This window comes from Ovis aries, chromosome 26, assembly GCF_016772045.2.
Source record: "Ovis aries strain OAR_USU_Benz2616 breed Rambouillet chromosome 26, ARS-UI_Ramb_v3.0, whole genome shotgun sequence".
Classification (NCBI taxonomy): Eukaryota; Metazoa; Chordata; class Mammalia; order Artiodactyla; family Bovidae; genus Ovis; species Ovis aries.
The window spans coordinates 1,439,596-1,726,128 of record NC_056079.1 but is presented as its reverse complement, the minus strand read 5'-3'; the positions used below and the strand labels follow the sequence as shown (position 1 = coordinate 1,726,128).

General features: G+C 51.7%; 5 protein-coding genes and 1 long non-coding RNA gene across 9 annotated transcripts in view; 2 read left to right on the top strand and 4 right to left on the bottom strand.

The window, feature by feature from the left end:
- Positions 1-92,879: 92,879 nt before the first annotated feature.
- MYOM2 (myomesin 2) lies at positions 92,880-157,113 on the bottom strand. The gene is made up of 37 exons (XM_004021826.5): positions 157,039-157,113; positions 151,475-151,595; positions 150,299-150,517; positions 147,328-147,490; positions 147,077-147,234; positions 145,769-145,861; positions 140,035-140,123; positions 139,899-139,949; positions 139,033-139,197; positions 136,125-136,286; positions 133,079-133,220; positions 131,933-132,132; positions 131,291-131,344; positions 126,036-126,163; positions 123,708-123,891; positions 122,816-122,990; positions 122,325-122,446; positions 120,483-120,670; positions 119,268-119,394; positions 117,975-118,153; positions 117,131-117,245; positions 115,968-116,124; positions 115,779-115,885; positions 113,001-113,045; positions 112,355-112,491; positions 108,194-108,338; positions 108,010-108,069; positions 103,116-103,183; positions 102,597-102,710; positions 102,204-102,291; positions 101,660-101,698; positions 99,350-99,455; positions 96,481-96,644; positions 96,209-96,245; positions 95,007-95,029; positions 93,872-93,927; positions 92,880-93,508 (listed from the first exon to the last, which is right to left on the bottom strand). The coding sequence occupies exons 2-37, from the start codon at positions 151,582-151,584 to the stop codon at positions 93,191-93,193; spliced, it is 4,488 nt and encodes a 1,495-aa protein (XP_004021875.2). The 5' UTR covers positions 151,585-151,595; positions 157,039-157,113; the 3' UTR covers positions 92,880-93,190.
- Positions 157,114-162,840: 5,727 nt separating this feature from the next.
- On the top strand, positions 162,841-163,917 carry LOC114111043 (uncharacterized). Its single transcript, XR_003587170.3, has 2 exons — positions 162,841-162,970; positions 163,486-163,917. It is a non-coding gene; the product is annotated as an uncharacterized LOC114111043 (long non-coding RNA).
- A 10,779-nt stretch (positions 163,918-174,696) lies between these two features.
- Positions 174,697-196,129, bottom strand: KBTBD11 (kelch repeat and BTB domain containing 11). Its single transcript, XM_027962652.2, has 2 exons — positions 196,087-196,129; positions 174,697-181,570 (listed from the first exon to the last, which is right to left on the bottom strand). Exon 2 carries the CDS (start codon positions 180,822-180,824, stop codon positions 178,881-178,883), a length of 1,944 nt encoding a protein of 647 aa, XP_027818453.1. The 5' UTR covers positions 180,825-181,570; positions 196,087-196,129; the 3' UTR covers positions 174,697-178,880.
- LOC121818017 (collagen alpha-1(I) chain-like) lies at positions 194,911-196,437 on the top strand. The gene has a single exon (XM_042241220.1). It carries the CDS (start codon positions 194,911-194,913, stop codon positions 196,435-196,437), a length of 1,527 nt encoding a protein of 508 aa, XP_042097154.1.
- A 7,122-nt stretch (positions 196,438-203,559) lies between these two features.
- Positions 203,560-265,648, bottom strand: ARHGEF10 (Rho guanine nucleotide exchange factor 10). Of its 4 annotated transcripts, none has more exons than XM_027962651.3 (29): positions 265,581-265,648; positions 253,869-254,019; positions 249,968-250,219; positions 249,125-249,391; positions 247,502-247,565; positions 245,990-246,066; positions 244,179-244,235; positions 241,806-241,969; positions 239,439-239,555; positions 236,824-236,938; positions 235,797-235,903; positions 232,951-233,028; positions 232,551-232,730; positions 231,771-231,887; positions 230,858-230,950; positions 229,988-230,158; positions 228,153-228,298; positions 227,780-227,955; positions 223,068-223,183; positions 222,578-222,705; positions 222,319-222,419; positions 222,024-222,145; positions 221,281-221,367; positions 220,330-220,532; positions 219,651-219,808; positions 216,627-216,769; positions 210,758-210,932; positions 207,387-207,509; positions 203,560-205,210 (listed from the first exon to the last, which is right to left on the bottom strand). In XM_027962651.3, exons 2-29 carry the CDS (start codon positions 253,903-253,905, stop codon positions 204,699-204,701), a joined length of 4,086 nt encoding a protein of 1,361 aa, XP_027818452.2. In that variant the 5' UTR covers positions 253,906-254,019; positions 265,581-265,648; the 3' UTR covers positions 203,560-204,698. The 4 variants fall into 4 exon arrangements, with proteins under 4 accessions (XP_027818452.2, XP_042097435.1, XP_027818450.2 ...); XM_042241501.2 differs by having other exon boundaries at positions 230,858-230,947; XM_027962649.3 differs by lacking the exon at positions 239,439-239,555.
- A 20,045-nt stretch (positions 265,649-285,693) lies between these two features.
- Positions 285,694-286,533, bottom strand: part of LOC100302545 (centrin 2) — a 1,048-nt gene continuing 208 nt past the window's right edge. The window contains exon 1 of the mRNA NM_001163594.2: positions 285,694-286,533. This exon is cut by the window's right edge and continues 208 nt beyond it. Coding sequence (NP_001157066.1) covers positions 286,223-286,533 — 311 coding nt within the window. The 3' untranslated portion in view covers positions 285,694-286,222.

Below are 286,533 nucleotides of genomic sequence, written 5' to 3'. Positions count from 1 at the left end.
AGCTTCATCTCCTTCCCTCACAATGTATTTTTATGCTCTTTTGCAAAAGTATGCATTTCTCTGTCATGGTATCATACAAGATTCACAGAACAAAGAGATAATTGCCATGGCGGTAGCAGAGGCTAAGTCACTTCCGTCGTGTCCGATTCTGTGCAATCCCATAGATGGCAGCCTACCAGGCTTCTCCATCCCTGGGATTCTCCAGGCACTAACACCGGAGTGGGTTGCCATTTCCTTCTCCAATGCATGAAAGTGAAAAGTGAAAGTGAAGTCGCTCAGTCGTGTCCAACTCTTCGCAACCCTATGGACTGCAGCCCACCAGGCTCCTCTGTCCATGGGATTGTCCAGGCAAGAGTACTGGAGTGGGTTGCCATTGCCTTCTCTGATAATTGCCACAGTTATCAATCTGTCTAAAACATCTAGAGGATACAACCTAAAACCTACAAAGAAAGAGTTAAAATAAGTATGCTTGACCTACATAAGATACTGAATAAACAGCATAACTTCCATGGCAGGACTGAAAAAAGTCTCAAATTTGCTGCACTTAGGTGAGAACACTGTTATGTTTCCTTGGCTTTGTGTCCAGTCAGGTGTAGTTGGTATGGAAACAGAGCATCTGGTGCAGACATGAGTGCTCCATTCATTAATTCATTTTGTTCAATCAGTGATCACTCCCTGCCCTCCAGATCTGTATGGGCTCTAGCGGGGGAAGGGGACATTGTGGCAAGCTGACAGTGACATTTTAGAAATCAGTGAACTAAACGGGACTGGAATGGGTTAATTTAATTCAGATGACCATTATATCTACTACTGTGGGCAAGAATACCCTAGACAAAATGGAGTAGCCCTCATAGTCAACAAGAGAATCTGAAATGCAGTACTTGGGTGCAGTCTCAAAAATGACGGGATGATCTCTATTTGTTTCCAAGGCAAACCACTCAATATCATAATAATCCAAGTCCATGCCCCAACCACTAATACCGAGGAAGCTGAAGTTGAATGGTTCTAGAAAGACCTACAAGACCTTCTAGAACGAACACACACACACACACAAAAGATGTCTTTTCATCGTAGGGGGCTGGAAATCAAAGCAGGAAGCCAAGAGATACCTGGAGTAATAGGCAAGTTTGGTCTCAGAGTACAAAATGAAACAAGGCAGAGGCTAATAGAGTTTTAGCAAGAGAACATACAGTCATAGCAAACACCCTCTCCCAACAACACAAGAGAAGACTCTAAACATAGACATCACCAAATGGTAAATACTGAAATCAGATTGATTGTATTCTTGGCAGCCAAAGATGGAGAAGCTCTATACAGTCTGCAAAAACAAGACTGAGATCTGACTGTGGCTCAGATCATGAACTCCTTATTGAAAAATTCTGATTTAAATTGAAGAAAGTGAAGAAAACCATTAGACTATACAGGTATGACCTAAATCAAATCCCTTACAATCATACAGTATAAGTGACAAATAGATTCCAGGGATTAGACTTGATATACAGAGTGCCTGAAGAACTATGGAGGTTTGTGACATTGTATAGAAGGCAGTCATCAAGACAATCCCCAAGGAAAAGAAAGGCAAAATGGTTGTCTGGGGAGGCCTTACAAATAGCTGAGAAAAAAAAAAGAAACCAAAGGCAAAGGAGGAAAGGAAAGATATACCCATCTGCTATTCCAAAGAGCAGAGAGAGATAAAAAAGCCTTCCTAAGTGACCAATGCAAAGAAATAGAGGAAAACAATAGCATGGGAAAGACTAGAGATCTCTTCAAGAAAATTAGAGCTACCAAGGGAACATTTATGCAGAGATGGGCATAATAAAGGACAGAAACAGTATGGACCTAACAGAAGCAGAAGATATTAAGAAGAGGTGGCAAGAATACATAGAAAAAACTATACAAAAAGGGTCTTAATGACCCAGATAACCATGATGGTGTGATCACTCACCTAGAGCCAGACATCCTGGAGTCTGAAGTCAAGTGGGCCTTAGGAAGCATCACTACAAACAAAGCTAGTGGAGGTGATGGAATTCCAGCTGAGCTATTCAAATCCTAAAAAATGATTCTGTGAAAGTGCTGCACTCAATATGTCAGCAAATTTGGAAAACTCAGCAGTGGCCACAGAGCTGGGAAACGTCAATTTTCATTCCAATCCCAAAGTACGGCAATGCCAAAGAATGTTCAAACTATAGCACAATTGCACTCATCTCACATGCTAGCAAAGTAATGCTGAAAATTCTCCAAGCCAGGTTTCAACAATGCATGAACCGCAAACTTCCAGATGTTCAAGCTGGATTTTGGAAAGGCAGAGGAACTAGAGATCAAATGCCAACATCCATTGGATCATAGAAAAAGCAAGAGAGTTCCAGGAAAACATCTACTTCTGATTTATTGATCATGCCAAAGACTTTGACTGTGTGGATCACAACAAACTGTGAAAAATTCTTCAAGATGGGAATACCAGACCACCTGACCTGCCTCCTGAGAAATCTGTATGCAGGTCAGGAAGCAACAGTTAGAAAAGAACATGGAACAACCGACTGGCTCCAAATTGGGAAAAGAGTATGGCAAGACTGTATATTGTCACCTGCTTATTTAACTTATATGCAGAGTACATCATGTGAAATGCTGGGCTGGATGATGCACAAGCTGGCATGAAGATTGCCAGGAGAAATATCCATAACCTCAGATATGCAGATGATACCACCCTTATGGCAGAAAGTGAAGAAGAACTAAAGAGCCTCATAGTGAAAATGAAAGAGGAGAGTGAAAAAGCTGTTAGTTCTCAACAGTGAAAAAGCTGGCTTAAAACTCAACAGTGAAAAAGCTGACTTAAAACTCAACAGTGAAAAAGCTGGCTTATAACTCAACATTGAAAAATCAAAAATCATGGCATCTGGTCCCATCACTTCATGGCAAATAGAAGGGGAAACAATGGAAACAGTGACAGACTTTATTTTCTTGGGCTCTAAGATCACTGCAGATGGTGACTGCAGCTGTGAAATTAAAGATGCTTGCTCCTTGGAAGAAAAGCTATGACCAACCTCGATAGCATATTCAAAAACAGAGACTTAACTTTGCCAAGAAAGGTCCATCTAGTCAAAGCTATGGTTTTTCCACTGTATGGATATGAGAGTTGGACTATAGAGAAAGCTGAGCATTGAAGAATTTATTCTTTTGAACTGTGGTGTTGGAGAAGACTCTTGAGAGTCCCTTGGACTTCAAGGAGGTGAAACCAGTCAATCCTAAAGGATATCAGTCCTGAATATTCACTGGAAGGACTGATGCTGAAGCTGAAGCTTCAATACTTTGGCGATCTGATGTGAAGAACTGACTCACTGGAAAAGATCCTGATGCTGAGAAAGACTGAAGGCAGGAGAAGTTGACGACAGAGGATGAGATGGTTGGATGGCATCACTGACTCTATGGACATGAGTTTGAGTATGCTCTGAGTGTCAGTGATGGACAGGGAAACCTGGCATGCTGTAGTCCATGAGGTCACAAAGAGTCAGACACAACTGAGCAACCGAACTGAACTGAGCAAGCTGCCCACTCATATCTTCTTGGGGCTGAGTGACTGAAACAGGAAACAGGTGTCCTTCAAATCCCCCCATAAGTACAAAGACAAGTCTCAAAAGAAAATTGTAGTTAGTTAGAGAAAAGTATTAGAGAAGGCAATGGCAACTCACTCCAGTACTCTTGCTTGGAAAATCCCATGGATGGAGGAGCCTGGTAGGCTGCAGTCCATGGGGTCATGAAGACACGACTGAGCAACTTCACTTTTACTTTTCACTTGCATGCACTGGAGAAGGAAATGGCAACTCACTCCAGTGTTCTTGCCTGGAGAATCCCAGGGACGGGAGAGCCTGGTGGGCTGCCGTCTCTAGGGTCGCACTGAATCGGACACGACAGAAGTGACTTAGCAGCAGCAGCAGAGAACAGTATGTTCCAGAATGGAGTGTTGAGAAGTCTCCTGGGAGCAAACCACACTTAGGTAGACCAGTCAGTGATGCACAGAACCTAGTGGGAAAGACGTGTGATGAGAGAGAATGCCCGGATAACCACCGGTGCAGAGGACTTGAGGCAAGAGTGGCCTGGTGCCATGATGGCAAGTGCTCGTTGCTGTTTGCAGAATTTTTTTATGATATTCAGGATAGGGGCCCCCACAGCTTGGGGATTTGTGAGAAAGCGTTAGAAGTGGCACCATAGCTGCCCTTCAGGTTACAGTATAAAAAATATGGGAGTAATTATGTAAAATGTAAAGCTTCCTGGAAGTGCTAAATCCTTCATCAAATACCTCCCATATGCTCCCACACTGATGGATTCTCAGAACCTTAAGAGCCGCCCTCCATTGGTGCGCCCAGCTCATCTACTGTGCTGGCCTCCTACCCACAGCTCTGCAAAGACTGCTGCTGAGTTCCTCCCCATGTCCCAGAGGGGGCGATCCCAGAGATAAAGCCTCCACGTCACTCCTCTGCTCAAAGCCCCAGTGCCCTTCCATCATGCGCAGAGTTATAAAGAATAGAACAATGGTTAGGCTGACCTACAAAGCCCAGAGCAGTGTCACCCACAGAAATCGTCAAACAGCAACTCAGTGTCTCCTAGAAGACATACGAACCATGTAAACAGAAAGAGGTAAAGGTGATTTTTAAAATATATCTTATTTTAGCTAATATGTCCAAAATATTATTTCATTGTGTATTCAACCTAAAAATATGAGATATTTTACATTAAATTTGATATTAAATCTTCTTAATCCAGTGTACATTTTACACATACATCAAAAAATGAAGAACACCACTTTCACCACGGCAGGTGAATTGTTTTTTAATTATGCATCAGCAACAAGGAAGAGAGTCAGGGGTCATATTTCTAGAAATAAAATGCTCCACCATTCTAGATGATTAAAATATTAAAGAGGCATTTGTGTGCTTTTACTACTTAAAATACTGCTTTCTTTGACATATAATAATAATGCCTAATTGTGTATAAAGGCACCTGTAACATCTCACAGATGTTTATATAAAACAGTAAAATAAAATCAGGAATCGTTACTTTGGGAAAAGGTTATTCTATTTAAAAGGACAACTTTAAATTGAAAAAAATAAAAACAAGAGAGACACATTAAATTTTAAATGTGATGGAAAAATAGATGATCGATCTAGATCTAACTAGATAGCTGTATGTGGGTGTTTTCTAGGTATAGATAGATCTGCACACATGACCGCATGCCCAGTCCTGCCCATCTCTCTGTGACCCCATGGACTGCAGTCCACAAGGCTCCTCTGTCCATGGAATTTTCCAGGCAAGAATACTGGAGTAGACATTCCCTTCTCTAGGGTATTTTCCAGATCCAGGGATCAAACTCGAGTCTCCTGTGTCTCCTGCGTTGGCAGGCAGATTCTTTACCACTGCACCACCTGGAAAGTGATAGATAAATCTGGATATAGATAAATATAGGTGGATATAGATCTAGGTAGATGTATTAGAGATCTATAATAAATGCTTATATGCATAGATGACTAGATACCTGGATGTATACATAGATGTATAAATAGAAACTAGATAGATGTAAATACAAATAGATCTAATCTGTATCCACCATCTGGATAGCAAGAGATAATAGCTAGGTGGTAGATGATAAGTGATGGATAGAAAGGGAGAAAGAAAGGAAGCAAGAACATGAACTCCAGTAACAAAAGCCCCCTGCCCCAAGGAGGAGCCCCACCCCATGGAGGAAGGACAGCCTGCCTCCAGCGAGCAGAGGAAAGGGGAGGGAACCCCCACATGTCAGCAGAGGGCAGGCCCACTGTTGACTTAGGAGGAGCACAATCAGGAAGCAGAACTTAGAGAGACCCCATGGCAGGCTGTGCACTGTGGCCTCAGAATAGGCTGGAAGCCCACCCTCTGGTCCTACAGTCACTGTGATGGGGATCAGGGATGCTAAGTCCTGGGACACTGTAGGGCAGGGGGAGAAGAGGGGCGTCCCTCAGAGGGGATGTGCAGCCACCCCCGATTCTGGCCATGGGAGTCTCTGCTGGGACCTCGTATGGTTTTGTTTTGGTCTCTGTTTTTAAAACAATGTGACAAGTGATTTCATCAATGGTTATATACATATATACGTGTTTATGTGATATATATAATTCTAATTTCAGATTCTAATCCTAACTATAATTATGTGAAAGTGAAAGTGAAGTCGCTCAGTCGTGTCTGACTCTTTGTGACCCCGTGGACCATAGCCCACCGGGCTCCTCCGTCCATAGGATTCTCCAGGCAAGAATACTGGAGTGGGTTACCATTTCCTTCTCCAGGGGATCCTCCCGACCCAGGGATTGAACCCAGGTCTCCTGCATTGCAGGCAGACACTTTAACCTCTGAGCCACCAGGGAAGCCCCAATTATAATTATAGTTATTATATATTATATAATATTAATATTCATATATTATATAATATATATTATATAAATATATATAATTTATAGAATACAATAATTATAATTATTATTATATTTATAATTCTTATTTCTAAGATACATATAAACAGATACCAATCTCAGTGATTCTCCAATTTATCCTACCCCATGCATCCTTTTCATAGTAAATATTTCATCCAGTCTTCTCTTTAATCCTCTATGGAAATTCATTGATGGATGATTTAACCTATGTACACATGTAATTAAAAGAAAAAGGTAAACTTAGTATAACTCCTTAATACAACATAGATATAAAAGAAAAGAAAAATTGACAATTTATCTCTGAACTGATATGCATCTTCCTTATAACTGATCACTGAAAGTGAAAGTCTCTCAGTCGTGTCCAACTCTTTGCAACCCCGTGGCCTGTAGCCTGCCAAGCTTCTTCGTCCATGCAACGCTCCAGGCCACAATACTGGAGTGGGTAGCCGTTCCCTTCTCCAGGTGATCTTCCCAACCCAGGAATAGAATCTAGGTCTCCCACATTGCTGGCTGATTCTTTACCATCTGAGCCAGCAAGGAAATCCAACTGATCACTGTGGTCTACATTAAAAATAAAAGACAAAAGTACCAGATGTTTTGTAGCTTATGTGGGCTCATCAGGAAAGGGACTGACAGTGATGCAGCCTACGGGGATGGGTTTTGACAAATAAAATACTACAGCCTTGTTTAATTTGGAGGCATGACTTCCACAAGACATTATCAACATGCGCTAAAGTTCTCAATGAAACAGTGTGACATGTTTTCTCAGACTACAGGGTGGATTCATTGTATGTTAAAACCAGGTGAAATTTACCCATCTCATATGAAAAAAAAAAAAAAATGGAGCTACGCTCTGGGCTCAGGGGGTTCCAAGAAGGCTTCCCATGCACAGAGGACTCGGGCATCCAAGCCAGGTGTTCGAGTGCTGAATGCCTCCCGCGCCTTGTAGGTTGTCCTGCATCCCAGCTTGTTTCCCATTCAATCATGTAAAAACCACAACTTGCCCACCAAGTTCCAAAATGTCCCATAGGAGACAGCGTGCCCTCCCACTACAAAGCACTAACTTACGGAAAATCCTATTTTCCTGTAAGTCAATATCCCTGTGGGTGCATGCGTAGGTAAGACACCTCTCTATGTCAGCAGTGTTGAAGGAACTGTCTTTCTCATGGTCATATTGTTCTCTGCCCAACCTGGGAAACCTCACAGAAAGCCTGTTCCTTCCTTACTCCTACTCAGATTCAGTCTGTCTGTTCAAGGGGGCTGTTCAAGTCACAGGCATTCCTACAAGTCAGTCCCGGCTTTTTGTTCCAAGAACTCTGTGTCCCCCTCTGCATTCTGGAAGGTACCTTACACCCAGTCTTTTCCCTTATAGCACAAACGTCTTCTTTTCCAGTCATGATAGTCTTGGCTCTTCAGATGAAGTGTGAGCTTCTTGAGGGAGGGACTGACTCTTCCCTCTCACCCACAAAGCCCTGAAGTATGATAACACGAGGGGTGGATACCTGTCTCCACTTAGTGCTTTTCCCTCCCACACAGGCTGTGTGAGATCTGTCTTTCTGCTGGTGGCCGTCCTGCAGAACGCATACCTGGTCAACATCCATGTCAGGCGGATTTGAAAACAAAGGAAATACATGGCATCAGTTAAGAGGTAAGAAAGTCATGGAAACGCTCTTTTATTTTCAGATCAATAATAATGCAGCTCAGATGCAGCAGCAAATTCCAGAAGCAATTAGACTCAAATGCTTTGGATGATTTATGTGCTTAATTAAAGGCTTATGAGAATTCATTAAGAAGTTACATAAATTGTCTTTATTCCTTACATCTGGATTATTTACACATACAGACTCATATTTATGGAAGAAAATGAAGGCGCTCTTTCACATTTTTAACTACAATCAAAATAAATGCTTGGAAGCCTGCTGATATGAAAATTATACTTTATTTCTAAGTTAACTTTAGGAAATCAGCTGTTTGTTTTCCATTTATATAATAAATTTTTACCAGAATTTTATTTTAACATCATAGTTTGATTCTCAAAATCTGGAACCTTTGCTCACTAAAGGTGGTTGCTATAGATTAAATGTCTGTGTCCCCTCAGAATGCATACCTTGAATCCTAACCCCCAAGGTGATGGCATCAGGAGAGAGAAGGGGCCTTTGGGAGGTGAGAGTCACAAGGGTGGGGCCCCCATGATGGGATCAGTGCCCTGACAACAAGCCCCACAGAGCCCCCAGCCCTTCCCCCACAAGAGGACACAGTGAGAAGATGAGAAGATGCCATCTGTGAACCAGGAAGGTCCTCACCAGACAGTGAATTTTCCAGGCCTTCATCTTGACTCTCCGCCTCTGGAGCTGGGGGAAAGTAATGTCCGTTGTTCCTAAAGCACCCAGTCTCTGGTGTTAGAGCATTCTCGAGAGAGAGCGTTGATAGCGCTAACATTTAGTCTATTTTGTGAAAAAGTAAATTTGACATTTTTCATTGAAGTATAGTTGATTTACAATATTATAGTTGTTTCAGGTGTACAACACAGTGATTCAAAATTTTTATAGGTTATACTGCATTTAAAGTAATCAGAAAACATTGGTTATATTCTCCATGCTGCACTTATATATCTTTACAGCTTATTTACACGTAGCAGCTTTGTCTCCTAGTCCCCCTCCCTTTCTGGTCACCCCTCCCTTCTCCTCACTAGTAACCACTAGTTTGTTCTCTATTTCTGTGACTATGTTTCTGTGTTATTATATACATTCAATTGTTTTGTTTTTTAGATTCCAGATGTAAGTGATGACATAAAATATTTGTCTTTTGAATAAAAGCAAAGACTTGTCTGGCACTTAATGACATAAAAGGCTCTCAACTGCCTCAAAAAGTCACCCTCTCTTTCTCTAAATTGACTGTGGTCCAATGGGTGTGTAGTTACTGATGCCTACAAAGAGCGAGGTCTGAGTCTCTGCAAACCCCACAGCACCTGTGGGGAACAGTATGGTGTCCTGCACAAGAAACTAAGACAGGATGGATCTCAAGGTTAAAAGTAAAGCCCCCAACAACAAACACGGCAAACACAGGAACCTGAGAGATCTTTGGAGGTGCTGGGCATTGTGTAGCATCTTGACTGTGGTGCTGGCTGGTATTACAAGTGTTTGTGTATTTCCAAACTCATCAGAATGTATACATTGCATATGTGTGGTTTTTTGTATATCTCAATAAAACTGAAAAGAAAAAATAAAACAGATGAAATTTACAATTGGATTTCTTCTTCCTTTTGACATTTTCAAAATTATGGACCTCCTTTTCATATTGAAATTAGCCAAGAAGGGCATCCATTTAAATGGCACTTGTTATATCTCCGTGCTTTTCAGCTAGCTGTTTGTTGGTCTGTGTTTCTCACAGGTACACACACGTAATCACCCACACGAGCACCATTAATTACTAGATTTATTAAGTTTTCTTTTCCTCCAGAAACCAGTTAGCGCCCTGTGTTGATGGGAAAGCACATTGACACAGCTTAGCTTCTGCACAGGTTCTGCAGTCCCACGTGTGCCGTGCTGAGCCAGCACAAGAGCTCCGCACTGAGGAGCTCAGGAGGCGAGACTGCTCCACTCAGGACTTTGCACGCATGCATTTCTGAACACTCCCGAGCTACACAGAGTGTTTCTTAATCCTAAATTTCCTATTCAAATGTGTTTTCTGTCTAATACAGGCAAGGGTAAGGCACCAAACACTGAAAGAAATGTCTGGCTAGGTTAAAGCAGAGAAAAGAGCACAGAAGCAAATTCTGAAAAATGCAGACATGGAAGGGAAAGGGAGGAAGATTAAGGAAAAGATGAGTCCAAAAGACAGTATATACACTGTGTGTGTGTGTGAATACAAAGCTGCAAAAGCAACACTTGTATTCTCCTGTTAGCAAACATGGATACGCCTCCATGTAGTTTAATCTCCACTGAAAAGATAAAACGACATGTGAGACAATGTGCAATACAGCAAAAGAAAATGGAAATCGGTTTTCCTTTTACAGATTAAGGAGCTGTCCCTCTTCCTTTGGGAAGCTGAGACGTGTGAGCTCCACCAGCTCAGTCCTGCTGGGACTCTAGAAATCTAGATGGGGGCTGCCTGGTTAGTCAAGCCTCATAGTAAAACCAGGCTGAGACTAGCAAGTTACTCTACTTTCTGGTTCCGTGGATCTCACACAATCACTGGGCTGTAGGCGTGTGAGGACAATAAGCCAACAGGGTCCACTCTGTTCACAGAGTGAAAGTAGGTCAGGGTTGATCCCAGCCACCCCATGAGGCCATATTAGATGTTTCCAGACAGCCCAGTGGCCCAGTCATTTGTTGGTTACTGATTTTATTTTAAATATGATTTTAGGGCATGTGATGTATCTAGAATAAGGTCTTCCCCGTCAAGTGGGAAACAATGCAGCCGTGGCTCCAGATTCTGTCTCCAGAAGAGTCTTGTGACCTTAACAGGAGGGGATAGTGGCTCATGGAGAGAGCGTAAGGGTAGCCCTGCTCTGAATCTGTAGGATCAGCAGCCCAGGGCGGTGCCTGGAATCTGGGACACAAACTTCCAGGTGACTCGCCTATGCTGTGAGTCCGAGAGCCACCACTCTAAGGAAACCTCCCAGCTCGGGGACCCCAAACACCTGCTTTGGTTGAGGCCTCTCCCAGGCAACCAGCATCTTGAGCTGGTCCTGACTCACCTCTGGGTCCTTCCTCTACTTGGGCTTTGCCAAGGAGAGAGCCTATCCCCTGGCTCGCACTGCTGAGGATGCAGCGCTAATGGGGGAGTACAGGGCTGGTGCAGCGAGTGATCACATCTCCAGGCATCACAGGAGGCCGCCTTGCTCAGGGAGGAGGGTGATCACACGCCCCTGCTGGAGGTGTGTGCCCAGAACCTTAATGCTGACCTCTGATACACGAGGAACGCAATATTCTATATCTATGCTAATGATTTCAAGTGATCCTTCTTAACCACCCGGCATTCACTGGGAAACTGCTCCTGCCTCACAGTAATGGCTCTTAACTCACGTACTAGGATGTACAGCCTTTTATAAATGCTCCACAATGGAGCACGTGCCTGGCATGTCACATTTTACAACAGATGTCAATACCCAAACTCCATCCCAGCTTTAGGACAATGACATCGCTGGTTCTCACGTTCACCTTCTCAGCTCCCTGCTTCGCAGGGGGAGGCCAGACTCCAGGAGGGACGATAACCCCTCCTTCCCAGGAGGAGGGCAAGGCTCCTAGCCATGTGATGTGAGCTTGGCTGGTCTGGGGTGTAGCAGTCCCAGAAGAGATCGGAGTGAAACACTGCTGACCTTTTGTAAGCAAAACAGTCGAAAGCAAGAACGGATTATAAAACAGATCTTTCAAAAACAATTTTCTCAGTAGATGAGCTGTCTTTATTCTTCCCTATCGATTTTATGACTTTGTTAACAATACTGTATCATGTACTTAAAATTTGCCAAGAGTAGATCTTAAGTGTTTTCATTAAAAAAAAAAAAATCATAACATTGGTGAAGTGAGAGTGTTTATTGGCTTGACTGTGGCAATAATCTCACATTATCTATGTATATCAAATTTTCATGCTATATACCTTAAATATGTGCAATTTTACTGGTCAATTATATCTCAATAAAGTTGGGGGAAAGTTGTCTACAAAGAGACATCTGTAAGAATAACTTCGCTAATTTTACGGTTAATTGCAACAAAAAGAAAACATTCTGCTCTGCTAAACCATTTAATACTAATTTCTAAATCATCATCCATTAGGGACATGTTTTTTACCCTTCTGTGTCTGAATTATATATGTGGATAGGATACTTGATTCCGACTGAAGGAATGTTATGTAGTATCCTTGGAAAGTCAAGCTATCTAGGAAAATTATAGCCAAGAACATCATCTACTCAGAAATTTTATGTAATGGAGCACTCAAAATTACTTTTAGTGCAAATATGAGTTAATATTTCTTTTAGCGAAAATTGTACGTCTTTTATGTTACAGAAAGAAATGTGCTCTGTTGAAGTGTCCTACTGGTACAGCAATGACAAGAACCAGAAGCTCTGGACACAGCAGTTGGATAACGCATGGTGAGTAGGGAGACTGTGCTACCCAGGGAGGCGCAGGGACCTTGACACACGGAGAGGAACGCCACGTGCTCTCAGTGCCTGTCCCTCAAACCCCAGGTGATGGTATCAGGGGGAGGGGCCTCTGGGAGCGGACGGTTTAGGGGCATAAGGTCATGAGGGTGGAGCCCTGGGACGGGGGTGGTGCCCAAATGAGAAAAGGCAGAGACCAGGGCCCTCCGTCCGCCCTGAGCCTCGCCGGGCAGCGACCACACTGGCACTCTCGTCCTGGACTTCCAGACTCCAGAGCCCTGAGAAGTGATCTTCTGTTGCTTAAGTCTCCGTCTGGGCATTTTATTTCGGCTGCCGAGCAGAGTGATGCATCGCGTTTAAGACAGAAGGTGCCAGAGCAAGTCCCGACGGTCCCCAGAAGGAGTTTGTGTCAGCGGCGTGTTGTAAAGGTGCCTAGAGAGGTGGTGCCAGCTTGGGCAGACAAGCTGGATGCTGGCTGGAGGCAGGGAGCCTTGGCCCTTGGCCGCGGGATACCGGATCTCAGTTCACGGGCTGCGTGTACGTTCAGGCGCCAGACGCCGCCTTCCCCCAAGTGGCCGGTGCGGGGCCAGTACTGGCAGGTTATGTGTGTTCTGATGTTCTCTGGCTGTTTGAGCCCTTGCTCACCGTGGCTGTCTTTTCTGAAACTAGATGTCTGGGACAACTTGAGCTATAGCCTTGGTCGCATACTCTCTGCTTTTGTTCTAGTTGCTACTTGATGGAAGTTGTCTGCATAAAAACGTATTTTCTCTCATGTGAGAAAAGCACAGTCATTACATGTTAAATGAGGTCTTTTAAATACAGGAGCTTAGGAGAAGCAACTGACAATGGAGTAGTGTTTCAGAAAATTGTGTTCTCCTGTTTCTTTCTATAGATGGCACTGCATGTTTTAAGTACTTAGGAAGCATATCTGATTTCATATGTGCTATAATACCTGGGCTAAGTTTTTGAAGGAAGGTCTAATTGTGCTGTCCTACCATATCTGTTCTAAGACTGAGTTTGGGTCATTGGTCACTGGTAGCTGATAAACAGAGCTGTTCTTGAGGTAGAAATAGACCTATATATCAGAAGTGAGGTTTTTGTCACTCCAACCAGAAGAGAATTTGGGATTAACTCCGAGTATTAAGTGATTTATTTACCAGGACCCATCATGTTACTATCAAGATTACATACCACATAATGTGAGAGCGGCGCGCCTTCACCACAGCAGCCAGAGGCTTAGCGGCAGCGTCTGCGGGGCCAGCATGAGTTACTGGAGGACACACGCCACGCTCCAAGTGTCAGTTTGAAAGATTTAATAATAAACTGAGAGCTTAGGAGAGAAAGGAGCAAAATAATACTGACTGAAGGGACAAAGAAGAACCATGCTAGACTTTTGAGAATCCACTTATTTAAGGGGGAATTGAGCAATGAGTCTGATTAACAAACATATTCTCTCGGTGAGAAGAGCGCTGGACGCTGGGGCCTTGGGGCCCTGAGACCCTGGTGCTGTTCACAGAACGCAGTCTTGGTGAGTTTCAGACCTGTGGGCGGTCACAATGCCCTGAACAAAGCACAGAGTCTCCGTTTCACTTGCATTCAGACTACAATTTGCTTTAAAATTTTTTGAATGTAGAATCCCAAAGAAACCTTTTCTATAATACACTGAGTAAGATGGCATTTCCGTGTCCTCCTCTAAGTAAGTAACGGTGAGCGATTGTTTCGTCCTCCCCAGAAGGCTGATTCCATCGACTTCCTCGACAGTAAAGGTCAGTGTGTCTGACGCTCGGGCTGTAACACGGTACGTGTCCCAGCACCTCACGTGTGATGTTCAGCGACAGGGTCACAGGGAGGAGCAGGTGGGGAGGTTGACGGGGCTCGTTCAGGCTCTGCCGGCCACTGTCACTAGCGCCTCGATTCTGCCGGCGCATCCAGGCCCCGCGCTGCCTGAGGTGCACGCAGGAAATTAGCACCACACCTTGACTGATGGTCCATAAGTAGCATCTGCAACCAGGGCTTCTTTCACAGCATCGCTTTGTTGTTTATTAAGAGTCAGAGCCAGAGCTGAAGCTGACAATAAATGCAGTATTGGTAAACCAGGTCACCGCCCCAACACCTAACAAATTCCTTTGCTTATTGTGAAATAAGAATGATGGCTGATTCAAATAGAATCTGCTCCTGAAATAAATGAGGTTTAGTTAAAAAAAAAAATTGAATAGGTTTCTTGGCAAACGTTGACTTAGAAAGTGCAGTATTACAAAAAGCCTCTTGGATTGAATTTGATTTTTCTGCTTTATATGGAAATTTGCGTTACTTTATATGAATATTTCAAGGCAGGCTTCTTAAAATATTAAATTTTACTTCATAAAAAGAGAAGAAAATAGGAAAAGACCATGAGTCATTTCGCTTAGTCCTCTCCTCTAGTTTAGGAAGAATCGCATGAAACAGGTTCTCCAGAAAATAAACCCAATTTATTCAAATCAGGCTGTAAGTAGATCAGCCAGCTACTCAAATATTTTTAAAGATCCACTTCACTCTCTGTGGTTGGGGGTTGGTCTTGAGTAGCTGAGTAACCGAAGCAGTGACAGGAGGGAGGGGAGGGTGCCAGGGTTGGGGGTTGTTCCCCCCAGGAGCTCCAGGAGAAATAAGCGAAGGGCCTGGCATGCCTGCTGGACTTTAGATCAAGTGCCCTTCAGCTGGAGATTCTAAATCTCTCAGAACAGCTGGAAACCAGCTGAGATTAGTACAGACAGTCTGTGAAAAATAGAGAAATGTGAAAATCCAAGATTCTCAGACACACATTCCCTTGTCCCAGGTTCCCTGTTATGTCTCGGTGCCTATTCTGGAGAAGAAAATGGCAACCCACTCCAGTACCCTTGCCTGGAAAATCCCATGGACTGAGGAGCCTGGTAGGCTACAGTCCATGGGGTCGCAAACAGTTGGACACGACTGAGCAACTTCACTTTATTCTGTTCAGTGTTTACGGTAGCCAAATTGCAAGTGACAGTGTCTAGAATCTAGAATTCAGAATCACATTTTATAGGGCTCTAAATATAAAAGACGACTTCCAAACTGTCTCTCCACTGAAATGTGGAGCATCTGATGTCACTGGTACTTCACGTGGTCACAGTCAGTGTGGGTCAGGTCATCAGTTAGTCAGGGCCAGAGGCTATGTTCTGTCCCTTTGCCAGGGCCCTGGGGCTCCTGTCCTGAGCACGTGGGGGAAAAGCAAGCAAATAGTGCTTAGGAGACAAAGGGGTAGGCGAGCTGGGAAGCAGGGATTTTCCTGCTTAGCTGAGGTATAATCGACAAATAAAAATTGGATGTGTTCAAAGTATACAACTTTATGCTTTGATATATGAATACATTATGAAGTGTTCACCACGGTCAATTTAAAATGATCACTCATGTAAGCAGAGAGCAGAGTGGTGGTCATGGGGGGTGGGGTAGGGAGATGGAAATCCAGGATGTTGGTCCAAGGGTGCAGACCCTCGGGTGCTGGAGATGGGAGATGAGTGGGTTCTGGAGATCTGACTGACAGCCTGTGACAGGGCTGACAGCTCTGTGCTGTACACTGGAAATGCTGAGTGTTCTCAGACAAACCTCAGTTGGTCTCTGGGCATGTCCATGAGGAATGGTGTAGCCAGCAAGCATACATGGCTTCACTACACAGAGTCACAGGTGTGAAGTGCTGGGTGTGAGGCTTGCACAGCAGAGTGGACACAGGCTCCTCGAGCTACTGGGGCTTCCTCACATACGAGGTCTTTGTTTGCGTTTTAGAACATGTGGACTTGATTTTAGTTTCATGGAAAGCACTTAAGCCTGAAACAGTACCTTCAGACTTCTAGAGAAAGATGGTCCTGAAAAGGTCCGAGAGGAGGGAAGGAAGCTGTGAGAGGCTTCAGCCAGATGACAGGCTGGCAGAACGGTCAGTGGGAGGTGATCCCAGGATGACAGGAAGGGTCGTGGCGGGAGAGGAAGCTGCTCAGAGTGAATCAGCAGGCTTTCAGTGCCAGCAGGGACCTTTGCTGCGTCATGCGGGATCTTCTGTGGTGGTGTGGGCTCTCTAGTTGCAGTGCGCCAGCTGAGTTGCCCAGCAGCATGTGGGACTTAGTTCCCTGACCAGGGATCAAACCCACACCCCCTGCATATTGGAAGGAAGATTTTTAACCACCAGGGTATTCCTTAATTAAGATATTCTGCATTATCTTAATTTAGATAATTTAGAGATTAATATATTCTACATTATCTTAATTGCTCCTCCAAAGTAGTATTGAATTGCTAGACCTGTGAATTCACACCTGAGGAAGGTAAGAACTCCAGTTTCCTGACTAGGGTCACAGAGCTGGAAAATGCTGAGCCAGCCCTGGACCCAGTTCTGGTGGCTGCAAATCCATGGCCTGTTCACACTGCACGATATTGTCCGATGTGAATGTGTGACTTGCTGGTGGTCAAACCAATGCAGGGAGGAGGGAAAGTGCTGGGAGAGAGAGTCCTGTGAAAATGCCATTTGAACAGCCATGTCCTATGGGACAGGGAGTCGTCGGGATCAGAATCAGGTAAACGAACAAGGTAAGGTTAGGAAATCTTCAGCTTGAGGTCCTCGAGGGCCGTGGATGTCCCAGATGTGGCTGGAAGGACCTGCCTGCCCAGGATACGCAGACGTTGTCGGTGTGTAGGCTGGTGACGCTGGGGGAGTAAAACACGGTGTGTGATTTAAACAGCACACCTGTCAGGACGGCTGGCGTCCAGGCCGATGGCAGTGAATGCGGATGAGGAGGTGGAGCAGCGGGAGCACGCGTTCCTTGCTGGTGCAGAGAGTGCTCCCATCACTGTGCACGTCTGCTTGGGGGTTTCTTACAAAACTAAGTGTACTCTGGCCAGACCATTCAGCAGTCATGCTCTTCGGTATTTACCCAAAGAAGCTGAGAACTTATGTGCACACAAAAACCTGCACAAGGGTGTTTACAGAGCTTTATTCGTAATCGCCCAAACTCGGAAGTAACCCACTTGTCCCTTAGTAAGTGAATAGATAAACAAACCATGGTCCATTCATACAGTGGGCTAAAGTACAAGAGCTGTCAAGTGAAAAGACCCAGAGAAGCTGCAGTACATCCTGCCTAGTGTACAAAAACTAAATACTGTGGGATCCCAGCCATACGACCTTCTGGAAAAACCAAACCTGTAGACACAACGTAGAGATAAGTGGTTGCCGGGGGTCCCCTCAGTGAGAGGGCAGGAGAGGTGAGGAGGAGTCCCCGGGGTTTTCAGGGCTGTGAAACCATCTGTGTGCTGCAGTAATGGTAGATGCGTGTCCTGTTGTTATATTAAATACGTTTGTCCAGACCCATAGGATGTAGGCTGCAGTCCATGGGGTCGCTAGAGTCGGACATGACTGAGCGACTTCTCTTTCACTTTTCACTTTCATGCATTGGAGAAGGAAATGGCAACCCACTCCAGTGTTCGTGCCTGGAGAACCCCAGGGATGGGGAAGCCTGGTGGGCTGCGTTCTATGGGGTCGCACAGAGTCGGACACGACTGAAGCGACTGAGCAGCAGCAGCAGCAGCATAGGATGTATAACACAAGAGTGAACCCAGTGTAGTTAATAATGAATCAGTCATGACCAGTAAATCATAACAAATGTAACAGCATCATGCAAGATGTTCACAGGAGAGGTGACTGTGAGGGGAGATGGAGGTGGTACATGGAAACTCTGTTACTCTCTCCTCAATATTTTACATAAACTTCAAACTACTATAAAAATCAGTTGAACATTTATGTTGATGTATGGCAAAACCAATATTGTAAAGTAATTAGCCTCCAATTAAAATAAATAAATTTTTAAAAACAAATAAAAAAATAAATGTGTATGGAGACAGTGGATGATGATACTTGGAAAACATCAGCAGTTAAGAACTGGCTGGAGGAGGAGGAGGAGGTGATTTTTTTTTAAGAAGAGAATAAGTACTGAGCTGCTGAGCTGGCCGTCACGCACGACGTGCGCTCAGTGTTACTCCAGCTGTTTCATGGGTGACGGTCCTGGCAGTCCTCGATCCTGTAAGATAGGGTGTTTCTAATGCTGATTTAAAACTGTACACAAGCAGATCTGCTTCTCACGCACACGCACGTGCACACACACACACACGGACACACAGACACACATGTGCACACACATACACATGTGCCCACACACAGGCACACACGCACATACACACGCATGCATGCACACAGGCACACACGCACATACACACACACGCACACATGTGTGCACACGGCATTTCCTGCTCATCCATCTCCATCCTCTGAGAGAGTCCTGAGACTCTCCTGAGAGTCTCTCATGATGCTGTCATGTCTGGGGAGAGAGGCTATGGTGCTGGCTCCACCCACTATGTGTGACTCAGCAATATTGCCTTGCTTCCGTGGCTGCCTGCCTGCCGCAGAGTCCTGACAGTATCCTCTGAGAGACTCCATCATCCTCCTGCCCCTGGAGGTGGTGGTCAGGACCACTCGATGCTGCCTGGGGACTTTCCAGGCACTTCCACCACTGTCCTCGATCTCCTCAAACCACCCCCACCCTCCAGCTCCACCACCCGCAACTCCTGTTCTCCTGCTGCAGGCTGCATCCTGCCTCTGCAGCCTGTGTGCTTGGGGCTTATTTGTCGATCATCTCCCTCATGACTGCCTTTTCTGTTTTGTTTTATTTTCAGAAAAATAAATAAATTTATATTTTAAAAAATAAAATAGTAAAAAAAATGCATAAGACAAAATGTACCAATGTTATGATAATCATGCTATTTTCTTATTAAATTGATAGTGAATTATTTTAAATGAAATTTGAATTTAAAATTGAAATATAGGCATGTTGTATACTACTGATGATAAAACTCCCCCCAAAGAAAATATCACATTTCATATGCATATGTACACTCACTGAGCTATAAAATATTCCTAATGGAGGATCAAGATGGTGCAGGAGTACATGAACACGGAGTACATGTCTCTCCACAGATACATCAGAAATACATCTTCAGACACGGAAGTGCTTGCAGAACACCAACTGACCGGAGTACCTGACCACCAGAAAAGGATATATAGAACCATGCAAAACTCGGTAGGATGAAGGAACTAGGGGGAAAAACAGGAGAGTTAGTAGGCCTGGACCTGCCCTTGGCAGGTGGGGGAACTGAAGCAGGGGTCCACTCCCCACATTAGGGCAATTGTCTGGGTCAGAGGAGAAACATTTAAGTGAAACAGCTGATCTGGGGAAGCCTTGATGGGATGAGAATCAGACAGTCCTTGCCACAGCCATACATACCTCAGACAGGAACGCTGGTCCCCTGGAAGGTGCAGCACCTGGGAGCTGGAGTTTAGGGAGTGTAGAGTGATCCCAGGGCGAGGGCTGCTGTTGACTGCAGAGAGATGGATCAAGGAGGGGTGAGGGAGGAGACTGTGGTGGGAAATGCTGGTGGAGGAAAGGCAGGCAGCCACAGAAACAAGGCAATACTGCTGAGTCACACAAAGCGGGTGGAGCCAGCACCATAGCCTCTCTCCCCAGACATGACAGCATCAGCTGAACAATAGAGAGGCTGGCCCATCAAATGCTTGATGCACTGAACTACAGAGCAGGACCCCACTCAGGTGCCCCTTTAAGTGCCTGATGCACTGATCTACAGAGAAGGACCCCAGCCAGCGAAGCGCTTCTATATGCCTGACAAGCAGAACAACAGAGAAGGACCCCAGGCAAGGAGCCCTCTAAGTGCCTGAATGGGCAGAGCTATGGAAAAGACTGGCCAAACAGGCTTTCTGATCACCAGCTACCAGAGGCTGAAAAAAAAGACTCTGAGAGGGCCCTAACTTCTGTGGCAGAGGCAGTCTGTGTCCCTGCACCCCTGATACCATCAGGGTCCCCATGACCCAAGCAGCCGTGTCTCCTTCACGCTGAACCCTCACTGGGGTGGAGCTGCCACGGGGAAAAGAGTCTTGCGTCTGTGCACATAGGGTTGCCTCTGCTGTGTCCAGCTGTTTGCGTCCCTGTGGACTGTGGCCTGCCAGGCTCCTCTGTCAGGGAAGGCAGTTCTCCAGGCAAGAACACTGGAGCATATTGGCCTATACTGGTTGCCATACCCTTCTAGGGCACTACATTTCCTGCCGCCCTAGCCGCCAACTCCCCTGAGTACCTGGTGCTGCCAGAGCTCCTGTGACCCAAGCAGCTGCCCCACCTCCACACCTGGCCCTCACAGGTACAAACCCAAGTCCTCCAAAGCAGCCTCAGGAGCAAACCCCAGTGGATGCCCCACATGCAGAAGTGGAAATGAAACCACAATTGAAACCCAGGGGCAGTGTGGCTAAGGAAGAAGACCCAAAACCTTCCCACCAGCTATACAAGCCACAGATTAAATCCACATGATCAACTAGGCAGATTCTGTGTCTATGGAGTGTATAAAAGGACATTGAGAGCTCCCACAAAAGAATATGCACTAGTTCTGATAGCTGTGGACATTGGAGGCAAGAACACACAGGAGCAGGACCAGATTAGAGTCTGAGCTGCCCCTAAAGCAGGTCCAGAGACCAGCACAGTGTTGGAGGGCATCCTAGGGAGGTGAGGTGGACTGTGACTCCCAGCAAGAGAAATAACTCTGACAGCAGTGACTCAAGAAAAACATTTATTATTCCTAAGTTCTGACTTGTTCTGTAGTTCCTTTGGATTTTTTTTTCTATTTTTGTTCCTTCTCTGTTGTAGTTGTCAATTTTATTAGCACTGTGAAATCTAAGCTTTTGAGGTGTTTTTTTTTTTCCAATCACACTTTTTATCGCTGTTAAAAACCTATGCCGGTATGTTGGCCTTTTGCAGTTCTGTGGAGTTTCCTGTTTCTTTTTCCTTCTTTTTTTCTCTAATTTTTAACTTTTTAAACCTATTATTACTTTTTCTACATTTTTTATTTCGCTTGCTTTTCTACTGTTCTTTTCCCCTTGCTTAAATGTTTATATATATGTCTTCTTTATCTACCTCTATTTAACTTTGCATTTCTTTTCTTTATTTTCTTTATTTTTCTCACCATAGTTTTTAGTTTTGTTTTCATTACTTTCTTCCCCAGTTGGCACCTTACTTTTGTTTTCCAGTTTGTGCTTTAGTTAGTTTTGTTCTTAACGGGTGGATCATTTTTGGTTTCCTTTGTGCACTGGGTCAATCTATTGTACTTTATTTTTGTTGACTGTTTAGATTTTGCTTATGGGTGTATATATATGTGTGTATATTCCATTATTTAATTATTATTTGGCTGATTTTGTTACAGCCATTTGTCTGGGTTTATCTTTATTTCTCATTTTTGGGTATCAATTTTAATCCCATTTAATGCCATAACAAACCACCTGTGGAATCTCCATTTCTGGCCTTTGGAGTGGGAGTGCTGACTCCAAGATACAAACTACCAGAGAACTCCTAAACATAGAGAGTATTAAATAAAACTCCCACAAAGGAAACCACTTGAATATAAGACCCTGAATCACCCAACTGCCAGTAATACCCTGTGCTGGCCACCTCATCCAAACAGTAAACAAGACAAAAATACAAACCCAATCATTGGCAGAGAGGATTACCACCTCACTCAGCCCTGCCCATCACAGGCAGAAAAAAACTCAGCACAAATCTCACCCTACACAACTTACACAAACCACTGCACCAATCTTAGAAGGGCAGAAACCAAAAGGAAAAAAGGATTCAACCTTGTAGCCAGGGAAAGGGAGACCTCAAACATGATAAGTTTGAAAAAAGAAAATGCACAGAAATACTGCACAAATAAAGGAACAAACTAGAAACACACACGTCCAAATAAATAAAAAGGAAATAGGCAAACTGCCTAAAAAAGTATTCAGAATAATGATAGCGAAGATGATCAAAACCTTGAAAGTAGAATGAGGAAAATGCAAGAATTGATTAACAAAGATGTAGAAGAATTAAAGAATAAACATACAGAGACAAACAAACACAACTACTGAAATTTTAAACGCTCCAGAAGGAATCAATAGCAGAATGTCTGAAGCAGAAGAACAAATCAGTGAGCTGGAAGATAAAATGGTGGAAATAACTTCTGAAGATCAGAATAAAGTAAAAAGAATGAAAAGAACTGAAGATAGTCTCAGACACCTCTGGGACAATGTTAAATGCGCCAACATTCAAATTATAGGGGTCCCAGAAGAAGAAGAGAAAAAGAATGGACATGAGAAAATTTTTGAAGAGGTGAACTTCCAGATGTTTAAGCTGGTTTTAGAAAAGGCAGAGGAACCAGAAATCAAATGGCCAACATCCACTGGATCATCAAAAAAGCAAGAGAGTTCCAGAAAAATATCTATTTCTGCTTTATTGAGTATGCCAAAGCCTTTAACTGTGTGGATCACAATAAACTGTGGAAATTTCTGAAAGAGATGGGACTACCAGACCACCTGACCTGCCTCTTGAGAAACCTGTATGCAGATCAGGAAACAACAGTTAGGACTGGACATGAAACAACTTACTGCTTCCAAATAGGAAAAGGAATATGTCAAGGCTGTATATTGTCACCCTGCTTATTTAACTTATATGCAGAGTACATCATGAGAAATGTTGGGCTGGAGGAAGCACAAGCTGGAATCAAGATTACCAGGAGAAATATCAATAACCTCAGATATGCAGATGACACCACCCTAATGGCAGAAAGTGAAAAGGAACTAAAAAGCCTCATGATGAAAGTCTTGAGGAGAGTGAAAAAGTTGGCTTAAAGCTCAACATTCAGAAAACAAAGATCATGGCATCCAGTCCCATCATTTCATGGCAAATAGATGGGAAAACAGTGGAAACAGTGGCTGACTTTATTTTGGGGGGCTCCAAAATCACTGCAGATGGTGACTGCAGCCATGTAATTAAAAGACACTTACTCCTTGGAAGGAAAGTTATGCCCAACCTAGACAGCATATTAAAAAGCAGAGACATTACTTTGCCCAAAAGGTCCATCTAGTCTAGGCTATAGTTTTTCCAGGTGTCATGCATGGATGTGAGAGTTGGACTATAAAGAAAGCTGAGTGCCAAAGAAGTGATGCTTTTGAACTGTGGTTTTGGAGAAGACTCTTGAGAGTCCTTTGGACTGCAAGGAGATCTAACCAGTCCATCCTAAAGGAGACCAGTCCTGGTTGTTCATTGGTAGGACTGATTTTGAAGCTGAAACTCCAATACTTTGGCCACCTGATGCAAAGAGCTGACTTATTTGAAAAGACCCTGAAGTTGGGAAAGATTGAGGGCAGGAGGAGAAGTTGATGACAGAGGATGAGATGGTTGGATGGCATCACCGACTCAATGGACATGGGCTTGGGTGGACTCCGGGAGTTGGTGATGGACAGGGAGACCTGGGATGCTGTGGTTCACGGGGTTGCAAAGAGTAGGACACGACTGAGCAACTGAACTGAACTGATAGTTGGAAACTTCCCCAACATGGAAAAAGAAATAGTCAATGAAGTCCAAGAGGTGCAAAGAATCCCATACAGGATAAACCAACAGAGAAACACATCAAGATACATACTAATCAAACTACCAAAGATTAACCACAAAGAAAGAATATTAAAAGCAGCAAGGGAGAAGCAACAAGTAACATACAAGGGAAACCCCATACAGTTTAACAGTTGATCTTTCAGCAGAAACTCTGCAGGCCAGAAGGGAATTGCAGGATATATTTAAAGTGCTGAAAGGGGGAAATCTACAATGACGATTACTCTACCTGGCAAGGATCTCATTCAAAACTGGTGGAGAAAGACTCCACCAGAAAATTACTAGACCTAATCAATGAATATAGTAAATTTGCAGGATATAAAATCAACACACAGAAATCTCTTGCATTCCTATACACTAACAATGAGAAAATAGAAAAAGAAATTAAGGAAACGATTCCATTCACCATGCAACGAAAAGAATAAAATACTTAGGAATATATCTACCTAGAGAAACTAAAGACCTATATATAGAAAACTATAAAACACTGGTGGAAAAAAATCAAAGAGGACACTAATAGATGGAGAAATATACCATGTTCAAAGAATCAATATAGTGAAAAATGAGTATACTACCCAAAGCAATCTACAGATTCAATGCAATCCCTATCAAGCTACCAGCGGTATTTTTCACAGAGCTAGAATAAATAATTTCACAATTTGTGTGGAAATACAAAAAAACTCGAATAGCCAAAGCAATCTTGAGAAAGAAGAATGGAACTGGAGGAATCAACCTGCCTGACTTCAGGCTCTACTACAAAGCCACAGTCATCAAGACAGTATGGTACTGGCACAAAGACAGAAATATAGATCAATGGAACAAAATAGAAAGCCCAGAGATAAATCCACACACCTATGGACACCTTATCGTCAACAAAGGAGGCAAGAATATACAATGGAGAAAAGACAATCTCTTTAACAAGTGGTGCTGGGAAAACTGTTCAACCACTTGTAAAAGAATGAAACTAGAACACTTTCTAACACCATACACAAAAATAAACTCAAAATGGATTAAAGATCTGAATGTAAGACCAGAAACTATAAAACTCCTAAAGGAGAATATAGGCAAAACACTCTCCGACATAAATCACAGGATCCTCTATGACACACCTCCCAGAATACTGGAAATAAAAACAAAAATAAACAAATGGGACGTAATTAAAAGTAAAAACTTCTGCATAACAAAGGAAACTATAAGCAAGGTGAAAAGACAGCCTTCAGAATGGGAGAAAATAATAGCAAATGAAGCAACTGACAGACAACTAATCTCAAAAATATACAAGCAACTCCTGCAGCTCAATTCCAGAAAAATAAATGACCCAATCAAAAATTAGGCCAAAAAACCAAATAGACATTTCTCCAAAGCAGACATACAGATGGCTAACAAACACATGAAAAGATGCTCAACATCACACCTTATCAGAGAAATGCAAATCAAAACCACAATGAGGTACCATTTCACACCAGTCAGAATGGCTGTGATCCAAAAGTCTACAAGCAATAAATGCTGGAGAGAGTGTGGAGAAAGGGGAACCCTCTTACACTGTTGGTGGGAATGCAAACTAGTACAGCCACTATGGAGAACAGTATGGAGATTCCTTAAAAAACTGGAAATAGAACTGCCTTATGACCCAGCAATCCCACTGCTGGGCATACACACTGAGGAAACCAGAATTGAAAGAGACATGGGTACCCCAATGTTCATTGCAGCACTGTTTATAATAGCCAGGACACGGAAGCAACCTAGATGTCCATCAGCAGATGAATGGATAAGAAAGCTGTGGTGCATATACACAATGGAGTATTACTCAGCCATTAAAAAGAATACATTTGAATCAGTTCTAATGAGGTGGATGAAACTGGAGCCAATTATACAGAGTAAAGTAAGCCAGAAAGAAAAACACCAATACAGTATACTAACACATATATATGGAATTTAGAAAGATTGTAACAATAACCCTGTATGTGAGACAGCAAAAGAGACACAGATGTATAGAACAGTCTTTTGGACTCTGTGAAAGATGGAGAGTGTGGGATGATTTGGGAGAATGGCATTGAAACATATATACTATCATGTAAGTAATGAATCGCCAGTCTAGGTTCAATGCAGGATACAGGATGCTTGGGGCTGGTGCACTGGGATGACCCAGAGAGATGGTATGGGGAGGCAGGTGGAAAGGGGGTTCAGGAATGAGAACATGTGTATACCCGTGGTGGATTCATGTTAATGTATGGCAAAACCAATACAGTATTGTAAAGTAAAATAAAATAAAATAATAAAAATAAAATGGTTAATTTTTTTTTAATCAATGTTATCTTTAAAAAGAAAAAAACTGATTGAGAAATCAAAAGGTTTTCGGACAAGCAAAAGTTAAGAGACTTCAGTACCACCAAACCAGCTGTACATCAAAAGTTGAAGGGACTTATGTAATCAGGAAATACAAGAGAAGAAAAGATCTACAAAAACAAACCCCAAATAATTATGAAAATGGCTATAGGAACATATATATCAATAATTGCTTTAAATGTAAATGGATTGAAGGCCCAACCAAAAGACACAGACTAGCTGAATGGATACAAAACAAGACCCATATATATGCTGTCTACAAGAAATCCACTTCAGAAACCCACTAAAGACACATATAGATGGAAAATGAGAGGATGGAAAAATATATTCCATGCAAACAAGAAATCAAAAGAAAGTTGGAGTAGCAATTGTCATGTTAGACAAAATAGACCTTAAAATAAAGAATATTACAAGAGATAATGAAGGACACTACATAATGATCAAGGGATCAATCCAGGAGGAAGACATAGCAATTGTAAATATCTAGTCACCCAACATAGAATCACCTCAAGACATAAGACAGACACTAACAGACATAAAAGGAGACATTAACAAAGTAATGGTAGGAGACTTTAACACCCCTCTTACACTGAAGGACAGATCATCAAAACAGAAAACTAATAAGGAAACACAAGTCTTAAATGATACATTAGATGAGATGGATCTCATTGATATCTTCAGGACGTTCCATTCTGAAGAAGATACACCTTCTTCTAAAGTGCACATGGAACATTCTCCAAGATAGACCACGTCTTGGGTCACGTATTAAACCTCATTAAATTTAAGAAAATTGAAATTGTATCAAGCATCTTTTCTGACCACAATGCTATGAGACTATATATCAGTTACAATTTTAAAAAAAAAGCTAAAAAACACAAACACGTGGAGATTAAACAGTACATTTGTAAATAATGAACAAGTTGCTGAAGAAATAAAAAGGGAAATCAAAAAATTCTTAGAAACAAATGACAGTGAAAATTCAACAACCCAAAACCTATGGGATGCAGCAAACACAGTCCTAAGAGGGAAGGTTTTTTTTAATATAAATTTATTTATTTTAATTGGAGGTTAATTACTTTACAATATTGTATTGGTGAAGTTTATAGCAACAATCCTACCTTAGGAAACAAGAGCAACATCAAATAGACAACATAACTTTATACCAAAAACAACTAGAAAAAGAAGAACCAAGAGAAAAAAATAGCAGAAGGAAAGAAATCATAAAAACCAGAATAGAAATAATGAAAAATAAATTAAAGAAACAATAGTAAAGATTAAAAAAGCTAAAAACTGGCTCTTTAAGAAGATTTTAAAAATTGACAAAACTTTAGCCAAACTTATCAAAAATAGAAGACACAAATCAACAAAATTAGAAATGAAAAAGGAGAGGTTTAAAAAACAGGAGAGGTTACAACAGACAATGCAGAAATACAAAGGATTATAAGAGACTATTATGAACAACTATATATGACAATAAAATGGTTAACCTGGAAGAAATGGACAGATTCATAGAAAAGTTCAATCTTCCAAGACTGAACCAGGAAGAAATAGCAATTATGAACAACCCAATTACAAGAACTGAAATCGAAACTGTGATAAAAATTCTCAAAAACCATAAGCCCAAGACAGATGGCTTTACAGGTGAATTCAATCAAACATTTAGAGAAGAGTTAATACCTGTCCTTCTAAAACTGTTTCAAAAAATTTCAGAGGAAGGAATACTTCCAAACTCATTCTATGAGGCCACCATCACCCTGATAACCAAAACCAAAGACAACACAAAAAAAGAAAACTAGAGGCCAACATCACTGTTAAGAATAGATGCAAAAATCCTCAACAAAATTCCAGCACATGGAATTCAACAACACATTAAAAAGCTCATACACCATGATCAAGTTGGTTTTATTCCAGGGATGCAAGATATATGCAAATAGATGCAAATTGATCAATGTGATACACCATATTAATAAATTAAAAGATAAAAATCATATGATAATCTCAGTAGATGCACAAAAAGCCTTTGATAAAATTCAGCACTCATTTATGATTAAAATTCTTCAAAAAGTGGGCATTGAAGGAACCTACCTCAACAGAGTAAAGGCCATATATGATAAGCCCATAGTAAACATTATTCTCAGTGGTGAAAAACTGAAAGCATTCCCCCTAAGATCAGGAACAAGACAAGAGTGTCCACTCTCACCACTGTTATTCAACATAGTTTTGGAAGTCCTAGCTACAGCAGTCAGAGAAGAAAAAGAAATAAAAGGAATACAGATTGGAAAAGAAGTAAAGCTCTCACTGTTTGCAGATGACACAATACTATACATAGAAAACTCTAAAGATACTAACAGAAAATTACTAGAGCAAATCAATGAATTTAGCAAAGTTGCAGGATACAAAATCAATACACAGAAATCACATACATTCCTATAGACTAACAGTGAAAAATCAGAAAGAGAAATTAAGGAATCAATCCAATTCACCATTGCAAAAAAAAGAATAAAATATCTAGGAATAAACATACCTGAGGAGACACGGATTCATGTTGATGTATGGCGAACCAATGCAATATTGTAAAGTAATTAACCTCCAATTAAAATAAATAAATTTTTAAAAAAGAAAATTATAAGACACTGATGAAAGAAATCAAAGACAACATATACAGATGGAGTGATATCCCATGTTCCTGGGTAGGAAGAATCAATATTGTAAAAATGACTGTACTACCAAATGCAATCTACAGATTCAATGTAAAACTAGAACAAAGTTCAGAACTAGAACAAAAAATTTCACAATTCATATGGAAACACAAAAGATCGTGAATAGTCAGATCTGTCTTGAGAAAGAAGGGAGCTGGAAGAATCAACCTTCCTGACTTCAGATTTTGCTACAAAGCTACAGTCATCAAAATAGTATGGTACTGACACAAAAACAGAAATATAGGCCAATGGAATGAGATAGAAAGCCCAGAAATAAACCCACACACCTATGGGTACTTTATTTTTGATGAAGGAAGTAAGAATATACAATGGGGTAAAGATAGCCTCTTCAATAAGTGGTACTGGGAAAACTGGACAGTAAGTCACAAAGAGAAAGATAAATATTGTATACTAATGCATATATGTGGAATCTAGAAAGGTGGTATGGAGAATTTATCTGCAGGGAAGTAATGGAGAAACAGACATAGAGAACAGACTCATGGACACAGGCAGAGGGTAGGAGAGGGTGAGCTGTATGGAGAGAGTACATGGAAACTTACCATATGTAAAATAGATAGCCAATGGGAATTTGCTGTACATCTCAGGGAACTCAAACCAACCTAGAGGGGTGAGGTGGGGAAGGAGATGGGAGGGAGGTTCAAGAGGGAGGGAACATATGTTTAACTATGGCTGATTCATGTTGCGGTTTGACAGAAAACAACAGAACTCTAAAGCAATTATCCTTTAATTGAAAATTAAATAAATTTTTTTAAAAATTTAAAAAGAAACAAAACAACCACACAAAAAAAGGAAATTCAATCACCATTCAGCAGTCATACCCATTTTTCCCTCCCTCTAGCTAATCTAGCTTGTTTCTATAAATTTGCCTATACTGGGTATTTTGCATAAATGGAATCATAAAATACTGTACATGGAAAAAAAAAACTCCTAATAACTATGTATGAATATTCAGGCCATGTGTCTGTGTGAGGTGAGAGACCACAGAACGTAACACTGGACCAACTTGTTTTGGAGGCATGAGGTCTAGAGTTGAATTCAGTTCAGTTCAGTTCAGTCGCTCAGTCGTGTCCGACTCTCTGTGACCCCATGAATTGCAGCACGCCAAGGCCCCCTGTCCATCACCAACTCCCGGAGTTCACTCAGACTCACATCCATCAAGTCAGTGATGCCATCCAGCCATCTCATCCTCTGTCATCCCCTTCTCCTCCTGCCCCCAATCCCTCCCAGCATCAGAGTCTTTTCCAAGAGTTGAATTGCAATTTCATTATTTACCGGCATATATAAGCTTTCTGAGTGTGAGATGCCCACCTGAAAAAAATGGATACAATCTTTACTGCCTATCTTATAGTAACACAAAATTTTTTCAAAAGATAACATATATAAATGTTTTTTGCAAATGATTCTATGGGAATCATATTTACCAATCACTATATTTATTGGTGAATGAAGTATGTGTTCAAACTTTATCCAGTTTCTCTCTCCCTCACACTTAATTCTAACTTCTTTTAGTCATTTTATGCTGTCATCGTGTAAGTGATTAAATCTTTCCCTGACTTTGAATAATATGATGAGTCATTTATACAAACGTTTGCAAGATTGATCACCGAGGTTGATCATAAATAATTTTTGGCTTACATTTCATTTGTCTAGTCATTATTTATGGACGATTTAAAACATCACAGGCCAATTTAGCACTTATTAAATGACCCACAGCCTTATCATTAACCTTGAATGAGAATGGTGTAACCTTTTCCATAGAAACATTAGGAATATCTGGACCCGTTGTTCTTATTTTATTAGCTCATTAAGAAAGTTTGGGAAAATTCAGTTGCTTTAAAGCATCTTATAATTTTATTTTACAATAGCATTAGGAGGGCATCACAGGTTTATCGAAGAGAGCAGCAAATGAGACAAAGAAATGGAAAGATTATTTTTGAGGCCTTCGACCATTATAAAATCAGATGCCCGAAAAAGTAGTCACGGAAAATCATCATTTAAACTTGTCTTTTAGAATGTGCCCTTCCCATGTGACTTCATAATTGCCTATTCCAACCAAATGACTACTTTGCTTAGGGCTGCAGAACTAAGATGCTTTCAAAAGGGCCATATCAATCATCCATAGAATTGGCAACCAAATTCAGAATGCACAATCAGTATCATCAGTTTTGAAACCCAAAAGCATAACACAGCTTGAGTTTTAGGGGAAGAAATCCTCTAATATATAAGCTAATCTTTGAAATAAAATTCAAGCTCAGCGTATGAATACATCTGCACATGAATACACTCAGTGTTTTAGTTACTTTTCCTGATTTCCACCTGCAAGCTACCAGAGACCTCTGTTTTGCAAGGCCAGTGTCTGCTATCATGAGAAACAGCTGTTCTGAGCCGGACTGGCGTTTGCTGCAGCAGATAGCCTGTGGCTAGAAAGTGGTAGGAAAGAGTAAGCCAGGGTTTGCCACGTAAAGGAAGGTTTCCTTTTTTGTGCACTTGACAAATCCTTGCCTCTCATAAGCTTGGAATGAACACTCATGATGCTTTCCTGCACATGTATTCCTCTCCAGTATGAATATATGTTTTTAATCTTATTTCACCCCTACTCTGTTTTGTTCACAACTCCCATAGACTTCAAACATACCCCATATCTTCTTTTTCTTTACTCTTCGCCATTGCCTCCCAGGGCCCCTGGTGACGCTTCCGTTGGGGCCGCCCTGCAGTTGTCTCCTGGGTCCTCGTGGTCCCCAGCTGCTCATCTACTTGCTGTTGGCTCCTGTCTTGTAGGTGTAGCACCTCCCCTCCTTCCTCTGACGATGTTAGCTCTAGTTCTTGGTGTCACTGTATTTCCTTGGAGTTCTGGTTTTAGTTGTTCTGTATTTCTGTTACTCAGCGTCCTTTTTTGTGTCATAGGTGTCCGGTTACCCTCAGTGCTTGGTTTATGCTTAAGAATGAAACTTCATATCATATATTCACATATAAATGGAATCTAGAAATACGGTGCTGATGAGCCTATTTGGAGGGCAACAATGGAGATGCAGATGTAGAGGACAGACTTGTGAACATGGGGAAGGAGAGGGTGTGACGACTTGGGAGAGTGGCATTGAAATGTATATGTTACCATATGTGAAATAGACAGCCAGTGGGAACTTGCTGTATGACACAGGGGGCTCAGCTCAGCACTCTGTGATGACTTAGAGGGGTGCGAGGGGGTGCAAGGTGGCAGGGAGATTCAAGAGGGATGGGACATATGTATACCTATGGCTGATTCATGTCGATGTATGGCAGAAACCAACACAATATTGATTATCCCTCAATTAATAATAAATAAATTTTTAAAAAGAATGATACTTCCTCCAAAGAAGATATACAGATGTCTAACAAACACATGAAAAGGTACTCAGCATCACTCATTATCAGAGAAATGCAAATCAAAACCACAATGAGGTACCATCTCACACTGGTCAGAATGGCTGCTATCAAAAAGTCTACAAACAATAAATGTTGGAGAGGGAGTAGAGAACAGGGAACCCTCTTACACTGTTGGTGGGAATGAAAACTAGTACAGCCACTATGGAGAACAGTGTGGAGATTCCTTAAAAAACTGCAAATAGAACTGCCATCAGTTCAGTTCAGTTCATTTCAGTCGCTCAGTCGTGTCCGACTCTTTGCGACCCCATGAATCGCAGCACGCCAGGCCTCCCTGTCCATCACCAACTCCCAGGGTTCACTCAGACTTATGTCCATCGAGTCTGTGATGCCATCCAGCCAGCTCATCCTCTGTCGTCCCCTTCTCCTCCTGCCCCCAATCCCTCCCAGCATCAGAGTCTTTTCCAATGAGTCAACTCTTCGCATGAGGTGGCCAAAGTACTGGAGTTTCAGCTTTAGCATCATTCCTTCCAAAGAAATCCCAGGGCTGATCTCCTTCAGAATGGACTGGTTGGATCTCCTTGCAGTCCAAGGGACTCTCAAGAGTCTTCTCCAACACCACACACAGTTCAAAAGCATTGATTCTTTGGCGCTCAGCCTTCTTCACAGTCCAACTCTCACATCCATACATGACCACAGGAAAAACCATAGCCTTGACTAGACGGATCTTAGTTGGCAAAGTAATGTCTCTGCTTTTGAATATGCTATCTAGGTTGGTCATAACTTTTCTTCTAAGGAGTAAGCGTCTTTTAATTTCATGGCTGCAGTCACCATCTGCAGTGATTTTGGAGCCCAAAAACATACAGTCTGACAGTGTTTCCACTGTTTCCCCATCTATTTCCCATGAAGTGATGGGACCAGATGCCATGATCTTCGTTTTCTGAATGTTGAACTGCCGTATGAGCCAGCAATCCCACTGCTAGGCACACACACCAAGCAAACCAGAATTGAAAGAGACACGTGTACCCCAATGTTCATCTCAGCACTGTTTACAATAGCTGGGACATGGAAGCAACCTAGATGTCCATCGGCAGATGAATGGATAAGAAAGCTATTACATATACACAATGGAATATTACTCTGCTATTAAAAAGAATGCATTTGAATCAGTTCTAAGGAAGTGGATGAAACTGGAGCCTATTAGACAGAGTGAAGTAAGTCAGAAAGAAAAACACCAATATAGTATACTAATGCATATATATGGAATTTAGAAAGATGGTAATGACAACCCTATATGCAAGACAGCAAAAGGGACACAGATGTAAAGAACAGACTTTTGGACTCTGTGGGAGAAGGTGAGGGAGGGATTATTTGAGAGAATGGCATTGAAACATGTATATTATCATATGTTAAATAGATCACCAGTCCAGGTTTGATGCATGAGATGGGTGCTCAGGGCTGTGCACTGGGATGACCCTGAGGGATGAGATGGGGAGGGAGGGGGGAGGGGAGTTAGGGATGGGGACACATGTACACCCATGGCTGATTCATGTCAATGTATGGAGAAAACCACCACAATATTGTAAAGTAATTAACCTCCAATTAAAATAAATTTTTGAAAAAGAATGAGACTTTAACAATATCATTAGGAGCTTTGTGGGGCCAGGTAAGCCTTTAGCTGGGGCACCTCACTCTTCAGGTAGACTGAACTCTGGTTAGGGAGTCTCCATGTCAGAACTGTAGTCTTTCTTCTCTAGCTCCGTCTACCTTCTCACGGAATCTTTCAATACCTCTCCCTACAGATTTGCTGGCGGAAGGGCTGCTTGAGGGTGGTTCCCACCACGAGGTTACAGACATTCAGCCAACCGCCTGGCTCCCGTCTCTTGACCCCTGCCTCCTGCCACTGGCCTGGCCTGGAGAGTCTGTTTTCATTTTGTTAGACCACCGTTTCTTGTGTGTGCCGCACGTGAAATGGAACATCGGGGGAGGCACCACCAGGCGGCGTGAGGCGCAGGTAGGGGCTCGGGGTCTCGCTTCTCTCTCAGACCCTTGCAACCACTTGTGTGGGGATGGACAGCCCGGGGCCGCCCAGCTTCGTGACTGGGAGTCTGGGTTCAACAGGACCTGCTGACACCCCTCCATCCATTTCTAATCTTTTTGGGAACATAGAAACTGCGTTGTCTGCTCTTCTCCCTGTCTAGTGCTGTTGTCATCACTACTATTTTTTTTTTTTGCATTTTTCAAACAAAAATGACTAACTGTGTAATTCAGTTGGCATGTCCTGAAATGTCAAATTTAGATTGAGAAAGGGCATGATATCAAATTTTGGGTGGTAAGCACACAACACACACATCCGTGCATAATGCCATCCTTTACTTTCTACTTTTTCTATTCTTAAGATGTCTAGTTATTAATGGCAATATGTCACTTTTTTCTACCAAATCTTTTTTCAGTAATTTATATAAATAATGACATACTGTAGGTAACACAAGGTAAAACAAAGGAAAATTCTTACCAAGTAGATGGTCTGTAGTCAGTCCAAGGTCAGTAGTCAGGCTGATTTTCAGACTGCACTTCCAGGTGAGGCCAGTATACAGCTTCCCATGGTCTTCAGGGTGGCATTCTGGAGCTCATGGGTCAAAATCCTTAGATGCTTAAGGCTTAATGAAGCTCAAGAAGAAATGAGATTAGCAGCTGAGAAAAGCATCTTTACCATCAGAGGTGTAATAATTTTACAGCTTGGCAGTTGATGAGGGCATTGCCAAGAAGAAATGATCTGATGGACAGAACTCATGCTGTTGCCAAACTGATGCATAAAACTCGCCATCACACCTCTAGAAAGTTTTGTGCTGCTCCCACATGAGGGGGGTTTTGGGGGGTGGGGGGTTCCCTTCCTTTGGAAGATGCAGAATATTATTTGTCATGACCACATGGACACTGAAGTCATATGAAGTCTCAACATCTTCAAATCCAGCACTTGCTACATGAAACGTGCTCTAAGTCATTGTGTAGCAAGTAGAGTTCTTATTTTAATTTGATTCTTGTGTCTCCATGCCAAGCAGATAAACTTATTATTATGTGATCCTTTCCCTCAGAGACAGAAAGAAAGGAAAACAAAAGGACAAACACACAGCTAGGTAATGAGAGGACAGGGCAGGACAGGATCTTGTTCTGTGGCAGTGTCCCTGCTTTGAATCCCTGCAGACAACCCAGCTTCTAGCAGAGACTCTGAAGCTCACCTTCTGCATGGTCAAATCACATAATTTGTTCCTATCTTAGATCCGTAAGTGTAGAAAATAGCCTTCTTTCTTTTCTTGCCAAATTCCCCCCAAATACGTAGAGAAATCGTCTACCAACTTCAAAGATCCTGGAGTGAGATGGGAAGGGCCAACAATGAGATGGTAAGCCTCTTTGGGAATTCACAACCAAAATGTTGATTGACATCATCCGCACAGAGGGGAGAATTATGTCCTTAATATGGAGCAGCTTATTTTATGGTTCCTTGTCCAGTGTGAGGGAATTAGATTCTGACTTGCCTTTATATTGCCTATCAGTGAAACACATAAAAAACTCCTTACTTAACCATACTTAGGAATGAATAGGATTTAGTTCCTTTGAAATTATATATTTGATTCTTAAAAATTTATGTATCTTCACTTGCACATTTTACTGGATTGCTTTTTCAGTTGTGTTTTATAGGTTTGTTGTTTCATGGTGGGAAAGGGATTATTGCTATTGGTGCTAAAACAGGAAGCACCCCTTTGCCATACATTTGAAGGGAATGCTATGGACTTGATATTTCTAATTCAGTCTATTAAAATAAATTGTTATTTATCACCTGAGATTTCAAATTTACATTAATAGTTCATGTTATTTATGAAGTTTTTCGAGCTCTGTCTGGATTGTGATTCAGTTGTGGGGCAGCAAATGGACAAAGGCCAGTCACCTTCAGCAACCAGGAGCCAGTGGGTCCCAGGCAAACCTGAGTCCGACTCCACATGGTTAGCGATGACGGTCCTTGTTTTTCTGATCAGTTATAAATGATATGACTTCTCCCTGCGACAGCTGCCTTCAATGGCCCCTTGGTTTTTCATCTTCAGTTAGAGGTAAACGTAGTGAGCAGCCATTTCGAGAGGGACACGCTGCCCTTTCTTTGCACCAGCGGTCTGCAGGCGCCATGTCCTGCTCAGGACGGGGCTTCTCAAGCAGTGATGTACACGAGAATTTCACAGAGGCACCAACTCTGAGTCAGCGTGCCTGCAGTTGACCGCCATTTCTGCATTTTTGTGCTCTGTTCACGGCTACACAAACCAGAGTAAAAATTCTATGAGCTTCCAGGACATCTGTATGCACTCCATATGTCAGAAACGTTTACATCGTGGATTGATGAGTGAACAGATCTGTGGAAAAGCGAACATCTGTTACAGCTGCACGTGATTCTCCCTGCATGAGCAGGATCCAGTGACCCAGCCCCAGGGCCATGAGGAGAATGAGGGGCTCCGATGGCTGCAGAGCTGACAGTGCGGTGCCTACAGCTGACAAGTGTGTGATGACAACCCCCCAGAGGGGCCCCGGGACCCACTCCTACACTGGTGAAGAAAGTTACACAGAGTCCCCAAAGCAGCTCAGGATCTGAGTGGGTGGTTGTTGATTTAACCCATCCTGACTGGTTCATATGGCCTCAGTGTGTGTCCACTGAGATTTGAGGTTCCCCTAGCTCACACTGCACAAGCCCTGAAAGGAAGAAACACACAAGGCCTCCATGGCTTTCCACCCATCCTTGTGGTTCCATGGCCCCAGGAGGCTGGGGCTCCCCATGTGCATCCAGCTACAGTGAACACAGTCCCTGGGCTGTCAAGGGACTGTTTTGTAGGTGTTGTGAGATTTTGCTTAGTACTTACATTCACTACAGGCTTTTCAACTGTATTCCTTTTATGATTTTTTTCCAGACCAAAGCACTATAATAAACTGTTTCAGTAAGTTTCCTATTATACAACTTATATTTAACCAAAAAACAGATTATTTAAATATGTGCCAAAGAGATACTTAATCGAAGTCATTACAAGCAAAGAATGGAAACCAATATTAAAAATACATTTCAGTCACGTGAAGTTTTTATAGGCAATGCTTATAATGATCTGAAAGCCAAGTTCCTATCTCCAGTTTGGCGATTTTTATAAATTTACATCTTTAAACTGTGGAAAATTCTGAAAGAGATGAGAATACCAGACCACTTAACCTGCCTCTTGAGAAATCTGTATGCAGGTCAGGAAGCAACAGTTAGAACTGGACATGGAACAGCAGACTGGTTCCAAATAGGAAAAGGAGTACCTCAAGGCTGTATATTGTCACCCTGCTTATTTAACTTATATGCAGAGTACATCATGAGAAACACTGGACTGGAAGAAACAAGCTGGAATCAAGATTGCCGGGAGAAATATCAATAACCTCAGATATGCAGATGACACCACCCTTATGGCAGAAAGTGAAGAGGAGCTAAAAGCCTCTTGATGAAAGTGAAAGAGGAGAGCGAAAAAGTTGGCTTAAATCTCAACATTCAGAAAATGAAGATCATGGCATCTGGTCCCATCACTTCATGGGAAATAGATGGGAAACAGTGTCAGACTTTATTTTTTTGGCTCCAAAATCACTGCAGATGGTGACTGCAGCCATGAAATTAAAAGACACTTACTCCTTGGAAGAAAAGTTATGACCAACCTAAATAGTATATTCAAAAGCAGAGACATTACTTTGCTGACTAAGGTCCGTCTAGTCAAGGCTATGGTTTTTCCTGTGGTCATGTATGGATGTGAGAGTTGGACTGTGAAGAAGGCTGAGCGCCGAAGAATTGATGCTTTTGAACTGTGGTGTTGGAGAAGACTCTTGAGAGTCCCTTGGACTGCAAGGAGATCCAACCAGTCCATTCTGAAGGAGATCAGCCCTGGGATTTCTTTGGAAGGAATGATGCTAAAGCTGAAACTCCAGTACTTTGGCCACCTCATGTGAAGAGTTGACTCATTGGAAAAGACTCTGATGCTGGGAGGGATTGGGGGCAGGAGGAGAAGGGGACGACAGAGGATGAGCTGGCTGGATGGCATCACAGACTCGATGGACATGAGTCTGAGTGAACTCCGGGAGATGGTGATGGACAGGGAGGCCTGGCGTGCTGTGATTCATGGGGTCGCAAAGAGTCGGACATGACTGAGCAACTGAACTGAACTGAACTGAACATCTTTAAGCACAATAACATATTTTTATACACCTAGAATCACATAATAGACTCTACTAACCATGTTTTACCAGTATTCCAAAGGATAACAAGGTAAAACAGAGGGAAAATTTTTAAATTTTCCCAGCCTTGTTGAGGTAAAGTTGGCAGGGACTGTATATACTCATATCACACATTGTGATGCTGGCTTGTGTTGTAAGGGGCCCAACACGGTAAGGTTTAATGTGCTATCCAGATCAGAGCCCCATCTTGTGGGGCCTTCAGGGCCAACCACGCCCCATCCAGGGTTTCCATGATTCTTGGGCTTTGGACCATGAGCCTAGAAGTTAAAGTACCTTGAGCTGCATAGTGACTGAGCTACCTTAAATATCAAGGTTTTAAAAATTAATAAAATGTCAAAAATTAACCCCAAAAATAAAAGTTTCCCATTTGTTATGAAGGAATTTGCTCTGTCCATCAATATTCTTATAGCATCACCTAGTGGAGCTTTGAAATAAGAGCACTCTGGAAAATTTAAAAGATGGAGATTAAGATTATGAAACAAGCCACCACGTTCTAAAGGCACTTTTTTCTCCATGTTTTTGTTGTTTTTCGAGCAATTGATGATGCACATCTTCACATGATTATAATTTCAATTTGTCCAGTCACTAAGTCATGTCCAACTCTGCGGCCCTGCGGGCTGCAGCATGCCAGGTTTCCCTGTCCTCCCCTATTTCCCAGAGTTTGCTCAAACTCGTGTCCATTCAGTGACGACATCCAACCCTCTCATCCTCTGTTGCCTCTTTCTCCTCTTGCCCTCAATCTTTCCCAGCACCAGGGTCTTTTCCAGTGAAACTGGATAAAAATAATAGGTGTGGGAGTCATTCACAAAATCATTCTTTTATATTAGCATGAAAATAAAGATACTCTGAAATTTTACTTTTTTTGCTGTTTTGTAAAAAAGTAAAAACAGAGATTAATTTTTTCTTCATATTTTTAGGAAGCCTAGAAGTAAAACAATGTAGTATTTTGAGACAATGTAAATATTGTAGTATTTCTTTGGGGATTATCACAATTTAGTATAAAATAGTGTAGTGACCAACCTAGACAGCATATTAGAAAGCAAAGACATTGCTTTGCCAACAAAGGTCTGTCTAGTCAAGCTATGGTTTTTCCAATAGTCATGTATGGATGTGAGAGTTGAGCACCAAAGAATTGATCCTTTTGAACTGTGGTGGTAGAGAAAAACTCTTGAGAGTCCCTTGGACTGAAAGGAAATCAAACCAGTCAATCCTAACGGAAATCAGTTCTGAATATTCATTGGAAGGACTGATGGTAAGGCTGAAACTCCAATTCTTTGCCCACCTGATGTGAAGAGCTGACTCATTTGAAAAGACCTTGATGCTGGAAAAGATTGAAGGTGGGAGGAGAAGGGAACGACAGAGGATCAGATGGCTGGAGGGCATCACCGACTCGATGGACACAAGTTTGGGTAAACTTTGGGAGTTGGTGATGGACAGGGAGGCCTGGCGTGCTGCAGTCCATGGGGTCGCAAATGGTCGGACACGACTGAGCGACTGAACTGAACTGAGCATAGTCACATGCAGTTTTAAACTGAAGTTTTATAAGAAGTAGATCTTTGGAGACATTGCTCCAGATAAGGAATGTATACACAATGGAGTATTACTCAGCCGTTAAAAAGAACTCATTTGAATCAGTTCTGATGAGATGGATGAAACTGGAGCCAATTATACAGAGTGAAGTAAGCCAGAAAGAAAAACACCAATACAGTATACTAACACATATATATGGAATTTAGGAAGATGGCAATGACGACCCTGTATGCAAGACAGGAAAAAAGACACAGATGTGTATAACGGACTTTTGGACTCAGAGGGAGAGGGAGAGGGTGGGATGATTTGGGAGAATGGCATTCTAACATGTATACTATCATGTAAGAATTGAATCGCCAGTCTATGTCTGACGCAGGATACAGCATGCTTGGGGCTGGTGCATGGGGATGACCCAGAGAGATGTTGTGGGGAGGGAGGTGGGAGGGGGGTTCATGTTTGGGAACGCATGTAAGAATTAAAGATTTTAAAATTAAAAAAAAATTTAAAAAAAAAAGAAGGACCCTTCTGCATCAGTTGTTATGTGGGTGGCTGTTTCCAATTGAATGTTATGAAGGTCATTGCCCACAGATGTTCACATGCTCCACACAGTACTCCTGTGTGCTCCATGCCTTGTGAACCTCCAGGGAGACTCCGTGACTTCAAATAAAATATGTAGCTTTCTGCTGTATTCTTTGTAATTTCATGCCATTTCCTTTTCATCGCAGTGGACATTTTCAGATTGCTTTTGATGTTCAAGTAGCTGTTAATATAATTACTTGTTCACGTGTCTCTCCTATGCTTTTACACTTCTCTCTCTTTCTGGACAAGAGCTCTGTGTCAACTCTCTCTGTACCTGGACTTCTTACAGGAATGAAACAGTCTATCAAATCCTTGTGAGGTGATGTGGAGAGAGCTGTCACTAGGCCGCTTCAGGTGCATAAACAGTGTACATTTATAAAACGTGTTGGACATGAAGTCTATATATGACTGAAGATGAAATTTACAATTAAGCTTCTGTTGCATTCTAATTTTAAAGTGGCATTATATTTATTATTTAGATTGCTGTTTTAAAAAACTGAAAATTCCAAGTCCTATGTTGGCATCTAAACTCACGTTCCTTAATCCGCCCAACACATCCATTTATCATCACTGTACACAGATGAGACCAGTAAGATAACGCGCCTTCAAGGACTTCAGTGGAACTGTAGGAACATTAAGATTGCAAAAGGAAAGAAACAAGGCTAATTATTTCAATGATGTAATCATGAAAAACCCAGTATGACAACAAACAGAAAGGTTTCTGAGACCAGAATAACCTGCCGAAAGCCTAGGAAGATGTTAGGGAAGTGAAGCAGCTGTCATCCCTGCCGCTGACACAGGCTGGAGCTCGCCACGGTGTCCAAGTCAGGCAGCCAAGAAAGCTGAGGCCTCAAAACCAATGAGTTTTAGCAGCTTTGCTGATTCTACCAATTTTCAAGAAGGTAACTTGAGTATATCTTAAATCCTCTTGGCTGTGAACTTCTTCCCATTTCATGGAAAATGACATTTCTTGACTAAAAGTGATGCAGAGATGTTGAGGAAAACCAAGAAAACAGTGTGTAAAAAAAAGTGTACCTACATAACAAGATCACAAATAAGTAGTCACTAGTAGAACATTTCTATAAAACATACTGTTTGTGTTCTGAAAAATCTGACCTTGAATCTCAGTTAAGTATGCTCTTCTAGGAAATAAAGATCAAATAATCTTGAAAGAAAACTGAGGAATTTGAGAAGCCAAATAAAAATATAAATATTAAGGATAGGAAGAGTTTCACATCTAGGAAAAATGCAAGAGATAGTTCTAGATGGTTTTCATTAATATAATAAATATTTAAAATACAACCAGGTGGGGAGGAAGGTGGGAGGGAGGCTCAGGATGGAGGGGACACATGTGTACCTGTGGCCAATTCATACTAACGTGTGGCAGAAACCATCACAATATTGTAAAGTAATTATCCTCCAATTAAAATACATAAATTTTTAAAAATACACCTTGAATTCAACATCTTAAATTCATGATGAACATCGTACTGAGTAAACTGACAACAGAGATTCTTGGGTTTATTTAATAGAAATAAGGTGATACATCACAGTCAGAATAAAAAGCTCCAAAGAGAAGTTAAGCTCTGGGGGATGGGTGAGGAAAGGAACACTTAGTATTGACCTTCTGAGACTCCAGGACCCTGGGCTCTAGAACCTTGAGGGCCCATCAACAGATGACAGATGCATTTACTGTCATTTTAAACTTTATATATGTCAAGACTATTGTCAGTATTAGAATGCAAGTCTGAGATTATTCTGGATTTCCAGTGGGATGTTTTTAGGATGATGTGATATGCCTAACCTCTATTCTCTGTTTTGGACTTCAAGTCAATTTTATGTCACGGGCTTATAATATACATATATCCTTATATTAAAAAGATGATGACTGGGTAAGTGGATGTAGCATGTGCATATAGTGGAATGTTATTCGGCCCTGAAAAGGAAGAGCACTGGTGAATATCAGAATTTTCTTCTGTTGATGGGCACTCAGGTTGCGTCCATGTTCCAGCTATTGTGAAAGCATTGCTGTGAATAAGCTGGGGCTTTTGAGAGAGCTGCTGTCTGAATCATGTCCAAAGACCAAGTAATCACTGTAGAAATGAACCTGGAAACATGAAATCAAGCACATCCCAGAAGGATTTCTAGTCAAGCCCACCACGTCCGTGGGATTCCCAGAGGGAAAGGAGAAGATACCCAGAGTGAGCCCAAGGCTGGTGAGTGTGAGGAGACAGTAACAGAACTGTGTCAGGAGCAGTTAAATGTATTCTCAGGCGACCACTCTCAGGATCCTATGGGAGAAGCACCTGGCCTCACCCTGGGCGGTGTGGACAGGGTGCTGTGATGGCCGGTGCAGACATGCATGAGGGCTGACCTTCCATGACCTTGCTGGACCAGCCCCCAGCACACTGAGGGTGCAGGATGAACACACACATGTCTCAAGTCCAGAACAAATGATCTGGATGAGACAGAATCACGTGTGTGAACCACACCAGTCATGCTGGTGGAGGCATGTGCTGTGGAGAGGACACATTCCAGTAAGGAGGGCTTCCTGGAGGAAGTGCTGTTTTTAAGCTGAATTCTGAAGATTGAGTAGGCATTGCCCAGAGGTCAAGAAAGGCAAATCCTATTTGAAACATGGACTGTTTCAAGCTCTTGCCATCAAGGAGAGCAAAGTAAACTTAAGAAATCTCAAGGGAAACGTGGCTGCAGCAGATCATGGAGTGGGGAGGGAGGGCATTGACAGAGGAATGGGGGAGGCTCCTGCAGAGCATTGTTCCCATGCAGACGAGATCTATCCTGCTGGCTGTGGGGTCACCAGAGGGTTTTAAGCACAGAAGGGTTATCATGAGATATAAAATCTAGAAGTATCATTCTGGTTACAGGAAAGAACATTGCTTAAGGTTGGCAGAGTTGTGAGCAGGACAGAGCTTTTGAAACTGGGGGTGGAGCAGAGGTCAGGGATGATCAAGGCCAGACTGCCAGTGGAGGGACGTGAACCCCCAGGGACCCAGGCGCTGCTGGGCAAGTTAATACAGAAGAGTAAGGCAGGGGGGCATCGCCATCTCTTTGGTTCTGGATGGAGAAACTGGACCACAGATGAGGCCATGTGGGGAAGCCCGAAAGGGTCGACCAGAAGGATCAGAGGTGATTTTATTTGCATTTGTGAGTTTTCCCATGCTCATATCCTGAATGCTCTTCAGGATAGGCAAGAAGAGCCTATCTATCTCTTCTAGATAGGCAAGAAACAGTGCTGGGGCAGTCTACTCAGATAAAATGTCCTCAGATTTCCCGGGCAATGGTGAGTCATCCACCAAGAAAATAGGGAATCCTCATATAAGCAGGAAGCTCTCACATCTCAAACTACAGTTTCCTCCCTTCCTGACCTTATGCCTTGGTCCTCAGCCCCATTCCATCACCAGTGTCTGTTTTCCCTGCCAGGAGTTAGAGCAAACTCATCATTCTACTGGGATCTAATCTCACTTAATCTGTGTTTTCTCACAGTACATCACCCATGGGAAGAGAGTATGTTGTTCCACATGCCTCCCACAAAGGGGGGATTTTTTAAATTACAAACATAAGTCTTTTTTCCTCAAAATCCATACTTAACAATTAAATATTTTTCCCTTTTAGTAGTTTTGTTTTGTTTTGTTTTGTTTTTGTTCATGGCATTTTCAACTCTTCCAAGTTCGTTTGTTTGTTTGTTTGTTTCAAGTATTTCTTGTTAAGTTAGGGGGCAACTCCTTTCATTGGTCCATTTAGATTTTAGTAAGCAAACCACAAAGGTACAGGATTTTTTTTCTGGAGAGGTTTTGGAGTTTGAGGAGACTAATCATGAAATATACATTATAGCGGAGGTTTCAAAGCAGTGCCCAATCTGTATGCAAAATCCCAATCTGCATCAGATACAAAGTAATTCAGGGGAAAAAATAGGACATTGCAACCACAGATATCTCTCCCAGGTAGCCTTCTGGGACCCATGAATCAGCTCTGAAACTGTGCTCTGGGCTGCAACTTGGCATACCCAGCCGAAGATTCTGAGCATTCCTTTTACCAAATGTGAAAAAATACAGCCAAGTTGTTTAAGTGAGAAAGGGAAGAAAAAGAACGGATTGCTTTGAAATGCTTTTTGGCTCAGTTATAATTCAAAACCAGCCTCAATAGTTACCCTCTTGATAGCATAGCTTGTAGCTCAATCTTCACATCCTCATTTTTTTGGACAAAAGTCACAGAACTGGCCATCACTTACCGCAAACACATAAAGCAATGCATGTCCCTGTGGAGCGTGTGTGCTTAGCTTTAAAACTACACTCTGCAGGAAATTACCTTTCTTTAAGGTTAATGACAACTAACTTTCTTAGCTTGAAAATAGAAATGTCTTCTTGATGTTACTAAAGCCTGTGCCGCATTGTTGTGCCCTCAATCACAGAAGTTCTGGGGTCCCTTCTGCCTGCCGTGGGCACCGTCAACCTCAGGAAAGCCAACAACAGCATCTGGTGGGTAGGCTCCATGTCCAGCCGCTGGAGTCTGAATTTCCACATGATTGGCCCAGACCTGTTTCAAAAAATGCCCATTCTTGTGATGCAGTGAATGTAGAAGATGGCACCTTCCAAACCCCACCTGTTATCAGATTTCTCTTTAGAGATTAAAATAAAGAAACAGATCCTAGTGCTCACTGCAGCCTGAGTCACAACCTCTGGTGCTGTGACCCTGAATGAGCATTAATATTAAGACTGATGCTTTAGGATCATTCCTGAAGACAGGCGGTTGGACAGTTATGGTCAGTCCTTACTCTGATGAACTTAGAAGTTAATGGCAAAGGAGGTGTTTTCATACAAATAAACAGGTCAGTACAATTCCCTGTGTCTCACGAGTACCTAAGAGGGGCACCTAACCCACACCAGGGGGATGGGGAAGCCAGTGACACCCCTCACGACATCAGGGACTGTGGGGGAGGGACAGCTAGGTGGTGCTGACCTGCCTGCTCCCCCTAGTGGGGTCACCTCCCTGTCTCTGCACGTCCACTCTGTGAACAGCAGCAGAGGGCTTATAACAGGCCTATGATGCCTTCTCTCATTTCTTTGTCTGGTTAAAAATCACAGAATTAGTATCTATAGTATAGTTCCTTTTAATATCAGCAAACTTGGCTTTTACATTCTATCTCTATATATATTTTATATGATGACAATCAATAATTATGTAATAATAATAACGTTTACGTCTGCGTGATAAAGGGGCTTCCCTGGTTGTTCATATGGTAAAGAATCTGTTTATGAAGGGGGAGACCGAGGTTCGATCCCTGGGTTGGGAAGATCCCCTGGAGAAGGGAAAGGCTACTGACTCCAGTACTCTTGCTGGAGAATTCCGTGGATGGAGGAGCCTGGTGGGCTGTGGTCCCTGGGGCCGCAAAGAGTCGGACATGGCTGAGCGACTGTCACTGTCACCTGTCTGGGTGATAAAAGGCTGCCATTACTAGGGAAGTAACCTGATGAGTAGTCAGGAGGGTGGGTGTTGGGGCCCCCTTGTCTGGGCACCTGCTGCTTCAGGCAGAAATGATTTCCATTCCTTCCTGCCTTTGGCGCTGGCCTCCTCTCAGTTCCTTGGTTTTATTGCTGGTATTGTGTTAATGAGACTCCTGTAACTGCATTCGTCACCGATGAACCGACTCCGACAGTTGCTTTAACCAGGTCGGCCTGTTCAGCCTCAGCTACTGCTGTTCTCATGCTGACTTGTCAAGGGGCTTGCAGTCTGACCCCAGTGTTTTCAGATTTTAAAGTTCAAGAACCAAAGGTACATTCATTGGATTTGATAAATGAAGGCAAAACTGGCCTTCTCCTTTGCTGTCACAAACTTTTGAGATCTCTGCACCATACAAAGTGATGAAGTATTTGTCAACACGTAAAATGCTGGATGAAAGAACCCTTCTTTCTCTCCTGGGAAGCCCTCCGCTGTTGTCTTCCCACCTGCAGTGACTGCAGGAAGGAAGTTTCGAGTAGATGTTGATGATCTCCAGCGTCTCTGTGCAGCTCCTGGTGAGTCTCCTTGGACCGAGAGATGTAGGGCTGTTGGCAGCAGCTGGTGAACAGGGAACAAGGCGACCTGGGTCCTGGGAGCCGTCGCCCGAGAGCTGTCCGTGGTCCTGAATCCACGTTGCTGCCAAGTCTCCCAAGACTGGTTGATTGGCCGCTTTGCCGTTTCTGCTGCTGGGAAGGCCTCTTTATGTCCTCCTTGCTCTAGTTCTCCATCCATATTAAAGCCTTAAAGCCAGGCATCCACGCTCCACAGAGCTGCTCCACCCCACCTAGGAGCCCAGCCGTGCAGGAGCCTGTGTACCTGTGAGTGCTTGGTCTACCCGTGGCACCGGGCTGAGAATGTGGGCTTGCATTTCAAGGTGATTGGTGCTCAAGCCCAGTCTCCATCCTGTGAGAGGTACACAGCAGACAGGCGGGTGGACTCACTCTCCTTTTGTGAGTGTGTTTCTGCAAGTGGGGCCTTAGAAGATGCTGGCCCCGTGTGACTTCCCTGTCCTCGGGGAAGGGGAGAGGCAGAAGCAGAGAGACAAAAAGTCAGAAGAGCAGAGAGAAGGAGGCAGAGAGAAGCAGAGAGAAGAGACAGATTCAGAGGGCAGAGAGCCAGAGGAAGGGAAAGACAGAGGCAGTGAGAGGGGGGAGGGAGGGAGAGGAGGTAGAGGAGCAAGCCTGTAATTGTGGAAATCCTGTGATGTGGGAACTGCTAAATGCTGTGTGTGAGCACAGGAGCACCTCCGCCTGGAAAGAAGCTGGCCTAAAGCACCCCCAAAATATGCCTCTTTAACTTAAAAGCTATCATGAGCCCTTTTCTTCCTGGGAGCAGAAAGAAGCCCAAGGGAGGCCATGCACTCTTCCAGAGGAAAGGAACGCTCCATCACCAGGACGCAGCTGAGATCTAGGGGACCCTGTTCCCTGACCATGTTGGCACTGCCTCTCTTCCCTGCCCTCAGTTCAGTGGCTGCTCCCCCACCCGTCTCCTCATCACCCCAACATGAAGCTCACAGCTTCAATTAGAGCCCTGGTTTTCAATGTCTTCTGTGAAACCAAGACACGCTTCTGTGCATCGTGAGATTTGGCAGCTCTCTTGACGGGCTTCAGCTGCACGCACAGTCATCCCACCCTGCCTTCCCCATCCTTCAGAGCTGAGTTGTGTAAAGAGAGCTATTTCCCCTCAGCTCCCCTCTTCTGCACCTAGGAGTCCAGGTTCTTTGCAGTCTGAATGAGCAGTATTCCGGGGCTGTCTGTTGGCATCTTAGGCCCCTTTTTCTTTCCCCAAGGAAAGTGCCACTGCTCTGCCCCAGGATGGAGTCCCTACCGCTCATCCAGGCTGACACCATCATGAGCCTGAGGACCCTTGGTTCATTCAAAAATTAACTGCCTGTAGATGGAATCTGACAGCTGTGCTGTAAAGACATGCCTGGGGTCTGTGAAATGCCAGCCAAGAACCCACTGCCTCTGACAGCTTATGGGGGGCCCATGAGTGGGGAATCCTAGGGACTCTGATCTGGGTCCAGATTCTCTGTTGAATTTCCCAGCTTCCCTAAGCCTCTGAAGGGATGGCTCACGTGGCATGCATGAAGCCAACAGGGCATCAGGCAGCTCGTGACCATGAAAGAAATCACACCTATGTATCTGCACGTTGTACCTATTCCCTGGCTAATGGCAGACACCTCAAGGTCCACGTTACTATGTAGGCTCATCAGGATGTGCTCAGCGGGCTGAAATGGTTAATATGTGTTCACATTTGACGGTTCTCCTCACAGAGCAGAAGTTGGGGGCAGGCAGATGCTGCTAAGATCCTGAACTCATGCAGCTATTGTCATCATTTACAAGTAACATTTTATCTTTATTAGAAGTTTTTACACACTAGTTGGGGAAATTTCAGGAAAAAAATAAAGCAGATGAATTAGAAAGGGCAGCTCTAAGAAGTGAAGGTCACTCAGTCGTGTCTGACTCTTTGCAACCCCATGGACTATACAGTCCATGAAGATCTCCAGGCCAGAATACTGGAGTGGGTAGCCATTCCCTTCTCCAGGGGATCTTCGCAACCCAGGGATCGAACCCAGGTCTCCCCCATTGCAGGCAGATTCTTTACCAGCTGAGCCAAGAAGGAAGCCAGCAAGGGCAGCTAACTAATACCAAGGATAACAGCTCATCTTTGGGGAAATTAACATCTGTTTCAGTGCCATACACACCCAGAGTGCTTATTCACACCCTGAACACTGCACAGAAAGCGTCCTGGACTGTGAAGGCCAGTGTGCAGCTGCACGTCCCAGGCTGTGGTGTGGCTGCCGACCAGGAGCCTGGGTGTGTCTGTCCCCACAGCACTGACCCTGACACCCAGGCCGTGACGCTCTTGAACCACCTTCACTGAAATCACAAACTGAACTGTCTGGTGATTCTAATAAAAAATAACCATAAAATTAAAATATCAAGAGAGAAATTGACTTCACAACAGAATTGGTCAGAACCGTTTAAAAAGCCAGCACAGTGAGAAACTGTGGGGAAACATTATCCCACGTGGCACTGGGCCCAGAACAGGCTTAATAAACATCATCTGATGCGGGTGCTGATAAGAGAAAACTTCATAAAACACAGAACACAATATCCAGGTAGCGCCGTGGTCTGACTTCCTGATGGAGCTCCATTATCTTTTGTTTTCCTGGAACTTTGACTTCAGCGGAGGAGTTTGGGGCAGAAGCAGCAATAACAGATCCCAAGATGGAGCCTCCTGTATGTGAACTGAGAACGTCCATATGTTCAGGCTGGATTAGAAAAGGCAGAAGAACCAGAGACCGAGCTGCCAACATTCGCTGAATCATCAAAAAAGCAAGAGAGTTCCAGAAAACTTCTACTTCTGCTTTATTGACTATGCCAAAGCCTTTGACTGTGTGGATCACAACAAGCTGTGCAAAATTCTAAAAGAAATGGGAATACCAGACCACCTGACCTGCCTCCTGAGAAATCAGTATGCAGGTCAAGAAGCAACAGTTAGAACTGGACATGAAACAACAGACTGGTTCCAAATGAGGAAAGGAGTATGTTAAGGCTGGATATTGTCACCCTGCTTATTTAACTTATATGCAGAGTACATCATGAGAAATGCTGGGCTGGAAGAAGCACAAGCTGGAATCAAGATTGCCAGGAGAAATATCAATAACCTCAGATATGCAGATGACGCCACCATTATGACAGAAAGCAAAGAACTAAAGAGCCTCTTGGTGAAAGTGAAAGAGGAGAGTGAAAACGTTGACTTAAAACTCAACATTCAGAAAACTAAGATAATGGCATTTATTCACAGCAAATAGATGGGGAAACAGTGACAGACTTTATTTTCTTGGACTCCAAAATCACTGCAGATGGTGACTGCAGCCATGAAATTAAAAGACACTTGCTCATTGGAAGAAAAGTTGTGGTCAACCTAGACAGCATATTTAAAAGCAGAGACATTACTTTGCCAACAAAGGTCCGTCTAGTCAAGGCTATGGTTTTTCCAGCGGTCATGTATGGATGTGAGAGTTGGACTATAAAAAAAGCTGAGCGCCAAAGAATCGATGCTTTTGAACTGTGGTGTTGGAGAAGACTCTTGAGAGTCCCTTGGACGGCAAGGAGATCCAACCAGTCCATCCCAAAGGAAATCAGTCCTGAATATTCATTGGAAGGAATGATGCTGAAGCTGAAACTCCAAAACTTTGGCCACCTGATGGAAAGAGCTGACTCATTGGAAAAGACCCTGATGCTGGGAAAGATTGAAGGCGGGAGGAGAAGGGGACGACAGAGGATGAGATGGTTGGATGGCATCACTGACTCGATGGACATGAGTTTGAGTAAGCTCCGGGAGATGGTGATGGACAGGGAGGCCGGGCGTGCTGCAGTCCATGGGGTCACAGAGAATCAGACGTGACTGAGCAGCCGCACTGAACTGGAGATGGAGCCTGTCGTGTGGCATGAGCTGCTGTGCTTGTGTGTAGTCATTCAGTTGTGTTCAACTCTGTGGAACCTGTGGACCGTAGCCCCACAGGCTCCTCTGTCCCTGGGATTCTCCAGGCAAGAACACTGGAGTGGGTTGCCATCTCCTCCTCCAGGAGCTCTTGTCAACCCAGGGATCAAACCTCATCTCCTGCATTGGCAGGCGGATTCTTCACCACTGAGCCCCTGGGGAAGGCCAAGTGCTGTGTGAGGCCGGTCATTAAAGGCACCTGTGGGAAGGGACGTCTCAGAGCATTAGAGAGCCATGCCTGGGGGCAGGGACGCTTCATCAGACATCTTGGTGAATCCAAAGTTCTACCCAAGTGGAAACCTCTGCAGGGCCAGATCCAAAACACAAAGCAGACTCAGGAGACAGGCCTGGAGCAGGGGCGGCCTTGTGGCCAGGCACTGGAGGGACAGGCACTTCTGACCTGGCAGCCGCCCTGCCCTCAGACATTAGGACCCGGAGTGACGGCCTCTCCCCGCCTGCTCTAGCCCACTCACCACATGGTCCACTGCAGGGTGTTTCATGAAAATGAGCTTGAAGGCTTGAGTGTCTTTAAGCTGAAAGCAAAAGGCTTGACCTTCCATGACTGGACCACAAGGACACAGGGTCTGAGGAGGTCTCCTTGATGTCTGGTTTGGCGTCAATGAAAATTCTGGTATTTTCAAAAATAAATGAATGCTGGCTTGGTGGAAGCATATTTTAGTCTCTGAAAAAATAAAGCTTCAGGCACAATAGGCAAAACTCTGGAATGGACTGAACTCAATCACCTGTAAAGTCAGTTCTGTAAGTTGGTGCTTATCCAGACATCATAGTCATCAGCTTTTCTGCTGGGTGAATATGGATTGTGTGTCTCCTTCTCAACTCCGATAATGTCCTGGTCACATCAGGATGATTTGTGGAGATAAGTTTTAAATACTCTTCTGGGTATTAGAAGTATTGACTTAGAATTTATGATAATATGGGGATCAGCTTATAAAAATATATGAGAACTGACATACCCAGGAATTAAATGAATCCACTGATAAATAAAAAGTTATTGACATCCACTGCTCAAAGGAGTCACTTGGGCCCTTTCTTATCAACACAGAATCCAGACAGGTGCTAATAAAAACATCTTCTTTAGCCAACATACTAGGCTTTGGGGAAAAGGGAAAACAAACCTGTTTTAGACCTAATATTTCATGGTTGATTACTGGAAAGGTTGATACAGTTCTCTTTCCCATTTCTTTAAATGCTGGACTTATGCTTTCAGGCGATGAGTTCAGGACTTTAGTTCTTCAGATTGTTCTGCGTGTGGCACAGTTCTCAAGTTAACCTATTTAAGAACACTTCACATAAAATGTCAACACTGGCGTCCAGCTCTGAACAAAGCCGTGGACAGGGAGTTTCTTCCTGGCATCAGGGCTGTGTCCTTTGTTTGGCCGAGGCTCCTGTCTTTAAGGCCCCCATGGGCCCTCCTGCCCACGTGTCCACTTGGATCTGCTCACCAGGACATGCCTGACCTGACTTGGGGACCCTGCCAGCTTAGCCCATGATGATGGTTTGGTTTCTAAGTAACCCACCTGCACCTCTCTTCCCAAGAGGAACATGTCTGTCTTTTCACAGTCCTTCTGAACCATCCATGTCATCAGGACTCCAGAGTTCTCACAGATCTTCAATTTAAACTATGCAATGCTCTGCCTACCCTAAACTTATTAGAAATGATTGAGAATTCTATTCAATTTTCTAATTTGCTCTGGTCTCAGGCCTCTGGAATTTCATTTACTATCAAAAAAAAAAACATTTATAAGATCAAACAACCTTTTCCTAGAGCACCATGTCTATATATGTAAATGACAAATTTCTTCTGCCCTTGCAAATTGATCCTTCAGAAATACTTACCATTCCAATCAATAACAAGCTTGTGCAGTGGAACTAAGTGTAACAATTTATATCACTTGTCAAAAATGGGCTGGTATAACCTGGTTCGAATGTAAAAGAATGAAACCATTGTGTACCAGAGTATGGAGAGTCCTCAAAAAACTTAGAATTACCATGTGACCCAGCAGTTTCATTTCTGGATATTTATCCAAAAGGATTCAGAGCAGGCCCTGGAGGAGACACCTGCACCCCAGATTCACGGTGCTCACAACAGCCGGAGGTGGACGCAACACAAGGCCACGGACAGACACACGGTCCTCCGCACCAGAGAATACCGTGAAGCCTTAAGAAAAAGGGAGCGCGTGTGACGTGATGCAACATGTATGAGCCTCGGGGACACTGCTCAGAGAAATAAGCCGGTCCCCAGAGAGCCAACCCTTCAGGCTCCCCCTCCTGAGAGGTTAACCCTGGAGGAGTCCATTTCTTAAAGGATGCCGCATGCCAGGGCTAGGGAGAGATGGAAGAGCAGCTGTGTTTAGTGGGAATAAAGTGTCACTCTTGTGAGATGGAAAAGATGTGGAAATCTGTTTCCCAACAATAGGAACGTACTTGATTAACAGGACTGATTTGTGCACTTAAAAATGGTCACGTTGGTAAATTGAATGTGTGTTTTTCACCATAGTTTTAAACATGTGCTCCTGTAACCTTATCCACAGGAGTGAACAATTAAAATTTAGAGACCTACTTGTAGGTATTTGGAGTCTGGCGGATTTAGAGTTAAAAAGTTGGAAGTTTGGGAGAGCTAGCAGTTTATCAGAGCCTCTTTCTTAAATAAGCCACATAAGCTGTCATTCTTTATGGGACTTTTTTTTTCCCCCTTTAAGCATGGCCTTGAGTTTTTGGTGTGGGGGAGAATATGTGAATGTTGAATCAAAAATGCATTACTGGCATGTTTTATGAAGATTCCCTACAACCCTATAGCACCACCGGGGGCGGGGGTGGGGGTGGGGGGAGTTTACTTTTATTCTGCTTGACAGGGAACTAGGCAGCAAGGTTTCCAGTCAAAACAGACATTGTTAGAAAAAGTAATCATCTTGGTGCAACACTGCCTCCTGCTTTCAGAGTTGGGCAAAGATGTCCCTTCAGAAGGTGCAGTACTGGTCCCCCTCCCAAACACAATGAGCTGAGGCACCGGTGAGCTACGGTGACAGATGACGGGATCGCGCGGAGACCATGCAGCCGCCGGGCCTGGTGGGGCAGGTGCAGGCGCGTGATGGCGTGCCTCCGCCTTCGGGCGGCGCCGTGACGGAGCCGGGGAGCCGGCCGCCTGGGGGACCGCGCACGTAGGGGCCGCGCTGACTGCAGCCGGCTGTCCTTGGACCACGGCCGCCAGCCCAGGCCCGCCCGCCCGCGCTGCGAGCTGCCGGGGACTCTGCTGTTGCTTCCCGCCCGCTGACCGGCCCCGACGCGCGGGCCTGCCGGCACCCGGGCCCCGGTGTGAGGGCCTGTGTCAGAGCGCCCCGCTCTCCAGACGCCGTGGCCAGCCCTCCTGGCCCAGGGAAGCCCCCACCTGGAGAGCAGCCGGCATCCTCGCCTCCCTCCGCCCGGAAGGCCGCGGGCACTCAGGCCGGGGGAGCAGCCGGGCGCTCTCCCCGAGGGCCGGGTGCTCCCCGCCAGGCTGCTCTGCTGCTCCCGCCGCGTGCCAGGTGGGAGCCCGCGGCCTCGGTCCCCGAGGAGCGAGACGAGGAGGACACACGCGACCACCTCCTGCCCCGTCCCTGGGCAGGAAGGCGCACGCCCGGGCCCAGAGCACGGGGCCGGCTGCCGGCGGGGGCAGGGCCAGCCGCCGCCGCACCCGGCTCCAAAGGGCATATCCCGACCCGGGGATCCGAAACCAAGGCGGAAAGACTGCACCTTCCGGACAACGTCCCTGCCTGCGTTGCGTTGTTTAATTAGCCACGCAACTTAGAGAAGCTTGTTCATAGCAGTGGTGGTGAAGGGCGACGCTGGATGACAGCTTGGGTCCAGTTAACGCCCCCATCCCACTTCCCCTGCTGACATCCTGGGAGCCCTCTCCTCGCCTCCCGGAAGCACTGAGCTGACGGCCCGCCTTCCTTCGCTCGTCTCACAAACGCGAAGGACTCTGCGTTTAGAGTGTCTGAAGAATGAACGGCACCAGAATAAAGCCTCAGCGGTTCCCCCAGGCTCCGAAGGCTGATGACGCAGAGTGCCGCTTCCCAGACGGCTCCTCTGGGATGAGCAGGGAGCTCCCTCTTCAGCACCCGTTCATGCCCGATACCCTGAAATCCTTATTTTTGCTTAAATTTCATCAAAGAAAGAGCTCTTCTCCAAAGATCCATTTAAAGGAACAAAGGGGAGAAATACTTTATTCCATTATATGCAGAAAACAAAACTACCCTATGCTTCCCCTTCCTAAACACCCAAGTACTTCAGAATACACTCATCTGGACACCTGGGTGTTCACAGTTGAAGTCCATCAGCTGCTAACCCGACAAAACAAGTTTCTCCCTCTGATCCTCCCTGGCCAGACTTGCAGGGGTAAAAACACACCGCCTGATTCAAGCAGAACACCGTGGACAGATGCCCTTTGAATTCTGCAGAGGAAGTCCTGGCCTGCAGCGGGAGCGCTCCGCTGCGAAACACAGGGCAAGAGCGTCACCTGGTGGCTGGATCAGGTGTTGCGTGCTTGTTGTCAAGGCTCCGTTCCCATCCTCACTCTGTGGGGTGTTTGGTTTAGCCTGTCAGCCGTGTCAGACTCTGCAACCCCATAGACTCCTCCGTCCATGGGATTCTCCAGGCAAGAGTACTGGAGTGGGCTGCCATTCCCTTCTCCAGAAGATCTTCTCTTTCTATTAAATAGCTGGAGGAGGAAATGGCAACCCACTCCAATATTCTTGCCTGGAGAATCGTGTGGACAGAGGAGCCTGGTGGGCTCTGGGCCATGGGGTCGGCTGCAGCGCCCAAGCCGCAGAGGACAGGGCCCCTCGGCCACCTAGGGGGGCATGGTGCAGAGATGGCACCGAGGCCTGGCCTCACCCAGTCCTGTCCCGTCACCACCTCCTACCGCATTCCTGCTTCCTAGGCGACAACAAGCAAGGCCCCGTCTTCTGGGTCAGTTCAGTGGATGGCATCTCGTGTAGGTCTGCCTGGGGTGCGGGGGTGGCGGGGCCGGGGAGATGGACTGACTGTCACTGGTCAATACGTTCGCATCTTAATTTCTCCAACTCTTCTCACAGCACTGGTCCTGTTGTATTTAGGCATCTATGCATTTGTGTTTTGGATATTTATATGCTTGTTTCTCCCATGAACTATGACCCCCTTCTGGCCATATATCAAGACTGTAGCATTTTTTTTAGCCTAAAAATAATGTCAGAGTAACAAGCAGCCACCATCCACTAACTGTGTGCTCTGTGCCCGGAGCTGTGCCATTGTTTTGGTTTTCTGGGCCCCGCGCTGCAGCACAGCTGTGGGCCTCGGTTTGCAGGTTTGGCTCAGAAACACAGGGCCTCACTCACTACTCAAGACCCCAGCTGAGCCAGGGCTGGATGTCCAGCCTGCCCACTGTCCAGTGGAGTCAGGTCCAGTGGCTGTTTGTCTGCCCAGTCTCCTGAATTTGAATAATTCAAAGGGCTCTTACACAGAAGGGCAGTTATGGTATTGTTTGTTTTTCCAGAAGCAGAACAAGACCGAGGGGTGGGAACTGCAGAAAGGCAACTCTCCCGTGGACGTGAGGCGCCAGTCCAAAACAGCGGCACTACTTTCTAATCACCAGACTCTCCCGCGTTCCAGACTCAGCTTCCGAGCTGTGACTCCCCGAGTGCGCACGGGTGCACCTGTGTTCCAAATAAAGCCTCGCCAGCCCGGAGGCCAGGGGGTCGCATGTTCAGTCCCGTGACAGAAACAAACCTGCGAAGCCCCAGAGAAAACAGTGGGGTCAGGGTCCCCCATAGCTAACAGTGAGTGAGCGGTCCCCAAACATAGCAGGGGCCAATAGGGTCCACTGACTGAATAAAACACGGTGACCCCAACATCACAGCAGTGCAGGGGACACTGTCTTATACTCGGGTTCTGTGCGTCTATCGAACATGTGTGTCACCGTCTGTTTTTCAACCTTGTGTTACAAGTCTTGGTGTGTGTGCTAAACACACTGTTGCTCTTCTTCTAGTTAAAAAGAAAAAAATGTAGTTAACGCCTGCTTCAGATCTTCTGACGTGCTATTGTGTTTTTTGTTGTTGTTGTTAAAATTATTTAACTATTTCATGAATATCTGACCTTTTAAACACATAAAGAGAGTAAGGGCCTAAACATGAGGACTTTCCCAGAAAATCACAAGCCATAGAGGTGAGCTGAATGTTCACAGGCAAAACCGCAAGCTTGTTTCATCACTTATTTTATATTTTGCCTGATCGTGTTTCACTTGAGTAACCGCACTTATCAGGGAAGAAAAATACAGCAACTATCCAATCACGCATACAGTTTTGTCGAAGATGGCCATGCCAGGACTCATATTAATGAAAATGTCCCGAGGCTGTAAAGTTCCCCTGGGCTGCATTGTATTGAAGCCGAGGAGAAGGTCGCTCCCAGAGGACGTTCATGGGCACCCATGATCGGTGCTCATGGGCACCTGCCTCCCGGCAGCCTCTCCTGAGAGAGTGGCCCTCCCTCAGTGTGGCCCTCAGCTTGGCAGTGCGTTGCATTTTCCCAGAGACCTGGATTTAAATGCAAAGATACATCAGTCTGTCTGCCCATCTCCCTGCTCAAAAGAAATTTATGAAATTACCTGAATGATTGAATCCTCTCAGAAAAATAAACAGGCCTCAGTTCTCCCACTCGGGCTGGTGGTGGGGAGAGGGACAGGGTGCTGGAGCTGAGAACCCCCTTAATTGGATTCTCACATCACTTAACCTGATTTCCAGGCATCAAGATCCTGGAGACCAGCTGTCCTTCACGTTCCCAGATTGACTTTGATCACTTTTACTTTGTTTTATGAAGTTAAATTCTATCAAGATTGATAAATGAGCATTGTAGGAAAGCCAGGAGCCTCAGTGGCTCTGGAGGCTGGCGGGGCGGGGGGCGCTATATCCATAGCCCCCTTCAGTCCCCGGAGTCCCTGTCGTCTCATTTAAGGGAACGTCTGTAGACTCCGCAGTGGCCAGGCAGCTCCTGCTTCTTAAGAACACTTTCACACCCAGACTGCAAGGGAGGGACTGGCCTGATTCCCTCAGGAGTCCCGGAAGTGTGCAGAGCGCCACCCCCACCCCACCCCTGGAAGCCTCGCCACTGCAGGGGAGGCGGACAGGGGCCTGCTGCGTGGACGGCCCCGAGGGCTGGGTGTTCACAGGAGGTCCCACTGGACTGTCCAGGTTGGGGTGAAGCACGTGGGCAGGGGTTAGGGAGCTGGGTCAGCCACACCTGCTCCACGTCCTGCTGACGCAAAGCAGCAGCCCTTCGGTGACCTGCGCCCGCCGTGGACAGGAGCGCCCGCCGTGGACAGGAGCGCACGCAGCTCAGCTGAGGCCCGTGACACGGAGGAGGGCAGCTGGGCACACTCAGACCCCACCAGCGTCCGCCCTGCCGGGCCTGGGCCTGGCCCCGCCCTCATGGTCAAGCCCCACGGTCAGGGGAGGACCTGTTATTCATCAGCATTGGCCTGAGGAGTTAATACTGCACCCGGTTCATCAGCGTGTCCCCTGCTCGAGAGAACACCCGCTTCCTTCTCGCTCGCTGCAGGGGCCATCACAGCTGGATAACAATCCTCCCCACACGGAGGGCATCCAGGACTCATGGGGGCCCCACCGGCCAGGCTGTGCTGCCCCCAGCGGGGCCCTGCATGCGTCTGCAATCACCAGGCAGGGTGTGTTAACAGGGGCTAATCATTCCAAATGATAAAATGCACTTCACTTCACTGAACTGCACTTCTGTTAATCAAAAAAATGAATTTAGAAAAAAGTAAGACAGTAAGCCTAGAAGTAAGAATCCCAACACACATATCTTGGGCTTCCCTAGTAGCTCAGTCAGTGAGGAACCCACCTGCCGATACAGAAGACTAGGGTTTGATCCCAGGGTCGAGAAGATCCCCTGGAGAAGGAAATGGCCACCCACTCCAGTCTTCTTGTCTGGAAAATCCCATGGACAGAGGAGCCTGGTGGGCTACAGTCAATGGGGTCACAAGGAGTCAGACATGACTTAATAATGTCTGTTCATCAAAAAATCCATTTGGAAAAAATAAGACAGTAAGCCTAGAAAAAAGAATCCCAAAACATGTAGCTTTAAAAAGACATATATACAGAATGTGAAAAGTACTGGAAACCAGTAACAAACATAACAGTCAGTTTAAGAAGTTGTGCTTATTAACCCAAAGTTTACTTTAAAGTCAGTCATTGATCGCAAGAGGTCACACGTGGGTTTAAGGTGCCCACATCCTGCAATGACAAGCGTGAACATCAAGGACCCAATTCTTAAAAGCAGCTGCTATTCCTGAGAAGCATCTCCGCATCCTTGGAAGAAGTAGACAGAGTCCACAATGGAGTCTCAGACCCGCCTGAGACGTAGGCATCGGGAGGAACAGCACTCGCCCCTCTCGGGCTGGGAATCCGGAAGCCTGGCTCATAATCTTATCCAGGGGGCAGCAGCTGGCAGAGCAGCTCATCCCCGAGCCCCACTGCTGGTCCCGGTCTGCGCGCTCCCCTTCGGCCAAGTTGCTGCTGGCACAATGTCCCCAGTGAGGCGGGGGCTGACCCCCGGAGCACCGGGGCAGCCTCCAGTCTCGCGCCTCGGAACACCCCCACGGTCTGCACTCTTGTGGCTACGTAAACAGGCTGCTGGATCTGGTGGGGAGGGCGCCGTAGCGGGGACAGCTGAACGTCATGGAGTGTGGAGAGACATACAGGCCACAGCAGGAATGTATTAACAGAGAAAGCTCCCGGTGCCTGCAGCTACACGCACCCCTGCGCTCACCGCAGCACTATTCACAACAGCCAAGACGCGGAAGCAACCTCGGTGCCCATCAGCAGAGGCACAGGCAAAGGAGACGGGGTACACGTGTGCAGTGGAGTATTCCTCAGGCGTAAAAAGGGGTGAAATAATGCCATTTGCAGCAACATGGATGGACCTAGAGATTATCACCCTGAATGAAATGTCAGACACAAACACCATACGATATCACTTATATGTGGAGTCTAAAATACGACACAACTGAATTTATTTACAGAACAGAAAGAGACTCACAGACATAGAAAGCACACTTGGATTGCCAAGGTGGGAAGTGGGGGGAAGGATGGTTCGGGAGTTTAGAATTAGCCGGTGCAAACTGTTACACAGAGAATGAATTAACAAGGTCCTACTGGAGAGCACAGGGAAGGATGTTCAGTAGCCATGGTAAACCAGTTTAACAGGTTAAAAGTTTAACCCTGAAGCCAGGCTTCTGATCCTGGGAGTGCCACTGACTGGTTCTTTTTCTTGGGCAAAATAATCTGCTTTTGGCTCAGCTCCCGCATCTATTAAGGAAGATGCTTTCAGCAGCACCTCTTACAGGAAGTCCTTAGCTTGGGAACTAAATAAGCTAATGCAGTAAGTGGCTGACACACGAGTTACTAAAGCAGTGTTAAATATGATTTGGGAGAAGAGCAAGCAGACAGCATCCTCACAGTGAAGCACAGCTGGAGAAAAGCTTTTTTCTTTACCACGATTGTGCGAAGTCCACTTAGACCGGGCCAGGGCCTTCCTGCCATCTGCACATACATCTAAAAGTTTCAAATAGTTTTGTAGAATGTAGTGAACACAGATGGGCTTGTGATAAACTTTGCTACAGATACACTGTAAAACTAGGTAAGATTGGTTTTCATTTAAAAATCTATAGAAATGTGCAAAGTGACTCCGATGACAAGGAGTAAATTCTTGTCCAAGCAAACAGTATTGAATAGGAAACTGTAACACAGATGGCAGATGGTCACACACACACACACACACACACACACACACACACACACACACACACACACCTATTTATTAAAGAGCTAACATTTGCCTGGAGAATCCCAGGGACGGGGGAGCCTGGTGGGCTGCCGTCTATGGGGTCACACAGAGTTGGACACGACTGAAGTGACTTAGCAACATTTTAAATGTCTGCCCATGTAACCTTAGATGCAATAATCATTAAAATACAAGTCACAGATGACAACTCTATAGGTTCAAGAAATAAAATCTGACACTAATTTATCACTTTCTCACTTAAACTACCTAATTACGAAGGCCGCCTCTGTCATGTCTGAGCCTTGCTGTTCCCATAATGTAGTGGAAAGGAGGAGAGCTTTTTTAAAAGAGCTTTGTATCCTCATTCAGAGTCAGTTAAGGAGAGTGAATCCATTCTCAATTTGCCAAAATCTTTTGATATTCAGACCCTGGTGAACCCCTTCAAGCTGCTAAATAATATAATTTAAAAGTGAGACAGTGAATCTGTGATGTGGCTTTTACCTAACGGCTGGGATCAGACTGTGTTGTCTCATTCAATCTGTGATGCAGAGATCACGCTCACCCAGCAGGCACACCTCTCAAAACACACGTGTGTGCACACACACACACACAACCATATATAGACACATGCTAATATGTACACACACATGCACACTCATACACACACATGCACACTCATATACACAGACGCACAGACACACACTCACTCACATGCACACACGCAAGCTCTGACACACCGTCCAGACCGTGGGACGTGTCTCCCACCTGCATGTCCTACCAGCAGGCATAGGGAGCTTCAGCACAGCCACCTGAAGGCTCTGGCAGCTCCGCTACTGAACCCACAGAAAGCTGACACTGCCCACTGTGTGACAGCAAGCCTTCGCTCCCACAGAGAAGGTGGTCACGACCTCTCGCGTCTCTACATAAACGTGCGGAAGCAGTGCACGGTACTCCCCGCACGTGCGCATCGCTGCCACAGCCCTGGGTAGGTGGAAGCTATTCCAGAGAGTCCAGCCCGTGTGAGAGTGAGACCGAGATTCTGGCTGTCAGACCTGGGCGTTCACCAGTCACGTGGAGCTGCGTTTTCTGATAGCACAGATTCCTTTTAAAAGTTGGAGTAAAACAAGCTTCCTAGAACATAACACAAAAGTAATCACAGTGATTTAGTTGCCTTTTCATATGTTTATAGACAGAAATGGGAATAAATAATTTTCTAATTTAGAGTATGGTCACACGGACATTTACTCAGTGCATGAGTATAATGAGTTAATTATGCAAAGGGATATCCCAAAGCCTATTTGTTGTGTTTTTTATAAAGTACATTCTAACCTCACTTCGGTGTTCACATCTGCCTCCTGCCAAGTGTGACACCCTGTGGGTGACGAAGGGCCGTGATCAGATCTGACCTCACAGTGCAGCTTTTACCTCGTCTCCAAGGTGCAGGCCAGGACTCTGAAGTGCGCCCCTGTCCACCCTGTTCTGTGCGGGGCCTCGGGGATCAGAGAGCAGCCCCCACCCCTCTCACACTGCCCCCCTCGGGGTACATGGCATCTTACTTACCGAGCATCTATTAGGTATCAGGCAGGTTCCTGGTCAGGGTGGATACAAAGACATAGCTGTCCACAGAAACAGAAACATTCACTCACCACCCCGGACCTTCAGTCTATAGAAGAAAAATACAGTAGCTACACCAGAAAAAAGTCACGAGTCCTCACTCTTGACTGTGAACCAATGAGGGCACAGCCCCAAGAGATGATGCTTGGGGATTCGCCAGGTCCAGGGCAGATGCAAAAGAAGAAAAGCGTTTGTGCAGAGCAGTTACGGGAGCACAGAGCCCTCTCAGGAACAGAAGCCAGGATGGGGGACTCAAAGCTGACCACGCCCAGGATGGAGCCACAAGCAGGCTGGGCACAGACCGAGCTCCAGGAGGCTGGGTCGGAGGGCAGCTCGGCCGGCACGGGTCAGGGAAGCTGGCTTCTCCTCGGGCACCGGGACAGTGGCACTAGGGAGATGGTGAATCTCGCCCGTCACGTGACAAGCCACGGGTGAGACACTACTCCGGTGTGTCCATCAGGACAGACTTGGACGAGTTCCACGTCTAGAAAAGCGCTGGCCCAGTGGTGCCAGCCCACCAGCACCGCAGCCGGAGGAGCCTCCACCGTGGGTTAGGGACTCCTGGCCCCAGGAGCACCCAGGAGGCCTCCAGTCAGGCCCTGCTTCTCCGCCGTCGGGGTGGTGGGTGGAGAGGATGCGGTAGCAGGGCCAGGTGAGAGGTGCAGAGACAAGAGGAAAACTGTGGCCGGGCCGGGGCGGGGCCTGCCCGCCTCCCAGGGCTCGCTGGGCCTTGGGGATGGACCAGGGCACAGATGGCCCCCGAGGTGCACCCCTGCTGTCTGCTCCCCTTCGCTGGGCTGAGTCTCCCCTTTCTCTTCCAACCGTCGCACACTTTAGTTCCTGAGCACATCCTAGTGGGCGGTGACTGCTGTGTGGTCGTGCTGGGCTGTGACGGGCTGTGATGTGATCATCCAGGACTGTGGGCCCTGGGACCGTAGGGAGCCACCCTGGTGTCCAGAGCCTCATTGTGCCTCCACCTTTAATTAAAGTCCACGTTCCCCTCAGTTCGCTGTGCGTGTTCCTTTCCTGAGGGGACCACTGGGATCGCCCACCGCCATGCGTTGGGTCTCTTCCAGGTCACTACCTGCAGGGCTGTTTGTGATCCCCCGCCCCTCCCACAGCTGCAGCCAAACTTAACACCAACTCAGGCCTGAGTGTCAGCTCCCAAGACCTAAGCTCTAAGCTGATGGGGCTTCGTGTTTTCCCACAATGATGACGTAAGAAAAGGCAGTGATAACTGACGCATATCTAGCCCCTCTTACAATATAGACACGTGTGCATTCAGTTCTCATTAAAATCAAACAGGGGCTCTGTATCAACCTAGAGAGATGGGCTGGGGAGGGAGATGGGAGGGAGGTTCAGAAGGAGGGATATATGTCTTCCTATGGCTGATTCATGTTGAGGTTTGACAGAAAACAACAGAATTCTGTAAAGCAATCATCCTTCCAAAAATAATTATTTAAAAAAATATACAAGAACCTAAAAAAAAAAGTCTCATAAAGGGCTGGAAGCAACGACACTGCAGAAACAGGGATTCATGGAGTTCTGGCAATATATCAGGATAGGGCTCTGGGGGTGGGGTGACTCAGGGCCAGAAAGCTGAAGTTCCCCACCCCAAGTCACAAGCTAAAGGCCGTCATCACCGTGCGGGTCAGTCTAACGTCTTTTCTACAAAAAGACAGTAAGTACCAGTATGTCACAAATGAGAAGTGTCACCGCATCCTATATGCAGAGGAAATCTCAAGCTACAAGCTCTGAAACCACCTCTGAAAGCATTTTTCAGCTTTGTTTCCAGAAGTCCATAGAGTTCCAAGTGCAGTAGTCAGAGCCCACGTTTTCATTCCTGGAGCCTTTGAGGCGCAGCCCGCGGAGGGGACCGTGTCTGAGCAGTCCACGCACCCCGTCCTGTCGCACAGGAAGGCAGAGGCCTGAGCATCGGCCCCCAAGACGCCCAAGGCGGAGGCTTCAGCGCAGGTCCCAGCCGCTTCTCTCCTCCGCGCACAGGTCACTTGGTTCAGCTCCAGTGTTGCCTGGAGCGCTGGGGAGACGAACCGGGTCCTCCCGGCTCCGGAGAGGAGGCTGGGGTCTCAGACCACGCTTCCTACGCCGCCTCCAGGGCTGAGCCAGGCCACCGCTTTATAACCTCCCTGCAGCAGGGGCTGGACTCGCTGATTAAACAGGGACTCGCAAAGAGTCGGACACGACTGAGCGACTGAACTGAACTGAACTCGACAGCGGAGGAAAGTGAGGGCAGGAAGCCCAGCCAGTTCCCCGGAACGCCCCCGGAGCTGGTTCACCGCCGAGGCCAGCAGCACCTGCTCTTCGCGGTCCCACCGTCCCTGTGGCCAGGGGCAGCCGCCGGGCAGACGGAGGACTAAGGCCCGGATGGGAGGCCGGGAGGGCGGTGGAGACGCGGGACGCCCCGCCCCGCGCAGCGGGCCGCCTGTGTCTGGAGCACCCCCAGCCCCGAGAGGGCAAGCCAGACCCCCAGGCCCGGAGCGTTCAAGGAGAGCACCACCCGCGAAGAGAAGGCCGTCAGTGCGGGACCCTCCCCAGGGCGAGGGCTCCGCGGGGGCTGCCGGGTCCTCTCCAGCCGCAGAAACCTACCGCTTCGGCGCAGTTGCACTGGAGGCGGGAAGTGCATCTGTGTCCTGGCTGTCCTAGAGAACTAGGAGGCATCCTCCTCGGAGCCTCTTCATCAGCCAGGTTTGAGGACTGCAAAAGAAGGGATTAGTGCAGGAAGAAACTTTGTGATGTAGAATAATTTTTAATTAAAAATAAATAAAACCTCTATTGTCTCTTGGACGTCCTCAGTATATTAAAGAAATTCCTCACTTTATCAGCCAAATGATTCAGAGTCATCACCAGTTAATGTGAAGTCTAGAAAACACTTCAGGTTAGACCGATTAAGAAAGGAAAGAATTAAAGAAAATGCATAAAAACAATAAACTCTCAAAGATGTTCAGCTCAAGTATAAACAGGTTTGTTTCATTACATAATTGCTGGAGTAACTCCCTTTTTAATAAACACAGGAAACACACCTTATAAATCACACAGCAAGTTGTTATGTAATTGTTATATAATTGAGTCATTCTTAAGCAGCCAAATAATTAATACAGTGCCTCTCTTTCTGTTGTTCCCTGCATGGAAGGTTTTTTCAGATTCCAGAATGTAAAAGTTAGTAACGTGCTCTTAAAACTCAAGGAATTAAACGCCACATATGACAGGTAAGTTTTGACAGGCGATGCTTCACCATCTGAGGGAAAGGAAACGTCCCACTAAAATGAAACATTACAGCGGCCTACCTCTGAGGGACACCGTGGAGCCGCCTTCTCCCGTGGGAAGTCAGTTCTTGAATTCTAGGAACTACAGTCTAAGCAGCACAACTGCCACGTGGCTCCCTGCTAAGAACTGCAGTAGAAATAGGGATATAATCTAGGAGGCACCTGTCTTTTGGGAACTAGCTTAAGGTAAAAAGCTGAATTTCTTGGGATGTTCCCTAGCAGTCCAGCGGTTAGCACTCAGCACTTTCACTGCAGTGGCCCTAGGTTCGACCCCTGGCATGGCCAAAATAATAAATAAACTGAATTCTTTTTCTAATTAGAATTCTGCTCAAACTGGAATCAGAACCTCGTAAAGTAGAGGAATTAAGACTATTTGTAGACTCTTCCTCTCAATATCTGTTGATTGTTAATTCAGAAAAGGAGATTGCCTAGCATAAACAAAGATGCAGGAACAGTGATTACACTTGCATTTAAGGGGACAAACTGTTTTCGAGCACTCTCATTTTAAAGTTGTGATTTGCATAAAAGCAATTAATATGTTAATTATAAACAAATCCCATCCATATATTAACTCAAACCTCCTATGCATGTAACCTACTTGAACTTCCTCTGTGTAGGAAAATGTATAAAACCTCCTCTCTGACTCCTCTCTTTGCTGACCAGCCCCTGTTAGTGATACGGCAGAGGGGATGGTACCAGCACTCATCAAATCTGGGCTTAGGACACGCCTGGCTCTCTGTTACCACCTCGCTACAACTCTGTGGGGCCCTGAGTCTGACAGACAGATGCTGAGGTCCTGACTCTGCTTTAAGTGCTGGTTAGAAAATAGCAACCGGAACCCGTGTGGCCCCGCCATCATGGGACTCAAGCACTAGTTGGTCAGAAGGGAGATCAGCGTGCTAAGAAATATAAAATGCGTGTGTTTACAGGCGTAGTACGTGACAGGACGTGCATAGGCCTGAAGGCAAAGGGGGAAGAGGGCGGCTGAGGAGGAGCTGGTCGGAGGGCGTCACCGCCTCAGTGGACATGAGTTTGAGCAAACTCCAGGAGATTGCAGGGGACAGAGGAGCCTTGTGTGCTCCAGTCCATGAGGTCGCAAAGAGTCTAACACGACTTAGAGACTGAATAACAAGCCTGCATAAGCAACGGGCAGCTATTACGTCCATTTTAGAAACTAGGATCTGGGACTCAATAACTTGTCCCAGGACAGAGTGAATGTGCCACTGACCCAGAAGTGAACTAATCAGACTCTCAGTTTGTCAAATTCTGCAGCCCAGACTCTGAATCACCACACTTTGCTGCTTTACCATGACTCAGACAGGATAAGTGCTTCCTAGGTGGCTCAGTGGGAGAAAACCCGCCTGCAATGCAGGAGCCACAGGAGACATAGGTTCAATCCCTGGGTCCGGAAGATCCCCTCGAGGAGAGCATGGCAACCCAGTCCAGTATTCTTGCTGGAGAATCCCCATGTACAGAGGGACCTGGTGGGCCGCAAGTCCATGGGGTCACAAAGAGTCAGACACAATGAGCAACTTAGCTTGCATGTGCAAGATATATATATATATGTATATATATATATATATATATATATATATCTGGGTTCAATTTCTATTGATTGGGATAAACTACTAATCAACTCATTCAAAACCACACTGAGCACCTTCCATGGGTCATACATCAGGAATCCTGTAATGGATAGACATATGAGCTTTGCCTTCTTAGGGCTTAGCCATGAGACTTCAGGGCCAAAAAGAGAGAAAGAGTCTCAGTTATCTTGTGGACATGGGAGGGAAGTGTGAACAAAGCCAGGAGTCAGGGTCCTGCCCAGCCCTGCTCTGACCTCAACCCAGCACCACAGCTGCTCAACCCGCTGATGAGCAGACACAAACAGCTTTGCTAGAGGAAGCAAAAGAGATGTTAGTCGGTTACTGAAGAATGCTCTGGGCACCGAGCATATTATTACACGTGGTGTTAGTTCCTCGTCCCCAAAGTAAGGTCGTAGCGATGGGAGAGGGCTGGGCTGGAGGCACTTCTCTGTGATGTGCAGGTCCCCCACGTTGCTTGAGTCTCAGGCCTTCTGCTGCCCAGGTCCATGGCCACCAAGTTCACGGTCGTAAGAATACCCCGCAACTCCTGCTGCAGCCCCCAAGGGCATAGCATGGTTTTCAGGTCTGCCTGCAAATAAAGATTCTTTTTACAAAGATGGGGGCAAACGTCTCATTCATCCTTTCATCCTCATTGCTTGCTAATAAGTTTTTTAAAAAAGAAAGCACAGTCATTTGCAGACGCACCTTCGTTGCCCCATCCCAGCCCAGTTCCACTGACCATCCCCCTCCCAGGCATCCGCGCTCACCCGCGCTCTGTTTCGTGAGCTGCCTCTGCTCAGCACCGTTTCTAATGCAGGGACATCCTGCTTGTTTTAATCTCCCTCCCAGCTCTTCCCCCGCGCTGTCTGGGTAAATAACTTCAGCTCGGAGAGGATGATACACATGGATCAAAAATAACAAACAAAGCAAATCTCCTACCACCTACAGGGCAGCTGACAGCCCCCAAGATGCCACCTGAGCTACAGGCACAGAAACCACCCACTCAGGACTCGTCCCTCCTGAACGTGCAGGGACACGGAGGGGAAAGGAAAGGAACTCGGTGTCTGGACTTTTAATGATGATGTTTAAAACGCATTGCACCCCTGGGGGAGGGGGTGATGGGCAGAAGGGCGACCTGGAGTGTCCCGGGGGGGACCCAAGGCTGCTTGGGGGACTAGGCAGGGGTGCCACGCTCCAGGAGGAGAGCCTCTGCCCGGCGCTGACAGCAGCGCTGGACCCCGTGTCATCAGCTCTTAAGGGGGCTCAGGAGGCTGCTTCCCTAATTGCCCATCACCAAAATGTGGACAATGACATTCGGATATGAAGGTGACTCTGGGTCTTCTCCTGGAGCGTCCCAAAACCTTGAGTCGGGTGGTGCCTCCCTCCTGTCTCCAGGGCAGCCGACACCCGAACCTGACTGTGGCCCCCGCCGTCCACAGGGAAGAGGCCTGAACTAGGGCCTTCCGGGCCCCACGGCCTGCTCCCCGCTCACCCACCTCCCACCCCTTGCCCGCAGCCTCCCTGCCTTTGAATCTTTTGCTCAACCTTAAAGAATGTGTCAATCAGAATCCAAAAGGGTAAGAGAAGGTGTCAGGAAGCCAAAGGGGAGATAAAGATGGGAGGGGTGCAAGGGGAGCTGAGTCCTTGGGCTCGCAGACCCTGGGAAAGAGCAAGGCCACGAGGAGCAGAGCCGCTCAGACTGCCCTGTGTGGACACAGGACCTCAGAGGACCGACCGACCGCAGGACAGTCCAGCAGTGTTCAGGCGCACTACTGCTTCCAAGCGTGAGGCTTCGCTGCGGACGTAAATCCTCCTGCAGCTTGAAACAAGATACAGGGGCGTGCAAAGTTACCCAGTGCTCATACAGATGAGACAGCAAAAGGCCAAGAGCAAAAATACAAACTTTTTATTTCATGTTCAAATTTCAAAAGGAAAAATATGCTAAAATATTATGGAATCCTGGGCCTAGGGAGAGACAGGAAAATCCCCACAGCCAGGCAAAACGGGGAGTTAGTCATCTGACACAGAGGAACTGAGATGTGACCGGTTTTATACGATGCATTTGCTGTGGAAGGAGGGAGACTTTCTGGCAGGAAGAATGAAAATAAGCAGATTTCTGTTTATCCCAACACTCAACGCCAGCCCTTGTGGTTGCATCTCTCTGATAGGTTGGAACCCAGCTTGTGTGTGTCCCTGCGATGGCAGTTCCCCCAGCGGGGTGCTCCGCGTGGGGGTCCTCCCAGGATCTTGAGTCTTCCTCCTGCTTGTGATCTGGATGCTCATTCACACAGGTTGGAAGGAGGAAGGGACGAAAGGCAGAAATAGATGGTGTGGTTGGGGGAGGGAGGGCTTCTGAGCACTGGGGATTTCATCTTCTCAAGTCATCTCTGCTCCCTTTAGCGCAGACAGTTCAGAGCCACCCGTGTGGGCACAGGTCTACAGGGAAATGAGAACTCAACTCCCGCATGCCTCTGTGCAGATGCCCAGAAACGGCCTCCTCCTCCGAAATGTCACGTTGCTTGATTCCTAGTGAACCCAGAGTGGAAAGAAAGGCGCTGATGAAGATACTTGTTAGTTCATTACAGGGAGACTCTCAGTTATCAGAGGATTAAAAGTGGGCAGTTTTCCTGGTCTCAGGGAGACCCCAGGAGAAAGCAGAAGGCATTTACGCACAACTAAAGAAGCATTGAAAGCATAGATCAAGTATGAGATGTGTTTCCAACCTATTTGGTAACATTTACTAAGAAAAAGCTCCCGTTCTCCTCACCTCCTAGGAGCCACATGGAGACAGAGAGCCTGGTGGATGAGGATGTTCTGTGCCTGTGGCCTCAGAGTTGGCATGTGTCTGAGAAAACCCTGAACAGCTTTGATGCAGGACCATTAAAGAGCCTGGGAACCTGTAGGGCGTTCTCAGTGCCAGAGACAAGCAGCCCAGTGACCTTGAACTGTTACTTCCTCAGGGGTCAGGCTCCCCCTCAGCAAAGGCGCCCATGAGATTCCCAGTGTCCCTGGATGTGCGCCCACCATCCCCGACCCAGGAGGCTTTCCGTCCTCCTCCCCTCAGCCACACCATCCGGAAGAAGCGCCCGTGGCCATCCTCCCCGTGGACATGTCTCCAGTTCATCAGCGTGGACGTGACAGGCCAGCCGGGCCTCCTGAAGCAGAGACGGTGCCATCACCAGCCAATCCCAAGTCAAGGGGTCAGAGCAGAAAAGGGAAGATAAGGGGGACGGAAGAAAGGGCAGGTGTCAGCCAAACCACAATCCCCAGCAACTTACACAGCCATGAGTTTATGAGCCATATGAAGAAACTAGATAGGAGAGCACGTATGTGGGCATTTGGGGGGAGAGTGACGGGGCTGCCCAGGCTGACGTGGTGGCTTCTTTTGATCACAAGCTGCCACACGGAGAAAAATCCCCTCACAGCCCCTGACAGACCCCACCCAAGCCCCCCTGTTTGTGCAAACCCACAAGACAGTCCGCACCAGGAGGGACCCTCGCGTGCACCGTGCACTCGGGCGATGACGCCTGCAGGTCTGCCTACTGTCACACAGGCACTAATGCATCTGGTGCGGATGCTGATGGAGGTAAGGCTGTGCAAGGCGGGGACGGGGTGTGTGGGAATTATTGTGCCTTCCTCTCAGTCTTGCCGTGACCCTACTAAATACACCAAGCCCCCTTTCAGTGTGAGCACAGCCAAGAAGGCCAGATAAGTAAGGTTGTGCCACAGACCACAGGCAATGCTGACAATCTCAGTGCTGTGGCCTGGCAATCTGTGTCCCCCGAGAACTTATGCTGAATTCTAACACCAAGGGCGATGGGGTTAAGGTGGGAGGGTGGGGCTTTGGGAGGGGATATGGGCATGAGGGTGGAGACCCCATGAGTGGGATCAGTGCCCTTATGAGAAGAGACCCCAGAAGCTCCCTTGCCCCCTCTGCCACATGAGGCCGCAGTGACAGCGGCCATCAGTGAACGGGAACTGAGAGACCGACGCAGTTCATAAGCCGCCGCGTGTGGTTCTGAGAGAGCAGCCCCAGCTGATGGAGGCACTCAGCCCAGGCACCGTTCATTCAGCAAGTCTCCCAGTGCCCTCCAGGCACCGAGCCCTGTCCTGGCTCCCGGGCATCTGTGAGGACTGGGAAAGATGAGCCGAGGCCTGCCCTGTTCTCAGCACCGGCCACAGCCAGAGAGGAGAGGAGCCACCCAGCTGGTCCCCGGGACGGTCCGGGCACCACCTTCTGCAAATATCAGCAACAGGAGAGTCAAGGGACCAGGGAACCAACAACACCACCAAGCCTTGTTGAATCCAACACTGTGGCTTTATTAAAATACACACACAAAGAAAACAAAAACTCAAATTTGGGAGGCATGGAAGTCCACTCTGCCACATAGGCCCTAGAGGCGGGACAGGGGGCCCCATCACCCCAGTTCACCATTCTGAGCTCCCCCTTGAAAGCCAGTGGCTTTCCCCGGACTTTGTGAGTCAATTTGTAACCCATTTTGCTTTCAAAGCAGAGCACATAAAAGTGCAGATCAAGAGCGCCGCCTGATATCTGCTACGAGGACGAGAAAGCTGCTGAAGGAAGCTCTGCCTCGGAAATGTCATCCTCCTTTTGATGCTTATTCTCTCTGTAAGTTTTTTTAATCCTTTGAATAGGCTCTAATGAGAAACGCACAGTTTTTAACTTCTGACTTTTTAAAACTCCATTTGAAAAGACTAACTGAAAAAGATCAAGTCCTTTTAAGCGACGTGTCTGTGTCTGCGGGATTTTGCTCTGTCTTAATTACAACATGCAATTGTGTCAGAACTTAAAAAAAAAAAAACCTGCAGATTAATGCTTTCTGTTGCTTAAAGTGTTTATCTATGAAACACACTGAGGATGTCTTCACTCCCATAATTGATCAATGTGCTCATTAATCTCTCATGGAATAAAAGTGTTGGAATAGATTTGCTTAGAAAACTTCTGAGACGCAGCCTGAGCTGCCTGGATGCTGTGCAGATCAGCAGAGGGCCAGCACAGTGCTTCCGGGTCTTGAGCTGTCTACTCACAGACCACTCCGGGGAAGTCTCATTTCCATAATTGATCAATTTACTGATTTTTACCTCAAATTACCTAAGTGCCTTCTTATTGATTGGTAAAGTTTAGAACACCTGGGCTGCAAGAGTGATTTCAAAATCAACAAAGTGCTTTATGTGCGTGGAAACCTTACCTGGAGTCACTGCAAGGAGAAAGACAGGATGTTTGCAGAGCCTCCTTCTTCACTGCCCTTAATCCAAGAGGATTTAGCCAGAGCCCCGTTCTGTGTGAGTCCTGCCCCTGAAGGGCAAGCTCTGCAGGACTGGGCCCCATCTTATTCCACAGGTCAGAGACATCCCAGATGCACAGAGGTCTCACCTGAAATCCTTAGCTCCATTAGGTGAAGAGGCTGGAATTCACACACATGGCAAGTTAGATGGAACCTCAGCGTGCAGAGACATGTCAACACCCTTTTATGTCATTCTCAAAATGGCATAATATTGGCTTAAAAAAACACCCTCTCTTTACACATTGCTAAAATTGGAGAAAGTGACCCATTTTAAATATACTCACTAGGAGATCTGTCTCACATTGGAGAGTCCAGTGTGCTCACGTCCAGCAGAATTTTAAAGATACTCCATTGCTCTTATCTGATATTTTTATTTCAAATGTCTAAACAGCTTTCTGCCTCTCTAGAATCTGAAGTCTAACTCATGATGACCTAGGAATCAGAGATCCTCACAGATTCAGGACATCAGCCAAGAATAAAATCTGCATCTTAAAAAAAAAAAAAGTAGGCAACAGCATCACCAAGTCAGTATCCAGGGCCCTGGCCCTCAGCTGGGACCACGAAGCCAGGAGGCCGTGGACTGGCCGCTCCCAAAGCCCGCCCGCCCTCAGAGTCTCTGACACAGCGACCCTGGGAGTTTCTCTGAGGAGAGCTGCTCAGACACCCTGTCAAGGAGCCCATCATCACCGGATTGACGGCCTCTTCTGTCCCTCGCGGTGGGGGAGTAAATATCTTCATCACTCGATTTTGTCCCCTTAATGCTGAGCTTAAGCTAAGCAGGAGAGATGTTACTGATGAAACGCTCTGTAGTGTATCAGCTTGCGTGTGTCAGCTCCATCGATAATGTGTGCCCCGGGGGCTAATAAAAAGAGAGAAATTTTCACGTTTTTATAGACTATCAAACTCCAAGCTGTCAGCTCTTCCCAATATATATCTATTTTAATTTCAGTTTCTTCTGAAACAGCTTCCCAACCACTGTATGAAAGTGTCAATAAACAGTGGGGTAGAAGAGGGCATATGGATGAAACAGAGCAGACGATTCAGGGGCATGAACGGCTGTGAGGTCACGGCCGCAGAGCAGATGATTCAGGAGGGTGAACAGCTGTGAGGTCACTGGCCGCAGAGCAGGAAGTGCTCAGGGCCCTGTCTCTCCTGCCGACGACTCGTTGCTCCATGTCACTGCCAGAGCTCTAGTCTCCGTAGTAAGTTGTGCATCAGCCTTTAAGATGCTTACAAGCCATCCTGGAAAACAGATTAATTACATGTCCTGGTTGATTACATATCATTACAGGTTAGGAACCACAGGTTTAGCCTGGGCTGCAATGCGGTCTCTCTGTTCCCAGGTCATGATCTTCTCTGCTCTCTCCTTGCTGGAAGCAGGATAGATCTGCTCCCTGTAGGGAGAGTCAGCCCGGAGCCAAGCAAATCCCAGGGACGCCATCTCAGCGGCCAGAAATCGCAAAAGGAAAGTTATCGGTGGCAGTTCTGTGCTCTGAGGGTCCCAGGAGGTGCTAGTGTTTAGGAAACCGCCTGCCAATGCAGGAGAACCCAGAGACCCAGTTTTGATCCCTGGGTTGGAAAGATCCCCTGGAGGAGGAAATGGCAACCCACTCCACTCTTCCTGCCTGGAGAATCGCGTGGACAGAGAAGCCTGGTGGGCTATAGTCCATGGGGTCGCAAAGAGTCAGACACGACTGAGCGACTGAACAACAGCAACAAGGGTGTTAAAGTCGGCAGAACCTCTGTGTATGTGCTTCGGGGACTGTAAACAAGAGGGGAGCGTGAGTCTGACTCTGCACAGTTGAGAAGCTAGGCACGTGGGGGCTGGGATTCCCTGGGTTGCCCCACCCCAACCTGTGCAGGTCAGGCAGGCAGAAAGGAACCCTCCACAGACACGCCAAGCGCAGCCGCCAGGGTGTTTTATTTGCCCGGACTGTGCCAGGTCTCAAGCGGAAAGTTAAACAACTTCCTCGGGTTTTATTATGCCTCAAAGGCAGACTTGGAAAGAATCATTCCATATCACTAAGCAAATAACCTGTTAGCTCGTACTTCCTTCCTGACTCCAAGGGGCAGTTTGACAGAACCAGCTCAGGCAGCTGTCCTCCTGCCCCTCAGAGCAGCGTCAAAGTCTTTCTCTGGGGCTGGAATTCATAATGAGCCATCGTTACCTCTCAGATTGTTTCAGTTTGAATCTGGGAAGAGACTAATCTGTTCACAGTGATACTGCAGATCTGACATAACGAGAAGAGGGGCTCTGGACGATGCTGAGAGCAGAATGCTCACACTGGGTGTCTCACGGTTTAGTGCAGTCTGGCCAGCCTTCCTCCCCTCAAAATATCCTCATGGGAGCGGAATAAGATGCTCCTGCGTGTGCAGGCTGGCAGTGCAAGGTGCAGGATTATCCTCCTGCCTCCCCGGGGAAATGTAATGGTGTCGTGGTCCCATTTTGTGAAGGATAAAGGTAGCCTGATTGACAAAGCGATTTCCACATTTCCAAGAAGCCAGAACCCCAGAGCTGGACCGCCGCCCCATGCCTCAGAACTGTCGTGCGGAATTGGCCACGGGGCTCACCTCCGAAACAGACGTGACTGCTCGGAAATTGAGGTCACACCTGCTGAAATTGCCAGTGGACTTTCATCCTGCAAGAAGTTCCATTAACGCAGTGAGGAGGCAGGGAGCCTGGGACCGGGTGGACGCTCAGGCAGGTGCTCAACCCAATGGAGGAGAAGCTCACATCTCTGACCGTCTGCACATCCCACCTCACGGGAGGAAATATGAGCCTCATTGTCAGGAAAAACCTATGTTCTGTTTGTAAATTTTTTTCTGAAAACAGTATTGAATAGTGTTGTATTATTGATGTTGGTATTTTCCTTAGGTTTCCTTAGTTGTGTTTACACTGCTGCTTTACTGGTTTACGATGTCTGTGCTAAGCCATTCCCAGCCATGTGGAACAACACATTTCACACCAGTCAGTAACCCCAAGGTCACCACAAACCCCCTTTCCGGCTCCACGAACCATCTTAGGGGGAGTGGCTCCAGTGGGTTTAGCCTCGGAGCCTCCAAACAAGCATTACCTGGAACCAGAAGACCCCGGAGGCCTGTGGAAGCCAGGGAAGGCCCAGAGTGATGACAGGGAGGAAGCGGGGGTAGTACCCCAGCCCACCGTCTGTGCATGGCCATGATTCAGTGGTGCTTTTATTAACTGTGAAGTGAAGACCAGGCTTAATATATTCTGGATCTAAAATAATACAAATACGAGCAGCCTGGCAGGTGATAATAAACCAGCATGAGCCGGAACAGTAACGGTTTTCCAAGCTCTCAGCACAGATCTGAGAGCTGGAGTCAAGTGCAAGGCACTTTCATTTATCCACTGGCAGGTGCTGAGGACTTCAGGGCCTGGGATGCCACTGGGCCGGGTTGGACTGGGCTCTGTACTGGGTTTTCCAAAGAGCCGCCCTCCCGTGGGGGACTGGGAAACCTCTGAAACCTTGCCGTGATCTTGGCTGTCACACACCACTCCTGGGTTTCCCTTTCTCCAGGCCATGCAGTGCCTTTTGGAAACCTTCACTGGTAAGGTCTAAAGCCCCAGAAAGACTCTATATAGAGAAGACAGAACCTCTCTCTCAACTTTAGCTGATGTCTCGTTATTTAGCCAGGTAATGGTTTAGTAAGCATCCCACCAGCCTCACTTCTGGGAGCGCCGTGGTCCAGCAGCCCAGCCCTGGTCTGCGGGCATCACCAGCCTCACTTCTGGGAGCACCGTGGTCCAGCAGCCCAGCCCTGGTCTGTGGGCATCACCAGCCTCACTTCTGGGAGCACCGTGGTCCAGCAGCCCAGCCCTGGTCTGTAGACATCACCAGCCTCACTTCTGGGAGCACCATGGTCCAGCAGCCCAGCCCGGGTCTGTAGACATCACCAGCCTCACTTCTGGGAGCACCGTGGTCCAGCAGCCCAGCCCGGGTCTGTAGACATCAGAGGGGCTTGAGCTTTAATCCTGCTGTTCTCATGGCACGCACCCCAGACCCCACCACCCGGGGCCCAGTGTCCCCCGGGACCCTTGGGGCTGCCTCTGTGACGTCTGACTTACAGGATAAACCCCTACCTGCCTGCTAAGGAAAGCATTTAGACATTACAGACAAACCCCATCCCTGCCCCATGAGCGCCAGTGGATTTAGGGGTTAGAAGTGGAGAGCAAAACACACGTGAAAGTTAACAGCACATGTAACATAAATCCATCAGTATGAAGCTGCCTTCCTGCACATGTGGGTGCCAGACATTTGGGCGGGGGAAGACAGGGCTGTTTAAAGAAACAGTGTTAAAAGGAAAATATATTTACCACACACTGTATATAGTACTTTGTTACACACACAAGATTTTCTTAAACATTTACAAAGGAACAAAATCCATCTACATGCATATATTTCCAAAAACACTGTGTATCTCTGGTTTAATGTCATCAGGGTTAGTTATGATTCACCACCTAGTCCATCCTTCAGAAATTATTTAGCCTATTTTTCAGAGTACAAACAAGCAAACACAGCAGAGAAAACATAGATAATTACTAAGTTTAAAACAGAGTGCTATTTAAGGCTTCCCTGGTGGCTCAGAGGTTAAAGCGTCTGCCTGCAATGCGGGAGACCTGGGTTCGATCCCTGGGTTGGGAAGATCCCCTGGAGAAGGAAATGGCAACCCACTCCAGTAGTCTTGCCTGGAGAATCCCATGGATGGAGGAGCCTGGGGGGCTACAGTCCACAGGGTCACAAAGAGTCGGACACGACTGAGTGAGCGGCTTAACTGAGAAGCACCTCTATGCACAGTTATTAATAGCTGCCTGCACTGCACAGCGGCTGCTCTCTCAGCTCTTGCCCATATGTTTTCCATCCCCTCTTATTTATTCCTTTCTGTCATGAATATGCATCGGCTTCTCGTCCATCACACTCAGCCTGCTTAAGAGTAGCTACTCCTCTGAGATTTATGCTCACTGTCTGCGCCTGGAGCTGCGAGAGTCTTCAGGAAACACCACGCTGCAAGATTCATAGGGGGGCAGGTTACAGCCACACAAATCATATCCGTGATCCGTGGGCCGTAATTCCAGCCAGATCTGAGCAGCGTCACGTCTGTTATCTACAGAAACAACCATGAATTACCTCTCAAAACCATTTTTCACGTTTCAACAATACCGCTTCTCTTCATATTTACAGGCTATATTGGCAATGAGATATTAAACTAGTGTGCTGGGCACATAGGTTGATTGGTGGTTTTATTGTGTGCTTTTTTTAATTGAATTAAATTTACATTAAACCTTTTAAGATGAAAGCTATTTTCCCTTCTGTTACCTTTCCCCAAACATCAAAGGACTCGGCACCCACAAAATTGCTTCGGTATTTCTTGAGTCTTGCTCAAGTTTCCCTGTTGTCTTCAGATGCTGCTGAGCTCAGAGATGAGTTTTTGCCAAATTTAATCACTATGCAGGTTCTCACCACCACAGGCATTTCTGTGCATTTCTGTTTAATCTTAGTATTTTCTTCTTATTTTCTTGCTGACCTAACTGTCCATCACTTTGTGTTATTTGTAAGGACACTCTTTTGTAAATTATCTCTAAACAGTTCTGAAATGAGGAATGGGATTGATGGACCAGATGGATGGATGAACAGATAGAAGATAGATAAACAGGGCAGATCAATACAGAGGTGATAGATATCTATATAGTTGATAGATAGGTACATACATAAATAGATGATAGGATAATTCAAGATGTTATTAGTCCCCTAAACCTATGCAGAAGAACAGGAATCAGATTTTTGGCACTGATGACCTGGTTTGACCACAAGAGAAAACTGGAATAAAGATGAGCAAGGATTTATTTTCCTTTTACCACTTTCCAGTATTTTTTCTTTACAATGAGCACTTGTTACTTTAAATAGTTTAAAATTCAGAGCATTAGAAACACGTATACTCTATAAAATAAATGCTACACAAATAGAATATTAGAAATATAAATGAGTCCATAAATATAAAGCAAATATAGGGTCGACATGTAATGAATCTTTAAATTCTACATATAAAATGCATGAAGGCTGGAGCAGTGTACATCCCCATCGATAGTGCACAGGGGAGGCCTTTTTCCCACATCCTCTCCAACTTGTTGAAAACCTAATTTGTCATCTATTCTAAGGTGCCTAAAAGACACCTTTATTACATAAACACTGTATATTTGAAAGATAGCAACAAATAGATCTCAAAAACGACAGAATGATCTCTGTTCGTCTCCAAGGCAAACCATTCAATATCACAGTAATCCAAGTCTATGCCCTGACCAGTAACACTGAAGAAGCTGAAGTTGAATGGTTCTATGAAGACCTACAAGACCCTTTAGAACTAACACCCAAAAGAGATGTCCTTTTCATTATAGGGGACTGGAATGCAAAAGTAGGAAGTCAAGAAACACCTGGAGTAACAGGCAAATTTGGCCTTGGAATGCGGAATGAAGCAGGGCAAAGACTAATAGAGTTTTGCCAAGAAAATGCATTGGTCATAGCAAACACCCTCTTCCAACAACACAAGAGAAGACTCTACACATGGACATCACCAGATGGTCAACACCGAAATCAGATTGATTATATTCTTTGCAGCCAAAGATGGAGAAGCTCTATACAGTCAACAAAAACAAGACCAGGAGCTGACTGTGGCTCAGATCATGAACTCCTTATTACCAAATTCAGACGTAAATTGAAAAAAATCAGGAAAACTGCTAGACCATTCAAGTATGACCTAAATCAAATCCCTTATGATTATACAGTGGAAGTAAGAAATAGATTTAAGGGCCTAGATCTGATAGATAGAGTGCCTGATGAACTATGGAATGAGGTTCGTGACATTGTACAGGAGACAGGCATCAAGACCATCCCCATGGAAAAAAATGCAAAAAGCAAAATGGCTCTCTGGGGAGGCCTTACAAATAGCTGTGAAGAGAAGAGAAATGAAAAGCAAAGGAGAAAAGGAAAGATATAAGCATCTGAATGCAGAGTTCCAAAGAATAGCAAGAAGAGATAAGAAAGCCTTCTTCAGTGATCAATGCAAAGAAATAGAGGAAAACAACAGAATGGGAAAGACTAGAGATCTCTTCAAGAAAATTAGGGATACCAAGGGAACATTTCATGCAAAGATGGGCTCGATAAAGCACAGAAATGGTATGGACCTAACAGAAGCAGAAGATATTAAGAAGAGGTGGCAAGAATACACAGAAGAACTGTACAAAAAAGATCTTCACGACCTAGATAATCACAATGATGTGATCACTAATCTAGAGCCAGACATCCTGGAATGTGAAGTCAAGTGGGCCTCAGAAAGCATCACTACAAACAAAGCTAGTGTAGGTGATGGAATTCCAGTGGAGCTATTTCAAATCCTGAAAGATGATGCTGTGAAAGTGCTGCACTCAATATGCCAGCAAATTTGGAAAATTCAGCAGTGGCCACAGGACTGGAAAAGGTCAGTTTTCATTCCAATCCCAAAGAAAGGCAATGCCAAAGAATGCTCAAACTACCGCACAATTGCCCTCATCTCACATGATAGTAAAGTCATGCTCAAAATTCTCCAAACCAGGCTTCAGCAACACGTGAACTGTGAACTTCCTGATGTTCAAGCTGGTTTTAGAAAAGGCAGAGGAACCAGAGATCAAATTGCCAAAATCCGCTGGATCATGGAAAAAGCAAGAGAGTTCCCGAAAACATCTATTTCTGCTTTATTGACTATGCCAAAGCCTTTGACTGTGTGGATCACAATCAACTGTGGAAAATTCTGACAGAGATGGAAATACCAGACCACCTGACCTGCCTCTTGAGAAATCTGTATGCAGGTCAGGAAGCAACAGTTAGAACTGGACATGGAACAACAGACTGGTTCCAAATAGGAAAAGGAGTACATCAAGGCTGTATATTGTCACCCTGCTTATTTAACTTCTATGCAGAGTACATCATGAGAAACGCTGGACTGAAAGAAACACAAGCTGGAATCAAGATTGCTGGGAGAAATATCAATAACCTCAGATATGCAGATGACACCACCCTTATGGCAGAAAGTGAAGAGGAACTCAAAAGCCTCTTGATGAAAGTGAAAGAGGAAAGTGAAAAAGTTGGCTTAAAGCTCAACATTCAGAAAACGAAGATCATGGCATCCGGTCCCATCACTTCATGGGAAATAGATGGGGAAACAGTGGAAACAGTGGCTGACTTTATTTTGGGGGGCTCCAAAATCACTGCAGATGATGACTGCAGCCATGAGAAAAGTTATGACCAACCTAGATAGCATATTCAAAAGCAGAGATATTATTTTGCTGACTAAGGTCCGTCTAGTCAAGGCTATGGTTTTCCAGTAGTCATGTATGGATGTGAGAGTTGGACTGTAAAGAAGGCTGAGTGCCGAAGAATTGATGCTTTTGAACTATGGTGTTGGAGGAGACTCTTGAGAGTCCCTTGGACTGCAAGGAGATCCAACCAGTCCATTCTGAAGGAGATCATCCCTGGGATTTCTTTGGAAGGCATGATGCTAAAGCTGAAACTCCAGTACTTTGGCCACCTCATGCGAAGAGTTGACTCATTGGAAAAGACTCTGATGCTGGGAGGGATTGGGGCAGGAGGAGAAGGGGACGACAGAGGATGAGATGGCTGGATGGCATCACCGACTCAATGGACATGAGTCTGAGTGAACTCCAGGAGTTGGTGATGGACAGGGAGGCCTGGTGTGCTGCGATTCATGGGGTCGCAAAGAGTCGGACACGACTGAGTGACTGAACTGAACTGAAGAAATAGATTATCTAAGACTGAAGACAGAGCAAAGAGAGACCAACACTGATATTTAACTCATTCTCCACAAGAGTTTAAAGATACGTATTTTCCAGTAAATTTATAGCGGAATATTAACAGCATGATCATTAACTGTTTTTATTAAGTGATTTTATTTTTGTTTGCTTAGTAGGTAAGATTTATGGTAGATTAGAGTCCATGAGACTTTTAATTAAATGTATTAAGTATTTAGAAATAGATGTGTTTATGTATAAGGTGGATACTTTTATTTTTAAATAATAAAAAATAATAAAATCTAGAGAAAATTTTTGATCCACACAAAACAAAACATTGAAGCTAAAAACTGTACAGACACACAAAATATATATACACATACACACACACACACATATACACACACACATATACACACACACACATACACACACACACACACATGCACATAGACACACAATTCTCACTTAGTTTCTCCTGATTTCTCCTCTTTCCCCTACTTTGACACAAGCTTCATGGATAAAATTTAATTTTAAATATTATTTTAATAATATTAATAGTACTAAATATTATTGTAAAGAAAATGTTTTACACCAGCTAAACAATCTGTCAACACAGTACTTTAAGGAACAGGAATTATACTGGGTTGCAAAAGCCAACACAGGAAAATCAGGCATTTGACTTTTCAAGGATGAATTTCCTCAAGCTGTGAGGCTGTGTCCTGACATGCTGGCGAAGGTGTCTGCGGACAGGGTATTTATAGCCTGTCGAGTTCATAAAAGCCACCCAAGGGCACACTCGTGGGGCAGGGGCGCTGACAGCTGCATTCCATCAGGGGTGAGCAAGACTCCTGGCGTGTGTGGATCGGCCAAGCCACGTCGCATAAGTTCCTGCTAAAATTGTCAGCCAACACCTTCACCCTCTCCATCGCTGGCTGAAAGTTGGCACGAATTGTCCCACAGACAGAAGTCTCTTCATTATCCTTCACAGCCCAGGATGGTAGATGCCCTATAAATAAAGTTTCTCCCCTCCTCATTCTGAAATAGGCAATGACAGCATGGGTGAAAATGGGTAACATTTTCAAAAAGACAAAACTCACACTCCCTCTCAAAACCACAGATGTCTGCACCATCCTTTCCCGTGTCTGACTTGGAAAACTGGATTAAGAAAATGTCAGCTCACTGCTAAGTCTCGATTTCTTGGAAATGAGAATAGCAGAACTCAGGGAGAGGAAGTGAAATCACACATTAGTTAAGTCTGAAGATGACGAAGTTTGAAAATCCCCAAGGGTGACGTCTCTGCGAACCAAAGATGGAGGGAAGAAGCCGTCGATTTCGACATCACACGGGCCTGTGTCCACTCTGTCAACAGGGCAAGCTGTCTTCAGCCTCATAACAACCCTGCAAAGAGTTGCTGCCTCGATTTCACAAACAGAGGGAGGAAGCCAGAGAGAACCAGAGGTGCTTTACTTCAATACCTGCACCTTGACGAGGCGACGGTTGGGGACAGCTTCGGTCATTTTCATTATCGGCACGTATTGTGATGAAAACAAACCAAGGAAGTGATTGCTGCTGAACTGTCAACACCTGGTACTTGAAAGAGTTAACAGCAGATGAGAGCAGAAATCAGAAAACTAGGAAGACGCTCCCTCCACCAGCCATCCAGACAGAGAAAGGATGAAGGCTGACCTCCGTGCTTCAGAAGGCTCTAGAAGCAGTCAACTCCAATGGGAGAGAAACAGCTGCTCACACCAGTCAGAACAACTAAGGTACCCACCTCTTACAGCCCCACTGCAGGGCCATCTCCAGCCATCCCACCAAAGGTGCGATCCAGGAGATGCTCCAGGACTCTTCCGAGATGGAGCCATGAGCCCTCCAATCTGGGGTGAAGCCAGGAGGACTTGCTGCTGGGGGAGCCTCTGCGCGGGGCACTGCCATGTTTGTGCAGGAGGCGTGGTGCCAACTCGGACAGCAAGTGGCCTGGTCCCGGCTTCATTATGCCTAGGAAAAGCCAGACCCTCACCACGTGGAAGCAACTTGCCCCCTTCAGAAATAAGACCACTTCCCATAGTTGGATGCAGGTTGCATAAAAATTTATTAACTCCCTTCCACTTGTGTTATTCTTCCTAGAGCAATGTTACACTCAAGCCAACATTTCATTTTTTTAAAATTTATTTTATTGAAGGATAGTTGATTGACAATATTGTGTTAATTTCTACTGTACAGCAAAGTGACTCAGTGATACATATATATACAGTTTTTCATATTCTTTTTCATTATGGTTTATCACAAGATATTGAAAACCAATACAATATTGTAAAGTAAATATATATATATATATATATATATATATATATATATATATATATAAAATGGATAAACAAGGCCCTACTGTAAAGCCATCATTTTAAAGTGTACTTTTAATGATGGGAGAAGTGTTGTAGCTGATTCTAAGTTTCTAGTTTTATCTGAGATCACTTCCTTTGCCTGTCAGCTTCTTACTTTTCCAGAGGAAACTGCAAGTGCAAGCGAAATTGCTCAGTCATGTCTGACTCTTTGCAACCCCATTGGATGGTAACTTGCCAGGCTCCTCCATCCATGGAATTTTCCAGGCAAGAATACTGGAGTGGGTTGCCATTTCCTTCTCCAGGGAATCTTCCTGACCCAGAGGTCGAACCCAGGTCTCCCCCGTTGCAGGCAGATGCTTTACCACCTGAGCCATGGAGAAGCCTGGGGAAGAGGAAACGGCACAGGGTCCAAAAACCATGTAAATTCCACCTCTCTAAATGTTTGCAAACTTAAAATGATATTACATTGCTTTATGTTAAAAAGTAAATGAATACATTAAGAGCATTTCCTGAATATTCAGCCCATGCCAGAATTTCTCCTTTTCCACTGACCCTTCCCACCTCTCGGGTGTTCCATCCACCCATACCTGACAAACCTCTCATTACTTCAGGAAAATCCAGCATCTCAGAAAGAAGATCATAAGCATGCGAGAAATGATGTGAAGGTGCCGCTGCTAGCAGATGAGGCTAATTGTTCCTCGTGTTGTTTCCCGGTGTTGTTACACACAATCAAGGCGGTCTGCCAGGTGAAGGGGGAGGTGGGTAAAGATGCTAAAAGTCCCTTAAAGTCAGGAACAAAAAACTTCAAGAAGCCAAATTTATGCAGCAGAGCCACACAGTCCATGTCTGAGAGGAGAGGTCAGGGAACAGGGAGCCTTTCGGCACTGGGTGGAGGCTACAGGGCAGGCTGGTCCCACGAGGAAGCCTCAGAAATCCCTCAGGTCAGCAAGGAAGTTCTCCCAGCTGTCGCCATGCCCACGAGAGCCGGTTTACAGTCAGGAACCCACGGCCAGGGGACGTGTCACTGACCCTCGTGTAGCTAAGAAGTGGGATCCAGGCCAGAGCTGATCGTGTGTGCGTGCTTGAGTGCTGAATTGCTTCAGTTACGTCCGACTCTTTGCAACCCCATGGACTGGAGCCCCCCAGGCTCCACTGTCCATGGGATTCTCCAGGCAAGAATCCTGGAGTAGGTTGCCATTTCCTCCTCCAGAAGATCTTCCTGACCCAGCCAGGGATCAAACCTGTGTCCCCTGTGGCTCCTACTCTGCAGGCAGGGTCCTTACCACTGAGCCACTGGGGAAGCCCGGAGCTGATCACACCTGCACCCCTTTCCTAGGAAGGGCCACTGTCTGTAGGCTCCACCTCCTTGGCTTCTTTCATTGTCTTGTGTTGTATAAATGACTGTGGTTTTTTAGTCGAGAGGAAACTTTGGCTGCAGGTAAACACAGCCTGAGTTAAGGCCCTGGAGAATCAGGCTCAGGGGACCAGGGACCCACCTGTCCCTCCCAGCCCAGCAAGGACCTGCTGGGCTGTGGCTTGTGTGCCTGGAGACCTGTCCAGGGAGCGCATGTCGGTGTGAGTGTCTGTAGCAGAAACACGTGGGGCAGAGCAGCTGTACAGCGGAGCAGTCTGCCGCTTAAGCCTCCGGAGGAAACGCTGAACAAAACTTAAAGACGCTTTCCAGGGACTTGCGAGTTTGCATTGAGGGCAGGAATGAAGTGCTCAATAGAGATAATCTGCTTGAATCATCCCTAGACCATCCCCCCCAACACTGGTCTGTGGAAAAATCATCTTCCCGGAAACCAGTCTAAATGACGGATTCTATCAATGAAAGTCAGGCTGGGGATCTTCAGGCAACAAGGAGTCACCTAAAGGTTTTCAGACAGAAGCTTTCTTCTTTTTTGTATCACTGCATTTCTTTAATGGCGAATAGTTGATGTAAAATATTATATAAATTATGTGTGTATACCATAGTGATTCACAGTTTTTAAAGGTTATACTTCATTGTGTGTGTGTGTGTGTAAGTTGCTCTTTGCAGCCTCATGGACTGCAGCCCACCAGGCTCCTCTGTCCATGGGATTCTCCAGGCAAGAACACTGGAGTGGGCTGCCATTTCCTTCTCCAGTGATCTGCAACCCAGGGATTGAACCCGAGTCTCTTGCAATGGCAGGCAGATTCTTTACCACTGAGCCGCCTGGCAAGGCCATACTCCATCTATAGTTATTACAAGACACTGAGTATGTTCTGTGTTGTTCAGTGTATCCCTGTAGCTTATCTTATACCTAACAGACTCCGCCCTCTAACCCCCTCCCCCGGCCCTCTCCCCGCGGATGGCCGCTAGGCTGCTCTCCACATCTGTGAGTTTCCTAGTTTGCCGCGTACCTTAAATCCCACGTATAGGCGGTATCGTCCAGTGTCCGTCTTTCTCTGACTCACTTCACACAGCGCAATACACTCCAAGTTCATCCATTTTGTTGCAAATGGCAAAATTTCATTCTTTTTATGGCTGAATAGTAAAACAGAAGCTTTCTCTTTGTCAGCACTTTGCTTTCAGAGGGTGAATTGGGCCGCAGGCGGTAGCCAGGTAAGGGGAGTGGGAGGATACAGACCCAGGGAGGAAGCCAGGGAGAGTCTTGGACGGAGGGATTAAGAGCCTGAACTAAAATAAGGGCACAAAAGGACACGAAAAGGGAGTGTAGTGTGCGTGTTCGGTCACTAAGTCGTGTCCAACTCCGTGATCACATGGACTGTAGCTCACCAGGTTCCTCTGTTCACGGCATTCTTCAGGCTACAGTACTGGAGTGGGTTGCCGTTTCCTTCTCCAAGGGATCTTCCCAGCCCAGGGATCGAACCCACATCTCTCATGTCTCCTGCTTTACCAGGCAGATTCTTCACCACTGAGCTACCTGGGATTACATATGTGAGATGTTCAGGTTGCTCCATGATATCTGCCTTTCCTGTGTCCAGCTCTTTTGTGACCCCATGGACTGTAGCCCACCAGGCTCCTCTGTCTCTGGGATTTCCCAGGCAAAATACTGGAGTGGGTTGTCATTTTCTCTTCCTGGGGATCTTCCCGAACCAGGGATGGAACGTATGTCCCCTGCAATACAGGCAGATTCTTTACCACTGAGCCACCAGGGTGGCCCCTTATTTGCCCCTTACAGAATGATATTATTCTTCCTCTGGAATCCATCACAGCTTCAGGGAAGAGAAGAGCCTTTCAAGGATAGTATTTATCAACAGAGAAGTAACCAAGACGGAGACTAAGTAACAGATGAAATCATTTAGGCAAAGAGCATGATGCTTGATAAATTAAGACAGCATCTCCCTGCAGAAACCACCACTCACCTGCAAGTTGTGTCCCAGACAGAACACTCATCACAGACAGCAGTATAAGAAATCGTGTTTGCGCCCAGAACATAACCTAAGATTGACTGGATGGCCACAGATGCCGCATCCCACATGAGAATCTGTGTGGGTGGGGGCCCACATCCCCTGCCCCATCCTTTAAGGCTTGGACTTAATTAAAACACGTCTTTGCATGCCAGCTTTATACAAATACTCCCTGAGGCTACCCATTTGAGAAACATGGCAGACAAGGGTAACGTAGAAACAATTCCTCCTGCAAATAGCAGGCGTGCTCTTACTGCAGTTTCTCAGTGGACGTGAGGCCCCGGCGGCAGGAGCCCAGGAGCTGGGGGAGACGGAGCTGGGGGAGATGGAGCTGGGCACGGGGGAGACGGAGCTGGGAGTGTGGGAGACGGAGCTGGGGGAGACAGAGCTGGGTGCATGGGAGACGGAGCTGGGAGTGTGGGAGACGGAGCTGGGGGAGACTGAGCTGGGCCTGGGGGAGACTGAACTGGGGGAGACGGAGCTGGGTGCATGGGAGACGGAGCTGGGGGAGACTGAGCTGGGCACATGGGAGATGGAGCTGGGGGAGACGGAGCTGGGGGAGACGGAGCTGGGGGAGACGGAGCTGGGTGCATGGGAGACGGAGCTGGGGGAGACTGAGCTGGGCACGTGGGAGACGGAGCTGGGTGCATGGGAGACGGAGCTGGGCACGTGGGAGACAGAGCTGGGAGTGTGGGAGACAGAGCTGGGGGAGACAGAGCTGGGTGCGTGGGAGACAGAGCTGGGGGAAACGGAACTGGGAGTGTGGGAGATGGAGCTGGGGGAGACAGAGCTGGGCACGTGAGAGATGGAGCTGGGGGAGACTGAGCTGGCGCATGGGAGATGGAGCTGGGGGAGACTGAGCTGGGCTCGTGGGCTGGCCGGGCTCCCAGGCCTCACAGGACAGCCAGCTGTTACACCAAACACAGAAACTTCCTGCCAAGGAGGTGAACTCGTACTGGAAAGAGTACAAAGCTCCCCGCTTTCTTGCTCAATGCACATGTGTGGTGAACAGGAAGCACAGGCAGTGACCACTGAGCGGCAGGGCCCCGGGTCCTGAAGAGGGGCGGCAAGGAGTGCGCGAGACCCGGGGTGCAGGCGGGACGGGTCCTTTCTGTGAGGCGGAGGCGGGTGGCAGTGGCCTAGCCGGGGAACTGGCTGAGCGTCATTTTTTTCCTTCTGCTGATCTTTAGGAGGGAACACATGGACTGCTGTGCCGGTACCTGTTTGTACCTTGCACGAAAGAGCTGAGGCATCTAGAAAAGCACCAGACGGCGGCCTTGACTGCAGTCCCGACGGGGCGCGGCCATCTGCGCACTCCAGGCCGCCCAGAGCAGCGAGCATGGTCCTCCTGGAGTGTGCCCACGGGGACCGGCCCTGCTGCAGTGCCCACCTGTGGGGACCGGCCCTCCAGACACCATGCCCCTTCCTCACCCAGCGCCGGGGTTCACCCCTGGTCCCTGGCCCCTCTCACCCTGCTGCCCCCAGGGTCCTGACCCTCCAGGGGTTAATAAGCATCTGCTGACCTTCCAGGTGCTGCGGACGAGGCCAGGGACCCTGCTCCCCTGTTTCTCACCCTTTGGGCTCCTGGCCGCCGCCCATCCCCAGGCGCTGACCTCTTTCTTTAAATGCTCTTGGTGCTTCAGTTAGGACCTGAGGAGACAGCCCGAAGCATGGACCTCCTGGGCAGGACCGCCCCCCAGACTCCCCAGACCCACCGGAGTCGGGCCCCCACATGTGCTGGCCCCAGTGCCCCAGCGGGCAGCAGTGGAGAGCTCCAACTGGATCCCCATCAGAACCACAGGCACAAACGCCGATATCCTAAACCTCTGATCCAAGGAGGAAACCTTGGAACTACTGAAAGATCTGAACCTTTCAGAACATCTCACGAAGGAGACAGAAGCTGATGCCACTACGGCGGGGCCTGAGGCTGCCAAGGAGCTGGCCACTCAGGGCATCCCTAGGGCACCTGGATGGCACTCAGATAGAGAAGAGGGGGTGCCCCGTAGAGTGAGGGCACTGGGCACATGTGGATGGAGGCTTCTTGGGGACCCCTGTAGAGTGAGGGCACAGGGCACACATGGATGAGGGCTTGTCGGGGTCACCTGTACAGTGAGGGCACGGGGTACATGCGGATGGAGGCTTGCGGGGTCCCTGTAGAGTGAGGGCACTGGATACCCTTGGATGGAGGCTTGTTAGAGTCCCTGTAGAGTGAGGGTACTGGGCACATGTGAATGGAGGCTTGTCGGGGTCCCCTGTAGAGTAAGGACATGGGGCACACATGGATGGAGGCTTTTGGGGGTACTCTGTACTGTGAGGACACTGGGCACATGAGGATGGAGGCTTCTGGGGGGTCCCTGTACAGTGAGGGCACAGGACACATGCGGATGGAGGCTTGTCAGGGTCCCTGTAGAGTGAGGACACTGGGCACACGCAGATGGAGGCTTGTCGGGGTCCCTGTACAGTGAGGGCATAGGGCAGACACGGATGGAGGCTTGTCGGGGTCCCTGTAGAGTGAGGGCACTGGGCACAGGTGGATGGAGGCTTGTTGGGGACCCTGTACAGTGAGGGCACTGGGTACCCTTGGATGGAGGCTTGTTGGGGTCCCCCTGTAGAGTGAGGGTGCTCGGCACACGCAGATGGAGGCTTGTAGGGGTCCCTGTAGTTGAGGGCACTGGGCACATGTGGATGGAGGCTTCTTGGGGACCCCTGTAGAGTGAGGGCACTGGGCATATGCGGATGGAGGCTTGTCAGGTCCCTGTAGTTGAGGGCACTAGGCACACGTGGATGCAGGCTTCTCGAGGTCCCTGTAGAGTGAGGGCAGTGGGCACACGCGGATGGATGCTTCTCGGGGTCCCTGTAGAGTGAGGACACTGGGCACATGCGGATGGAGGCTTCTCGGGGTCCCTGTACAGTGAGGACATGGGGCACACATGGATGGAGGTTTGTCGGGGTCCCTATAGAGTGAGGGCACAGGACACATGTGGATGGAGGCTTGTCAGGTCCCTGTAGTTGAGGGCACTGGGCACACGCGGATGCAGGCTTCTCGGGGTCCCTGTAGAGTGAGGGCAGTGGGCACACGCGGATGGAGGCTTCTCAGGGTCCTTGTACAGTGAGGACACTGGGCACACATGGATGGAGGCTTGTCGAGGTCCCTGTAGAGTGAGGGCACTGGGCACACGTGGATGGAGGCTTGTCAGGGTCCCCTCTAGAGTGAGGGCACGGGGCACATGTTGATGGAGGCTTGTCGGGGTCCCTGTAGAGTGGGGGCACTGGGCACATGCAGATGGAGGCTTGTCCAGGGTCCCTGTAGAGTGAGGCACTTGGCACACACGGATGGAGGCTTGTCCAGGGGTCCTGGGCAGCTGGTTCTGAGAGAGCTGGGGCTAACGCCTGTGCCCCCTCAGCTGTGTTCCCCACCCCGTGCTTTTCTAGGGCAATGCATTAAAAGCAGTTAAAGAAGCAACGTCTGGTTACCAGAGAAGCAGTCATCTTGAACGAAACAAAAGCCTGTCAGCAAGTGTGGCTGGCGGGCGAGGCTGAGTCGAGGCTGAGTGATGAACAGGACAGAGGAGAGCGGCTGCGATGTGTGCTTCGCGTCCGGGAGCTGCCCCGAGTGGGCACTGCATCTTCCCGTCATTTTTACACCCCCCTTGAATGTACCTCGTTTGTGTGCCCCCTTTGTTTAAAAATACCATCATAAGCTGTGGTAAAATGCCAGTATAATCCTATGCGTAAATGATGTTTAAATGGATTTTCAACTACTTTAAGCCAAGAAAAAGAGATGGTTATATGTACACTTTTGTTCCATTTCTTTAACTGTACATCCAAGGGGACAACTACAATAAAAAAAAGACGCCCCCTCCCAAAGAACCACGTCATTCACTACAAAACTGAAGACGATAGGGGCTGTTCATGCCGACCAGCAGCTTCCTCTCCCAAACATCCATTGTAAGAAAGTCCTTTAAAAAATCAAGAGGCAGAACAACCACTGAGAAATGCTCAAGGACAGACAAGGGCAGCTGGGTGCGCAAGGCTGCCCGAAGACCCCGAAGCTTCTCCGTGTCCTCCAGTCCCACTCCTGCCCCGCAGCCCTGCAGCGCCAGTGGCTTTAATGGGAAAAGTTCCAAAGCTGTAATTTACTGCTTTGAAAAATGAGGGAGCCTGCTGCGTTTGACATGCTCCTTTGAAACACGGAATATTTAAAATCCATACCCCAAACTTAATGCATAGATAGATCATATCTTTCTATGGCTTCACTGGTGTAAGAAGAGCCTCGTAACCTTTCACAAGGTATGCTTCATTCCTTGTAATGTGTACCACGTGAAGATTAAGAGGCTATATTATCGCCTTCAAAATGACCTGCTATTTCCTGGAAACAGTAATTTGCCAGAGCTGTCCTTGCCCCTGGGGCAACCATAACGCCCCCAGTAATCTTCCAGTCATTGAGCAACATGCCGGCATCAGAAAGACGGGCCTGGTCTGGCCATGCCGATGGGCGTGCAGTGGTTCGGTACCCTCCCCCCGAGTGCCAGCTAGAGGTGGTGAGCCCCAGCGCAGGCGCTGGCTGGCACGGCCTTCTGCGCTTTCGTAAACTTGTCCTGGAGAGTGTACCCTCGAGGCTGAGAGTGGACATGTCTAAGAGCTCGCGGATCTCCTCCCTTCACTCTGAGCCGGAGCTGCGGGAACCTTCCTGGTGGAGAGGGGGTCACAGGGGTGGGGCTGAACCGGATCTGGGACAGGCTTGCTCTGAGGCCAGGGAAGCTCTTGGAAGCTGCGAACCCGGCGCCGCTGAGAAGCTGGCCCTGGAGAAGAACAGGAAAGCCTGCTGGGCTGACCTCCGTGGCCTCCTGCCTCCCGGGAGGACGGAGAGGCGGCCCAGCTCCCCTTCTTGGTCGCGGCCCTAACGCAGCTCTTGCGCCCGCTGGACACCACGTTCGCAGAACCCAGCCCTGTGAGGCACCAGCCCAGGAGCCCAGATATGGGAAACGACGCTCTGAGACGCAGAAGCAAAGCCCTCGCTCCCCAGTTACGGATGCTTTCCCCATCGACAGACACACAAACCTACCTTTATTTACTTAAACAATTGTTTGAATCAGTTCTTTAAAAGATGCTTTCATAAATACCCACCCCCCACACACACACTAATGAGACGCTTTCAGACGGGTCACAAATGTGTGTCTCCTCATTTGTTTCATGCCATCATTACCGTGAATGCACTTTTATGAAGTCTAATTTCTCAATCTTTATGGCTTTTAATTTTCTATGTCATTAACATTCACATGTGGATTCTCACCACTCTCCTGGGTGAGTTTTTTTCATGGGAAAAAAACCACACGTTTTCCGGACAGCAGCACATTTGTCTCCCTCGGAAGGAGGCAGAAGAGTCACGCTCAAGCCTGAGTGAGTACAGCCATCGTTCACACTGTCTGCCTGCCGCGGACACAAACACCCCGCCAGGGCTCCTCCTGTTTTGAGAATGTATACGCAGGTGGGGTCAGCACAGGAATGGGTTTCACTCCATGTTTATTGACTGGGGAAAGCAGCAGGGGCTTTCAGGAAAGGATTCAGGTGGAATCCTAGGAAACCAAAGGCCTCTCACTGGCCGGGGTGTCCTGCCTGCGGGAAGTTGCAGGAACAGGACCCATGTGGGAGTCTGGACCCCCCCATTCTCTGCCCTGGACACCCGGCTCCTCAGGGCTCCTGCTGTGAAGCTGCCCCAGGTCCTGCAATTAACCAGACCAGATCGGGGACACAAGCAGGCTGATGAGCTGGGAACCGCTTGGTACAGAAGAGACACCAAAAGTTGCCTTTTGAAGTTTTATTGTCTGAAGCGAGAGAAAGCAGAGAGCAAGAGGCACATATGCTGACCGCCCGAGTATCTCAGAGCCCCCAGGCCTGCAGGCATCATGGACCGAACACCCCAGCGAGGCATCAGCTCACCCCTAGCCCACCCTGTCCAGTGCCTGCAGACACAGTTGTACGGGAAACACTCGCTCTTCTGCTCAGAAGGACCAAAACTATAACAACAGAACACCAAGATAAAACCACAACATGCGAGGGGCTGTCAGGCCACGCGGGACGCCACCCGCAGCGATGGCACGGCCCCCTGGCCCCTCAGTGGGCGGGTGAGGGGGCAGCCGCGGGGAGCAGCTTGGGCTTGGCCTGCTGGGGCAGCACCACGTCGGGGATCTCCTCCCCGTGCTTGTACACGCTGACCGTCACGTCGATCTTCTCGCCGCCGTACTTGTTCTTCACGTGCATGCTGTACTTGCCCGAGTCCTCGGAGGTCACGCCCTTGATGGTCATGCTGACATACTTGGCCTGCTCCACCTTCACTGAGAAGTGGTCACTCAGCTCGATGTCCTTGTCGTTCTTGAACCACACTACCTCTGGGTCAGGGTTCCCAAACACTGTGCAGGTCAGGTTCAAGGTCTTGGGGGAAGAGCAGGCAGAGAGGAGGAGATGGAGAAAGAAGAGTCAGGTGGCCTCTGTGTGACTGGACCTGCGGCCCCACCCAGGCATTGATCTGCCCCACTCATCATTTATTTGGTCAACATGCTCTTTGTATATGGAGGCACCACTGGAGACAGCAGGAGCCTCAGACACAACACGGAAGGTGTCCCATGGTGGGAGGGGTGCCCTGTGTATTCAGAAGAATCAACCATCTGTCCCTTGAGAAGACAAGGTCTGCAGAGACAGCCCAGGTCTGGCAGGACGCAGGGACCCCCCACACCGGTTCCACACCCTGGGCCTGCGTGAGGACCCCCCACCCTCCCGGGCACCCCCCACCCTCACCTTCCCCTCCATGATGGTCACCACGTCAGGCAGGCCGCCGATCACCTTGCCACGATCTGCAACAGGAAAGCAACTTGGCTGAGAACACCATCCGCGGGGCTGTTCCTGGGGGTCAGGGCACCCAGGGGCCAGGAGGGGCTCAGGTGTGGGGTGCTGCCTGACAAGGCTCATGGCTGGGGGGCCCCTGGCCGAGGTCTGCATGGAGGGGTGTGATTCCATGTTGGGAGGGGCTGGCAGGGCAGTGGGCAGAAAAGGAGGGTTGTGAAACACTCTAGAAATTCAGACTGAGCAGGGCTTTGAGGATGAAGTTCACCCTGGCCACAGCACCAGGCAAACCGTGTCCTCCTGAATTCTTTTGGGAGATGGAGGGGCCTGGCCTCTGGAGAGAAGATTTTGCAAGGGCAATGTTTTGTGTATATATATATATACTACATATATATATATAGAGAGAGAGAGAGAGAATAATTTTCTGCCTCCTGTGATGTTCTGACATCTGAAATTCCACCTGGCAGGCAGATACCCCCCACCCACCAAGGGCCCACCAGGAGTCGCCCACAACCTGTGCCAACCCCCAGCCGGCCCAGCCTCCACCACCTGCCCTGCCCCTGGAGAGGACACTCCTCTGCCTGGATCACCCCGACTGGGTGCCTGACAGCTCAGAACACTCCTGTCGCCCAAGCCCAAAGAAATCACTAGAACAGACCAGTCTCATGTTCACCCCTCCCTGCCTGCCTTTCCCTGCAAACCCCAGGACAGGCCGTGGCCTCCATCCCCCTCTGTCCTGCCCTCTGCCCCTGACCCCGACCCCCGCATGCCTGGCACACCCCTGCCTCCAGGACTGGAAGCCTGTCCTGCATCTCCTCAGGTGGCCACTCCTGAGTGAGCAGTGAATAAAAGGACACAGAACGGGTGGTGGGGGGTGGGCAGGAAGGAGGGCAAGGAGGAAGGGGGCTGGCATCGGGCTGCAGGGCGGGGGGGTGGGCGGCTGGGGGCAAGAGGGGCCGTGGGCAGTCCTGGGGCTTCGTCAGGCAAGGCGGGTCTGCTGTGCTCACTCTGTGCACACCGTGAATGCTCTAAAATACGGACCCTCTACCCCCCAAGAGTGTACTGTGCTTATAGTCAAGCATGTACTCACTTTTCTCTGCAAAAGCAGCAGCCCTAAAAATTAAAGAGGGCAGAGGAGAGAGAATAAAAGAGTCATGAGCAAATGCTGTCAACTAAAGCATCACTCATTCAAGAGGTCTGCTAGAGACAGAGCTTCTCCAAGAATAATCCAGGTCACAGGGTCAAACAGAGTTCTGATGCCTCCCACCCCCCTGCCTTCCAGCTGCTGAAACCCACAGAAAGGCCTGCCATCCACACTCGCAGGGTGAAGAGATTTCTTTTTTCACCAGATTGCATTGGAGATTTTTAGGTATTTTTTTAAAATATTGATTTCTGATTTACCTCAGTTATGCATACATCCATCAATAAATATTTACTGAATAACTTAGTGTGGGACAAAGACTGTTCTCAGTTTTAAAGATGCTCTAAATTGAGACACAGATTAGAAATCCCAAGTCATTCTTTAAAAAGTTGCTCTGAGCAATGGAATATTAATCTGCTAAAAAGAAATGAGCTCTCAAGCCATGAAAATACATGGAAGATTAGGTGCTTATGACCGAGTGAAAGAAGCCAGTTTGAGGAGGCTGCAGACCGTAGGATTCCCAGTAGAAGGGACCCTCAACAAGCACAGGGGTAGGGAAATTCTTGTGAGTATACCTGTCATACCTGTCATTATACATGTGTCCCAACCCAGAGACTGTCCAACACCAAGAGTAAGCCCTAACACGACCCACAGACTCAGAGTGACGGTGACCTGTCCACACAGGCTCACCAGCTGTAACTTGTGGATGGTGCAGTGCGGGTGCTGAGTGAGGAGGCCCCGCATCGGGAGCGGGGGCAGGTATTTTCTGTCCCTTCCTCTCAATTTGCTGTGAACCTAAAACTGCCCTAAAAATATGAAGTCTCTAAAAGGAAACTAAACATCCAACATTTTAAAAATTGCTCTGTATGATGTGTGGCTATAATTATGCCTATTTCAGATATTCAGTATTTAAGCTCATTTAAAGTAACCCAGGGTCATTATAACTCTAAAAAATTAATTGTTAGATGCATTTATAGTTTAAAAGGATGCCTTCTTCTGGATGTGGAATGGCTTAAACTGCCAATTTACCCCACTTCCTAGAGCTTCACATCTCTTGGGTCAGTGAGGCATCCACAGAGGTCCCCACACTCAACCAAAATGACACCTGGTCCCCTGGACCCCAGAATAATAGACAAGCATGCAAATCTTACTTGAGCTGCTGGAATTCGGCAAACGCTTCATCAAAAGCTGCAAGGAATATTTCGCACGTTAGTGAGCATTTGAATGTGCTTTTACTCACTCACTCTCTCTGCTCCTGAGTTTGCTTAGTGAACACTGACAAATAGCCGAAAGAATAAAGCACTGATTTAGAAGTATTCCTCTCTGAATGAAAATCGTAAAATCGGTGGTTTCCTTTTCAGCATCCAGCTTACCCTGATCACCTAGTACAAAACTACCAGGGGCCAGAGAATTATGATCTTACCCTGACCAGACAGGTCAAGCGAGCGCTGGTGGTTCTTCTTGCCGTCGAGAATCTCAAAGGTGTACTTCCCCTTGTCCTTCTCCGTGGGCTCACAGATCTGCAGCCAGGCCATCTCCTCACTGCCGCCGATCCTCATGTGCTCGCTCGACGCAATCTTAGCATCCCTTTGAAAAGTCACAGGACACATTCGATTTACAATCTTACACTGCATGTGAGACACCTCTGGGGCATGTTGGGCGTCTTTCGGAGGGAGCCTCCTCCAAGCTGTAGAGTCGATGTCATCATAGACGTCTCTGGATATTGTACATATACGAACCACATGAGCAGCTGAGCTCTGAAAACCTTCCGAAATTAAATCTGATACTTATTTCATAGAGATACACTGCAGTTTACCATCTGCTTGCTGGCCACACGTAGACTTTCAAATCCTCTAGGCCATGACTTATTTTTCTACCTAAAAATTAAAAACAGAATCACCGTATGATCCACTGTATGATCCCAGTGGATATGTAACCAGAAGGATGGGCAGCAGGGACTGGAGCAGAGGTTCACAAGGCACGGCTCAGTAGCCAAAGGTGGAAACAAGTGTCCACGGACAGACGATGGATAAGCAAACGGTGGCCCAGCCACATGATGGAATGGGAGGAAATTCTGACACCCACTACCGCACGGATGGGCCTCAAGGACATCGTGCCGCGTAAAACAACGAACATGGCATTGAAGGAGGGGGCGTCCACCAAACACCAGACCACATGCAGCCTGCCTGCACATGTCTGGAGCCCTGCCACCCAACGGGTCTCCTGCAGGAACCCCCAGCCCCTGGGCCAGCACACCCCCAGCCCAGCATGACCCTGAGACCAGCTCCAGTCTCCAATCCCAAGCCCAGGCTTGACCTCTGCCCCGACCCCGTGGTCACAGCCCTGCTGACTTCTTGGGCCAGGAACACATTCTGTCCTCTAGACACACAGGACATCCCCCGTCTGCAGCAGGCCCACCCCTCCACCACTCCCGGCCTGGCTCCATCCCCAGATGAACCCTTGCCTCCAGAACCTTCCCTGGCCAGCAGCCCCATGCTCAGCCCACACCTGCCACAGCAGTTCCAAGAACCTGTCAGCTTAGAAGAAGGCAAACCAATCCTGCTGGAGCACCACAGCTGCGGCAGAGTTCACGCTAACCATCACCCCACTGACCACGACCTTGGCTCAAAGGACTGTCTGTTCCCTACTGCTTGGGGACTTAAATGGGCCAAATTGGATAAAACCGCCTCCTTGGTTTTATTAGTTGATCACAAAACCTGACTGAATCCCTTTATTCCCAAGTAATCTTGAAACAGCTTACATCAAAGGGAGAAAGAGGCAGATGAACGAAAGCCTACACGTGTCTGCCCATTTGGGTGAAAGCAACCAGGAGGCTGGTCCCTGCAGGGGTGGGCTGGCAGCAGGGTCGTCCCAAACCTCCCCTCCCCTGGGAGCCCCAGGCTTCACTGAGACTTCAGGGGCCTCTGAGCAAAGCTCCAAAGTGGAGTTAAAGTCCACATTCTGGGATTAAAACAGTGTTAACTGTTTCCTTCTGTAAAGAGGCTGCTGGAGTCTTCAGTAGCCCTGCTGCTCCCATGCCTTCAGCAGCCAGTACTTCACACTTTGAGGTCTAGCCCTCCCGCATCACAGTCATTTCACCTTCCAGCAAGAGAAAAATATCCCCTACCAGAGGACGTTTCTGCTAACTCTACTTTGTGGGTTTCTAAGGCCTCAGGAGCAGGTTTCTGCCTTCCTCCAAGTGGCCCTTGATGTCTTACTCAGCATTTTCCTCACAGAACAATCAGCCTTGCTGACGCGCAAGTTTCACCAAACCCTCATCACTCTCTATTGATTTCTCATCACCCACTGGCGCAGATTACCCAGGTCCCCAGGACGAGTCTCCCTCGGGCACCCTGACTCTGTTAAGTGGGCCCTGTAGCTTCCAATGGCAGGCTGTATTTCAACAAATGCTTGTTGTTCTCTGTGTTTCCAATTATTGTCTAATAAGAACTTGATCGTCAAACAGTGACATATAGCCGAGGTTCTGTAAGGCCCATGTGAACACGCTGGGGTCCTGTCGGCTGAGGAACAGAAGGTCTGGGTTTGTGGACATCACTGAAAACATGGTCTGGAAAGGTTGCCCGTGTCCTCAGGTTAGAGACAGACTAACCACAGTCCCCACTTACTGCCCAACAGAGGCCAGGCTTGGGGGACGGTAACCCTGAATTTGGTCCTGTTCCTGACAGACTTGAAGCTTTGACTAGTGTGCTGGAGATAAGCCTGGGGAGGAGGGTCAGAAGGGCAGACCTCCACGGGGTTGGGGGCAGGCCCTGCTCCACTGCCGTGAGTGTCGTGAGAGTCTATTGTTTTAATTGTGAGCATGGCCACCTGGATGGGCAACCGCAGCAGATGTGAAAACAGAGAAACCTCTTTGTGCAGGGCTTGAGTTCACTTGCTTTCTTCTCTTAAGCACTATTAAGTGTGTTTTGGTCCTTTCTTTTTATTTGATCTAATGGGAAAGCAACAGACTGGAAATCTGGAGTGTGGTTTCTGAATATTATTTTTCCATTAGCTCTGCCAGATTCTGACAAAACGTCTGTCACTGGCAAAGCCACCCTTGTCTAAACCGAGACAGCAGAGAATTTGATTTCCGGCCCCTTCAGCACTTCTATCTCTTTGTCCCTCTCCCCCCATTTTGGAGATGGCCCCACCCTGAGCCCACGGCTGTCATCACTTTTCAAAACTGCAAAGTCTCAAGAGGACTTGGCCAGAAGCCCCGTGTCCCAGTGACGGGCCCCGGAAACCACCCTGTGGACACGCAGGGCCGCAGCCCACGGCACGTGGACACTCACTTGTGGTACCAGTTCACCTTCATTTCCTCAGTGAAGTATTTCATGAAGCACTGAAGCCTTATTCCTTCTGGGGTGCAGAGAATCTTCAGTGGAGACGCAGAGGCTCCTGCAGAAGATAGAGCAGACTCAGACCTGAGCAGAGCAGTCTGTGCTGGTTGAGAGCAGGCCGGCCCTGGACTAGGAAGCCCGGCCACATCCCCGTAAAAACATCCTCACCCAGGTGTGTTCTAACATCCACACCAAAAGTACCTGAAAATCTCTTTGACAGAGGCATGAAGGGACCCAAATGGCCCCAAGAAAATGTTCCCGAGGGGCTCCTCATGTCCCTCACCACGTCCATGCAGCCGCTACTACAGCATCCACTTACAACTAGACCACAGGCAAGCCTCCAGTGCAGACGGGGCCCCATGCCGACGGGCCTGCCCAGTGGCCAAGACCACACCCAGCTTCTCACACCCCTCCCCTCCCTCTTCCTTCCCCCTGAAGGGAAGAACCCCTGGGCATTCCGTCACCTACACGTTTTGTGGGAATGCATCAACAGTGCCCCAGTGGGAGTCCCTCCACGGGGCTCTGAGCTCAGAGCCGGCTACCTGAACGCCCCACCCCATGGCCTCTGGAGTCCTGTCTCTGCTCCTGCCTGAAGATAAACCAGAAAATGGCTTTTCTAAACCCCTTCCTGCATCGTGCTTTTCCTCACATTTCACCCTGTGGTGGGGGGCACAGTGGGCTAACCGCAGAGGGCAGCAAGCTGCACATCCTGAAACACAAAGATGCGGAAACGCAGCAGTTTTAACAGAAGAGTGTAAAGAGGAGGGTCATTTTTCAGACTACAGATGGGGTCAGTAAATGATAGCGTGTCCAGAAGGGTTTCCAGTCAAGCAGGGAGTGGGGACTGGTACCGTCTGTAAGACGCAGGGGCAGAGGAGAGCGGTTGGGTCTGACGGCAGTGACTGAGCATGCACGTGGGGCAGCCGGGCAGGAGAGCGGCCCTGGGAAATATCTCAGCTCAGATCCAGGTGCCGGTATGTCCCTGTGCTCCTCATTGAGACTGCACGGGGTTACACTCTGCCCCACAGCACCAGCCGGGTCTCACTTCAGCCGGAACCTACGGATAAGTAACTGTGCGCACCACGGGGAGAAAGGATAGCAGGATGCAAGTCCCAGGTAATCGGACAAGAGCCTGGCTTCCAGGGCTGACGCTGACCGGGAACAAGCCGAGGAAGTCGTGTGCTTATTCTCCACTTTATCTCAACTGCGTCCTGACTAAGCCTTGACTTTGAAGCTTTAAGGAGCATCTATGTCTTATCAGACAAAATTTAACCAGATACATATTTAATCTTTGCAGTCGCCACACCGAAAAGTAAGTTCTGCCGTAGGGTTTCTGTTTCACAATTGATTCGTATTTGATTAGACATTTTAGAGTTCTGTAAGTATTAAAAATCAAGGGATACACTATAAGTTTGGCTCCCTTCAGAGAACATACACCTCAGACATTTTTGTGAAATTGGAGGATTACCAACGTGAAAGAACTGGATGGGTTGCATCCTAGAGTACATGTCTCGCGAGAGGAGCGAATGCTGAAGGACCTGAGAAGGAAGCCTGGGCTCCTGAGCTAGGGACACGAGATGACTCCGGTGCTCCCCAGGACTCTGCTGGTGACAGCAGGTCACGCAAGTCCCCCGGGGCCAGAGTTCTCATCTCAATACTGTGGTCTCTCCCAAGATGCTGTGGAAGTATCCAGGGTCTCTTAGCACACCTCATGGGCAGTGATGAGATGCTGAGACTTCACTGAGGAGCCTGAGGCTCTGGTTCTGCCTTTCTGCCTCAGAATTCAGGTAGAAACTTAGAGAAGTGTCAACCGCATGTTCTCAGGTGTGTGTTCACACACACAGCGTCCTCCACACAGAGAGCTATCACTTTGGCATCGATTCTTATAACAGCTTTGTTTGTATCCACAGTTACAGAATTTTACCTCTGAATGAGAACTTGAAAGTCACCCCTCCAGATTCCTTATCACAAGGGTAAGGAGGTCGAGGGACCCTAACTCTATCACAACAGATTTGCTTTGCAGCCACACATCGCCTTCAGCCCTGGGGACACTAAGAACAGACTCTTGTTCTGTGGGCCGTTAGCCTGACCCCACAGGAAAGCCCCTTCTGTATGCCTCTGTCATCCACAAGCCGCTGTCCTGCCACTGAATCTGGGCCTGTTCACAGATGTGCTGTGGTTCCATCAGCTGTGGAAAATGCCCTTCTCGGGAAATAGAGTCTAGCCCCGAAATGACTTGAAAATTAAAAGGCATTTACTTACCACAGACTCTACTCATCGCCAAAATCATATCCTCGTACACTGAAAGGAAGGAGGAAATGCAGTTACAGGCCTAATTTATCAGCAGCGCTTTCACGTTCAATTAAACTGATATTGGAAAGCTGGATGTTCAGTTGAAAATGAAACATTAAAATGGCAATGTATATCCATGAAAGGCTTATGTGGCGATAAATCCTAATTTCTCCATTTTGTAAACCTGGAGCAAGGACATTTTGCTCAACATTCATCTGACCTTGCATTTAATTGAACCACCTCATCCTGGGTTCAATCATTTTAACACATTCATCACGGGACAGGATTTGGCCCCTGCTGGTGGATGAAGATGGCGTTTCAGAGAAGCCCAGAGTAACATCCTTCTCAACTCACTCAAGCACCTCTGAAGACAGCAGGAGAAGAAGCCTGCCCTCTACTGTGTTGCCACCAAAGACACAATATGCCCAAGAGCGCTGGAGGCCTCGCCCGCATCTCACACCCACCCTGCTGGCCAGGTGGACTTCCCTGGGAGCAGGGAGAGGTGCTCATATACCTTTGCCAGCTATCTCAAGGGTAGACACATCCTGACCCCTGTCGTCTTTCAAGGTCGCCTTGTATTCACCATGATCCTTCTTCGACAACTGCAAATGAAACACATCCCATATGTATGTAGAACTGATGCCACGATATAAGACCTAATGCAAACTGATACATTTCCTTTGCAAACCATGGAAATTCAGCATGCAGACTGGGAGATAAGGCAGAATTCACAAGAGATCTGAAAGACTCTTCTTCCTTGTTTCTCTCTGTTTTCTTTAGCCCACTCCAGTATACCTGCCTGGAGAATCCCATGGACAGAGGAACCAGAAGGTCGCAAAGAATCACACATGATTGAAATGACAGAGCACCCGCACATGTGCACACACACACACACACACACACACACCTTTGGTATGAGCAGCTCACAGACACCCTTCTCCAGGTCAGGCATCTTCTCCGTTTCATACAGAACATCATCCTTTAGCCACTTGAAAACCGTTTCCTTCTTGGTGTTTGCAACCTACAAGACAGGGGTCTTATGTTGAGTATGTGAATTGCTGGAGCTCATGAGAAAAAAGTCTTTTCTGATTCCAAACCACAGACCTAAAAAAAGTAAATAAACTTTTATTATAGACAGTGTCAGACAGAAGCTCACAGGAAAGCTATCTGTTCTATCAATGGTAAATACATTTCTAAATTCCAGCTTCTGAAATAATTAAGCCCTGACAAGAAGAGTGAATGACTCCTCTTTCTTCTAATCCAAGAAATTAGATCGTTTAAGTTTCTTTTGGTTCATAGAAGATTTCAATAATAAAAACAAGTTGTAAGCAGTGCATGTTAAATTTATACATAATATAAAACAACGCAAGTGTGATCTGACCATCTCCCTGATCGTCACTGCTCCTGGGTGGAACCGATCTCTCACCTTACACACCAGCCGCACCTCACACTCTTCTGTAACATCCCAGTGCAGATACTCAGCAAAATGTGGGCCTGAGGGGCAGAAGGGGAAAAAAGTTTTTTAAAAGGAGAAAAATGTATACACAGACACATACATATAAATGCATTCAGAGCAGAAGAAAGTAGTTGTTCAGTCTGAAACCAAGATAACTTAATAAAACTAATCTTCAGGGCTTTGACCTCAGCATGTGCAACCCTGGTACAAAAATCTCCATTTCCAACAAGACGATGCTGCCCAGTCTCTCCTGCTTACTGACATCTGACAGCTACTGCCCTTTAGAAAGAAGAATAATGACATACTATATTTCTTCTCAAGGCACATGTCTGACTGAACATCCACCAGCATAGCCTATAAAAACCTTGAAATAAGAGAACTAATCCAAGTATGATGAAGAAAAAGCAGTTTGACCTAGCAATCATATCAACATGTGATATTTTATTTACATAGCATCTGAAATCAAAGGTGAATTTATGTATCTGTAGAAAATACCATTTTGCTTAATATAAACGTAAAAGTCATATGCTAATAACACATTCAACACAAAAATACAAAGCAATCACTCCAAGCATCTTTTCTGACCAGAATGCAGTAAGATTAGATCTCAATTACAGGAGAAAAACTATTAAAAATTCCAACATATGAAGGCTGAACAACACGCTGCTGAATAACCAACAAATCACAGAAGAAATCAAAAAAGAAATCAAAATATGCATAGAAATGAATGAAAATGAAAACACAACAACCCAAAACCTGTGGGACACTGTAAAAGCAGTGCTAAGGGGAAAGTTCACAGCAATACAGGCATACCTCAAGAAATAAGAAAAAAGTCAAATAAATAACCTAACTTTATACCTAAAGTACCTAGAAAAGGAAGAAGTGAAGAACCCCAGGGTTAGTAGAAGGAAAGAAATCTTAAAAATTAGGGCAGAAATAAATGCAAAAGAAACGAAAGAGACCATAGCAAAAATCAACAAAGCTAAAAGCTGGTTCTTTGAAAGGATAAATAAAATTGACAAACCACTAGCCAGACTCATCAAGAAACAAAGGGAGAAAAATCAAATCAATAAAATTAGAAATGAAAATGGAGAGATCGCAACAGACAACACAGAAATACAAAGGATCATAAGAGACTACTATCAGCAATTATATGCCAATAAAATTGACAACGTGGAGGAAATGGACAAATTCTTAGAAAAGTACAACTTCCCAAAACTGAACCAGGAAGAAACAGAAAATCTTAACAGACCCATCACAAGCATGGAAATTGAAACTGTAATCAGAAATCTTCCAGCCACCAAAAGCCCAGGCCCAGACGGCTTCACAGCTGAATTCTACCAAAAATTTAGAGAAGAGCTAACACCTATCCTACTCAAACTCTTCCAGAAAATTGCAGAGGAAGATAAACTTCCAAACTCATTCTATGAGGCCACCATCACCCTAATACCAAAACCTGACAAAGATGCTATAAAAAAAAAGAAAACTAAAGGCCAATATCACTGATGAACATAGATGTAAAAATCCTCAACAAAATTCTAGCAATCTGAATCCAACAACACATTAAAAAGATCATACACCATGACCAAGTGGACTTTATCCCAGGGATGCAAGGATTCTTGAATATCCACAAATCAATCAATGTAATTCACCACATTAACAAATTGAAAAATAAAAACCATATGATTATCTCAATAGATGCAGAGAAAGCCTTTGACAAAATTCAACATCCATTTATAATAATAATAAAAAAAAAAACTCTCCAGAAAGCAGGAATAGAAGGAACAAACCTCAACATAATAAAAGCTATATATGACAAACCCACAGCAAACATTATCCTCAATGGTGAAAAGTTGAAAGCATTTCCCCTAAAGTCAGGAACAAGACAAGGGTGCCCACTTTCACCACTACTATTCAACATAGTTCTGGAACTTTTGACCACAGCAATCAGAGAAGAAAAAGAAATAAAAGGAATCCAAACTGGAAAAGAAGAAGTAAAACTCTCACTGTTTGCAGATGACATGATCCTCTACATGGAAAACCCTAAAGACTCCACCAGAAAAGTACTACAGCTAATCAATGAATATAGTAAAGTTGCAGGATATAAAATCAACACACAGAAATCCCTTGCATTCCTATACACTAATAATGAGAAAATAGAAAGAGAAATTAAGGAAACAATTCCATTCACCATTGCAATGAAAAGAATAGAATACTTAGGAATATATCTACCTAAAGAAACTAAAGACCTATATATAGAAAACTATAAAACACTGGTGAAAGAAATCCAAGAGGACACTAATAGATGGAGAATTATACCATGTTCATGGATCAGAAGAATCAATATAGTGAAAATGAGTATACTACCCAAAGAAATCTACAGATTTAATGCAATCCTTATCAAGCTACCAGAAGTATTTTTCACAGAGCTAGAACAAATAATTTCACAATTTGTATGGAAATACAAAAAACCTCAAATAGCCAAAGCAATCTTGAGAAAGAAGAATGGAACTGGAGGGATTAACCTGCCTGACTTCAGGCTCTACTACAAAGCCACAGTCATCAAGACAGTATGGTACTGGCACAAAGACAGAAATATAGATCAATGGAACAAAATAGAAAGCCCAGAGATAAATCCATACACCTACGGACACCTTATCTTCAACAAAGAAGGCAAGAATATACAATGGATTGAAGACAATCTCTTTAATAAGTGGTGCTGGAAAACTGGTCAACCACTTGTAAAAGAATGAAACTAGAACACTTTCTAACACCATACACAAAAATAAACTCAAAATGGGTTAAAGATCTAAACATAAGACCAGAAAATATAAAACTCCTAGAGGAGAACATAGGCAAAACACTCTCCGACATAAATCACAGCAGGATCCTCTATGACCCACCTCCCAGAATATTGGAAATAAAAGCAAAAATAAACAAATGGGACCTAATTAAACTTAAAAGCTTCTGTACAACAAAGGAAACTATAAGCAAGGTGAAAAGACAGCCTTCAGAATGGGAGAAAATAATAGCAAATGAAGCAACTGACAAACAACTAATCTCAAAAACATACAAGCAACTCCTGCAGCTCAATTCCAGAAAAATAAACGACCCAATCAAAAAATGGGCCAAAGAACTGAATAGACATTTCTCCAAAGAAGACATACAGATGGCTAACAAACACAGGAAAAGATGTTCAACATCACTCATTATCAGAGAAATGCAAACCAAAACCAAAATGAGGTACCATTTCACGCCTGTCAGAATGGCTGCGATCCAAAAGTCTACAAGCAATAAATGCTGGAGAGGGTGTGGAGAAAAGGGAACCCTCCTACACTGTTGCTGGGAATGCAAACTAGTACAGCCACTATGGAGAACAGTGTGGAGATGCCTTAAAAAACTGGAAACAGAACTGCCTTATGACCCAGCAATCCCACTGCTGGGCATACACACCGAGGAAACCAGAATTGAAAGAGACACATGTACCCCAATGTTCATCACAGCACTGTTTATAATAGCCAGGACATGGAAGCAACCTAGATGTCCATCAGCAGATGAATGGATAAGAAAGCTGTGGTACGTATACACAATGGAGCATTACTCAGCCATTAAAAGGAATACATTTGAATCAGTTCTAATGAGGTGGATGAAACTGGAGCCTATTATACAGAGTGAAGTAAGCCAGAAAAAGCACCAATACAGTATACTAACGCATATATATGGAATTTAGAAAAATGGTAACAATAACCCTGCATGCCAGACAACAAAAGAGACACAGATGTATAGAACAGTCTTTTGGACTCTGTGGGAGAGGGCAAGGGTGAGATGATTTGAGAGAATGGCATTGAAACATGTATAATATCATATTTGAAACGAATAACCAGTCCAGGTTCGATGCATGATACTGGATGCTTGGGCTGGTGCACTGATTCGACCCAGAGGGATGGTACGGGGAGGGAGGAGGGAGGGGCGTTCAGGATGGGGAACACGTGTATACCTGTGGTGGATTCATGTTGATGTGTGGCAAAACCAATACAATATTGTGAAGTAATTAACCTCCAATTAAAATAAATACATTTATTTTAAAAAAATACAAAGCAGATTTAGAAAGTATTTTTTAATTTCTTCCATATAAATACATTCTACAACGTTAAAGAATCATATGGTAGAAATGGGTAAAATAAATATTTTTGTCTATTAAAAATAAAAATAACATAAAAACAAAAATGATATTTTTATATTTTAAAATCTGTATTCTAACTTTTTAAAAAAAACAATAGAAATTCCTTGTAAATCAACTCCAATAAAATTTTTTTAAAAATAAAAAAATGTCTTTCAAATAAACCCCTGCCTATTTTCCTTTATATCTAGTTATTGATAATATGCATTTTAAAAACAATGTATTTAAAACATATGATTTGTAACTAAACAATGACCTCTAAAAGTTCAAGTTCACACAATTTTAAATAAAATAATAAGCTCCTGAGAATTGGAGTTGGGTCTATGGCCCTCTCTCCATCTCTCCTAATAAAGCCCCCACCTCACTGCCTCCCTCCATTCTTTCCTCTTTTTGTTACAGTCACTGGACTTGTATGGACCTGCAATGGGGGCACCCTTTCCTTGTCACTGCAGGAAAACACGAACACTAAACAACAGATTCCAGGGTTTTTCAAGGAGAAGCAAGAAAAAAGCACAGATGAAATAAAGGAACAGAAAGGGTCCAAACTTCTACAGAATAGAAGAGATCTGACTTCATTTTAAAATTGCAGTTAGCCATCTGGCCTGACAGGATCTGCTCCAAACAAATACTCAAATCTTACACCTTCGTCCATGCCAGTGGTGGGGGAGCCAGCCGACCACCTACCTTGTTTCCTGAGGAACTCCTTTCTTTGAAATTCAGCCTCTTCCAGGACAGCCTTGAATGCTAAATCCAATATTTAAGGAAAAAAAAGAAAAACAGAAATGACATAAACATGCTTCTCTCAAATCAGAAGAATTTGTTTTGAATTTTCTTTTGTGAACATACAAGGACCTTCCACATAGCGTACCATCTCCAATAAGAACCAGAGAAGACTGGCTTTTGGCTTTTCCATCTTGAATCTGCACAGTGTAGGTGCCTTCGTTATCGACGGTGAAACGATCCATCACCATCTCGATGACGCCAGTGGACTTGTCACACTTGATTCTGTGTGTCTGGGAGCACACAGGGGAGGTGAGAATCCCACCTTCCCGAAAGGGAAAATGCCTTCCTGAAGCTTTCTCTCTGGGATCTGACAGTCACTCAAGTATTGTATCTTAAGGGAGTATGCTGCCCAAAAAACCAGAAAGTGAAATTCCACCCACTGAACCTCTTGGTGAAGCAAAGATCAAATAAGGGACATTTGGTAATGACGCCCTGGGTCTATGTGGGGAGCAACCTACACTCAAATCCAGCAAAAACTCTGCACACTCCCTGGGAACGTGTACCCGCCATGAGATAACTCAGCACGTGGGGAGCAGAGCGGGATGCACTGGGACTCGTGTGACCACAGAACCAGAGACGGCAACACAAGCGCCTCCACACCGCGAGGGCTTCAGTCTTGGGGGCTCGGGGCCCATCCCGAATGGTCGCCTCTGCCCCATCACCATGCTGGCACCAGGGCTGAGGGTCTCCAGGCTCTGCAACCCCATCTGGGCAGCCTTGGGGGGACCCTTCCTGGCACAGCCCACCCAGGGCTCAGTCTCCTGCAGACTCCACCCTCATTGCCTGTGATGAGCTGCAGGTGCTCCGATCCCATGTGGTTGCTAATGGGCCACGTGTTATTCCACCCTGGGTCAGAGGTCGCCATCGAGCACGTCAGAGGCAGGAGGGGCACAAGCACATCGACAACCGTCTCCAGCACAGCCACCAGGCAGGGAACGGGGGCCAAGGAGCCAGGATGGGCTCCCCGGGGCATCCCTCAGCCTGGACCTCACCCTGCTCCACGCCCAGAGTGAACAAAGGCACAGCCACCTCTACCGGTAATGCTTCCTGCAGGCCTTCCTGCCCCCTCCAGAGGCAGGCAGCTGGGACTTAAGCAAAGGCTTCCCTGCCTGGACCTGACCTGTCCCAGGCGAGCACAGCCTGGAGCGAGGTGAGCAGGGTCACTGCTCAGGACCAGGGGAGGCCACTCCGTTTGTTAGACACACCCTCCTCCCACGACCCTCACCTTGATGATACTACCAGGACACACTTCTGTCTGTAGGTGACTAGAAACTGCGTAAGATCAGCCACATCCTGACAGATTCTGCGCATCTATTTTCAGGGTGCTCAGCTTCCTCTGTCAGCTGACATTCATATTGTGGGTTCCAAATGCCAGCATCCCAAGAGTGCCGAGATAAATGTTAGTGAGAGAGTGCCTTTGTTCAGCTGCCCTAAGCTCAGCCCCCTCAGCATCAAGGGTTGGCTCCAAATTCCCTCCTTGGTGTTGGAGGAGGCCCCTCTGCCTTCTCCCTCCTTCCGTTTTATCCAAGTGCATTTCCAAGATGCCCCGTCCATGGCCACTCTGCTCAGTCAGCCCATCCCACCTGGTCTCCAGCCCACACCTTGCCACTCTCCCGCGGGCAGGCTGCAGGGCATGCCTGTTCCCCAAACTATTCCTCCTGAGGAGAACCCAGGAGCCCACTCTCTGGGAATCTCCTTTATATTCTCCAGGCTCTAACAGCTCCTTCTCAGCATCAGCACTCACTGTAAGTGGCGCTCGTGGTAAAGAACCCACCTGCCAATGCAGGAAACTTGAATGTCCAATCCCTGCATCAGGAAGATCCACTGGAGAAGGGAATGGTGACCCACTCCGTGCTCTTGCCTAGAAAATCCCATGGACGGAGGAGCCTGGTAGGCTACAGTCCGTGGGATTGCAGAGAGTCGGACACGATTGAGCGACTTCACTTTCTTTCTCTCTTAAATGACTTAGCTCACACCTAACTGTTTTAACACGCTCTGTACTTTTTCTGTATCATCCTCTGACTCAGGTTGTGTTTCTTCCACTCTGGGATAACCTCCAGGAGGGCAAGGTTCTATGTCATTTTTCTAGGCTACAGAGGTAACTCAAATGCAATTTGCAGAATATAAGCTGCCAACCACGGAGAAAAGAGAATGAGTGTGTGAGGTCCTGGGGGTTAACGTGACACCTCAGGTTCTCTTTGACCAAAGATGACTTTCGGGCTTTAACTGAATCAAGCCAGCCCATGCCCATGGGCCTTAACTTCCAGTAAACATAAAAAAAATCACCTTGACAGTTGGAAATTCCAATACCATTTCTAACAGGTGAAGCTTACACTGTGCTCTTGTAGAGGGTGGCTTAGGTATTTTTCTCGATGGGAAACTGGTGTGTATCAAGTAAGAGACACATGAATGAGACACATGAGCTCAGATTACTTTTGAGGGAGGTCATTTTGGGAGATGGTGCTGATCACATGGGACCTGTCTCCTTCCCAGAGACTTGGGTGGTTCTCGGGGGCTGGACAAGGAAGAGGCAGCGGGCTGAGGGCCAAACAGAGTACCTTGTGGGGCCCGTGAGTGCCTTTGTAGTTCTGAGTATTTGCTTTTGCAAACCAGGAGCAAATTTCAAGGAGCTGCTCTGATTCTGTCAGACTTTCGCTCCCTTCAAGCATCTGTGAGGAGCAGCCTGCAGGAACCTGCTCTAATTAGGCCTGAGAGGTGAAAAGGAACCTCTCTCACCAACCAGATCCTCAGCAACCCAGAGCCTTCTACGTTCTCTTAGCTTCTGCACCACAGGGTCTGGGCAGGTTTGAGAAAAAATTAGCCTTCTGGCAACTGCCATTATGCAGTGAGATGAAGTTCAATGATTTTATGGGGGCCATAAATACAGGTTTCTATGTGACTTTCACAAAACAGCATCAATCTCCACACGGAAGAGTCACCTGTGGATTGCTAATTAAGGCAGTGAAATAGTACAGCCCTATTGCAAAAGATGAGCTGTGTAGCGAAGATGTCGTTCTTAAAGCCAGCTACCCACAGCAGGTAGGAAATATTAATCAAAATATACTCTACAGATAAAGCACAATTACACTAAATTCCATTGTACACCTACATGATCTCTGCTCATAAAAAATGTCTCCAGTCACCTCGATCACGGCACTCTTCTATGCAGTGTCCATACTGTGGGCTCTTCTGCAGCCAAGAGGGCTGCGTGCTTTCTGCTTACTAGCCAACCCCCAGCTTGTACAGTCCTTCAAGGACGTCATTATTCTCAAGAGGAAGATGGACTGGGAAAGAAACTCACAGGATCTTTGTCTACACACAACCTCTCCCTGAGGGACATCCATCTAACCAAGTTTACTAAAAGGTGTCAGACCAGGGATAAGGAGCCCGGCTCAGAAGGAGAGTGGGCGACCCTGCCCCCCAGCCAGTCCCATTCATACTCGTGCAGCAAGTGGCTGAGGCACCTGCCTGAGGCTCAGCGGGACTGCTAAATAGACACAAAGCAGCGGGCATCAAGTACCAGGAGGACAGAGGAGGCAAGGACGCTGGGACCCAGGAGGCCCCCAGGGCACCACTGAACAGTAAGGAAGGGCTCCAGTCAAGCGGTCAGCTTTCACCACGTTCCTGGTTGTGCTGTAGTAATTAGACAGAATGATTTATATGGAAACACAATATTCCACAAGCAAACCAGGAACCTTCTAACATCCGTAAGCTTCATTCTATACAAATAAAAGCAGCAGGAGGACAAGGTATCGCATCACAGCGTCCTATGCGTTTTCTTGGCCCAGATTCGCCCGGAGGCAGCCTAAAGCTCAAGCTCAAGACACCAATTTCCCTGGCGTCACATTCCACAGGAGCTCTGGGGGCTGGGGCAGGGTAAGGGAGGCCTTGCTCCCATCAGGGCAAAAATATCCGCCTTCAAAACCCCTATGAAGAGGAAATAAATGGACCTGTGGAGCATATCGCTCACCCCGTGTAACCAGACCCTTTCCGTGACACCCAGCTAATGTCTCTAAAACGTAGATTGTTGCTTTTTAACTGTAATAGGCTTGAATTTAAAGACTTCCCCATCTCTCATGTAACCCAGACCAAAGCTCTGAACAGTGCCAGCCTTAGCCTTCTCTCACCCACCTTGTCAGCCTTCTGCAGCCCAAAAGGGATGAAAACAAACCCAGAATGCTGACTTTCAGGAACTGACTTTCACTCACACCCGGAAGCCTCCAAAGCCACACTCACACACACTTACCTCGCTGTCGGCAACTTCTCTGTCGTTGATGATAAAGCGGTAGCTGGAGTCTGGGGATAAGTGCTCAGCCTGGAGCCAGAAGCGGACCTGGCCCTTGTCAAAAATCTCATAAGCTAATTCTGACTTCAGAGGAATCGCTAGCAGAAGAAAAGAAATCACAGGTCAATAGTGCATGAATCCTGGTGAGAAAGAAGAGTTGCGTGTTGTAGGAAAATGTCAATCCTCACTATTACATTTTTTGAAAATGTAAAAAAACCCTGAGCATTGACTTGATTACGAAAACCAAAACTAAGAAACACAACTCTAGTTAGCCCGGCACTGCAATCAAAGCCTCACACCCGTGGGTCCTCAGCAGGCATGGTCTGGTTCCCTGAGGGCCCAGGGACCACAGACATATTCCGTCTGAATTCAGCGTAATCCACAGCTGAAGATCCCACCTGGTGCAATTCTCACTTGGATCAAGCAGACACACTCAACCCGAAGTCCAAAACATGGTATGCAATGAAAATCACTGCCGGTTACAGTATCAGCCACTACTTGTTCTGAGCCACACGGTGACAAGCATGCGAGTTGCCACACGAAGCAAGGCCCCCCAGGGCTGCTCAGGGTCACAGACACGGCCCTGCTCCGATCCAGGCCCACTTACTGGGGTTCTTGATCTCATTGCTCAGGGCCTTCAGACGTTCCAGCTCTGAAATTAAGACAAACAGCATCAGTGGTTTTGACCTGTATATTCAGTTTTAAGCCAGAGCAAATCTAGACAAAACAGAGATTCGACGTCACCAAGATTTCATTTGAGGCTGTGAAAGAAATGAGAACTGAAGTGAGAAGGAGACGGGGTAACGTGAGCTGTGAACACTCCCTCCGGGGAATCAGTGCACATGTGCTCAGCTGCTTCAGTCGTGTCCGACTCTCTGCCACCCCATGGACTGCAGCCCACCGGGCTCCTCTGTCCACGGGATTCTCCCGGCGAAAATACTGGAGTGGGTTGCCATGCCCTCCTCCAGGGATCCTCCCGAATCAGGGACTGAACCCCCATCTCTTACATCTCCTGTGTTGGCAGGCAGGCTCTTTACCAGTAGCACCACCTGGGAAGCCCTGCAGGAAGTCAGTGGTGCCTCACATGGAGACAACCCACTCCCTAAAGGGGTGCTTTAGGACTGGTTAGGGTGGCGGTCCTGAGTGCAGGGCTGGAAGGGCAGCTGTGTGCCAGATAGAGGCCAACGGGCGCAGGGTAACACAGAGGGCTGCACTTCCACGTCCTCTCATTCCGTACGAACTTTCATGAAATCGGTCTGGCTCGCCGAGAACATGCTGGTCCGTGATTTTCCTTCTGCTTTCAGACTGTCCTGCTTCAACATCTCTCTCACCTACCCAGAATTTCACTGTGGTGTATTTTCATGAGTTTAAAAAAATTATAATAAACTAGACAATAATAATTTAAAAAAAACTGGGATGTATGGCAAAACCAATACAATATTGTAAAGTAAAAAAAAAAAAAAAAAACCTAAGGAAATAAATAAATAAACAGAATACATTGCTCCTAAGAGTCTCAAGAATAAGTTAAAAACCGAAGATTCTAAATAATTTATTTCACCTTCCTACTTAAAATTAGAATTTAGAAATGAGATCATGGTTACAAAGGTCTGTATGCAAATCCACTCCAGCCTTTGGGCTTCCCCAAAGGCTCAGCACTTGTCATTTTCATGCATTGGAGGAGGAAATGGCAACCCACTGCAGTGTTCTTGCCTGGAGAATCCCAGGGACGGGGGAGCCTGGTGGGCTGCCGTCTATGGGGTCGCACAGAGTCGGACACGACTGGAGTGACTTAGCAGCAGCAGCAATGGCTCAGGGGTAAACAATCTGCCTGCAGTACAGGAGATTCAGGTTGGATCGATCCCTGAGTGGGGAAGATCCCCTGGAGGAGGAAATGGCAACCCCCTCCAGTATTCTTGCCTGGAGAATCCCATGGACAGAGGAGCCTGGTGGGCTGCAGTCCAGGGTGTCACAAAGAGTCAGACACGACTGAGCACAGCGCAGCATTTGACCTGAACAAGGAAGCAGACTTCTTGTAACCAGAAGTAGCTCAACCTGGACAGCTGATTTGAAGGTGTCCCAGCGGGTCTCACAGCAGGAGCTCCCATACATCAGATGACCTAAAGCTTCAGCATTAAGGTTTTGCCTGACTGTACTTGATGTCCGTACACAATATAAAAGGTACTAGAAACATTCGTCCTTTGTAATGATTTAAAATTTAGGTGAAACGTCTTCAAACTCTCAAATGGAGCAGAGGAGTACACCACTTATCAGAATAAGGATCTTTTGCAAATAAAAGGCTGTTTGAAGACCACGCCATAGGGGTCAGAAAGGGCAGCTTAAAAGGCCTGTGAGCAGATTCCAGCCTGTTCCTGCTTGCTGGGGACCCCAGGAAGCAGAGACGGTGCACCCCTCTGCCATTCTCCTGCTGGTCCCGTCAGATCACAGGGCTCCCCTCAACTTACCCAATGTCTGCATGGGACCCCCAGACGCCTGCCATCATCAGACCCTGTCCCCTCCCCACCACCATCCTAGCACCCCCTCCCATCCTAGCCTCCCCCACCGACCACTGTATCCCTCTTCTGAGACCACCCCCTTGGCTGTGGCAAGCAAACTGCCCAGTGATAAGAAAAGGATTAGATGAGCAAGCTATGGCATTTTTGACTGAGGACTCTCAGGCACTCAGAAGCCTTTAAAGACCCAACACGAAGATCTGAGGCTTCCATCCAGAGTTATGCAGTCCCCTCTAGATCAGAGACACAAGAAACATCAACCCAGGCAGGGGGAAGCTTCCTCCCAAGGCTGGCTCAGTGCCTGGGGACTCAGACCTCAGAGAAGGGCTGCTCTTCATCGGGTCATGATGAGCTGACTTCCTTCACTCCTTTCTGCCGTCTATTTGTAAGACAGCGAGGGATCTTAACTATGACGATTAAATGTTATCTCAGGCACACAAATACATACATCCACATGTGTGTGTTTTCTTCTATTAGCTGATTATCCAATTAGTCGCTGCTGGGAGGAAAGGAAGCTTCTTTGCATGCCTCTCATTAGTTTTATGGACTTATTCATAGTATGCTAGTTGCTACTTGCCAAACTAATGAAATGTAAATAAAACTCATCTCTAAAATACAGGTGGGAGGCAATAAACGCAATATAGAGAGCAATAAATAAAATACTCCCGGACCAGTGATTTACTTAGTGGCTAGAGTAGAAACTCAAGAGTTTATGTAATTTCCAAAATAATTTTTGGATTTAAAAAGATTCTCACCCATAGCCTCATGCAAAGACACACCCCTTTTCTGAGCAAGTAAGTCTCTTTTCTGTGAGCATCAATCTTTCAAAGTGTTATGAAGACCCCAAAGGCAAGCCAGTGTTCCGCAGGCGTTACCTTCCTCATCCAAGACAAAGCTGGAGGACACGCCGTCCGTGTCGCTGACTGACACAGAGTACGTGCCCAGATCCTCTTTGTCCAGGTTCTTGAAGTACAGCTTGGAGCTGGAAGGGGAGAGAGTCCGGGGCATGAGTGCTGGAAGGTGCTCCTAGCAGGCCACGCCGGCCGGCCCGGGGAGGAACTTACTGGTCCCCTGCAGTCTCGACCTTGAACCTGTCGTCATCCGCGATGTCCTCGTAGGACTTGCACCACGTGAAGTGGGATGCGTCTGTCACCTCCGGGCAGTCGAAGCTCAGGTAGATGTTGCCCTCCTCGTCCACACCCGCGCTGACCTCCTTGGTGCCTGCGGAGGAGCCGGGAGCACTTAGGGACGTGGCGTCCACCCCAGGCTCTCTCTGGAGAAGGGGTGACCCGGCAGAGAGCGCGTGGCACATCGAATCAGCGGTTTTCACTGACCATCCGCCCAGGATATCGGCCAGTGCGCCCTCGGCAGTGACGGAGGGCAGAGGAGGGCAGGCTTGCTCTCCCATCATCACCTTCTGCACCCGGCACTCCTGAAGAAACCCTTAGGGCTGAGATCCAGACACTCGGTCCTTCCCCCTGGGGTCTGCTCACTTCCACCCCTGGGCCCGGGCAGCACAGTCACAGTGGTCTCCCCACACCCCGCTCTCCTGTCCCCACTTTTCCTCTGGGTCAGGGAGGGTGTGCTGGACATGGCTGGACACCTGGCCCCACGCAGGCAGCTCGCAGCTGTCCCTTAGCGGTCAGAGCCGGAGGAGACAGGCCGGCTGAGCTGGGAGCTCGCAGACACCCTCCTCACCAAGACGATGGAGCCGGAGGCGGAACACCCACCCTCGCTGGTCTCAGGGAGGGGAGACCCCCGGGGATGCCGTGGCTTCCAGTCCCCGGTTCCACCCCTTCTGGGAGGCAGGGGCCCCCTCCCAGCATGTCTCCTGTTCTGGGAGCTCACCTCCCACCCTCGGAACCACTTCCCCACCAAGGGCCCCTCTACGAGGCTCTCACTACTTGTAACCAAGACACTTACCAGAGGCTTTATAATTTCTGATCAAAACTCAGCCGTAACCTAAGACACCGTCGTCAAGGCTTGCCTGCTGTTCTGCCGCTGCCAGTGAAGACCCCCACCCCCTCGGGAAGACCTCACGTGCCCCTCTCCGCCTGGGGTGTCGGAGCGTGTGGTGTGTCTCTGAAGACATCCTTTACCACGTGCGTCAACCACCTCCTTTCACGACAGTCCTGCCATCCTCCCGCCCACCCTCCACACTGTCCCCCGACCCAGGCCACCCCACCCAGAGGTCTTGCCTGTTGCCAGCTGAGTGGGCGAGTCTCACCTGGCCTGGCCTCCACCAGCACTGGCTCCGAGGTGTCCGAGGGCCTCCCCACCCCACTGGCGTTCACTGCCCGCACGCGGAACACGTAGGTCTTTCCTTGGTGAAGGTCACACACCTTGAGAGATGCAAGAAAGGTCACACGCGAACCGATAAACGAAAATGACTTCATCCTTCGTCACATTTTTATTACGAACATGCTTTCTTTTTATAAATATCATGTTCTTCCAGGTCAACCAGCCATGCAGAAGTCAGGGGATCAGCAGGGGAGACGAGATCCAGGGGCGGGGTCTCGGGTCTGAGCCACTGACCCAGCCCTCATCAATAACCAGACCCGTCACAGCTGAGCAGGCGCCACCGACTCATCACCACTGACCTGACCTGTCACTGCTAACCCGTCACCACTGGCCTGACCCCAGTGACTACTGCAGGGGCTAGAGATAGAAGCATTTGGAGAATAAACTCTTCAGATGTGTTCACACTGTGTACGTGTGTGTGTTTATCAGATAGACGTCCGTCATCAATCACATGAATCGAGTAAATAAAACACAGAGTTGGTGTGAAAAGACGTAATTCTAGTCATCACTGTGGAAGGTGCATCCAGGCAGCCAGGACTGTGAGGTCTCAGCACCGTCAGGGGTGGTCGTGCGGCGGCAGGGAGAGGAAGCTGGCCCTGTGCAGACGGTCCCCACACGTAGTTGCTGCGAAGGTCTGGAGAGGGCAGGCAGTCCCGAACCCCCGGCAAGCAGGAGGGGTACCCAGTCACATGTGCCAGCCCCTGGGGGCCTCAAGCTAGACCCTGATGAAGCCACTCCCCAGAAGACAAGGCCTGAGGGGCCTGCGTCACCTTCAAGTAGCGATGCGGCGTGGTGACCTCATTGACAGTGAGCCATTCTCCGGAGTCCTCTTCTTTGTAGTCCACGAAGTAGCCAGAGACGGGGCTGCTGCCCGAATACACCGGGGGTTTCCAGAGCAGCACCAGGGACGTGTCCCGGACCTCGCAGAACGTCAGGTCATAGGCAGGGCCTGAAAACGCACGGACGCCCGAGTCCCCACGCTCGCCCAGGGCCCGAAGGCCCATCTCTCAGAGAGAAAGGCGTGCAGGACGGTACCCGCCCATGTCTGCCTGGACACCCAAGCATCACAGGACTCACCCGGGGACCCAGCACCTGCTCCACCACCAGGGGACCCCTCCCACTGCCACAGCACTGCTGGGGTGGGGCTGACCGCCCCCCCCACTCAGGTCCAGAGGAGCCCTGAGCAGTGAAAGTGGGAGGGGCCACAGCCCCACCCTGACTAATCACTCGAAACCCCCACAGCCTCAGGGAACTTCCACAGCTTTCTCTTCCACTGACTTTCCTAAGGGGTAAAAATTAATATCACTAAAACAACTACCCTCCCTCCCTGCCCAAAATAGAAGGGGAAAAACAATATAATTTGGCCCCAAAATTGAAAATTTTGAGCCTCAGAATTTCTGATATTTTAGGCTTCGACTTCGGGTTTATTGTTTTATGTTGTTTGGTTTTGTTCAAAACGTGAGCATATTAACCACTGCATTAGGGACGCTGATGGACTAGACGCCCTGACGGGCCCTGATGGGCTGGATCAGTTTCTCTGGATACACCCAGTCCTTGAGAATTTGTGAAAACACATCTGTGCATGTAGAGCCCTGAGTAAATGCAGATCTTTGACAACAAGGCCCTTCAGAACCAGAGACCCCGGGCTCCTGGGTGCTCTCGGAGGGGGTCCGAAACAAACGCACAGCCAGGGGCATCCGGCTGCCCCAGGCCGGTCCCGGCTCCCGCCTCCTCGCAGGAGCTGGGCTCCCCCGACCCCTTGAGCAGGTCCACCCTGGACCAGCCTCTGGCCGAAGCGTCTCTGACTCAGGGGAGCCAGGCCCATTCTGCAGTGGAGATGGATGGCCCCCCGCCTCACATGCCCCCTTGTCACTGCCTGGCTTATGTGTCCATTGCCCGGACACAGGGCAGGTCACCTGATGCCCAGCCCTGGCCCATGGGGGCGGTGGTGTCAGAACCTGTGAGGGGGACTGAGCATCTGCTGGCAGGGGAGGCTGCACCACAAAAGACTCCTCCTCTGGGCAGCCCTGTGTGTCCAGGAGACCAGCCCCCCGCCAACTTACCTGGTTCCGGCATCGTCCAGGCCTCACACTTGAACAGCTCGCTGGGGTCTGATGGCTGCCCGATCCCTGCCATGTTGGCAGCAGCAATTTTGAATTCATAAAGCGAGCCTTCAGTCAAGCCCTCCACCTATTCAGAGGATGCCTACATTAACACTGAGCCCACAGACACAGAAGACAAACTTACTGTCACCAAAGGGGATAGGGAAGAGTAAGTCAGGAGACTGGGATCAACGTCTGACATACACACGCCTGTGCGTAAAACAGGTGAGCGGCGACCACAGGGACTCTACTCAGCGTCTTGTAATAACCTCTGAGGGAAAGGGGCAGACACACGCCTATGTGTGTGTGTGACTGGATCACTGCGCTGTACACAGCAGTGTAAATCCGCTCTACTCAACTTCTAATTATTCAGCGAAACGAAGCTGCACTACCACCCACCGTCCATCAGGGGAAGCGAGCATTTCCGGGCGATCGAGGGGCTGGTCAGGGAGTGCAGCCCGCCTGCCATGGGGCCATCCCCACTCTCCCTCTCACATGGTTGCCCTGTGCATTCCAGACGCCCTCCCTCAGGGACGTACCCAGCAGGGAAGTCAGGACTCAGAGACGGGAGCCACGAGGGGCCAGGGGCAGAGCAGGGGCGGGGGGGGTGGGGCACACGGCCTTGTCGCCCTGGTACCCTGGTGGGCAAGCAGCGCCTCGCTTACTTCTCTCTAAGAAACCCTGAGCGGCGGCTCACGAGGAGGGGCTCTGGGCGCAAGAGCAGTGGCCGAGGGTTCGCCTGGGACTTGACTCTCGGTCTTTCTCGCCCTAAGTCCTCGTGGCCCCGATTCCCTGCACCCGGACGCGATGTACACTAGAGCAAGCAACTCGCTGAGGGGCCTGGACACACGCGGGCCTGGGAAAGGGGCACACACAGGCCCAGCAGCGATGTTCTCCACTGCCTCCGCCCTTCCTGCCCCGAGGACGGAGCCTCCTGCCTCCAGCGCCGCTACCAGCCCACCAGCCCCGGGAAGCAGCCCACCGCCTCGCTCTCCTCCTTGCTTCTCAGAAGAAGATGCCTCCTAAGGGCCTCAGGTCTCACACTGAATTGTTTTCATTCATCTTTGCTTCTGTGTCAAATTCTCTAACGTCACTGAACTCTGAGACACTAGATGGGGAACTCCGCGCCCGGGGAGAAGTCGCCTGGCAAGAGGGACTGAGCCCGCGAGCACCCACCTTCAGAATCCTCTCTTTGAGCGGCGAGGAGTTGACCTCGTGCCAGTTTTTGTGGTGAGCCTCCCGCTTGTCGATGTAGTAGCCGAGGATGGGGGAGCCGCCGCTGAACTTGGGCACCTTCCAGCCCAGGATCATGGAGTGGCCATCACAGTTCAGGAGGGTGATCCCATAAGGGTGGGAAGGGACGGCTGCAGGAAACACGGCGGGAAAGTCGCCCTCATCCCAGCGCCTCAGCCCAAGCCCCCACGGCCACCTCTCCCCACCGGGTGGCACCCCAGCCCTGCACCCTCCTCCCCGCCTGCCTCCCTGCCCTGGCTCTGCTGCTTCCTTTAAAGAGAATGGTTTTATAAAGGGCTTCCCAAGGGAAACATGTGGTAAAGAACCCACCGTCCACACAGGAGGCTTAAGAAATATGGGTAAGAGCCTCTCATACGTGTTCATGCAATCTCTAAACACATCTTCCAATACATACACAGATCTTCCAATATTTCAATAATACAAGGGCCAAGAATTATTTCAGTCTGGCCTGGACGTGTGAAGTAACAGACTCTCCCCACTCCTCTAAGGAAAAGCTTGGGAGAGCAGCTTTCTCATTGTGCTCGTGAAGGACAGCCAAGCCTCCCATGGCCGGCGATGACCAGCACCCTTAGACCAGTGAGCCTTAACTTCCTACGCGGTCACAGAAACTTCAGACTAGTTCACATGAGCACGAGTTCATTTCCCGTTGACTGCCGTGTTTGGAAATGGACCATCTTTTCCCATCAGGTTGGCAAGGATGTTGATGCCTCTGCTTGACTCTGAAGACCCACGGCACACCCCCCCCCCCACTGATACCCAAACACAGCTGCCTGGGAATGAGCTGCCCCTATTATGGGACTAAAACATAGTTTAGTTTCCTTTTAGTAGGAATGGCTTGTAGTTTAGTTTCCTTTTCCTTTAGTAGGAATGACTTGAAGAGGCAAGTGATAATGTTTGAAAGTCCCTCCTGAGAAAAACTGACAGATTAAGACAAGGACCATAAAATAAAAGGAGCGTTAATGTTTCACGATATTGCCCACCTAAGTATTATCAGATTTGACTCCTTGGAAATTCCAGTAACATTATTTACTGTTAGACAAGAGATCATAATTTCTGAAGATGCTTTTAGATTTAGATGGAGACAGAAATAAAGAGCAAAATAGGTCTCTCTGAAGTAAAAATAATATCAATACTCTGATTCAAAATGTGTATAAGAGATGATCTTGTTTCAAAATGTTCATAGGTACTTTTAAGCCTTGTGTTCCACTTTGTATGAAATAATTATAAACAATTATAAAACGCAGAGCTGCACAGATCAAGTTTCCTAGTGCACAATGCTACAAGCTAACACTCAAATTGTTCAGTGTGATCAATATACTAATTTCTAAAGATCACCATTTATGAACAAAGCCACAAAGTTACATAAACATTTGAAATTTTCTGGAATAACTAAGTTCCTTGAACTAAGAATACCTGAAAAGGCCACTTATGTTCTATTTTAGCATCTTATTTTGAAAGGAAACAGTCACACCCCACAGCTTGCATTTTAATGTGGGCACGTGTGCCTGGAAACCAATGTGATCTCTAACACCATTTCCTATTTTTAATGCAAGTCATCATTTTCCCCTGTCACCCTGGCATTTGCAAGCCAAGTAGGCAACTGATGAGAGGGCTCCATGCAACCGCATGTTCTCTGCACAACAATTCACTGCACGCTTCCCCTCATGTAATGCTCCAAACGGCATCATCACAGTTGACTCCTGCAGAAATGAAGACGCAGTGGAGAGCCAGGAGCTGGCGCAGAGCCGCCCGAGAAGGACTTACTGAGGGCAGCCTGGACTTTGATGACGTCCGACTCCTGCGAGTTCTCGCTGGTGCCGACAGCATTCACGGCCTTAACTCGGAAGATGTACTGCTCGCCGGTGGTGAGGCCATGCACCACGAACCTGGAAAACATGAATCAGGGGTGTGATGGCCAGGGCCAGCCCTTCATCCTCCTGCAACAGACACAGAAATTGCCTTCAACACACCAGAAACAGCCACTGGGACTGGAAGGACGTTTACTCTTTGGAGTGTCTCATGAGCGCCTAACATCCATCCATCTCATCTGCAGTTGTAGCTTATTACTTCCCGTCACCATTGGTGGGTCCCAGATTGAGGGCTGGAGGAAGCTGCACTCTGACGGGGGCCCAGAGTGGATGCCCACAGCGTGGCTGCCTGCAGGGTCCCCCCGGCCCGAGCCAAGGGCCCGGGTCCCAGGCTGGGCCTCTCCTGCTCACTCGGGGGCAGGGGCAGGGGGAGCCAGGTGGCCTCACCTGTTGTAGCCAATGGGCTTGTGGTTGCAGGGCTCCCAGACGTTGGAGCCGGCCACGGAGCAGTCCACATAATAGCCCAGCAAGTCCTCCTCGTGCTTCGGCCGATCCCACTGCACGACCACCGAGGTCCTGGTATTCCGGGACGCGAGGACACGGCCAGGTGCCGAGGGCACCACTGCAGAGACAGGCGCACAGGCCCAGCGGCATCAGGGCCAGGGGCCACACCAGAGGCCCGCAGCCCCCTCATCTACAAGGCTGGGGGCTTTGGTGAGGTTTGGACAACGAGGACAGAGTAGAGAAGGGGGCCCAGGAGGCACCGGTCAGTCCTCGCGCTCTGTCCCAAAATGCCAGCCTGGCTCCCCAAGAAAGAATCCCCATCACAGAGTCTCCCGCCCCTGCCAGCCCTGATCCAGACCCTCTAGCGTGCTCCTCCAGTGACACACGTGCTTTCTTAACTGTGGTGTAAAGCTAGCCATTTAAGAAACAGGACACATTTCCAGCAGATTGGAGAGACTCAGCAGGGGCCTCAAATCAAACAATGTTGCAACCCTGGACCTCTCCCCTGGTGCAAGTCAGAATCCCTCTAATCCATACTAGACATCATCAGATACAGAACCTCAAGCAACTCAGACCAGAACCCTAGTGCATGTAGGGTTGTATTGTTTTAAAATATTTCTAACCCATTTATTGGCTTCATAAAAAGAAGATGGGACTTGGGAGAAATGTTGACCAAAACAAGGCAGAGAGATCATCAACTCTAGTATAACGAAACTTTAAGGCAACTTGAATTTTAACCCACAGGTGACATTACTGTCTTTGTCAACATTTGCTGTCCTGCATGAGGTTGCCCTGGGCCCATCTCGCACATGGGTCACGTGCAGGGACTGCTCACCAATGGTGTCCTGGGCCTGGATGGGGGCAGTGATTTCCGACGGCTCACTCAGGCCGTGCTTGTTTGCTGACAGCACTCGGAACACGTACGGCTTCCCCTCGGCAAGGTCGAAGACAGCGTATCTGGGGGACCTCACGGCCGTCTGGGCATTCACCCGCTGCCAGCTGCCGCTCCCCACCATGGACTGAGAAGACAAGGGCCCGATGGGAGCCACGGTCCCTGAACCCGCATCCCAGGGGAAGCTCGGCTCTGGCTCCCAGATTACAGGGCGGGAGACCACAGCCAACAGCTCCTCTGAGTCCATCAACACCCCTGTTCTGAATATTAGGAAAAGGAAGCCAGTTTGGAGAAAGGGCTGAGAAATTACCCAAAGCTGGATATGTTAACAATGAAAATTTTTATGTGAAAGCCAATAAATGATGGAAAAGTTTAGGGAATCAATACATAGGTTGTAGTTCTAGTAAAGGTGAAATGAAAGGTAAACAGAGCTAACTGAGGAGTAGATGCAGAAAATTCCATCATAACTTCTCACACTCAGTTTAAAATTTTCACTGTTTCCCAGCTACTATAGTAGTCACAGAGTGACACCTCCCTAAATAAGGCAGTAGCGTAGATACATTATGATTCAAAATGACACATATGTATTAAATGTAGCCACTTCAGTCATTGTATAAAGACCTTCACTGGGGTGAGAGCAAGTGTATCATTTTGTTAAAGGTAATACAGCATGCCAACCATATCTACAATATGTGTGCATGTAGGTGCTAAGTCGCTCCAGTCAGGTCTCTCTGCCACCCCGTGGACTGGAGCCCGCCAGGCTCCTCTGTCCATGGGATTCTCCAGGCAAGAATATTGCAGTGGGTTGCCATGCCATCCTCCAGGGGATCTTCCTGACCCAGGGACTGAACCTGAGTCTCTTGTGTCTCCTGCACTGGCAGGCAAATGCTTCACCACTGGCGCCACCTGAGAAGCCCATATCTACGGGCTCGATATACCAGGATGCAAATACCTGCAGAGGAAAGGACTGAACACGCGCCATGTTAATGATGACTATCTCGCATGGCCAAACTGTTGGTGACTTCCATTGTGTCCTATATAACGTCTATGCATTTTGCGCATTTTTTATAGTGTTTTTAATTTTTATCACTGATAATTACTTTAAAAACCAGGACTGCATGCCTAATGTAATTTTCCCTCCTCTGGAGATGTGCCTTCCTTTCCAAAAAGAACATGATATGATACATAAACTATATTCCGGTTTAATATATCTAAAATTTTTTTAAGATTTTTAAATATGTTTGCTGAAACTTGACCTTTCCAGCTCTGGGTAAGTAGATAAGGAAATATCCCTGAAGAGGGGGAGAGAAAACACCTTTCCTCCTCTGCCAGCCCTTCATCTGGGATTTTCATGAGGCAAGAACTGTAAGTTAGACTCAGAACAAAGAGGTTAACACGACTCTGCAACACAAGAAAGTCTTGCAGGTAAGCGGGGACAGCTGAGGGTCGTTATATCTGCTGGAGCCTGAAAACTGTTCATATTCTCTCTGCTTCGCTTCACCTTGTGGTATTTTACGTCATTACGGGGTGAGACATTTGCTCACGTGTTATAGACTCTACGTGTATGTTATGTGTACTGAATTGTATGTTATATTGTAATATAAAGTCAGTATCATGAAACCACAGTTACAGGATTCACGTGGCTACACGGGGTTTTTCAACAGCCCACGACCCAGTCACAGGTCAGCGATTCGCATGAGTGGGTCACAAGCTGCATTCTAGTGCGATCGCGGAGCGAGCAGGCGGGAGGGCACGTGGCGTGTAGTAAGGCGCGTGTTTGGAATTTAGGTGGGGGTGTGCATTTACTGTGTGCACACTCTTTCTTTGTGTGCATCCAGACCTAAAAGCAACGACTCTGTGTAATCGTTCACCATCTGAAGCGTGAATTGCTCCGCTTATAAGCAAACTGAGAGCAGAGGCCACTGTCCCTCTATGTCCCAGATCCTCAGAACCTGGGGCCTAGAATGTTCCAGCAGGAAGCACACTGCAGGCTCCCCCAGCAGAAGGCCCTCATGTGCAGCGGGGACCCGGGGGGCCGACTGGCCCTCACAAAGACCGCAGGGCCTGAGCCCGCCCCGTTCCCGAGGCCACATCCACCACAGCACTGCGCAGGCCCTGCTGGCTCAGCCGCTGCCTGCAGCTTCTCGATGGGAAACCGCGTGGAGTCTCTGAGATGACCGACCCAAGAGCCGCCCATCCTGAGAACCCACAGCTCAGCGCCCGGGCAGACCCGACAGACTCGCTGCTCCTGGAAGCCCGGCCGGCGCATACCTTCTCAATGAAGTACATCAGCGGCTCCTTGCCCCGGGGCTCGGGGGGGTCCCAGCTGAGGACCACGTACGTCCTGCTGGTTTCCGAGGCATGCACGTTGGTGGGAGGTCCTGGGATCTGGACTTCGCCTGGAGGTGGAGTCCACACCATGAGCACTGGCCGAAGCCCATCCCCACTCCCCTGGCCCATCCCGGAGCAGGACCCGCACTCCCCCAGCCCATCCTGGAGCAGGCGCCCCGCTCCCCCAGCCCATCCTGGAGCAGGCGCCCCGCTCCCCCAGCCCATCCTGGAGCAGGTGCCCCATTCTCCCTGCCCATCCCAGAGCAGGACCCCCGCTCCCCCAGCCCATCAGGGAGCAGGACCCCTGCTCCCCCAGCCCATCCCAGAGCAGGCGCCCCGCTCCCCCTGCCCATCCTGGAGCAGGCCCCTCAGCTGCTTCACAGGCCCTGAAGGACTCAAGTGTCAGTGTCTGCTTTTGCTCCATTTCTATTTTGGGAAAGTCAGTAAATGGCAAGAACTGTTTCTCCAGAGCCAAAGTGTAATGATCGGGTGAAGATCATCCAAGTACTTTTGTTCCCAGTATAAGCCAGTGTGTAAGAACAGAATCTAATCCAAAGCTCATCCAGAATTTCAACTGGACGTGGGAGGGGAGGGTTCACCCAGAAGAAACAGGGCGTGCGTGTGTGCTCAGACGCTCAGTCAAGTCCAGCTCTTTGGAACCCATGGACTGTAGCCCACCAGGCTCCTCTGTCCATGGGATTCTCCAGGCAAGAATACTGGAGTGGGTTGTCATGCCCTCCTCCAGGGGATCTTCCCGACCCAGGAATTGAACCTGTGTCTGTCTCCTGCATTGGCAGGCAGGTTCTTTACCACCAGCACCACCTGAGAAACCCAAGAAATAGGGCATTTAACCAGACATGCAGCTCTAACTGGGAGGGTAGTCTATGCAGAAAAGGTATGAGGAACCATGCTCTGCAGCAGGGAGTGGGGGCCTCTCTGCTGGTTTCCTTGCATGACGCCCTCAAAGCACGGAGACTATACATCAACTAGCAAAGCATGTGGTTTCCCCCCACCTTCCTGGATAGGTCTGGTCCACACCACAGGCACTGCCTTCCAGGCAGTCTGTATACTTGACATTCCCGTGTGATATCCATTAGCAAGCAGCCATAATAGAACGTTGCATCAGAGCAGCCCACTACCTCTGTTCTGCCACGTCTCTCTCTAATAAAACGTTAGGTGTCAGTGGTGTTATGTTTGGACATGAGAACTTCTCGTAAGGAGTGGAGGCTCTCCAGACCCACAGTCCCAGTCACTGCGATACAAAATATTACGAGCTTCTGATTAGATTAGCACATGATTAAAAAGGTTCAGACATCCCCGGGGACATCTCAGAGCCCTGCTCAGTATCCAGTTGCTCCCTCCAGACTCAGCTGCCGGCAAGGAGCTGCCCGGCTGCATAGAAACAGCATACAAGAAACAGCGCACACAAGCCTGGGTTTGTTTCATCAAGAGCCCTGAGACCAAGCTCATCACATTTTACAGGACGCCAAGGCACAACCTGGTCTTACCCGGCAGCATCTGGCAAGTGGGCTGGGTTTCAGACAAGGAGCCAGAGTTTGTCCAGAAGATGCCAAGTATGCAGGCAGCGCGGGGCCCCCGGGCCCACCTGCCGCATCCTCACCCAGAGAGACCCCGAACCCAGCAACACAGCCTCGCGTCCAAACTGAGTCCTGGCTCGTCTCAGAAGCACTGGACAACACAGGGACAAACCGCAGGACGGATGGAAGCTACGCAGATGACGCCGCAGCGAGCACACGGGAGACAGTGCAGACTGGCCTCTCCCGCACGGTCAGACCCGAGGGCCCAGAGGAAAGTGCAGTGAGAAGACCTGATCTGAGCCCAGGCAAGAAGGAAGAACCCTCCCTGTCAGCAGGGAATCCCCGATCAGGGCAGCACACTTTGTCATCCAGACCCCTGGCACCAGCCTGAGCCCCTGAGACCGGCAGAGGAGGAGGGGTCTCTACATGGCCCCAGGAGCCAAGGGGGCACCATGGACAGAAGCTGAGGTCTGTTACTGACCCTCCAACCACAGAGAGGCACCTCAGAGAGAGAGAAGCGGATGGAGGCGAAACAGAAGAGGGGGTGTGCTCGCAGTGGTGATGGCGGCAGCCATCAGCCCGCAGCCACGCCTGAGCATCACAGCCTGCTCTTGGGCTGTTCTGAGGAGTCACGTGAGCACCGGTGAACACAGACACGCGACGTGCAAAGGCAGCCCAGGAAGGGACGCGGGAAAACCCAGCGCCTCCCTGGGATCACATAGCCCACCAGCGGCCCAGCCCGGGTCTCCAGACTCCAACTCTGGCTTTCTGTTCTGTAGACCCAGCGAAGCCCCAGCCTCCACAGCTGTCAGTGAAACATAAAGTTTACTGGGACGTTTTAGAACACCCAAGAAGACAGGATTCAGGAATGAACGACTGTAAATGAGTCTGCGGCATTCAGAGCAAAGGATGAGCTCAGCTTGCAGGCTACAGATGACCTGGCCCAGGACAGTACAGTGAATGCCTGGACGTATAATCAGCAGGACGAAAACAATCTCATTATTTCTGCAAGAGCCTCTTCTCATCTTTCTAAGAATGAAGTATCTGTTCTTCCAGGGAAACACTCAAGAAAGGTTGCAAAAGCTAGATGATATTAAGAGAAGAGCATAGATATTAATTTAAATGTTTGCAGGAAGACAGTAACCAACATTAAAATGATTCGATAAAAATTAGCTAAACAATAAACATAAAAAATACACTGAACTAACAGAAGAGCACTTTGTCAGCCAACAAAAAAATCTTATTTTTTTCATTAAAACAAATGGCATTAGCCAGCACTTTTCTAGTTAAAGCAATGCCAAGAGAGTTCAGCTTAGATGAAGAAAAGAGATATGGGTAGAAAAGGAAGAAGTTCCTCATAGCCCATTTTGAACCCAGAAATGGTTTCCTTGAAAACATCATGGCATTTTTTTCTCTCGCTAAAGACTTTTATAGATTGGAAGAGGTATTCATTGTTTAAAATGAGAAAGGCAAGCAAATGAACTCTCCGATCCCTGTGTAAGTGTCTTTGTTTCACACCTGGTTTGTTCCAGACCATGGACACTGCCTGTGCCCACATGCAAAGCCTCACATAACAACTGAGGCCCGTGAGGCTGAACTCCAGGCTGTATCAACGTACCGACTCCAACGATTCTCTGAGTGTCTGAGCCTCAGCCCTTCATAACCAGCTGGTATGAAACCCTGCCTTCTTATGAGGAAACAGGAGACAAAACACAAAAGGTATTTTCTGTAGTTTTAGAAGACCTAGAAAGAAGGCCTACTGTGTCTGTAAGACACACTCCCATGGAATCAGCTGGAAAAGCAAGTCTTTGGAAATGGGTTATCTCTTCATTTGGTGGTTAGTGAATCACTGGCTGTTTCAACCCCAGAACATGCATATCTATGTTTCAAGAGGTAGCTGTTCTGCCCAGAGGGGCACAGTCCTGCTTTTGAAAGTGTGTCAGGAAATATTACTTCCCACACACACCCCCGCTTTTCACAGTAACCTTTACACAGCGCAGACTTCATCCTGGATATTCAGCATCTATGTAGCAACTTACATGGGGATTCCCTGGTGCCTCAGCTGGTAAAGAAACCGCCTGCAATGCAGGAGACCTCGGTTGAATCCTTGGATTGAGGAGATCCCCTGGAGAAGGGAAAGGCTACCACTCCAGTATTCTAGCCTGGAGAATCCCATGCACTGTATGGTCCATGGAATCATAGAGTTGGACACAACTGAGCGACTTTCACTTTCACTTTATATAACAACTTCAGTTCAGTTCAGTTCAGTTGCTCAATCATGTCTGACTCTGCGACCCCATGAATCGCAGCACACCAGGCCTCCCTGTCAATCATCAACTCCTGGAGTTCACTCAGACTCACATCCATCGAGTCAGTGATGCCATCCAGCCAACTTACACCCCTTCATTTTAGGTTATTTTTACCTTATTTGAACTCTCATGTGTCCACTCAGGGTAACTAAGATCAGTCCTCCCCTCACTGATACCTTTAGAAGAAAAAGAGCTTCTTTTTCCCCTCTCAGGTCAAAAACGCATATTTTGTACAGGCTGGTGTCCTAAGAAACATCTGTTCTAATATCGTCAGAGTCATTTTCATTCATTCAAAGACCTATGTTTTCATCAGTTGTTTGGTGGTGCTGCTTTACTGTTAAGTCGGGCCCGACTCTGCGACCCCATTGGCAGGCAGATTCTTTACCAGTGAGCCACCACGGAAACCCCTCTCTGTTGTACAGGGGGTCATTTTGTCAGCCTCTCCTAAGTTATTTTCTTTTGTTATTTATTTATTGGGCTTCCTTCTCAGTTTCTCCATTTTTCTGGAAGAAGAGGTTTTAATGGAGATGTTAATGTTACCATGGGATTAACCAAAATTTGTCAAGGAGTTCCTCTGAGAGACACATGTTCGTTCTGAGACACTAAAGGAAAATTTTTACGGGGTAGAAGATACAGTGTTTGGGGGGCAGATTGAGGAGCAAATAGGAAAATCAACCTCTGACTTTCTGACTCTGCAGCTCTCCAGGGAAAGAACCTGGGCTGTTTTTAAAAAGAGCTCAGAAGTACACCTCCCTGGACGGAAGCTCCAAATTAAGCTAGTATTTTCATGGTTAAATTTTCATTCATTGTCCTCTGTGGACGGTAATCATAATTCCAATCAAAATCTTTGGATCCCAGGTTAACGATGCAGGATTCTCCTCAGCGAATCGATCTTCCTACAACAGGGAGGAATATCTAGGAGAAGTGTTCAGAAAAGCCAGTGCTCAAAAGGAGACGCAAACTTTCAAATCACAGGGACGCTGTGTGATGGGAAAACTGGTCCCTCTTAGTTACAATGCTAGAAATAAAATTTGTGCTTTAAAAGAAAAAAAAAAATACTGTTCAGGCATGTAGTCCTGGGTAAAGGACTGCCTCTTTGGCCAGGACTCAGGGCTCAGGCCACTCCGTGGCCCCTGCAGATGCTGGAATGACCTGCATGAAGCCAGGACTCCGCTGACCTCCTCTCTCAGCCCTACCCTCTGCCTGCTCATCTTCCTGATTCAATGACCTTAAGCTTGGCCCAAAGGCTTTATTTTTACATGTGAAGAGCATACCCTCCACTCTCTAATCTCAGCCCTAAACCCCTCAGCCAAAAACAGCCAAAAGGAAGTGGTGCCGAGCGCCTCACCTTCAAGGTCCTCCTGGTAGATCACGATGTCTTTCTCTCCCTCCAAGTGGACGGCTGCAGAGAGAAAGGTCGGTGCTGAATCTGAATCCAGAAAGCCTCTGCATTACGATGACAGCGTCTGCACTAGGCTGAGGTGGTCTGAGTTGGTGTTTTGGAAGTGGGCTTAAGGAGAGCCAGTGTTTCTCAGCTCTTTGTACCAGATTCAAGACCCCATGCAGCTCAGGACAATGCAGTGACCACTTCAAACATCATTAAGGAGCATCGTTAAGGACACAGTCTTGCTGAGGAATCTGAGCCACATGAAATTAAAATTCAGAGAGAGGGGGGCTTGGCTTCAGCACCTTCCAACTCTCATTATACACTGAACTGACAGAGCAGCGGACAAAGAAAAGTCTAATTCTGAACCAGTTTACCTGATTTCAGCGAAGAGCCTTAGGACAATGAAGAACCTTCCTTTCGAGGTGTAAACGTCAGTCTGGTGTCCACACTCCTAACGTGACCTCGAGTGTTTCCCGGAGCCCATGGGCCACAGTTGAGCCATGCTCAGCCCTGAGGATTCTCTTAAGGCTCAGAGCCAAGTTGGGGGAAAGAGAAAGAATAAGCCACACAAACCTGCCAGAGCTTGAACTCCAAAGGACCTACCTTGTAACCTTCTGAGGTCAACAGGGTCGAGGGCAGCCACAGCCTCGGAGACTCTGGAAGGCCGGCTGATCCCTGCGCTGTTGACAGCCCGCACACGGAATATGTAAGACCTCCCCTCAAAGAGTCCAGTCACGGGGTATTTACAGATCTTCACGGGGGCATCATTGCACTGAACCCAGTTGTCAGTTCCCACCTCGCATCTTCAGATCACAAAAGAGAACAGAGAGTAACAACTGCATCAGCCTAATACGTGTATACAAGGAGATCAAACCAGTCAATCCTAAAGGAAATCAACCCTGAATATTCATGGGAAGGACAGCTGCTGAAGCTGAAGCTCCAGTACTTTGGCCACCTGATGTGAAGAGCCGACTCACTGGAAAAGACCTTGATGCTGGGAAACATTGAGGACAGGAGGAAAAGGGAACGACAGAGGATGAGACGGTTGGATGGCATCACTGACTCAATGGACATTAGTTTGAGCAAACTTAGGGAGATAGCGCAGAGAAGGCGATGGCACCCCACTCCAGTCCTCTTGCCTGGAAAACCCCATGGATGGAGGAGCCTGGTAGGCTGCAGTCCATGGGGTCGCGAAGAGTCGGACACAACTGAGCGACTTCCCTTTCACTTTTCACTTTCATGCATTGGAGAAGGAAATGGCAACCCACTCCAGTGTTCTTGCCTGGAGAATCCCAGGGATGGGGGAGCCTGATAGGCTGCCGTCTATAGGGTAGCACAGAATCGGACACGACTGAAGCGACTTAGCAGCAGCAGCAGGGAGATAGTGAGGGACAGGGAAGGCTGGTGTGCTGGATGGGGGCGCAGAGAGTCAGACATGACTTGGCAACTGAATAGCAACAACAGCATACATTATACACACCTATACAATCACAACAGGAGAGCGTCTCCCGATTTGTTTTGGTTTCTGTTATTAATTCAACCTAAACCCTGAACAATGTAAGTCTGACCCTAGGATATCAAATTTTCGCCCTGATGGTGCATGTTTTACGTAAACACATAGCTTTGTTGGATGCTGCTGCTGCTGCTGCTAAGTCGCTTCAGTCAACTTAGCTGGGAGGGAGGGGACAAGGACCCCCTGAGGAGACTCACCTCAGGCACGTTCCAGCCCCGAAGGAGCAGGACACTCACCGGTCGATGAAGTAGCCAATAACAGGGCTCTCCTTGGTCGTGTTGGGGGGCTTCCAGGTCACGATGACGTAGTCCCGGTTCGCGTCGTGGCAATGCACGTCCATGGGCGCGCCTGGGGCCCCAGTGACCAGGGGGTCAGCATCTGGAGGGGGGAAGAGGACAAGGAGCAGGGGTCAGCATCTGGGGGGGTAGGGGAGAGGACAGGGAGCAGGGGTCAGTGTCTGGGTGGGGAGGGGACAGGGACCAGGGGTCAGCATCTGGAGGGGGAGGGGAGGGGACAGGGACCAGGGGTCAGCGTCTGGGTGGGGAGGGACAGGGACCAGGGGTCAGCATCTGGAGGGGGAGGGGAGGGGACAGGGACCAGGGGGTCAGCATCTATGGGGGAGGGGAGAGGACAGGGAACAGGGGTCAGTGTCTGGAGGAGGGGAGGGGACAGGGACCAGGGGTCAGCATCTGGAGGGGGAGGGGAGGGGACAGGGACCAGGGGGTCAGCATCTATGGGGGGAGGGGAGAGGACAGGGAGCAGGGGTCAGTGTCTGGGGGGGAGGGGAGGGGACAGAGAGCAGGGGTCAGCATCTGGAGGGAGAGGGGAGAGGACAGGGAGCAGGGGTCAGCGTCTGGGCAGGGAGGGGACAGTGACCAGGGGTCAGCGGCTGGGGGGGAGGGGAGGGGACAGGGACCAGGGGTCAGTGTCTGGGAGGGAGGGGAGGGGACAGGGACCAGGGGTCAGCGTCTTGGGGGGAAGGGGACAGGGACCAGGGGTCAGCATCTTGGGGGGAAGGGGACAGGGACCAGGGGTCAGTGTCTGGGGGGAGGGGACAGGGACCAGGGGTCAGCATCTGCGGGGGCAGGGGAGGGGACAGTGGCCAGAAGGTCGGCTTCTGGGGGGATGGGGAGATGAAGGTGGCCGGGGTCTGGGGGCAGCCAAGGCTCTGACAGCCCCTAAACCCAGAGTCCCCCTGCTCACTCCGCTCCCTAGCTTAACCCTGACACCCAGATGACTGACTGACCGCTGGTAACCAGAGAGGTGCCCGTATGTGTGATTTTTAAACTCAAAATGTTCTGTCCTCCATCACACATTCAGTCTATGATTCACCATAACTGACTCCAAAGTTGAAGCTCCCCTTCTCCTGATGGCCTGTTGTCACACAATGTCAGGCCGTCAAAAACTGACCGATGAGATATGACTCTGATCAGGAGGCACCCTGAACACTGGGGACACAGGACCTCAGACAGAGTCTAAGTGAGTTTCAGAGTCCTCACAAGATCTGAAGATTTACATTTTTTCCTGCGAGTTGTGACCACATCTGAGTCTGTACTCCTGTGTCCCTTCCTCGGCCGGTTATGACCACAGAGCAATTGCGTTTGTTTCCAAATGTTAATTACAGCAGCTGGGAAGGCCAACAGAGCTGTTTAGCAGTATTAAAACCCTGAGCGTTTAATCTCCTGGTGCAGCGTGCATATTTACTCGGGACCTGTGGCCACTGGACCTCCTAACAGTGTCAGGGGCATACAGTTTCTTGTCCTGTCTCCTCAGCACATTGAAATCTAAGGATTTCTTGACACTCAGCCAAATATTCTCTCTCACATTCAAACTCCTCCGAGAGTCATCAGAACAGTCAGCCCCCCAGCCCTGCCCTGGCGGGATGCACACTCTTCTTTCTGCTGGCACTGCTGCACAAGCTAGAAATCGCAGGCCCACTGTACGTATCGCACTTTGATGAGCTGAAACATCTTGCTGGGAGGTCTGCCCAGAGAATGCAAGGGACATTGTAATGGCACCCTCATAAAAATGGCAAAGCTCTGGAAGTGTCCGAAACCCCAGCCTCACTGTCTTGAGGGGGTGGGGAGGGTGGGTGTCTGCACTTGTTTTGCATTTTTTTTAAGCTAAAATATTCTCTGATGGTACAGCCCTTCCTTCATGCGTGGATCTAACTGATCTGGTTTGGAAACATAATGTAGGGAGAGGGTTACTCCAGGCACACAGAACCTGGAGCCCGAGTGAGCATAAAGGTGCAGGAGTCAGGAGCTCAGGATGCGGCGGGGGGGAGCGGCAGGCTGAGCCTCCAGGGCCACGGAGCGGGGGGACCCAGTTAGGAGAGTGGCTGCTGGCCACCCAGAATAGTGTGCAGGTGTCCTGGGTGAGGGTGGTCAGTTGTGCCTTGGACAGGTGGGGCTCTGTACCTGAGGTCCCTGTGCACCCAGAGGCCATGCAGGGTGAGGGCTCGGTGGGGGGAGCAAGGCCCCCAACGCAGCACAGGGGACCCTCCCCAGCTTAGACACCCAGGGCCCCCTCCCTGGAGAAGGGCCCAGGCCTCTGCCTGCCACACAAAATGGAAGAATATTCCTTACAAAACTGTTACGAAGTTTAGATTTCATATGGTATACGAACATATGTGTGTATACACATATACACAGTACATATATGTGTGTGTACATATAATGCACATTATACATACAATTGTATCCATTTTGTAGACCCCTTTATCCATTCCACATGTAATGTGTGTAAAATATGTGTGCATGACCTATACTTCACGCACACATGAATGCATACCTGTAAGCCTCTAGGACAGGCGCGTGCATATGGCATGGAATGCACACATTACGCTTGTGTCTAAAGGTAAACGCTCTTTTATACACAGCCTCACCCACCGCGTGCGGTGTCCTGAGCTGTCCCGCCTTCCACACCTGGGTGGGAGAGGCTCTCCTGCAAGCTGCTGTGAGGATGAAACGGGACAACACAGTGTGTCCTGTGTGAACGCTCCAGGACGCGGCTGCCCTGTGCTGAGGTTGGTTCCTCCTGCGAACATCCTCAGCTGTCACGAGCCTCAGGGGTGGCAGAGGGAAGTGGGGAAGTGCCTGGAACTGGCCTCCCCCGCCCAGACCCCGGCCCGGCATGGCCCCTGAACCGCAGGTGCTCACCCCAGGACTCATCCCCCGGATTCCAGCGGCTCATCGGCGCCCAGGCAGCGAGCCCTGCCTCCACCCCAGTGCCATGCATACCGAGCATCACGCTGCTCCCCGCCCCCGGGAGCCCGCGCACCTCGGACAAACAGGAAGGCGCTGTGGTCGGTGACTCCCCCCCTGGACACGATCCTCAGGGTGTAGAGCCCCTCGTCATCCTTGTTGAGGTGGCTGAAGGAGAGCGAGGCCTGGCCTTCTCCGAAGAACATCTTGGTCCACTTGGACTCTTTCAGCAGCACGTCTGCAAGACGGGCAAGGAGACAGGCCTCAGGGACACGCAGGGCCCAGGCGCGTCCGGAGGACAGTGTGCATACCAGGACGTGTGGAGGACAGCGCGCGACAGCGTGCACGGCAGGGCAAGGGGAGGACAGAGCTCACGGCAGGGCGAGGGGAGGACAGTGTGCAGCAGAGGACAGGGCGCACGGCAGGGCGTGCGGAGGACAGGGCACAAGGCAGGGCGAGGGGAGGACAGGGTGCAAGGCAGGGCAAGGGGAGGACAGAGCTCATGGCAGGGCGAGGGGAGGACAGTGTGCAGCAGAGGACAGGGCGCACGGCAGGGCGAGGGGAGGACAGTGTGCAGCAGGGGACAGGGCGCAGGGCAGGGCGAGGGGAGGATAGGGTGCAGGGCAGGGCGAGGGGAGGACAGCGTTCATGGCAGGGTGAGAGGGGACAGTGCGCACGGCAGGGCGAGGGGAGGACAATGTTCACACAGGGCGAGTGGAGGACAGGACGCACGGCAGGGCAAGGGGAGGACAGCGCGCACGCTAGGGCGTGCGGAGGACAGCATTCATGGCAGGGTGAGAGGGGACAGCACGCAAAGCAGGGCGAGGGGAGGACAGTGTGCAGCAGAGGACAGGGCGCACGGCAGGGCGAGGGGAGGATAGGGTGCAGGGCAGGGCGAGGGGAGGACAGCGTTCATGGCAGGGTGAGAGGGGACAGTGCGCACGGCAGGGCGAGGGGAGGACAATGTTCACGTAGGGCGAGCGGAAGACAGCGCGCATGTCAGGATGAGCGGCGCGCGGGCCCGGCCCAGGGTGGAGTAGAGCGCGGCTGGCGGCGTGTGGAAGGTAGGACGGTCCCTGAGCCTTGGAAGCGTACCGCGAGGCCCCCACGGTGCTCCTTAGACAGAAATAATAACGCGCCAACAAACCAGAGCCTAAAGGGTACAGAACTAAAAAGGCAAATTTCAGGAGAAGAAACGTAACTGACTGGAAAACCATCACCACTGGGCATCAAGGAGACCCAGCATAAAATAATGAGGAGCTGCCTGTCATTCTTCACCTGCTGGCTCCTTAACGGTCCACAGCCAGAAAGTGCAGAGCGGGCCTGCCTGCTCCGCCCTAATCGGCCAAGACTGTGACACCACAGGGTCTGGGGATCCCGGAACTTACAACCCAGGCACGGGAACACTTTCCAGCATCCAGGCCAACGTCCTCTGGAAATATCAGGAGACCCTTCCTCACGTCCCTGTTACTTCTCTCCAGAAAGGGTAAATTAGAACCTTAGGATTTACCTGAGACCTGAAATCCTAACTCAGAACTACAAAGCGTAGATTAATCTCCTCTGCCACCACAAAGCGTGTCTCTCCCCGCCCCTCGCCCTCCTGGGCCGTGAAGATAAGACACACTGTCCTTTTCCAACCAAGATCACCGCTGTCAACACCCTCAAACCTAAAGCACCCTCGCAGTGGCCTCAAGGTCAGCGGCAGCTCCTCTGCCCACGCGCCCCCAGGGCCGCCTCGTCTGTCAGCAGCTTTTTTCCATCAAGCTCTCCGTCATCACCACGAGCCTGGTTTCCTGGCTACATTTGACAGCACCAGGCATTTGGCAAATTGTCACAGGCTTTACTGGGATACTCCTTATATTTCACAGACACCTCAATTTACCATCTTGTGTATTTTCCCAGCTAGGTTATAAACTACCTTATGGACAGGAATGGCATAGGATCCTTTGTGGTATTTCGCATTGTGTCAGGTCCTGGACCAATAAAAGCAGGAGGTTCTGTGACCGAATCCACAGGAAACGAGCAGCCGCCAGAGGTGAAGAAGGTTCCCCCTGCAGTCTGCTCATACACACACATGCACACAGGAGCTCTCCCACACACAGACACACACGGGAGCTCACTCACACGCATAGGAACTCTCACAGTTACACACTCTGCTCACACACACACACACGCACACAGGAGCTCACTCACACACATAAGAGCTCACACATAGTCACACACTGCTCATACACAGGCACACAGGAGCTCTCACACATACACACACAGAAGCTCACTCACACAGACATACACACACGGGAGCTCACACACACATAAGAGCTCACATATAGTCACACACATACACACACACGCATGAGCTTGCACATACACACACACACAGGAGCTCAGACGTAGTCACACACAGACACACACACACGAGCTTGCACATACATGACGCAGACTTGCCTGCGCACACACACACAGCTGCACAGGGCCGCCCGTGCTGGCGGCAGCATGGGGCAGGGTCCTGGGGCCGTGGAGACCGGGGCCAGGCTGCCTGGGTCCCATTCCCCGTCCTGCCAGCTCCCAGAGGCCGGGAGGGGAGGTCAGCGTTCCCTTGCCTTAACTACCCACCCATAAGGGGTTGACCAGAGTCCCTCCAAAAGTCCTGATGAAATGAACTGGGTCATCAGCCTCAGAAGAGTCAGACACACAGTCAGCTCTAGTGACTGTTCACAACTGCTGTAGCCGAGGAAAAACATACGGAAACAGACCCCTCGCTCTCTCCCCCTAATCACAGGAGACCCTCTCTGTGGACTGAGAACAGCCCTGATGCCTCATCTCTTCCGGGCCCATGAACCGCATTTTGGGGAAGGTCAAGGTCACGGCAGGCCCAGGCTCGCCTGCTCTGCCCCCGTCACCAAGGCGGAGACATCGCCACATCAGCACCAGGTTCGGAGCTCATGTCCACCCGCGAGGCCCAGGAGGAGCCCACGGCCACTCACCATCTCGGTACCACTCGGCCCTGGGCTGCACGCGCTTCAGGTCTGGCGTCACCAGCAGTGTGCACTTGAGAGTCAGGGTCTCGCCCTCCCGCCGGAATGTGACTCCGAATTTCTCAATGAACTGAACATCAAAGTGCGTGTACGGGATCACGGACGACAGGGGCACTGCACAGAGCAGCGGGCACAGTCACGGCCAGGCCAGCAGGCAGAGCGGGTCCCCCACCACCCCTGTGCCCTCTGCCTCTAACAGACAGCAGTGGACAGAACGCCTGTGTCCCCCAGGTCTCGTGTGGGAGAGCTCCTGTGTGACGATACTGGGGGTCTGTGGGTGATGAGGTCATGAGGGTGGGACCTGGACGGGATCCGTGCCCTTGTAAGAAGAGGATGAGACCAGAGCCCTCTGTCTCCTCTCAGGGAGGATGCAGCATGCCTCACCCACTCGGTGGGCACCTCGACCTGGGACCTCCAGCCTCCGGCATTGGGGGAAGGAAGAGTCTGGTGTGAAGCCCATGCGTAACGTTCATTACGATGTCTGCATGGACTCAGCCACCTCTAAAGAACCAGAAAACCAGCGTGGAGTCACATCTGGACATTTGTGCCAAAGGAGGAGGGAGAATCAGAGTGTGCAGGGCGTGAGTGCTCTGAGCACCATGTAAGAATAAGGGGTCTAAATCCTGCACCAGCCCCAAGACGTGTGCAGCCCATCAAGTTGTAGCATCCTGAGCCCCGGGTCCCTGCAGCAACTGTCAGCCCATGGACCCCAACCGGGAGAAAGGGCCATTTGGAACATGGTTTTAGAAAACATCTGATGCTTAGAAAATATTTGGACACATTTTTCTGCACAAACAGGAAAATAATCAACTTACATCCAATCGGGAGCCCCACCGAATGGAATGGCTCCTCGTCACCCCGGAACCCTGCAAGACAGCCGGGCAGTCACGGCGGGCGAGAAAGGGGAGAGAAGGCAGGAGCAGCCCCCACGCACCCCACGGGCACACTCACTTCTCACCACCACTGCCGCGTTGGTGGACACCTGTCCGTGCACGTTCGTGGCCACCGCCGAGTAGGTCGCGGTGTCGTCAAAGTCGGCCCTGGGGGAAGAGCCAGATGCGGTCCTGACAGTGCCCTGGGACCGCCCTGCTCGGCCCCGGACGCAAGCACAGCCTTCCTCGAGAGCGGCTCGGGTGACCTGGATCCCTCGTCCGTGAGCAATTTGTTTAAGAACAATGCCAGCTTGTCCTCGGAATGAGGTATTCATTACACACACTATGCCTTGGCTTTGCAGGGAAAAATATGTACTGGCCCTTCCTAAAACCCCGAGTTTCAGCCTCGAGGAGGAGCCTGTGTTCCCTCTGGTTCTGTTTCCCTACCTGCTGCATCTGTGGTTTTGTCTTGTTATGGGGCAGCTCCAAGGGCCTCAGCCTTGGGGAGAATCACCCCCACTCCCTCCCCACCAGGGGGCCCCTGTGTAGACCCCAAAGCACCCACTGGCGGGTGTAACCAGGGTGCCTGAACTGAATCTGCCCGAGGCCTTGGGGTCTGAAGAATCACGGGGACATGTGCTCAGCGAAGGACAGTGACCCGGGCACCACAGACCCCAGTTTATCGGGGAGGGGCTCCTCACCCCACATCCATCTCACACAAGTTGAAGCTGATTTTCTGGATTTGCACTGTCTTCCCACCAGCTTCCCCCAGAAACGTCAGAGTCGAGAGGAGGCGAGCACTTAAACTAAATGCAGACTCTGCTGGTTGGGATTCCCAGGCGGCGCCAGTGGTAAAGAACCCACCTGCCAACGCAGGAGACACCAGAGATACAGGTTCGATCTCTGGGTCGGGAAGATGCCCTAGAGGAGGGCACGGCAGCCCACTCCAGCATTCTTGCCTAAAGAAAGAATCCCATGGGCAGAGGAACCTGGTAGCTACAGTCCACGCGGTCACAAGGAGTTGGACACGACTGAAGCAGCTTAGCATAAACACACTCTGCTGGTCATTTGTCATCAGCTATCTTGCATGAAAGTCTCAAGTGCCAGGCAAGAGAGTCCTGTTACCCTATTACTATGAAGAGAAAGCAGAGTCTCTAAGAAGCCAGGTAAACACACACAAAATCCTGAAATCTGCAGTTTTCTGCCTTCTGCCGCCTCTCCAAGCGTGCACGTCGCACGCACGGTGACAGAAGCACGGAGAACATTTACTCCAGTGTGACGTTTACACGCTTCAAGCACGCAGTGACCCAGAGACCAACCGGTCCTTCAGAAGTCCTCTAACTTTATTGAGTGCTCTGTTCCACCTGGGGCTGAAAATACTTTCTTTGACCAAAAAGTACGCAGCGTCTCCAACAGTGAGTAAGTGTTAGTCGCCCAGTCGAGCCCGACTCTTTGCGACCCCCATGGACTGCAGCCCACCAGGCTCCTCTGTCCATGAGATTTACCAAGCAAGGATACTGGCGTGGGTTGCCATTTCCTTCTCCAGGGGATCTTCCCGACCCAGGGATTGAACCTGGGTCTCCTGCACTGCAGGCAGATTCTTTACCGACAAAAGGAAAGCGTATTTCAGAACACTCAGAGGAACCCTGGCCCACCCCCACAAGGTTCCAGTCCAGCCCCAGGTGCCAAGCCCACCTGGACAACAGCATCTCCTGCCGGAGTCTGAGCTCTTCCTCGGTTGATTCACAGAATTAGGACGCGGGGCAGAGCTCCGCATTGCATTAGTGGCAATGCAGGTCAAGTAACCCGCCAGCACTTGGCGCTTAGCAGGAGGGACCGGGCCGGGGAGAGGGCGCCTGGGACCCAGGGTCCTGGTGCGCAGAAGGCCTGTGCACCCACTCGCACGCACCTATCCAGTACAGAGGCTTCACGGACCGTGTGATATGGACAGAAGCCCACGCCCCCTGCAAGTGCCCAGACCTGCCGACTCAGTGCAGAGGGCCCCGGGCAGGCACGCCCACCGAGGGAGCACACGGGGCAGGGCGGAACTCTGGTTACTTTCATCTCTTTCTTCTTAGACTTGTCTCTGTAAACATTTCACCTCCATGAAACACAGTGGAATGTATACAGATGATAAATAAGCACACGGGCGTGCGGGGGTGCCCATATGTATTTGTTGGCTCCGGTGCAGGGCTGGGCCGCAGGAAGCCTCATACACGGCAGCACCGCGCGAAGGGACAGACAGCAGGGCCAGGGCGTGCAGGACGGAGTGTTCAGAGGGGACCACGCCCCAACGGAAATTTCGTTCACAGGTCACCTGGAGACCCGCACAGCTGACCACAGCCAAGAGCCTCCAGTCTCTCTCTCCTTCCCGAGGCCGTACCAGGGGAAGCCCAGAGTCTTAATTCGAGACTGTCAGAAGCCACACACAAGTGATGAAGGGGTAGAGAAGCTTCCTTTCTATCTGGACAACATCCCAGGGCACACAGAGCGGGGGGTTCCTTCCATCTCAGTTGTTTCAAACGTCCGTGGGGCACTTTCGCATCCCAAAGCCTCGATCTGAAGTGTTCCCAAAGCCACCCCAGGCGAGAAACCTTATCTATCTTATTTTTTTTGAGGGGGGTCACTCCAAGTGGCACGTGGAACTTGCGCAGCCAGAGACCAAAGCCGTGCCCCCTGCAGTGGAAGGCCAGAGTCTTAACCACCGGCTCACCAGGAAGTCCAACGTGGTCCATTTGGTTTTACTTGAATATTTACTTATTCGCTTGGCTGCGCCAGGTCTCGGCTGCGGCACGTGGGATCTTTGGTTGTGGCGTTCAAACTCCTAACTGCGGCACCTGGGATCTATTTTCCTGACCAGGGATCGAGCCCAGGCTCGCAGCACTGGGAGTGTGGGGTCTCAGCCACAGGACCACCAGGGAAGCCCCTTGCCTATCTTAAAAGAGGGGCAGACGAGCGTTTAAGCAGGACATGAATTTCTTCTGGGTCATCGGGGCCCATGTCCTCAAACTCTAAGCGGTGTTGACATGGGATTTAAATTTTCACTCAAAGTAGAATTTGAATATCAAAGTCTAAAAATAAAGCGTGAGAAGAGGCCAGCCCTGGAGTCGCCCTACAAGGAGTGGGGCGCGTTGGGGTCAGATTGAAACACAATACATGATGTTCTGAGCGCCTTAACCAAGACGGCAGCAGCATGAAAATTCTTTGAAGAAACAGAACTCACCCTGTGAGTCCCAAGAGAAAGTCTTATAAGCATGTAAAACCGTGTCAATTACAGCTTCAATTCGAACAGTACCGAAGGGGACGAAGCTTCCTTTTCGGCACTTCAGGAATCTGGCAGCAGCAGCCAAAAAGTATTCATAGGAGCAAATGCCACTGAGTAAGAGAAGGCGGGGCTGGCTCCCGGCGGGCCGCGCGGAGCAGGCACATTCTCCCACACCTACAGGGCGCGGATCAGATGATGGCAGCTCAGCAGTTTGGAATGAACAGCTGAGCGCAGCTGTCGTGCGTGGGACCTCCCAGCCCTTCTTCTGGAGAATATGCTCATTTCAGCTGCTAAGAATGTCCCCACATGGGTAAGAATACTGCGAAAAACGTTAGTCTCGGGAATGTCCTTGTCCCCAGTTCCTTGGCTACTTGCAAGCTGACGCCAACACCAAGTCTATCTGAGGATCCCCGGGTATACTGGGGCCTCACTGATTTAGCTCCCCCAGTTCAAAGCTTCTCTTTTTCCTGAATCACAATGAAAAGTTGCCGCATGAGGCTGAGTGGGACCTTTTCATACTTAAGAAGAGCTTCCCCAGGGGCTCAGATGATAAAGAATCCACCTGCAATGCAGGAGACCCAGATGTCATCCCTGGGTCGGGAAGATCCCCTGGAGGAGGGAAAGGCCACCCACTCCAGCATTCTTGCTGGAGAATCCCATGGACAGAGGAGCCTGGTGGGCTATAGTCCAGGGGGTCGCACAGAGTCGGACACAACTGATTAACTAACATACACATACTTGAGAAAGGGAATTTGTTTCTCTTTTCAAAATAATGATTAAAATACAGCTTTGAAGTGAAGCAGTTGCTCCCTCAAGCTCACCCTGAGCAGTCCCAGGGCACCCCAGGTGAGAAAAGTCACCTCAAATTAAAGCACTCTTCTAAACAGTGGCTGGCCCCTCTCCCTGTTCATAAACCGTATGGCTCACTGCCTGTGGACACTTTTGGAAATTCTAGGACTCGAAGGAGCATGGATGCCCAGCTTCCACCATCCCTCAGCTGCCCACACCCCAGCGGACACGGGACTGCCTGGCCACTCCATCACAAACCCTCCTGCTCCACTCGAAACCTTTCCTCACCCCCCCGTCCACCTGCCCACGTGCTGCCATCTTCCCTATGTTCTGGCCAAACTGCCCACCCACCCTCCTGCCACTCGCAGCAGTGACTCTTGGGGACCCGTCAGACCTGCCCTCCCCCCTGTGCCCAACAGCAGCCACGGTCCCAGCAGGATGGCTTCAGGTGGGGGCAGTCGTCTCTGCCCTCCTGCTCTGCAATGCCCGCCAACTGCTGCAGCCCCAGGGCAGTGCCCCTCCTGGGAGCCCCCGTCCTCTTCCATCACCTGCAGGCCTGGCCCTTAGACGGCTTCTCCCCAAAGATGTGCCCCTTCAGCTAACACCCGCCCCAGGGCCGGGCTGCATGTGCGGATCTGGGTGCCCAGGTCACCCTGACCTGATTCTCCTTTCCTGACGTGCACAGCTCACCTCTGTGTGCTAGACCTCCAAGTCAAGAAGCCAGCTTCTGGTTGCTTTATCCCAAGCTCCCAGTGTGGGGCACACAGTAGGTTCTCAGTCAACAGTGCCAGTGGGGCCTCCAGCTGTTCTAAGCAGCCTCAGCTTTACTTCAGAGAAACAAAGTCATGACTCAACACAGACTCTAACCTTAACTGCAGCCTGTTAGCCTCTGTCCTCATTAACCTGCATAATGTTATGATCTTTTTGTAAAGCTATGTATTCAGAAAAGCAGAAAGAAAATGAACAGCAGAATTTCACTTTTTGTTAAAAAAAAAAAATTGAAGTATGCATGGAGGGTGAGTGTCGCATAAGAGAAACAGCAGTGCTGTAAACGCACCAGAATACTGACCCCAGACGCTGGGAACAGGGATGAACTTCACTATCTTTTACGCATCTGTATTTATTGCGTATGTGCCCATGCTTAGTCGCTTCAGTCGTGTCTGACTTTGCGACCCCACGGACCATAGCCCGTCGGGCTCCTCTGCCCACGGATTCGCCAGCAAGAGCTCTGGGGCGGGCCGCCCTGTGCTCTCCAGGAGATCTTCCCAACTCAGGGACCGAGCCTGAGCCTGTTAGGTCTCCTGCACTGGCAGGTGGATTTTTTACCACCAGCACCGCCCGGGAAGCCCACCTGTATTTATTACATGCTTCCAATTTATTGTGAGGAGGAAAAAAAAGTCACGTTTCCTTGAAGAGTGGAGCTTAGGGATTGTGGCCCAAACCTGGGAGAAGATTCAGCCCGGCTGGTGGGCGGGCATGAGGGCATCTCAGCTTTCCCCGTGGCCGCACACCTGGACTGGCTGCCACCGTCCTTCGATAAACCATCTAAACCACCTAATCCCTTTGTGTCCAAAGCAGAAGCCTGGGCAGAGCTCGGGTCCACACCCCTCAGCTGCCACCAGGGAGACGGAGGGACACTTGTGTCTCCCGCCAATAGTTAACTCAGAAGCTCCAGGAGCGCCGTGCGGAACGTGGGGTGAGCTGGCCTCTGCTCCCGTGTTTGGGGCCTGGCCACCCGGGCAGGCGTCTGGGCGCTTACCTGTTGATCTCCAGTGTGTGCACGCCGTACTTGCTGTCAATTCTGTACTTGCCCGGCTCCCCGGCCTGGCAGATCAAGCTGCCGTCTTTATACCTGAACAAGGGAAGCGCCTGAGTGTGAAGGCAGGTGGAGGTTTGGCCCGTGTCCCGACCTTGCTCGTTTTCCATCCCTGCCCCCGCCTGGCCCCACACTCACACACACGCGTGTGCACACACATACAGGCATCATCTCCCTGCTTCTGCCTGAGTCACTGCTCACAGCTCAGGTGGATGGGCAAGGGGAGCAGCTTCAAGAAAGGTCCAGCACCCCCCCTCAACTGTTTAAGAGGGGGCGGCTCTCACTAGACTCGGACGACCTGGGCAACCTTCAACCTGCAACAGAGCATGGGCCAAGGTCCCCTGGAACTCGCTAGAAACTCAGGATACGTCATTCCAAGAAAAAATGTAGCCTAGGTTGGTCAGGTCCTGGTACAGCCTCTGGAAGCCACAGGGTCACCGGGACTCAGCCACTCTGGTCTCACTGGGAGGAGGCTGGACAAGTGGTCCCCTAGGACCACAGGATCGCGGCTCCCCAAGACCAAGGGCAGGCAGCTCCCAGTCTGCCTAGCCCGCCTATCAAGAAGCCAGAGGAGCCAGGTGACGCTTGTCTCCTCTGCTGCCAAGAGACCCAACCCGGGACACGAGCAAAACGTCTTCTGTGGCCAGACAGGCCCCAGGGACCCGGCATGAGCAAGCGGGAAGGGAATGGACAGATATGTCAGCTTAGCAATGTACAGCAAAACCAAGTGTCGATGGGCTTAGAGACTTCATCTGCCAGTATCTCAAGGCTCCAGAAACCCTGCCCTTTGGTTCCAGGGCCTTGGAGTTTAGCGTCTCCACTCACAGGAGTAAAAGCAGAACCGTGGGTGTCAACGCAGGTCATTTCAGGGAACCTGGTTTTATTTTACTTTATTGTATTTTCCCGGCTGCATTGTGCTGCTTGCAGGATCTTAGTTCCTCAGCTCGGACTGGAACCCCAGGCTGCCACGGCAAGAGCTCAGAGTCCTGACCAGGGGATCTCCAGGGAATTCCCGGGTTTTACATAACAGTCCTCTAGACAATCAGTTGGCTCAATTGCAGTGAAATGAAACCGCTTGCCCAGGCCCCCGGGCGCGTTCACGGCTGCCTTTCCCGGTGGGTCTTGTGTGTTGTTCCCTGGAGCGGGTGCCGGCTTCCCTGCACGCGGACCTTCTCCATCCACCCAGGTAAGCAGAAGGCTGCAGAGCCTTCAGAGGGGAGCAGCCGGGCCCCGCGAAGGGCGCCCACTCACCACTGCACCACGGGGGTGGGGAACCCCTGCACGGTGAAGCACAGCTTGACCGACATCCGCTCCCAGACGGTGTGCGAGCGCAGCCGCACCAGGATCTCGGGCGCCCGGCTTATTCGCTCCTCGAACGAGTGCCGCTCCCAGGCTAGCCTGTCGTCCACCTGTCCGGGGCGCGGCATGGTCAGGGCCCTGGGGGGCGCCCCGGGCTCCCGAGCACCCCACCGCCCCCGGACGCCCCCAGTGCGCGCGCCTACCGCGTGGTGCAGGCCGTGTCTGCCCGCGTGCTGCAGGGCCAGCCTGTCCAGCTGGTCCCGGGCGTGGGTGCGGGCCACGTGCACGTCCTCCTCCAGCTGGGCCAGCTCGCTCAGGTAGCGCTCCCGCTTGGCCTCCCCGTAGGCAGCCACCATCGACTGGTACCTGCTCGAGCAGCAGAGAAGGGGGAGCGCTTACCACGGGCGGGGCCAGACCCCGCCTCTCGGAGGAGAGCTTGTTCCGAGAGCTCCCCTCCGCTTGTTCCCCTCCGCACGCTCGTTCCGCGAGCCTGGGGTTACACAAAACCCACTCGTCTCCACCTGAGGCTGCCATGTCTGAGGGAATTTCAGACCCAGGTAAAGCCTTCTGAACTAGCAAATTCAGAGTGAAATAGTCTGTATTCCAGAGCACACAGTCGGCAGCTTCTTGGTCTGTAGGGGCGGAGAAGTGAGGGGCCCACTACTTCTGCAGAGGGCTGCCTCCCATGAGCCCACAGATGACCCCCGACATCCCTGCCCAGCGGGTGTCCAGGCTGCAGGCCATCTCCTCACACCCTGATCCTGGCTGCCCGGCTCCCCTTCACTCCCAGAGACTCGCCCACTCAAGTGGCTCTGCCGGTCTGTGCTGGAGACAGCGGGGGCCTGCTAAGCGGGCCCCCAGAAATGGAGCCTTCTTGTCTGCAGGGATCCCACGAAGTGACAGTCACAGCAGTGGATCTCTGCATGTGCCGCAGACTGTCCTGACAAGACTGAAGGATCGGAAGTCCCACCTTGACCTGTGTACAAACTACGAGTATGGGGCTTGTTGATGGCACCACCAGCCACTAGTGATTTATAATTGAACTGGAATTGCCCCTCGCCCCAAACACCCTCACTCAGGACACTGACAAAGTGTCCCTGCTGGTCCTTGTCCAGGAGGCCAGGACCCCACCCTCCTGTGCCGAGTAATATCAGCATCCAGCTTCTGCCCTAACGACACACCCCTTGGACAGCTGTGCGAGACTGGGAGGCCCACTTTGCCGAGGATAGACAGACAGGCATCAAAGGGACACTGCTAATCGGCTGTATCTTTCGGGAGGACACACCCAGACCCTTCAGAGCACACTGGTGCCCCGTGGGCTTTTATCTCACATGAAGATCTCACAGCTTAACTCACACTGATGGAGCCACAGTTTCGTCTTTCACCAAAGACTGATTTGTCCTGCAGATTAAACTCCTGTCTGCCACAGGACATAAGGAATAAATATGTGCTTTCAGAAACGCTTGAGGCCAGCAAGAGTAGTAAATCATCACCAGGACTGGAATTCATCCAACTCCTCAAACCCCCTACGCCCGCTCCCCTCTGTGGCCAGGACAGAGCGGGAATAGCTACAAAATCTCCATGAACCTGGCTCCGCTCACCAAAACCTCCAGCTGTACTCAGGCTCACTTTGAAGGGAGGAAAGACCTTGTAGGATCTTTCATGTGGGAGATGTGCACACGTGATGTGAGAGTAAAACCCTGTGAAGGTCCTAAAAGCAGCACCCAAAGCCTGGGCGCCGGGCTTCGTGGGGTGCCCTGTCCACAATGCACCCACTCAGACGGACTGACTTTAACCCTGAGCTCCAGGGACACAGTAAGATTATAATCAGACACCGAGAATCAAAATACAAAATCAAAATCAAAATCTTGAGTCAAATTTGCTACTGCAAGAGAGCAGCTTCAAATGTTTTAGGAAAACTTCCAACAGCCAGAACTGTCACAAAAGTCATTTTTTGCTGAAACCACATGGGTCACAGTAGCCGACTCCCTAACTCTTCAGATCAATACCAGTTTACTTTCCTCATCCATTTCACCTCAGGAAACTGAGGAATGGGAGCTTATGGGAGAAGATCACGCCAAGTTATTAATATAACTGGTGGTTCAAATAAAGTGATAAGGCTCTGGTCTCGTCACTTGCTGTGCCAAAACTTTTAGTAGAGTAGAGCTCTTTCTGCAATAATCCAACACATAAAAGCCCAATTTCTTAATGTACACATTTTGAATTAATTCTTTGACAAAATAAGTCTTCACTTGACAATAAAATTAATTTACAGGACAACATTCCCATAAGGCATTTAAAGATAATTCAAATTTTCAAAAATAAAGGCTAATCTTTTCAGCCCTACAGTATTTTCATTAAACAGACTCCTTAGTCATAGTGCAACTTTCAGACTGAAACACGTTGACCTAAATCTCATTTTTCCTTTTGGTTTTGAGTGTTTTAGAGATATAGGGAGAAATTTCTAGAAATAAGTAGGTGAGGAGGAAAAATAGAGCAGATACAAAGCATTCTCAAGATGCGTAAGCACTGTTCTTAGAAGATTCGAGTAAGCTGACCACCGGCTTCTTGTGATCTGGGATAATTTTAAGCCCAGCATTCTCAGTCGCCTGCCCCATTCCGGCAGCTTCTCCCCGTGAGCTGAGCCAGTAGGAATGTGAAGCATGAGGGTCCACAGACCCCTCCCTGCAGCTCCGTGTCCACACGGACAGCCGGCTGGCATCCTGGCCCCTCTCTGAAAGGTCCCCTGCTTGAGCGCAGGCTCACAGCTGGCTAGTAGCCCGAGAGGTTGCTGATGGAAATTTGAAAACTCCAATTCACACCTTTAGATCTCTATGTTTCCAAGTGTGGCAGTCACGTTCCCTGGTGGGGAAGTATGTTTAGCAGGGAGGGGACAGAGGCCTGAGGCCAGCCCAGCTCTGTCACAGGGAAGTGGATGTGGGTCCCCTGGGCCACAGCGCTCCCCTCTGCCCGAGGGTGCAGAAAAGCCACCTCAGTCGCTTCCTTGCAGGGACCAGTGGAGACGATGGGGGTACAGAGCAAGACAGGCCGAAAACAGCCGCTCGTGGCTTTTGCTGCAGCAGGAGCCCCCCCAGCTCTGCCCCCGCTCTCCGACCGCATAGCCCCCAGTCCCGGGCCAGGGCGCCGAGCGTGGCGGTGGCGACTGGGGGTTACCTGCGCTTCCTCTCCTGGGCCTCCTCTTCCAGCGCACTGCTCATCCTCTTGGCGCACAGCGGGCAGGTGGTCCTCCCCAGGGTGGTCTCCCCCAAGGTTGTCCTCCCCAGGGTGGTCTCCCCCAGGGTGGTCTCTCCCAACGCCGCCCGGCTGGACTCCCTCTGCGAGGACGACTTCCGAGTGACCGATCTCTGCAAAGACGACTGGGCAGAAGCGCGCCTTGGTGCACGGGAGAAGCACAAACGTTTAGTCACCAACAGCACCCCTCTTTCCATACCCCCAGCCTCTCCTCGGAATGTATGGGCATCCACGCCTGTGCGTACACACCTACCTGCTCGCGCGCACACACACACAACCCGGTGTGTGACCTCGGCCCCATCTGCCTGTGCCCACCCCCAGAGGTGCCCCTCTCCCCAGATTCAGCTCCCTGCCACCCCCGCCCGCCCTCTGGGGCCAGCAGGTGCCCGCCAGGCCCTTCTGGCCTGAGGCCACAGTGATGTCTATCTTAAGAGATTTGAAGCTCCCCAAGGCTGAGGGGAGGGGCAGCGAATGTTTGGCTCTGTTTATCCCTGAGATGGCAGCCGACCACAAGGGCCACGGGCAGCTCTAAATATAGGGGCCGCAGAGCTGAGGCCAGAGCCAGTGGCAGCGTCCGTCTCCTAAATTATCGCCGCAGGAGCTCACTGATGAAGCTGCAGCCTGACACTAGCCCATCAGACAGAGAGCAATCTACCTTCAGCTACCTTTGTCATTGACGTAGCTGTATTTTCCCTGAGATCAGCTTCCATCCAATCATCACTTCGCCCCTACACACCTTGGTCCCACAGGCATTCCCTTCCACGGATTTCCTTCTCATGGTCCTTGCTTCTGGGTGAGCTTTTAGATTCTAGTTCTGGAAGGCGTGTGAAGGAAGATCCCTGCCTCATGAGCTAAACCCGGGGCTCAGAACCAATCTAAGAGGACCTGCTGGGACCTGCCAGGATGTCATGCAGTAGCCCCAAAACTTTCTGTGCAGCTGGGTCAGCCACGTTCCCTCTCTGCCCTGGGCATGAGCATCGGGGATCACAGCCGTCCCTGAACCCCCAAACCAGTTCATCTCTGGGCTTTAGGGAGCCTCCAAGATCAGACACAGCTCATACTCGAGATGGGCCGCCTCATCAGTGACTTTCGACTTACTTCTTTTTCGCCGCGTATTCATCCAGAAGGTACCTTGTTTGGATGTTGCGGTACGACTGGTCAAAGTGCTTGTGTCTCTTTTGGTAGAAGGGCACAGCAACGAGAGACATCTTGGCGACTCCTGCAGGAAAGAGCAACAGGCAGAGCTGAGGCCCTGCATTTCCACTGACCAGGCTGCCGCAATTCCTACACGAAAGTCAGCTCCAGCTAACTAAACCCTTCCTAAAAGGAAAGAAGGGAACAAAAGGAAGATTCTATAAGAGGAATTAGTGTTGGACACCTATTAGGTCCCCTGGCACCTGACTGCCTCTCTTGTTTGAGTCCATAAAAAATGAGAAGACTGAGCTACACTTTCCACTTAATTAATAAACTCACCCAGTGTCTACAGATGACCTAGTTTGTTCAGGCAACATGGAAAGCAATGCGAGTGATAAGGATAAAAATAACTGAAGCACAGGTCAAAGAAGTACACAGACACTTAGAACCCGTGCTAGGAGGAGACAAAGCAGAGAGAGGCACGAAACCCTCTGGGAAGTGGGGTGGTCGTGGGAGTGGGGCACGTGGCCCTGGAGCGCAGCAGCCAGCAGCCGCCAAGAAGGCGCCATTTGAGAAGAGCCTCTCTGGGTGGGGAGGTGCCGGTGGCCGGAGGGCAGGTGAGGGCACCCCTGGAGCAAGGCGAGGCAGGACACAGGGTCGTAGGGTCCCAACAAGAGAGCTTTCATTCTGCAAAGACCACAGCCACGTGCGGCACATTCAGCATCTGTGCAGGGGCTGAAGCCACTCCTGACTGAAGGGGCCTTGAGAAAGGATTGTGTCTCCAGGACCCACCCAGGCCCACCTCTCCAATGGCCCGGCCCACTCACCGGCGACCTGTCAGCTCACTTCATGTGGGGAGCAGGCCTGGGGGCAGAGCCCAGCTCAAAGCCCGCAGGGTGCAGGAAAGTGAGCGTGTTTCAGCTAAATACTCCCCAAGCAAGAAGTCTGCTAGAGCAGCGGTCCCCAACCTTTTTGACACCAGGGACCAGTTTTGAAGAGGACAGTTTTCCCACAGACTGGAGGGGGCAGGGTGGGGATGATTCAAGTGCATTAGATTTACCGTGCACTTTATACCTATGATCAGCTCTTCAGATTACCAAGCGTTAGATCCCAGACACAGGGGCCCCCCTGCAGCGGGAATGTGGGGGTCTGAGGCGGGGCGTGTTAGCAGCGTGTGCTGCACATGCCGGCCAGGCTGGTAGCCCACCAGCTTCCCAGCTGCCTGCCTCTCTGAGGGGCGCAGACAGCATCCCCGAGGCCCTGTGGTTGCTGACCTCCAGACAGAGGGGCTCAAAGACCCCCTGAACCCCAGTCCACTCTCATCTTCTGTGTTCAAACTGGAGTGATCTGGCTTAGAGCACAGCCCACAGGACAGGGTGAAAGCCGAGGGGCAAGCGCGGGGTCCTGCCTGCGGCGGGCCCCCCACTCCACACCGCCACCCACAGTCCTGAGCGGAGGCGAGGAAACATTCCAAACACGGGTCTGTTACTCGTCTGGGACTTAAGCAGGTCCCTTCAGACTGTGATCTCCCAGAATCGCGGAACTGCAGAGCTTGGAAAGGTCCTTGAGGGTCAGCCAAGCTCCTGCCCTTGGGGGAGGATGGGCAGGCGCCCCCGTGGCCAGAGAGGGGGCTGATTTCCCAAAAGCAAACAGAAACGCCCTGTGTGCACACAGAAGACCCGGTCCAGATGCCACCAGACTGCTCTTCCTGGACCTTTTATACTTTTCTACACTAATTCATCTCCAAATTCCCTCCTAAAGGCCAGCTAGTCAACCAACCACCACGGATCCCTGGGGTCGGGCGGGTGGCACGTGGCGTACGTCTGACTGTAAACACACAACGGAAACTTCCGCCTAAGGGAGCCGATGCAGACGCAGCCGCTCCATCCCACCCAGCTCTGAAAGGGATGTCATGACGCTGAGGTCAAGTGCGCAGGTTCCGACACCTGCAGCCCTGGGAGGGACTCGACCCTCCAGCGCTCGGCGTGGCCTTGGCGCTCTTGTTCTCTCTCTAACCCGGACCTCTGCCTGAATGTGCATGCTTCGCAAGGAGGAGCGCACACCGACACCAGCGGCCATCTGTGCCTGGCACACTAGTGTCTGTTGTCATCGAGCTTAATTCTGTAGGCAGGACGGGGTATCTGAAAGCACGCGCTTATCATTTTAATATCTGCAGTCCCTCAACGGCATCCCTGGGATTTTCCAATTTTCCAGAGAGAGACTCAGAGCGAATCTTCAGGGAAAGTTTCCCCTCTAATAAGGCATACATTCCATCTCTGGAAATGGGTTGCTGAGTCCACGTGTTGGGGCCAGGGGTCACCACTTGGAGCCAGCTTTATCTCCGAGACGCCTTCTCCCATCGACCGTGCACTCGTGGGGAAGAGTCATGCAGCAGAGAAGGCCAGGACGCCCTGTAGCTGCTGCTGCACCGGAGTCCTGTCCCATCGTGATATGTACATGTCTCTGCTGAGCTACCCGTCAAATCTGTCGCCTTTCTTGGCAGAGGGAAGAGTCCAAAAATGGGCAAGGTGACAGGGGAAAATAAGCTGCCAGGATGTGTTCAGAGTGTGGTAGCTAGCGCCCCAAAGAGGCAGCCGCCCCGTGGCGGGACCCCGGTCCTGTTCAGAGCCAGCGCCCTGCGGGCTCTACGTGCAGTGGGCGCCCGGCTTGTGCTGGGCTGACGGGTGGCTGGCGAGCCCACTCTCTCCTGCTGTGGGCGAGCCCTCTGCGGTGATGGAGACACAGGGCTGCAGTGGAATGCTTGCCCTTCCCCTGCTCTGACTGTGGACTTGCCAGAGATTCGTCTCCCAGGACGTTGGGGGCCCAGCGATACCCAGCCCCCAGCCCACGTGCTTCTCTGTTAACTGAATAGACATCCTGCCCAGAGATCCAGGAGGCTCCCCTGCATCCACCCTGCCTACAGCGGGCGCACCTGCCCATGCCAGCCAAGCCTGGACCCTGGCCTGTTGCGTCTGGAGGATACAGAGGCCTTGGGGATGGCTGCTCCCGGCTGGCAGTGAACTCCTACCTTTGTGCCTGCAACCCGTGCTGGTGGGACTGCCACACAGCCAGAGCCCATGCCAGGCCCTGTGCAGGCACCGCTCGGTGGGCCTCGGGCTCTAGAACCTGCCTGACAGTGCCCGTCCCTGCCCTCCCAGGGCCTGTAGACAGGGGGAGGATGCCCATGGAAACGAGCCTGCAGGCCCAGTGCCTGCTCCAGAGTTGTGGCCCCGGGGTCTCAGGGGACCATGGGGACACAGCCAGCTGCCCTCTGGGTATCCCCCAATAGGAAGGGGTGATGTGCTGTCTGCACAGACCTCCCTCCGCTTTCTCCTCTTTAGGAAAACAATCCCCGCACTGACCCCTCAGCCGCCCCCAGCACAGCCTAGGGGAGTGAGTCCCGGGAGAGGAGGCACTGGGGCCAGATTCCAGCTCTAACCCCACCGCCCACCCGGGTCAGCATCCTTCATGGAGAACAGATGGGCTGGAGTAGGGGGCAAGGGACATTGGGCACACCAGCGGCCCCAGCTCTATGACTGCCAGAGACAACACCCCACTCTGACCGCTGACCATCCTCCCTACCAAAGGCACACAGTCAACCAGTCAACCGTGGTCAAAGCACACGGGGTTCGCTGTTTTCAACTGTGAATGAATTTACACAATTCGAGCTCCGTGCTCTCCTTCTGTCCCGGTTTGAGTTGCGGCCTTTCCTGCAAGGAAGCCATCTCAGGTGATGAAAATAAGCCGCCTGCTCCCGGGCTCCCGGCAGCAGAGCCCAGCGTCCGTCTGACCTGGAGCCACCGCTCTCCACCCACGGGTGTTCCTGACACGTTTGGGGATCGTGACCCTGAAATGAAACACGAGCGTCCTCGGGCGTAGGGACGTGCCTCCGTGACAGGCTCCACCCTGGTCCCGTCCTGTGAGGACGGACCGGAGTCATCACCCGTGTCCCTAGAAGGACTTTAATCCGTGTAAAAGAAGTGTAGTAAAAGAAAGTGTGGTTTGTGCAGCTAAAGTGGTCAGAGTCCACGTCCACGAGCACAGCAGGTGAGAGCGCCTCCAGAGAAGCAGAGCACACAGCCTCCCCCACCCCGCGGAGCCCCGCCCCCACCCCGCGGAGCCCCGCCCCCACCCCGCGGAGCCCCGCCCCCACCCCGGCTGCTTTCCCTGAGGCTTTCCAAGCTACTCAGCCCAGAAGTCAGTGTAACAACAGAGCACAGAGTAGCCCTTCAAATCCTGACCCCCGACGCAGCCTGACGCCTCACGTCTGGCAGCCAGATTTTCAAGTGTTCCCCAAATAGCCTCTGAGCCCCGGGACTGAATGTCTTAGCGGCTCCCTCCTTGCTGCTGCAGTCCCCGGGAGCTGGTCCACACCGCCCCGGCGATTAAGCAGGATCAAATTAGACGGAGAAACAGGATAAGGCGCTGCTTCCTGGACAGGAGCACTGCCCTCTCCAGCAGCCCAGCGGCCTGCCTCAGTTTTCACAAACGGAGAGACTAGAAACAAAGGAGATTATCCGGGGATTTCATCCCGCAAACTTTACCCACTGGCTTCCTCGTCTCCATAAGAACACGTGGGCCAAATTCCCTAGTTCAGCGTGAGCTTCACACAGATGCCCTGCGCATACGATCCAACCTCAGTCTAGGACAGAACTCAATGAGCTTTGCCCCGAGTGCTCTTGGAAGCCTGTGTTACTGCTGTATTCATCAGGGCAGGACCTTAGATCAGGAGATGGAGGGAGATCAGCATTTCTGGGTTTCCTTGGTGGCACCGTGCGGCATGCAGGATCCTCCCCGGCCAGGACCAGGGCTTGAGCCTGTGTCCTTCCATGGGATTCCAACCACTGAGCTCACACCTTCCTGCCTCACTGCTCCCCCACCCCCACACCCCAGACCTCCTGGGTGCAGGCTTCCAACCCCACTGCCTTCCTCTGGGGCAGCGTTTCAAGAGCATGACCATCACTCCGGCTCCCTCAGGGGAACCGAGGGGGAATCGTGCAGGCTCATAAGGCACGGAAGAGCACGGGGAGCAGCCCTCTGCTGTGATGGGAGCTCTTGGAAACAGTAACTAGAAGCACGGAGCTGTCCCCTCCCGAGACACTGCAGTCCGGGTCAGAGCGCAGTGGCCCTGGGCACTCTTTTTCTCTTAAGAAAATATTCAGTTTTATTTCACACCACTTCAAACCTGCCCTCTCCTGCCAGAGGCTCTCATTTCTGAGGCTCCAGAAAGTTGCAGACATCCATCAACCGACTGGGGAACCTGGAGATGCTGCAAAATCCAGGCTAAGGTGCGAGGGCTGGGACGGGCTCAGAAGTGCCTAACAGCATAGAAAGTTTCAAATCCTGGCACAGAAACTCAAAGTTTGACTCCAACTCTTGGCTGACGTTTGTCTGTGCCGAGTGGACTGCTCTGGTTCACCTTTCTTCCCCCAACACCCACTGGGAGTTTGAGTGCGGTCAGCTCCTACCCACGCCTCAGTCCTCCCTGCCCAGCCTCCCGCGAGCAGAGGAGAGAAGAGGGGACTCACCACAGGAGGGGCTGGCCGAGGGGAAAGGGCTCACAGGGCCGCAGGATCTGCCGGGGCAGCTAAGCACGGCTGCCTCCTGACACCCGGCCACGGTCCATTTATGGCCGAGGAGATGCTATTTATAGACCCCGGGACGCCTGGCCCCACGGGGCTACCTGTGTCGTAAATCGTTAGCCTGATCTCAGGAGGGAAAAAGTCCAATTCAAGTTGGAAAAATGGAAACTCTGAGAGCATCCGCTCACACTCAACAGGTGTGCCTTTCACACTCAGGAAACTGAGGCAACTGACCCAGAAAAGGAGCATGGGCCCCACCCCCTGCCCTCCTGCCTTCCCCCACCAGCTTCCCTCTGCACAGGCGTCCACAGACCTATTTCCAGCACTTTTGAGCTAAAGTCTTCCGGTTCATGAATGGATGCCCCTAGACAGCTCTCTCACAGAGAGTGGACTGCAGTGAACACTGAACCATTGGGGCTCCAAACCCCGAGAGGGCTCTGAGCTGTGGGTGCAGGGAGGTGGCCTGGGCAGGGCGGGGGGCGGACAGGGGAGGTTCTGGCTGGGTTTTTAAGTTTATTTCAGAGACGACTCCAGCTGGGAGTTTCACCCCAGGTTTCATCCTGGGGTTGATTTACCCAGAACTTCCACCTAAAAGAAGATCCATGCCTAGTCGGCAAGTTACGTCTTATTTATAGTTATTACCACAGGCGTGCGTGGCATCTCACCCGCCCAGATGACTGCAGGGTGCCCGTCGTTTCTTGAGGCCCGAGTCCAAATATAAATAACACACGACTGGCACACTCGAGCCCCGGCCTCCACTTGGCCCCCGGCGCCGAGAGGAGGGGCAGTGGGGGACCCCGGTCTCCGAGGCCCCACCCAGCCGCAGCACCAGCCCCCAGGCTGCTGGGCCAGGGGGCCACGTCCCCATCTGTTGAGTGGTAAGGATTTCTCGAAGTTACAGCACAGGGCCAGCACTGATGCTCCCTTCAGAGAAAGCTGTTTGAATGTTTGAAAAAAGTAACATAATATTCTAAGGGTTTTTGTTAATTTCTGTATATTCTGTCTCAGAAAGCAGCAAAAGAAATGTTTCAACACAGTTTAGAGAACAGGTGTCCAGCTGGCCAGACGTTGGTGATTGTCTTACGTTGCAGAGGACGAAGGCCCATCAAAAGGAGACTCCAGGCTTTGGTGAGAGCGGGAGGCCCAGGGCCGGGTGCAGTGGCACCGGGCACGCATTCCAGCCTTCACCTCTGCAGGGGGTCCCCACCAACAGATGCTGCCAGCAGGGGCCCTGGAGAGCCGGCCCCAAGCCCATAACCCAGCTCTTCCCCCAGGTGGGTGACCCCTCTGCTGCTAAAGGCCTTGCTTCTCACTGAGGAAAGTGATCCTGACATTCTTACCGCAGCTCACCAGAGCTGACCCCTGCTGGGCCCGTCCTGAGCCTGGAGACTGGGTGCGCGCCCTGTGGATGTCGCCTGATGGGCCACACGACGAGGGACAGGGATCTGTGCCCATCACAACCCCTGTGCACCCCATTCCCTTCACGTTGCTGGCCAGCCTGCGTGGGGGCTGCAGGCTTTCCCCTCGGGCTCTGCCTCCTGGACTCTGCCCCCTGGACCTTGTCCTCAGCACACAACCATCCCAGGAGGCCCTGCTCCACTGATGCAGGCGTGTCCTAGAAGAGCTCCACAAATACCTTACCCAGGGGCCGGCTGCTGGCCCAGTGCAGGCGGCCCACTGCTCCCCCTCACTGGGTCTGCTCCCTCAGGCTAGCAAAGCTGAGGGCTTCCCCATTCCATTTCCTACTTTGCTCAGCACACTGAACTTATAAAGGCACAAGCCATAAATCTGCTTCCTCTGACAGCAAAACTGCTGGTTTCTGAAGAAATCATGGCCAAAAACCTCCCCAATTTGATGAAAAACTTTAATCAATGATCCAAAAGGAATGACTCCGTCAACATTGCTTCTAGCAATGCATACGTATACCTAATTACCACCAGGAGTGAAAACACTAGCTTAATATTCAAAAAACTAAGATCATGGTATCTGGTTGCATCACTTCATGGCAAATTGATGGGGAAACAATGGCAACAGTGACAGACATTATTTTCTTGGGCCCCAAAATCACTGCAGACAGTGACTGCAGCCAGGAAATTAAAAGATGCCTGCTCCTTGGAAGAAAGGTTATGAAAAGCCTAAAGTGAAAGTGAAGTTGCTCAGTTGTGTCTGATTCTTTGAGCTCCCAGGGACTGTAGCCTACCAGGCTCCTCTGTCCATGGGATTTTCCAGGCAAGAGTACTGGAACAGGTTGCCATTTCTTTCTCCAGAGGATCTTCCCCACCCAGGGATCAAACCTGGGTCTCCCACATAGTAGGCAGATGCTTTACCATCTGAGCCACCTAGACAGCATATTAAAAAGCAGAGACATCATTTTGCCAACAAAGGTCCATCTAGTCAAAGCTATGGTTTTTCCAGTAGTCATGTAAGGATATGAGAATTGGACCATAAAGAAGGCTGAGTGCAGAAGAATTGATGTTTTTGAAATGTGGTGCTGGAGAAGACTCTTTAAAGTCCCTTGGACAGCAAAGACTCTTAAAATTCCCTTGGACTGACTGGATCAAACCAGTCAATCCTAAAGGAAATCAATCCTGAATATTCATTGGAAGGACTGATGCTAAAGCTGAAGCTCCAATACTTTGTCCACCTGATGCAAAGAGCCGACTCTTTGGAAAAGAACCTGATGGTGGGAAAGGTTGAGGGCAGGAGGAGAAGCAGGTGACAGAGGCTGGACAGCATCACTGACTCAATGGACATGAGTTTGAGCAAGCTCCGGGAGATGGTGAAGGACAAGGAAGCCTGATGTGCTGCGGTCCATGGGGTAGAAAAGAGTCAGACACGACGGAACAGCTGAAAAACAGCAACAAAAGCACTGATGGGATTGAGGCCACATTACTTCAGAATCGAAACCTCACTGAATATTGGAGATACAACAACAGAACATGAGCAAGATAAAATGCAGAGAGGGAAAAGACGGGGAAAGATAAGCGCCTCCGAGAGCTGCAGGATGACTCGAGGCAGGTAACACACGTGGTCCCACAGGAGTCGTTAGGTTCCCCAAGGGAGGGGGCTGGGCGGAAAGAAGTACCTGAGGAAATAACCGGCACGATGTTTCTAAGTTTGCTAAGGCTCTGAGCCCACGCATGTAAGAAACTCAGCAGACATGAAGGTCCAGAAACACGAATGAAGCTCCAGCCAGTCACGTGGTGATCCAGGTGCCCAAGGCCAGCAGTCACGATCACAAGGACGGCTTCAGGCAGGACCCGCTCTGCACAGAGGGGTGAAGCTGAGAAGGGCTTTTCATGGAGACAGTGTGTAGGGGGGTCTCAGCCAAAAGCAAACAACTTTCAGAAATGCAGGTGGCTCCCCCACGCACACACACAACTAGGGCGCTGAGTGGGGCGCCCCTGCCTCAGACCCAGGGTGTCAGTGGAGCCCGGGGGCCCTGATCTCACCAGTAACCCGGCAGCACGAGCCAACCCCCACCCACCGGGCTGGGGCCCGAGGGGCCTGATCTAAACTCAGCCCACACAGACTCCGCCACCTCCTTCTCCACCGAGCCAGCTAAGTCTGCACAGGGGGACTCCCCCAGCCCTGCTCCCCCACCTCCCTCCCGGACCCAGCCCCTCCTGGGTGCTCAGAGGGTGCAGGCACTGCCCCAGCCTACTGCTGCCCCTCCTGACCCCCCCGGCCTGCCCCCTCGGCCCCGGCATCCCTGCGGTGGCCCCCAGCCCTCACTCGCTCTGCTGGCCTAGCCCTCCCCCACTCCCGGCCGCACGTGGCCACATTCCCCATTTATCCACTTTCCACCGCCCTTGGGCCTCTCTGTCCACCTTCCACTGTCGTCATGCCACTCACCAGAATAGCCCTCAGTCCCCCAACCCCATGTCACCACCTCCAGGGGCTGTGACCCGCCACTTCCACCACCGTCTAACCCCAGGGACTACCATGAAGAGACATGGCAGATGCCCTGGGATGCGGCCACAGCCCGTCCCTCCCCATCCCTGCCCCCCTTACCCCATGGACACCCTGCCTGGGAGCAGGTGCCTGGGGGGCGGGTACCCGACGTGGATGCCCGTCCTCCTCTGCACAGTGGATGCAGTCATAACCTCCGTGGGGTGAAGACTGAGCCCAGGCCCCCTCTGCTCCCGCGGGTCTCTGTGTCCAGCGGTCCCCGCTCCATGAGCAGCACAAGGCAGGGACCCTGGGCGCCTCCGGCAGGCCCACCTGGCCCTGCACAGTCCTCCTAGACAGCCGCCTCCACACCTCTGTCCCCATCCAGGGCAGAGCTGGGCCCTTCTGCCAGAACCACCACTGTCTGCACCCACACGTGCCCTGGCTTCCCCAGGCCCCGTCCCAGGCAGCAGCCTCGGGGTGGAACCTGAGCCATCACCCCAACCTCTGAGAGCCCGTCATGCCTTAAAGCGTCCCAGCTGGAAGGCCCCAGGCTGCCCCCTCCTTCCGCTTAGCTAACCCCATCCAGACTCCACCTCAAGCTCCAGTTTTTGGGCGCCTCTCCCTGACCCCGCCTAAGTCGGGTTCCTCTGTCACATCCCCCTGAGAGCCCTCACCGTGGTTTGTAAACGTACATGTGTGGTAACCAGGGCGATGGTCTGGCCCATCCATCTACCCTCCAGCCTCTGAGCACCAGGTACCCAGCTGGCCGTGAAAACAGCTCCAGGCCCACAGGGAAAATACGCTCAACAGAGAGCTGCTTCCTGATGAACGCACCAAACTAGCCAACAGGCCTCCTTCAACATTAGCAAGACACGGAGGTGTGACCCGACCCGCGCTTTCCCTGACATCAAAGAGCGGGTGCCTGGAGCATTCCTCAGTGCATCTGTAATGGAGCCCGGAGTTTTTCCATATTTTGTAAATCAGAACTAATCCTAGGAAACCTGGCGCCAGCTCCCAGCCGCGTCTCTTCAGGGTCGCATGTACATTCTGTTCAGTGTGACCTCCACCGCGCCCTCCCCGAGATGGGGGTGTCGGAGGCCCTGCGGCCTCGGGTGGCCCGCGGCCCAGCTCCCCCAGGGAGCTGACGTTTCCTGACCCAGGAGGTTCTTCCCAACCAGTCAGAGAATAAAAGTTGTCTCGGCAGGTAGGAAACCCAGAGAGGCCCCACAGACCCATGAAGGAGGGGAAGGGCTGCCCTGAAGTGGGTTATGGTTGTCAAGGCAACCACAGATTTCTACATCTTGGTAAAGCTCAAAATTATAATTCAATCCTGAATGTAGTATTCGTGGTTGTGTTTTTAAGCTGAGAACTGCCATCTGACCAGCAGAACTGCACCCTGTGGGCCCTTCTCCTAACCCACTGTCCCCAGCACCCAAGGACCACCCCCGGGACGGGAGCTGGTTGGCACCTGCGCCCTCCCTCTGACCGAATTGGGCCTCCACATCGTCCCAGCTCAATAAAGACGTGTTTACTAACCGGGAGAGCATGGCCTTCGTCCTGTAGTTTCTATTTACAGGCTTCTGTTTACAGATATGGCCCTCAATTAATGGGAAGTTTATCTCCACCCTGACACTAAATAATCATGGCAGGGCCAGAGGAGGAGAGAGCTGCCCGGGGCACCCTGAGCCTGTTGTCAAGGGCACTGGCCGCTGGCCTGGTTTTCCTGTCTGTTAATCTGCGGCTGAAGCTGCGTGCCCTGGGCACAGGCTCCGCCGCCCGGGACTTGGCTTCCCGGTGGGAGAGCAAGACTCGGATTAGATGGTCCTTGTTTAAGCCCTGATTCACCGTGACTTCAGTCCTGAACGACAGCGCCCGGGGAAGAGAGCGCGGCCCCGTGAACAGGGTCCCCTGCAGCCAGGCCCGGAACAGGATCCAGGAAACAGGAACAGAGCCCAGGACGTGCCTGCCAAGAGGATTCCACTCGGTAAGCGCCTCATGGCCTGGAGCTCACCAAGCTCACCGCGAGCGCGTGTTTCTAAAATAGCGGTTGTCACAAAACAGAGCAGGTGGGAAGAGCGCTCAGCAGGCAGGGCTGCGTGTCCTGTGTGCGGCGGGAGCCGGCTGTGGGCCCCAGCTCCAGGGTGGATGCGGGGGGCAGAGACGGGCCAGGGTCGGCCTCAGAGGACCCCCAGAGCCGGACAGCACCGGCTGTCGCCCCCCCGGCCCTTCACTTCCCCCTGCAAACGCGGAAACAGGCCCAGACAGGCCGAAGGCTGATTGTGGGACCTCTGGGCCTCTGTGAGTCCGTGGGCCACTTCCTGTTCTAAACTCCCCTTGTGTCCATCTGCCCATCTGTCTATCCCACTGGCTGTCTCTCTGGAGCACGCTGACCACAGCACCCTAATTACAACCAGCATACGCTCACCCCACAAATGGGGGCCCAGACCTGCCCCATGAAAATGAAACCCCTGAAAGGCACACCCTCGTTTTCCCCTCCAGCCAAATGCAAAGCCGAGCTCCTGGAGCTCTGCGCCTCTCCCGCGAGCTCCTGCACTTTCCATGCCTGTGAAGAGCCGTCACAGGATCCCTCGTTCGACTTGAACTTCCCGTGGTGCTCTTCCTGCGAAGGCCCCTTTCATCATCACAGACTGTTGTACGGAGAAGACGCCGAGAAACAGGGTGCAGACAATCCCCCGCTGCTGAAATGCCCCAAGTTCATGCAACGGCTATTTACATAAAATTCTAACTTTGGCCAGTTAGGAATGAAACTGCAGACCACAGTGCCTAGGATCTAAGAGTACGCAAATACTCATAAATCAAAAGACGACCGTCCGAAGTCTAATTTGGCAACGATTTTAGAAGTTTGAGCAAATTATTTTCAAGAGTGAACATAAATAAAGCTACTGCTGCTCTACACTGGGAGAGACATAAGCCATGCCTCATTCTCTCTTTTCTTAAACAGCGATTCCTGGGGCTGGCAAGAACAGGCGCTTGATAAATAGTCCTTGATTTTGTTGTCTGGGAGAAACTTGTCACGGCAGGAGTGGAACCTGCTTTAATCCTGTGAAAAGTAAAGATACAAGTATCAACTCTTGACTTGTTAGAGGTACAGATGAAATAATGTTAAAGTATAAAAAAGTAACAACATGTAGACATCATTACTATCTGTCAACATATAGACATCATTCATTACTCCATTCTAGTTTATAAATTCAACATTATGTTTGACTATTGACTATCTGCAGATTATCAAGTACTCCTTGAGCCCAAGATTTCTTGAACATTTTAATCAAACTTTTTGGACCCCCATGTGCCCTTAAAAATATCCCAAACAGCTCTTACTTACATGGGTTATGTCTACCTATATTTACCACATGAGAAATTTATTTCACTTTAAGGTAACAAAATCTAACCCATTTTATGCTAACACAAATAACATATTTACATAAAATAAATATATTTTTTTAAAAAATAGAGTGGCACTTCTTTATATTTTTAAGACTCTCTCTGACGTTTGGTTTAGGGAAAGTCACTGTTCAGTTTGTTGCAGCCTGGTTCTTGGCTGGAACACGTGGAGAAGATCCAGGCTCTTGTAGACACACGCACAGGAGAGGGCACCCTTCACAGCCTTTTCAGAAGCGAATAGTTTTTTCTTTTACTGCAGTCAGATGCTCTCTGGTAATTTCTTAAAGCTTCTTTACGACAGGGAACCTGAAACCACAGCCACCACCTTCCACACCTGTTACATCCTGTGATCTCCCTTGCAGCTTGGACGCACCATCTACACCCCCACAGTTTGTGACATCCTGTGTTGGCCATTCGGAAAATAAGAGTTCCCTGAATTTACACAGATCTTCCAAATTCCATCATACAGGAGCAAAAGCTCACACTGTTGATACACCCAACAACCTCATCAGTGTTATGAGAATGATTCTTGACGCCCAGGCTCTGTAAGCGGCATCAGAAATCTCCAGGTGACTCTGGACCACGCTCAGAAGTGCTAAAGCCGCAAACCATCCATTGAAATCTTGACCAAGTGCATATTCAATTTATATCCACTAGAGGGCGCACCAAACCGGCAGAACCATCCAAAAATGACCAGTTCCTTCAAGAAATTTGAAAGCATTTTCTAAGAGGAAAAACACTAAATGCAAACTTAAATAATTGTATTACCAATAATCTTTTTCAGTGTTGAAACAAATTATAGTAATCCTAACATGCTTCCAGCTAGTCACAGTAATTTTATCTGCTGCTGCTGTTAAGTCGCTTCAGTAGTGTCCAACTCTGTCCAACCCCGCAGACGGCAGCCCACCAGGCTCCCCTTCCCTGGGATTCTCCAGGCAAGAACACTGGAGTGGGTTGCCATTTCCTCCTCCAATGCATGAAAGTGAAAAGTGAAAGTGAAGTTGCTCAGTCGTGTCTGACTCTCCGCAACCCCATGGACTGCAGCCCACCAGGCTCCTCCGTCCATGGCATTTTCCAGGCAAGAGTACTGGAGTGGGGTGCCATAGAGCATATCAGTGTGAAAAAATCTCCAAGTTGAGTACCGTCAGGTTAGTTATTTATAGCAACTCTTACACTGAAAATATGTTTTTAAAAAATCTGAAGATGTGTGTGCATGTGTGTGTACACACCCTGGGACAGTTAATTTTATTTGTCAACTCAACTAAGCCACGGCACCTAGATGTTTGGTCAAACACCCACGCAGCTGTTCCTGTGAAGGTCCTTTCTGGAAAGGATGAAGATTTAAATCCATGGGCTCCGAGGGAAGCAGATTAGCCACAGTGTGGGTGGGCCTTGCCCGATCAGCTGATGGCCTCCATAGGGAAAGACTGAGGTCCCAGAGAGAGAATTCTGTCAGCGTACCCTCTTCAGACCCAAACTGCAACCCTCGCCTGGGCTCTGCCGCTGCCCACCTGCAGATTTGGAGCTTGGCGGCCTGCAGTGGTGTCAGCTGGGTCCCTACCCTAGCTTGGCTCTTACGGTGATTTTCTGTGTTATATCCTGTTGGTTCTGCTGACCAGCCCTGGAAGCCACCGGGGCCTTCCGAAGCCCACACCCGCCCCCAGACCTTGAACCATGCCCTCCCCTGGGCAGGTGCTATGTGTGCTTGTGTTCAAATGCCAGAGCCCCGGCCTGCAGAGGCCACACTAGGCCAGGACCAGGGGGCCCACGGGCACATGCTGGTGCTGGCTGCACTCTGAGGGCCGAGCAGGGAGAGGGCTGGAGCCAGGCTGGGGCCGGCTTGGGCTGCTGTCTTGGACACGGTGATGGAGGAGGGAAGGGCCAGGTCAGAAGAAATTAGACATCCTTTCTCAATGTTACATGAACTTGTGGTTGCAAATGTTAGCATTTCCAAGAGTCTTCCACTTAAGGTTCCTGATTTCTTATATTCTGGATGCTAGATATAACTTTTCTGGCCTCTTTAATAACTCTGGGCTGTTATTTGGGATTTTCCTAAAGGTGCCTACTACAGCAGGAATCCTCATTGGTTCACCCCTTAGGGTGGCTGTCACACACCACAGTGCACATGCATGAAGGGGCCAATCATGTGTCATGTTACGGTCAGAAATGTGTGTCTCTGGAGGATCTCATCTGTCCTGGGATGTGTCACCTTTGAAAGTAGAGATGCATGTCAGTCCTTTAATTAGCAACCATCTATTGTGTGAATTCACTTTAAATAATACTGGATGCACATAAAAGGGCTTCACAAGTATCTTATGTGCCCTGATCTATGTTATAGTAGCTGTATAATTTAGAACCTGCTGATCTTTTCCCAATAGTATTTAGTTCACGCTGGGCTAAAGTGTAATGTCTGCAGCTTTCCACCAGATGGCGGCAGCGCTGCCCGTCACGGTGTGGGCTCAGGCCCGGATCCGAGGCAGACCCGCAGACCCTGAAATCGGCCAGTCGCAGATCTGAGGGGAGGCCTGGGCGTTGACCCCTGCTAGGTCCACCGCGAGAGTCCAGGTCCAGAAATTCAGGGGGTGCAGTGGACTCGGGGAGCCGTAAACCACGGCCCAAATCGGAAGAAACCGAACAAAACTGTCACCCACTTGAGAGTTAACCAAGTGAGGCTCCAAAGACCAGGTTTGTAGAGACCCACGCGGGGATGGGTATAAACCTTTCTAAACGGAACAGCAGCAGCAGCGGGCCAGCCGCCCAGCGGGTTCTCTGCCTCCAGCGCTGCACCGCTTGTGGTAGCTGTGCGCGCCTCTGTGACGGGCGGCCTCGAGTGTCGCCTCCAGGGGCCTGTGGCCACTCTGATGGCAGATTGAGCCGTGTTTCCGGGCGTGTATGGGAGGCATCATCCCACCCTCTGTGTGGACGGAGCAGGGTGGGTGCGCCTCTCTGCCTTTCTGCCCGTGCCCAGCCTCTGTCCTGGGCTCCCAGGTACCTGACCTCGCATTCAGACTGGGGTCTGCCCGGCAGCACCCATGCAGGCTCCAGGCTGCACCATCAGCTGCGCTGGCCGCCAGCTCCCAGAGGGCTCATCTTCCAGCCTCACGTGAGCAGACAGCTTATGATGATCTTTCTAGAAATCTATATAGATACGTATATGTTAAGCAGTTTCAGTCGGGTCCAGCTCTGTGCGACCCAATGGACTGTAGCCCGCCAGGCTCCTCTGTCCCTGGGGTTCTCCAGGCAAGGGCACTGGAGCGGGTCGCCGTTCCCTCCTCCTCCAAGGGATCGAGCCCGTGTCACCCCTCCTCCTCCAAGGGATCGAGCCCGTGCCCCCTGCAGCCCCTGCACCGCAGGCAGTTTCTTCACCGCTGAGCCACCAGGGAAGCCCCAAGTACATATGTTTACCCGGACACAAACTTGCATCTATGTGTCTGTATCGATATCAGCATTATCTGTCCGTCCGTTCATCTGTCCAGTATCTACCTACCTATCTCCATACCTCCTACTGCTCCTGTTTCTCTGACTCAGCCTCCTTGTCCTCAAACTAGAAATGATGGATAATGCAAAGATCGCTGGGGGTGTGACGCCAAACAGGAGGGGAGGGGAGAGGAGAGCGTGTGAAATCAAACGCCCCTGCCCGTCGTCTCGGGGGACACGTGTGAGCACGTGTGTGGGTGCAGGGGGAGAGAGGAGCTCTGACTTTAGTTATCCGGCTCTATTTCAACTCGCGTGTGCAGTTGCCCCCGAGCACATGGACTTCCTGACAAGTGAGGTTTGAGAACACTGATCCCAAAGACAGCTGATTCCTGCCGGCCTTGCTGTTCGTAGAAGGTGCCCGACTGTGTGGGGCGGGACCAGGGGCTCACTGTCAGAACTGAGAAACAAAACGAAGCAGCGGCTCCAGGTGGGCGGGGTGTCCCGGCAGCCCCTCCCACCCCCAGCATCCTGCAGCGGCTCTGAACCCCGCTCCGTGGACCGCAGGCCCCCTGCGGGTTGCAGCCCTGAGACTGAGTCCCCTTGTGTCCTTTGAGGATGGACGCCTGCCCTCCATCCTGGAACCCAGGGAAGCCCGTGGCCTCCATCCTGCCTCTGTCGTGTCTCTGCCCCCGACCCCAGGCCATCCCCGGCGCGTCCACACGTCCGGCAGTTCCCCTCTCTCCTGGGGACTGTGAGTAACACACAACCAACTTCCTGCCATCATGCAGGCACCTTTACAAACAGACTCAGAACAGGACAGAGGGGAAAAGAAGGTCGGCCCCCTCTTGACATTAATGAATTTAAGGCTGGCTCTGGTGGGCAGTGCTTTGGAGTGACAGCAGGTGGGGAGAATGTGGAAAGGTCGAAACTGTGCTGAGAGGAGAAGGTGCCCACGGAGGCCAGAGGGAAGTGAGGAACCAGGGTGGATGCCAGGGCCCCAGTGAAGGAGAAGGGGGTGTGGGGGGCCCTGGGCAGAGAGCAGGAGGAAAAGGAAGGGGTGACCAAGTCAGTTCAGTTCAGCTCAGTCGCTCTGTCGTGTCTGACCCTTTGCAACCCCATGAGCTGCAGCACGCCAGGCCTCCCTGTCCATCACCAACTCCCGGAGTTCACCCAAACTCGTGTCCATTGAGTGGGTGATGCCATCCAGCCATCTGATCCTCTGTCGTCCCCTTCTCCTCCCACCTTCAATCTTTCCCAGCATCAAGGTCTTTTCAAATGAGTCAGCTCTTTCTATCAGGTGGCCAAAGTATTGGAGTTTCAGCCTCAGCATCAGTCCTTTCAATGAATATTCAGGACTGATCTCCTTTAGGATGGACTTGTTGGATCTCTTTGCTGTCCAAGGGACTCTCAAGAGTCTTCTCGACACCACAGTTCAAAAGCATCAATTCTTCAGCGCTCAGCTTTCTTTATAGTCCAACTCTCACATCCACACATGACTATTGGAAAAACCATAGCCTTGAATACACAGACCTTTGTTGACAAAGTAATGTCTCTGCTTTTTAATATGCTGTGCAAATTGATAGTAACTTTTCTTCCAAGGAGCAAGCGTCTTTTAATTTCATGGCTGCAGTCACCATGCAGTGATTTTGGAGCCCCCCAAAATAAAGTCTCTCACTGTTTCCACTGTTGCCCCATCTATTTGCCATGAGATGATTGCAGGGAGAAATATCAATAACCTCAGATACGCAGATGACACCACCTTTATGGCAGAAAGCAAAGAGGAACTAAAGAGCCTCTTGATCAAAGTGAAAGAGGAGAGTGAAAAAGTTGGCTTGAAACTCAACATTCAGAAAACGAAGATCATGGCATCCGGTCCCATCACTTCATGGCAAATAGATGGGGAAACAATGGCCCAAGTCAGGTTACTGAGTCAGCATTCCAGAACTGGGCTGTGACGGGCTGGTGGTGGCTGAAAAGACAGGGGGAGGGGCTGCCCCCCACCACCCCCCAGCTGCCCTCGTTCCGTCTGCTGCCCCAGTCACAGCTGCCACTTATGATTTCCTATGATCCATCCCTTCCTAATTACATGTCTCTATTATCCATCCTTCCCTAGATCCTGAACTCTATTCAGGTTTAATGGATCTGAATTGTGCCAAGTAAATGATTAGTAACTGGACAGGGTGGGTGGGGGCCGGGGGGCCCGTCCATTCCTCAGGGCCAAGGTCAGAGAATGGCCTCCCTGACCCAGACACAGACCCCCGGGCCACGACCTTCTGAAAAGAACACAGAGACTTTAACTGCCGAGGACACCACAGGGACGCCAACCCACCGGCCCGGGGACAGGAGGAGATTCAGAGCAAGCGGCGGAGAGAAAGAGCCTTTGTCTGCCCGAGGGCCAGTTCCCACAGCCGCTGTGTCACAAAGGGCCGCGGACACTGCTCTGCTGTTTACAGAGGGGCGGGGCGGGCTCAGCGGGCCCCAGGGTGGCACAGAGCCTGCGGGGGAAAGCACACAGAAGCGCCGAGAAAGCTGGTGGGGCGTCCGGCCAGCATCCTGGAGGTGGACAGAGCTCCCCTGGCCGCCCCGAGGCCCGGGCGGGCTGCAGGTGCCCAGCCCGCCTGTCCCCCGGCCTCCTTCCAGGACGGTGCACCCCGGGGGCCCCAGGCCAGCCCCAGATTCTCAGCCACGCATCCCCCAACCGCCGCCCTGCCCACTCCACAGGCGCCTGCACCGTGCAGCCTGCAGGGCGTTTTGCCCACAGCCGTGTGTGAGTCACCGCAGAGCCACAGCTCACCTGAAGGGCAGATGCGCTGGGCTGTAAGGGGCAGCAGCTGTGGGGCAGACGGGGCTGGAGCAGGGGCAGGCCCGGACTCCAGTCCCCCGACCCCCTGGAGGGAAAGCACCCTTGGGACGCAGCAGCCTCAGTAATCGGGTTACTCGTAGGGGCTCCGCAGGAGCCTGTAGTCTAAACCTAAGCGGAAGCCGGGCAGTCTGTCTAAAGCATCACACACCCCTGCGACCACGGGCATGGGCAGGATGTATCTTTCTGATGCATCAGACTCTTCCTTCCATCGAGTGTGCAGTCCCAGTTATACACTGCTGCTCAGTTTCAGCGAGTTCTCAAATTAAGCCCTGGAAGCAGAAGAAAATGTCTCCAGAGTGCGTCAGAAACCCACAGAGATAGCAGTGGCTTGGACTCGGCTCTCACCTCGGGCGGGTATCTCTGTGCGGCCCCGGACACCCACCTCCCTGTCCGAACTCAGCACCAGGACCCAGGTCTAACCCAAGCAGGGCCTCCCGCCCACCAGGAGGTCCTGCAGGCACCAGCCCCGTGGCAGCGCCTCCTGGGAAGCTCCGGGCTGCAGCGAGGGGTGCGCTGTCCACTCCCTCTGTGCCTGGCCGGGCCTTGACCTTCCAGAGCTTTCACTAAGAAGGGCTGATGCGTGTGGGCCTGTCCTCTGTTTCTCCGAGACACCTGGGTGCTCCCACCGTTCGGGGCATCCTTCTCAGGGGCCTGTGAGCCACGCCTTCCGGAGGAAGCTTGAGGAAGGTGCGCTGGGCGGGAGGCGGAGCCCTTCCTCAGCAGCTGGCAGCTTCAGACGCAGCCCTATCGCAGTCCAGGGACCGGCCCTGGCGCTGTCTGCTGCCCCTTCCCACCCCCTCGAAGGCGCCGTGACCTGGCTGAGCCCGACGCTGGCTCCTCTCGCCGTGGGCGGCGCTGAGCAGAATCCGCTTTAACGGACGTCCAGCTGTGTTTGTCTTCGACTGGCTCCAAAGGCCAGGAAACTTGCACTCGTGCCCGAGCCTTGATGTGGAGAAGGGACAGCGGCCCCCGCGACGTCCTGATGACACTTGGGGGTGGTGAGCGGCTCAGCAGCTTTGTGGGCATCAGAGGCCGCGGGGGAAAGATGCAGGAGTCTTGGGCCAGGACAGCGTGGACACAGGCCTGGGACTGTGGACCTGGAGGACTGACAGGTATGAGGAGATGGCAGAGAAAAACGCTGTGTGGCCACCTGTGTCTGTGAGTTTAGGGTTTGGTGGATCCTCCTACAGAACACCCAGGGGCTGTTCACTCAGACAACAGCCTCTAGGGGCTCACACGAACACGGATCTCCAGAGAGGAACCAGCCAGTCAGTGCCGTGTCCCTGCTGGGGCCCCATTGTTTTCACCGCCATCCAGGCAGTGGCCTTGAACCCTGCAACCTCAGGCCTGGAGGTGGGGATTCCGGGACGGGAGGCACGGTCCTGCAGACAATACCACGCCCACCTGCGGTGCCCACAGCTCACGAGTGGACTCAGCTGAGTGGCTGCCGTCCCCGGTGCTGACCGTGAATCTGGAAGCCAAGGGTCCTGACAACCAGGCCCACCCATGTCTTCACAGAGCTTGGTTTCCACCACAGCAGACAGACAGGGAACTGCTCTGACTGGGCGTTAACAACAGAAACAGGCTCTAAATGGCTAAGACCAGAGATGCAAGTGGACAAAAAGAAAGACGCGACGTGAGGGGTGCTGACAATGACGACTCGATCTGAGCAGTAATAGGGGTCTGATAGAACAGCGTGGCAACAATAAACGTGATACACTGCACAGTAACAATAAGGACAAGACAGATGGGAAATAACAACAAAGACATCGCTGAGCTAGGTATTTACAACAGCCGTCAAGAAAAGCAGAGCGTATCGAGGGAACAGTGGCTGGGGTGGAGGGGGCGAAAGTTGGAAGGAGGCGTTGGAAGGCCGTCCCGGGGCAGGAGAGAGAGAAAGAGGTGAACGGGCTGGGGGAGGAGAGGGGACAGCGCAGACACCGTAGGGTGGGCCCCACCAGGCCCAGGGGAGGCCCAGCAAGGCAGGCCTGGTGCCTGAGAAGCGTGGCGGGGCGGCGGGGCTGGCTCGTGGGGCGAGGGGCAGCCTGTCCAGCTCAGGGCCGGGCTGCGGTTGGGGCTCTTTGGGGTGTGTTGGAGATTCCGAGCAGTCAGGTTAGAGCCAAGAGAGACAGCGACCTCATTCTCGGCCCGTGTCTGGTGCACCCATCCGACTCCAGCCCGAAACCAGGCGGAGCGCCACGGACAACCTCTGAAAGTCTCCTCCTCCCAGCACACCTGGGAGAAGGCTGCGGCTGGATGGTCCTCTCCACGCCTCTTCTGCGCAGAGGGCGTCTTCAGGGGCACGCCTGGGGTCTGTCTGCTCCTTGCCCCCTTTGCCCAGGGGAGGGCTGCTAAGCGCTGGATCGGGGGCAGGCCCTGACTGTCACACCCTGAGCTCCCTCTGTGGGTCCTGCCCCTGCCAGGGCCAGCTCCCGTCTGTACCCAATGCCCACATCAGGTCTCAGCCTGCAGAGGGGACGGTGGTAGCACAGAGAAGCTGATGAAGGAAATGCCAGGCTCCTTGCAGAGCCCTAGAGATGAGGCGCGGGGCTGGCCGGATGTCATGATGCTGATGGGCTTTGGGCCGCAGGGGTGTCCCTAGCTGCCGGGCACGGGGTGTGTGCAGGGGGCAGAGAACAGGACAGAGGGCAGACGGAGGCCACGGCCTGTCCTGGGGTTTGCAGGAAATGGCAGGCAGGGTGGGGTGAACATGAGACTGGCCTGTTCTCGTGATTTTGCTGGGCTTTGGGGTGTTCCGAGCTGCCGGGCACCGGGCCAGGGTGACTTGGGCAGAGGAGTGTCCCCTTCGGGGGCAGGGCCTGCCCGGGGGGTTGGCACAGGTCCCAGGCGGTTCCTGGGCCCTTGGCAGGTTGGGGGGGGGGGCGGGTATGTGCCCGCCAGGCGGGATTTCAGCTCTCAGAACATCACAGGAGAAACTTTAAATGGATACAGCCCACCCATTCCCGAGGGTCTGCAGGCCTGCATCCCAGGTAGTGATTCACAAGGCGGGTACCAGCCACTCTTGGCCAAGTAACCCAAGCCCCACTTCCCCTCCCCTCCTGTGCTGGTGAAAGTGTGCTCTGACCCCTGAGCCTCTTTCTCATTTTGGGGTGACTCCGCTGGGCAGAGAGGGGAGCGGGGGGACACCCTGGGGACTCTGTTCTCTGGATTTGAGTGGCATCAGATGCTTCTCAGGGAAGGAGGAGGATCCCAGGGAGCAGGGACTGTGCCCTGAGCTTCGCCCGATGCTCCTGGGCCGCAGACCCTTGGCAGGGCTGAACCGCAGACCACAGCTGTGCCCACCTGGCTTCTTGCTTTCTTGGGAGGTTTCGACCCAGGAGGGCCTCCCTCCAGGGCGCGGGCTTCCTCTCCCCGCACCAAGGCCCCTGCCCGTCTCTAACCCACACCCCAGCCCCACAGCCCCCAACCCAGGCTGCCCCCAGCCCCACGGCCACTGGCCCCCAGCACTCCCAGCCTCAGTCACCCCCAACCGGCCTCCCCAGCCCGCCTCACTCACCCACACCCCCACGCGCCTGGTGCCCCAGGGACCCCCGACAGCCCCCGAGACTGCTCAGAGCAGCCAGTGCCTACTGTTCACCCCCACCTCCCCCTCCCACAGGAACCCCAGTAAAGCGCTCCCCTTGCACTGTGTCCCTGTCCAGATGTGTGCTGACCCGTCGGGGCCATGAGTGTGATGACCCCCCCGGCCCGGCCCTGGGTCCGCCCATGGCCCATGGGCAACGTCCCAGCATAGACGCTGCCCCCTGGGAGCAGTGAGCTGGAAGGGGCATGGTGGGGAGGGTAGGCAGAGGTGCCCACAGGTGCCTGAGGAGTATGGAGGGACCCCATGCCTGGATCTGGTCACTGGAAGCCCCTCCACACTCCTCATTCACAGAGGGGTCGCCTCCCGCCCCCCACCCCTCGAAGGTCAGGCCGGAATCTTCCAGCCCCGAAGCTCATTCGCAGGAGAGGCCCGCCACCAGGGCTCTGCTCCGGCGAGAAGACACAAGGACAGCCTCGCAGACTGCAGGACAGCTAGCATCGCCCAGTGATTTATTTCATCTCGGCATAAACAGGCAGGTGGACAGGGTTTACGGGGTTGGCACTCAATACTCGGACACGAGCGCTGATCAGTATAGCATCAGCTGGGCAAAGCTGTGTCTTCAATATGGCTGTTTGTCTTCAACACCCAGCAACATCACGGCACTGCTTAGCGGTTTCAAAAGCCTCAGAGGAGCTTGCGTCTCACAGGAGGCCAAATCTGGTCTTCTGTTTCATTTCACACCAGTTCACCAAGCAGGTAGGAGGCTCTCACCCATGCCAGTTCCCACACTAGGAGCCGGAGCCTCGCGGTGCCTTCCAGGATGCGGGGAAGCAAAGAGAACGTGGCTCTGATGCACACTCAGATGCAGCCCGAACACGACACGTTCCCATCCTTAGTTCCTGTTATCTTCCCGTGAATAATGATGTCGCAGAGGAAAGGGGGAAAGGAGAACACTGATTTTTTTTAAAGACACCAAAAATGAAACATTTTGTAAGCTAGGAAATCGTCCACAATAAGACAGAACGCAAAAGAGCACTTCTGTTTACATTCCGACCCAGGAAGGTGTTAAGACAGATGATGTCCTGAAACCATCTTAAAAGGAAAAGGCAAAGACTTAAAAACACATTTCGTTTCAAAACATTTCAGAGGAAGTTACCCAAGAGACCAACAAATTAAACAGTGGCTAAAAGAATCACTAAATTGACACCGGAAAATAACAAGGGTGGACCAGGTGATTTAAGTATCTGTAGCAAAAGTGATACAGGGAGTTGTTGTCACTAAGCAGCCAAAGAATTTCTGCAGCATTCCTTCTCTGAAAGGAAAGTAAACTGGTGCAGAAATAAAGTCATCGTGGTCCCAGGCCAGCCCCATAAAGCAGCCAGAGTCCACGCTGGCGCTAGCACCAGAGCTCTCCCTGACCGGCAGGAAAAACAGAAAGGAAATGAAGATGACTTCACCCCAATCCTTCGGGTTCCAAACGAACCCTGATTCACAACACAGAAGTCATCATTACTGTCAACTAACCAAAAGATTAAGCTTCCGCGAATTACGCGTCCCCTGAAAATGCCCCGCTGCTCTTTCGAATGTCTGGGAATGTCAGTGTTTGGGGGTTTCTTAATTTCATGAGGATTACGGATGTTGTATATGCACTGCCCTCATTTGATTCAAGCGACAGGAGAGCAGGGGTCCTTTTGCACCAGCTGGTTCTCTACAGAGAGCTGGACACAGGCTCAGCAATGGGACAAGCCCTGGAGCTTCGGCCCTGGAGGCCTGCCCCTCGCCCAGCCCTCCTGCGCAGAAGGGTCCTGGGCGGTGGGCTCTTCTATTCGCACACTTGGCGCACCGCCTGACTGGCCCCACGCCCCAGGTACTGGCCCCTAAACAAAATAAACTGGTCTTCGCAGCACACAGGTCCTCTGGCACCTGTTCTCAGTGATGCTGCCGTGAGAAACGTGGTCTACAAGGTTCAAAGCCCACCACCGTCCTTAGATATCCTCCGGGATCTCGTCCTGACAACCCCCCGGGGCTCGGGGCCAGCTCCCACAGGAAGCGGTGCTGCGTCTCAGCCAGGCGTCCCTTCATTCAATTCAAGGATGAAATAATATTCAAACACTCCAGCAGGGTGTGTCATCGTCTGGCTGTCCACTGTCTGACAGCTAGTATGTCTCCCATCTCCAATGGGGAGAGTTGACTTTAGAAGCCCACTTTAGGATTTGTGTTTTTCAGTGGTAAGCATCCTAGGAATGATTTCTCAAGTAAAATCACAGTGATCATATCTCATGAGTTTGATATTGAAGGAATGAAAATATTACCTCGGTTCCATTTCAAATAAAAATTGAGCATAAATAATGAAAGTCTGGAGAAAAATGTACTGTCATGTGAGACGCTCGTGTCTTTACGAGAACAGTGTGTTTCTTTTGGACCTCACTTCTCCTGCCATGTCTCCAGTCTGCTCCTACAAAGTCAGGCAGTCTGGAGCCTGGTTTTTCCTAAGATGCTGACCTGAGTTGCCAAGACATCCTGTCGTGTCAGGAGCGGTCACGGGCAGGCGCACAAGTTCCGAGAACACACAGGCTGAGACGGCAGAGGCCTGGCCTCGGGACAGGCATGAGTCATGCTGAATTTCTAAGCATGCTTAACTGGCCACTCTAACAACCACTGCCTCTTTAGGAAGCGTAACCTATTCCCCGCACACCCGCAGGCCGCACAGGGAGGCTCCCTCCCATCACTGATTCATGAGGAAATCACGATAAGCTACACATGACTCCATCGACCTCTGTGCCAGTAACCTTCAATGGGCACTTTTCCTGTCATTAAAAAAAGTGGATTGGGTTCAGAATCCAAGTCAGTTGGCCTCTCTTTACGAACATGTATTTTATCCTTAAATGTTTAATAAATAGTACACCCTGCCTTTTAATCCTTGTGCCCTATTACAGTAGTGAAATTTCATGTTAGTTTTATTAATGGTATTTTGGAGTTCACAATTACACAAAAGTAGTTCATTTGCTAAACTACATTATGTTGTTGTTGTTTAGGTGCTAATTCACGTCCCACTCTTTCGCAACCCCATAGACTGCAGCCCAGCAGGCTCCTCTGTCCATGGCATTTCCCAGGCAAGAACACTAGAGTGGGTCGCCATTTCCTTCTCCAGGGGATCTTCCTCACTCGAGTCTCCCGTATTGACAGGCAGATCCTTCACCGCAGAGCCACCGGGAAAGCCCCAAGCCACCTTATAAACACATGCTCCCCTCATGTCAATATGCTCTCTGTCACTCTGCCACACTTTCTTAGAATAATGGTTGTGAAAATAAATTTCCCTCAGTTACAGAACAAATATTTCAGTTCAGTTCAGTCATTCAGTCGTGTCCGACTCTGCGACCCCATGAATCGCAGCACGCCAGGCCTCCCTGTCCATCATCAACTCCCAGAGTTCACTCAGACTCACGTCCATCGAGTCAGTGATGCCATCCAGCCGTCTCATCCTCGGTCGTCCCCTTCTCCTCCTGCCCCCAATCCCTCCCAGCATCAGTCTTCTCCAATGAGTCAACTCTTCGCATGAGGTGGCCAAAGTACTGGAGTTTCAGCTTAAAACATCACAATTAGTGGGTTCAAACTATACCTGTATGTTTTTCTTTAGAACTCTCAAAAGGAAAAGGATGTTGGTCCTCTTCCAGGGGGAATACCACTCTCTTCAAGCCCACTATAAAACATCACAGCGGCTGGGCACACCTGGCCCTACTTTCAAAGCAGGTGAGCACCACGGCCGCTGTCAGCCTCGCCTACGGACGCTACGCTCTCCGGCAAACACTCACAAAAGATCTAAAACCCGAGCAACAGTCAATCATTGCTACACCTTTGAACATAATGATGAACATCCTTGAAACTGAAAGTATTAAACCCACCTCAGTTAGGTGATGAGAGGGACCTGCTCTCAGGTGTGTGGACCTTTGACCCCGTCCGGGGGCCCTGGGATGACAGGAAATATCTCCCGTGCTCACTGGACAGGAGACATTATTGGGAATCAAAGATTTCATCTGTAATATTTCTTACATTCGGAGTTGACACATAGGGCAGGAACTTTTAAACTAAATTAGAAAAGCTTTAAGAGCTTGATTTATCAGTTATAATTTTAAACTCCAAGCTAAAAAAAAGTATGACCTTCTTTCAAGGGTTTCCAGGAATATGGTTCACACTGGCCTCATTTAGGACTCCAGTCTGGGAGCCCCCGCGTTTCCCAGGGCCTTCTCAGCGCGCAGTAACAAGGGGGCTGGCACCCCGCAGCACTCAAGCCTGCCTCCCGGCGGGAAGCACCGTCTCTGATTCTGTTTCCTTCTTTCTCAGATATGCTGTATCTTATTTGCAAAGTTATTTGCTCATATCCTGCATCTTAAGCCATCGACCCCCCATTAAGCAAAGCAAAACAAAGCAGAAGGGATGCAGAGTAGAAAGGGGGCCTGAAGGCGGCATTGCACGCGGTTTGCCAGGCCCGGTAGTGACAAGCACTACCCTCCTAAGTTATCCCCGTGGGCACAGCCCACCCCCGACCCTCTCCCCCGGCCTCCGCTCCCCTTGCGCCCTTTCGGGTTCCCAGTTGGGACCTCGGCCCACGGCGCATTCCCTGTCTCGGGCTGTGGAGGGACACGCCGGGTGACCACCTGGCCCATCCTATACAGCGCCCTCCTCCCCTCGGTCCGGCCTCTCCTCCGGCAAGTTGAGCACGAAGGGGAAGAGCAGGCCCCGGGCGTCCGCCGGGGTTTGCAGCGACTGGAGCTCAAAGCTGCCTTCGGGGCCCGCGTCGCCGGCGCCGGGCTCGCCCTCACCCGGCGGCACGAAGCGCCAGGTGCCCGCGCGGCTCACGCAGTAGATGGTGCCCTCCAGCGCGGCGCAGCGGAAGGGCTGCAAGCCCGAGGGCGCGCCCGGGGGCCGCAGGTGCGAGGCGCAGCGGCTCCACTGCTTAGCCAGGCAGTGGTAGCGGAGCACACTGACGCCCCCGGCCGGCGCGGCCGCCGGCGCGTCGCCGCGGGCCCCACACAGGTCGAAGCGGTAGATGAAGCCGTCCAGGGCCACCATATCGGCCGAGCGCTCGCGGCTGCTGCTGCACGGGCACTCCTGCCACTCGTCGCGCCGCGGGTCGTACTTGAGCAGGCGGTAGAAAAGTGAGCCCCCGGACACGTAGATCTCGCCGTTGCACGTGGTGGCCTCATGGGCCACGGCGAAGGCGCCCCGGGGCAGCGGGGCCACGGCGGCCCAGCGGTCGGCGCGCGGGTCGTAGCGCTCCACGCTGAGCAGGCACTCGCCGCCCACGGCGTACAGGTGGCCGTCCAGCGCCAGCAGCTGCAGCTGCGAGCGCGCCTGGCGCAGCGGCCGCACGGTGCTCCAGCGATCAGTGGCCGGGTTGTAGCAGAAGACCCGGTCGGAGGGCCTGGCGCGGCCGTCGGGGCCCGCGGGCCCCACGCCTCCGGCCACGAAGAGGTAGTTGTACAGCACGCAGAGGCCGCAGCCCCGCGCCGGCGCGCCCTCCGGCAGCCGTGTCAGCTCGCGCCACTCGCCGGCCGCCTCGTGGAAGCAGTAGACGGCGGCCTCGCCGCGGCCCTCCGCATCCCCGGACGGGCTCTGCGGCCGGCTGCCCGCGCGGTCCCCGGCCGGCCCGAGAGCGGCAGCCAGCAGGCGGGTGCGGCCGGCGCGTAGGCGGCGGCGCAGCAGCAGGTCGCGCTCGGCCCCCGACAGGCGCCCGAAGACGGCGGGCTCGCGCAGCACCTCCAGGTAATGGTCGCTCATGAAGCGGTAGGCGGCCTCGCGCAGCTCGGCCAGCCGCTGCCGCTTGGCCGCGCTCAGCACCTCGAAGCAGTTGGCCAGGCTCAGCTGCGGCGCCACGGCGTCGGTGGCGCGCTGCGCGGCGCAGGGTAGCTGCAGGCGGCGCGCGCCGGCCACCACGTCGGCCACGTTGTCGGGGCGCACTCCCGCCATGCGCCCGCTGTACGCGTAGGCCAGCAGCAGCCGCAGCGCCGCCCAGCCCACGCCCTGCACCCGCAGCACGTCCCGGGACGCGCGCGCGCGGAAGTAGTCGCTGCGCGCCGCCAGCACCGCCTTGTGCGCCCGCAGCCGGCGGCCCGAGACCTCAATGAGCAGGTCGGGCTCGCCGTGCTCCGGGCCGACGCCGGGCGGCACGGGCGCGGGGTCCGCGGGCTCCTCCGGGGACGCGGGCTCCTCGGTCGGCGGGCGCTCCCCGGGGAACGCGGGCTCCTCGGGCGACGCGGAGTCTTCCGGGGACACTGGCTCCTCCGGGGACGCGGCGCCCGCGCTGCCGACGCCCCACTGCCTCTCCACCACCCGCCGGCCGCTGCAACACGAGGGCGGTGAGGCCGCTGCGTCCTCCGCCGCGGAGGAGGCGCGAGACTGCGGCGGGGAGTCGTCCCCGGAGCTGAAGCACAGGGACGCGCTGAGGCTGCAGGGTGTCTGCGCCGGGGACGCCGCGCCCTCCCCCTCGGCCGCGTCCGGCGGCTGCAGGCTGCCCTCTCCCGGAGCCTCGGGAGCGCCGCCCCGGCCCCCGGCCTGGCCGCACGCCCCGTCGCCCGGGTAGAGGACGCAGGGGACCACTGGGCTCTCCATGCGCGCTCGCTCGGGCAGCTGTCCTCGCTCAGCAGCCCCGCATCACTCCGCCCGGACTCGGGCCGCCCCAGGTCGATGGCTCCTCCGGGCTCCGGGTGCGCGATCAGACCACACTTTTGTCTAGAGCGGCTTTCGCTCTCGCGCCGCTCGGCTCGCGCCCGCCCGCCCGCTCTCCCGAAAAAGGGGTGTGTCTGCGGGAGCGCGCTCCCGCTCCCGGCTGAACTTGTGACCCCAGCGCGGTCCCCGCGGGCGGGCGGCCGTCTGCCCGGCTCTGTGTGGCCGGAGCTCCGCGCGGGCGGACGGAACGGCCGGGCAGCCGCTGCCGCCGCTCTGGGCGCGGGTCCCGCTCTGCGGGCCGAGCTGTCGGGTACTAAGCACCTGGCCCGCCCTCTCTCCCGGAGTCACCGTCCATCCGTCCGCATCCCATCGCGTCCGCGCTCGGCGCCGGGCCGCGGTCCACGCTTCCCAACCCTGGCTTTCAGTCCTGCATTACAGGGAGCCGCCCGGGGAGCTTTCTCCTCGTGTGTGACCCCCGTTCACCATCAGGGCTGAGTGCGGGCCTGGCTCGGCGGCGTTCACCTGGGGGCGGGCGGGGGTGCGTAATTCACTCTCCAGGTGGGCGTTAGGACAAGTCAGTGCACACACTAGACCCCTCTTCCTCACTCATCCACCGGGGGCCTTCCTCTGCGACTTCCTTTGTCGGAACATTAGGTGTTTCCATGTCATGTCACCAGCTCTTCGTGTTCCTGTTTACGGGGAAAGAGAGGATGTTTGAGTTTGCGTTTTCCATAGGTGATTTCATGATAACATCTGTCCCCAGCACCCCCACAGGCTGTAGGCTTCAGATTTGGTGGGAAGGGGATTTTGGCTTTTCGGTGCTGGAGAGAGACTTCAGTGAATACTATTTAGGAATTAAAAGACTGTTCCTCCCCTGATTTTTGAGGCTTGTAAAGAAGGACCCAGTTTAGCCAAGAGCCTTAAATATTAATTCATTGGGTTGAACCATAAAACTGCTGGTTTGGGGATCAGTGACAGTCAATACCAACCATTTCCAAACTCCAACCTAATGAGATGTTGTGTGTAAAATTAAGAACTCTCGGTGAGAAAGCATGGTTAGCCTATGACACCTCCTCAGTTCTGCCGTGGGACAGTTCTCCTGAAACCTGATCCAGTCAGCTATCTCAAAATCGGTTAGAGCCAGTATTTGAAGAAAGGTGCTGAGCGAGGGCTCTGGTGTGGGCTTGGCCTCTGAGGCTCCAACCTGAAACCTGTTTGAATTGCTCCTTCTCTGCACCGCACCTCTGAAAACTTCCAAGAAAGGACGCTCCAAAGAGCACTGCTGCTGCTGCTGCTGCTGCTGCGTCCCTTCAGTCGTGTCCGACTCTGTGCGGCCCCATAGACGGCAGCCCACCAGGCTCCCCCGTCCCTGGGATTCTCCAGGCAAGAACACTGGAGTGGGTTGCCATTTCCTTCTCCAATGCATGAAAGTGAAAAGTGAAGTCACTGAGTCGTGTCCAACTCTCAGCGACCCCATAGACTGCAGCCTACCCGGCTCCTCTGTCCATGGGAGTTTCCAGGCAGGAGTACTGGAGTGGGGTGCCATTCCCTTCTCCATCCAAAGAGCACATGTGCCCTCAAAGAGAAGCCCAGACAAAACGAAACAGAAAACAAAACCCACATAACTGCTTGGAAGGCAGAGGTGACACCTGCAGATGAATCAGAAGAATAAACTCTCTTTCCTAAGTTGGCCAAATCTTCACTGAGGCTTAGCAGCCTGGAAGGGGGTCTTGGCATAAGGGGTGGGGCAGCTGTGCTCTGGTTTTCCTACAAAGAGGCTGCGGACAAGAGAAACCCACAAGATACACACAGCCAGGCCCGCCGTCCTTCCAGGCTGTGTTCGCCTCTTAGACCAGATACAGTGATACCTAACCGCCTACCCTCAGCTGCTTCTGATTCTCTGCTAACCGTACTTAATACTGTTACCTGATCCCTGTAAATGCACAGGGCTGAGTGTATGTATGTGTACGTTTATCTGGCTCTTTCCTGCTGCCAAGTTAGGAAAAGGGCTTTCCCATAGTCTCAGAAATACAAGTGTCTCAGAGTTGGAAATTCTAGACATTTGGTTCCCTCTCGCTTCCTCTCTCTTCCCCTCCCTCCCTCCCTATTTCCCAGAAACCGTTAACAGTACCCTGTGGGGCATGTTCCCATGTGCAGGGCGCTGTCTAGGACGTGTGGAAAGGCAGCGTGGGGACGGTGAGGACGAGCTGAAACTCCGACCACGGGCGTGAGGGTCACAGGGGTGCTGTGTGTTTACTCAGCTGTGCCCCAGCCCGCGGAGCTGCTGGGGAGGCGCTGTGTCCACTGAGATGGAAATGAACTCCGGCCCTGGTGACCGGAATGTGATGACAAACTGCAAACGGGCACAGATTTTATAAGCAAAAGTTCTGGCTCTTTCCCAAAATGCCAGAGGTGTTTTCTTAGTCAGCCGAGTCATTCAGGGAAAGTTAGATAAAAAGTAACACGTACTTACATATCTTACCCAAATATATGTATACACCTCCATGCCTGAAGTAGAACCAGAGAACTGGCTCTCTGACTTGCTTCTTTCTTGTCACACTTTCTTTGTATGGTATGGCCAATCTTGGACCTCAGAAAACTAACCAGTTTTCCGCCAGGAAAAGAGTTTCAGAACTTCCTAGTTCCTTCTCTGGCCTGACTCTCATCAGAATGTGCACAGGCCCAACCCCTGAGGGTTCTCCTCTTGGAAGGCATCACAGACTCAAAGCCAAGGCAGGGCATGGGACTCCCTTGAAAAGCCTGAGTTTGGAACGCTCGTGTTTTAAAAGCTCTCCAGAATCCATTTAAAGCCTGAAAGAATCAGGCAAAGCAGAAATTTTGTCATAGCTGCACTAAGCAAGAGCTGAGTGATGGAACAGACACAATCTAGGCGGTCAGTGGCCTCAGCAGGCACGTCCACCCCAGCTCCCCGTGTGCAGCCCACTGTCTGAAGAAAGGTTCTGCAGGCCGACAGGTCCTGCCCCCCGCCAACACACACACGGTGCAGGACAAACAGTCAGCATCCCCAGGAGAAAGCAGAGGACCACTTCCTTTTCCAAATGATGTTCAAGAAACTCAACTTTCAGAGCGAAAACCCTCTCCCCCAGAATGACCCGTTACTGTGGTCTGGCCTTAAAATGGATGGGAAGGAATCAGCCCATTCTGTGTATAACAGTCCTTGGAGGCGTTAGCGGGTTTGCCAAGATGCTCAGGTCAGGTTTCTTTGGTTGGAAGTCCGGGATTTCCAAAGGGACTTTTCCCCATGTTGTACTTGGCTCTAGAATCAGAGTCCCCCTCGGAGGCTCTGGGAGGATTCTGAGCCTGGCGCCGGCTCTGACAACAAGCAACCACCAGACTCCCCGCCAACCGTGGCCCGGGAAGGGCCTCTCCCCCAGCACCTTTCTGGGGGCTGTTAGATGAACCGCCTCCCCACCTAGCGTCGTGACTGACAGGAAGGGATGTGTGAGCAGAGGTGCGGGTGTGCGGTAGTAACAGAATCCTTCCTGACTATTGGTGAGAAAATATTTTAATAGGAACGTGTCTGCTTTAAATATAACTTAGTAGCACTCTCTGTGAAGGATATACACCTCTTCTCCACAGTGTAAATACCCAAGCAGAAGCTTTTGGTCTCTTCCTATGAAGTTCTTCTCTCAATATGAATTTTTAGAAAAAGATTGTGTATGATTTCCAAATGTGGACATTATTTATGCACTTAATGTGGACATCAGATCATTTAAAATTAAGTATGTTTCATTATCATGATATAGGTTGCTAAAGAGAATCTCCCTTTCAAATAAAGTCAATTTTTAAAAAATATTAATGAACAGACTTATGAAGTTTATCTAAACACCTGCAGTGCCTGTTGTTGTAGCCAATTCCTTCTGGGGGTCCTCTGAGCCAGGCCCGCCATGTGTCTGATCCGAGTGTCCTGCCACCTGCTTGTCACAGTAGGGTCCCAGGACCACTCCCTGAGCCCTGCCCGCAGCTGACCCCCACACACCAGGGCGACCCCACTCACACAGTGAGCAGCCAGTGAATCCTGGGATGACGTAACCTGAATCTACTCTGCCAGGCTATGGCACTGTAATTTTTAATTTACTTTTTGCTTTTCATGAAGGACATTTCTAAGACTCGGCAGACTGTAAGGCAACCTCAGTGCAGGAGTGATCGTGACACAGCTCACGCCTGTCTCATCTGTCTTCCAGGCACTGCTATCATGTGTGTTACATACGTGACCCTTGCAAGAACCCTTCTGTGGGGCTGTAGATTTTAGCCCAGTTTTGCCAGAGGAAATGAGACGTGAAGCAGTCTCACCAAGTTCATACGATTCACTAGCCCTGCACATGGCAGGTGGCTAAGCCAGACAGGGCCCACAGCCTGGCTCCAGCATCCATGCCACCCAGCGCCCGCCCAATGCTCTGGGTCCTTCTGTCTGCTACTAGTGTGTGTGTGTGTGTGTGTGTGTGTGTGTGTGTGTAATTTTATTATGTATCTTGGCTGTGCTGGGTCTCCATTGCAGGGGGCCAGCGTTCTCTGGTGCAGTGCATGGGGGCTGCTCTCTAGCTGTGGCAATGGCTGCTCCTGTTGTGGGGCATAAGCCCCAGGGCCTGCAGTCTTCAGTAGTAGCGGTTCCCCTGGCTCTTGAGCACAGGCTCAGCAGTTGTGGTGCACAGTTGCTCCTAGGCATGTGGGATCTTCCCGGACTAGGAATCAAACCTGAGTCTCCCGTGTTGGTGGGCGGATTCTTTACCACTGAGCCACCAGGGAGGTCCTTCCTGTCTGTTCCAGTTTTGAAGGTGAAGCCCAGGACTTTGCCGCATCCGCACGCTGGACTGAGGGACGCCTACGAGACGCTGGTGGGTCTGGTCCACTGCCCAGTGCGTCTGGGGGGCAGGATGCTGGTGGCGGGGGCTGTCCCAGCCCTGAGAGGGAAGCAGATGGAGACGCAGGCAGGTCTAGCGGGAACGGGCCCGCTGGGGCTGTGTGTGGGCGTGATTTAGGGGAATGACAGCAGGCTAACTCTCTGGCACAGCTGCACTGGAGGAAGTAAGATTAGAGAATTTTCTGAAGAAAAGCCTTTACGTAATAGCTGTTCTCAAAGTCCAAACTCCTTAGGCTGGAAAACAAGGCATTGCGCTGTCTGCTCCCAGGTCTGCCCCGAGCTCGGCCCTCGTCCTCGGCCAGAAAGGCCTCTCCACCTGCGGGGCGAGCACAGAACTGCCACCGCGGCCTGGTGAGCCTCACGAGGCTGTGTGTGTGCACACCCCACACAGGTGTGCCTGTGCGTGCAGACCCCGCGCCCTGGTGAGCCCCACGAGGCTGTGTGTGTGCACATCCCACACAGGTGTGCCTGTGCGTGCAGACCCCGCGCCCTGGTGAGCCCCGCGAGGCTGTGTGCACATCCCACACAGGTGTGCCTGTGCGTGCAGACCCCGCGCCCTGGTGAGCCCCGCGAGGCTGTGTGTGTGCACACCCCACGCAGGTGTGCCTGTGCATGTAGACCCCACGCCCTGGTGAGCCCCGCGAGGCTGTGTGTGTGCACACCCCACGCAGGTGTGCCTGTGCATGTAGACCCCGCGCCCTGGTGAGCCCCGCGAGGCTGTGTGTGTGCACACCCCACGCAGGTGTGCCTGTGCATGTAGACCCCACGCCCTGGTGAGCCCCGCGAGGCTGTGTGCACACCCCACACAGGTGTGCCTGTGCGTGCAGACCCCGCGCCCCACCCTCCCAGAGTGCCGTCAAGAGAACGGCCGAGGTCCTCCCGCTGCAGCGGCACTGCCTCAGTTTATGCGGGAGAAAGGCCCCGCGGGTCAGAGAGCCAAAATCAGGGGAGCGTCTCTGTGCCATTGGCTGTCGCCAGTGACGAGCCATCTGGGTAAGATGATGCCCAGGGTGAAGGGAAGAGGTGTACGTTAATCCAACAGGACAACTAGGTCAGGAAGATCTGAAGCAGAGCTTCGCCATTCCGCCTCCCTCCTCAGATCGCCGGTCTTTGTTTTTGATCTGAGAGACACACATGGTGTCAGAGCATCGTGGCTCACGAGACAGCCCTTGGTAGGAGGTGGACTCTCACTCCCGTAGTCAGCACCCTAGGGCGGGGGCACTCGGGGGCATTGCTGCCGCGGGCTCAAGGGAGCCTGTGCCTTCAGTCACCACCAAACGTGACATCAGACAGGACCCAACTTGGTGCCGTCACAACACGGCCCTGCGCTCCGTGGAGTCACACACCCCGAGGGACTGAAAGGAGAGCATAGAGATACAGGTGTGCGTTCGTCACCTGGAAGACTCCCAAGTGAGCTGAGTACAAACGATACCCTCGCTTTCCAGACGCACCTTCAGGGAACGTGCCCAGAACGCGCGGCAAGAGAAGCACGTGCCTCTGTTTGCGGCTCGGGTTCAGGAGGTGTTGACCTCGGCAGCCACCGACGGTGAACACCGCGGTCCCACAAGGAACCGTGCATGGAAAGAGGCGCATGGACCACAGTCCCACCAGGAAACCTGTAGCCATGAGACCCAGATTTGAGCAACGGTTGAGTAACCTGAGCTCTTCTAAGATAAAGCTGTCTTGTGCATCCTCTGAAATTAGAGGTGAGCTCTCCACCAGGGATGGAAAGCTGGAGTCAGAAGTGAGAGACTTGCCTGGGCTGAACAAATTCACACTTCCCCCCGGTTCTTCAATCTGTTAAAGTCCCATCAGCGGTGATAAATAATTAATAGTATTCTGTCACTTACTTGGTTCACATACTGAGTGGATATAGCTGAATACCCACAATGTTTCAGGAAGTGCCCTGGGTCCTAGACGGGAGCAGGAACCAAAAAGACTTGACCGCAGCCCCCACGGAGCTCCCAGTCTAGGGAGAAAACAAACCTAAGCCATCCTTGTACGAATTCTAGTGAATTGCAAACCACGTAAACAAGGGTCTGGGAGGCGTGATGGACCTGGTTTCTACTGGCATGGGGAAGATTCCTGAGAGCAGGAGGGAGCCAGACACAGGGCCAGGGGAAGCGAGAACAGACTCCTTGGGTTGGAAACAAGCTTGACCAGTTCAGAAACTGGAGAGCCTGGCGCGGCCAGGAGCCCCAGGGTGAGCAGGGCCAGGCCCCACCCTCGCATCCGAATGTCAACAGGAATCCTCTGATGGCTTCAAAGAAGGGAAGGGAGGTGACAGGGCAGCCATGCAATCTGTCTCCTGTTTCAGAAAGAGAGCTTTGTGTCCTTTTGTACAAAAAGATTGATTAAACTTCTTTTAGACTGATTTTCCATCACTGCCAAAAGGACCACACACATGAAAATGGATGAGCTAAATCTACATGTATGGGTGTGAATGAATTCCAAACACATAATTTTGAATTGTTGAAGGTCTGCCCTTTGCAGAAAGATGCCGTATAATATGATTTTCTGCTCCTGCTTATGCTCAGTTATATCTGACTCTGTGCGAGCCCATGGACCGTGCCCGCCAGGCTCCCCCATCCCTGGGCTTCTCCAGGCAAGAACACTGGAGTGGGTTGCCATTTCCTCTCCCAGGGGATCTTCCGACCCAGGCACTGAACCTGCCTCGTGTGTCTCCTGCACCGGCAGGTGGATTCCTTACCACTGAGCCACCTGGGGACGCACCATAATACTATTTACATACATTTAAACATGAAAAAAATCTCCGTATCACTCATGGAAGTGTGAACGGACAGGCTGGGGGGGGGGGTTGGGGAGGGGCTGTCCCCCTGCTGTGTAACACCTGGTTTCCTAAGGATTTGAAGGGTAAGCGGCAAGATGGTAACATGTATTAAAGCTCACTGGGATAACATCGGTATTTTAATCACATTGTTAATGGTGTTTGATTATTTTATAACTTACAACTTAAAAATGTTATCCCATATGTGTAATCAGTATTCGTCAATTAAATAATCTATCTGGCCTGCGACTGACTCTCGGAAGCCGCGCAGTCTGAAACGTACTTAAGCCACTAGGTAACAAGACTCCTAAGTTGCCACACTCTTAGTGCTGCCAGTACGTGAGTCAAGTCAAGGTCAAACTGAAATGTGGGGAAGTTAAATAAAAACCCACATTTTACAATTTTCAAAGTTCTAAGCTCTTGGTTTTATACAGAGACTTATCTAACATCACACACACCCGTTACTGGCAAGCTGGAACCCAGATCCCTCTCCTACTAACTGCACTTGTTTACTTATCACTGTTGGCATGAATGGACCACAAGCTAGAAAGCCCTGTCTCTGACCTCTGTCCTGCTTTGCTGTGGTTAGGACGTAACAATAGAGTCCCCCCGCCCCCACCTATGTCCTCAGGTATCCTGCCAGTTCCCAGAAGCGATGCTCTTAACCTAGGCCCGCCCCTTCCGGCTCAGCAGGTCCTGGGAAAGGGCCCGAGTCTTGCCTGGAAACCGCTGCAGAGCAGAACTGCCTTCTGTTTGGCTGTCAGGAGACAAGGAACCTGGCGCAGAGCTTACAGGGAGGAATTCATCCAAATTCAACATGTGATCTCTGTCCTCTAAGCAACGAGGGTGGCGGACGGGAAGCGGAGGCAGATAAAATGCCAGCTCGTCTCTCACTGTTGACACCTGGCTTCTGAAGCAGAAATCCAGACACGTTCTGTCAGTGGGGGTTCCTCCATGCGAGTGTCCCTCCATGTGAGTGTCCCTCCATGTGAGCGTCAGAGGCCTCTCCCCTCAGGACAGTCCTGAGACTGCCAGGAATAAGTGGATGCAAAACGAAACATTTAAGTGATCTTGAGGCTCAATCCAAGGAAACTACTGGGTTGGCCAAAAAATTAGCTAGGGTTTTTGTTGCATTATATGGAAAAACCCAAACCTTTTGGCCAGCCCAAAGTATTATTAACCTGCTGTCTTTGCAAACTCTTTTAAAGTGAAAGTGTTAGTTGCTCAGTCATGTCCGACCCTTTCTGACCCCGTGGACTGTAGCCCTCCAGGCTCCTCTGACCATGGGATTCTCCAGGGCTAGGCTGCCATGTCCTCCTCCAGGGGATCTTCCCAACCCAGGGGTCGAACCTACGTCTGCTACATCACAGGCAGACTGTTTCCCACTGAGCCACCCGGGAAGGCCAGCAACTGCCTAAGTGAGTTTACAGGCGAAGGCTGCCAACATACGGGTTTCCACTGGATTTCCCCCAAGTGTGGGCGTGGAGTCGGGGCTGCAGTGAGGTCAGGGTGAGGGGGTCACATGTCTCAGGAAGAGGCTATTTTGAGAAACAGCACTTCCACTGGGGCAGACACCACAGGAGGTCAGGCAGTGGTGACTCTGGGGAGGGTGTGACACCCCCACACACACACACATCGCCCCTTCCGGCTGTCTTCTGGAGTCTGGAAGTCCACAAGGAGGTGGCCGTGATGCCGCACAGCCCGGCTGGGTGGGGGGCATCTTCAGGTCTGGTCCCAGCACAGCCGACCCCAGGAGCCCCTCACACAGCGGGCCTCACCAGGCAGGCCTGGGCTCCCCAGCACCAAGGGCCCAGGCGACAGGCACGCACCCCGCAGGCAGAGCCCTCTCTCCCAGGCCTTCCACTTGGGCAGCTGGCCTTGTTCTCTTTGGAGCTCTGCTGGGCAGCCCTGCCCCGCACGGCCCCACCCTCGGAGACCAAAGGGCCAGCAAGACTGAGCCTTGTCCCCACACGAGGCCCCTGTGCTTGGACCGGGACACCCAGCCTCCACGGGGCACAGACCTCAAGGGCTCGGGAGCCGGGCCACAGGAGGGCAGGCGGAGGGCTGCACTCAGCACCACAGGGCGGGCAGCTCGGGCCCAGGAGCCTGCAGCCCCGCCGGCCGGCAGAAGGAGCTGGAGGGGGCGTGGCAGGACGGCGCAGGACACAGCTCATGGTCCCTGGGGCCCCTTGGTGCAGCCTGGTGCGGTCATCCCCTGGGTGACGACGGCCCCCCACAGGTGTGCTCCAGCCCCAGGATCCCCAACGCTGGTCACTGCGGTGAAGGAGGCTGTGCTGAAAAGGGCAATCACACCGCTTCCGCTCTTAGGACCGACACACGGGGGCCTGGTGCCGACCTGTGAGAAGTCCGGGGCCTCCGGGGACCCAGCTGGAGCCCACAGAGACAGTGCTGCCAGGGGGCCCAGCTGGCAGCAGATGTGGGCGGCCTCAAGGGCATCCATCGAGCTTCCCCGCCAGACTGCCCAGCCTGTACATCTACAGGGCACCGCAGCCCTGCTGTTCTGAGCCAGCAGGTCTGGAGTGGTCAGTTATGGAGCCACCTGGACGGGGCTGCCAGCAAGGCAGGAATAGCGTGGTGGCCGCAGCTGGGCAGGCAGTGGGCAGATGCATCAGGGCTCCGAGGACAGGTGGGCAGGGCTCCTGGACTGGGCGCTGGGTGGCAGGGCTCAGCAGTGCCATGGCCCCACGATGCCAGAGACGGAGGGCTCTCCGGTGAGCGGGATGACGCCAGAGGAGACTTCCAGGGGGGCCGGGGTGGCCCTGCTGAGTGCTCTCTCTGTGACTTGAGAGAAGAGGGGACCTGGAGAAGGAAGGGTTCCATTTTCAAGTGCAATTTGGAGGAAACATAAAGGAAGCAGGCTCACGGGGTTCACGGATGAAGCTCTTCTCCTCCCCAGCGCCTCCAAGACTGTCGAATTCAGACGGGGCTTCAGAGCCAAGATCAGTCCAAGCAGCACAATCAGATCTCTCTGAAGACCTCCTGGTATCTGAGGGGCACCAGGCAGAGGCCCTGGAAGAGTCTTGCAGTAAACAACAGGGCTTCTAGGAATTTTAAGGGTGCTTTTCACAGCAGCCTTGCAGGGAGTCCCAGGTGGAGAAAGGACTGAGTGGACCTGTGGATGACACCTCTGTCTAATGGCTTCAATCGCAGCAGATCCATAGAAAACCCACGATGTCTCTAAGATAACTGCACAGGAAGGATTCTGCCAGCTGGCGTCAATGGGACAGATCAGCTCAAAGAACCCAGGAGGCAGGCTGAGAAAATCACTCAGCCGCAAGCACCAGGCACTTTTTATGGAAAAGGGAGGACTTAGAGGATCAAGAAGGCAGAGCCAGGAGCATCTGAGAATCACTCCCAGAGCTGGAACTGAGCCCGCTTGTGTCCGATGGACCTGCAGGGCTGCCCACGGAGCGGCCGCTGCATGTCGCCCTTCCCATCTGAACAGGACAGTGCGATGCGTCAGCCTGGCTGGGCCTTCGCACCCAGGTGTTTGCTCAAATGCCAGCCTGGAAGGTATTTCTGTGAAGGTGTTTTTAGTTGAGATTAATATTTAGACCAGCAGACTTGAAGGAAAGCTGACTACTCTTCACAGTGTCTGAGACCCACTCCCTGGTTCACAGATGGCGTCTTCTCCTGTGTCCTCAGCTGGAGGAAGGGCTGGGGTCTCCACGGGGTCTCTGTTATCAGGGCACTTACCCCATCATGGGGGCTGCACCCTCACAACCTCATCACCTCCCAAAGACCCCCACTTCCTAATACCATCACCTGGGGGTTGGGCACAGCATGTGTATTTGGGGAACAGTCTGCAGCAGCCACTGTTTGTGGGTTGGTCATCAGACAACCCCATCGGATGGAGCGAGCTTCCTGTTATCTGCGCTGTGGACCGCAGTCCACTGGAAGCTACTGGCCACCCAACGTCAGAACAAGCCCTGTGCCTTTCAGTGACCATTCTGATGGCTGTCTGAGGAACTGGTCGTGGGGGCCAAGGGGGTGCCTGCGGTGGGAGCAGGAGGCGACCCTGGCTTGGACAGAGGCAGCGGCTCCGCGTCTGCACCGTGGCCCCGTGACTAAGGGTTCTCAAGGCCAGCGCTGAGGGCACCCCCCTCAGCACAGGGGCTCTCGCTTACACAACGCTCGGCCACGTCCTCCCCCAGTCTCGCTCTGTGAGCCACGCAGTCTCAGCTCTCCAAAGTTAATCCACGTCCTGCTCCATCAAGGCCTAGCGTGTAAAGCTTCATCAAATTTACAAAGGAAATGCCACAGTTAATGAGGGATAAACGTGTATTAACTCACAAATCTCTGACATGGCCGGGGTGCCCATCGGCCTGCCTTCTTTCTCCGACGCGCCAGTGTCTCACCACTGTCTCCGCAGGGTGGCCCCTGCCGTCCTCCGTTGCTCAGCTTCATGCTTCAGACCCCAACTCACAATCCCTGAGTCACGTGCTCTCATAGGGGTTTGTTCCTCTCCTTCAGAGACACTGCCTGCTTGTTACCACACACGAATTAACATCACTTTCACCGTATCAGAACCTAAGCTGTAGGGAGACAGTTTGTGGGAGCCGGAGGCTGTATCAGTTTTAAATGCCATTGTATTCCCAGCACCTAGAACTGCGCCTGACCTGGGTGGGACAGACACTCCATAGATGTTTGTGAAAGGAAGAAATTGGTTTTTAATCCATCAAATATTGTATAAGACTTGCAACGGCTTCAATTTCCAAAGTGCTGTTTATTTTAATATTCTTTCTAGCAGGAGCTGGCTTACTGGCAAAAGGCAAACTCCTGGAAGTTCTTGGTTTACCCCAAAAGCCAAAGCTCATTGTTAACTATTTCACAAAGAGCTGCGGGTGCCAACACTGTCATTTTAGAGTAATTGCAATAATTCCAAGAGAGAAACCTGAGTCAAGGCCCCAGTGGAGACAGTGATCCCTGAACTCACTCCCCAGAACAGACCCGCCCTGGGCCACCAGGGGAGGGCGCGCCGGGACAGGGAGGGTCTGGTCTGCGCCCCGATGGCCCCACGGCACCTCTGGGGCGGCCCTGCAGCCGTCCTCCTGGGTCACCGTGCCTCCAACTAGGGAGGCTGAGGGGCATTACAGCCGCCTAAGTAGTTCCAGATTCACCGCAGAGCTGTGATTACAGACAATTTATGCTGTTGGTATTTAGGAAAAAACTGAAACAGGATCCCAGATGGAGGCCCCACAGCACGGAGCGCCGCCTGGTTTCAGCACAGGGACGAGACTGGACTTGGAGCTGAAAGGAAGCCTCCTGCTTCCCCGGTGCCAGCGTGGCAGCTTGTATGAGCACATGCAGAAACGGAGCGATGGGGCTGCCAGGAAGATGCTCGGGGAGGAAGGGACGGCCTTGCCACGTTCCCAGACCCTCTGTTCTCCCAGCGCTGGAGCCAGCAGCCGGCATGGTCCCGCCCCAGGAACACCCAGACACTGGGACCAGAGGGGACCGCACAAAGCCAGGCTGCCCCAGCGGCTCATCCTGATGAACCACGGACACTTCACTGTCTTCTCCCCTCCTCCCAAACCCAAGAGGGCCTTATGGCCTGTAAGCAAAATCTCTGAACTCTTTTCATTGTGTTCTAATTATATTATCAGCAATATCCCGTGCAATTGACATTACAAGGTGGAAAGACCTTATTTCTTTAAACATTTGCTTTGTTAGGCCCCAAAGGGACAGCCGGAACCTCCAGTTAAGAGTGCATTCAGGGGACTGTCTGGGCAAATCTGAGGGATGGGGTGCTCCCTTCTTCATTTCCCGGGTACGGAGGAGGACTCTTAATAATAGGGCACCATTAGCTCAGGGTAAGAGGCCAGGGGAACACTGGCAGTCCATTAAGGGTCCTAATTGGAAGCTGAGTACCTGTGGTTGATGTGAAAAGGAGGGAGGCGGCCTGATCACAGGCTGGGAAGAGTGAACTCGCCACCCCCCAACCCCCACTGAGGGGCTGCACAGGGATTTAAAATCTGCCTGCAAGGCGCCTTCAGTGCTCTGAGCAGAAATAAAGCTTATTACATTGATTTGTTCTTTTCCTTGCCCTTAGAATAGATGTGGGGGTGGGTGGAGATAGAGGATGTGGTTTTGTAGGAACCTAAGAAGCGGTGGAATTTTTTTTTTTTTTTAATTTACTTAAGGCTACAGGAGCAACCACGCCAGAGTGGCAGACCCTGCCGGCCCCGACCCAGAGGCTGGGGGGGTTCGGGGGGGCGGGGCGGGCGGGAGGCTTCCCGTGGAAATGCATTTAACCTCCCCTTCAGACACGTGAGCCGGCCACACGCTGTCTTTATTGAAATGCGGCGTCTTCTCGCGCCCCACCCCCGGCCATCGTGATGTCAGGCACGTTCCAACCCAAGCGACAAGCACCGCTGGTGGCCCGTCTGGTCGGTCAGTGGGGCAAAGACTCCAAGAAAAGAAAGAACTCGCTGTGCACCAGCCCGGCACCCCGCGAGCCCCCAGCAATGCCGGCTGCACAAGGAGGGGGGCCGGGGTGTCGCGGAGGGCCCCGGGGGTCCGCAGGGCAGTCGAAGGGGCGATGGGGGCGAACCGGCGAGAGCCTCCGCACACCCTCCGGCACGTCCCTCCCCTCCGCGGTCCCAGGTCCGGGAGGGCCCTCCCACCCGCTTCCTGTGGCGCCCAGAGACGGACGCTCCGGAGGCAGCGCGGCCCGGCCATGGCCGCCCGCGAGCCAGGCCCGCGCGGCGCCGAGCACAGGCCCAGGCACTCCTTGGGAGCGGGAAGTGGCCGGCTCTGCCGGCCGCAAACGTGGCCACTGGGCCGGGACCGCCTCCCCAAGGAGCGTCCGGCCTGGGGCGCGGGGCGCGGGGCGCGGGCCCGGCTCCTCCCCGCCGGCCCCGGCTGCTCCGCCCCCGAGCTGGCTCTGGCTGGGCTGCGCTCGCCGAAGCCCGATCGGCGGCGGGAACGACGGAGACTACGGCGCCCCTGGGGCTGTGTCCTCGGAGGCGGTCGCCGCGGGCACGGCGCAGGGGCTGGTCGCCCCCCGCTTCCGGCTGCAGCGCCCGGGGAGTCCCCGCGCCGCCCCCTCCACTAGCCGCCCCGGAGCCGGGCAGGACCCCACACTCCACCGGGCCGTCTCCCCGCGCTGCCCACCGTCCCCGCCCGGGGGGCCACCCCTGTCCCGGGCAGTGCCCACTCTCGGACCCCGGGCCCAATTACCCTCCGCCTCCTGGGCCCGTCTAGCCGCTGCCTGCCCCTGGGGGCCCACCCCTACCTCGCAGGTCCTCGCCGCGCCCTCCACCCGGTGCCTGCCCGCGCCCGGGGTGCGGAGCCCTCGCCGGGGTCCCCGACGCGCGCGCGCCGGCCTCTCCCGCACCTGTAAGAACGCCGGGGGCGGGCGGGCTGCCTCCCGCGCACCTGCGCCAGCGCCCGTGGGGGCCCGCGCGTCTTCCCGGGGCCCAGCGACGCCAGCCTGCCCAGCGAGTGCCCCCCGCGCCCCCGGCCCCGGCAGCGCGCGCTCGGCCGCCGCGGCGGCGGGGCCCGGCACTCACCACGTCCTGGAGGCCGCGCCGGGCGCCGGCGGGTCTGAGAAGCGCGCCGCGGCGGGGACGCGGGCGGGAGGGCGGCCGCAGCCCGGAGCCGGGAGCGCGTGCTCGGGAGCGCGCCGGCGCGCCCCGGCCCCCGGCCGCCCGCCCCGAGCCGTCGCCGCTCGCTTAACCCTTTCCAGGGCTGTGAGGGCCCGCGGCCAGCCGGCTGGACGCGCAGGAGGCGCGGGCTGCGGCCCGGACCCCTCGCACCGCGTACAGCCTGAGTTTGAATCCAACAGCTCCGCCACCGCCCAGCGAGAAACAGGTTCCCGCTGGCGCGGTCCCCGCCAAAGACCAGGCTCTTTTGTGTCCTAGTCCGCCCATCCCCCCAGAAAAAATAATATATATAAAATAAAATCATGGAATTTAGAGTTTACGTTTTTGGAAAATTAGGGACGATGCGTTGTTGAAACATTTAGTGGTTAAAAAACTGCCTACATCCGTCCAGACTCCGGAGTAAAAAGGCAACACTGAGAACCCTCAAGTGGAGGAAACGCTGAAACTTGTTCTTGTATCTAGAAGCGTGGCCCCCCACCTCCAGGTCCCCGCAGCGGGGACAGGGCGCATTGCGACGAGGGACCCTCCGAACCTGAACCCCGAACCTCGAACCTCGGGGAGGAGCAGGGCCAGGGACCTGCCAGCGCACGGGGAGGTGCGCCCCCCGCCCCAGCCTCGCTGCTCCGTCACTGAACACAGCTCTCCTGCAGGGTCAGCTCTGGTTAAGACTGGACTCCTGAGGGTCAGTGTTATTTTAAAGGTTTTGTGCAAAGTAGTGATTAAATTTCCAGAGGCACAGAAAGCTTATGTCTTTACTTTTCTTTTAAAAAATTTTGCCTTCGTCAGTCTTCACCAGTTAAATGTTAATGCCCTCTTCGGTTTTCAGTACCAGAGTTAATGCCCTGAGACCATCCTTCAAAAGATCTTCATTTAATTACTAAGTACAATACCTCAGCATTTGGGTTAAAGGCGGCAGACACAGCAAACTATTGGGAAATAACATCCTTATCAGTTAATTCTAGTGGGTGCAGACCTTTGGATGCTGAAACAACCCCTATCCTGCACCATTTTTATTTTACCCAGCTGATGTCAGAAGTATTTTAGAATCTTCTAGGGTCGTTTCAGTGCATCTGTTTACCTTTTTACATGGAGGCTGCGTGTAACAAGCTTACCCTACACCATGATTTGCAGATATCTGGAGGGGAGTTTAAATTTATCCTCTCCCCGCATCTTCTCAAGAGGAGCGGGCCTGACCGTAGTCTCACAGCACCATCTGGCTTCCACGTCCACCTGTCTGCATCAGCCTCCAGGGGCCACCGGGCCTTCCCCAGCCACAGGCGCTGTCACCACTGAGGTCCCGGTGTGTCCTCTCCACCACTCTGCCAGCTTCCAGAGATCCACTTGTAAGTCATATTAACTTTTCTCCCCACTGGATTTACAATGCTTGGCATATAGTAGGTTCTCAATAAACGTTTACTGAAGGAATGAAAAAAATAACTGAATTAACTTGGGAAACCCATGCAACCTCTAAGCCGTCTAGTAGAGAAGCAGAGTAGGGAACCTCACTGATTTTCAGACTTCAGATGTTTTATTTTTTACTTTTTGACCACACCATGCCACGTGGGGTATCCCAGATTCCTGAGCAGGGATGGAACCTGTGCCCCCTGCAGTGGAAGCAGGGGAAGTCCCTAGATGCTTTATTACAAAAAAAAAAAAAATGCACTCTGGCCCCAATGTGATCAATGGAAATTGCAGAAAAACACTACATATATTTAATTAGGAGTTCATTCAAACGCCAGGGACCTCTAGATTTCCTGAAATTGAACCTGGGGTATAAAAATGCCAAGAAGTACTAGCTGTCTTAAATATTTTTTAAAAAACATCTATTTCTAGAGTCTTTCAAGAAAACTATTTTGCTATTTAAATTCTCATGGCTCAGGGAGAGCCTGCTTTTGATGGTTGACTTCAATTGTGCAAATGTATCACTGTGCAAAACTGTGCCCGAAAAATCGAAGTTAAAGCTCATGGAATCATCCTGGTCATGATAGTTGACAGGCCCCTGAAGGGGACCCAGGTCCCAGGCTGGGGGCAGTGGGGGGAGCTCAAAGCCACATTTGGAAGCTTCCTGGAGCAGTGGGGAGAACGAGACTTTGGAATCCGGCTGGTGGGGTTTCTAACACGTTTCACCACTGCAAGTACTGTGAATTCCGACAAGATCCTTACCCTCTGCGCTCACTGTCCTTCTCTATAAAGTGGGGTGTGACTGTCCTCCTAGGGGGACAAACCAAGATGCTGGCTACAATGCACTCAGCGCCGCAGGTCATAATCTTAGGGGAGCAAGACTCACCCTTGTCACTTCTAATTCTGTCACAGCCACTCAGAGTGATTTCTAACAAATACCTGGCTTCCCCAACTCTGTGCTCCCCCCCAGAGTTCACCATGCGTGGAAGAGGGGGTGGCTGGTGGGTCACAGCCACTGGTTCTGAGCCCGGAGTGCTGGTACCAGACAGCAGGGCATTTTCCCTTGAATAGCCCTGAGCATTTTCCTTTCAGCAGCCCTGCGTTCACACGCTCCCCCAGTCTCCCACAAGGAAAAAAAGCAATTAAACTCCAGCGGCTGTCAGGAATTGATCCAATCACTACAAAGTACTTTGAGTCTCTTGGCATGAAAAATTAATTAGAATATCTGTGTGTTGGCGTGGAAACCGCATTCCCTGGTTCATTTAAGAGTTCTGTGCACATTGTACAAAAGGCAAGCCCTGCTCCTGGTTGCGTCCCTGTACTCCCCCAACCCCAGCCTGACTGCTCCCTTCAGCTCTGTTGAACTCCGGGTGCATCTCCAGCCTTTCATGTGACCAGTGGAGGCTCCTGTCTTCATGTCTGAGTGTTTCTGGTGCCTAGAGCCTTGTGCTCAGAACAGAGGATGCTGCCCAGCTCTCTGGAGCACCGCTGACTCCTGACTGAACAGGGCGCCCACATGGACGGTGCCCTGGTTGTGCCAGTGCAATCATCTCACACCATAAATAGTGCCTGGCCCACGCTCACGCCCTGGTCATCCTGACGTCAGTATGACAGCAGAGCCTGTCTTTGTGGCCTCATGTAGCGGTCAGCACTGTGATCTTCAGTCACTGCTGAGTCAGTGACCCAGTGACCTCACTGGGCCTCTCACCGCCCTGCACTCTGGTCTGCGTGGACCGTGTCAGCTGTCGTGCGCACATTTTTTCTCAGCAGACTGCAAGCTACCAGGAGGCGCTAAATCCTCGTCAAGCAAGTAAACAGTACCATCACCAGATGGCCAATACGTTTATTAGTATCCATCCTAGCAAATATTCTTTTGGAAAAGAAATAAAAATTTTAGTTAAAGTATCTTCAAAGTATGAATTCATAATGTTCGAGCAAGTTATCTGCAATTAAGTATGATTTCACATAAATCTATGTAGTATGTCTATATGTAAGCACAGGTACAATTCTGCAAAATACTAGTTGTAGAGACACACACTCGTGCGCACGTGCACACACACACACACACACACGTAGGACCCCAGGACGTGGAGACTCCTTCCATTTTACAGCTGAGGAAATTTAACTCTCAGAGGCTTTCATCATCATCTCTTTCATCCTGTGTGAGGTGGAGCAGGAATTGTAGTTCAGCCCCAAAGCCCTGGTTTATGTTCACAGTGAAACACCATCCTCCCAAATGATTGAATGAATCCATGCTTCAGAGAGCAAATCAGGAAGGCTTCAGTTCAGCTCAGTTCAGTTGCGTCCTAATCCTTGCAACCCCATGGACTGCAGCACCCCTGGCCTCCCTGTCCATCACCAACTCCCGGAGTTCACCCAAACTCATGTCCGTTGAGTCAGTGATGCCATCCAACCATCTCATCCTCTGTCATCCCCTTCTCCTCCCGCCTTTAATCTTTCCCAGCATCAGGGTCTTTTCAAATGAGTCAGCTCTTTGCATCAGGTGGCCAAAGTATTGGAGTTTCAGCTTCAGCATCAATCCTTCCAGTGAATATTCAGGACTGATCTCCTTCAGAATGGACTGGTTGGATCTCCTTGCAGTCCAAGGGACTCTCAACAGTCTTCTCCAACACCACAGTTCAAAAGCATCAATTCTTGAGCACTCAGCTTTCTTTACAGTCCAACTATCACATCCATACAGGACTACTGAAAAAACCATAGCCTTGACTAGACAGACCTTTGTAGGCAAAGTAATATCTCTGTTTTTTAATATGCTGTCTAGGTTGGTCATACGGAGAAGGCGATGGCACCCCACTCCAGTACTCTTGCCTGGAAAATCCCATGGACGGAGGAGCCTGGTAGGCTGCAGTCCATGGGGTCGTGAAGAGTCGGACATGATCAGGCGACTTCACTTTCACTTTTTTACTTTCATGCATTGGAGAAGGAAATGGCAACCCACTCCAGTGTTCTTGCCTGGAGAATCCCAGGGACGGGGAAGCCTGGTGGGCTGCCATCTATGGGGTCACACAGAGTTGGACACGACTGAAGCGACTTAGCAGCAGCAGCAGGTTGGTCATAACTTTCCTTCCAAGGAAATTTAATTTCATGGCTGCAGTGATTTTGGAGCCCCCAAAAATAAAGTCTGTCACTGTTTCCACTGTTTTCCATCTATTTGCCATTAAGTGATGGGACCGGATGCCATGATCTTCGTTTTCTGAATGTTGAGCTTTAAGCCAACTTTTTCACTCTTCTCTTTCACTTTCATCAAGAGGCTCTTTAGTTCTTCACTTTCTGCCATAAGGGTGGCGTCAGAAAGGCTTAGGAGAGCACAAAGCCACAGTCGGTGTAACAGGAATCGTGTGTGAGAAATGAAATCAATGCCACCTCCTTTCACTGCACTGAATGCCTACCCCAGAGACGCTTCATGCTGTGAGCAGAGACCCACCTTGGGGCATGCACGCCCTTGAGGAGGGGGCTGGTTGTGTGTCTTGAGAGGGGTCTTCCTCAAGTTGTCGTCTAGCTCATGACTCCTGGTTTATGATGCATGATTCCACACAGGAGTGTCAGGAGGCTTGCCCGTGACTCTAGGAGACAGAGCGGGACAAGGATGCTGCGGCCAGGGAGCCAGGCCAGCCCGCAAACCTGGTGCTAGCACCGCGCAGCCGGAGGGACCCAGGACATCCTGCCTGCAAGGGGGTCCCGGGACCGGGAGAAGCCCTGTCCTCCCGAGGAAGCCGTATGAAAAATGGCTCTGATGATCTGCAGGGTTGAACAGGACAGAAATCCAATCGAAAGGTACCCTCTGTGTTGCTAGCCTCCCCGCTGGTCATACAGTGACTGCAGAACAGTGCTTAATTTTTCAAGTCATCTCTACATGAAGGCCTACCGAGTAAACCTCTAGAGCATAAATAAGGAGCCTTACCTATTAGACACCAAGTGTATGCCAGGCACTGAGTGAAACCCTCCACCTGTTATTCATCTGAATCTCCTGGTAACCTCGTGCAGATGCTCGTACAGATGAGGAAACGGAGGCTCTAGAAGTAATGAGCCCCCAGCTGGACGTCTGGTGAGCATGGCGAGTGCTCTCACCCCTGGTTTGTTTCCGGAAAACTCACTGCAATGGGATTCAGACACTGGCACAGACTTCGCGCACCAGCAAAGCCGCTTCCCAGAGTTGTCTGCCCGCGAGTCTGGATGGGTGATGGGGTTTCTCCCGGGGCTGGGGTTGGGAGCAGAGCCCAGGGCACAGCGGTCAGCCTGATGTCAGCCGTGGACCCTATGGAGCCACAAAATCTGGATGGAGAACCCTCATCTCCCCACGGTCTGTGCACGAGGAACGCCAGGCTGAGTTGACGCAGAAGCCAGAGTCCACGCCTGCTCATAAATCTGAATGCGCCTATATCGAACTTGCTTAAAATACGGAACATTCAAGGGTCTCCCGCCATGGCAGGTTCCTCTTTTGGCTGAGTGTGAATCCCAATCTTCTTTAGGCTACAGACTTATCATTATTGTACATCTTACTTAAAGACCAATGTAAGGGATGGTGTCTGAACATGGGCCCTTTGCCTCTGTTCGCATCTGTTAGTCTGCATGAGAAGTTCATTTTCAGGACCCAAACAGGGTGTTTTTATACTCTGGTTGGAAAAGCAGTGCTAAAATGAAACAGACCAGTGAGAAGTCGAGGACATCTGAGAACAGAACAGGAATCCCGTATGTTCGTACCAGAAAATTTTGACACCATGCTGTGCGACGTTTGCTGGGGCCGCGAGGAGAGGAGGAGGAGCCGCCGAGACCTGCCTCAGCCCGGGGAACTCAGGGTGCCCTCTGCCCCGGGGGTCTGTCAGCATCCCTGGCCCCACACTTGGGACGCCAGCGGCACCCTTGCCCCCACAGGTAGTGAGCAGACTGCCCCCCAGCCCCTGGGTGGATGGGACACTTGCCCTGACCGAGAACCACTGAAGCCAGAACAGGAATCCTGTAGGTTAGCAACAAGGAAGGAAAACAACAATTATTTTGGATAAGCAGAAGAAATAAGCCCCGTCACGTACTGACGAGGGCATCACACCCTCTGTGGCCTGCCTCACCTGGAGCAGGTGTCGCCCTGACACCACAGCTGCGGGTACCGGGGAGGAAGCCTCCTGCCTCTTCCAGGTGGTTGCTGCGTTCCCTCCCGGGGCCCCCCGGCCATGCACCCACCATGGCGGGGCAGGCCTCTGCTCTGCGCACCCCCGCCCTTCCACTCATGCTCCCCGCAGGCTCGGCCGTGCTGTCCAGCAGCAAACACTCCCCAGCCACTCGGGAAGGTCACGTCTCAAGCGGCAGCCTACACGCTGGGCTGCGCACGGCAGACAAGCGGGTCCGTGAGCCTGATGTACTGAGGTCCTCTGGATCCAAGTGGACGCTCTGGGGGACGGAGTTCCCAGCTGGATGGTCAGGCTAACCAGTGCTCAGTGACTGCCGGTGAGGCCAGCGGACACGGAGGGCAGGGCTCCGGGATCAGCTCTGCGGGCGGCTCCGAGGTCTGTGCCCCTAGCCCTGTCTGCCGATTCCGCACCCTGGCCACGCTCCAGGCGGCCACTTCCAGCAGAGGCCCCGGCCCTCCCCTCACTCCTTCCGTGAGTCCAGCCCTGTCGTCCCAGACCTGGGGAGCATAGGAAGGCTGGCCCCAGCCTGACTTTCCGCAGGCGTTGCCTGCAGCCCTGGGGTGTCCGCCTGCCTGCCTCCCTGCACCCCTCGGCCCTGGCCTGACTTCCTGCTGGCACGCGGGCCCCGGGAGCACGTCTGCATGTCGTCACTAAAAATAAGACTGGGAGGTTCTCCACTGCGTCCCTGGAGTCTCTCAGCAGCGACTGAGAGTTGAAAGCACCCTTCCACAGGGGCCTGGCGCCGCCTCTGGGAAGGGACCAGCGGGCGGTGCTGCCAACGTAACGGTCCCCTCTGTGTCTTACGGGAACAAAAGGCAACTCACGCTGTTGGATGTTGTATTTTTAAATAAAAAGACTTTATTTATGAAATAAAATAGCAGCTAGCAGTTTAAGGAAACCTGGGGAGATATTACCTCACATAGGGGCACATATGCACCTTGGAAAATATTTGGCTAGGTCACAAAATTAGCATTTTTAGTCACCTGTAAAGTGCTGAGACATCTGTCTCGGGTGAATGCCTGCAGTGTGTTTTTTGTTTTTTTTTTTTAACCATCCAGTGAGTAAAACATTGACAGACAGATACACGTGGAGCACAGGGAACCCAGGTCACTCGCTCACGGTGACCGAGGCAGGCAGCCTGTGTGCCAGGGCCGTGCTGACCGAGGGCCACCCTGCCTGTGTCCTGTGTCCACCGCCAGCAAGGCCTCCCCCCTCGACCAGCACCATGCATCCTCCAGGACGCGTTCAAAGCCAGACAGTGCTCCTGGTCGACAGGTGCAACACAGCAGGGAAGGATGGACTGAAACGCCGTCTGCCCATCTCCGGTGACATGAAGACACAAGCATCTCTGACATGGGTATTGTGGTGTCGACCCTTGACTCTAAATATTGATAGGAATTGAGCATTTTGGTTCAAAGGAAACATTTTTTGTAAAATGTTACACATAATATATTGACTAAAACTTTGTTAATTTTTTTAATAGAAAATTGCGATATAAAAATACTACTTTGTTAAAAATATACAATACACGTATTATAGCACTTTGGAAAACCCAGCTCAACTCAGAAAGCAAATAACACCACCTGGACTGGTAGATTTTAACCGGCTTTCTTCATTGTTACGAAGTCTATTTTGGCGTTAAAGGATATACAACATAAATAAAAGTAGTGAATCTGAATCAAGTAAAACTGCTCTGAGGCTGTTAATACCCCTCCACTGCCGCATCTGCGAGACTTCCTGTGAGCTCCGAGTCTGCGGGCAACGGGGCAGACGCGGAGCACCCTCAGCTCCACGAGCGTTCACCCCAGGCTCTGCTGCGCGAGGGGCAGCTGGGGGCTGCCTGGAGATGCCCCCAGGACGGTATTGCACATTTCGGCCCCAGAGACGGTCGGGGATCCGTCCCCAAGCAGCGCGGCAGCAGTGAGCCCACGCGGGGCGTTGGCCTTGGCGGGAAGGCCCCAACGGGCCCATGGCTCACACATGCAGCAGGGGGATCTGCCAGACCATGAGGGACGAGGCCAGCTCCTCCGGCCGCTGTGGCCTGGCCTTCCTGCTCACGCGCCGGTGGCCCTGGCCCCCGCAGGCCACCAGCACGGAGCTGGCCCTGGGCCTCCGGGCCCGCCGGCCTCGGCTGGGGGACGTGCAGGGCAGGCGCAGGAGGTCCTGGGCGAGGCTCTCCTCTGGCCGGGGCTCCAGGGAGCCGGAGCCCTGGGAAGGGGTCGGGGACCCGGACGAGGAGGAGACGTCGCTGCCCTGGGTGACGGAGCCCGGCGAAGTGCCCAGCCAGACGGCGTCGGGGCCGCCCTGGCCCATGCAGAGCCCTGGCCCCTCGCCAGGGGGAGCATCCCGCTGCTCATCGTCCTGGGGGTCAGCGCCGGGTGGCGGGCTGTCCCTGGGCCTGTCCTTGTCGGCCTTGAGGGCGGCTGCAGCCATGACCAGGAACTTGACAGGCCCGTGGTGCGCGTGGTGGGAGACCAGGCCCCGTCCTGCAAGGGCACAGGGTGAGCTCGGCCCTCCAGGCAGGACCCCGCATTCCCCGGCCACCCACCACTCGGGATGCCCCGCACGCAGCGGCTCAGAAGGAAAACTGTGCCCAGGCCACAGTCCCCTGCACTTCCAGCTACTCTGAGAACGCCTTCAGAACCACAGCTTAGAAAAGTACAGCCACGGCTTTTGTCAACGGTATCTCAGTCGGGTACGTGCTTAGAATGGTTAAAGTGATAAAACAGGTATTTTGTTCTTTGCATCAGAGCTTTCTGACCTGCTGCATGTGCTAAATCAATTCAGTTGTGTCTGAATCTGTGAGACCCCATGGAGCCCGCCAGGCTCCTCTGTCCATGGGATTCTCCAGGCAAGAATACTGGAGTGGGTTGCCATGCCCTCCTCTAGGGGATCTTCCCAACCCAGGGATCGAACCTAAGTCTCTTACATCTCCTGCGTTTGCAGCTGGGCTCCTTACCACTAGCGCCACCTGGGAAGCCCGCTTCTAACATGACTCCCACCTCTTCCTTACAAACTGGCACCTAGCATGGTCGCTCATTCATTTCACTCCATCCTCTCCCACTACCTGTCCACCATCCTGCAGTAAAGAGACATTTCACATAACAAACGGAGAAGGTAAAGTTTCATTTGGGTAAAAGAGTAAGGCTAGATGAAGTACAAGCTAGAATCAAGATTGCCAGGAAAAATATCAATAACCTCAGATGTGCAGATGACACCACCCTTACAGCAGAAAGCGAAGAAGAACTAAAAAGCCTCTTGATGAAAGTGAAAGAGGAGAGTGAAAAAGCTGGCTTAAAGCTCAACATACAGAAAACAAAGATCATGGCATCCGGTTCCATCACTTCATGGCAAACAGATGGGGGAAACAATGGAAACAGTGATAGATTATTTTGGGGGCTCCAAAATCACAGCAGATGGTGACTGCAGCCATGAAATTCAACTACTCTTACTCCTTGGAAGAAACGTTATGACCAACCTAGACAGCATATTAAAAAGCAGAGACATTATTTTGCCTACAAAGGTCCGTCTAGTCAAAACTACAGTTTTTCCAGTAGTCCTGTATGGATGTGAGAGTTGAACTATAAAGAAAGTTGAGCACTGAAGAATTGATGCTTTTGAACTGTGGTGTTGGAGAAGACTCTTGAGAGTCCCTTGGACTGCAAGATTAAACCAGTCCATCCTGAAGGAGATCAGTCCTGAATGTTCACTGGAAGGACTGATGTTGAAGCTGAAACTCCAATACTTTGGCCACCTGATGCGAAGAACAGACTCATCTGAAAAGACCCTGATGCTGGGAAAGACTGAAGGCGGGAGGAGAAGGGGACGACAGAGGATGAGACGGTTGGATAGCCTCACCAACTCAATGGACACAAGTTTGAGTAAACTCTGTGAGTTGGTGATGGACAGGGAGGCCTTGCATGCCCAGTCCATGGGGTCGTAAAGAGTCAGACATGACTGAACGACTGAACTGAACTGAAAAAAACAGGGTGTCCTTCCAATTTCTGTTTAGAAGTGCATTCCCCCCAGAGCACTCTCTGCTGGGGCTGTTGCTCCCCCCGTACGCGAGTGAGGTGAGACACATCTCGCAGCCCTGAGCTTGGCCTTGCAGGTCGCTTCCTGCTCTTTCTGCATCAGGCCTCGCTTCTCCATCTGGCTGCTTCCTGAGACAGGCTCCTGAAGGGGAAACCTAACTCCTGATGCTACAGCGTTTTCAGGTCCTTGACACCCAAGTGCTTTCCAAAAGGCCGTGCCCATTGGAGCGCCTCCCAACACTGCACAAAGGCACGACCGAGCCTGCTCAGGTGCTGGTCTCTTCTGCAGAGCATACCAGCATCCGTCTCCACTGAGTAAACACGAATAGCAAGGCAGAAACTAACAGGTGGAGAAAGAGGTAACATGAAAACATGTTTTGAGGATGAGGGTCTCCCTGGACCACTGATGACAGAAACAGGAAAATAAAAGCATGACCTGATGAAATCCAAGTTGATAAACACAGTCTTTACAGGGCGAAATGAAGGAAAGAAGGGTGGGAGGAAAAGAGAGCGAGAAGCCACCGAAATAATTCATACTAAGTGAAGCCATAGCTGGACACAGACCCATGGGCTCAGTGAGCGTCCGGGACAGGAAGAGGCCCCAGAGGCGCACGCGGCGTGCACTCACCAGTCACCTTGGGGATTCCCTGCAGACGTGGGACAGGCAGGGCCACCACGACACCCAGGCTGGTGCCCACCATCAGCAGGCCGTGGCAGACGAGCAGGCTGGTCACAGACAGCCGCTGGTGCCCTGGACGGAGGGACAGGAGAGCTTGTGCCTGCAGCCCACGCTCGGGGGCAGCGGTCCCGGGAACTGCCCGGAAACACTGCAGACCCCCCGAGCGCTCCCCGAGCCACACCTCCCGGGCAGCAGGTGTCGCCAGAGCCCTAAGCTCACACTGCGATGCTGCAGTCAGATGAGGAAGACTCCGAGGGGTGGGCGCGTCCCGGCTGCGCCAGGACCACACGGCCATGGCCAAGGGACAATCCGGGCACGACACTCTGGGCACCGCTGGGCCGGCGCTTCCAGAGCCGAGCGCATCCCCCGGAGCCGTGCAGGGAGACCATCTACTTCCAGGCAGAGCCGCACGCGCACACACACGCACGCACGCATGCACATACACGTCAGACAGCGGCCACCGTGAGCCAGGGCCCACCTGCACAGAGGAGACCCCACTGTGGGTCGGGCTCGCAGGGCAGCCCACCCCAAGCCTCGGAGGGAAGACACGACTGCACACTGCACAGAGAGGTCTGGGACAGGAGAGGCCCGAGGTCTGGGCAGCTCTGGGAAACACTGAGACGAGGCTCTGGAGTCCCAGGGAGGGCCGACTCCGGCCCCGTGGCCACCCCTCTGCGACCCTGCCCCCAGTAGCAGCGCCTCCAGCAGGAGCTCAGCCGGGTACCATCCAGCGGCTCCCTTCAGCGCTGCACTCAAGCGCAAGACCACCGTCCAGGCTGCTCCCGGGAAGCCAGGAGGACACTTAAGAACAGCTGGACCCTTCTGTTCTCCAGAAACGAGTCATTTCCAGCTTCTCTGCATTTGACCTGAAGTTCCCCTTAGATAAACAGTGTGAAAATGAATGGTCTAAACGCAAAAGCCAAAGGCAGGTCAGCATGTCTACAGAAGTCCCTTTATGATTACTTTAGCAGCAACAACCACCACCGAACTGAAAGAACAGCTACGGAAGCCAAAGAACTGGCTTTACTTCTGAACAGGCGTGTGGCTTTCGAGACGCTAGTGTAGAGTTCCCAGGAATCCTGAACGCGTGCCTGGGGGGCGGCTGCGGCTCTGGCAACGCCTAGGACCGGCATGTCTGCCTGCACCTCAGTCTGTTCCCTAGCTCAAACAGTCACTCTTGAGTCTGGCTTAAGTTGCTGAATTCCCTTCTGATGTGACTGATGGTACTTAGAAAAGCTACAGTGACTTTTTGATTAGATAGAAAATGTGGCTGTTTCATTTGGTGGCGTCACCCCTGGAAGGCGCTGCGTTCGCTGCTCGGGCCCTGCGAAGGCCGATCTGATGCGCACTCAGCACGCTCCACCCACCCTGCTGCCCTGGACACAGCAGGAAACAGCTGCATCCTGGTGTCCCTTGTGACACCAGGAACCACACTCTGAACCTTGGCTGGAACCCCCCATCCCCAGAGCAGAGCTGGGAAGGCTGATCGGCTGCCCTTGCGAATGTGCGTGCTGACCCAAGGCGCCACCATCCACTGTCTGCTGAATCCAATGCGGTTTATGGCAAATGTGTGGCACTAACGGTGCTCAGAGTGAGCTCCAGAGAGGATGGAGAGAGGTGACTTGTCGCACAGACCTGGCCCACAGGGGTGCTGGCCAAGCCCCCGTAAACTAAACAGGTCATCAACACCGTGACAAAGACAGGCGTGAGTTACAGTATATATTTTTTTCCTCTTATTCCTCCTGGCCTGGAAAGTCTTCATTTCTAGAACCTACTGGGATCACACATTCCAAGAGAAAGAGCACACAGAGACAGGTTATGTGTTACTGCCGTTTCTGCATAAAATGCAAAGCCCACTCGGCGGCCTTGGGAACACAGCTGTAGAATGAGGCTCACACACGCGTGTCCAGGGTGATGGGAGCCCGGAGGCCGGGAATGCCACGGGCCCGCGGGGCACAGACGCACTGACTGAAGGCCTGAGTGTCAGGCAGAACACCACGAGGCACTCACTGGGCACCGCTGGCCCGAGGGTAAAACGATTCAAGAAGAAACGCGAGAGGGGTTCCCTGCTCCCAGATCACCGGTGCATGGAGAACCAGACCCGCGGCAGAGAGCTGTCTGAACATCCTAGCACCGCCGTCGGTGAGGCTGCGGCCGAGTTCTGCTCTAACTTCCACCTTCCTCACGGCCCGCCACACCTGGCGGCTCCCAGTCCAGGAGTAAGATACGAGACGCAGACAGAGCGCAAACCCCCGGGTGCCGCCGAGCTGGTGAGGATGTCTCACACGTCACGCTGACACAGGGCCCACGCCACCCAGAGACTCTGTCCTGACGGGCCGCAGCTCAGGAGGAAAGGACCCAGGCCGGGGGCACTCGGGGCGGAGCGGGCGGGGGGGCAGGCGCGGGCCCGTGGCAGTGGGCAGGGCCATGTGGGTCCTGAGCCTCACGGCAGGAGCCACGCTGGTGGGTGAGACACAGCATTAGCCAGGGGCGGGGAGGGGGAGAGAGCGAGATGGGGCCCGCCCGCAGCCCAGCACACACGGGCCAGGGGCCTCCTGGGCTCTGACCCTCAGGGACTGGGGGCCGGGGCGCCTGGGGGCCTGCACAGATCCGCTCACACCACGCAGGGCGGCCTTTGCTCCGCCAGCAGCCAGGAGGGGCAGCCAATGAGGGGAAGGACAGGACGCGCCTGAGGCAAGAGCGGGCTTCCAGAAGGCCCGCGGAGACATGCACACGTGCCAGGCAACACACTACTACATGCTACATGCACATACACACTCATACACACGGGCCACGTGCTGATACACGACAAGCACACGTATATACCTAATAGCCACATGCCTACACACACACACACGCGGCCCGCACGCCCCCCGCTCTGCACGCTGGCTGCTCTGAGTCCCGCTGTGGGAACACCCACCCTCCTGCGGCTGGTGGAGCCCAGTGTGGCCGCTCTGTGACTCCCCAGGGACCCCACTCCCTCCAGCCGGTCTCCCCTGTCCTCTGCTCCTCCACTTCAGGTCCTGCCCCGCCCCGGGGCCGCCCTGTGACTCCCCAGGGACCCCACACCCTCCAGCCAGTCTCCCCTGTCTTCTGCTCCTCCACTTCAGGTCCTGCCCCCCCCCACCCCGGGGCCGCTCTGTGACTCCCCAGGGACCCCACTCCCTCCAGCCGGTCTCCCCTGTCTTCTGCTCCTCCACTTCAGGTCCTGCCCCCCTACCCCGGGACCTGCTGACTGCAAGGAATGGTCCTGACCCTCGGCTCTGGCTCTGAGGAGGGGCCCTCGCCGGCCCATGCCCCAGCCCTGGGGAAGGCCCCACCTGGCAGCATGTGGTGGACGGGGGTGGCGATGTTGACGTCCTGCAGGTGCTTGAGTGTCTCCGTGTGGAACAAGCGGAGCGTGGACCCCGAGGTGAAGGCGACCCAGATGCCCACGCCGGCGATGGCCATGTGTGAGACCACCATGCCCTCCTCCTGGTGGGCCTCCAGCTGGCCCTGCGGAGACAAGGGAATGGACACAGCGTGGCGTCGGGCGCTGCGCGCTGAGTCTCGGGCGGCCTGTCATCCCCCCATCCGTGTGCAGTGTCCAGCCGGCGCCCCAGACCTCACCTCCCGTCAACCACCTGCCACGAGGGCACTGTCACCCCAGACCCAGGGGCGCTGAGCAGCGGGCCCTGGACGCGTGCGGACCCATCAGCCCCCAACCTGAAGTGAGCGAGGGGCCGCACTGCCCGTGGGGAGACCCGGGAGGCAGTGGGCTGCTCGCCTGCTCTCAGCGCCCTTCCGCGTCCCCCACTCTGGTCCCTGCATGGCCGCCTGCTGCTGCTCTGTCTGGCCGGGTCCCCCCAGGCCTCGGGGCTGCGTGTGCCCCCACCTCCATCCTGACCGCCCTGCTCTGGGAGAACCCTAGGAGGACCCCTGCACCCTGTCCCCACAGTGGACAGCTGGTGCTGGGCAGCTGCAGTCACTGCCAAGGACTGGGGGTCAGGTGGCGTGAAGCCTGGCAACTCCGGGAGAAGGAACAGCATGCCCACAGAAGCCCTCTTAGTCCAGAGTGGATCACAATCCCGCCCCACTCCCTGCCCTGGAGAGAGGTCACTGAAGACCCCCTAAGGCTAGGAGGCAGGCTCACCCCTGTCCTGGGGCTGCTCCTCAAGCGCTGAGAGCAGGGGGCATTCACCACCCGCGACGCAGGCTGCGCACCGTCCTCGCACGCACATGGGAAGGGTCTGCTGGCAAACCTTCCCGCCGCACCCACACCGCCAGGCACCCCCGAGCTGGACCGGAGGCGGACCTGCGAGTGTGCTTTTATTTGGATGGGGATTCCGGTCCCTAGGCATCACACCCCGTCTTAAGTGAAGGTGGCCCCGAGCAGCTTGGGGGGCTTCTGAGGGCCCTGCACAGGGGCTGGAAAGCCTGGGGAGGAACGGCCGGGAGTCACCCTGAAGCCAGAACTGGGGCACCACCAAGATTCTGGAGCCGCGGCGCTCGCGGCTGAAGCACACACCTCCGGCGCCGCTGCAAGCCACAGCCGCGTTCCCTCCGAAGGCAGGCCCCTCCCACGCGCATGTGCCCCTCCCACGCGCATGTGCGCTCCCACAGAGTCTCCCGCACGTGCAAGCGGCTGCGCCAGCCCTGCGGTCAGGAAGGCGCCCCGAGGCCTCAGGGAGAGGCGCTCCCGAGCGCACGCGGAACGCCGCGGTCCGCCTTCCGGGGAAGGACGCCTGCGGCCGGCAGCAGCTCGGGGCTCGGCTCCCGCACGCCGTCTGCGGTGCGCCACTGCTCCTCTGCTGCCACTGCTGTCTCCGTGGGGGAGACACGGGGTCTCGCGGGCGCTTCCGTCTGCGTTGCCCTGAGGACTAACGATGTTGTGCGCCCTTCCCTGCGTGCGCGGGCCAACTGGGTATCTTCCCTGTGGAATGGCCCGCGCAGACCCTCGGTCCACCTCTGAACCGGGCTATTCCTGCTCTGACTGCTGAGCCGCCAGTTACGTGAGCCGTTCGCTGCACATCCTTGGCGGGTCCGTGACTTCCCGAGGGTGGACCCTCCACTCTGTTGGCAGCCTGCGGAGGGGCTGGGCTGCCCCACCCACGCCGTCACGTGACAGGCACAGCGGTTCCCTCCCTCTTCTGTGAACCGGTGCAGACCCCTCGGGAAGCCCACTGCCCAGACGGGGCTGCAGGAAGCGGACGCCCGTGTCACCCCACGCCCTGCGCACCGCCGAGAGGGTGGGCGGCCGGCGTGAGGCCCGCGTGCGGACACTGATCTCCCGTGTCCGGCCACCTCCGAGGGAGAGCTCAGGACAGCAGGGCCGCCCCGGCAGACAGGGCCAGGGGCCCCCCAGAGAGGAACAGGGCGCCGCGGGGCCATCCCCGCGCTCCCAGAGCCTGACGGAGCGCCGTGCCCGCGGCCCGCTGGCGGCCGACTGTCTCAGCTCAGCGCTGAGGCTTCTGCAGGGAGCCCGGAGGCCGCAGCCTGGGTAGGCGGCTGGTCCCGCCCCCGCCCCTACCCCGCCCGGAGCAGGCCCGCTGCTTCTCCCGGACCACAGTCCTGCAGGTCCTCCGGTCACGTATCTCCCAGGAGGAACTCACTGGCCAGTCCTGGTGCCCCCTGGGGCCCCACGCCCACCAGCGCATCGTTCCCTCCAGAAGGGCCTCAGTCCCCAACCCGCTGCCCTCCACCTGCAGGCACGGGAACTCTCCCACGGAGCTCTGCAGTAACGTTCTCAGTGCAACCTCACCCCCCTCCCCTCACCGCGTCGCAGAAAATCCTCCCAGAAGGCAGATTTCCTCACATCTGGTCCGAGTTTAAATCCCTGCCCGCCCACCGCCTCTGGAACACAGCACGGAGCTCAGGGTCACGCAGCAGCTGGTTCCGGAAACAGAACCCAGCACACCACCTCGTGGCCGCAGCCTCCGCCTCGCCAGCCCTACCCAGGTGGGCCGTGCCCCCAAGCCCTACACGGGCCAGAGGCTGACAGCCCCCGAACCCAGGCGAGGCCTCAGCGCCCTGGCCCAGCCTATGCCCCTCACGCCCCCACGCCCACGCCCACGCCGTTTCTGGGCCATAAGGGCCCAGAACCACCTGCTCACGTCCTGGCACCCATCAGCCCGGCCCTGGGACATTGTGGGGGACATTGTGTGTCCTTCCTTCTGGGGAAGCCCGCCCCCTCCCCCGGACAGGGCCGCTTTGGGGGTCAGGTCCCTGCATAGAGGGCCCCTGCGTGGTGCAGTGCCTGACAGCTGGCATCTTAGAGGCAGGATGTGAGGCCTGGCAGACCCAGAGCTGTCCTCACCCAGACAAGCCCCCCAGGGCCAGCAGCCAGCGTTGCCCTCATCCACCCCGGGCACCGTGGCCCGCCCGTGAGTTCTCCCCGTGTGCCGGCACTCTGCACGCGGTGAGCGCAGGACACGGCTCCCTGCGTGACAGCACTGTGAGTAAGAGCTCGTCTCAGGACGCTCGCTTGCCTCCTGCTGTCTCAGAGGCCTGGTCTTCTGTTTGAAAACGGGAAGTGTGGGCAACAGGGCACCTGAGTCTCCTTCTACCATGAGGTCGTGAGGCTCCAGACTCCAGAAGCCTCGGAGGGGCAGGGTCCCAACCCTGAGTGGATGTCACAGAACCGGCCCACCCGTGGGCTCAGCACTGTCCCCACTGTGCCCTGCGTTCTGTCTTTCTACAGAGTGACCGGAATTAACTCGGAAGAGACGCATCAACTCAGAAAACACTCTGCTACCTTAATAACGTTTCCGTTTCATTCTTCCCATTTTCCCCTTCAGCATCGGGGGTGGGGGTAGAAGGAAAGCGTTCTGCCCTTCTTTCCTTCTGCCTGTCTGTCTGCAGTCAGGAGCACTGCACGCTGCAGGCAAGCGTAAGAAAGAGCAGGCCTCGATGGAAACAGCTCCAGTAGGAAAACTGAGACCGAAACTAAACCGCAGCTCCCAGACACAAAGCTGCATGGTCAGCACCTGCAGAGCCCGGAATGTTCCGCCGGCTCCCAAAGGTCAGGCTACCTTCCGAGCTGCAGCCGTGTTCCCAAAGCTCGACGTTTTCCTAAAAGGCACGAAATGAGTCCCAGAAGAGAGGCTTTCGTAGCTGGGAAAGAGAAAGAAGCCTGACCCCCAAATCCAAGCGAAGCAGCTCCATTTCACGCACTGAGCATTCACGGTTCCCTGTCTGCTCTCCCTGACCCGGTGGTGGGCAGGCGGAGAGTTCCATTCCCACAGCACTGGGCACATGGCCTGCCCACAGCAGCACCATGACCCTGAGCTGGCCCTGCACCCTCGCCACCACCTGGACCCAGGCCAACCACCGCCGAGCAGAGGTCACTGCAAGCACACTCGTATGCCGCTGAACCTCAAACACCCTTTCCTTCCGAATGTACATCGTACCTCACCTCCTGCTTGACCCAACCCAGAAAGAGTGCAGCCTCGTGACCGTCACGGCACCACGCCGTGACTGCCCAGGGCACCTTCGGGAACTCTCCCAGCAGCAGCTGCCCACATTTACCCTACACCCCAACCCCCACCAAAGAGGGTGGAGACCACCGTGATTCAGATCTCTAGAGCTACACCAACAGCCCACTGTGGTCTCCCGGCACGACGGAACCACGGGACAAGTTACATTTTTAATAACAGCTTCTCTCTATATAAATACATCTACTCATTTTGGTACTAAAAATGCACAGAAAGGAGGCTCTTACTTAAATCCAAATAAACTATTTCTGAGTATCCAAGATTTACAGCATACACGCTCTTTGAAATTTTTGAATGGAATATATTCTGATGATTATAAGGTGGTACTGTTATGTTAGCCTGGAACTGCCCTGGTGGTGGCTACAGAAACCACCTTTCTGGCTTTTGGTATGAACTTCTGACAAAACTAATGCACAGGTTTTGGAGAAATGTCCTAAAGCAGCGGTCCCCAGCATTGTTGGCACCAGGAGCGATTTCATGGAAGACAATTTCTCCACGGGTCGAGGGGGAATAGCTTTGGAAGGAGACAAGCGCGTTACATTTACTGTGCGCACTACTTGTATCACCACAGCAGCTCCACCTCAGGTCAGCAGGCGCTAGACCCTGGAGGCTTCGGACCCCTCTTCCAATGAAAGGTTATTATATTATTATTCCTTCTGTGTGAAAAGACGTTGAAATACGACCACCGTGCAGTGTGGGGCTGACTGGGATGTGAACTCTGACTCTCACTAGCTGACTGATAAGGTGGTGCTGCTGAGGTGCACAGCGGGAAAACCTGGTTCCAGCAAGAGGTTTCCACGCTGAGTCTCCTGAGCAGGCGCTGTGGTCAGTGACTTCACGCTTCACTGAGGGTGTCTTACTACCCTGAGGTACGTGAAGTAAGAAGGAGCAGATGCAGAGAAGCAGAAACAAGTTACTACACAAACACTGAGCAGGGATTACCCTGGAGGGCCAATTGTGGGGACTCAGCGCCCTCACTGCCGGGACCCTGGGTTCAATCCCTGGTAGTGGAACCACAATCCTGCAAGCTGTGCGGCACAGCCAAATGAAAAACAAACGGGAAACACTGGGCAAAGCCAGGTTTCTCTCTTGCCATCAGCCCCATCTCCTCTCCTGCTGAGCGCTGACCCTTTGTCACCCGAGGAGGCTCTGTCCTGTGGGCCCCGGGGAGGCCACGTCAGAAGCGCGGAGGAGCGGCTTGTGGTCCAACGGCCAGCGCACCCCACTGTCTGCGCCTCGTGTCTGTGGCTTCGTTTGGGCTCTAATGTCCCTCCGTCCACAATGCCTCCAGGGTAAAGAGTTGGGGTCTGAGACCCAGCTCTGATTTCTCCAACAGCTGTCATCTCTACTGAATAAATCTGGTTACCGCACTGATGAGAAACAGCTCTTCAATCAAACACTAAGCTTCCATATGTCCCTGAAGACTTCCCACTATGTTCCTACCAAACACATTTTTTAAAGTAACATTAATACTAATCAGCAGGTACGCAATGCATAATTATCCCATGGGTGTGGCTGGAAAAGGGCTGTGGGATCCTCAAGTTAATCCTTCTTCCCATGCCAAAAGAGGAGGGCTCTCCCCTTAGCGCAGTGGCCACGGGCAAGACGCTGCCTGAGCTTTCTACAGGCGAGGGCCGTGCCTCAGCCACGCCTGGGAAGTCACTGCACTGGTGCACGGCGTCTTTCCCACACGGCGTCGCCACTTAAAACAACTTACCTCCACGGCGAGAGTCTCCACACCGATGATGGAAACTTGACCTCCAGACGCCGCCCAGAGCGTGTCTTCCATCAAGAGCAGACTTCGAACTGGGAGGACGCCTAACTTAATCACCGTTTGAGGCTCCGAATTCCAGGATCCATCTTAAAAGAAAATATTTCTTTCAATTTCATTCAAATTCATTTCTCAAACTGACATTTCTTCAAAGACGACACAGAGATGGCTAACAGGTACATAAAAAGATGCTCAGCATCACTCATCATCAGGGAAATGTAAGCCAAACCCGCAGTGAGATACCACCTCACACCCGTCAGAATGGCCATCACCAAAAAGGCAAGAAATGACAAGCGCTGGTGAGGATGCAGAGGAAAGAAGCCTTGTGCACTGCTGCTGGGAATGTAAGCTGGTGCAGCCACCGTGGAGAAAGGTATGGAGGTTCCTCAGCAAGCTGAAAAGAACTGCCACACGCTCCAGCAGCGCCACTGCTGGGCACGTATCCATCCACACAGAACAGAAACACCACTCTGAAATGAGAACACACCCTGCAACGTTCACCGCAGCATTATTTACGACAGCCGAGACGCAGAAGCAGCCTACGCTGCTGCTGGATGAACCGACCCAGAAAACGCGGTATGCACACACACAATGGAATATTACTCAGCCATAAGGAAGAATGAAATCTTGCCATTGGTGAGAGCATGGATGGACCAGCAGGACTCGATGCTAAGTGCAATGGGTCAGAGAAAAGGAAACACTGTTATGGTCTCACTTATCTGTGGAATCTAAAAGAGCCAAACTCATAGAAACGGAGTAGAAGGGTGGTTGCCAGGGGCTGGGGGTGGCGGAGACAGGGAGATGATGGCCAAAGGGCACAGACTTCAGTTATAAGGCGAAAAGCTCTGAGGATCTAACGCACAGCATTATGGTTACAGTTAACAACATACTTGAAACTTGTTAAGAGAAAGGACCTTAAATGTTCTCAGAACAAAAAGAGCAATGGCTAGCACGTGATGCGATGGGGGTGAGAGCTAGCACGTGGTGGTGACCACTTTGTTACACGTACGTGTATCAAGTCAAGATACGGTGTGCCCTGTTGGTGGGAATGCAAACTAGTACAGCCACTATGGAGAACAGTGTGGAGATTCCTTAAAAATTGCAAATAGAACTACCTTATGACCCAGCAATCCCACTTCTGGGCATACACACCGAGGAAACCAGAATTGAAAGAGACACATGTACCCCAATGTTCATCGCAGCACTGTTTATAATAGCCAGGACATGGAAACAACCTAGATGTCCATCAGCAGATGAATGGATAAGAAAGCTGTGGTACATATACACAATGGAGTATTACTCAGCCGTTAAAAGAATTCATTTGAATCAGTTCTGATGAGATGGATGAAACTGGAGCCGATTATACAGAGTGAAGTAAGCCAGAAAGAAAAACACCAATACAGTATACTAACACATATATATGGAATTTAGGAAGATGGCAATGACGACCCTGTATGCAAGACAGGGAAAGAGACACAGATGTGTATAACGGACTTTTGGACTCAGAGGGAGAGGGAGAGGGTGGGATGATTTGGGAGAATGACATTCTAACATGTATACTATCATGTGAATTGAATCGCCAGTCTATGTCTGACGCAGGATGCAGCATGCTTGGGGCTGGTGCATGGGGATGACCCAGAAAGATGTTATGGGAGGGAGGTGGGAGGGGTTCATGTTTGGGAATGCATGTAAGAATTAAAGATTTTAAAATTTAAAAAATAAAAATCTTAAAAATTAAAAAAAAAATAAAAATAAAAATAAAAATAAAAATTTCAGCTTAATAATCCATGTTAACTTTTGAGATTACCTTTGTAGACACAGTAAAATATTAGGAAAAATTAAAAAAAAAAAAAAAAGATACGGTGTGCCTCAAACTTACAGTGTTATATGTCAGTCATATCTCAGTAAACTTTGGGGGGTAGGTTTAAGTTCACCCAATAAACAAAAATAAAGCCTGAATAAATTCGTAACACCGGAAGAAATGGACATAGACACCCCAAATCAAGTTGGAGACCAAATATATCATAGTCATTTCAAACTTTCAAATAGTCAATAGTTCCCATGAAATTTAAACTCTACTGGAGCAGCAGAAAAAACAACTTGAGTGAGTAATGGTGAACAAAGGTTGCAGAGAAGAGAAGCAGAGAGAATCCCATGATAAACACTCATGCGATTCTAAATAAATGTGTATTTAAACACGAAATCACACCAAGCAGGAGCGAAATGATGGGTCCTCTGCAGAGTGAAATCTCCCTGAGGGGCCCTGGATCCTGCTGGGCCCCTCATCCTCTGCAGGAGTTCAGCGCCGGCCTTAACCCACCCCTGCCTGGGGCCACGGGCTTCTGCTCTGGGACACAGTGAAGTGTGAGAAACAGCTGGTGCTGTGCCGGGCAGCCTAACCCTAACCCAACAGCTGGTGCTGTGCTGGGTGGCCTAACCCTAACCCAACAGCTGGCACTGTGCTGAGCAGCCTAACCCTAACCCAACAGCTGGCGCTGTGCTGGGCAGCCTAACCCTAACCCAATAGCTGGAACTGTGCTGAGCGACCTAACCCAACAGCTGGCGCTATGCTGAGCAGCCTAACCCTAACCCAACAGCTGGTGCTGTGCTGGGCAGCCTAACCCTAACCCAATAGCTGGAACTGTGCTGAGCGACCTAACCCAACAGCTGGCGCTATGCTGAGCGGCCTAACCCTAACCCAACAGCTGGCGCTGTGCTGAGTGGCCTAACCCTAACCCAACAGCTGGCACTGTGCTGAGCGGCCTAACCCTAACCCAACAGCTGGTGCTGTGCTGAGCACAACACAACCCAACAGCGGACGCCTCTGTCCACGTCAGGATCGACTGAGTCACAGGAGCCTCGGGATGCGGGGTGGCAGGTACTGATGGGACTGCCGCTCGGCCCGGAGTGAACCCCCGACCCCAGAGGCGGCAGTGACACCTCGGTGCAGGCGCGCCCCGGGACACTCACCGTTCGCTCTGGCGTAGATGGCCACGGTGCCGTTGACCAGGCCGACGTACAGGCTCTGGGCCGTGCAGGCCAGGCTCGTGACCGTGGACTTCTCCGGGGTGAAGAAGTGCTGCAGCCGCAGCTTCTTGCAGCCTTGGCTGCTCTTGTAGATGGAGATGCTGTGAGACGCATCACCCGGTGGGCGCGTGCTCACACGGACGGGCGCGACCACCGAGCAGGGGGACCCTGTCACCCCGGCCCGCCCTTCCCCACCTCCTGCTCCTTCTGCAAACACCTGGTTGCACCCCTGATCTCTCTCTTCTCTTTTAAAAGACAAGTTCTGGGTTCTTTTTTAAGCCTAGTTCTTCCTATAGATCTAGGGACTTCACGCTAGGAAAGTCAACGCAACTTCCCTTTAAACTCTGAATGATGCTCAGTGTGAGGTTAACACAGAGCTCAGCTGTTTCATCCCGAAGTCTAAGAGTGATGTGCACTTAGAAGTGTGATCGGCAGGAAGTGCGGCCGCGGCAAAGGGCAGCAGGAACTAGAACTCTCCCCGGCAGGTGCTGCCGCCCCCTGGGGTTCCCCGGGAACGTCCTTCAGAGCTGAGTCCCAGCTTGCTCCACCGTCACCGCACAGACCCCAGCAGAGCCACCAGGGAGGGGCAGTGGCAAGGCCCAGGGCCGGGGGAGGCGCTCACCTGCCCTCCTCCGTCCCCAGGCAGACAGCGGGCACGCCCAGCACCCGGCCCCCGCCCTCGGGCTCGCGGGGCCTGTCCTCGGCGGGCACATATACCATGCACAGCACGCGGGACTCCACGTTGAAGCACTCGATGACCTTGGGGCTGGAGTTGTGGAAGGAGACGATGGCGATCTGCCCCATCTGACTGGTGCAGCTCCCGATCTGGGGGTCGGGGGAGAAGTGAGCAGGGGGCTCCCAGCTCCCGATCTGGGGGCCAAGTGAGCAGGGGGCTCCCACGGTGCCTGCACAGCCGACCCCCTACGGTACAGCTCCCGATCTGGGGGTCGGGGGAGAAGTGAGCAGGGGGCTCCCACGGTGCCTGCACAGCCGACCCCCCACGGCCACAGCAAGACCCGGCCCCGGAGTGGGAACCAGCTCCCGACAGCGTGGCATGGCCTTCCCCGTATGCCCCCTCTGCGTTCAGCTGGGTGACCTTTTCCTTTACTTCAGTAACGAGAGAACAGCTCTGCTCTTGTACAAGTCACATCTATATCCTTTAAAACCTGAACACCTAGCACTATAGTAGAGGCCCATTGATATATAATTCAAAGTCTGGAAATATGGACTAGAATCAATCTTAAACCAGGCCTTACCTAAGAAAACAAGGATATAAGAGGAGAAAAGGGGCGAGAACTGCCCCAGTTGAAAAAAAAAAAAAAACATTTAAATACTTCTATTATTTAAGTTAGTTGTCTTTGGACTGAAATTAATCTGGAGAAGTTTTATTTGAAAAAGAAAAAAGAGAAACATTTCACTCTAGGGTTGTCCTTTTCCCATCTGGGACTTCCATGTTTACAGCACGCTGACCAGTAACAGCAATCTACGGGATGGCCTGTCATTTTTTCATCTCATTAACTGTGGATACGGATTCTTCACGAACCTGAATTAAAACCAAACAAAGGCGTCTTACCCACAGGAAACCGTGAGCCACGGAAAACGAGTCTGACTGATTCTCATTATTCAGGTACGGCTCAGGATTATAAACAGCACATTCAATCTAAAGGGGAATAAAATCAAAGACCCGAATTTAAAATGGGACACAGAGGAGGCTGGCAGACAAGTCTTTTAACAGATGACAGTGTCTGACATAAGCCACGGAAATGACAAGACTAAGAGAGGAAAAGATGGATGTACCAGTTGCAGAGACTTTGTTTTTAGAAGCAAACGCCTCAGTGTGCCCGGGGGCTGCATCCCCACAGGGTAGGCCACATCGACAGGCCCGTGCCTCTCCCAGGGAGCAGGCTCTGCCACTGCAGGGGTCCCCGTAAACCGAGGCAGCTCCAGGTCTGAGTGTCAGCCAGAGACCACATGGGAAATAGTAACATGTCTCCTAAAGAAAGACGCACCCACGTGTCTCAGCGGCCACAGCGGTCGCTGGTCATCCTGCCTGAGTGCACACACACAGCACAGGCACACCAGTACCAGGCCACCTGGAGATGGGGTTTGCTTCAGTGAAGAGTGGGCCCCACACCCCAGGCCGGCAGAGGGCTCCCAACGATGACCCACGTGGGAGCCCAGCTGCCGGGCGAGGGGCCTGGGAGGAGGGCGGGGCAGCGGCCGAGACGAGCAGGCTCTGCCCTGAAGCACCCCAGCCCTGCAGGATCTCTACACACGCCAGCCCAGAGGCCACGCCCAAGGCTGCCCGGGCCCCACCTTGAACTCCTGCTGCTTGGCCACCGTCACAGGCATGTGTCCCAGAAGGAGCGGGTGTCTCTCCTTCCTGATCTGGTTCCCGTCATCCTCCACGCAAAACCAGCCCAGGTGGTTCTCCTCCTCTGCAGCCGCCGGGGAGAACGGACAGAGGTGAGGACGTTCTTACGGGTGACCGGACGAACCCCTTCTCAAGCTTCCTTCCCAGCCGCGGTCTTACCCTCCCGGGCGTGCACCCATCGTAAGAGAGGAATGCGTGCCACCCCTCGTTTCATCAGCTGACCTCAACCCATCTTACCCAGGGCGAGCTTGGCCATCTGCAGGCTGTTGATCCAGGACTCCTTGATGGCGGGAGTGAAGGTGTTGAACACGGCGGTGAAGAAAGTCGGCCGGCCGGACCTGCAGGGAGAAGGGAAGGCCGTTCACTCCGCAAGTGGGCTCCAACGCGTGAAACCCAGTCCTGGGGCCTGCCTGTAGGATACGGTCCCCAAACTGTGAGGACGAGCAGGTTGGGACAGAGGACCGAGCTCGCGGGCCCCCCCCTGAGGCCCACTAACTTGTCCTGCTTCCCCGGGAGCTGCAGCTGCACCCGGCAGCAGTCGGCCGCTCGGATCTCCTCTTCCTTCTTCAGAATCAGCCTCTGTAAGCCGGACATCCAGTCCTGGGCCACCGACGGGTTCAGGTTCTAGGAGGAGACGCACAAGTGCACGGAAAGGTGTTAGGAAGACAGCACCGAACTGAGGGAGAGGAGGAAAGTGATGCCACGACATGAGAGACCCAGGGAGACCAGTGACACATCTCACGTCGGGAAAAAGGCTCCTTTGGGAGGAGGGTCACACGGTGCCAGGATGGTTCTAAGAGAACTGAGGCTTGAGTCAGCCTCAAGGCGAAGACGGTTACGCTGGAAGGCTTCAGCTCCTCGGAAATGGGAGACACAGTCAGATCAAGGCCTGGAGTAACTCCAGTCCCCCCTTCTGGGTGGTGGGAACCATGCTGATGATGGTTGGGAAACTAAAACAGAATTTAAACCCAAGATTCGGCCGTCACCTGATAGTTTCCTTTGAGGTTTCCGACCAGCTGAGTGATGTGGCCGATGACGCTGAGGTCATGCAGCAAGTTTTGGAGGTCTTGATACAGCTGCCCCGGCCCCACGTAGACTCGGTCTGCAACACAGGCGGCAAGAGGCGCACACTGAGGCCTGCCCTCTGCTCCAGTGGCTCTGAAGGCAGGGGGCCCAGGCTCCACCCCTGGTCAGGGGAATAGATCCCACAGGCTGCAACGGAAGATCCCAAGTGCGGCAGCGAAGACTCGGCGCAGCCAAACGATACTGGAAAACTAACACGCACAAATCCCAGCGTGTTCCCGCCAGGGCTGGAGGAAGGAGACTCAAGAACGGAGTCTAGCGCACCCAGAGATTTTTAAGGTGACTGTTTCCAGGTAACGAGATGCTTTTCCGTTTCTGACCTTTCATTCTGAAGTAATCTGAGACTTTCCAGAAAAGCTCTAACAGCATAAAGTTCCCTGCACCTGGTGCTGGATGGTGCCGGGTCAGAACCACAGAAGCCTCCTCGCAAAGCAGGAAATCACGCGGATGGAGCAGCGCTGACCAGCGTGGCCCCACCCAGACCTCGTGGCTCCTGGGAAGCAGACGGCTTCTCACCCAGCCCGTCTCCACGGAAACTGCGACAGGCTTGAAATCTCGGGGCTGGAAAGCCAAGCAGAGTCCGTGTGGTCAAGGACGCAGCAACTGTGCCCAGAGACCCTCAGAGGCGCAGGCTGGGGCTCGGCAGACACATCCGGCAGCAGCTCTGTGCCCGAGGGCCCTGCGTCACCCCAGGCACCCAGCACACACCAGGTACCGGGGGCCTCCAGGACCGGAGCTCTCCAGGCGGGGGGAACCGGGCAACAAGGAGGCCACAGACAGAGGCCAGCAGGGATGGTGGGGGTGCCCCCGGCTCCTGACGTGCACGTCACCCCGATCCACCGCAGGTCTCCCTGGTCTGTGCCTGTTCCCAGACAGGGAGGCACCGCAAGTGGCTGCCGGTGCCCCGCACAGCTCCTCTGCCCACAGCTGCGGCTGTGCCCGAGCCCGAGCGTGCATCTCCCCTTGGGACAGAGACCCAGCCATGCCTCTTGTTTTCACTGCCAATTGTGAGCGTTAAGTAACTACACAGAAATCAATGGGAGTGATTTTCCCAGAATGACATGCATCAGAATTTGCACAACTGCTCCCCCTGCTGAAACGTTTCAGAAACCTGTCCTCAGGACAGGCCAGCGGCCAGGGGGCAACGCCTTCCCCATCTTGTGCACATGTCTCTGAGGGTCTGACAGCTCATCCCCTGCCCCAGAGGCCCCCCAAGTGCCCATGTTGTGGACACAGCCCCTCAACACCCACCACGGTGCCCACCTGGCACAATTTCTTGCAAACTGAGGGTGGTCTAAAGGCCACTTGTGGAAACTGCACTGAGGTTATGAGAATCCTAAATGAAGAATCCAGTGTCACCTTATTTTTGCCATAAGGGAAATTTATTTCCTCATAAACCCGCCTCCTGCGATAGCATGAAGCAGAGTTAAACTAAGACGTGGTGGGCACAGAATTTTGCAAAATAACTCCCTGAACTTAAACCAGCCGAGGGCCTCTGGCTTGCAAGGCTCCACACCTAGTGGAAAGCTTGAGGCCTCACGTGGCACCCCCCAAGGAGAGGCAGGGTACAGGGCGGAGGCACCTTCCATCCCGGCTCTGCAGGGCCCTCCTCCCACAGCTGTGGTTGCCAGGCAGGGAGGCCTACGCTGTCCCCACCGCTCGACAGCAGCCCAGCCTGCAGTGCTGAACTTCAGAAAAGAGTCATTCAAACAGCACAACAGTCATGTGAACATCGGGGAGCAGGGTTTCTAACTCAGCTTCTCAAAATAGCTTGGGATGAGAAGCGCGGGAGCATCAGGAGAGACATCAGCGAGGGCACTGCAGCTGTTCTGTGAAAACTCCGGCACGACTGAGGCAGGCTGGCCCGTGAGCGGCTCATGGACAGGAGGCTCCCAGCTGCCCAGACCCGCCGGAGGAACCCCATGCTCAGCCTGGCGCTGGGGTCAAGGGGCGGACCCTGTCCACGTGGGCAATTCACTGTCCACCCCACAGGACCTGCCCTCCCCCCAGGGTGAACCTGGACAAATCCTTCATCCCTGCTGCCATGGGACAAACACCTGGACCATTTTCAGCATCTCTGTAAGCGCCGGACAGCATCACGCTCTGTCCCGGAGCTGGGAAAAGCCCCAGAGGGCCCCGACCTGAGTTCCATCGGCCCACACTTACAGAATTAGCAGACCTTAGTTCTAACCGAGAAGGCCTTTTAAAGACCATTTACTCCCCCACTCACCTTTCACAGCTCAGAGCTAGAAATCAGACCCACTCCACAGTTGGGGAAACCACAGAGGTTCCCACACTAATCCCAGGTGAATATCCGGGCCCACAGTGCTGACCGCATCTGTGTGCAGAGGACCCCAAGTCAGCATAGCCCCCCATTCCAGGCTCAGCACCTGGCACACCCTGGCCCCCCACCTTCTGTCCACCGTGCACTTAAAATGGGTGAACTGTGCTGCATGAGAGTACCATAATTTGTAAAGTTAATAAATGCTTTAAAAAGTAGCATATCTAACACAGAACTGAGACTTTTAAATGGGTGGCAGCTCTGCAAAGCGCCCATCCCTGGGACACCTGGGCCGAGACCACACCTGCCCCCCAACCTGGAGTCTCCCCACCCGGAAACTGCAGTCAGAGGCCACCCACGTATGACACGGGCTGGCTGGGGATACGCGGGCTAACCTTTCTCTTGCAGAGGCCGGCCATCACCACCCATGCGTGACATGGGCCTGGTGAGGACATGCGGGCTAACCTTTCTCCCGCAGTCAGAGGCCGGCCGTCACCACTCACGCGTGACACGGGCCCACCGGGGACACGCGGGCTAACCTTTCTACCCGAGAGGCCGGCATTCCCTCAGCATTAGCAGCCAGGGTCACCCTGCTCGCCTCTGTTCCAAGAGAAGATATTTTACTACCTTATCAGCAATGATCATGTTTTCCTTCTCCGACCTTAGGCTTTGTTCTCCAGCGTCCAATCATGTGTGTAATTGAAACCATAAGAGGAAGAGGCCCATTGGATGGGGATGGATCTAGGGGCCCATCTCCATGGCAACGTCTCGGTCCTGGGGTCTACCTGGGGGCCAGTCAGTGGTCTCGGTCCTATTAAAGACTTGCCAGTACTGCCCTTGTAAGGCCAGAGCTGAGCAGCTGGACAACCCTAAACTCAGAATGAAAGCAAAGGTGTTCTCTGCAGAGGGACGCACTGTCTCCTGATGGACAGTGAGAACTGTGTGCCTGATCTGCTGGGGCAGGTGAGAAGTTTCTGATATCACCGAGGGCTCAAGGGCAGCAGTGAACCAATCTGGGTTTTTTCTTGCGTGTCACACTTTAAAAATCAAGTCATCCTGCGTTTTGCTTTTTAACATGCTGACTTGACTCCTATCCTAAGCTGGCTCAACATGAACCATAAATTAGAAGATGAACAAGAGAACGCAGTGTTCCCAGGAAAGCATCTATTTCATGGATCGAAGGCATCCCTGGAGATCTAACACAATGAGGTGATCGTGATCACAAATACATCTTGGGCTTGCTTCCATGGTAATAGGCACATAAACATTATTTCTGTTCACAAAAACAAGACGTGAGAGGATCTGCTATCCTTCCAAGTCATTTAGCTAAATTTTTAAGAACTTTCACATCTTCATGTTGCTCCTTATTAAGTGAAAATGTTAGTAATCAAGTCAATTTGGAGACTATTTCTCCCTCCCTCCCCCTACTCCTCAGCTGGCCACTCCTTAGGAAAACCCGTGATCAAGTTATTACTGGTTATTACTGGTATTCTGGTTATTACTTGAGACAGTACGCACACTGTTTAAACAGCAGCATGAGTTTTCGTCAGCAATTCAGGAGTCTAACAGCACGTGCTCACGAAGCTTGCTCCTCAAGCAGGTCACCAGACGCGTGACTGTCAGCATCAGGCGAAGAAGATGGGCAAGCAGTGAGCAGACCCCACGCCAGCGGGGACCCAGCAGGCCCTGTTTCCTGTCCCCCTAGACCCAAGTGAACATGTGTGCTCACTCGGAAAAGCTACACCTTTCTCAACAATTTACGGGAAGTTCCCTTCACTGTACTTTAAGTACTCCACAATTCAGGGGCTGAGGCCAGTGAGTGAGCACAATTTAGCCGGGTTTTAACCTAGACTGAAAAAAAACAGATGAAAGTAACGACCACGACTCTGACACCAAGTTCGAATTCCAGGGTCCGCAGACCTTCCCCTAACAGTCACTGCGTGCAGGACTGCGGAGTACCGCCCAGTGCTGGGCCCTTCCCCGAGTCCTCTGTGAGGGGCACAGGCAGGCATGACCCCCGTGGAGACAGAAAGACACAGGGCAGAGAGCTGAACCCACAGCCCAGCCCACGCCCGCTGGGACTCTCTCTGCAGCCACACGACACGCCCTCTGCAGAGAGCAGGGCCCCATCCCAGCTTCTGGGGGTGGGGGGCACAGTTCAGGATGGGGATCAGAAAGACTGATGACATCCCAAGGGAAGCCCCCATTCACAACTCTGAAAGGGGAGCGCTCAGAGATGAGCCGCCGGCTGGCGTGTGTCCACACTCCCCACACGTCCCCCGTAAGGACTGCGCCACCCACGCCTCCTGCCTCAGCCCCGGAAGCGTCACTCACGGGACTTGGCACCGGGTGCCAGCAGGTTCTCGGGCGCAGGGCCCGCGGGACAGCGGCCGCCCTCTGCCGTGCCCTCGCCGCCGCCGTACTCGACCACCTCCACCTGCCCGAGCGGGACGCTCCACTTCAGCAGGTACCTCTGGCCCGACGTCACCGCACTGCTGTCGTGGGAAGCGCTGCGAGAAGCGGGGGCCCTGGTTTCAGCGACAACCACGGGGATGCATCTCCAGGCCTCTCTTCCCGGGAGACACCACAGAGACCCCCGACATGCTCACCAGCTGGGCTCTGTACAGCATCCGCGGGAAGGGGACACGCCACCCGCTCCGCCCGTGACCACAGAGCTCGCGCGGGCTGGCCCCGGCCGCCCACTCACCGGGCGCTGACCGTGGCGCACATGAGCACGTCGTTCAGCATGAAGAGCCGGCGCTCCTTGGTTTTCATGATCTCCCCCCGGTCATTGTAGACGGTCTCTATCACGTCGTCAGAGCGGATGAGGTAGCGACTGCCGCTGCTGAGAAGCTAGGCATTCAAAATCCATCAAGGAAAAGAAAAAAGATGAGAAAGAAGCCTCATGAGAGACACGAGCAGACAGTGTCCAAGTTTTATAGGTTCTCTTTTCTTTACAGAGAAGCCTTGTGTTTCCAACCACACTTTGTGCATGTACAGCATAGAGCTCAGAAAGCGGCTCTTTTAAAAGATTTTTCCTTTCCCTAAAACCACGCTCTTCTGTTTTAACTGACTTAGTGTTTGCTGCACCCTGCCGCACGTGGGATCTTCTCTCCCTGACCAGGGACTGAACCCACACCACCCACACTGGAAGGCGGAACCTCAACCACTGGACCACCAGAGAAGTCTTGCAACTTTTTCAAATGAATCTAGACAGTGGCGGGACTCTAACTTCCTTCCTCGAGCACAGTGCCTCCAGCCAAGACATGCTGACTCAGCCACAGAAGGCTCACTTATTTTCCCGTGTCATTCACTGCAACCCTTCTCTTTCAATGACTCCTCAGAATACACACTCCAGTCTTCAGGGACGGTCACCCCCACCTTTCCTTTACTCAGGACGCTGTCTCGACGTGGAAAGTCTGTGGGAATCTTTATTCTCTGCTTTTACTTCTCCCAAAGGATATCGTAGTGACGTAACATCCTGACTGCTCGTGGCTGGCCATGTGTTAACTTGTCTGAGCCAAACAAGACACTCTTTGTTTCCAAAGGAAAGGTGCTTCAGATTCAATGGTAAAATGACTTAACTCATGCAGGAGGCAGACTTATTTTAGCACTTTAGCCTGGCAGGAAACCAGGAATCCCTGGGCCAGACACCCACCCCGGCTGCCCGACCTCACGGGGACGAAGCTGAATGTTGCTGACTCACCCATCAGTGATACCGCCCTCAGAGCACGCCGGCTGCCCTGGGTTCCCACATGTTTGGGTACCACTGGGAAGCAGGACTTTAAACAACACGAGCCCTGCTGAGAACATCTGTGAATGCTACTTTCTGCTTATAAACCTGAGCTTAAAATGTACGACCATAAAGTGCTTGCAGTTAGGTTATTAGGTGTCTGTATCCGGTAGGAAAGGGCCCCTGCTGACAGAAACAAAGGTGACTGTAGCAACAGAGACTATTTTACGTAATTCTTCAACACGGCTCGTATCCAGTAACTGCTTCCTGTGAACAAGAGCTTCAAATAAAAATGGCACAGCCTAGGTGAAACCGGATTATCGTGGCAGGAACACAACCTTGTAAACACGAAGCTGAGACACAGCTCTGCAGAGAAGCCGCCTTTACACTGAGTTCTGGGTCCCTTCTGCATGACATATGCAGCTTGGTCCCGCATGGATGAGGCAGGTAAGACCGTGTGTGACTGCCTATGCTTCTGTGGACGTCCATGCAGGACTAAGAGGGAACGTTGCATTTTGAAAGTAAAATTCAGCTAGAAGAGCGACTCTTAACCCTCCCTGTGGCTCTGGGTCCATCCGAGGACCTGGTCAGCCTAGGAGCCGCTTTCCAGGAAAAGTGCTCAGACCAGGTGGGCTCTGTGTGCGCTTTCCAGGGTGTGCGACCCAGGGGCTCTCTGTGGACCCTGGTCAGCAGCTCTGGGCCCAGAGAGACTCGCCACCAAGGTCCCAGGGGATCAATAATAAGTGGCTCAGAGAGCCACAGCTCATTAGCACAAGCGGAAACAGCCTGCAGAGCAGAAAAGCGTCCACCTTGTTCAGGTACCGCTCGTTGATGGCTTTTGCTATCTGCTTGATTTCACAGCGCTGGTCGGCGTCTCTCTTCCTCTCGTTCAGCTTCTCTGCTAGCGTCTCGAGCTCCGTCAGCGCCATCTGGAGGGGCAGCCGGTCAGGGTGTCCCCGGGGCGTGTTCTTCAGCATGTCCTTCAGGAGACAAAAGGCAGGGGGAGGCTGACACATGAGGCCAGGTAGGGGGCAGATGGTCACCAGGCACACCCGCCCCCTCATCGCACAGCTCCAGCATGGGCGGGGGGGGAGGAGGGTTCTGGCACCGCTGCTTCTTGGGGAATAAAATAAGCCCTGGGAAAGGACAACCAACTCAGTGAATCATGCTTTGGCTGAACATTCGAAGCTCCTTTTCCAAATACAAAATTGACTCATTAATCGGGGGTGGGAAGGGAAACAAGATCGCGTTTCCAGGGAAGGACCCCATGGCCGGCTCGCCGAGACCTCAGAAACTTCTGCCCTGGTAACGGTCAGGGTGCAGGTCTCAGCATGAGCGTGGCGAGGGGACCCACAGACGCTCGGATCTCCTTCCCAGGCGTGAGTCCTAGTACTGGGCTTTGAGTGCCATCTGCCTAGGGGGCACAGGGGGGGCCCCGCAGGGGCACAATGCGGTCACCTCCTGCACCCAGGCGCCCAGCTCCAGACTCCGAGTCAGGTTCTGAGAGGGCCGTCTACGAGCCGGGCGCTGTCACCTTGGAGACCTCGCAGACTGCCCTCCCTACCCCGTCCCGCCACCCCCCGCCCCGGGCCCACCCTGACATAAGTGACCCGGAGGATGAAGCGGGGCTGAGAGCCTGCCATCCCCCCCAGGACCCGGAGGGGCGGCGGGTGCCTCACCTGGAGCAGCAGGATGAACTGCGGGAACCTCTGGATGGGCTTCGTCATCAGGCTGTGCAGTGTGACGCGGTCAGGGCTGGACTCCTGACACTGCTGCAGGGACAAGGCCCGTCACCCCAGCTCAGACCACACCACCCACCTGCCCACCCACCCGCGGGACGCAGCCCCGGGGAGGAGCGCACACCACCCACAGCGCTCACCAGGGACCTCCACGGCTTCCCGCAGCCATTCCCGGGAGGGTGGGGCGCACCCCGGGGTCAGAGGAGGGGCAGACCCCGGAGCCCTTCCAGCTCCGTGGGGCTCATCCTCAGGGGGTCTGCTCCCTGCCCACCCTGGAGACCAAGGGGCCCTCTGACCAGATCCCAGAGCCTGACCCTGAGGTCACCAGCAGCAGCCGGGCCTGGGTCTGGGGTCTGGTCTGCAGTCTCCGCCTCAACCCATCTGGCTGCATCCTTCTAAGGATGTGCAGACAATGGTGGTTTTCAAGAAGCTACTTCACCACTAAAAATTCATCTTTATTTCTGGTACTGATCCAATAACGAGGGTCCCATTAGTGCTAAAATCATTACAATAAATAACGTTATACATCTAGAGGGGAAACTTGGTAAAATTTCACTACAAAGTACTTGGCATCGAACCTGTTATCAGTTCAGTTCAGTTCGGTCACTCAGTCATTTCCAACTTTTTGCGACTCCATGAACTGCAGCACGCCAGGCCTCCCTGTCCATCACCAACTCCCGGAGTCCACCCAAACCCATATCCACTGAGTTGGTGATGCCATCCAGCCATCTCATTCTCTGTCGTCCCCTTTTCCTCCTGCCCTCAATCTTTCCCAGCATCAGGGTCTTTCCCAGTGAGTCAGCTCTTGGCCAAAAGGATGTTAAAAAACACACACAAAATTTAAAGTGTTTACCTTTAAAAATTCAAGGAAAGCAGGTTTTGTAGCACACGTTTTCTTAAGGATTGCCACAGCTGTGCTGAAATTATTCACATATTCACTATAAGCATCCAGCACCATGGATTTGGAAAACTGTAACACAAGAGAAAATCGGGAAATGAAAGTAGCGTAGGGCTCACTGCCTCCTCGCCAAGCTTGGGATGAAAGAGCGAAAGCTGCACTAAGAGCAGCCTCTCCGCCACCGTGCTCTTTCCACGGAATAAACTTCATTATGACTAAGAGTGATTTTTTTTTCTTTAAGCAGACTTGTTAGGAGTCTGCGGCTCTCACTCTGCTGACCCCAGGGTACTTCAGTGCTTCCTAGCTCAAAGCCGTGGCGATTTGGCTGTCAGTTAAGAAAGTTCCTGACTGTAGTCATATAAACATGACAAGCACAGACGTCCTCCTTTAAGCTGCTGCTGACCGGCACTTTGTGGACAGAAGGTCGGGTGCCTCAGCATGTGGATGTCCTGGGATCCTGACCTGACATGGAGATGACACTGTGTGGTCTGAGATGCATTGGGGCACCTGGGCCTGTCATGTTTCCACATCCTTCCCCAGCTGCACACAAGGGCGCAGAGCCTCCTGACCGCAGACTGGCCTCCACGGGAGGTCCGCAGTGTCCGTCCAGGCTCAGCCAGGGTCAGCCGGGCTTGCACCAACAGGAGACCCACCCTGAGGCATCCAAGGAAGAAGGGAGGGGGCCCTGGAGCCCAGGGAGCCCTGCAGACCCTCCACATGCACCAGCCCCGTTACCGAGGCCACGAAGACGTCTCCGATCATCTCCACCGAGTCCCACTCAGCCACGCGGCCGGCCAGCGCGATCTGGAGCAGGCAGTGGCACTGCAGCACCTCCTTGACCCGGAAGAAGACGGTCCTCAGCTTCCTCTCGCTCAGCACCTTGGGCTCCATCTCCCACAGCGGCTTCTCATATTGCTGAGGCAGAGACCAACAAGCACGGCCCAGGCTTTTCTCAGGTTCCACAAGGAACACAGAGAAGCTTGCCCTATAATTACACGTGTGTCCAAATAAACCGCATGACTCTTGATGTCGATGCATAGACACAACTCTCAGAGTCGCTTAAGAACTTTGCAAATTTGAGTATTTTACGATTCATAAAAGACATAAAAGACAAAACAGTGTGATATTTGGGTACCTCCAATATCCTCTTCAGAGCATCCACGTAGTTTTTCTCGCTTTCTACGATCGAGCCCAGAATGTACCTTCTTACGACCTGTTGGGAGTTTGAAAACACAATGGTTAAAAACTGCCTCGGAAAACACAGCAAACAGATTCAACTTCTGTTGAGGCTTATTGATAAAGTTTCTCCGTGTTCAAAACAGTACGTAAGTGAAACCTCCCAAGGCCTTAAAATATATTAACGTTCTACCGTGATGGGCATAAGACATACTTCCCCATCACTACAATTCTGTTGTTTTTTAAAAACAACAAATTATAAACCACAACTCGAGCAACACAGCAAAATCATGGCATTAATAACAATTTCATTCACCCATACAATAAAAATGAACTGACTGTGTGCTCTGCATGCCCAGCATGGAGCTTCATGGGGTTAATATATACTCCGTGTACATATTAAGTTCAGAAAAAAAAAAAAAAACAACTTTCCAGTCTTCCCCCAAAGAACCGTATTAGCAACACTTATCTAAAATCATTACTCCAAAGTTTTTTTTAAAAGCTCTTGGAAGGTGGAGGTGTAGATCTGTTTTGTTCTGAGGCCATTCAAAGCCTCCAAGGCTAGAAGCGCAGCGAGTGAATCACCGAAGTCATTTCAGGAGCAGCCCCCACCCCCTCAGATCTCAGACGCCTGCACGTGAAGTAGTGACATCACTTTGGGGTTTGTTCCCACGACCTGAGGGCATGCCAGCACAAGCTTCTGGCCCCAAGGTGCTTGCTGGAGACCAGGGACGACACTTGGCACTTCTGTCCAGGTGACACGCAGTCTGGAAAGTTGGTTTTGCCAGTAAAGGGGAAGCAGAGCGTAAAAAGCATAGCAAGGTTGCTCTTCCCCACCCCCAGCTGCGCAGTGGGATGCTCATCCCAGGAACCGCGGCGCCACCTGGTGGCAGAAACCGCCCCTGGCTGCGTCAGTGTGACTCCTTTCCACAGGACGAGATGGAGGCAAAAACCAACCCTGAGGGACACCTGAGGAGCAGAGTGACAGGTTTAAAGGGCGGATGCTTCAAAGCACACACAGATGTGTCTATGAGCCCACAGACCCCTTGCTCTAGATCCTGCCCCCAAACTATAGACGGTCAGATTCAGAGTCCCAGACACTGTCTCAAGTCTGGAGTCAGAATATCTGGGAACTTGGGGGGATCTAACACTGCAGATGGTGGCTGCAGCCACGAAATTAAAAGACGCTTACTTCTTGGAAGGAAGTTATGACCAACCTAGACAGCATATTCAGAAGCAGATACATTACTTGTCAAAAAAGGTCTGTCTAGTCAAGGCTATGGTTTTTCCAGTGGTCACATATGGATGTAAGAGTTAAACTATAAAGAAAGCTGAGCGCCGAAGAATTGATGCTTTTGAACTGTGGTGCTGGAGAAGACTCTTGACACTTCCTTGGGCTGCAAGGAGATCCAACCAGTCCATCCTAAAGGAAATCAGACCTGGGTGTTCACGATTGATGCTGAAGCTGAAACTCCAATACTGTGGCCACCTGATGCAAAGAGCTGACTCATTGGAAAAGACCCTGATGCTGAGAAAGATTGGGGGCACGAGGAGAAGGGGACAACAGAGGATGAGATGGCTGAATGGCATCACCGACTCAATGGATATGAGTTTGAGTGAACTTCAGGGGTTGGTGATGGACAAGGAGGCCTGGCCTGCTGCGGTTCATGCGGTTGCAAAGAGTCGGACACGACTGAGCGACTGAACTGAACTGAACCCAGGTATTAAATACTCTGCTTCAGTCCTGAGATGACTCTGATGTATCAGGCCAAAGGGCCTGGAATTGGTATCAAAACAATGGAAAATTAAGATAAAACCCCAAATCTGCCCCGACTGGAGGGCCCCCGCAGGTCAGGACACCCCTCAGTCAACCCTAGTATGTGGGCAGCGCGCCCGGGGCCGGTCCCCAGACTTCAGGCTTCCCAATCCACGCACGGCTGACGGGGCGTTGTCCGGGGGCGGCGCTTGCACACTGCTCACGCACGGCCTCCTCGCGCCCTCCCCTCTTCGCGCAGCCCTCCTCACGCATGCCTTCCCTACCTACACCTACGCCTCGCACACACAGCCTCCGCACGCACTCGCGCACGGCCTCCCGAGCACAAGCCCGCTCGCCTCGGCCCCGCCCTCACCCGACGGTGGCTGCCCGTCTCCTCGCGGCAGCCCGCCACCTTTCCCGTCGGACTCTGAACTGACCGCGGAGGGTTTTCATGGTCTGCACGCCGTACGCACGCGTGCGCTTCACGTGTGCGATGCGTGCGTCTCTATCGACCATCACCTCACTGCCCGCCTACGTCCGTCCAGCTTTGTCATCTCCCTAGGCCGTCGGTGGTCTCTCTCAGCGCCCATGAACCGCACCATGCTGCCCACGTGGGAAGACTCAAGTCACACGCCCGTAGGACCAGCAACCCTTCCCCCGAAGGCCCCCGGCTCTGGGGCATGCCCTCGCCCCTCACGCCCTCCTCCCCTTTCACCCAAACATAGTCAATGGAAACCACTGAATTTTTTCTCCTCTGCTACCTATGTTCAGCGATTAAGAAACTCGTTTACATTTGGCTACGTTCATGAGTTACTGGAAATCTGTATTCTAACCTCACCATCGCACAGACGCTTCACACACTCACACCTGGTCTCTTGGCCGTCAGCATGAATGAGCGTGAGTGAGTCTCAGAAAGCAGCAGACCTTCCACGCGCGCTCACAACCACACAGCGGGGACACCTAACGTATTTAAGGACAGGGAGGCCCGGGGCCAGGCGGACGGAGAGGTCAGCGTAGCCTTGCCGTGCCAGGCCCGCCCCAAGCCCTACCTGCTGCTGAGACAAGCCTTCGGGCATCGGGGTGAGGATGGCTTCGGGGTGCCTGCAGTCCACGTCGATGAACACGTTCTGCTCCTCTTCAAGACAGGATCTGTGGTCTTAAAGGAAGACAGAGCGTGCTAGTCTGATGTTGAAATGGGGCCTTTATAACACTGCAGGGCAGTAAAGCTGCCGTCAGAGTGGCGCCCTTGGCAGACACCTCAGCCCCAAGCGTCCTTCCCACCCAGATGAGTCAAGTGAAGCTTTAACAAACCCAGAAAATAGCCCCTCCCACAAGGGGAACACAGAGTTTGTCAATATTTGAAGTTTTTGATACTTGAAATCTAACTTCAAAAAGGCAGAGGTGTCATTTGAACACCTAGATGGCAGAGTAGAAACACATATTTCAGTTTCTGAATCTATAACATAAACCAAAGTCAGAAGCAAATAAAGGCAGTTCTGAGTTATTCAGAACCAACACTCCACAGTCAAGTAAAAACAAAGAGAGACTCAGTAACCTCCTGACTTTCTGCCTTTCTCACTAGAACTCTGATAAAGCACAACTCCCCCCACATCAAAAATTTTAGACCAGAACTAAATTCATTTCTAAGAACTTAGATGCAGCTAAGTAATCTAAAGAATCCACAGAATGGCTAGAAACCAGAAAAACATGGGAATTTTCAGGTAATATTGAGATTTTCTAATTCAGAAAACTGTCACAGGAGCTTTAAAAAACCAGCACACAGGATCGTGATCCAAGCCTCTCTGCTCCGCCACAGTCCAGAAGGGACAGGAAATGCGCCCAGGGGCCCCAGCACGGTGAACACACCCCTGTGATCATGTTCTATGATGAACGACCATCCTGAGAACCCAGGGGCTCCGGGAGTGACAGCAAGGGACCCCCATCACCCGACTGCTGGGAGGAACCGGTTGGGGGTGGCGAAATCTACCACCTGGGAGAATGCCCCCACTTTCTGCTGTGGGGAGAGAGTTTCCCCACCCAGTGCCCGCCTGGAGGGGACCCAGCGAGGAAACACACCTGAAGAGACGAAGGATTTGGTCCTGATAAACGAGCGTCCCCGCTTCACGGCAGCCTTTGTCCTCTCCAGCCCGTCCTTGGTGCCCTCTCTTGCAGCCCTCACCAGTTTCTGCATCTGCAGGGAAGGGGGACCGGGTGAGCAGGGCAGTTCGGTGAAAACTCCTCCTTGCTGTTAATCCACTTTAAAAGAATACTGTCAAGTAGTCTGGTCTTGAAACATCATCTGAAATCGGCTTTTTGATCTGGGAGAGCTGTCTTGGCTGTTGTGGGGGGTGGGGATGGGGAGGTGGTTTGGGGCTGTTTCGCTTTCATTGGTTTAAAAAAAAAGGAAAAAGAGACTTTTAAAAAGAGCCTTTTCTTAGCATAGTTTTTAAAATGTGTCCTTCTGTGTTTAAAAGTTGACCTTCGTTTTTATTACAAACACTTGCCAAGAGCTTTGGAGAAGCCTGGGTGTGGAGAAACTGAGGGCACGGACGTCAGGGGGTTTGCCCGAGGTTAAAGGGCAGATCGCAGGATACAGGGGAGAGCCCCCCGCCCGGCCTGGCGGCTCACAGGCTCTTCATACTGACCACTCCCAGAACCCACTGCGCCTGTAGGAATACCTGCCAGGATGTGGACAGAGAGACAGCCAGCCCGCAGGAAGGACCAGCAAAGCCCCTGCTCTGCAGGGACTAAAGAGTCAGGAAGACCACCACCCACCACAGGGGAGCGTGCTCACCCTGATTCCCAGGGGCAGGTCCTGGCACAGTACTTAGATTGGCCACCAGTGCTCAAAGCGCCCAGCCATGTGCCTCGCGTTTTATCCACTTTTCTTGTCCTTTGGAAGCTAATCTTGGCAGTACGGGCCATCTGGCACCAAGTGATTGATCGTTTAGAGAAAACCCGGATGGCCTCTTACAACACAAACCCCTTCAGTCCATCCACGATGCCTCCCTATCCGTCCTCCTGGGATCCTCCCCGGGGGGTGGCGGCTGTTCAACACCTGCAAGCTCACCCCCCGCGGCTGCGGCTGGGGCCTCCCAGTGCCAGGCCGCCAGGGCCACCGCCTGGCTGTGCATTTGTACAAAGTGCCGCCGGCCGAGGGGCTCTTGGGGGCTGAGGCTCAGCTGACCCAGCAGTTCAGCCCAAGCGTGCACCCCAGATTAAGAGCCATGCCCCTGCGGGTTACCCACTCCCGGGGCCGCCAGTCTAGTGCTGGACGCGCATACCTGCAGCCCAATTCCCCTCTGTCCCTGCGCCTTAGCCGGCCTCCCTGATGTGCGCCTGGCCTCCCAGCCAACTCGACGGAAACCAAGCCCAGGTCACGCTGTCTGGCCAACCCCAACCCCAGTGTCCTGTACCCCACCACCACCCACCTTCGCCAGGTCAAACACGGCCAAGCCACTCCTGCCTCCGCTCCTGCACCCCTTCAACCAAACCTGGCCGCGTCCGGAGACCCCCGTGGACGGCAGCTGGCCACCCCCTTCTCCACGGTGCCTGAGCCCTGCCGGTGCACCCGACTGCTCAGCTGCCAGGCGCCTCCCCTTAGCTCCTTCCCCACAGTCTCCCTGGATCCTCCCTCCTCCTGCCAGACACGGCCTACGACCCGGCTCGGTCCACGCTCCCTCCGAGTGAAGCCACACAGGTGCTGGGGTCCATGGGGAGGGAACAGCGGACCGGGGCCCCACGGCCACCAGCCATACGCCGGGCCCCGCTTGCCAGCATAGGAGAGGCGTGTGGCCGCCCTGGACAAGTGGTCCCACTCTGCCGCTCACAGCACTTCCCACTGTCCTTCCCTGAGTGTGTCCATCTCTTCGCTGAGCCAGTCTCCCTCACACCCCACCCTGCGCTGCCCGGAAACCCCCACCGGCCTCCGACTGTCCCCGGGGCTGCCACCTGTTTCCTGCCCAGGGACCAGCCTGATGCCGAGCCGAAGGAGATGCTATGATTCCGGGGGCTTCGCTCCTGAGTTGAAAATTGTGGAGCACACAGCAGTGGCATTTACAGGGACCTTTCTGAATGAACACCTGCCTCAGGCAAGTGCCCTTCAACGCCTGAACAAATGACAAACATCAGAAGGACGGCAATCCAGTTGAAGTGAAGTTACTTGACAGTGCTCTTTTAAAAACCATCTCAAGACAGCAGACGCCACGACATTCAAGCCAGCAGTTCTCAGCTCTGCGGTCTCAGGAGCCCTTCACGCTTACAAAGTCACCAAGCAGCCCCGAGGGCTTCGGCTTACCTGGTGCGTTTGTCTGTATTTATTGTCTAAGGAGTCAAAATTGAGAAGAAATGTTGAATATTTTCTAAATATTAATTTTATAAACAATAAAACTATTTAACTTTATCTTAGCCAGTAACATTTTATGATAAATTACTATGGTTTCCAAAACAACAAAAAAAGTGCATTGGTTTGCACATGGGGGAACCTGCCTCGAGTCTGGCGTGGAGTCAGAGGATTAAGCCGGGAAGGACAGAGGCAAAGGAGGTCCCGGAAATGACAGAGACCGTCCACTGTCGGGGTGGCCCTGGGGTCCCCTGGACCGCACCGTGAGAACCACCGCAGCTCAGATGTGAGCTTGCTCATTAAACAACAGTCTGCTTCTGCAGAAGCATTTCCAGCGGGAACCACACACCTTCAGTTCATGTTTGTGCTTTAGCTGCTGAATCTCTACCGCGCCCACCGTGTTTGCCATCAACTCTCTCATCTTTCTCTCATAGTGCTCCTTTAAGCGGGTTAGGTCATGGGAGAGCTACAGCACAAAGAGACACAAGCTTTTCACAACACGCTCTTCCCGGCGCTTTCAGGCAGTCTTACATTGAGAGGACTTGAGCCACATCTGGTGGGTGACGTTCACGCACCAACGTCCTCCTGCCCCGGGCCCCCCCGTCCTAGCCCTCCAGCTCTCGGGAAATAAACACACAAGTGAGTAAAACATGTCAGCAGAGGGCAGACTCCAGGTGAGCCAGGCTGGAGACTCCTCTGTGCTGAACCAGAGCAAGTAACCGCACAGAGGAATCTGGGCACCAGCATGCGTTTACACTTTAGTGGATTTAAACTGGCCCAAACTGTAGAAATACATATGAAATTATTTATGTCAGCACCAAAGAGGAAGAAATTTGAGTTCGGCACTGAGCGGGGCACGGTTTGGTACCAGCCACGCACACTTCTAAGTCTCCAGACGGACATGACTTCCGCTGCAGCTCCCAGGGATGGGGTGAGGTCTCAAAAGCTCTGTCCTCGCATCATCACAGACGTCTCCAACGTGCAACCCAAGGCCTGCGCCTTAGTGAGCGTGTCCCGTGTTCCCCAGACAAGGACATCTGGGCAATTACTGATCCAATCTGAGACTGTCTGGGAGATCAGTCTTCTTTGGCAGGTTTTGAAACGTGACTCTTTAGGGAGCCAGGGACTTGTTACGGCATCGCCTGTCCTGTCCCAGGATGCTGCCGGCTGGCCCCCGTGAGGGCTCTGCGCTCGCGGCCGCCCGACCCCCTCCGCATGTTGCGTGGTACATCTGGGAGCACAGGTTCGCCTGGACAGCCAGGAGGGCAGAGTCTCTGCCCAGAAATCGTGCTCGCAGCTCACGGGCCATCGCTGGACCAAGCCGGTTTGCACTAACCCCCTGCCCACTGAAGACAAAACTTAGGAGTTTCTTAACCACTCTCCAAGGCCCCCACTGGGTGTTTCGTCCTGCTGAAATCAGGCCCCAGCACCATACTGAAAACCTCCATTTAAATCTGGAACGTTGGGCTCAGCTAGAACAAGCCAAGTGTCACCTTAGTCACCAGCTGTGATTAAAACTACAGCTGTAACTTCAATTCCTGGTTAAGTCTCCGCTGTAATAACTCAGGTGACAAACAAGAGCCAGGTTCCTGGAAAAGCTTGTTAGTAATGTTGAGTAGTTGGGGGACTTCCCTGGCAGTCCAGTGGTTAAGACAGCATACTTCTCATGCAGGGGCCATGGGCTTGATCCCTGGTCGGGGGAACTAGAGATCCTGCAAGCCATGTGGCCAAAAATACATACAGACGTAAGCATCAGGTAGTTGGGTTGACCACCAGCAGTTGGTAGAGCCTTCTTAAGTTTCAGGATGAGATTACAGAACCCCAGTGAACCCCAGTGCCCGGAATGACCTATAAGCCACACATACATGGAGGCCACTCCAGGAGCCCACCAGCTTGGTTATAGGGCCCCAGGCGGCCATGACTCATGGTGATTTATCGATTGCGTCGTGAGGCACTGGCCGCAGCCTCTGTCCATGTGCGGCCTGCATGTCAACCTCACACAGAACACAGAGCGCCTTTGGACATGACCGTGGATGGCCATACAAATCCCTCTTTCACCAACAGCCCAAATGCCAACGACACAGCAGAGGGGACGGCCAGTCACCACTGGCCACCAGGCCCCTCAGTGAGCAGCGCTCCGGTCCCCACCTACACCCGCTGGCCCTGGCATCAGCCCGGAATCCACTCCTTCAACCTGGACCTGGTCTCAGGACTGTCCCGCTAAGGGAGGCGAGTGCCCAGTGGGGTGGGGCCTTTGTCCTGTAACATCCTCTATAACACCTTCTATTTTTACTTCTTCCTATTTGTGCTCAGAACGCCGAGGACCACAACATACCGTAGAGGACAGCGGGCTGCGCTGTGTCCACCAGCCCGGCTCTCCACACAGCCGGCTGCGCACCAGCAGCGCTGTGTGTACACAGCACACATGGCCAGGGAATGCCTCCTTACTTCCTGAATGCTCAAGACAAGGAGCTCGCTCGGGGCCTGTTGAGGGATTCCATTTATGTAAATTTCATTTTCCCAACCTGCCAGGACTGTACTGTATGAGATAAGGGGCCTCTTCTCTTTTGCTAACATCAGGTGCTTTCCTCAAACTACACATCAACATCTTAGAAAACAGTTATGTAAAGACTACATGAATGAGGCAACCCCTTCCGGTCCTGGCCACACGCCCGTGTGAGCACGCTGTCCCCCAGCACACAGCCGGGACACCTGCCTGCTTCCTGTGGTCGCCGCGCAGGAAGGAGCGGGGGACCCCGCTCCTGCTCTCCGAGTCGCTCTGCTCCTCGTAGCTCTCGAACTCGCTGGAGCTCCACCCGTACTCCAGAGAGCTGTGGCCGCCTTCATCTCCGTTCTCCACGTCGTCATAAATCATTTCATCTGAGTGCAAAAACACCAAATGAAGAATTAAAGTGCAGAACTCCTGGCTACTCTGCGCATGTCTGTCGAGTGAGAGCGTCACTGAGAGCTGGGGAGGAGACACCCGGGAAGAGCTTGGAGGAGCAGTGGTGGGGCCTCGGGGGGAGACCCCTGGCAGTGATGGGCGGGGGCAACAAAGCTCTGACAAACCCCCAGCCCCATCCACATTCAGAGGACCACTGGTCTATGAGAAGCCACCACGATTATACCAGATGATTTCTCGCCCATAGAGAACTTTTGATGAAGGAAAGATATTTAGATAAATACGTGGAATATAAACAGATTACACAGACTGGCAGATCACCGACAGATGATAATCAAATACGAACGAAAGTGAAGCGTATTACAAACAACCGTGAATTCTGCTTCTGCGCTAAAATTAGCCCATAAAACCCATAACCTGTTGCATGCATGCATGCTCAGTCACTGCAGTCGTGTCTGATTCTGCAACCCCATGGACTGCAGCCCACCAGGATCCTCTATCCGTGGGATTTTCCGGGCAAGAATCATGGAGTTGGTAGCCATGCCCTCCTCTAAGGGATCTTTCTGAACCAGGGATCGAACCTGGTTCTCCTGCTTTGCAGGCAGATTCTTTACCGCTGAACAACTGGGGAAGCCCATAAACTATTACTGCATTTTAATGTCTTTATCACATCAGTCATTTCAAAATTAGTGATGAGCACGTCTGTTCACGCCTCCAGATCACGACAAAGGCGCCGTCCGCACAGGGGGCACCTGGCCTAACAGAACGGCCGACACCTTCAGCAGCGCCACTACTGGGCCACCTGCCATTGGCATTTGGTTTTTGAGACCCCAGATCATCCTGCCTGTGCTGGGAGAGGCCCACCAGGGAGGACCAATTATCCCCAAATGCAGTTCAAGCCTGGCTTTACAGAAACTAGGCCTTGGCCCCATGTTGCTTGTAGCAGGCACTTAAATAACTGCCCAGGAGCACACTTAAAGATCTAGTAGGTTTGTTTATAAAGAGGCTGGAAGGGCTCCCGTCCTGCCGGGTCTCGGGAGGCAGCCTCTGTTAGCTGAGGCTGTAGCAGCTCTGGGGACCTGATCGCCTCCAGAACACTTTGGGGATGAATAAACGAGTCCATGCTTCTAAATAGGAAGTTTGCTGTCAATTTTAAGAATATGTCCTCTATGAGGCTGGGAAGGTTCTGTCAGGAGTTTTTAACACCAACTGCCTTCTAAGCATATGATTTCTGTCATTCACCTGGTCCCCTGGGAAACGACACTGAACCAGCCCATGCTGGAAGACACCTGAACTCTGGAGACACACCCCCAGGGCTAGGATGGGCTTCAGCCTGCTTGCTGGGCGTGACGGCCTGACCTTCCATCTGGGTCGTTCAGCATCAGGCTTTCTGAATGCAGGGGCGCTAAGTCTGAGCTAACAACCTCTGAGGGTCACCCATCACTGCTCTCTGCTGCCTTCTGTGGGTTCAGCACCCCTTCCCCATGAAACGCAGCATGGCCCGTTCCTCCAGGCTCTGCAGGCGGTCCAGCTCCCCAGCCTGTGTCTGATGCTGCCTGTGTCTCTCTAACGGGACACTACTTTGGCCGGATGTGGAAATCTGGGTCAGAACACTGCATTCTCTTTAGCAGTTGGGAACACCATCTGCCTGTCAGGAAGCATGTGTTCTTCCCGAGCTGCCGCTCCTCCCGGTGGCGGCGGCTCCTCCCCCGTTGCTGCTACGATAGCCACGGTGGGGCTGTGCTTGGCCGGCTCAGCTGTATGCACCTCTGTGTGCACTCACACAGGACCCTGCTTTGGATCTGTATTTGTATAATCTGGGAGCTTACGTCTGTAATCCCGGAAAATTCTTAGTAGTCCCTTCTTCCGTGACCTCCTGTGTGTCACCTGCTACCTCCCAGCCTCCATGCCTTATCTTTCCATTTGTATTTTTACATCTTTAACTCCTCCTGCTTCTTTCAGGAGGCTGGAGATAGTCATCCAACCTCCAGGGTTGGGCGTGAACACACGCACAGGTGTGCACACACAGCGTTCTACCCCACAGCATCAACAAGACGCTGAAACGTTACAAAACGCGACCACAGACGCGCAGGGGCTGTGGGCCGAGGGGCTCCACCCGCCCGCTTCCATCCAGCAGCAAGCCGGTGAACTGCAGCCCGTTAAACTCAGCTCCAGACAAAACCAAACCTGGCTCAGAGTCTGAATTTTCTCTTGGCACATCGTCGTAAATGGCTTCCTCCGGATCTGGAAGTAAAGGAAAAGAGACTTTAAAACTGACCCAGATGCAGGGAGAGCAGTCTGCACTCACGGGGCCCACAGCCTCCGGCGAGGCTTCAGCCACTCGGAAGTTCGTTTTACAGGGATGGTAACTGGCGGGGCCCCACCGGAGTGCAGGCATTGTTCTTATGGCAGAACACTTCCTGGGGAAGGAACGAGAGCTCTACATGGAGCGGCTGTGAAATATCTCCAGGAAGAGGTTTATGGCCTCCAGGCCAACGTATCCCTTTTTTTTGTTTGTTTTGCGTTCAATTACAAATCTTTATAAACATTTTTAAGTTATTGCAATTAATGTTTTCTGACATGCAAAACACACAAAGGTGGCATGTAGTCTCAGAAACAAAGGGATAAATTCACTGCTGCTCTGAGTAGGAATCAGCTGACAGCGTCATCTCATTTCCCGCGACTGCAGATGGAAGGCAGCCACGTGCACATATAAAGAGGCATAACTTTTAGGACAAAAACCTCTAAAGCTACTACATGAAACATTAGTATCCTAGGAAACTGTTTAAAGTATTCTCTTTTTAACAAAAAGTAGGGATCCTCCATGGCTGATGTTGCATGTGCCTGACTCAGGGGTCCCACAGGAGAACACTGTTTGAAGCTCATGTACGTATTTGTGAGGGCTCCCTGCTCTGCAGGCAGACCGACGGAACTACAGTGCACTCCATCCAGGAACCCACAAGAGTGACGGTTACTAAGCAACAGGAGACAAAACCAGGTAAATACAGCCTCCCTCTTCTCTGACATGCAGCCACTGTCCCTGCCCACGTTCCCGGGGTAAACACAGGGCCAAGACCCGGCATATTCTTGTGTTGCTGTCAAACCCCAAGTCAGAGCCACCTGCTGCCCCGAAATAATATGTTTCGATTGAGACGACAGTATTTCCACCCCTATTAGAGCACATGAGCGGCTACTGGTGTACAGGCCTCACGTTCAAATACAATTATTCCACTAATGAATACGAGTCATGGGAGAAAAAATCGGACAGCTTCTGCTTTGTAAATAAAATTGCTTGAGGACAGCGAGATGATAATTTAATCCTGTAATGATCCAGATTTAATAGCCCGCTCGCGGAAGCATCTACATTTGCGGAGTTCTTTGTTTCGACAATGTCATAATTAAAACAGAAATGAAACATTCCAGGGGAGAATTTAATAATTAGGAGAATGTTTAGATGTTCCTACCTGGTGAGTCAATCATATAAGACAATTACACAGACATTAGTGAGCCAGTGGATGGTAAAAGGGCTAATCAGAAAAGCAAGCTTACTTTAAAAAAAATTAAAAAGCAAGCCTGGCTAAAATTAGTTCTGCTTTCTGCACCACACGTGGAAGAGAAGGCCTGCCCTGCCGCGCCATCTGGTCTGTGGGCTGGCTTAAACACCCACCAACCCTCTTCAAAATGGTACCATGAGAAAGCATCTCACTGGGGATCACAAGAAAGAATGCCTTGTTAGTGCCTCCGTCCCCAGATCTCTGACTGTTATGACAAAAGACAGATCAGTACTGGAATAAATCCATCAGCCAGGACGAGGCGGGTGCTGAGATGCAGAGAGCAGAGTTGATCTGACGGGAGACAAAGCCATGGCTTCGCGGGGCCTGGGGGAGCAGCTGCAGTCAGCGGCGGCCGGTGCTTCAGATGAACGGGTACAGGACAGGAGAACAGCAGCGGAGCCTGACAAATACCCGCAGTCCCCGGGGCCCTGGTGTGGTACTCACTCTCCATCCAGGCTGTGTTGGCCGGATCCGCGACCCAGCGGGCCAGGGTGCTGTCCTCCTTCTGGTCTGGATCCTCACTTAAAGAACACACACAAGAACATCAGGATGTTGAGAACCCCTCACGTGTGTCTGGTGGGATGAAGAATGGTGCCGCTGTGGTGGAAAACAGTTTGGCTCTTCCTCAGAAAGTTCGACGCAGGGTCACCGTGTGACCCGGCGCCTCCGCTCCTGGGTGTGCAGGGCCTGACAGACACCTGTCCACAACATCCACAGCAGCGTTAGCACGGCTGCTGGAAGGTGGGAGGGGCCAGTGTCCGTCAGGAGACGAGAAGAGACACGAAATGCGGTGTGTGTGCACAATGGAAGGTACCGGGCCTTCAACAGGAAGGAGATTCCAACACACACTACAGCACGGATCACCCGCGACACACGAGGCCAAGCCGATGAGCCAGACACGGAAGGACAAGCACCGTACGGTTCAGACCATATGAGTACCTAGGACAGGCAAGTTCACAGGATGTAGAACAGAGGCCTTGGGAGCTGAGAGGGGGCACTGTGGGTTACGGCATGAAAAGCGGGGCTTCTGATCGGGACGATGAAAATGTTTCAAAGGCAGAGAGTGGTGATGGTTGTACGACTTTGTGAATGAATTTAATGCCACTGGGTTTTACACTTAAAAATGGTTAAAAATAGCAAACTTTATGGTATGTATTTTTATCGTACTTTTAAAATGAATAATGCAATATACTGAAAACTACAGGATGGTCCACTTTAAAGAGGTGAAATGTAGTATGGTATACGAATTACAACTCGATAGAGTTGCTTAAAAGCAAACACACCTACCATGCAGCGAGCACGCTGCCATGCTAGGCGGTAGGTGCTCTAGAACTTGGTAAAACCTGGTCTTTGTATTTGAAGAATTCAGTCTGGTAGCAGAAAGGAACACAGGAGGTAACGGTGAGAGCACAAAGCAATCAATTACAATGCAGGTGTGTGCACACGGCTCTGGAAGCACAGAGGAGGACGGCTTCATGAAACGAGACGGTTAAGCTAGATTTTGGAGGGTGAGCAGGCGTTTGCCTGGAGGCAGGGATTTTCCTGGTAATTTCAAGCAGATGAAGCAGCATTTGTGAAGGCAAGCAGCATGAAAGAAACGCCCGTAATCAAATCAGTTCCAAGGATTTCAGATGAAAGCTGGGTCAGACAAAATTAAAAATCCTTTCTCCCCCTTGGGACTCTTGAGAAACTTAACAAGGTCAAGCACATTGTCCAGGTCTATCTGGTCGTGAACCCAGTTTCTCTTTATCCACAAAGTGTCACATTAACATCTGAAAGAGTCCTGTGCTTCAGGAAGACCTGATCTGGGGGTCCCTGGGCAAGAGGGCAGAGGGCACAGTGGACAGAAGGACCAAAGGGTGGGGAGGGGCCTCAGCAGTGAGCTCGGGTTCACAGCACTCGGCACGTCAGGGAAGGTCCAGGACTCAGAACGCCTGCGGAACACAAGCAAGATACCTGTTTGCTGGATCCTCAGAACTCAAGGAATTCAGCTGGCTGTCTTCTGCCGCCTCCTGAGTCTCTGCCAGGAGAGGAAAGTTCACACTGTTCACGCTTGAAAGACACGTCTAGGAACTTACTTTTTACCCTTTAAATGGTTTCGCACTTTCCTTTCTCATCAGTGGAGAGGCTTATCTTATTGTAAAGATGATCAACTGACAGGTTTACACTCTTCGACTTTTAGATAAAATGTGCTCCAAACAGGATGACGATGCAAACTGACACCCAAAGGCCTCATGAACCAGCCTGCAACAGTGGTGCCCAAACGGATCAAGCCAGAATCGAAAACTAACACCACGGGGACCTGCAATTATGATTCACTTGAAAACGTGTCCACAGGACAAGCTCGAAAGACTCTCAAGGGTCAAAGGTTCTACAGTTGGTGAAATCTGATAACCAAACTGCGTGTTCCCCTCAGCTGTCTTAACTTGGCGGGAAAAAACCGCTTTCCTCAGACTTCACACACGTCTGTCCTGACGCGCGTTTGAGAGGCCACCGTCCCCCGGGGCTGCTCCTGCGTCAGGACGTCTAGCCCAGGGTGGTCCTCATGTGTGTCCTGACCCGGAACAGGGAAACAGACACGGTGAGAGCAGGACAGCTCAGCAGAGACGCCGGCACCGGCCCATCCTGGACAGAACCCGCTGCGCTCAAACCGGACGCGTGACTCGGGGGACACCACGGGAGACGCAGCCGCTGCCCAAGGGCCTCGGCCGGGACAGCAAGGCGCTGCCCGCACAGAACCCCCCAGCCTGAGGGCTCACGGACGACGGCCTGAAGCCTGGACGTCCAAGGTCAAGGCGCCAGCGTCTGCTCAGGCCCCTTCCGTCTTGCAGACCACATTCCTGCCGTGTCCTCCCGTGAGGAGAACTGGGGGCTCGGCGGGCTATGTCATCGGGCTCTAAACCTACGCACAGGGCTGCACCCTCAGAACCTCACCTCCTGACACCATCACCTCAGGGGCCAGGTCTCAACATGTGACTCTGGGGCAGACACACAGTCTCCTTTTAAACCTGAAAACCCAAGCCCTGCACAACCAGCTGAAGCTGAAGCAACACAGCCAAGGGGCGTCTGCAGAGATGATGGACACCGGCTCCATGAGCCACGTCCTCGAAGCTGCAAGCCAGCTCCTCCCCGCTAAGCAGAGGTGCCACAGTGCCTCATGACAGCCTCACAGACCTGGGACCCATGGGGACCCGGGCCCGACAGCCCTGTCACAGGCACGGGCTCCATCTCCCTGCACCTGCCCGCCATGCCGCTGCTTCTCAAGGAGCCTCCTGATTCTCCCGGACACCAACCTGCTCTCCCAGGTCCCTCCCCCCAGCCCTGGTTCCATGAACCGGGACTCCAACTGGACAGTCTGACGGCAGAGAGCCTGTCGCCTGCAAAGGGACGACACGAGGGCACAGAGGCACACGACGTGGACAGTGCCGCCCGCAAGCACAAGGTGTGGCGGTGTCTGGGGGAAGGAGGCCGGGGTGGAGACGGAGCCCAGGCTGCTCCACAATGCTGCAGACAACACTCCGAGTCTCTCCTTGACTGGTCCCCACTGAGCAGCCGGGGCACAGTCTCAGGGCCCCCTACCTGCAGGGTCGGCGGGCGGGGCGGGCAGCACGGGACTGGTGTAGGCCGGCAGCAGCAGCGGCAGGCTGGAGGGCACGGCATAGCCGCAGGGCACTGGCACCGAGTACCCGCTGGGCACATGCAGGCCCCCACCCTCCCCCTCGGCGTCCGGGTCTGGGGCTGGCGGCTGGTCTTCCTGGAGGGGCGTGATGTCGATGACAGAATAGGGGTTGACTCTCGACAGGACCCCGGGTTTCAGTGGTTCCACTCCTGGTCCTTTTTCATATCCTGAGGATGAAAGGAGACCGTGGCAAACACGCCCGGCCATCCAGGACTCGGCCGGCCGACACACCCTGCTTGCCCGGGCAACACCAGGCCAGGGAGCACCGTGCTTTGGGGCACCTGAGGGGTGAGCGTGACCTTGGGGACCGGGGGCACACAGCCTGGCTGAGCCCAGGGTGGCTCCTCCACTGAGATGAGTAGGGTAGAAGCTGCCAGAAGTGGGGGATCATTAACCACATGGAAAGCTGGTGAAGGTACCAACCAGACCATCGGTCAGTGAATAAAAGTGACCAACTCCACCTCCAAACTCTAAAACACACATTAAACTTGTATGTTTCATATCAAATAGCATTATTTTGAAATAATGTTTCATGTAACATAGTGACAAACTATGATGAGGCCATTTTTATTAGGAAAAAACACACCTGTTTCCTCCAGAACATAAACAGAAAGGTGGATGGACAAGATTGAAAACCACGGAAAACAGAACAAAGGAGAGAATCTCAGCCAAACTTGAATCGAGTCATTTCTGTCCACAGCACATCACAGACACAGGATAGATTTTGGGCTCCTGGACCCTACCTTCCCCCGGACGATCCAACCCGCAGGTAGGCTGGCTGGTCCCTGGGTGGTGGCTGGAGGATGCACAGGGTCCCACGGCGGCAGCGGCGGCGGCAGCGGCGGCGGCGGCGGCAGGAGCCTCTGCCCCCGCGTCCCCTGCCTCTGCGGAGTCTGGAGCCTGCCTGTCGGCCTCTGGAGCTTCGTCTCCGCTGTCCAGATCGAGCTGTTCCCCCTCCTCCTCGTTGTTATTAGTGTCATACTTGACTTCATTCTCTGAAGTTTAAGGTCACGTAAATCACACTGTTACTGTTTATTACCAGGAGAACAACTTTCTCTCTCCTGAACACACAGCAGGCAGTCAGCCAGCAGCGGGCACCCAGGTGGGCACCGGAGGTGTGACAGCGCTCCCCGCCCCCTCTGGGCCCCCGCCTTCCTACTGGGAAAAGTCGGTGCCATCAGGCTTGGGGCATACATCTGGGTTTCCTCTTGGAAGGACCCTCAACTCACAGGCTGGGAAGAAAAAGCAGGAGAGACAGAAAGGAAGAGAAAAAGCCCTTGCTACGTTTTACACTCTGGGCTTAGAAGCGCACGAGTGAAAATCAACTTGGAGTGACACTAAATAAGCCACCAGGCAAGGAGCAACGTTCACTTCAGCGGTTGCTACGCCATCAGGGCAATGACTTCACCTGTTCCGTGCAGCCTGGCAGTGGCGCATGCCGTCTTCAGCGTAAAGCTGTGAGTTACCTGTGTCAGCTGGGCTATGCTCTTTTGGAGGGAAAGAGAGGAGATGCAAAGATTTGCTGATGCAAGAGATTTTACATGACTCTTACAAACAGTAAGATCCCTCATGCAGACTTTTAAAAGAAAAACAAAAAAAGTCAGCTGAATCTAAAGGACCAGAACACTGCATCTGCTGTAATCTCAGATCACTAGAAGGTCTCTAAAATTTTTCTAAGAAACAAGAAAAAAAAGTATATGCTGGAATTAAAATGTGAAATGGCATTAAATTCATCTGTGTCTACCTGAGTTTTCTATATATTAAGTATAAAAATACTAAATAAATTATACTTAAAACTACGTTGTTCTAAAAAGAAATGAGTGAAGGTGGTCACGGGAGACCCTGTGTCTCAGGCCCCAGAGCTCATGTTTTGTTCTGACTCCTCCCAGGCTCTTAGGGCCTAGTAGTTCAATAAGTTATAAAACTCTTCTCTTTGTAACAGTTTTCATGTTTGATTTCAGGTGCGCTTTATCTAATTCTCCAAGTCCAGCAGCTGCACGCTGTAATCCCAAACGAGAAGGCTGACAGAAGGCCAGCACGTGGTTCTGACTCGCGCTGTCGTGAGCCTCCACGTTGCCCGGCATGATCCATGACATTGCTAAGCCGAAACGTCACTTTTGTCAGGGTATTTAATTGGCATTATGTCCCTGCCGCGTTTATTTGGCAAGTGTGACTTTAAGGAAATGATGACAACTGCACTTGGAAAATGTTCTGGAAAATTTCATGTTTCTGTTGAAGAGATTTCTTGCTCTAAGATGTGTTCACCAGTTTATTTCAGTGAATAAACTGAGTACTTAATGATTTAGCAAAAAAAAAGAAAGGCAAGGAGGCAGGCAGGCAGCTGCAGGGAGAGATGGGGAGAACTCCGTCAGGCCCAGCCCATCCCAGCTGCCCGCAGTTCCTGGCAGATGAGGACCGAATGAATGCCGCAGTCAGCTCACACAGTAACCGGAGCCTGGGAGTTGGGCGTGCTGGCTGGCAGGGAGGAAGTCAGGTAGGCTGTCCCTCCTCTGAGCAGATAACCCCAGCACCGCTGACCCATTAATGGTTTCAAAAGACTTGTCACAAATTAACACATTAAGGGAAAAGACTAAAAGAATAGTCATTCTTAAGGCCAGAGATCAAAGCTATGTATATTGTTCCTGGGTTCTCAGACCATAGCTGATTAAATCTGCAAGCTTAACCCAACATTTGATGTTTCTCCTGTTTCAGATGAAGACTACTTGTTTTTAATTCCTTTTACTGTTATGAAGAAGAGCTTTAAGAAGGACCAGACTGCAAACAGATCCACCAACAAGGGGCTATTCATAGTGGGTCCCCCGCCACCTCCAGGCTCTGCGTGTCACAACTGGGAGCAGGTCCCTGGGGGCAGCAGGGTCCCCAGAACAAAGCCCCCCCCCCGAAGGCCAGGCCCCTCCCCCGCTGGACACTGCCCACTGTCCTTGCCTCTGCGTGAGCTCACTGCACATCACCAGGCAGTGGACGAGGACTGTCCTGAATCAGCATGGATATGGTGACACTGATGACTTCCTTTCCCTGCCAGGACTCACTTTTTTTTGTTACTAATTACAGAAAGGTTTTGGTTTCTGGTGGCTTATTGTTGCTGTTCTGTCCCTAAGTTGCGTCCAACTCTTTGCGACACCATGGACGGCAGCATGCCAGGCTTCCCTATCCTTCACTAACTCCTGGGGTTTGCTCAAATTCATGTCCCCTGAGTCAGTGATGCCATCCAACCATCTCATCCTCTGTCCGCCCCTTCTTCTCCTGCCTTCTATCTTTCCCAGCATCAGGGTCTTTTCTAATACGTCAGCTCTTCGCATCGGCTGGCCAGAGTACTGGAGCTTCAGGTTCAGCATCAGTCTTTCCAATGAGTATTCAGGGTTGATCTCTTTTTGGATGGACTGGTCTGATCTTGCTGTCCAAGGGGCTCTCACAGTCTTCTGCAGCACCACAGTTCAGTTTACCATTAAACGTTGAGATCTGCATCCTGAGACACCCTGGACCACCTTGTAATGGTGTTTGCATCTGGGACTTGCATCTTCTAATTTGATTCTCTGAGCGCCTCCAGGGGCCCCACCTCTAAGAGTTTTAGGAATGTTACCTCCTGAGGTCAGGGCTACTCCAGTTCTATCATCCCAAGGAGGAGGGAAACTGATGCCAGGAGAGACGCACACATGTTCCCAGTCATCCTGCTCGTGTGTCCTGAGGATGACGTTCAAACCTGAGCAGCTGCTTGGGAAACCCTCAAAGCCACACGCTTCTCTGCCACACAACTTCCTCCCAAATACTGCTTCATCCAGACGATTTGACTTGGTGTCTAGGAAGCTTCTAGAAAAGGCCCAGGTCCCTGATGGCAGGCTGGACATGGATGGAGCTTTCCCACCTGAACACGTGATGTATGACACTGTGTACGGAGCGCTATGCCGCCACTGGAAACGGCAGCTGTGAGAGCCTCGGACCGACACGGAAAATAGTCAAGTCTTCAGCATCGTGTAAAAATGTAGGGTCAGCAGTTTTAACAATCGATATTCAACAGCTGCTATCATGTGGAAAAGAAATACGAATGGAAAGACAGAAAGCTGGTCAAAATACAGGTGTCGCAGTGGTGAGGCAAGCACGACCTCGATGATTTTTAGCTCCCTCTTCACATTAGAGGGAGCTTTTAGGAGGACAGTTTCACTTTCATAATGGGGCAAATCATACCTAAAGTGTCGCTGACTCATTAAGAAGGGGACTTCCCGGATGGCCCAGCGGCTCAGACTCCACACTGCCCGTGCAGGGGGTGGAGGTCTGATCCCTGGTCAGGGAACTAGACCCCGCAGGCCACACAGCATAGCCAGTCTATCAGCCCCATTGCTAACTGTTACAGATGTTAATTACCCAGAAAGTCATGTAAGGATTAGAGTACCATCACGTTAAAATGTGGCACCAACACGCTTCAACCCTGGTCTCAGCCTCGGTGGCCAGGCAAGGAAACAGCCACCAGCCGCGGGAGATGGCGTGGGTTAGCAGCCTGCATACCCAGCGCCCTACGTCCACACGACCTTCCAGGCTCCCCAGGGAACCCCCGCAGGTGGACCACGCCTGGAAGAGAGCCCACACGTGCCCACCCACCTGCCCCACCGCCTGCGCGCAGCCCGTTACCTTCCCGGGCGGGAGCCGGCGGGCCCGGCTGATCCATGCTGCCACAGCACTGCGCTCTGGGCTTCGGGGCGTGCAGGGCCGCGGGGAGGAGGCTCGGCTGTCACGGCCGGGTGGCGGTGGCCCTTGGTGCCACTGGGTGCCCGCGGACAGCCTGAGGGGAGGAAAAGGTGGGTGTTCATTGGTGGCTGCAGTGAGGACCGTAACCTCCTCGGCATAACACTCAGGGCAAAGCGAGGCGGAGAAGAGACTCCCGGTGTCTTGATGGCACCTGGAACCGCACGCAGGAGGCACTGGCCGGACCCCGCCCTGCTCGGGATGCCAAGTCCCTGCTGAACCTCATACGTGTGCTGAGGGGGAAATGGACACAAAAGCCCAAGCATTTTTCTTCTTCCTTCAACTAAATCTTTACCAGTTTGGGGTGAAGGGTTAATTTCTGAGGACTGAGGAGGAGGCTAGTTGTTTTTCAAGCCCTTTGGAGCAAGCGCGTCGGTGAACCCGCCGGCCTGGGCTGGATCCCAGGTCCTGCTTCATCCTTTCTATCTCCTGCCTTCCTGTTTCCTCACAAGTGGTCTGAGATAGGTGCCACACCAGGCAGGCCACGGGAGGTCTGGTCCCACGCTCCCCAGGAGGCATCCTGTGAACCAAGGACACTGTTTACAGTGTTGATACCCCCAGACAATTGCCTGGGCTCCACCAGAACCATTATGGGAAGATAAACTTGACAGACGCACCTTCCTGGTTCTCGGGGTCCCGGATGAGGCCCAGGGAAGGCCCCCACAGATGCCACACAACACTCAGCAGCACCCTCTGGAAGAGGGACCGAGTATGGGCTCCAAACCATCATGAAAACGTGCGCAGACCACAAGGGTCAGGGGACTTAAGACCTGGAGGAGCTGGAACAGTAAGCAGACAACCTGAGCCTTTCACCCTCACCAACAGACACTGGCTTCTGACAGTGAGTATAACACCACCGCTTCCATATGAAGTCAGCAGACCCGCAGCCCACACCTGCCATGTCCTGCTCTGCACAGTCACAGCAGGACAGCACACATCACAGAGGTGTGTGCACACATACATACACGTGTGCTCACACGTGCAGAGGTGTGCACATACATACAGGAGTGTTTGCATGCATGCACGCACAGATGTATGCCCACATACACAGACGTACTCACACACGTGCACAGACGTGCGTGCGGATACATATATGTGTGCTCGCACGTGTGCAGGTGTGCGTACACATTACACACACGTGTGCTCGCACATGTGCACATACATACATATACGTGTGCTTGCATGCATGCAGAGGCGTGTGCACACATCACATACACATGTGCTCACACGTGTGCAGAGGTGTGCGCGCACATGCACACACATGTGCTCACACATGCATATACATATATGTGCGATCGCACATATGCCCCAGGAGCTGTGTGAACACATTATATATTCGTGTGCTCGCAAATGTGCACACAGAGGTGTGTGCATACACACACGCACATGCACACGGAGACCCAGGAAGCTGCAAGGAGGGAACAGGAGGAAGGTCAGGAGGACCTGCAGTCAGGAGAACACAGAAAGGGGTGACATCAGGTGATATATCATTTCCCAAGAAGAAATTCAAAAATGCCTGGGAGGAATCGAGGAAAGAAGAACCTGATGGGCTCAGGGCTCCTGGGGCGACAGGGGCTGCTGTATCCCTCCATACCCTCACCACAGTCAGGGGTGGAGACACCGCCTCCCTCTCCCAGTGCAAAGCAGCCAAGTCCAGAGCAATCTGAGGACCCGCGCAGGCCCTGGGGCTGCCATCAGGGCAGAGCAGCCCCTGCGCACCACTCTATGGGACCCTAGCCCCGTTGTCCATCAAGCAGACACCACTGGCCCATGGCCGGGCTAATCCAGAGAAGCCAGAAGCACAGGCGCACTGGACCTCAGGGCTTTCCGAGTGTTACAGATTCCTTGGGTTTCTCTATCATGTCGTTTACTCATCTTAAACCACACTGTACAAATCTCATTAATGCTATTTGTCCTACTTAAAATGCATAATAGAGAGTCTAAGTGATTTCCTCTTTTCCACTGCTAACACGGGACAAAACAAAAGAACACGCCAGTGTTTGTCTCACTCTGGAGCTTGATCCTACTGAGCAACCACCGCTCACGTGCTAAGCTCCCAGGACACCAAGATGCACCGCGTAGCCATCCTAGTCTTCCTACTGCGGACGAGAGGACACCCGGGGCTCGCCCCCAGGGCAGAGCTGGCACTGGGACCAGCCCCGGCACCCTAGTCTGTGTATGTGACGTGTATGGATTTCAGAAGATCACGACACTCAGGGGCTGTTTACTTCCAAAACCAGCATCAGGGGAAACCACCTTCCTGAGAAGGAGGCTGTTCAGGAAGCTCACGCACACAGGACCTGCCTCTGGGTTTGGGCGGCTGGGTGTCCGTGTTCCGCGCTCTGCTCTGCGCAGGCATCGCCCCGGGAAGCTCGCTCCCCGACGCTGGGTGGGCAGGAGCTGGGCCTCCTCCCACCTTCTCTGGCCGCCCCACAGCCTCAGGCCGGCGCCTGCTGCCTTCTGGCTGCCCACTGGGTTTGCAGACAGTGCTTCTGGGGACAACACGGAGCCCGCTTGGCCCACGACCGACCCAGGGACGGAGGACGAGCCTGGCCTTCTCACAAGCCCCACTATCCCCAGCGGACGAGCGACAGGAGGTAACACTGGTCTGGGCTGCTGGGCCCTGGGGACTATCACTGTCCTTCTCCAGTTTAGGGCTGTGGTTTCCAACAAAAGACGGCACGTGCGACGGAAGCGGCCGCCTGGAAAGCCGGGCAGGGCACGGGGCGGGCCCGAGGTGCAGCCAGGACTCCGCCCCAGAGCCTGGGCAGCTATGGAAGTGCCCCCGTCACTAGCCTTTTTTTTTGGTCACAGTTTCATGGAAGTAGCCTGAGTCTTTGCTTCAGCGAGGTTTCCAGCAGCTGAGCGGTCTCTGTAGATCTGCAGGGAGAGTGCCATGGACACCCTGAGGGTCTGGGACCTGCTGCCTCTCCAGCGAGTATTTCCCCTGGGGGCTCGGGGTCCAGAGTGTGAGGAAGGGGGTGCAGTCGCCACCAAGGTCATCCCTGCGGAGAAACAGCACGAGTACCCAGGATGCGGGAGCCTGTCTGGGGAGACCCTGCTTGGGGCTCCCCTCTGGCCCAGGGCCCCAGCATCCTCACTGTGAACTGAGATGAAGGGGCGCCTGTCAGTGGCTGCAGGGCTGGGGGCCGACAGTACTCACCCCCTGGCGTCGGTGCCACCCAGTCACATGAGGTGGGGCACAGATTATAAGCTGAACCCATCCCCAACCCACCAGCTTGGGCCCACAGAGTCCACCCACCACAGACTGTGCTGCAGACTGTTGGGGGACCCAGGGTCCCCCACAAGGACTGGACATCAGCCATGAGTGGGAGTCAATACACCTCAAGCCGGGGGACAGGGCCTGGGGATGCTGGAACGCGGAATCCTGATGGGTCACGGCCGCCAGGCCTGTCTCTGTCTAAAACCACAAACTTCCGAGCAAGCTAATGGGAGAAAGGCTCTATCTACCTCCATGCGGAGATCCAGGAGGGAAGAGTGACAAGCTCACACGTCTTGCTGGGAAGGCTCCATGAACTTAACTCTAAGTTAAGTTAAGTCAAAAACACAACAAGCCTTTTCACTGAATGTTTTCGTAGATTTTTAAGTAAACGTGATGCTCACAGAAACAAGAATGAAGGGAGGAGAGTGGAGAGAGGAAGGGGAAAGAAGAAAAAGCAGGTCTTCCCATAAGCCAGGCCGGGAACGCAGCTGCCGGCGGACGTCTACTTGGTGACCATCAAATCTGAGCACGGAGGGCACGGGGTGCCGAGTACCCTCAGGGCCCCACTGCGGCGTGTCCTGGGTCGCCTGTCTCTCTGCCCACACCAGACTGAGGCCACTTTCGTGGGGCCTGAGTCCACTCCCCCCAAAAAATGAAAAAAGAGTGAATAGAAGCAATTTATTCCATGCAGCAAAGATTGTGACAGCAGCCGATCAGCAAATGTTTACTGTCTTTTCCAAATGGTCCTTCGCCCTGGGGATCAACCCCTGAGAATCCTGGGAGGGGCGCTCACTGGGAACCGCAGCCCGCACCCTGCCGCCACACCCACGCCTCCTGGCTCCGCTGCCTTGGCCTCAAATCCTTACAAACCAACTTCCTCGTGCACATTCCCGGGTGCGAATCGGCTCACCCTGCAGACTGAGCTCCCGTCCTCCCTCCCTGCTGTGTCCCTGTGTCCCTCCATGTCTCTCCCTCTCTGTGTCCGTCCTTGTATCTCGGTGTCTCCGGCCCTGTCTCTGTGCTCTGTGTCTCTCCATGTCTCTCCCTCTCTGTGTCCGTCCTTGTATCTCGGTGTCTCTGGCCCTGTCTCTGCGTCTCTGTGTCTCTCTATGTCTCTCCCTCTCTGTGTCTGTCCTTGTATCTCGGTGTCTCCGGCCCTGTCTCTGCGTCTCTGTGTCTCTGTGTCTCTCTATGTCTCTCCCTCTGTGTGTCTGTCCTTGTATCTCGGTGTCTCTGGCCCTGTCTCTGTGTCTCTGTGTCTCCCCCTCCCCCTTCCAGCCTGCTCTCTGCTCAGCCAGCAGGAAGGGACACAGCCCTTCCTTGGGAAGCCCATCCTGGGCGGGTCTGGTGACAGGATTCAATCCCAGGGAAGCAGACGGGGAGGAAGGGACAGGAGAGGTGGACGCTGTGGGGCTGGGGACACAGCTGGAGGAGCAGGGGACAGATGGCTGGGGGGACACAGGTTTGGCCAAAAGTCCGGAAATGGAGCCCCACTGCCGACCCGGCCTCCACAGCAGCGCTGACCCCATCCCCATGTCTGCCCAGCCCCTCAGGGTGCAGGCTCCAGGACAGAGCTCTGCCACTCCTGTTGACATGGGGGGCGGGCGGGGTGCGGTAACAGCTCTACCCACGGTGTGTCCCTCCCTGGGGAGTCACCTGGACCTCCCCAGACTTGGTCCCTATAGGCCCCAGGCCATGACACACGGGACCACAGGAACCGGCCTGTGGAGCTCCGGCTGCCGCCCACGCCATCATCCACAGGTTTACAGGCGTGGAAACGCATTGACTATTCATCAGGGCCTCCGAACAAGGATCAGAGCCCAGAGCCGTAGCTGACGCGCAGACTGATTTCAGACACACTGAGGGCGGGGCGGCCCTGGGCGATGCTCCTCGCCCCTCCTGGTCTGGCTCTCCTTCCCTCAAACCCCTAAACCAGCGGCCTGCACAGGACTGGACATGGGGTGCCCCAGACCCAGCAGGCCCTGCCCCACGCTGGCGCCGAGCCAGACTCAAGAGTCAGGAGGACTGCGTCCCCACCGCCCCCCGAGGGCCAGGGGCCCAGACTTGCAGCCCAAACACCCCCTCTATGGGCTCCTGAAGCCCTCCAGCCTCCAGGCACAAACATGGGTGTCCACGGCCATGCAGTCCAGCCCGAGAGCCTCCTCTCAGAACCATCCAGACACACGACCCCTTCCTTTCAGAACTCACCAAGGACGAAGTTAATTCTGCCTTTACTTGGCCACATCTCTGAGAAATCTTTTCATAAAGCCAGTGTTACAGTCATGAAACGGGAGAAAGTTACCCCTGCGAGGGGGTCAGCGCCAACAGGGGGCGACACCCCAGGCCCTGGTTACTGGCTGGAGCCTGCGTCCGTCTGTCCAGGCCTCCCTGTCACCTCCCCCAGCACACGGCCCGACCAAGGACAGGCCCCAAGCACACCGCCAGGGGCAGTTCAGCACTTGTGCATGGGCCAAGAGCCCCACGGACCAGGAGGAGGAGAGCAGGGAGGAGGGGAGGAGGCCGGAGACGCACCCCCACCCGCACCTCCTCCCGGGACCCACACGCCCAGCAGTTTCTTGGCGTAAATTCCAGCTCTGAAAAATCACCCTGACAGACACAGCTTCCCGCCTTGGGATGGAAGGAATTTGGGGAAACCCTGGGCTGACATCCAAGCCCCTGCCTTCCTTGCACAGGCACCTGCTGCCCACCTGGTAGACCGACCCTGAGGGGTCACGCTGCAGCAGGAATGCCCCCTTATTTATGGGAAACGCGAGTAACTCCTCCCACAGAGCAGGAAGGGCGCCGTGTGCACGTGTGATTACATCAGGCAGATGCAGGCAAAGCCGCTGCCCCCCCAGACTGGAGCCTTACGTCATGTGTTGGCGCAGCGGCCCACCCAGTGTAGGGCAGCCTGGCCCCACCTGGTCCCTCCCTATGGACGCCCATCCACCCGACCCCAGCTCGGACCACCCTGCAGACCGCAGGGGGCACCGGGGGGAGCACCTTGCTGTGAAGCCCAGGATGCCCTCGACCGCCTGGCCTCCCCTGGGTCCCCACCCCCGCCCACACACAGGGAAGATGGGCGCCAGGGTCCCCTGCCCTCCTGTCGGCCCAGATGGGCTGCAGGGATGCACACCCTGGAAACAATCTCTCCCCCTCGACTACCTGCGAGTCACGGCCTAAACGCTCCTGCCGTCTGGCAAACGCCGCCCTTTTCATTCCTTCCTATTAAATCACCGCGAGCAGCGCATGTCTAAACGCTTTTCCAGAACAGAAGCCAGCGGCAGGCCCATCAGGTTCCCTCCAGGCCCCAATCAGTTCTGGACCCAAGGCGGGACTCTGTCCTCCGCAGACCCTGGCCTGGGTCTGATTTTAGTTCCAACAGAAAAGTGACCAAGGCCATGTCCCCAGGACAAGAACTCTGACACCAGGCCTGGCCCCCGCACCATCGGGGAGAAGGGCCTGCAGGCTGAGTCCCTGGCCACGCAAGCAACATCCCACTCAGCTTCTCTGACGGACGGAGTCAGGGCTGCCCACTGCCCACTGCCCAGTCCAGGGCTTGAGAACAAAGCGTGCATTGATGTCTTATCAGTTTCACAGTGAGCGGGCCGCTGGGGCCAGGGGCCAAGGCCACGTCCCCCAGGGGGAGCTGACGGCTGCACCAGCCCGAGTTCCCGCCCCACGTTTGCCCTCCTGGCATCTCAGCCAGGCTCAGACCTGCACACGCAGGGAGTGAAAAGACACGCCAAATTCCTTCCATCAGAGCTCAGCGCTCCTCGCCCAGAAGCGGACTCTGGCTCCTGACTTGGAATCACGTCTAACTCTGGAAATCCTGGGCTGTTTCTGCACTGGTCCACACAGGCGTCCCATCCCCACCGCTAGGCAAATGCCTGCACTTCCAAGCCCTTGCATGCCACTGCTGAAGCAAGGCAGAGCCGGCCCGACGGGCAGAGCACCCGCCCGACTCCCTGCGTTGGAGACCCCGACATCCTCCAGGGTCCAAGGCCTCCTGGGCTTCCCCGGTGGCTCAGTGGGTAAAGAATCCACCTGCAATGCAGGAGACATAGGTTCGATCCCTCGATCAGGAAGATCCCCTGGAGGAGGGCACGGCAACCACTCCAGTATTCTCGCCTGGAGAATTCCATGGACAGAGGAGCCTGGTGGGCTACAGTCCAAGGGGTCGCAAACAGTCAGACACAACCTTGCAGCTGAACCATAACACCCACCAAGGCCTTCCAGGCCCAGCGGAGATGGGTACTGACCTCTGCTCCAACCCTTTCAGATCAACACTCTCAAGCTCCCTCAAGTCAGTCACCACCCCTTCTTCCCTTCAGAGAAAGAACGCGGAGAACAGGATGAAACACTGAGTGTGCACGGCGCACTTCTACTAAAACTCCTCAGCCTGTCCCGTACGCTGAGAGCCTGGTCTCCACACTGTTGAGAAATGACTCAAGTTCAAAGTTCACATCTGTTTGACTCTGAAGCCCGAATGTCCACAGTGCTTTCTTTAAAAAAAAATGATGTCCACTTGCCAGGCTCTGGTTCCCCGCAAACTGCCAGCCTCCAGCCCAAGAATCAAGAGTGAAGCCTCAGTCCAGGAAGCAGAGCCCCTGCCCTCAGGACCCGACCTCCTCGCACGTGGAGACATCCTTGGCTTCGCGTAGTTACCAGTGGGCGGACTGTTTGGGCACCCTCATCTATTCCTTTTGTTTTCTTCATAAAATGCCCAGTTCAGGAACCCAGGTGACTACCGAGTCAAGGTCTTGAAGCCTCACCTGGGCCACCAGGCCAGCGGCCCCCTGGGGAAGGCAGGCTCAGCCGTCCTCCTGGGAGCACGGAGGCCTCCCCCCGCCCCCGTGGGCCTTGTCCCCGCTCCCTTTCACAAGGGCACCGTGAAGCTGCAGCAACCTCTGATGTCACATTTACTTTAAAAAGCAATTTCTAGTATCAGAAAGTGGCTCCTGGAAGAGAAACACTTTAAATCTAAAACAAAAAACTCCTAAAAATCTTTTAAAGAATCTTTTGAACATTGCTTAACGGAACCAAAAAACATCAACAACCCACAGAAAGCACTCTCTACTAGCAGGTACCCATTACTTTCCCGACATAAAGAACAGGAAATGAAAGAATAACAGCAGTGCCCGTGACTGGCCATTTTATCATCAAAGTTTTGAAAAGGCACACACAGAAACAAAGATGTAAAGAAGCAAAAGCCGACTTCAAGGCCTGCTTCTCTGAAGTCTGAGTTCGGAAGGAGTCCCAGTGAGGGGTGTGTGCTGGGTGGGGCTGGTGCCGGGTCAGGGGTCCCGTGCCAGCTCTCCCGGGCCTCACTCCCACAGCCATCATGGTTAAGAGAGGGCCCGAGCCCCCACTGCGGGCCCCGGCCCACACCCCTAGACCCTGTGCCCCTCTGTACTGCTAAGCCCCAGAACTTCCCAAACTACACTTCCAGAAGGCTTAACTGAGGGAGCAGTAATCCTGCCCATAAATGTTTAATGCCTGTGATCCCCTTCTGTCTCGTTTGATTCCACTCCCTTTCTACCTGGGCCAACTATGAGTAGTGTGTGAAATAAACACCAACATGCTCTGAGTATCTCAAGATCTGGATTTTCATTGCAGCGTTTCTATCATGCCTCGTGCAATAAGAATACTGTATTATTCGATATGGATCTTTAATTTATAGTGACACAGCCACACTCACAGCATTTTCATTTTGCTCCCATGCAGAGCATTCTTGTTTTAAAATGCATTTTCACAACTTGCCTTCCAGCAATTTCCTAAGTGAGTAAACTGAGGTTCTACAGGAGACGTGACTCTCCCAGGGTCGGGGGAGCAGTTCCAGAACTCAGCCCAGGGGCTGAATGCCACCAGAACACCTCAATCTCCAAGAATCTCCAAAGAGAAGTTTCTAACCGTCTAGCCTCACCAGAAAAACTTCAGAGAACACCAAAATATCAAGAAAACAAAGTCAATAAAACAAAGTCAACCTGGACCTTAACAAATTAAAAAAAAAATTTTTAATAGCTCTGGATTTTACCTCATCCCTAACTGTCTATAACTGCTTTGATAATACCTGGCCTGAGAGAGAGAGAGAAACTAATTATTTCAGGAAACCATGGGAGTCTACACCTGACTATGAACAGTCACGCAGCCACCTAACTGCAGATGTTGTTGTAACAACAGTCACTAAGTCATGTCCAACTCTTTGCAACCCCATGGACTGCAGCACGCCAGGCTTCCCTGTCCTTCACCACCTCCCAGAGCTTGCTCAAACTCATGTCCATCAAGTCAGTGATGCCATCCAACCACCTCATCCTCTGTCATCCCCTTCTCCTCCTGTCTTCAATCTTTCCCAGCATCAGGGTCTTTTCCAATGAGTCAGCTCTTCGCATCAAGTGGCCAAAGGATTGGACCTTCAGTTTCAGCATCAGTCCTTCCAATGAATATTCAGGACTGATTTCCTTTAGGATTGATTAGTTTGTTCTCCTTGCTGTCCAAGGGGTTCTCAAGAGTCTTCTCCAACACCACAGTTCAAAAGCATCAATTCTTCAACACTCAGCCTTTTTTATGGTCTGTCTGTCACATCCATACATAACTGCTGGAAAACCACAGTTTTGACTCTACAGAGCTTTGTCAGCAAAGTAATGTCTCTACTTTTTAATATGCTGTCTAGGTTGGTCATAGATTTTCTACCAAGCAGCAAGTGTCTTAATTTCATGGCTGCAGCTGCCATCTGCAGTGATTTTGGAGCCCCCCCAAAATAAAGTCTGTCACTGTTTCCATTGTTTCCACATCGATTTGCCATGTAGTGATGAGACCAGATGCCATGATCTTACTTTTCTGATTGTTGAGTTTTAAGTCAGCTTTTTCAGTCTCCTCTTTCAACTCTCATCAAGAGGCTCTTTAGTTCCTCTTGCTTTCTGCCATAAGGGTGGTGCCATCTGCATATCTGAGATTGATATTTCAATTACTGAAATACTGACTGCAGATGGAGTCACTTAACCAAACCATACCCCAGGGCCAGTCAAGTAAACCTGGTGAGAGCTTAAGGGATACATTATATCAATATATTAATATTACACAGAGTATATCTCATCTTTCCTTTATTAAAAAATTATATCCTTGAAAATATGTTCAAAATATGTATTTTAACTGATGAACAGTAAAAATGTTATTCCTTGCAATGTTCTACCTGGAGGGAAATTAAGTAACTCTTGCATAAGATCCAGGACATTGGCAGCTACTTTATTTTGACTTTGTGGCCCAACCAAAGAAAAGCTAAAACTCCACTGCACTTGGTTTATGAGGTTTTTCACCTCCAGCAATTGAAATGTAAATATTATATTGCACCAAGCATGTCTGCTGCTTTCTCAGAATGTTCACGTCCTGTTAAAAGCTGAAACATTTACTCAGATTTCTACCTTCAAACTGAGGGTCTCTCAGAGGGTAAGTGTTGCCAGGTAGGGATGAGGAGTCACCTCTCCCGGCTGGCAGCGCACCTGTTTGTCTCCCAGCCATGCAAGATGGGAGGGAGGGTTTCTAAAGTAGCAATTACCTTCACCCTAAAGTGGGCCAAGGAGAAGGAAATGGCAACCCACTCCAGTATTCTTGCCTGGAGAATCCCAGGGACAGAGGGGCCTGGTGGGCTGCTGTCCATAGGGTCGCACAGAGTCGGACACAACGGAAGCAACTTAGCATGCATGCATGCATTGGAGAAGGAAATGGCAACCCACTCCAGTATTCTTGCCTGGAGAATCCCAGGGACAGAGGAGCCTGACGGGCTGCCGTCTATGGGGTCGCAGAGAGTCAGACACGACTGACGCGACTTAGCAGCAGCAGCACGAAAGTGGGCCAAGGGCTTTTGCCTCTATAGGAAAATACAAGCGACTATTCCCGACCTAAACACCCCAACTGGCCACTCCTCAGGGGACTTCACTGGGGCCTGGTTCATCCAGACCCCAGGCCGGGCCCGGGTGCCTCCTGCACCTCCGGATGGCCGGTGGGTCTCGATCCGTTGCCGTTATCCCGGGACTCTCGATAAGTGGGGCGCTTCCAGGGCCTCAGCTCCGCCACCTGCACTGTCCACGCCCGGGGCGGCGTGTGCCCCGAGCGGCCCTCGCACTGTCCCCCAAAATCTGGGGTGGGCGGGCAGCCCGGACTGCAAGGTGCGGTGGGATCGGCCAGTTCGAGGGAGCTGGGCAGAAGGGAAGCTTCCCAAGGAAAAAAGGAAACTCCCAAGCTCCGCGATAGGTGGGCTCGCGGGCGGCGCCCTTCAAGGACTCCCACCCCACCCCTGTCCGCTCTCATCCCTCAGCGGCCCGCCGCCCCGCCCGCACTCAAGCCACAGGACCCTGTCCTCCCTGGCCCGCACTCACCCTGCAGCCGGGCCGGAACCCCCGCCCGCCGTCCCTCCGACGACCCCTCTCCCAGCCCCGAGTCAGCCGCCCCGGGATGCGCCCCGGCCCCGCCCACAGGGAGGTAGGCCCGCCCACGCGCCGTGATTGGCCTAATTTCGCAGCTCCGGGAGTCCATTGGCTGTCGCGCCTGCCCGTTCCTCGGCTGTGCCCTGCCCTCGCGCCCGCGCATTCCTGCGGAGCCACGTGGCCGCGCGCCCCCTCCTTCTGCCCAACGCCCGGCTCGGTTGCGCACGCGTGGGCTCGCGGCGCCGGGCGGGCAGGCTTCCCGGACCCCCCGGACCCCCCGGACCCTCGTCTCTCCCCGCGGAGCCCTCGGGCTGGGCACCTGTGGGCAGGGTCCTCCGGCCTATCTCTCCCCCGGCGTCCCAACCCTCTCCCCATCCCCAAAGCTTCCACCCTTTCCCTTTGCTGGCTGGCCCTGCCTGCAGGGGCGTTCCTGGCTCCTCTGGAGGTCAGCTGCCTCAGACCCGCCAAGTCTTGAGGGTTTGGAAAAGCAAAGATTTCTCACATTTCCGAGGCATGTTTTAAAGCTTACCTTTTACTGAAAGGTTCTCATATTCACCTTCACTTTGCCGGTGAACATGGATTGGAATTCACCATCCTCTAAGAGCCAAAAAGTAATGACTTAAGAGGCAGAGGTTAAGCCTGCGGTGTCACCCTTTGAATGGACAATGCTAATAGGGCCTAAGGGAAACTGTTAGCCACTCAGTAGTGTCAAACTCTTTGCGACCCCGTGGGCTGTAGCCTCTCCCCCCCCCCCCGCCCCCCGCAGGCTCCACTGTCCGTGGGATTTCCCAAGCAAGAATACTGGAGTGGGTAGCTGTTCCCTTCTCCAGGGGGATCTTCCCGACCCATGGACTGAACCCTGGTCTCTTGCTTTGAAGGTAGAATCTTCGGGGTCTGAGCCTAAAAAGCATCCTTCTACTATGAGCTCATTTGAGGTGAAAATCTGCATATATGCTTGGTTCCTCACAAAAGCGCCTTAAGATGAAAAAGAATTCCGTAATGTGCTGTTGAAATTATTTGCAAGGAGCATTTCTTCGTTTTATAATTTTAAAAAGGAAGCGTATTATTACAGCATATGCTGTAATTTCTGCTATAGGACAAAATGCCAGAGAAGAATGCAAACCAAAATGACAGCTGTAGAATGTTGCCTGTTACCTGGTCAACACGGTAAATAGTGAGTCACACCCTAGGCTCCTGTCCAAATCTCTCAATCATAGAAGTAATTTCATTCAGAATTTTAGAACTTCCAGGCATCATAAAGGTCTAGGGTGACATCCACTAGGTTTGTAGAAGGGAGACAATAATATAGTTAAATGTCACAAAGCTAATTTAAACATCAAATGACGCTAAAGCCACCATGCTCTGTACAAGTTCTTTCCCTGCAAATTGTAGCTCATGTAACTCACAGCTACCATATAACGAATACAATGATTGGGGGGAAATAATAGTAGGTAAGATATTATTTTGGGGTCTCCCAGGTGGCGCTAGTGGTAAGAATCCACCTGCCAAAGCAGGAGATAGAAGAGACGTGGCAATCCCTGGGTCTCGAAGATCCGTAGAGGAGGGCATGGCCACCCACTTCCGTATTCTTGCCTGGAGAATCCCATGGACAGAGGAGCCTTGTGGGCTTCAGTCCACAGGGTCTCAAAGAGTCGGACATGACTGAAACAACTTAGCACACACACACACACACACACATATGCACAAGGTAATATTTTAGCAATCTGTATTATTAGAGGTTGCTAATTTTATGGGAAAAAAATGAGCTGTTTTAGAGAACCCTGGAAAGATAATAGAGCCTGAATCAATTGAAAAAGATACTTCCTCTCAGTGACTTTAATGTTGGAAAAGTTATTTTGGGTCTCTTTTCCTAGGACTCTTTGAATAGCTTATTCAAAGATCTCTTACCCAATTTTCATAGTAACCATGGTGGACAGAGATAGAAAGCCCAAGTGAATTAGCTCTAGTTCACCACCAACCAAGAAGACCCTGATACGTGTTTTCTGACCTAGTGGAGCCGAAATGAGAAGGGATTACACTGTGCACGGATAAAACAAGGGATCTGGGAATCCTGTTTTGGTCTGTAACACTAGTAAAATCCTGTGTGAATTACACAAGGCTCTGAACTTCCCTCTCATTCTCTGGAAAATGTGATTAATAGTGTCTATATCATAGATAAGAAACTTGAAAGGGAGAACTACACAGAGAACGCTGCGGTGTCTGGGAAGAGCAGATGCTCACTAAGTCATAACTTGCAGGAGCAGGAAAACATACTGAACCAGTGTTTCTAATAGACGGCTCACAAGTTCATGTTTAAAAACTTAGGGCAGTTCAAGAGGCTGCCATTGCCATCATTTTTCACTCAGAAATCATGTTATTTTGGACCAGTGGGGACAATACAGTAGCAGCACCGTAACTAGAAGCGCGGAATGAAGCGCCCCATTTCCACAACGGCCCTACTAACCCCTAAGCTCCGAAGAGCATGCTCACTGGGAAAAGCATGCTCACTGGGAAGAGCATGCTCACTGGGAAGAGCATGCTCACTGGGAAGAGCATGCAGAAGCGGGTGGGGTGGGGTGCTGGGGCAGAAGGAACTCCGACTGAGGCCTCCAGTCCTGTCTAGTGTATACTGGTGTTCTTCAGATACATCACCATTTTCTGTAAGCCCTTTTGTGAAAGAGGTTGAAAGAGTTTCCACTGCAGTTCTGCCGTTGACCAGTGGGCTACTCTATGCATGTTTGGAGAGAGAAGCCAGGAGAGACTGACTATGAGGAACTGGCTCTCCAGGTATGAAGGCTGAGAAGCACCATGATGTGCCGTCTGACTCTGGAGAGCCAAGGAACTGCGGGAGTTGATGATGTGAATCCCAGTCTGAGGACAGGAGCAGATGACCTGAGATGACCCAGCTCACCAAAGGAGGGACTCCTCCTTCCTCCATCTTGTTTCAGTCAAGCCCTCAACTGATGGGGCCATCCCCACCCACATGAGTGGGGGCGGTTTGTTGAGTCCACCGACTGAAAGGACAATCAATCTCCTCTGGAAGCACCTGGAAGTAATGTTCAATCTGGGTAACCCATGGCCGTCAGTTGCCCCATAAAGTGAACCGTCCCAACTGCACATTGCCAATGTGAGTGTAGAATGGCACAGCCACTCAGAACATCCATTCTGTAGTTGCTTGTAGGACAGGCTCAGCAACCCTACTCTTAGCTATGTCCTCAAGGTCCATGAAAACAGAAGTCCATAAAAAGACCATTACAAGAGTTTGTGATTCGTAACATTTCAAACTGTTCAAAAGAGTACATAGTTCAAAACTGGGAACAATTCAAGTTTCATCAAGGGGCGAGTGAATCGACCGAGTGTGGTACAGTCACACAGTGGAAGATGGTGTATAACAAAGAATAGCAGCCACAGGAATCAGCTGCAGCCTGTAGCCGAGATGAGCCTCAAGGCCCTCGCACTGTAGGAAAAAACGAGCAGGCCTGATGCAAACCCTCTGCCCAAAACTGCGTGTCCCTCTCTGCATAAATGACCACCAGAGTGTCTGGGAGAGCAGTCTCTCAGCCCAAGCCCCAGGGCCTGGACCAGAGAGACTGTAGTGCCCAGGGCCTCCTCCCTGGGTGAGCCACACTCCCCTCCTGGGCTTGCCTGAAGCGTCTCTGCTTCCCACCCTGCCCCCACCCATATCCCCTGCAATAGCTGGCAGGCCAAGGGGACATGGGGTGGCGGGAAGCAAAGCCCAGAAAGCAGAGAGGAGGCAGAGGCACCCAGGGAGATAAGTGAGGCTTATGAGGCTGCTGTTTCTGGTCACTGGAATCTGGAGGGGGAGAAGGAAGCATTGTTCCAGGCAGGAGACAGGACTCTTTTGTTCCTAGAGCACTTGCAACAAGGACTAAGCTGTTTTCTGGCTTTGCTGTGTCTCCAGCGGGGGAGGTGAAGGCCATGCTCGGAGCAGGGAAGGCCACCCCCCAGCCTTGCAGAGTTGTGGGGGTGGACAGGGGCCTCCATCTCAGTGCTTCAGGCTCACACGCAGGCTCCTGGGGGTCAGCAGGTGACACCCGAGGTGTGAGGGCCCCCGGGGGGCTGTGCTCTTCCCTCCCTCCCTGCCCGCCTTCCCCTCTTCTCCTCTGGCAGAACAGTTCAAAAATCGGGGAGCTGGAACTGGGAAGGAATGTCAAAGAAGGACAGAGAAAGAGGATGGGTGCTATAGAACGTTTTTCCTTGCTCTCAGAGCCCTGGTCCTGCTCAGAACAAGCTCTGATTCTCAGCAGGGTGGGCACAGGGGTCATAGGTGCCGAGAAGATACACAGTCAGAAAGGTGCCATGGCTCAAGGAGCCCCGAGACACGCCGGCACCCCACTCCTTTTCCTGTCCCCACGGCCTGAGGGCCTCTGCGGGTGAGAAGCAGGGCATCGCAGCCCCCATCCCACCCTGAGAGAGGCCAGCGCCCCTCAGAACCGGGCAGCACCTGCACCTAGTTATCCGGGACCTGCCAGATGGGGGGACGGGACTGGGTCTGGGCCCTGGAAATTCAGAGCAAGGTGGTCTGACAGAGCAGGAGAGAGGGGCCTGCAGGGGACAGAGGGGTGCAGACCCCCGCCCGTGCTCCCAGTTGCAACTCCCCGCCTGGTCCTGGAGCCTGCCCCCATGCCCACCCTCCCCCCAGGATGTTTCCTTTGCTCAAAGGTATCCCCACCCACCTTGGGGAGGTCCCAGACTTGAAGGATCCCCTGGGCTGCACCCCCGACTGCCTCCCCCTCTCAGCAAGACGCTGACTCCCGTGGCACCGAGAGCCCGGAGGCGGGGTCACTTGCAGGGTCCACTCCCACCTATGTCAGAAGGACGTGAGCTCCTCTCTGGGGACCAGGAGTCCCTGCTCCTGCCTGAGGCCACCTCGGCTACTTTGCAGGCTCTGCTGCCACAGCCTGCCAGCCCCCCTCCCCAACTTCCAGACCCTCTCTGCGCCTGGGACCCTTCCCACAAATTTTGCCGGGGGTCTGTTTCTGCTGAACGCCACTGAGATGCTCGCGCTTCCACTGTGGTCACGGAGCTGTGACCCAGGGGACAGAAGTGCGTCTGCTCCGGGGCCAGCTCAGAAACCATCAATCCCATGGGGTTCCTGGGTGCTGGGAGTGCATTTGCTCTAATGTGGTGGCTTCAGGATGGGGGCTCCAAAGTCACTGAGCCAGATAAGAAGCTTGGAACTTCCAGCCCCACCCGCCTCTCCTGGGAGGAGAGAGGCTGGATACTGAATTCATGATACATCGTGACTGTGCCTACAAGATGAAGCCTCCATCAAAACCCACAAACTACAGGGTTCAGAGAGCTTCCAGGAGTGTGGGCACAGCCCCAGCTCCAGGGGCGGAAGCTCCTGTCCCCCAGACACTCCCAGACCTTGCCCTCTCTGCCTCGTCATCTGACCGTCTGTCTGTATCTTTCAACCTCATCCTTTCCTGTATTAGGTAACACACCGGTAAACATATGTAGTGTTCCCTGAGTTCCGTGAGCAACTTACTTAACCCAGGGAAGGGAGCCCAGGTCAATCAGAAGTGGGAGAGGCCTGGGCTGGTGTGTAAGCTGGACATCTGTGGGACCCAGCCCTTAACTGCAGTGTCCCTGTCTTCATCCTGCTTGTAATCTTCCAAAAATGACCCTGGTCTTTATTTAAAAGGAGATGTTTGCTCATGAGAATGATACAGTGGAGAATTCTGACACCACCAAGTGCTGACAAGGCTGGGAGGGGGCGGTGACTGGAATTCTCGTGTTGATTATGGGGCTGTAGATAGAACATTTTATCAGGAAGACCATCTGCAGTCTCATAAACTAAGCGTGTAAGTACCATCTGACCCAGCAATTCCACTAGGCATTTATCCCAACTACAGAAACCTGCATTGCAAGACTTGTACAAGGACTGTTCTCGGCAGCTTTATTCAAAACACTGCCTTTGGAGAGACAACCCATCAGTAGGTGACCAGATAAACAAATACTGTTACATCTATGCAATGGAATGCTGAAAGTGAAAAGTGAAATTCGCTCAGTCATCTCCGACTCTTTGAGACCCCATAGACTATACAGTACATGGAATTCTCTAGGCCAGAATACTGGAGTGGGTAGCCTTTCCCTTCTCCAGGGGATCTTCCCAACCCAGGAATCAAACTGGGGTCTCCTGCATTGCAGGCAGATTCTTTACCAACTGAGCTATCAGGGAAGCCCTCGATGGAATGCCACTTGGTATTAAAAAAAAGAACGTTGACAAATCTGAAAGAAATGAGACACCTAGACTCTGTATTCCCAAGTATGTGAAGTTCTTCAATAGGCAAAAATAATCTTCAGTGAAACCTCGGATAAGATCCAGGGCCTGGGAGGCGCCCTGGGGTCATCTAGCTTATGGAGATGCCAGCCAGGATGCTGGTATCACGAGCGTATGTGTTTTTCTAAACTCATCTCACTGTACTTTTTAAATGGGTCTGTTCATTTGATAGTATGTAAATTGTCCCTCAAGGGAGTTCTTTTTTTTTTTTTTTAAGTAAATAGGATATTAAGATCAAGAAGAGGCAGAATTTGAAGTGAGTTTTAATGTGATCAAGCAACACTTTGAGTGTTCAAGTCCATCAAACCTGCGGGTTCTTTCAGAGTTCCAAGGCTCTCCTTCCACCCTCTATAATTAAACTTACTTTTGGGCAGACCAATGTTTAATATAAAATTTAAGTAATTTATTTTCAGTTCTAGTATCTTCAATTATTTTCACTTTGGCTTACTTGTGGGTGTAGAAATAGCATATTTCATATTATAGTTCCAAATGCACGGTATGGTAGCTTTGTTAGGTTTTGTGAGCTTGTCTGGGTATAAAGCAACAATCAGAGCGATACTGTCACAGATATTTACTTCAACTAAGGCTCAGAATGTGAAGTTCTGTCACGAGGTACCTTCAGGTTAGAGACACTCAGTCCATCAGATCCTCCCCCAGAAGATGCCATTCCTACTGGCAAGCCCTCAGTACCAATTCAGTTTTCCTTGTACATCCAAAATCACATCTTTTAGTTAGCTTTTATCACTTTTTACTTTTTTCACTTAATTGTTCCCAAATTTAATATGACTGAATTATTCAACAAACAGACAACAAAGAATCTGCTCTCAAAAATAAAAAGCCACGCCCTTTCTAGCTCCTGGCCTCTAATGGGTCAGATCTGGCCAAGACTTGAAAGCATTTGTGGAAAAGCTATGACTCAGTGTGTGCTCACTCATTGTCATTTTCCTATTTCCTTCCCACATGAAACTTAGACAAGAGCGCTGTGCTGCAGATGAATAAAATGAACACACTAATCTGAAGGGAGAAATGTGACCATTTTCTAAAGTCTCTGAAGCATGTCTTCCCTTTACTTGTACTACTATTTATCACTTGTATCTCTATTTATTGCTTGCAGCACTGTTACCTGCACCCAGGGGTGCTAAGGGATTCTGTTTTGCCAGGCACTGCTGCAAAGCAGGGTAGAGTCCTATTTCATCTCCACTGAAATTGGCCTCCAGTCCACTTCCCCCATTAGCCGCCTTCTCCCTCCATGAAACCTGTTTCTAGAACATGATTCAACCCTTCCCCCTAAACCCACACTAATGGAGTCTCTCCTCTATACAAGGTTCATTACTGTCCTTCGTGCAGTCCACAAAGTGGAAGCACAGGGCTTGGTGAGTGGAGCTCTTGGATGTTAGCTGCCACAAGTTCCTCGTGCAGTCAACAACTTGCACATCCATACAGGCCAGACCTGTGCCCTCGGTGCTCTCATCTGGTGGTTTCTTCTTCCTCTGAACTCCTATGAGTCAGGTTGTTTACTTATGTGATAGTCTAAAAAACATTTTAAACTTTGCTTGTATGATTTTTAAGGCCACTTTCGTTCCTGAGATGCTAATCCTTGGAAGTGCCGGCTGTTATTTTAAGATAAGAAATTAAGTCGAGGTACTTGCTTTCTTATATTAAGTTATTCAGTACCCCTCGGAGGCCTTGCTCCGGGTTGCCAGAGAGGAAGGCAGGCAGGAGACACAGTCTGTTCCCACACAGGGCCTGTTAGTAGTAAGGCCAGGTCTCAACCTCACAATCCAACGTCCCCTGGTGGCCCTAGTCCCTTGAGCCATTTCTAACACCTCCTTGTAAGTTAAGGATCACAGCCCCATCACTCATTGGATGCTCAAGCTGAAACCCACTGCACCTGCCCTCACCAATCAAGGCTGTTATAAGACCTAATGTCCTCCATGGGGCCTGGAGTCTCAACAACAAGCTGTTTGCCCCAGGTTTTCCAGGCACCTGGGGTCTCAGCTGCCTAGCTTGGACGCTGAACCTGGATAGGACCACTGACCCCTCAGCTGAGTCTGCACAAGACTGGAGAGATCCTGTGATGTTCGGAGGCCTGGAGCCTAGTTGTGCCTGCGCACAAGGGCCACCGGGCACATTTTCAGGGTTCCGGCCCTTCCCCGCTCTGCGTACGACCCCAGGGTCCCCACGTCCACGCCCCCACGCCCTGCGTCCCTACATCCACGCCCCCCACGCCCTGCGTCCCCACATCCCCGCTCCCCACCCTGCGTCCCCACGTCCCCACCCTGCGTCCCCACACCCACGCCCCTCACGCCCTGCGTGCCCAGTCAGCCGTCTGCAGCCTCTCTTGGGCCCTTGGGCTTTGCTGAGGCGTTTGGAAACTTTGGCGAATTTGGTGATGAATTTGGAAGCGGGCCGGGAGGGAGGGGGTGCCGGGGACCTCGGCCCGTCAACTTGGCGCCTCACAGGGACCGAGAATTCCAGCGTGAGCCTCGGGCTCCTCTGCTCCAGGGCTGCCCCTCGGGTCCCCACCAGGCACCCTGACCCCTGGTGCTCGGTTTGGTTTTGTGGCAGAAAAGTGGTTTTGGGGCTCGAGTAGGAAGACGTCTTCTGGTTGTAGTCTGGTTAAAGAGACACGCCTGTGCCAGGTCGGTGGCAGGTCCTGACTGGGGCGAGGCTGGAGGATTTGGAGACAGTCAGGGAGAGTCCGGCAGCTGAGGGGCGTCCCGGGTGGCTCAGTGGTAAAGAACCCGTCTGCCAGTGCAGGAGAGGCTAGAGACGCAGGTTCCATCCCTGGGTCGGGAAAGTCCCCTGGAGGAGGAAATGGAACCCACACCAATATTCTTGCCTGAGAAATACCATGGGCAGAGGAGCCGGGCGGATACAGTCCATGGGGCCGTAAATAGCTGGCCACAACTGAGCGCTCACACAGCGGCAGAGGCGCCGGTGCCGTAGGCCCGGGCGCTGGTTTTCGGTCTGTGTTCACATCTGTCTGTGTCTTAACTGTTGAGAATGGCGGTTCTATGCAAGAAACAGTTATCCAAAATGGTAATAAACTGAATATACCACTCAACTGTAATTATACAAACTAAGAAAATACACTTTTATTTGCGTGAGGTTGTCTAGAGTACAGAAGTGTGTGGATGAAAGGGCTGATGTGGAGAGCTTCTTTTACTAATCTTTGTGGATAATTGTTGAAATTGGACGGTTGAAATAGTAGAGATCCTGTATGCGCTTTACCCAATTTCCCTCATAATAACACCCAGAAAAACTGTAGTTAAACATAGCAACTGGAATACTGACCCTGATACAGTCACATGCTAAGTCGCTTCAGTCGTGTCTGACTCTTTGAGACCCCATGGATTGCAGCCCTCCAGGCTCTTCTGTCCATAGGATTCTCCAGGCAAGAATACTGGAGTAGGTTGCCGTGCCCTCCTCCAGGGGATCTTCCTGACACAGGGATCGAACTTATTTTTCTTATGTCTCCTGTGTTGGCAGGCAGGTTCTTTACCACAAGCACCACTATCCAGTCACATACAGAACGTTTCAGTTCAATTCAGTTGCTCAGTCATGTCCGACTCTTTGTGACCCCATGAATCAGCATGCCAGGCCTCCCTGTCCATTACCAACTCCCAGAGTTCACTCAGATTCACGTCCACCAAGTCAGTGATGCCATCCAGCCATCTCATCCTCTGTCGTCCCCTTCTCCTCCTGCCCCCAATCCCTCCCCAGCATCAGAGTCTTTTCCAATGAGTCAACTCTTCGCATGAGGTGGCCAAAGTGCTGGAGCTTCAGCTTTAGCATCATTCCTTCCAAAGAAATCCCAGGGCTGATCTCCTTCGGAATGGACTGGTTGGATCTCCTTGCAGTCCAAGGGACTCTCAAGAGTCTTCTCCAACACCACAGTTCAAACGCATCAATTCTTCAGCGCTCAGCCTTCTTCACAGTCCAACTCTCACATCCATACATGACTACTGGAAAAACCATAGCCCTGACTAGACGGACCTTAGTTGGCAAAGTAATGCCTCTGCTTTTGAATATACTGTCTAGGTTGGTCATAACTTTTCTTCCAAGGAGTAAGCGTCTTCTAATTTCATGGCCGCAGTCACCATCTGCAGTGATTTTGGAGTCCAAAAAATAAAGTCTGACACTGTTTCCACTGTTTCCCCATCTATTTCCCATGAAGTGATGGGACCGGATGCCATGATCTTCGTTTTCTGAATGTTGAGCTTTAAGCCAACTTTTTCACTCTCCACTTTCACTTTCATCTAGTTTTAAGTGCCCACAAAGACCTTTTTCTTGCCTGCCTTTTACCAGTTACACCTGCTTTCCTCCTGTCTTTGCTACCTCATTCATCCTTATCTCCACTTCTGTAATTTCCCCTTTTCACAGATGTTTAAATGCAGTCATACAGTACATAACCTTTGGCTTTTTTCACTCAGTAATTCTTTGGATATTCACACAGATTAAGTGCTTCAGTGGTCTTTTCCTTTTCATTGCCAAGTACTGTATCATTGTATGGCTGTATAGAGTTTATTTACCTAATGAATGACGTCTGGGTCATTTCCTGTTTTGTGTTATAATAAGTAAAGCTTCTGTAAGAAAAACAAGAATTGGCTGTTGAGAACTAAGCTTCTTGATGACCACAGCAAAGACCCTTACATTTCGTTGCTGTGACCCCTAGAAGCAAAGCTGCTTCAGAATGGAAGGTGCTTATCCCAAGGTTCCCTCTTGTGATTCCCTTTAGACTGTGTTCACCAAAGTTGGGTGACCTTGACTTATGAATCCATGCACAAGGAAGAGGTAGTTTTCTTCCTACTCTTCTCCTCTACCTCCCCGCGCCCAGGCCCCCACCCCACCCTGCACACACACACACACTCATTCTCTGCATGGCCACAACATCCTTCATCCACAAGAAAACAGCCTGGAAATGGAGTCTTAAGTTACAATATAACTTTTCAACCAGATTTGTTTTGTAAATGGGAAGGTGAAACGCTTTTTTGTAGTCTTATGTTATATCAGAATAAACCTGTGCCCAGAAGGCAATGGCGCCCCACTCCAGTACTCTTGCCTGGAAAATCCCATGGACAGAGGAGCCTGGCGGGCTGCAGTCCATGGGGTCGCTAAGGGTCGGACACGACTGAGCAACTTCACTTTCACTTTTCACTTTCATACATTGGAGAAGGAAATGGCAACCCACTCCAGTGTTCTTGCCTGGAGAATCCCAGGGACGGGGGAGCCTGGTGGGCTGCCATCTGTGGGGTCACATAGAGTCGGACACGACTGAAGCGACTTAGCAGCAGCAGCAGCAGAAGATTTAAAGTCTTGCAAGGAAGGAAAGAAACCTGTTTTGCTTGGCCCTAATGAAAAGGTGGACAACTTGCTGTCAATCAAACCCACTTGGTTACCCAATTGGGCCAGAAAGCTACCCAAACTCAGGTGGGGCAACATCTGTTAAAGCAAATTTCCCTTGGGAGTGTGAATGCGAGGTAATGTGGGATGGATCTGGGTCCACTCTTCTTCTACAACTTTGAACCTATTTGGAAGAACAGTATGCCAACTTACAGAGATGACCCCAAGACCTGATGACCTGATTTGGACAAGTGTTCGAAAGTGTATTAAACACCCTTCTCACTTCAGAAGAACATAGACTAGTGCAGGGTGAAGCTCAGAAGGAGGCATTTGGGCTTCATACAGAAACCCTTGGTGACCCAGCTCAGGCTGCAGGAAGCATAACTGTGTGAAAAGCAGATTCACATTGGGTTGTGAACGCTGGGGAAAGTCTGAAACGTGCACATTATAGAGATTGCATTCTGGCAGGTGTGTTAAGAGGGGGGCAAAACAAAGACGCCTTAATGAAGTACAGAAGATAAGACAGAAACTGAATGAGAAGTCTTCAGAATTTCTAGACAGGGTCTGTAAAGCCTACTGGCAGTACAGGTACAGATCATAAGGACCTAGAGAATTTAAAATGGGCCTCATGATTCTCATTCATCAGAGCGACTGACACACAGAAGCTGCAAGAGATGGGAGGGGCTTTAGAGATGCTGACATCTCAACTTGTTGAAATGGCCTTAAGTTTGTAATTGCAGGGACCAGTTTCAAGGGAAAAGGAAACAATGGAAAACGAAATGGGCCATTGTGCTGGCAGCTGCCTGAACCCAGGGAAGAGTGGACCAAACTGAGGGCCCAGTGAGGGACTTGGCAAAAGGTAGAAGGCCTCAAACCGTCGCTCAAATGGGGCACCCGATAGTGGGACCACAGTAACGTGCCTAGTGCAGGCAGAGGGGACCCTGGGGTAGTGTCCCACGCTTAGACTCTTAAAGAAGGTAAGTGAAAGTGGTTCAGTCGTGTCTGACTCTTTGTGACCCCATGGACTATACAGTCCACGGAATTCTCCAGGCCAGGGTATTGGAGGGTAGCCTTTCCCTTCTCCAGGACATCTTCCCAACCCAGGGGTTGAACCTAGGTCTCCCACAGGTGGATTCTTTACCAGCTGAACCACAAGGGAAGCCCTAAAGAAGGTACGCAGGTGGCATACCCAGTGCCCCAGGTAGCTGACCATGGCAGTGACCAAGGGTGATGCTGCTGAGTCACCGCTGCCTCCCACGTGGAGCCCTGGGTGACTTAACAGGGGGGAATCACTATGTGGGAGTCTGGGAACTTGGTTCTAACTACCCAGCTTTCTAAACTTTGTTTTGAGACTGTTAGTAGCGAGGGGTGTCAGAGGACCCTAAAGAAAAGCTCTTCTCCAGCAGGGGAAGAGCTCCTGTTGGCTTTCTGTCCTTGCCTGATGGCCTCGCTCCCCCTCTGGTATGAGAGTGAATGAACTAAGTGCCAGGGTAGCCTCTGCACCTGGATACCGGGTGGATGTTAAACCACCACTAGAGCAGATCTGCGAGTTGCAGGCTCTGCCGTGGCGGTTCTGGTAAAGAAACCCCAGAGGGCGAGTCTGGGGGATAGGCAGATGGGGTGCTGGAAAGAGGGGAGATGGCCACAGCTGTACAGAGCAGGCTCTGCAGGGGGCAGGCATCCCAGATGTCATGCAGTAGCTATGAAGAGGAGGAAGCAAAGCCCGGGGTGGACTTCTAACGACCTTCCTCCAGTGTGACCCAGTATGCTCCTGCTGGTCACCTTGTGATTGGCTGGTCCACATTTGAGTGTCTGATTGAAGAGCACTTAATAGGTTGTAGGAATGCATTGCTCTCCCTAACCCACACTCTGCCTGTGACTTTGTCCTGGGTCTCTTGTTGAGTGACCGTTTTGGACTTGAAGGAGGCCTTTCCTGCACACTTTTGAGTTTTGAATCCCAAGTCTGCTTTCGAGTGGAAAGATAGAGGTAAAGGAGTTAGACCACAGTACTGCTAGACAGCACTTCCTCAGGGCCTTATGAGTTCCTCACTGGAGTAGTCCTGGCCAGACTCCGGGGACCTTGAACCCTTAAACCTGCTCCAGGATGCAAATGATGCCTGGGCACCAGTGAGACAGAGCATATCTGAGACCAGGTTCAGGTTTGACTTCAGACTTCTTGGCTGAATGAGGCTGTAAGGTGTCCAGGAAGAAGGCAGATTCTCACCGCTCTTAAATATTTGAGGTTTTGAACTAAAGAACAGAGAGCTGCCTGCTGATGGGGTAGGGAAGCTCTAACCAGGATCGCGGTTGCCACCAGAAGACACTGTCAGGATCCTGGGAGTGACTGGGCTCTGCCACACCTGGACCCCCAACTCTGGACTCACAGCAAAACCCTTCTGGAGATGCTTTTAAAGGAGGAGACAGGAGACCTCCAGGCTAGAATCTTGAAAGATGAACATCTGGAAGGCTGGCTGCATCTCTGCAGGATGGGCCTCAGGAGAACTGCGATGGGAAATGGAAAGCGTGCAGCAGAAGGAAAACTTTGACCAGGGTCGTCCAAACCTCTCTGGTTCCAGCCCCAGCCCCGACACTGGCTTCTCCCAGAGGCAGGGCAGCCCCGACAGATTTCAAGTTGCTTTTCAGAAGCTGCAAGAAAAAAGAAAAGCTACAAGAAAGAAACCAAGGTGAGTGGGTTTGCTGCAGTGGTGGCCTTGTTCAAGTCACACCCTCTGGAAGGCAACTTCTAGGTTATGAGCAGGATGTGTTCTTTTGTGAGTCCTTTGTCTCTAACCTCCTGGGCTTGGAAGGACTTCTGCTTTGACAGAAGTATGTTATGATGAGGATTTCTGCACTTTGGTAGAAGAGGGTAATCTCTCTGGTGATGGTTCTGTCTTCCAGAACCTGGTTTCTTCCAAAACCAGATCGTGCTGACCCCTTGGTTGTGCTGGTCAACTTTCTGACCACAGCTAACTTCACTGACTTCAGATGTAACCTATCAGTTGTGCTGATCACCTGTTGCGTCCTTTCCCTGGATAAAACCCCTGAACATCCTGAACATCACCTGTGGCTTCCTTTCTGAGTGCCCCTTGAGGGTGCGTCTTTGCAGTCTCAGGTACCAGCCTTGGGCCTGTGGCTGCCTTGACAGCTGGTGCACAGGAGGCATTTGTTCGCTGGGGTCAGTGCTACAGTGAAACCGGGGATAGGAGAATACACTCAGACAAGTGCTGAGCAGGTTGACTCTCCAAGCCCTTGTTGGGTCTGTGCCCTTATGAGCAGAAAATAACTAAACCATCCTCTTCCCCTCTTCCCCAGACTGAGACACGATCACAAGATGGGGGGGCGGGGCACTGAACCCAGAACCTGTGGGCTAAACCTGTTCTCCCCACCATCCCTAGTCAAGGTTGTGAAGGCTTACATGTCCTCCCAGCAGTGCAGGGCCTTATCAATAAGCATTTACTGAGGTGTCTTCTAGGAGCTTGGAGGCAGCTCTGCTGAGTTTGGACTGAGCTGGTTGAGATGGGATAGGAGCACTGACCACTCCCCTGGATCTGTATGTGCACTGGTGACCTTGTGAACGTGCAGAGGCCTGGAGCCTAGTCATGCCTGTGCTCAAGGACAGTTAGGCACCTCTTTTATCACGGTGCCCACACAGCCCTGTTCACTCTGCTATCAAGGCCCCAGTCCCACACCTTCTGGGAGGAAGACCTGAGATCTTGGCTGCCTCATGAGAAAGCTCTCTTTGCTGGCGACCTTGGTGTCTCAGCGTCTTGGCTGGCTGTGCACCCGGCAGAATGAACCTGGCCCCTAAGAGTGACAGCACTGATGGTATTTTGTCTAGGAGGGCACCTGCATGCTCCATCCCCGGAAAGCCCCTGACGGGCAGCCCAGTGTCGCTGGGCTCAGCATGCTCAGATGCCAGGCCTTCCCACTCGGTCCTGAAGACCCTGTAACTCGTCATCAGAAGTGGTTAGTCTCCCAGTTCAGAACTTGGAGGCAGGGCCATCTTCCCTCCTGGCTGGAGCGCTTTCTGAGTGGGGGCAGAAGGTCAGTGAGGTCCAGGGCAACAGGACTTCTGTGTGACCAGAATCCAGGGGGTGCGGACAGGCGTCAGTGGTGCTTTCCAGACCCAGCGCTCTAGACTCGGTGGACTCTGAACCTGAAGGACAAGGGCCGAGTCCCCTGACCGCTGTGGGAAATGCCATCATTTGAGGGGACAGGGGGTCAAGGGTGGTCCTGCACGGAGGGTGGATGCTCCTCAGGGGACCCTGGAGTGAGCAAACGTCTCTCCCGGGCAGCTGCTGCCCGTGCAGGGGGTTCCCCGCGGACGCAGGCGCACTCTGCTCTTCGTGATCAGTGATCTTACTGGAATGACTTGGAAAGCTCAGGTGCTGGTTAGCATTTTTTAGCAGTGAAGTATTAACAGTGTGTGCACCATTCAGACATAAGTCTGTACACATAACAGGCTGAAGCGTGGCGCTAGCGAGCTTTATACGCACGGCACACCGACCAGTTCACATGACTCACACTGTGTGATCGAGTGCTGGTGACAGGTGTAACCTGGGTTCTCTCCCAGGTCTGCCTGTCACTTGCCTCAGGGGGAGCCTGTGGAGTTCTGGGAGCAGGACTGGGGGTGCGGGAATGCTGTGGGCCCCTCTGCACTGTGCAGAGGGGATAGTCTGGGCCAGTGTGGGCTGGAGCAGAGGAGGGCCACAGTCTCTGCTGGACCAGGCTCTAGTCGGGCTCCTCTGAGTGGCTCCCAGCGAGGTCCTGACTCCTCAGGCTTCGAGGTCTGTCTCTTCATTGTCCCATTTTAGCAAGATTCCTGTTGAGTCAGACTAGCTGGAGCTCCCCAGGCTCAGTGTATGACCGGACTGCTCATCCCCTTTCCCCAGATAATGAGGTCTGAGCCCCTGCCTGCCCTCAGCACGAATCCTGTACATCATTCAGTGGGGTCATTCTGCTATGGTCTGAGTGTGTATCCCCCCAAAACTCAGGCTGAATCCAAACGCCCGGGGTGGTGGTGTGGCCTTAGGGGTGATGAGATCACGAGGGTGGAGCCCCCGTGAATGGGGTCAGAGTGCCCCAGCCCTTCTGCCACTCGAGGACACAGGGAGAAGGTACCATGTGTGCACTGTGGAGGGGCCTCACCAGACACGGCGTCTGCTGCGTGTTGATCCTGGACGTCCATCCTGCAGGCTCTGAGGACTCAGCTCGTGGTCCTGCTGTGACAGGACTCAGCAGATGGCCCCACCCCTGCTGTCCCTCTCACCAGCTTCCTGCTGCGGCTCCACCTGCTCCTGAGGGTCGCCTCCAGAGGGGGAGGTGAGCCTGACCTTGCCCCTTCGGGAAAGTCCACAGCAGGAGTGAATCCCTCTTGCCTGGCTCTCCTGTCCTGACAGGCGTTGGGGGTAGACAGCGACGCGGTCTGAGGATGGGGAGCCACCGCGTGCGTCCCAGCGGGCGGCTCCTCACATGTCTGTGAAGTCACTTCACAGAGGAGAGTGTGGGGCCGCGATTTGCTGGACTGGAGCCATGCTTGTCTCGGTTTTCACTTGTAACCATTAATATATGGTAAACCTGTTACATAGTGACAAAACATTTCTTGTCTTAAGAGAACTGCTTTCCAAAACCAACCGTTCACTGGTAAGTGTAAATTATTGTATATTTTTGCCAGTTTATCCTGAACTTCCGTAGTGAGGAGCGCTCACACCCGTTCCAGCATCTGTCGGTCATACCAGACCAGGGCCTGGAGCCCTGTTTCCCTAAGTGAGGAGACAGGAGTTGGGGGGATGGTGCCCCGGGGCCAGTGGGACCTGCCACTTCGGGGGCTACACGGGCAGTCCGGCCGGGCTGTGGGCACTGGGGCTCTGACCCTGAGAGCAGGGCCCCTGGGGGTCTTCAGCCGAGAAAAGCCGTGCGGTGACTCAGGAACGGAGTGGTTCTGCCCTGCGGGCCGGGCCGGGGTGGGGAGCCGGGGCGGAGGCGGAGGTGTGCATCCTGGCGCGTCCTGCAGGTGGCGCCCGCGGAACACGCTGGCGGGGTGGAGTCCAGGCCATCCCGGGGGACTGACTCAAACCCCGGGGAGGGAAGCCGTGCCCTTCGCGGAGGCGGGATCGAGGCAGGTTCGGGGTGAAGTGGCGCTCGATGCGTTTCGGACACCCTGGAGACACCTGGGGACAGCTGGCTGTGCGGCTGGAGCAGACGTAAAACCTGGGAGCCTGGAGGGGCCAGGCCTGGCTGAGACCCCCCGGGACAGGGTGGGCTCGCAAGATGAGTTGCGTCCCAGACCCCCAAGGAGGAGCCTTGAGAAGAGGAAGCAACTGCGTGAGTGCTGTGAGGCGTCAGACACGAGGGCCGCCGTGCTGGGTGGGCGGCGTGCCGTGGGGGAGAGGGGGTGGGGGCTGCGGGGACACGGGGTTGCGGGTACAGGAGGCCCTTTCAGGGCTCTCTGTGAAGAGGAAAAGTGGCTGCCGAAGGAGTGAGATCCAGGGGGCCTTCGTGTTGGGAACCGACATGCGCGTCTGTGGGCTGGCCGGCGGGGACGTGGTCACGTGACGGCGGAGGAGGGCTGCGGAGAGGCTCGGACCGGCCCGGCACCGGTGGGAAGAGGGCGGGGAGGCCGGGCCGGGCGCCCTGGGGCAGGTGGAGCGATGGGGCGTTGGTGAGAAGGTGTGGACCTTCTCTTCCGTGCAGAGAGCCCTTGCGCCCTCGGGAGAGGCTGGGGCCTGAGGGGCAGCACAGAGGGCAGAGCCGCGCAGGAGGGCCCGTGGCTGGTGGCTGAGCGTTTAGCACCAGGCTGGTCGGGAAGGGCATGCACTCTTACTGTGACGGCGGTCCTGGGGGGCTCATCGCCTGGCCCCACTCCCATGCGGGCTCAGATCTCCCTAGCTGCCTCTTTTGTAAGTACCGCTGCTGTGAGCTGTGGGCTGCATGCTTCTTTTCCAGTCTGTGTTGCCCCTTTCTTTGTATGTGTACCCAGGAGTGGGATTGCTCAGTCTCTTCTTGGTTCTATTTTTTTTTTTTTTTTTTAGATTTGACATTTTATTTTTATTTATTTATTTTTTTAAATTTTAAAATCTTTAATTCTTACATGCATTCCCAAACATGAACCCCCCTCCCACCTCCCTCCCCATAACAACTTTCTGGGTCATCTCCATGCACCAGCCCCAAGCATGCTGCATCCTGCGTCAGACATAGACTGGCGATTCAATTCACATGATAGTATACATGTTAGAATGTCATTCTCCCAAATCATCCCACCCTCTCCCTCTCCCTCTGAGTCCAAAAGTCCGTTATACACATCTGTGTCTCTTTCCCTGTCTTGCATACAGGGTCGTCATTGCCATCTTCCTAAATTCCATATATATGTGTTAGTATACTGTATTGGTGTTTTTCTTTCTGGCTGACTTCACTCTGTATAATCGGCTCCAGTTTCATCCATCTCATCAGAACTGATTCAAATGAATTCTTTTTAACGGCTGAGTAATACTCCATTGTGTATATGTACCACAGCTTTCTTATCCATTCATCTGCTGATGGACATCTAGGTTGTTTCCATGTCCTGGCTATTATAAACAGTGCTGCGATGAACATTGGGGTACATGTGTCTCTTTCAATTCTGGTTTCCTCGGTGTGTATCCACTGCTGTGTTCTGCATAGTGGCTGCACCGATTTCCATCCCCACCAGCAGTGTAGGAGCGTTCCCTTTAATGCATAGCTTCCTCAGTGCTTCCTGTCTTTCTGAGGGTAGCCAGTAAAGAATCCGCCTGCAGTGCGGGAGACCTGGGTCCAGTCCCTAGATGGGGAAGGTCCCCTGGAGAAGGGAACAGCTGCCCCACTCCCGTACTCTGGCCTGGAGAATTCCAGACAACAGAGGAACCTGGCAGGCTTTAGTCCATGGGTTCACAAAGAGTCAGGCACCACTGAGTGACTAACAATTTTTACTTTTCATTCTGACAAGTACAAACTGAAACTTCACTGTGGTTTTGACTTGCATTTTCCTGATTAGCCCTAATGTTGAGCATCTTTTCATGTGCCTCTTGGCGATCTGCATTTCCTCTTTGGAAGAACTGTCTGTTCAGGTCCTCTGCCCATTTTTTAATCCGACTGTCCATTTGATACTGAGTTGTATGTTTTATATACTTTGGATATTAACCCCTTCTTGGTCATGTTATTAGCAAATATTTTCTCCTTTTCAGCAGGTTGTCTTTTTGTTTTGTCAGTGGTATCCTTTCCTGTGCAAGAGTATTTAAGTTTAATTGGGTCCTATTTGTTTTTTCTTTTTTTTTTTTTTTTGCTTGTTTCTGTTAGAAAATCACAAAAGATATTGCTGTGATTTACATGTCTGCCTATGTTTCCATCTAGAAATTTTATGGTTTCTGGTCATACCCTTAGGTCTTTTTTTTTTTTTTTTCAAATAAGAAAGCCTTTATTTGAAGATAAAACAAATAGCCCATACATACACACACACACATCCAAATGCAAGGAAGAGTTCACTGGGTTTTATAAAAGAGAAAGCTGCACTCAGGTGTCAATTAAAATTGGAACCATTGAAGAGATGCTCTCTGCTTGTGGTGACATGGGTACAATGTGTGCTTGAGAAGAAGTTGTTTGGCGGTGGCATAAATGTGGGAATGCAGGACAAGAGTTAAGCAATACAAGGCAGAATGGCAGGTGGGTGAAAGCTCAAAGACCCTTTTCTCCATTCTAACATGCTTTTGTTCTGCCCTGGGGAATTAAAGCAGTCACCCAGTAACCTTACAAACAACCTCAATTTCAAAGAACACTTTCAAAAGTTGAAAACAGATTTAGAGTTGTTACTAAAGTTATACCGAGACGTCAGTGGGGAAAAATAATTTACATTTTCAAAAACCAGGCTTCACACAACGGCAGGCACTAAACCGAGTTCCCTGTGCTCATGGTAGAAAAGCTGAGACTGATTTTAATAAAGGCTCGTCTTCTTCATAATGCGCAGGAACTCCTGCTCATTGACTTCTCCGTCTCCATCTCGATCAGCTTCATCAATCATTTCCTGCAGCTCCTCGTCAGAGAGGTTCTCACCCAACTCCTTGGCCACACGTTTGAGGTTTTTGAATGATATCTTCCCAGTCTCATCATCATCAAAGAGCTTGAAGGCTTTCAAGATTTCTTCTTTGGTATCCTTCTCAGACATTTTCTGAGTCATCACAGTTAAAAAGTCACTAAAGTTCATTTTTCCTGTCCCTTCCTTATCAATTTCGCTTATCATTTTCT

What these genes read in the sequence shown, in the direction of transcription:
- MYOM2 (XM_004021826.5), bottom strand. Translation starts at nt 151,584, where the DNA reads ATGTCTCTCGTTGCTGTGCCCTTCTACCAAAAGAGACACAAGCACTTT. An exon ending in ATTGGCTACTTCATCGACCG is followed by an intron (nt 132,133 to 133,078) that starts GTGAGTGTCCTG and finishes TGTGATCTGAAG; the next exon opens with ATGCGAGGTGGGAACTGACA. An exon ending in AAGCCCATTGGCTACAACAG is followed by an intron (nt 122,447 to 122,815) that starts GTGAGGCCACCT and finishes CATGTTTTCCAG; the next exon opens with GTTCGTGGTGCATGGCCTCA.
- KBTBD11 (XM_027962652.2), bottom strand. Translation starts at nt 180,824, where the DNA reads ATGGAGAGCCCAGTGGTCCCCTGCGTCCTCTACCCGGGCGACGGGGCG.
- LOC121818017 (XM_042241220.1), top strand. Translation starts at nt 194,911, where the DNA reads ATGTCAGGCACGTTCCAACCCAAGCGACAAGCACCGCTGGTGGCCCGT.
- ARHGEF10 (XM_027962651.3), bottom strand. Translation starts at nt 253,905, where the DNA reads ATGGATCAGCCGGGCCCGCCGGCTCCCGCCCGGGAAG. An exon ending in GAGACGTCTTCGTGGCCTCG is followed by an intron (nt 231,888 to 232,550) that starts GTAACGGGGCTG and finishes CTTGTGTTACAG; the next exon opens with TTTTCCAAATCCATGGTGCT. An exon ending in GGGAATCCCCAAGGTGACTG is followed by an intron (nt 205,211 to 207,386) that starts GTGAGTGCACGC and finishes GTGCCCTTGCAG; the next exon opens with GACGGGGCCTGGTCTCCCAC.